Source organism: Euleptes europaea, chromosome 9, assembly GCF_029931775.1.
Source record: "Euleptes europaea isolate rEulEur1 chromosome 9, rEulEur1.hap1, whole genome shotgun sequence".
NCBI classification, from domain to species: domain Eukaryota; kingdom Metazoa; phylum Chordata; class Lepidosauria; order Squamata; family Sphaerodactylidae; genus Euleptes; species Euleptes europaea.
Genome location: NC_079320.1, coordinates 68,517,295 through 68,722,106, shown reverse-complemented (window position 1 = coordinate 68,722,106; position 204,812 = coordinate 68,517,295). Strand labels below are relative to the sequence as shown.

General features: G+C 44.5%; 2 protein-coding genes across 2 annotated transcripts; one reads left to right on the top strand and one right to left on the bottom strand.

Moving 5' to 3' along the window:
• Window positions 1–32,791: 32,791 nt before the first annotated feature.
• On the top strand, window positions 32,792–156,205 carry GABRB1 (gamma-aminobutyric acid type A receptor subunit beta1). The gene is made up of 9 exons (XM_056855420.1): window positions 32,792–32,881; window positions 33,027–33,118; window positions 33,569–33,636; window positions 114,150–114,370; window positions 130,255–130,337; window positions 150,540–150,677; window positions 150,773–150,925; window positions 153,192–153,433; window positions 155,791–156,205. Exons 1-9 carry the CDS (start codon window positions 32,802–32,804, stop codon window positions 156,136–156,138), a joined length of 1,425 nt encoding a protein of 474 aa, XP_056711398.1. The 5' UTR covers window positions 32,792–32,801; the 3' UTR covers window positions 156,139–156,205.
• Window positions 156,206–184,394: 28,189 nt separating this feature from the next.
• On the bottom strand, window positions 184,395–194,130 carry COMMD8 (COMM domain containing 8). Its single transcript, XM_056855421.1, has 5 exons — window positions 194,089–194,130; window positions 187,653–187,808; window positions 186,099–186,251; window positions 185,407–185,562; window positions 184,395–184,497 (listed from the first exon to the last, which is right to left on the bottom strand). The coding sequence occupies exons 1-5, from the start codon at window positions 194,128–194,130 to the stop codon at window positions 184,477–184,479; spliced, it is 528 nt and encodes a 175-aa protein (XP_056711399.1). The 3' UTR covers window positions 184,395–184,476.
• Window positions 194,131–204,812: the final 10,682 nt, after the last annotated feature.

The window sequence follows — 204,812 nt, the reverse complement described above, 5'->3', positions numbered from 1 at the left end:
CCGCAGGGCACTCATTTGCTCCGCTTCCAACCCCTGGAGGGTTGGGCTGCCAGACTCCTGCCAAATGGGCAACCCGACAATCTGGCTTGGAGCAGGCGCAACATCTGGATTCCTGCCCTTGCTGGATACACAGCAGCCAGCTTGCATGCATCTGGAAATAGTAGGGGAAAGCTTCCAGGGTAGGACAGTGACTGTCTAATTCCGCCTGGCCCCTGTCTTTCTGCCAACAGAGCCCAGGTCAACCGGCAGCAGAGAACCCACCCCCACCGCCAATTATGTCTTCCTTAAGGTGGGTTAGAAAGGACCAGTTTCCCTCAAGAGTTAATTCTCCATGGGAGGGAAGAGGAGCGCAGGCAGAACTAACAATGGGGGAGAAAGTGTAATCTCGGCAGGGTCCGGCAGGGTTCGATTTCGGGACCCTTCCCTTCAGCCCACCTGTGCATCCGCCCCTCTTTTCCAGCATCCTCATCCCGGTGGCCCTACAGGGACCCTTTTTGTGTGTCATTATCATGCCTCATTGCCTGAGGCTGACACCGCCACTTTTTGCTGTTTCAAAACCCTCCATCCCCGAATGACGCAGGCGTGCTGTCACACAGGCCCTTTTCTTGTGACTCCGCTGTGCATGTGTCTGCCTCTCCCATTCCTCCCCCATGTCCTGATTGTGATCATGGCGATGAAGTCTTTATTTACCTTGATTGTCTTTTATTGGGAAGAAGGGGAGAGAGACACAAAAGATGACAAGGGGGGGCGGGAGGGAATAAAAAAGCCACTTTAAACATATTGGTCCGTTCAGTATGGGAGGCTGGATTTGAAGGGGGGTGTCCTAGCATGAAATTAAAGAGGAGGGGTCTGGACAGAGGGGAGGGGGAGTCACAACTGGATTGCCCTGTGGAGAGGCAATTACCTTCCCCGACAAATGGATGCAATTGAGCTAATGTTCCTTCGGCACTGAACAGAGATGTCAACATGACAGAAAGGGTGGCGGGTAGAGAGATAGATGTGTTCCCGACATCGCGCGATAACGATCAGGCCCAGTTTTGGTGACCCAAATAAATAGTTCCAAGGGATTAGCCGCCACTTCCCCAGATCTATTTAGAAAATTATTTCCCTGCAATCGGAGCTTGCTGGATTTCTCCAGGCACCATCAGGGGGTTCACTCAAACAGTTGATCTAGCTTGCATAGCAAGGGTCTTTGGAAATAAAGGCCAGCAGGTTGGACACTGATGCCCTCCTGGATGTGGAGACAGAACTTTAAGGGACTCATAGGTTCCTGCATCACTAGCCTGTACACACTGTGTGTGTTAAGTGCCATCAAGTCGCTTCTGACTTATGGCAACCCTATGAATCAATGTCCTCCAAAACATCCTATCCTTAACAGCCATGCTTAGATCTTGCCAATTGTAGGCCACGGCTTCCTTTATAGAGTCAATCCATCTCTTGTTGGGTCTTCTTCCTCTTTTCCTGCTGCCTTCAACTTTTCCTACCATGATTGTCTTTTCCAGTGACTCTTGTCTTCTCATAATGTGACCAAAGTACGACAGCCTTGGTTTTTTTTGTTTTTTTTTGGCCTGTACACACTTGCCTGTTTTATTTTTCCAGCAGTTGGAATGGAATATGATTACTTTGAATGCTACTATTGCCTTCTGAATTCTTCTAGATTATACTTCATATCTTGTGCCTATAAAGGTGTATTACCCATGGTTAGGTAAGGAAATGATTCCAACAGGCAAGTGTTGGGGGAAAACAAAGTACGCAGTTTTATTAAACAACAAATGCACCCTTTTACCCAGGCTAAGTAATCTTTTAACAAAAAATACCCTTTATCCAGGCTGAATCCAGAATAAGGATGGGAAGTTGTCTCCTGGGAGGCAAGCAAGCCGCTTCTTCTCTGGCAGCCGTCCAGACGCCCTCCTGCTGGCTGGCTGGCTTATCTGAAGCCCTCCAGTTCTTTTAACAGAGTGAAAACTAACCTTTTCCCCCATCACCAGGTGCTCATCATTTACAGTGCTGTGTGAAAGTTAACTCCCTAATGACCTGAGATTGCTCTCACATGGGGAAGGGCTTCATTGACCACCATCTACCTCCTCGTAGTACAATGGTCTTCCGCAGTTTCCACTACAAAAGGTGCTCTTCCTGAACTCTTTGGATGAAGAACAGACCCACGCAATTAAAGCTGTAGTTGAAATCTACTTTGTTTTATCACTGTTGGTTTGTCTTTCAGAGGACTCCGTCTAGATAAGTAATCATTTTTTTAAAAAGGTCCTTCTTGAGTCTGTGGACTTTGCATCTCACCCGCTCTGATTGCGTTATAGAAGGAATTTCAACCAAATTCCACCTTGGGAGGTGGTAAGCTCTCCTTCCCTGGAGGTTTTTAAGAAGAGGTTAGATGGCCATCTGTCAGCAATGCTGATTCTGTGACCTTAGGCAGATGATGAGAGGGAGGGCATCTTGGCCATCTTCTGGTCACTAGGTGTGTGGGGGAGGTAGTTGTGAATTTCCTGCATTGTGCAGGGGGTTGGACTTGATCACCCTGGTGGTCCCTTCCAACTCTATGATTCTGTGATTTTCTGATTCTAGATATGAAGTGTTATATGGATTTCATGATTGTTCTCCTTGGGAGCGAAAATAAATGAAACAACATTATTCATGGCAGTCAAATGCAATTTATGATCTCATATGCCTTAATATTGGATATGCTGAAGATGAGGATTAGCAAATCTGGCCCCCTTAAGAGTCTCAGCTACCCCCCACCCCGATCGCCAGCCCTGAGGTCTGTGTAGAAAGAGCAGTGGCTGAGAAACAATTGTCACCTCGCTTTGGCCCTCACCCCCCATACTCCAAATGGCTAAACTTAGTTGCTGAGCAGGGTAATAGACATTCAAGAAGTGAATTGCCTTGGGTGAGGGTCCTTCCCAATGCTACACCCCTAAACTCATCACAGAAACCAAGTGAACCCTTGGTCTGGTGCAGTACGGTTGGGTATCTTCAGTTCTTTTCCCCTGACATTCTGTTATCCCCCTTCCCAATCAGGGGACAGAAGAAGCCAGTGCCTTATTTCCTCTGTGATCCCTTTTGGATGCTGATTCCAGTGCGCTAATCCTTTCCCCCCACCCTATCAAGTCACAGCTGACTTATGGCTACCACATAGGGGTTTCAAGGCAAGAGACATCTGGAGGTGGTTTGCCATTGCCAGCCTCTGCTGTACGAACCCTGGTATTCTTTGGAGGTCTCCCATCCAAATACTAGCCAGAGTCGGGGTTGAGAGTGTGTGACTGGCCCAAGGTCACCCATTAAGCTTCCATGATGCGAGTGGGGATTTGAACCTGGTTTTCCCAGGTCCTAGTCCAACACCTTAACCACTACACCACGCTGGCTTTCAGAACTGATCCTAACCTGTTCTCATTTAATCAGAGCATCTTTTTAGGAAGCTTCTCTCTCTCTTGTCCCTCGTTGCTATCTTTTCTGCATCCAACTCCCCCCGCCCTAGGAAAAAAACATTATGGTTATCATCATCTACCCTTCCTAGACACAGAACAGTAGTTATCATGGCATATAAAAATAAAAAAGGAAGAAAGAAATGGGCTTACAAACTATAATGGTGTACAAAAATCTACCAGAATAAATACCAAAGAATGGGCATGGAACAATTCCACAGGTGTCTCAAGTGATGACATCAGAAGAACTTTCTATAGGCCTTGCAGATTATCTACTCTTTGCTTTTCTAGAGTTCAGTGCTCAATTTGCCTCCAAACAGATGTTTCCACCAATTTTTTTTGTTACATGTATATGCCAGTGTTTAATATCTGTGACACTCTAACCCTATAGAAACTTAGAGCTGGAAGGGGCCTCAAGGATCACCTAGTCCAACCCCCTACACAACACAGGAAATGTATAACTACTTCCCCCCACTCTCCCAGTGACCCCCTGCTCTATGCCCAGAGGAAGGAAAAAAACCTTCAGGATCCCTGGCCAGTCTGGCCTGGAGGGAACTTCCTTCCTGACCTGAAAGTGGCAATCGGCATTACCCTCAGCATGTCAGAAAGGGCCACGAGTGCCAAGCACTGACTCATCCCTTCCTGCCCTCCCTCTCGTGATCCTTGAAGTAAGCTCTCATCTCTTCATCCCTGCCTGTGTACTGTCCTGAAAATGTATTTGCCAGAGCAGAAGATGCCTGCAGAGATATAGCATCCATTTTGCGAAATGGAAGGAGTCTTCACCTATTTATACGTATCGCGTTTGCTGGCTGACCCTCAGTCATCTTGGTTTGCTGGCAGTATTGCATCGTGATGTCTTTTAGGATGGACTGTGTCATTTGTGGTTGCAATTTTGCATTCTGTGTTTGTGTGTGGTTGAAACCTCGACATCGATCAATCCTGCACAGCTGGTAGATCCTCTAAGTTAAATACGCATTGTAACTTACCAAGACTTGTCTGTTCCAAACTCCATTTCGGGGTGGGGGTCCAGTCAGGTTTCAGAGCTGGCTGTAGTCTTGCAATGCTGTGTTCTTCTGAGATGTCCAACGGCCACCTCTCTAGGTTTTGTTTCCACCTACCACATGATAGTGAAGGAAAAGCTCTTCATCTGGACTATCAACCAGCTCTGTTGGACAGTGATTGCTCTGGGCTACTGGAGTGTCGCACCCTCCTGCTAGGGTGGTAGATAAAAATAACCAGGAGAGCTGCCAGGAACAGTCTGTACAAATGAAATTGGTCTAGAGCAAAAGTAAGCATTTCCAAATGTTCGGAACCTGGGGCTTCAAGGGTGTTTCTTTTGGAGCTTGAAGAAGCCTGGAGTCTACCACTAGGAAGGGCTGCATGGCATAACATCTGCTTGGCATGCAGAGGGTCCCAGGTTCACACTCCAGTTAAATCTCCAGATAAAAGGACTGGGTGGGAGGTAAGGCAGCATGGCATAGCAGGATCTCATCTGATCTCGGAAGCTAATCAGGGATGTGTGACCACCAAGGAAGACTCTGCAGAGGAAGACTGTGGCAAACCATCTCTGCTTCACACTTGCCTTGAAAGCCCCTTGCTGGGGTCACCAGAAATCAATTGCAACTTGATGGCACGTCCATACTTAAAAGGAATGGATAGTAGGTGATGTGAAAGACCTCTACCTGAAATCCTGGAGAGCTGCTGCCAGTCAGACTAGACCAGGGGTGTCAAACCGAATTGTTACGAGGGCTGGATATGGCATGAATGCCACTTGGTCGAGCTGGGCCATGCCTCACCAGCCCAGTTCAAGAGTGGGGGAGGGGTGGCTGCCTTGGCTGGCTCACGGGCTGGATAAGAGCTCTCAAGGGGGCAGATCCAGCCCGCGGACCTTATGTTTGACACCCCTGGACTAGACGATACTTATTTTGATGGACCAATGGTCCGGATGAGTAGAAGGCAAGTATCATGTGTCACTGCCTACCTGTGACGCTTGTGTGGGCCCTGTGCTCAGTCTGTATGTTTCTCAATAAAATACTGCAACGCGCTGTTGAATACGATACACCTCTCTCTCCTTCAGGGGGAACTGATGCTGTAAAGCTGTCCCAGAACGTCCTACTACCCTGAAAAGTGGGGAGCTCGAGCATGAAAACAGTTTCTGCTCTCTCATCATGCACATCTATGAAATTCAGTCTTATCTTTAAGTAGCAGGTAACTCAGATACCATCTGCCTCCCTCGTGGTCCTTCACTACAAGTATGTGACATTATGATGTATATTCAGTTTGGAAGGAAATGCCACAGATTTAGCTAGTTCAAGCATTACAGCATGGGAAAGTACAAACCCTAGGATTGTTTTCTTTGTGCCCTCATAATCAAGACAGAAGTGCAAATGGAAAACAGGAGGAGGCAGGTGAAAGGAAGAGACCCTTAAGGGTATTGCTCAGGACAGCTGTTTATTGAATAGCTGTCTTGACTTGTGATAGACCGCAGTTGGGGTAGAGGGGGCTTAGCTAGGATGATGGGAAGAGAATTGGGGAGAGCTGTTCCTGCACACAATGTTCCCCTTTCCAGGCTTCTAAATTATGATGCAAAACGTATCATAAATTCCTGTTGCCCTGAGCAACAGTAACAGTCCCTCTGCAGTTTTCACATACGGCTGCAGGGCGGTTGGGTAAATGGCTGGCAGGCATCTTCGAAGCAGTGAAGGGAAAAGACCACAGCCGAGGTGCCACCGAGACCATGAAGGTGAATGGAAAGGAGCCGGAGTCCTCGCACTTAGCTAGAGTTGCTGAGGATTGTAGACTGTGAGTTTTCAATCTGCAGCTGGTTCCTGTTTTCTAAGAGGAAGTACCACCTAAAGGCAAAACCTTTCCCTCACTGGTTAATTTAGCCACAATAGAGCACATTGTTCATAGCTTGAACTGGCACAGTGACCCATAAGGGGAATGATTTTTGAATAATTGGTGATTTCTACTGTAGGAGCTATCAAATTTTCTGATACTTGAACACACACACACACACACACACACACACAAAGCTGCCTTATACTGAATCAGACCCTTGGGCCATCAAGGCCAGTATTGTCTACTCAGACTAGGGTTGCCAACCTCCTGATACTAACTGGAGATGTGCTATTACAACTGATCTCCGGTTGATAGAGATCAGCTCACTTTGAGAAAATGGCTGCTTTGGCAATTGGACTCTGTGGCATTGAAGTCCCTCCCCTCCCCAAACCCTGTCCTCCTCAGGATCCTCCCCAGAAACCTCCTGCCATTGGCGAAGAAGGACCCTGGCTCTCCAGGGTCTCAGGCAGAGGTCTTTCACATCACCTACTGCCTGGTCCTTTTAACTGGAGATGCCAGGGATTGAACCTCAGACCTTCTGCATGCCAAGTAGATGCTCTACCACTGAGCCATGACCCCTCTCCATGGCTCTCCTAGCTAGGAACCAGTAAGCTGTATATTCCAGGAAACTAGCCTGATCAGGCAGTAGGATCAGTAACTACCTGGAGGTTGGCAACCCTATATCTTTTGTCATGTGACAAAACCAGAGACTGAAGTAAGTGGCGGGCTGGCGGTCTCAAGTCCCTCACAAGAGCAAATGCTCTTAGGTGATAGGGGCATGTCTCTAAAATCTGTATCCAGGGCAGTAATTTGAGAGATGCATTGCATAGCCTCTTAACAGTCATCATACTCTGACTGGTAGTGGCTAAAAGACAAATACAGTCAGCTTCAGATAGCTCCCCTCCCAAGCAGCCATGCTGACCAGCCATTAAAAGAAACTGCTTTTCGACGGCTTGGCTGGTAGACCTGTTGCTAAGTGGTGATTTAGTCTCATATGTTTTGTTATAAATCGATTGGATGTTACTTATAATACTGTTTAGAATATTGGTGTTAGGGCTGTCGAAAAAAAATTCAGTAAAATTCGGATTTGGCAAAATTCGGCCCATTTTGATTCGGGAAATGCCGAAGTCTGAACTCCCCCAATTCGGATCCATGGAATTCGGCACGCAATTCAATGTTCGGGGGGAAATTCGGCCGTTTAAAGCCATTAAAAACACATTCGTGCCTTTCCGTGGCTCAGGAGGGGGCATGTTTGGAGGTAGAGATCCCAAAATTTCAGTGTAGCTTCAGGGGACCCTTCTTGCAAGAACCCCCAAGTTTTGTGAATATTGGGTCAGGGGGCCCCGAGTTATGGGGCCCGGAAGGGGTTTGCCATCTGCCCATTGGAATAAAGCCATTAAAAGGGATGTACTAAATGAATGACAAGTCAGCCCATTGGAAGCAATGGGAGAGGCTGCCCAGCCCATTGAAGATAATGGGAGAGGGGAATGTCGGTTGACTTGCATTGACTCCACTGAAATACATTACAGGGGATGTACTAAAATGAATGACAGGCTAGCCCATTCGAAACAACAGGAGCAGCTGCACAGCCCATTGGAAACAATAGGAACCAGCCAGAGAGAGACTCACTGACCCACAGTTAACTCCACATGAAGTTGGCAACCGGTGAAAACAGTAGAAAGCACAGTCCCACACAGAGGCAATCAAGCCCACCCCCCAGCAGAACAGGTAAACCCACCCCCCTTTGGCTTCCCCCCTCACACACACACACACACACACACACACACACAGAATCTCCCCCACACACACATACACACACACAGAAAAAAATTATAGAGAATTATAGAGAAAAGCCCCAAATGGGTCTTACTGTGGATATCTTCTTCCCTTCTATCAGGAGCAGGGACTGGGAGTCAGGACTCAGGAGTAATCCAATACGATTCTAGCAGACTCACATACACATACTCTCTGGCATGGGAGGTTTTGCCTTGGATTTGCCGCTCTCTAGATGCACATTAAGGATTGCCTGCTCCCATTAATTCCAATGGGTGGATGGGGGGACCCCATATCTCGGGATTAATTGCCTTTTAGTCAGACCCCCGGGCCGGGGTAATGGTACGGCCCAACTGCCGAGGCAGCCAGACCCCCAGGCCGGGGTAATGGTACGGCCCAACACGAATGTGTTTTTAAAGGCTGTAACGGGCAGATGGGTGGGGGGACCCCTTCCGGGCCCCATAGCTCGGGACCCCTTGCCCCAATCGTCACCAAACTTGGGGTTTTTTGCAAGAAGGGTCACCTCAAGCTACACTGAAAGTTTGGGGCCTCTACCTCCAAAAATGCCCTCCGGAGCCACGGAAAGGTGCGAATGTGTTTTTAATGCCTTTATTCCAATTGGCGATTTTGGGGGGACCCATTCCGGGCCCCATATCTCGGGACCCCCGACCCAATCTTTACAAAGCTTGGGGGTTCTTGCAAGAAGGGTCCCCTCAATCTACGCTGAAAGTTTGGGACCTCTACCTCCAAAAATGCCCCCTGGAGCCATGGAAAGGCGCGAATGTGTTTTTAATGGCTTTAAATGGCCGAATGCTGCTAGTTGCTTACTAATTGACAATTATGCTGATGATTCGGAGCCCCTGAATTCGCTGAATTTATTCAGCGATCACCCTGAATTCGCTAAATTCGGCTCGTTGTTTTCCCACCTTTTTTTGTTCGGTTCCATCCGAACTAGAAATTGCCAAATTGGGGGAAATTTGGCTGTTTTTTGGTTCAGGATGAACCAAATCGACAGCCCTAATTGGTGTGCGTTCATTTTTATTGACTTTTTCTCTTGTTTTGTTTGACTTTTGCAATAGTCGATGCAATATTGCTGTGCTTGGAAGTTCTTTCCTATTACAAGAAATTGGTCAGATAGCGCCATTCTACCAGGCGGTTTCTTCACATTGGATCATGCTTTGTTTTCTTTAATGCAAAGAATCTGTCCATTGGGGATGTGACTAACATTTGGGGTTGTCGTACCACCTAGTTAACGTCACACCCCACTACTTTTCTCATTTGGCTTTAAAATAAGAAGGGCTTGGTTTGACAGTGCCGTTATGTTGGCCTGACAGCAACTCCTCTGACAGAACAGCTTTCCCATTTGCAGAAGAACAGAGGGTGATTTTTGTCAGTTCTCCCATTCTGCTGCATATTCCCAATTTGCCCCACACACATTGGTCCCTTGGGTCCATGTCTCCCTTAAGTGTTAAAGTCAGCATATAAAAACCAACTCTTCTTATTCTAGAAAACCCACAAGTGGCATGAAGATATCTGGCAGTTTACTTGCATAGAGCATCACTAATTAACCCATCTGCCCCCACCCCAGATCTTCCCAGCAATTGCCCTCTCCAGCGCTAGTTCCACTCCAAGTCATTCATTGATTCACAAGGCAATCCTAAGAACACTTTCCTAAGAGTACACATGAATACACATGAAGCTGCCTTCTACTGAATCAGACCTTTGGTCCATCAAAGTCAGTATTGTCTACTCAGATCGGCAGCGGCTCTCCAGGGTCTCAGGCAGAGGTCTTAAACATCACCTACTTGTCTAGTCCCTTTAATTAGAGATGCTGGGGATTAAACCTGGGACCTTCTGCATGCCAAGCAGATGCTCTACCACTGAGCCACAGGCAAAGGGTGAAACTGTCCTCACTTCTACTGGCCAGATCCAATCAGAGAAGAGAGCCAGCATGGTATAGTGGTTAAGAGCAGTGGTTTTGAGCGGTGGACTCTGATCTGGAGAACTAGGTTTGATTCCCCACTCTTCCTCATGAGCCGTTGGACTCTAATCTGGAGAACTGGATGTGTTTCCCCATTCCTACATGTGAAGCCAGCTGGGTGACCTTGGGCTAGTCACAGCTCTTTCAGCCTCACCTACCTCACAGGGTGCCTATTGTGGGGTGGGGAAGGGAAGGTGATTGTAAACTGGTTTGATTCTTTCTTAAGTAGTAGAGAAAGTCAGCATATAAAACCAACTCTTCTTCTTTTTCTTCTTCTTCTAACTGGCAGAACTGCTGGGAGCTTGCCTTAAACATAAAACTGCCTTGAGTCCCACTGTGGGACTTGGTTAAAAAAGCCAGACCACCCTTGATGTAATTGATGTGTGTGTACTAATATAGCGATATACTATACACACACACTGCCAAGTTTAGTTTGAACAATACTATCCTTCATTCAGGGCAGGCAATAAGTTCACTCTACAGCAGAGCGGATGCTTTGACAACAGACATAAAAGTACTTGACATCTCTGGGCGGGGGCGGGGGACGGTCTGTAACTCCAAACAGGACAAATCAGACTTTCATGCACGCCAGTGAACTGGAAAGAGCTGAGCAATCCAGCATTTAGCACCGAACTTGTAAACTGTAACTCCATTTGGCAAACACTCAGCTTGCCACAGTAGTATTATGCTTAATTCTCAAAGGACGGCCATCCAATCTGCTCTTGATTACCATCTGCTGGCTACAGCACAGAGTGGTGTTTGCAAATGTTATCTCTAAAAAAAAAAAAAAAAACCCCAAAAATGTGTTACAGCATCCAAGTAGGGAGGGAAAGAAACACAAGAGATCTGGTGGTCAGAAACAAATATTAATATTGTATTATTGATGAACCGCAATTTGCAGCTTACATTTAAAACAAGTCTCCATGCTTGTTTCTACTGAACACATTTAGCTGCCTTATACTGAGTTAAATCATTGGTCTGTTAAGTTCTACTCTGACTGGCAGCAGCTCTCCAAGGTCTCTGGCAAAAGCACATACAGTAGTACCTCTTATACAAAAAATACCATTAAATACAAATGTGGATAAATCTCTTTAAATTAAACCAGCATAATACAAGTCAAGTTCCAGATCAAGTTCCATGTTGAATGTTTATCTGTAGAACTGACATCCTGAGGTGCTTATATAAGATTTGTTGAATTTGTTGAATTTTTTTCTAAGCATACATTTTTCTGTACCTTGACCTGGTGATTTTAAAACCTGCATCATGCTGGTTTAATTTAAAGAGATTGATGTTAGAAATCCACATTTGTATTTAATGGTATTTTTTTGTATAAGAGGTACTACTATATGTGTGTTTGCCTTTTTGGTATTCTTAGTACCTTTACTCCCATTTGGGTCGATTATTCTTACTCCAAGGTCTCTGGGGCAGAGGTCTTTCATATACGTACTACTTGATCTTTTTAAATCAGGGATGCCAAGGACTGAATCTAGCACCTTCTCCATGCAAAGCAGGTGCTCTACCACTGTGCCACAGCGCCTCTTGGGGTAAAGCAGTTGCCATAGCAACAAGAGCCCAATTTCTCCCATGATGCATAATAACCGCCTATGGTGACAGCCTGCCTCAGGTTGAGGTTTGGCCTTAGATTTGGCCTACCAGACGTTAAATAAACCCTGTTCACCTGTGATTGCATTAGGCAAATCACATGACCCATTCTCCATTCTGTATATGTGTTCCTGTAAAATGGGAATACTTTTGATGATAGGGGAGATAATGCATATCAAACAACGGCACTCTTTAAACATTAGGGTTGCCAGGTCTCTCTTCGCCATCGGTTGGAGGTTTTTGGGGCAAAGCCTGAGTAGGGTGGGGTTGGGGGACGGAAGGGACTTCAATGCCATTGAGTCCAATTGCCAAAGCACCCATTTTCTGATCTCTGTCGGCTGGACATCAGTTGTAATAGCAGATCTCCAGCTAGTACTTGGAGGTTGGCAAGCCGATTAAATATGTTACCGAATTACCAGAAATATATGTGAATTTGTGGGTTCTTTTTTAAATTATTTTATTTTTATAATTAGGGGGATACAGAAAGGAAAATATAGGGAAGGGTAAAAACCGTTTAAATGAATTTGTGGGTTCTGTCTCTTTGTTACACAATGAAGTGACCACAAAAAAGAAAGCACAGAGGCAGGCTATGAAAACGAAGGGCAAGAGTCAAACAAGCATTACAGGCCCAATTCTCATTGCCACAGAGTTCTGTGAGGAATAGGGTTGTCGGGTCCCCCCTGGCAACTGGCAGGGGTGTGGGGACTTACCAGCTGTGGAGGGAGTCTGGCACCAGTGCAACAATGTTACTTCTGGAAGCGATGTCATCATGTCAGCGACGCTGTGGAAAATGCTCTGGTACTGGGGCAACAACCGTATGGTAGAAGCAACAAATCCTCATCCCTCAACCCAAATCTGACATTAAAATCCCTGCACAGTAAGAGTGGAGCGCCAGAGTGGAGGGATGTTAAGACATCCAAAAAAGGCTTCCAGCATACGCCACCTAGCACCCAAAGCCCTTACGGTGGGATACGGTGGAACAGCTATCGTAATAATAAGCAATGAATAGTTAGCCGCCTGGTGGAGGGTTGCCTGGGCTGGGGGCGGGAGGGGCAGCTAGGAAGCTGAGATCATTTCACCTCTAAGGTAGTTTAGATCAAGCACAAGATACCAGCCTGAGGTCTACCTACAGAAGAATCTTTGCTAGCTGGGATTGTTGAAACACCCAGGCAAAAAAGAGGATTTGTAGCCCTTGCTGTAAAATACAATCGAATGTATGAAAAAAAAATTATGCAATGCTGTCCTTTCTGAATTATTTTGCATGGAGAAACTGAGAAATTGGGAAATGGTGGTCCTTTTGTCACTGACTTTTAAAAAAAATTGTTTTGCGGGCATGCGATTTGACCACTTGGAAAACTTTCCCCAGGTTATCTGGAATGACAAGTGATGTTCTCGGCCATTTGATTGGAAGCAAATCCAGACCTGCTGTAACTGGAACCAAGTTCAGAGTCGCCATCCAAAGCAAGCAAGCTCTCATCTTGGGAGTGCCTTTGCAGCACTGAGGTATCTCATCTCATTCGGTTTCTGGTTGTATTATAATATTTGTTTCTCTATCCAATGTCGTGAGGGATGCATATCTCTTACTTTGTTCTTTCTTGTTAGCTTGTCCTTGACCGCTTAGAATATCTGTTCATTTATAGACTCATCAACCAGTAGCTTTTCAGCGTAATTCTACTCAGAACAAAGTCCAATTGAACTCAATGTGCTTTTCTCCCTAGTATGTGTGTATAGGATCGCAGCCTTTGCCCTTTCGCTCTTTGTTTCTCTGCATAGTAGGATAACATAAAAGCATCTGATTTAATGGTTTTGTTTAAAAATAACTGTTCTGTCTCTTTTTTTCATCTAAATCCTGTTTCCATACAGGCCTGCAACAGAAAAAAAAGGATTAAGTGAATGGTTTGTTTAGGTCCACAAGAATGTCACTTCCTTAGACATATTAATTTTTATTAATTGCTTTGCCCCACAGCCTACTATCTGTTGCTCCAACTTTTTTCCCTTCACACTTCTCTGTCCCCAAAGTGCCAACATGGATTAATGTCTTTTCATCAACTTTTTGTGTGTGTGTTCAAAAGCGAAGATTGTGCTTCATGATCCTCTTCAGTCCTTTAAAACTGTTATCTTCCTTTCATACCTGTTCACACTTGAAAATCCTTTTCTTCCACTTGTGGTGAGCTGATTTTTGCATTCTAAATATTGTAAGACGGTAGGAAAGGACTCATAAACAGTTTGGCAAAAGATTCAGGGCAGCACTGTTTGGCCTTCTTTGCTTTTCGACATCATTGGAAGGCACCTTATGTACAATGACAGGGGAAGATGGCTAACATGTCTGAAATCTTATGCAGAGTTACACCAGCCTAAGCCCATTGAAACGAATGAGCTTAGACTGGAGTAACTCTCCTTAGGATTGCACTGTAAAACTGGTCCCAAAAGAAGAATGGGAAATAAATAACTGCGTAGTGTTTCCTGGTTATTCTGTGCTGCTTTTTGCCTTAAGGAGAGACCACATCCAGTGCAATCCTAAGAATACTTTCCTGGGAGTAAGCCTCACTAAAGGAACCTAAGCAGGATTCAGAATAGACCTATTTAGGATTTCTTGCATAGACCCAGTGCTGATTTCCACTGAAATCTGCCATTTGGGGGGACCAATGGGAGACATACTCTATCCCAGCATTTCTGTAGGGGAAACCTGTTTGCCTGTTTGCCAGGGCTGCCGAGAGCCACCACAGGCCCCTGGACAATGATTCCACCTGGCCCCCATATGTCCCTGATCCAAACCAAATGTAACAAAACAAATCACTTCACTTGCTGTTATCACAAATCTATAGTAATAAAGAAATTGGCTTGTCGGTCCATCTGTCCATCTATGGCAGCCATAACTCATCAGGGAATAAAGCTGGGAAACTCAAAATTGGCCACCAGCTTCAGGATAATTGTGGGAGTTCCAGGGCCAAAACTGAAATGCATGGGGTTATCCTGGCCCAGGAGAGACACCCCCTGCTATTTGCAATGGAAGCTAAGGGTCTCTATTTGTGGCAGGCATAATCCATCAGAAAATAATGCTACACATTTGAAAACTGGCCACCAGCCCCAGAATGACAATGGAAGTTGCGATGCCAAAAATGAAGGGAACCGGCACACCCTGAACCAGGTTATCTTCACAAAAGGCTTTTAAGCAACCTGCCGTGTGTCTAATACTCAGATCCCCATTCTGACATAGAAGGTTGCTGGGTGACACACTCTCAGCCAGACCTACCTCACAGGGTTGCTGTGAAGATAAAATGGAGGACAGGAGAACAATGCAGATTTAGGTCCCTGTTGGGGAGAAAGACTAGTATGACATTTGTTACAAATCTAATGTTAATGACATTAAAAAGATTATGTCATTTCTCGCATAGCAAAGTAGCCTTTACAAAGAGCTATTACATCTTCTACCAACACAATAATAATAACAGCCCAATGCCTGAACTGCGAGTTCTAATTTCTGTTGGGGGTGTGCATTTGGTTAAACCAAACTGAAAAAAACCTGAAAAAATACCTTATCGATATTTGCGGTGGAGGTCTGGAAACAAATGTCAGCAATTAACGGGACCCGAAAAGTGGGTCCCAAATAATATCAATTTTTTTCCAGCATTCTTTAGGGCCTCTTTCGCCCCACCACCATTTTTTCCTTCCTGCCTCTCCCCCTCACTTACCTGCTGACTGAATCCTCACTACTGCTACCTCTGAAGTCCATGTGGAATACAGAGGCAGCAGGTGGTTCAGAACTGAACTCTGGACTCAGCCAAGCCCAGCGTTTAGCTCTGTGCTGCGCATTTTTCAGTTCAGGTTTAATAAATCGGAAAATTTTCAATTATCTGGGAAAAGCCAAAATAAAGATTTGGCTTTTTCAGATTTTCTGAAAATTTCAGGTTTATTAAACCCAAACCCGAAAAATACCAGGGGGGGAGGGGAGAAGAGAAAGGGCGCACTGCCCTTATTTCTATTCCGCATGTACAACCATTAAAACAGATTAATGTTCCATTACCATGCATGTAAAGGGTGGAGGTGGGGGGAAGCATCCTTTTACTACTTTGTATGATCATGAGGAAATATTACCTCCCTATAGTAGTAGAGTGGTTTGCTACTATACTACTATTAAGTACATTCAAGTTGCCAAGCAGGATAGAGATGAGGAGTTGACACCGAAACTTGAAAATAAATGAGGCGGGAGAGAGAAATGAATGAGAAAAAGAGTGTGGAAGAGGGAGAGAAGACAAGGGAAAGAATGGGAAATGTTGCTTTATCTTTTTTTATTTTTTTAATATATTTTTTTTATTTTCCATTTTTCATTAACATGTGTATAACAACATCAATTGTTTAAAATCAAATAAAAATTAAAAAGTAAATGATTGTAACAGGTAACACATAAAACGACTTCCCCCTCATTCTCTTCCATCCTAAGTTAAATGTTATATACTTTTGCTAACAGGTCTAATCCCTATTCTGTTAATTAATATGCACTCATCTCAACTTATCTAATTGTTAATTCAATATCTTAATCTTAATATAATCATAATTCAAAGTTATCATAGGGATTAAATCAAAAAATGTCCTTTAAATGGTCCCATTGAAAATTGCTTCTCACAATAAAGTCTCCACGCCTCCCAGCCCCCAAAATTGTACATTGTCAAAAAGGTATTAACTTCCCCTATACCTCCCTCCTTCCATTAAAAATTAGTTACTATGTTCATTTTCCATTTCACCCTAAATTCCATTTCAAACATATTAATTTCAGTGAATCATAATCATACATAATACTATTTGCATGATCAATTCTTTTAACCAGGTCATTTTAGTTAATCTATATCAAATGCTGTGATATTTCCATTTAAGCCAGTCCTTTTGACCAGTTCCATTTAATCATATCAGCAAATCCAGTCCTTAACCAGTTCCTTTTAATCATATCAGCAAGGAAGACCAAACTCTTTTAAACTAGTCCCTTTGCCCGGAATTTCCAGGATCTCCTTCTTTTCTCCAGTAGCAGTAAACATTGGAGATCATCCTGGGAGATTATTAGCAAAATCCCTTCTGCAAGTAGATAATTTTCATAGTAAATCCACATTGTGGTCAGATCCATCTCAAATTCAAAACAGAGAATCCTGTCAGCTCCATTTTTTCTGCTTTTTAAACCCTCCAAGCAAACATTAAAAAGTCCATCCTGCAGGTTAAAGAAGCAAAGATCAAAGCCATCCATATTAAAATCTCCTGTAAACAGCTGGATTGTTGCACGTTGCTTATTGAGACTTCCCAGTTCCTCTACAGATTTCTTCTGTTCTTCTTGTATCTTGTCATCTAGAGGCTCCAGGTCTTTAAGGTCTTCCTGATTCATTATTTGAGTACTTGACTGGGTAAAGGTATTCATCCTGTTCATCATCCATTCCATCTGTTTTAATATCTGCTCCTGTTGTTTTAACAGCAATTTATGTTGTCTTGCAGATATCTCGTTCTTGAATTAGTTGTTCCATGATTACTTGCAGAGTTTTATCCAGTTAAAGATGTTTTGATGTGTTATAATCAAAGGAGTTCTTATTACTCTATTTTTAGCAGTTTTACCAGGTCACAAAAAATCAATTTTCTAGGGTGTGGGTTTAATGATTTTGGCAAGTCTTAAAAAACAGATTTTCCTGGGTATGGGTAGATTAGTAGCTCATGCTGAATCAAATCGCCGAAATGTTTTTCCAAAAAGCTTCAAAAATCAAGTAAAAATCAACTTTTAAAATTTTAAGTACCAATGAGTTTTCATAGACGCTCTAGGTCGACATGAAACAGGAAGTAGGAAGTTAGCCGGAAATCATGTATCCACGGACCGTCTGTCGTCCCCGTTCTGTAGTTTTTAGTAACAGACCTTGTAAGTGGTGCACCAGGGGACGTCGGATCTGGTTCTGGGCATCTCAATACTTCCCTTCTCCCCGATAGCTAGCAGCTCGCTGCAAACGTTGGTAGTCCTAGAGCAGGGGTGGGGAACCTTTTTCCTGCCAAGGGCCATTTGCACACTTATAACTTCGTTCGGGGGCCATATCAGGTGTAGATCTCCTGGCGCACGTGCGGGGGGGAGGCTAGGGTTGCCAGGTCTCCAGCCACCACCGGGAGGTTTAGTATTCAAAAGAAAACCTCGTGCTTAAATAATTGGAATTAAGCAACAAAGTAAGCACTGATGGCACACAATCTGATCATATTGAAACAAATCACTATAGGTCTAAGCCAAATGTTACATAATATATACACAATATGCTTAAGCTAAATAAAAAGTCTCAATTGAACAAAATAAACTCTGGGCGAACTTGCTTCAGTGAGTGAAATCCAAGCTGGGAAAAGAATCATCCCGGTGAGCAGTCGTCTTGCCGAAGAACGCACACTCCCAGCACTGACAAAGTGGGTATACAAAAGACCCGGGAAAAGCTTTCCGGAGCCTGAAGTGCAGTCGGGAGAATTGCAGGTGAGTGGAGCCTAGAAAACCTGACGGTTTTGGGCGAAGTAAGCCTGCTGGACTGGCAGTACGTGGACCAAGCCAAACTGCTTATGTGGCTTCACAGGCAGGGGAAAAAAACCTGCTTATTCCGAGATAACTTGCAATTCAGTCGGATAGCGAAGGAAAGGAAGGAAGGAAAGAGGGAGGGAGGCAGGCTTCCCCACACACACCCACACTGGGATCTCTCTCACACACACACACGCACACACACGCACTCACCAGGCTGCACAGCGGCCCCGGGGATCTCTCGCACAAACACACATGTACTCACCGGGCTGCACAATGGCCCGGGGATCTCTCTCTCTCTCTCTCTCACACACACACACACACACACACATGCACACACTCACCGGGCTGCACAGCTGCCCGGGGATCTCTTGTGCAAACACACAAGCACTCACCGGGCTGCACAATGGCCTGGGGATCTCTCTCTCTCTCTCTCTCTCTCTCTCACACACACACACACACACACACACACACGGGGATCTCTCGCGCAAACACACATGCACTCACTGGGCTGCACAATGGCACGGGGATCTCTCTCTCTCGCACACACACACACACACACACACTGGGCTGCACAACGGCCCGGGGATCTCTCCTGCACAAACACACACGCACTCACCCGGCTGCACAATGGCCTGGGGATCTCTCCTGCACACACACGCACTCACCCGGCTGCACAATGGCCCGGGGATCTCTCTTGCGCACGCACACATGCACTCACCAGATCGCCCCGCTGCATGGGTCAGAGGCAAGCTAGGGGGGTGAGGAGGAAAGTTTGAGGCTGGCATGGCTGGAGAGCCAGCTTTACCTTTTGTCCTCGGCCCAGGGGAGAGCAAGGGGAGGGCCGTGTAGGGTCCCACCAAGCCGGTGGAGGGAGTGGCCAGTGGCAGGCAGGCGAGGGGGGAGATGGTGGCATAAGCTCCAGGAGCCCAAGCAGCTTTAAGTCGGAGAGCGAAGGGAGGGCCGTGTAGGGGCCCACTGAGCTGGAGGAGCAGGGCACGCCACCCACTCACCTAGAAACAGCTGGTGAGACAAAGGGGAGGGGGGCTTCCGGCCAAGCGCACTTTTTGGGCAGAAGTTGTGAGTCTCGCCAGGAAAAGAGGAGAGATGGGAGAAAGGGCCCCACAGTCACTCAATTGGCAAAGCCTGAACTGCCGAGGAGAGAGCCTAGCTAGCGAGAGCTAGAGCGGAATGGCCCTGGAGCTCCTGGAATCAGCACGGGGCCCGGATAAAATTATCGCGCAGGCTGGATCCAGCCCGGGGGCCGGAGGTTCCCCACCCCTGTCCTAGAGGTTTTCCAGCTCAAAAATTCCAAAGACGTAGCAGGAGGACCGGAATGGTAAGGTGACCAAGGGGAGGGAGGACTTTATTTCTCCCTTCCCCTCAAACGTCACAGAGTCTCATTGGTACTTATTCTGTCCATCAAAAATGAAGTTGTTTAGTTTACCCGTAGATCAAATTGATAGAGTCCTTGCCACTTTATCTGACATTTTTTCTTCACAAAAGTAGTCTTAGATGAGGGGGAGCGTGCAGAATTCCCAGTTATTTGCTGCCAACCAGGTCTTCTATTTATTCCTGGTAAAATCAAAAGTATTCTTGTTACTCACATAGATATCCGAGAGTGAGGTCTTCTATCATTAAATAATTCTTTAATTGGTGATAGGTAGTGGAAGCTCAAGCCTAGTGCCAAAGGAATGCTGGCAGCGATGCCTTCTCCCCTCAATGCCTAGCGGGACAGCCGTCCACACCTCCGGGGGGCTTAAAAAAGCTCCCTCAAAGAGTGTGGGAGTCACACCGCTATCTTCTGTCTGCAGAGGAATTCCTGCATCCCGGTCCACCATTTAGAACCGGGTTGGTGTAGTAAAAACCACACCAGTTCAGCGTAACTTGGATTCCCTTGAGAGAGCCCTCTCAAGGGACGTCTGCTTGGAGCTAGCTCATTACCGGAAGTCGGAAATGTCATTTTATCTTGCTGCAACACACTAACTACCCCTTCGCTTCAGTCTTTCAAAAAGGAGAGTCTTGCAGATAGTCAGAGTGCTTTCACTGTGCTCATACTTCCCTGCACCCCTAGTGGCTGCAGCCAGAACTGCATCAAAAACATTGGAAAGGCCTTCATCTGGATTAGGGCTGTGCATATCGATAAACCCAAACTGAAAATAAACCCGAAATAAGCTGTTTCGGCAATATTCGGGTTTTGGTTAAACAGAATACCAAAACCTGGGAATCTTCCCAAAGCCAAAAAGGCGATTGATTCCCAAAAAGCTGGATAGATATTTAGCTTTTTGGGGTTTGGGCTGTTCATCTTTGCTCAGATGCATGGCTTTGTGCTTTCTCCCATTTTTCTTTCTTTGACTGGTTTTATTAGGTCCCCACAGTTAGGGCCTTTTTGAGGTAGGTGTTGTGTAATCAGAGCCGACTTGGTCTGACCAAACTATCCATCTGGATAGTCTGGAGGCAGAAGGGTCATTTAAAAGCCGGGGCTCACCCAGTCCTGTCCAGAGGGATATACCCTCCAACTAAAAAGCACCAGATTCAACAGCTGCTGAACAGGCTTCATTCTGAAAAAGACTTCTCACCCACACAGATGAGCAGTCTCCTTCACAAGAGCTGCCTTGGTCATGACTTCAGATGGCTCTGATATCACCTCCCCCCCCCCCCATGAAAACCTGTTCTCAAATGGGAGGTCACCCTGAATAGTGGCTTCATTTCCCCGCACCATGACCATCTATTGAAATCAGATTTTTTATTATTATAATAAAGGACAGATCCCAGGATGTCATTTGCCACCAAAATAAATGTTTTCTGTGCCTTATTTTTCTTGCATTCAAGCCCTTTCCCTCAGTTTGGAAGCTAATTTGCATGGACATCATGCTATGTGCCCCAGATATGAACGGGGGCCCCGGACTTTGAGGCGCTAGCCTGCCAATTGGTTCTTTCCGCCAGTTATCAGCAATACTGAATTTCTGAACCTGAAAGCTGATTGACGGCTTGATTCACAAATGCCTGGAGGATGGGGGCAAGCCCTTTGTGGGCCCATAAAATTGGACCCCCTGTCCCCTACTTCCCCAAACTTTGCAGCAGAACAGATAGATTTGAGTGCAGTAGCACCTTAGAGACCAATAAGTTATAAGCTGTTGAGAATCAAAGCTCCCTCTTTCACATACGAGATACCGATCTAAGAGTGGCAGTCCTCAAACAGGGAAGCTTCAAGGGGAGATTACAAGAGACTTCTGAACTTGAGTTCATTCACAAGTTCAGAACAATGGACCACACCCCCCCCCCGCACACGCTGAATAGGGACATAGGATTCTTCTGTCACTACAGATGCTAATTTTCTGCCCCCAAGCTTTCACCTTCTGTTCTAATCAAGCTATTGTACTTTTGCGACTGTACCTCTGCATCCTGAGTCCCTTCTTTGCAACACCCCTCCCACCTTCTGACTGGGGTATAAGGACTCAGAGATCTCCATTCCAGCTTGTATCTGACGAAGGGAGCTTTGACTCTCGAAAGCTTATACCCCGAAAATCTTGTTGGTCTCTCAAATTCAAATCTAGCTGTTTCACTTGGATCAAGGCACACTTGGGCTGAAACACACATGCCTATTAAAGCACAGGAAGGTGGGAACACAATTGTTTATCAGCCTTTCTACATAACATTCAATCAGTTCAAAACCCTGATGCAAACTCGTTTAAAAGTGCTTTTCTGTTTTTTGCAAGAGCACGCCAACAGCAGCACAGGGACAGAAAAGCAGTTTTGATGGCCAGCATGAATTAAGTCTTACAGGGAAGTCAGTGAGTTTACAAAAGTGTAACTCTGCTAAGGATTACACTGTTTCTTAAGGAACAAGTTCCATTGAGCTCAATGCCACTGACCTCCAAGTGAATTGTGCCTATAACCCAACTGCAAATCATTCTTCACTGTTGCTCCTCCCCATTACTTCCTTCCCATCAGGTTCATCAACCTCCTCACCCATCGGGGAGACAGACATGGCTTGCTGGCTTCTGACAAGTTTGAACACACTCTCATCAATCAGCCACAATTCCCTGAAGAGCTCCTCCTCTTTAGGGCACTAAAAAAGCCAACACCACACTGATGCAATTAAGAAAAGCCTGGCTGTTAGTTTAATGTTGCATAAAGTAACGATACAGCATGAATCTGAACAGGTTCTCCAGTGTGCTTAAAATTTCCAGCAAAGTGTTGAGCATCAAAGCCCCATTTCATGAAGTCAATGGATAATAAATGCAAATTAAGCCGTCTTCAGTAATCGGACGGCACTTAATAAATTAGGCCCCAGACAACCTCTTGTGCAGACAGTTAGAAATATGCAAAAAGGAAAGAACGTCTCTCCTTATGACCAGTACATCTACACAAACTCTGCCCGCCCCAGGCTCCGCTCCCAAATCTCTAGGAATTCCTCAACCCACGGCTGGCAACCCTACCCTCAATGCACAAACAGTGAACTCTGAAATAGCAGTCCTGAAAGGAAAAGCGCGAGGATGGATGGACAGACAGTTGCATAGAGATCTGTACACTTGCCCCTAATAATTTCAGAAACAGCCCCTAAATGCTGATTATGTTATATCAAGCCTCAAACAACTTAGGCCTAATGTACCGAAGAAGAAGAAGAAGAGTTGGTTTTTATATGCTGACTTTCTCTACCACTTAAGGAAGACTCAAACAGGCTTACAATCAAAATATTGTCGAAGGCTTTCACGGTCAGAGTTCATTGGTTCTTGTAGGTTATCCGGGCTGTGTAACCGTGGTCTTGGAATTTTCTTTCCTGACGTTTCGCCAGCAACTGTGGCAGGCATCTTCAGAGTAGTAACACTGAAGGACAGTGTCTCTCAGTGTCAAGGGTGTAGGAAGATATAGTCAGAAAGGGGTTGGGTTTGAGCTGAGTCATTGTCCTGCAAAAGTAATGTGCTAATCATTGTCCTGTAAGTATCAAGATAATGTGCTAATGACGGTGTGGTATGTTAATATGGAACCATTGTATCCTGAAGTGATCTGTTAATGTGTGAAGTCCAAAGCTAATCTCCATGGCTATTGTTGACTATAGTCTTTGTTAGTCTGGAGGTTTTTAGGACAGGAAGCCAAGCCTTATTCATTCTTAAACTCTCTTCTTTTCTGTTAAAGTTGTGCTGATGTTTATGAATTTCAATGGCTTCTCTGTGCAATCTGACAAAATAGTTGGTAGAATTGTCCAGTCTTTCAGTGTCTTGGAATAAGACCCTGTGTCCTGTTTGTGTCAGTCCATGTTCAGCCACTGCTGATTTCTCAGGTTGGCCAAGTCTGCAGTATCTTTCATGTTCTTTTATCCTTGTTTGTATGCTGCGTTTTGTGGTCCCGATGTAAACTTCTCCACAGCTGCAAGGTATACGATATACTCCTGCAGAGGTGAGCGGGTCTCTTTTGTCTTTTGCTGATCATAGCATTTGTTGTATTTTCTTGGTGGGTTTAAACACTGTTTGTAGGTTATGTTTTTTCAAAAGTTTCTCCATCCTATCAGTGACTCCTTTAATAAATGGCAAGAATACCTTTCCTATGGGAGACTGTTTTTCCTGAGTTTTCTGATTTTTGTTTGGTTTAATGGCCCTTCTGATTTCATTCTTGGAATAGCCGTTTGCTAGCAGTGCGTGATTTAGATGATTAGTTTCTTCCTTGAGAAACTGTGGTTCACAGATCCGTCTTGCATGGTCCATTAATGTTTTGATTATTCCTCTTTTCTGTCGGGGGTGGTGGTTGGAGTTTTTGTGTAAGTAGCGATCTGTGTGAGTTGGTTTCCGGTAGACCTTGTGACCTAACTGAGAGTTTGTTTTACGGATGACAAGGGTATCAAGAAATGGGAGTTTACCCTCAATTTCCTTTTCCATGGTAAACTGAATGTTTGGATGGATATTACAATCACCTTCCGTTCCTGTCACCACAGCAGACACCCTTTGAAGTAGGTGGGGCTGAGAGAGTGTGACTAGCCCAAGGTCACCCAGCTGGCTTAATGTGTAGGAGTGGGGAAACAAATCCAGTTCACCAGATTAGCCTCCGCCTCTCATGTGGAGGAGAGGGGAATCAAACCTGGTCCTCCAGATCAGAGTCCACTGCTCCAAACCACTGCTCTTAACCACTACACCACTCTGGCTCTCAGGCAAACAGTCCTCTTCAGGCTTGGCTTGAATAAGGCTTGGCTTCCTGCCCTGAAAAACCTCCAGACTAACAAAGCCTACAGTCAACAATAGCCATGCAGATTATCTTTGGATTTCACACATTAACAGATCACTTCAGGATACAATGGTTCCATATTAACATACCACACCCTCATTAGCACATTATCTTGATACTTACAGGACAATGATTAGCACATTACTTCTGCAGGACAGTACTCAGCTCAAACCCAACCCCTCTCTGACTCTTCCTACACACTTGACACTGAGAGACACTGTCCTTCAGTGTTACTACTCTGAAGATGCCTGCCACAGCTGCTGGCGAAACGTCAGGAAAGAAAATTCCAAGACCACGGTTACACAGCCCGGATAACCTACAAGAACCAAAGTCCTCTTCAGAGTTTCTGTCTTCAAAGAACCCTTCCCACACTGGAGTGCCTGCCAAGAAACCTCTGAGCATCTGTCACAAATTCCCTGCATATTTCAGAGGATTCTGACAGGCATTCAAAGGAGAACATCTGGGGCATTGATGTGGCCAGTTGGTCCTCCCTCTTGACCACAGAGGACGTCCACGCCAAACAGTCCTGCAGCCGCACCTTACAAGGCAAGATAGATACCAGCAGAGAATCTGACTTTTATGATACTGGTCTTCTCACTAGCCCTGTTCACATACATAAGCACAAGTACATGCTGCATGTTTGTAAGAAAGATCCAACAGATGTTTACTTTACAAATGAAAACCAGGGACCAGTACCTGGATACAGTACCACCGTGGAACTGAAATCCCACATTCAGGTGTACATGAATTGAATGCAACTTGAGAATCACTTAACATACATATAAAGGGGAAAAAACCAAGTATACACTGTACATGTATGTGCATTTACTGTAACTTGTGAACATGGCTTCTTGGCTCAGAAAGCCAGATGAGCATCTAAGGAACTTCAGAATTTCAAAACCACTGGGCTAATGTTTGCTATAATGTCATGCTGCATATGGAACACATCAAATGAAGACATGATCTGGGATACTTTGTAGGATGGAAACCTCATACTTGCATTCTTGGTAGCCATGTACGAATTCCTAAGGTAAAGGTAGTCCCCTGTGCAAGCACCGGGTCATTACTGACCCATTGGGTGACATCATATCCCAACGTTTACTAGGCAGTCTATGTTTACGGGGTGGTTGGCCATAGCCCTCCCCAGTCATCTTCCCTTTACCCCCAGCAAGCTGGGTACTCATTTGACAGACCTCGGAAGGATGAAAGGCTGCGTCGACCCTGAGCCGGCTACCTGAAACCGACTTCCGTCGGGATCAAACTCTGGTTGTGAGCAGAGCATTTGACTGCAGTACTGCAGCTTACCACTCTGCGCCACGGGGCAGAGTGTGGGAATGTAGGAATTCCTACATAAGTAGAAAAGGCAAAATTCCAACTGATTTCCATTTCCATTCAGATGCCTAAAATGAACCATCTATATTTCTCACCTAGTCTTTTCCAGATGTTGTTCCTAAGCATCCTGTCTGCCTTTCTTAACTGGCAAATTGGACCCAACTGCACTTGCATAATTCATAAGGATGTGGATTAAAATAGAATTATTCAATATTTGTACAGTAACTTGAAAATGCAAAGCACCTTACAAATACTGAGCATTACCAAACAGGTCGGTATTTAACCCAAACCCTGGGCGGATCTCAATATTATACATTCTGTACCTTCATTCTGGTTGGTTAATCCATAATCGGCTTTCTAAATATTCCTTTGACTGGACGTAGGCCATCATAGAACATGAGATTAATGTTGTGCAAGAAAATGAACTATCTCTTGGTTGAAACGGCAGACTTGGAATAGCTAAGCCAACAGGCTGCCTACACACGGAGGAAACACACTGGCACTTTGCTGATTACTTGGCTTGCTGAGCTACGAGGAATAGTGTTGCATTGGCATTGAGTTGTTTTTTTAAAAGAAGAGAAAATTAGAGGGTAGTGTATATAGGACAAGAAAATTATGCCAATCTATATGTTCAGAAAAGTCTCAGGCAAACATTGAACAGGATGAATATTTACAAGCACAGTTACGCTCTGCGTACATGGACGTTTATGAAAAATGGTTGGTTGGTAGGGTTGCCAGGTCCCTCTACGCCACCAGCGGGAGGTTTTTGGGGTGGAGCCTGAGGGGGGCAGGGTTTGGGGAGGGGAGGGACTTCAATGCCATATAATCCAATTGCCAAAGTAGCCATTTTTTCCAGGGGAACTGATCTCTATCGACTGGAGATCAGTTGTAATAGCAGGAGATCTCCAGCTAGTACCTGGAGGTTCAACAAAAGGACTCAAATCCACTGTTAATACAATATTGTAAAAACCAAACAGGGCAGGCTCACGAATTACAAGAATATCAAACCGTGTATTCAACGTCAGAACAAGTGCAAAACATCAACAAACAGTACAGTGTGACACAAATATATACAATACTATACAAAATGTACCGGCTATTTTAACAATATATAGCACAAATAAGCACACTGGCTGTTTCTCAAGTCAGACGTGAAGCAGAGTCCACTTCAAATGGGTGAGGAAAAAGTCACTTTTCAAAGTTATGGGCCTTGCCGCAGCACCACCGCAGGCAAGAACAACAAGGAAACGCTTTTCCGGATATTTCTGGCGTTTTCACCACAAAAGCTTCATCAGCCTAAAATTATCAAATAAACAACATTTGCTATCTCCAATATCAACTATAATATATTTATAACTTGCATTGCAAATTCTCACCTCAAGCAAAGAAGAAACCCCCCGTGTTTGGTTTTTACAGTACCTGGAGGTTGGCAACCCAATTGGGAGAGAGATCAGTCTGACCCAAAATCTGGAATAAAAACTACAATTTCCAGTCTATACTATAAAAACATCTCAGCAGTAAATCTATGAGGCAGAACAATGATAAAAAAATCAGAAAGAATAAAACCTTTCACCAATAGTCCACGTATGCCTTGTAAAATAGAAATGTTTTCACCTAGCACTTAAATTTAGTGCACAGCTATATGGAGGGAGTTCCAAATTTGGGGGCACCATGGAAAAGGCCTTGTTTCTGGTTGTCACCAGCCTCATCTCAGAAGGTGGGAGGCATCAACGGAGAATCTATGAAGAGGATCTGAAGAGTTGTATACTTCAATATAGAAGTGGGTGTTTCTGAAGATGCCCTGATCTACACGATTATGATTTTAACATTAAAAATCATCCATTTGAATTATAAACATAAATGAATTGATAGCAAGTACAATTCTTGAACTACAGTTAGCTCATGCACCCATTACATTTTGAACCAACGGATGTTTCCAAACAGTCTTCAAGGGTAGTTCCTTGTTGAGCACATTGCAGTAATCTAATCTCAATGTGATCAAAGCGTAGACACAAGCTGGCAGAAATTGCTTTTCAATGAAAGGCCATTGCTGGTGCACCTACCAAAGGTAGTTCAAAATGGAAAAATTACAGATGAGCATCCATCTGGAGATACAGATCATAGAATCATTGAATTGGAACATTGAGCTCAAACAGAACTTCCAAGCCGCAAGCCTGTTCCTGACTAGAAATGGTGGATTCCTTACTCCATGGCTTGCTATCTTTCCCCATAGCACCACAGTATTTTATGGATGGAGTTTAACTTCATTAGCCTTCATCCAGCCTCTTCCCAGCTGTTGAGAACATCGCATCTCACCAGACTATGGTGAAAAGGAGAAATAGAGTTATCTCAGCAGCATACAGATTACACTCTGTTCGAGATTTCCTGACAGCCTGGGTTTGCAAACATGTGTTTGCATTCAAGCTTTACATTGATAAGAGCACACATAAAATATCTTCAGTCGACACCTCGAAAACGCAATCTGTGAAGTGGTCCTGAACATTTTGTAAGCAAGACCGGAGGAGGGGGAGGCAGGGTTAATAGTGCACAATGGCAGGACATTCAAATGGATACTGAACCCATTCGCAAGATACGCCATCCACTTCATAAAACACCCACGCTGGGCTTATCTTTGTCCCAATATAGCTGTGTGAAAATGCCCTGGAAAGTGTTCTGATGGGGAGTTTTTTGGCGAATATAAAATTTGTGTTCAGTGCTATGTGTTGTTAAATAAATCTGTTCCAGGGAAGAGTCTGAAAAGGAAAAACTTCCAGCCTTTGTCTTGCCTATTTAAGCCAACCCTCCTACACGTTGACATAGACAATTAGCAACTTGTCAGTGATTGCATAAATAAAATTTATTTATCTTGGAAGGGCTGGTTGCTTATCTCATTTTATTTTGGAAAAGTTTCAAAGGTTTTTTTGTTGTTTAAAAACAGCGGATGCTTTGAATCGACTTCCTTGAGGCTAGTTTGTTTGTTTGTTTATTATTTACTTAATTTATTGGATTTGTATCCTGCCCTCTATCCGGGCCAAAGCTGGGCTCAGGATGACTAACATCATACAAAATACATAAAATGACAATACAATACAAAAATTCAATCCAATTTAAAACCAAGGTTTCTAAGAATAAAACAGGTAGGCGCTCATAAATCAGCACACAGGGTCGCTGCTGGCCTGGGGATTTCATGAACACACAAACCTGCCTTCTACTGAATCAGACCCTTGGTCCATCAAAGTCAGTATTGTGTATTCAGACCAGCAGCGGCTATCTAGGGTCTCAGGCAGAGGTCTTTCACATCACCTACTTGCCTAGTCCCTTTAACTGGAGATTCCGGGATCTTCTGCATGCCAAGCAGATGCTCTTCCACTGAGCGACAGTGCAATCAGGATCCCCATCGAAATCTGATGGAAGAGCAGAAAAGGCCAGAGGAGGCCAGATTCTGGAGGCCAGAATTGAAGGACACCATCGCTGCCCTCAACCATAGGCCTGGTGGAACATATCAGTCTTACAGGCCCTGCGGAACTGTGTTAGATCCCAGAGGGTCTCACTAGAGAGAGGGGGGACAGTCTGACACTTCTGGGGCCAGAGACAACAATTAAATTGGCATTGGCAGAGCATAATGCTCGGGTGGGGGGAGGCTACCAGAAGAGATGGTCCCTTAGATGGTCCCAGACTGTATAGGCCAAGGCTTTAAAGGTTAAAACCAGCACCTTGAACCTGATCCAGTACTCCACCTGGAGCCAATGTAGTTGTCGGAGCACTAGCTGAATATGCTCTCTCAGCGGGGTCCTGCTCAGGAGGACCCTCACTGCTGTATTTTGAACCAGCTGGAGTTTCCGGGTCCATCTCATGGGCAGCCCTACGTAGAGCTAGTTAGTTCAAGGTGCTAAAGTTCATTGCCTGTATAGTAGGGTTGCCAACCTCCAGGTAGTGGACAATTGATCTCCAGGCAACAGAAATCACCTGGAGAAAATGGCTGCTTTGGAAGGTGGACTCTATAGTATTATACCTTATTGAAGTCCCTCCCCTCTCCAAGTCCCACCCTCCTCAGGCACCAGCCCCAAAATCTCCAGGTATTTCCCAACCTGGAGTTGAAAACCTTATTGCATGGAGTTCAAATGGTGGTAAAGTCCTCTGTAGAGTCCTTCCTGGTAGTGCAGTCCTTCCCGGAGTATACCACTTTAAACTACAAAGGAAGGAGTGTTGCATATTTGAATGCTCCCACATTAAAAAATAAACTTCCCTGTATTAAGAAAGATAGCATATCAGAGAGAACTAGGTAAAGGTAAAGTTAGTTCCCTGTGCAAGCACCGGGTCATTACTGACCCATGGGGTGATGTCACATCTCAACGTTTCCTAGGCAGACTATGTTTATGGGGTGGTTCCCAGTCATCTACACTTTACCCCCAGCAAGCTGGGTACTCATTTTACCAACCTCGGAAGGATAGAAGGCTGAGTCAACCCTGAGCCGGCTACCAGAAACCGACTTCCATCGGGATCGAACTGAGGTTGTGAGCAGAGCTTTTGACTGCAGTACTGCAGCTTACCATTCTGTGTGTACTCCAGGTCCCTTTTTAAACATGGGGAGACATTAGAGCCCATAATCTCCTTATTCTGAACTGATCCTGAATGGACTGTACCACATGCTATTTCCACAAGTTTGAACTGTGAGAGAAAGACACTCTGCAACCCCTTGAAAGCAATCTTTTTACTTGCATGGAGAAAAGGGTTTTCAAATCTGAACCCTGATTATGCTTTGGCTCCTCTTCAACCCTTCCTGCTTACTTCAAATGCTAAATCCATTTCCCTCAAATCAACATATTCTATAACTACAGCTGGTAGTCCATGAAGTACTGGCTTTGGCTGTCAAAATACTGTATTCAATCTTTTACTCAGGGATAGCCTAGGGAAACAGTTTGTGTCTGCTTAAAAATGATGAAGTAATGAATGAAAAAGAGAAAGGCACAGTAAGAAACTCTGTATACTGGAAGTGTGATTCGCAATCATTTCTTTTACTATATAACTGGTGGGATAGAGAAGTGTTTGTTCCAGAGGGAGGAAAGCCTCTTTTCCCTTGCATTCCCTCTGATCCCACCTATGCCTTCCTACTTCTTCAAATCTTTCCCTGTATTCTGGACTTTCCTATTGCCCTCCTTGCTCTCCCTCCCCATGTCTCAGGAGGAAGGAGACAGCATCTGGGCTGGGGAAGATAATGTCTCTCCAAGGCATAGAGCCCCATGGCACAGAGTGGTAACCTGCAGTGCACTAGTCAAAAGTTCTGCTCACAACCTGAGTTCGATCCCGACAGAAGTCAGTCTCAGGTAGCCGGCTCAAGGTTGACTCAGCCTTCCATCCTTCTGAGATCGGTGAAATGAGTACCCAGCTTGCTGGGGGTAAAGTGGAAGGCACTGGCAAACCACCCTGTGAACATAGTCTGCCTAATAAACTTCGGGATGTGATGTCACCCCATGGGTCAGGAATGACCCAGTGCTTGCACAGGGGACCACCTTTACCTTTAATATGACTCCCATGGAGCAGAGTGGTAAGCTGCAGTACTGCAGTCGGAAGCTGTGCTCACAACCTGAGTTTGATCCCGATGGAAGTCAGTTTTGGTTTCGGGTAGCCGGCTCAAGGTTGACTCAGTCTTCCACTGCAGGGATTATGCAGACTGACTGACTGATCCTCATGGGATCCTTGTCAGTGAGGTGGGGGGGGGGGGGAACCAGTTTCTCAACAGTATCCCCAAGGGTGGGAATCCAAGCTTCAGTTTTAAAAAGCCTTTCTTCTGCTCAGAAAGAGCTCTGAAGAAGCAGGAAGTATTTGAATCCCCGCCTCTGGACATATTGCTTTGTAATTGGCTGTGAGCGAAACTAAGCTTGCATGTCCCACACTTTGCCTTATGCATGGAAATTTCACTCAGGCTGAGCTCAGGAGAGAGGGAAGAATCAGGTTAACAGAGGAACAGGAAGGTTCAGGATTTGTAAGGGCTGGCAGCGAGGTCATCTCTAAATGAGGGGAAACTCATGCATAACTCCTTGAACAACCAAGACAGATGGGGGGGTGAACATGAGTGAAAGTACCCATGCATAAATGACCTGTGTCAACCTGGACAGTATCATTTAATTAGTTTTTCAGAATATATTGTTCATTGGTTGTCTTATACTGTATGGCAATGTTGTGGTTTGCATTATCGTTCAAGTCTTATCGCATTGTCCATTGGGATGTCTTATATTGTAAGATTACTTTTTCCCTTCTCTTTTGGTACTCTGCAATCTACCTTGAGGCTTACTGAGAAAGGTGGGCTATAAATAAGCTAAATGCAAGCCTGCAGTTCCAGGACCAGTCTTTGCCTGCCCATTTGCTCCCAGAGCGGTGTCGCTAGTGCTGCCACACAAACACCCACCCACATTCCTGGGGTGGGGGGTGGGGGGAGGTAGTTGTGGATTTCTTGCATTGTGCAGGGGGTTGGACTAGATGACCCTGGTGGTCCCTTCCAACTCTATGATTCTAAGATTTCTATGCTGCTGCAGTTGTTTTGTTTGTGGACTTCCTTGGTTGGCCACTGTGTGAACAGACTGCTGGACTTGATAGAACTTGGTCTGATCCAGCAGGGCTTTTCTTATGTTCACATGAACGCGTGAAGCTGCCTTATACTGAATCAGACCCTGGGTCCATCAAAGTCAGTCTTGTCTATTCAGACTGGCAGCTGAACAGCTCCAGGGACTCAGGCGGAGGTCTTTCGCATCACCTTGCCTGGTCCCTTTAACCGGAGATGCCTGGTTGGCGCCTGTGTGAACAGACTGCTGGACTGGATGGGCCTGGGTCTGACCCAGCAGGGCCTTTCTGGGAGCCGGCCGCAGAATGGCGAGGGGGGGGGGCTCTCCTCCGACGCCTCCCGTCCGCCCCGTCGGAGCCGGCGAGGCGCGCCGGTCTCCGCGGAAGGCGAGGGGGCCCCGCGCATGCGCCGCCGTCTCCGGCGCCGCGCCTGTGGCTTGAAAGTTGCCTTCCTTGGATCTTCGCGGCAGGGGTGGGGGGTGGGGAGCGGGGGGTGGGGGGGAGCGAGAGGCGGCCGCCCTCTCCACCCGGAGGAAGGCAGGGAGGAATGCGGGCGGCTCGGCTCCGAGAGGGCGCGGGGATCTGGTTCTTCCCGGTGATGATCGCCCTGGTCTGCTATGCCAAGAGGTGAGGCGAGGCTCGCCCTTCCCCTCCGGGAGCTTCTCTGCCGGGAGATCTGTAGGGTGGGTGGGGCGTGGGAGGGTTTTTTTTTGGGGGGGGTGACTGTCTTTCCTAACCCTCTCCCCCCCCCCTTTGCTCGGTTCCTCCTCAGCGAGAATGAGCCCAGCAACATGTCCTACGTGAAGGAGACGGTGGACAGATTGCTGAAAGGATACGACATCCGCTTGAGGCCGGACTTTGGAGGTAAGGCGTGCTCCGCGGATCTGTTTACAATGGGAAATCACGAGGCTGGGCTGCATTTCCCGGAGAGGCAGCGGTCAGATGCAATGCGAATCGGGTGGCAAGGGTTTCTTAGGAGCTAGTTCTTTCAACACACACACCCCAATTCATTCATTCATTCATTCATTCATTCATTCATTCATTCATTCATTCAATCGCACGCCTATCCTGGTTCCCAAACGAACAGATCTCGACTGACGCCCCCAAGCCCTTCCGTTGTATCAGAGAGGGCAAGGAAGCGGTCTTTCGAGTCCCACAGAACTCTTAGCCCGGAAAGAAGCTCGCGCCTTACCCTACAGCGCTCGCAGGGCGGGTTGCTGCGCGCGCGCGCTATAGCGCTATATTGCGACGCGCGGACTTCCCCTCGGCTTTGGTTGGGAGGCCGTGAAGAAACCCGCCTGTTTCGATTTCCAGGTTCTCCGGTCGGCGTCGGGATGAGAATCGTGATCGCCAGCATCGACATGGTCTCCGAAGTCAACATGGTGAGTGCTGCCACTGGGACAAGCGGACGGGACGGAGCGCGAGATTGGGCGGGGCGGCTGGCCCGAAGCGGCGCTTTCCCGCAGCCCAAATAGCGCACTTTCAGTCCACTTTCACGGCACCTTAACGATCGTTTGCAAGCGGATCGTGCCGGTTATTTATTCATCTTTAGATGCCCTTTCCCCCCATCCATAGTCTCAAAACTCAACAATAAGCCGCCATGCAGAGTTTTGAGAATTCAGATGGGGGAAGCGTGCATCTATAGAGTGGCAAATCTAATGCAAAACCTTCCATGAATAAATGGCCGCAACAGTGAAATCCACCTTCGAAGCGCATTGGGCGTGGACTGGAAGTGCGTTATTTGGGCTGTGTGAAAGGGCCCCCGAAGAAATTCACTTGGGGGGTGGGGAGAGGTGGGGTGCCGCCTGGGTCAGGCTTTGCGCTGTTTTCCACGCGCGGAACGGCGCCATCTGCCGGCCGCCGCGGCTCCCCGAGTTTCAGCACCACGGACAGAGACCCGCGTCTACGCTTTGCTGGGGCCCGCTCTGTATGCAGCGTTCCGCGTGTTTTGCCTAGGATGAGAAACCAAACTGCGAAAGCCTGTTTTTTGGGGTACAGTAGGAAGGAAGTCGCTTCACTGATTGTCAGTGGGTGGCGTAACCGTCGAAGGGAATCAAATGCCGGAAGGGGGGGAGGAGTGGATCCCCTATGGTTTTGTTGGCAACTGGTCGCTTTCTGTAATCTTGCCAAACCGCATCCCTCCTTGCCGTAACCTACTGTTTTGAATACAGGTGTGAGAGGAGACAGGACAAGATGGCTGTATTAAGCTCTTGTATCTCGTGTATTTTCGCTAAAGGGCGTGCTGCCGTTACTGAGAGCGTGAAATCCTGCTGTTGTTTACTGATAGGCTGTATTGCAGTGGCCGGCGTTGTGTTGCCCATAAATAATTGTGCTGCTAGGCAGGGGTGGCAAAAACATGCTTGCGGCCAGAATCACTAAGGCTTGTTGATTTTTCCCTCGTGTTTTGACTGTCTTTTGTGAAGAGAGATAGGGAATTGGTGAGTGGTGATTGCTGAGTATTGATAATGAATGGAAGAAGGCTGGCCCAGGAATACATATAATCACAAGAATTGAATAGAAAAGTCCAAATGGCCACAAGATAGCAATCAGAACATGTTCATTCATTGCTATTTGGTTGATATTTCTTGCTTGTTGCTGGAAAGTGAGGGATGCTTCACGTGTGGTTGATTTCTTCATGGAGTAAGCCATGGTGTATGAAGTAGTCCTGAGGGCCAATTCATACCACCATTTTTGCCAGGAAGTCAACCCAAAATGACTTTTTTTTCAGTGGAGGATATAGTTATAGTTGTACCCCTTCTCTTTCTCCTTCTCTTTCTCAATGTACTTGGAGTCATTCAGTGAAATTAACTGGTGTTGGGTTCAGGACCAACAAAAGGGAATATTTCTTCATGCACCACAGAACTAATTTATGGAACTCATTGCCACAAGATGGAGGGATGGCTACCAGCTTAGAGGGATTTTTTTAAAAATGAACTGGACAAATTCATGCAGTACAACTCTATCAATAGCTAACCTAACTCCTGAGTTTTGTAGTCCACAGTCTTAAAGTTGCTCCCCATACCTTTCTATTATGAAAAAAATCTTACATTTTATGATTAAAACAAACAAACATTTTTTTCCTTCCCAAGCTGGCTTTGCTAAGTTGTTAACCTCATCTTTCAGATGGAGAGAAAATGAAATGTTGACAGATACAGGGTATACTTCATGATACAAAACACTTGAAAACTACACCAACTAGGCTCATCTCTTCTTTACACCTTTCAATGACACCTTCTCCCGGCACAAGCCTGAACAAGCTGCTATCCCTTAACTTCTCTCTCATCCTACATAAACTCAGTCCGCTGAACTCCTTCCTCTCTCCTGCCATGCTCATCACTTGCATCCTGTCCATTACTTGCTGCTGGCTTGACTTCTTTGTCCCATCAGGTTCCCCATCCTCCTTCAACCAAGAGCACAAGTGCTTGGGAAAAGAAATTATTTCCATATGCTACCTTGTTGTTAAATCCATGCCCCTACTCAATGCTGACCTAGGCAACTGCCTGTTTGTTTGTTTATTCAGAGAATGGACTTGAGGGTTGCTTTGCGGTAAGGCCAACCTTGGGATCAAGTCTCAATGTGTAGCTTGTTTGCTTTGCCACATACAGTGGAGAAAGCCCCAAGGCTTCTACCATCAAGTCATGATTAGAGGGGAAATTGTTGCAGCTGAGACACTTTCCAAACTGATCTGTGTGAAACAGCAGAGTGAAATGAAAGCTGTCCCTTGTAGGGTCAAAGGCTTTGAGAAGAAGAATTGGTTCTTAGATGCTGATTTTTCTCTACCTTTTTAAGGAGAATCAAACCAGTTTACAATCTCCTTCCCTTCCTCTCCCTACAACAGACACCTTGTGAGGTAGGTGGGGCTGAGAGAGCTCAAAGAGAGCTGTGACTGGCCCAAGGTCATCCAGCAGGCTTCATGTGGAGGAGTGGGGAAACCAACCCAGTTCACCAGATTAGAGACCTCTGCTCATGTGGAGGAGTGGGGAATCAAATCCAGTTCTCCAGATTAGAGTCCACCACTCCTAACCACTACACCACGCTGGCTCTCTCTTCTTCTTCTTTGTTGCAGAGAGTTCCTATGAATGCCTCAGCATTGGAAGTGCCTATTAACTTAAATGGGAATTACAGGGACTCTGGATGTCATTGAGGAAACCTGAAAGCTTTGTAGGATTCCTTTGTGTTGCTTATCACAGCTGTATTTCTTTCAGAACTTCAGGACAATTGAATGCATAGCATGCCTGCCTCATTCAAAGTTTTCACATTACTAGGATATGTGTAAAAAAAATCACTGGACTCATTTTCAGCTTTTTTTTAAATTTAAGTGGCTATTACACCTTTTATTATATTCTGTATCCATTCACCTTGCTTTCAGCAGGGAATACATTTCCCCTTGTAAACTTTTCTTTTCCTCCTGGTGCAGTGAGATGAATTTTTTAGAGATCCTACCCCTCAGCCAAGGTGTCCTCTCTGCCAAACTTCAGACAAAGGGGAGAAAAGTTCACCATTTTACAGCCATTAAAATTCTCATGGGCAGAGCAAGACAGAGAGATGTGATCACATTTGCCCTCAAGTCTTCCTTTTCTGGAATCCTCATATGAAAGCCCTGTGTTTTAAACCAAAAGAGTGCATGCATGAAGGGAACCGAAGGCTGGCCTCCCTTCCTCCATGGTGTCTACTTGATTTCTGCATTTTTCTCCAAGGCTTGTTGACCTCCAATGTTAAAGAGAGACTGGGAGAAAACTGCTTTGAGCACCAGAGTAAGTCACAGAAGGAACTGGGGTTAATGCCCTTTTGCCTGCACAGTCTGGTTTGGGTTAAAAATAAACCCGCCACTGGTTAATCCACATGTAAACAGGAGGCTACCTATCTCTCTCCCCCCTCACTAGAGCTGGAAAATAATATGAGAGAAACTGTACCCTCATTGATTGCTCACAGTGTCAGAGAGCTCAGATCCTTCCTTATCCAAATTTCTCATACTGTCTGGCTGCTCCTGCTTTTTGTTGCAGAGTGAAAAATCTGCCTCCATCCCTGGCCCCATATTCACAAAATGTTTGCCTCTGTCCCCTGCTGGTGCAGGGTCTGTTAATTCTTCTGTTAATTCCTCTAGTATGCAGTATCTGTTAATTCTGTCCATTCCTTTAGAAGGCAGCAACTGTCAATTCCTCTAGTGTGCAGCAACTGTCTTCAGGAGGTCCAAGCAAAATGATAGTCCTCAGCAGGCATGCAGGCACAATACCAGTGTCCTGAGCTCAGCAGGCAGGCCCAGTCAAGTCTCCTCTGCACCAGTGTCCTCAGGTCTAGGTAGTGAGGATTGGGAGCATTGACAGAGGTTAGCAACCAGGAGCTGGAACTGGAAGGGACCGTCTTAGGGTGCCATGGGCCTGAGTTCAAGATCTGCACAGTGGAGGCACGGTGGCTACCTCAGGGGCCAGCAGCAAGGTCTCACAGGTTTCAGCAAGATGGCCTCTGAAACATCACCAGCTGGTGCCTCTAACATGTCAAGCCCTACCTGGTCCTGCTGGTCCTCTTCACCCAGTGGCCTTGGTTCCTTGGGCTCTTCCCCTGAAGACTCCAAAGTAGGGTTGGCAACTGCCCGGGTGTGGAGGGCAATTGCCCACCAATCAACTAGGCTGCCCACTGACCAGCTGATGGTCAGTGAGCAGAAGCAGAAAGGGGGGAGTGATCCCCCCCTGCGCACGCTCCCGGGAACGCTCCAGCCTCCCGTTCCAAACTGCATGCTAGATCTGATCTGGCTTGCAGCATGGAAAGCAGGCTGGAGCCTTCCTCCTAGCCCTGCTGTGCACACGCTCTGAGAGAGCCAGCGTGGCGTAGTGGTTAAGAGCAGTGGTTTGGAGCAGTGGAGTCCGATCTGGAGAATCGGATTTGATTCCCCACTCCTCCACATGAGCAGCGGACTCTAATCTGGTGAAGCGGGTTGGTTTCCCCACTCCTCCACACGAAGCCTGCTGGGTGACCTTGGGCTACTCACGCTGTCTCAGCCCCACCTACCTCACAGGGTGTCTGTTGTGGGGACGACCACTGCTTATGTGGAAGAGTGGGGAATCAAGCCCGGTTGTCTAGATCAGAGTCCACTGCTCCAAAGCACTGCTCTTAACCACTACACCACACTGGCTCTTTTTAATTGCTATGGGGACAACCAGCTGCTTCTCATTAATTATTCTGACATTTTTTTGAAAAGAATCTGTGTTTCAAATGGAGTTTCTGAAATGCAGAAAGAGATGCACAACAAACAAAGCTTCCAGGTAAAACATAGCAAAGTTGTGTATTGTTTCACCAGTTTAGAGCCCCATATGTATCCTGAGACTTTGGGAGGATTCCCATTCACTTCAATGGAAAGGGCAGCTGCCTTTTAAACACTGCTGAGCATCCTGTGCCCCAAACCCTTGCCTGAGATTTCTTTGCCCCTTCCCACGGAAACAGTCCCACTGAATGCAGAGGATTGGTAATATATTTTATTTTGGGGGAAGGGGTGGTGGCTCAGTGGTAGAGCATCTGCTTGGCATGCAGAAGGTCCCAGGTTCAATCCCCAGCATCTCCAATTAAAGGGACTAGGCAAGTAGGTGATGTGAAAGACCTCTGCCTGAGACCCCGGAGAGCTGCTGGTGGTCTGAGTAGACAATACTGACTTGGATGGACCGAGGATCTGATTCAGAATAAGGTGCTATATCTCCCGTTTTGGATAATAGCACAATCTGGATGTGGGCAGAATCAAGCAGGTGCAGAGGAGAGCGACGAGGATGATCAGGAGCCTGGAGACCAAGCCCTATGAAGAAAGGCTGAGGGAGTTGGGAATGTTTAGTCTGGAGAAAAGGAGGTTGAGGAGGGACATGATTGCTCTCGTTAAGTATCTGAAGGGCTGTGACTTAGAAAAGGGCAGGGAGCTGTTCCTGTTGGTAGCAGAGGACAGGACTCACAATAATGGGTTTAAATTGCAGGCGGAAAGTACCGGCTGGATATTAGGGGAAAATTTTTTACAGTAAGAGTTGTTCAACAGTGGAATCAGCTACCTTGGGAGGCGGTGAGCTCCCCCTTGCTTGCAGTCTTTAAGAAGAGGCTGGACAAACACTTGTCAGGGATGTTCTAGGCTGATCCTGCATAGAGCAGGGGGTTTGGACTCGATGGTCTGTATGACCCCTTCCAACTCTGTGATTCTATGGTCACAAATAACACTGTTTTTGTTTTTAGAAGAAAAAAGGAAAGCGATGCTGAGCTTGTACGTATCAGTCAATCTGACTTGGCAGGGAAGGGCAGCCAAACCGCAGCCAAATTTACATAAATGGAAACAGCCCAGGGAGAATGGCATTCTGAACTTACTGATAGAAATGTTTAGAAATTGTCATGATGACTAGTGATGCAGTTAGTGGAGGAATGCCTTCAGGAAAGTCCTTACTAGACCTTTGGAAAATGGATGGCTCTCAATCCACAAGGATGAGAATTGATCAAAAGAAAAGGGAAAAAAAGGCCCAAGCCAATCATTCCTTTCTTTCCAACTGACATGATTCTCACATCTCTCCTCTCTAATGCCGTTGATGAGCCTTAGCTGCTCACAGTGTCCCGGACATTGGAGCAGAATGGATGTCAAAAAGTTCCAGAGGTTGTAGAGACCCGCCAATCAACCATTCTCTTTATGACTCATCAGCTATCGGCAATCGCAAGTCTCTGTTCTCCTCTGATGAAGAGGCAATCTCTCTAGATGCTGCGCTTGTTAAGAATAGTGGTCAGAAATTTCACACAACTCATTTCTGTATGGCTATTGGAAGGTATAGGCTTCCTGCAGAAGGTTCCCTTCCCATTAGGTTGCCAAGTCTATCTTCACTACCAGCAGGAGGTTTTTGGGGTGGAGCCTGAGGAGAGCGGGGTTTGGGGAGGGGAGGGGCTTCAATGCCATAGAGTCCAATTGCCAAAGCAGCCATTTTTCCCCAGGTGAACTGATCTATCGGCTGAAGATCAGTTGTAACAGCAGGAGATCTCCATTTGCACTTTCTGGTACCTGGCTCTCTCCTCAGGAGAGTGTGAAGACTTCTCCGAGAAGCCAAGTCTACTTACCTTAGCCAAGTCATCCCCCTACTGCTAGGGTTGCCACATCCAGGTAATGTGGAGAAACAAACGTATCAAGCTCACAATAGTAATGCAAAAAGTGCTCTATTATTTACAAGTGCAAGCATCAAAAATATCATGAACATATACAAACATAACACAATGACAATGTGTAGCTGAAAGCTACCCGAAGAAGACAAATGTTTGCAAAAGTAAGTACAATGACTTGTTTGACAACTTTCTTCTTTTAACAGAAAGCAATAATGGAGCCTAGAATCGGGGGAGGCACACCTCTGCTGGAGCGTTTGCCGGATGATTTAAACGCGTTCGCCGTCCGAAGACAGCTTCGTCAGCCGGTGGCCTCAAACTGTTGCTCCTATGATAATATAATAAAGCAGTGTTGCTAAATAGAAGCTATATAGTTTCTTTCTTCTTCAATAAAAATATATATTGCAATTCAAACTATATAGCTTCTATTGAAGAAGAAAGAAACTATATAGCTTCTATTTAGCAACACTGCTTTATTATACTATCATAGGAGCAAAAGTCATTGTACTTACTTTTGCAAACATTTGTCTTCTTCGGGTAGCTGTGATGCCAAAGAGCTCCCTTCTTCCCCTGCCAGACTATGAAGTGGTGGTGGGGCATGGCAGTCCTGGGCTGGGAGGTCCCCTGCTATAACAGGAGATTTGGGCCCACCCAGGAATAAAGTCCACCCACAGCTTGTTGCTTTCAATTAAAAAATACATATGCTTTATTTTTAAGGAACTTCATACCGTGATAGGAAAGAAAGAAGAGGCAATCCTATCTATCTAAGCTAATAAGATGGAATAGGGTTGCCAGATCCCTCTTCACCACTGGTGGGAGGTTTTGGGGGCGAAGATTGAGGAAGGCAGGGTTTGGGGAGAGGAGGGACTTCAATGCCATAGAGTCCAATTGCCAGTGGCCATTTTCTCCAGGTGAACTGACCTCTATCAGCTGGAGATCAGTTGTAATAGCAGGAGATCTCCAGCTAGTACCTGGAGGTTGGCAACCCTAGGGACAGAGCACATCTTGCCTTCATCAAAGTTAGACTAAGAAGCAGTAAGAGAAGGAAGTCCCTGAGAACAGCATTCTCTGTAAATAGGCTTGCCAATCTCCAAGTACTAGTTGGAGATCTCCTGCTATTACAACTGATCTCCAGCCAATAGAGATCCGTTCACCTGGAGAAAATGGCTGCTTTGGCAATTGGACTCTATGGCATTGAAGTCCCTCCCCTCCCTAAATCCCGCCATCCTCAGGCTCCACCCCAAAAACCTCCCGCCAGTGGCAAATAAGGACGAGGCAACCCTATCTGTAAACAAAGAAGCATTAGGAGAAAAGACAAGGGGAAGGCTACAGAGGAAACTGGCCTATTCATCTTACTAGCTCTACTGCCCTGTGGAATACTGGTGTGCCTGGTACAAGGAAACATTATGCAGCCCTTCACCTCCAACTGTATTAATGTATCTGAACTCAGGGGGGGGGGACTCTGTAGGGAGTGGACATGCCCCATGTTGTAGAGCAATTAAAGGGTATTCTGAAAGCAGAGAAAATAAATAAGGAATCCATGCCGGTCATGATCTCCTGCTTTAACCAATATACACCCGCTGTCCTAATCTACCATGAGACACTCGTTAATGGGCTTTCATTTCACCTCTGCCTTTTGAACATGCCCATGGACACATCTCTCAGATCTGCAAGGTGACCCCTTTGGTGTAGCATCAATTAATAGCAATTTAGCAAAACTTAGCTATAACAAAACCCTTGTGGAGCATTTACAGGCATCGGAAATGAGTTCATTAGTAGCAGGGTTATGACTACGACAAAGTCGATTAGGCTCTGTTGACATGAGCTGTCTGCTTTCCTGAAGCAACTTGTTCCAAGTTATTTAAGCAGGCTGCTTGCATTGAGATGATGAAGGCTCGTGAGCGGCTGGAGAAAGGAATCATGGGCAAATGGTCCCTGAAAGGGAGCATCTGCATGCGACGAATGAGATCAGATGCATTGTCCTCGGGGAAAGTGACCCTAGCAACCTCAGCAGGCACAGGAGAGGAAATGCAGCATGGGGTGAGTCTGGTTAATGAGGATAGTGGCGCTTCCTGTGAAAGGGTAATTGGGACTTCTTGGTGTGGGCAGGAAGGGGGCAGTTGGAAAAGATCGTGGACAAAGCAATGGTACTGAAGGAGCATCTTGGCAATCTTTTTGACATGGAGTGGGGGTCACTGGGGGTGTAGGGGGGAGGTGGTTGTGGTTTTCCTGCATTGTGCAGGGGGGTGGACTAGATGACCCTGGTTGTCCCTTCCAACTATATGATTCTATGAGCTCCTCTTTGAGATCTGGATTTGATAGCTTATTTTTCTTGTTTAGTAACATCTGGGCCTCTGAAAGCATGGCAGCTTTCTTTGCTGTGCTCTGCCCGGCGTCCCAGGTTTCTCAGGCAGCTTTCCTCCCCAGCCGCTTTTCTCCAGTTCCTCACAAGTATCGATGATATTAGTAAATAAAATAAATAAAAGTTGAACTTTTGTTGTGCCCATTACCCTGAAATGCATCTCAGAGTAAAACCAGTAACTTGTAGAACTTACCTAGCCTCGTGTTTTGATTCTTTTCTCAATTATCTGTAACACTTGTGCTGTTCTGATATCCTTTTCCTGTGCATCTGTGCTCCTAGCTAACAGAGATATACGTTGAATAAAGATTTTTTTTTTCCTTTTTAAAGATCTCAGACTGTGACCAAAGTTCTTACCTAAGCGCGTAGCCATTATCCATGCTTAAACGCAATCTCCTGACCGGGCTAGAAAGTTTGCAAGCAGGGGAGAGGGGAATGCGTAGCCTCGTGCACGTACATAGGCAGCCACACACACACACCGACAGTGAATCAAACTGCTGACTGTAAGGGAAAGGCAGATTGTTTGAGTGGTGGCAGAATTCCACCCAAATGATAGGAAAGCGGGGGCTTAGTGGATTCAAGCCCTCTCTCACATGCCTGCTGATTCCCACCACCTCTTGGGTACTCACAGGTGAGGAGGGGGGCAGTGGATCAGGACATGCCCCATTCATGACTGGTACTCCACCTTTTGGTTCAACCATTTATTCGGATGGATTCTCCAGTCTAATGTAGATTGGATGTGAATTTTAATCACTTGTTTTGTTACACATTGTACCTAGAACCATCTGCAGGTGACAAACAGGAAGCCTGTAGTCCAGGGGTGGGGAACGTCAGGCCTGGGGGCCGTTTAAGGCCTGCGGAATCATTTGGTCTGGCCCTTCGTGGGTCCTGCAGAGCTCTATCTCAGAAGGATCTAAGACTGGTGATCTGCCCCCTCCGGGGGACAGGAATAGCCTCTATTCAAGGCGGATGTGAGTTTGTTTTGCCGAGAAAAGGAACCTTTTTTCCCCCTTGCAGAAGAGTCCTTAGCTATGGAGCTGCTAGGACCGCCCAAGAAACTGTATTAAGCTTTTCCCACCCAGGCCGTGGAAAAACGTATTCCCTCTGTACAACAAGAGGGCCAGGGGTGGAAATGGCGACAATGGAGGGGTTAAAGGGGGCAGGGGCAGAATGCACAGGGGGTGGGCGAGTTCTTAGCCAGTGTGTCCTCATTTCATCCCTGCAGGTGGAGGTAGCAGGAGCCGGCTGTAGAATCCCACCCCGACCATGCAAAGCAGGAGCAACTCTGGTGTGTGGCTGGATGGCTACGCCCAGCTGGTGCAACAGACCATCATGTGCCACCAGGTGGGCGAGTGCGCCACCGGTTGGTTGCCTGCCTGCTTGCTCTCACTGGGGGATGGTTCATCTGGGGCAGCTGCCTGCTTGGGGCTTGGTCGGATAATTTTTAAGTTGATAATTTTGTATGGCCCGCGAATGATGTTATAAATATCCAAATGGTCCTTGGCAGAAAAAATGTTCCCTAGCCCTGCTGTTGTCCTAAACTTATTTTCAGAAGTAAATCCCACTGAAATCGATTAGAAGTCTAAGTTAATGGGCTTAGACCTGATAGGAAAATAATTTGGATGCTAATGTTTATCCCCTATGAGTCAGTACCAAAAACGGAACCAGCTGACCTTGGGGTCACTAAAGGGCCATATCTGGAGTGAGTTATCTTTGGTGGTTGAAAGTTTCAATGGTCATGCCCAGTGGGAAAGAGGCCCATCTCCTCTCTCTGCTTCAGCATTTCTTTTTTTTGACTGGGAAGCCTGCATGACTGGAAGGAAAGGGGTCCTCTGAACTTCACTCTGCCACAACCGCCTCTTGAAAGCCATCTGAAAGATGTAATATGCAAAGAAGAAAGAGAGCACCCATTTGGAAATGGTGGACAAATGAAAGGCTAGAGCCAGGGGTCTCACTGATGGGCCCTCACACAAGATGGGGACCCCACATCCTCTGCAGGCCCAATGTTGTACCTTCTGAGTACAAAGTCATCTAATTCTAACTTGTGTCACTTCCCTGAGGATGAAGCCAATCGCCTTTGTTCGTCTTTTGCCTTGAGAACCCTATGGGGTTGCCATAAGTCAGCAGCAACTTGGTGGCCCTTTCCACCAAGAGAACTGCTTGTGTGCTAAACACACTTCCATTAAAATCAAGGGTTCATAGATAAAGCTGCCCAGCACCACTGAATGTCATCCAGTTTTATTTTTGCTACCTTGTTTTCACTTCTCTGTTTGTTTTAACAACACTAGCAATTCTCCAAACTGTGACCAGGTAATACTACTAGGGTGGACCATGGGCACGCTAGTTTTGTTAAATTCAGGGTGTTAAAATCACATATCCATCCCGTTCCCAAAGCTGAAAATCCAGCAACAGTCTGATCATGCTGATGGAGACAGGAATTCTGAGAACACTTCCCTGGGTGTAAGCCCCCAGTCAATAAAATGGGGTTTACTTCCAGGTAGATGTGCTTAGGATTGCTGCCCAGGTATTTATGGCATCTATTCTTAAGGGTTAGGTTTTTTTAAAAAAAAGTTCAGACATTTAAGTGACCTAAATCAAGCCTGTGTTACAACAACCGGAACCCATTTATCAGTGGCTGTTCTTCATAATCATTGTGAGTCACAAATGGTTGCCATAGGAACAGCAGTACTACACGATGCAGTCTTCCTCAGAAATACGAAAATAATTTCATCAAAAAATATATTCATTTATGCCTGTTGCAGTGTATGGCATCCCACCTGCTTTAAAAAACCAACTTTCTAGCATTAATGATTTCTACCATATTTGTGGGTGAAATTCCATGTGCTGACATCATTTTCTAAGTAGGATTTTTTACGAGGATTCGTGGTTTTGCTCTTCGGTCTGTACGTTTTTTGAACAAAGGGGAAAGAAGAGAGATGGCCTAAGGACAGATGGACAGCCCCATCCTATGGAGAGCTACTCATTGATTTCTCCCCAAATTACATTGATCTCCAGATGACAGAAATCAGTTCCCTGGAGGAAATAATAGTTTTGGAGGGAAGACTCTCTGGCATTATAGCTCGCTGAGGTCCCTCCCCAAACCCTGCTTTTCCCGGGCACCATCTGCTGAATCCATTTTTGGATGGTTTGTGGGAAACAAGATTTCTTTCTTCAAAAAGGAAGATTTCCTTGCATGCTGGGGGAGGGGTCTTTCCCCCTGAATCAACATGTTCATAACTTCTCCCACCACCCATTTTTTACTTGTCTAGGGATTGATATTGTAGATGGGAGACTAGGGTTGAGAGAGAACATAAGAACATAAGAAAGGCCCTGCTGGATCAGACCAAGGCCCATCGAGTCCAGCAGTCTGTTCACACAGTGGCCAACCAGGGGCCTCTAGGAAGCCACAAACAAGACGACGGCAGCAGCACCATCCTGCCTGTGTTCCACAGCACCTAAGATAATAGGCATGTTCCTCTGATACTAGAGAGAACACCTCAGGGCAGTATAGTCACTTCATGGCTGAAATACTTCAATGAAAAAGTAATTACAGTTCTTTACTTCCTCGGTTTTATCTCAGGCTTGGCAAATCTTTCCTCTCACCCATAGGAATCTAAGTGCTTCATCCATAGTGCAAGAAACCAAAGGGCTTCCTTGAATTGTGGATCACATTGTCATGTTTAACCCACAGTAAATCCTAGATTCTCACTCTTAAGATCTCAAGCCACAGATTTGTTAATTATCCCAGAGGGTCTCAGATGCAGCCTACTTTGAAAAGGTAAGACAAGCCAACAGATGATGCTGAATTCCAGAGGGATAGTCTGTTCATCTGCTTCAGACAAGATAAAGAGTCTTGCAGTACCTTAAAGACTAACAAATTGATTGTGACGTAAACTTGCACAAACCAGGTTCATTCCATGGCTAGAGCAATAGGTTTTGCGGGAAGATACATGTATACATACTTAGTTTTCTAGCCCATACTTTTTAAATGGCAGCAGAGTTGAAAAACATTGGGCAGCACTTTTGGACAACTGAAATAAGCAGGTCTACACAGAAATTAGGAGCCCCGTGGTGCAGAGTGGTAAGCTGCAGTAAAGCAGTCCAAAGCTTTGCTCACGACCTGAGTTCGATCCTGACAGAAGTTGGTTTCAGGTAGCCGGCTCAAGGTTGACTCAGTCTTCCATCCTTCCGAAATGAGTACCCAGCTTGCTGGGGGTAAAGGGAAGATGACTGGGGAAGGCACTGGCAAACCACCCCGCAAAACAAAGTCTGCCTAGAAAATGTCGGGATGTGACATCACCCCATGGGTCAAGAATGACCCGGTGCTTGCACAGGGGACCTTTACCTTTTTACACAGAAATAAGTCCCGTGTTATTCAAGGGGACTTATTCCCTGGAAAGTATGCTTAGAATCATAGACTGATAGAGTTGGAAGGGACCACCAGGGTCATCTAGTCCAACCCCCTGCACAATGCAGGAAATTCACAACTACCTCCCCCCTACACCCCCAGTGACCCCTACTCCATGGCCAGAAGATGACAACAAAATTGCTTCCTGACCCCAAAGTGGCAATCATTATTACCCTGGGCATGTATGAAAGGGCCATGAGAACCAAGCACTGACACAACCCTTCCTGCCCTCCTTAGGATTGTAGCCTATGTGAATTTGAAAATATGAATAGGTGAAAACTGCCTTATACCTTTTATCATTTTCTCCATTGGGCAGCATCTTTGCAAGGTCAGAAAGGAGCCTTTCCCCAAAGCGAACGCCTGAAAGATTAAGTTTTGTGAAAAGTGAGATGCCAAGGATTCAGCCTGGAACCCCCTGTGTGCAAAGCATGTGCTTTAGCAGTGGAGTATAGCCCCTCTGCATTTCAGAAATCTTTCAGCCTGATTTAAGCTTTTTTGCTCAGAAGAAAGTCCCACTGAGGTCAATGGAACGGCCTTTCCACAGGGCTTCACCCGCACGGCCCATCCTGATACCATGTTTGGCTGCCACTCAAGTGAGACTATGCAGCACTTCTACTGTGTAAACATACAAATGAACCACGTGAGCAAAAGCCTGTGCATATCCCCAAATTGTCATGGATGCATGAAGCTAAGCAGCATAGAGAAAAATCCTGTGAAATAAATGCTTTATTTGTGCCAGGGGACGGCTAGAGGAGTGTGTGTGTGTGTGTTGTTGTTGTTTTGCAATCTTTCCCAGGTCTGCTAGGGGATGCATCAGCTGCTCTGCAAGCTACCTGTTGGGAGAGCCTGATGTCAAGGCAATTTGAGCACCACTCAGCTCAGCAGGACTTACTTCTGGATAAACACATTCCAGACCTAAAAGCCTTTTGGAGTTCAAATGGTTGTTCTGCAATGTTGTTGTTGTTATAAATTTTTAAAAAACAGCATTTTGGATTTAAAGTACATAAGAAAGGCCATGCTGGATCAGACCGAGGCCCATCAAGTCCAGCGGTCTAGTCACACAGTGGCCAACTAGGTGCCTCTAGGAAGCCCACAAACAAGACAACTGCAGCAGCATTGTCCTGCCTGTGTTCCACAGCATCTAATGTGATAGGCATGCTCCTTTGATACTAAAGTGAATAGGTATGCATCATGAGTGCCTCTGTAACCTCATGGTTGGACTACTACTAATGCACTCTATGTGGGGCTACCCTTGAAGACAACCTGGAAACTATGACTGGTCCAGAATGCAACAGCCCAACTGCTGTCAAGGGCTAGCCATTGGAAACATGTCACCCATTTTGAAACATACATTGGCTGCCGGGCCTGTTTCTGAGTTCAATTCAAGGTGCTGGTTATAACCTTTAAAGTCCTTCACAACCTAGGACCCACGTATTTGAAGGACTGTCTCCTTCTATAGGTCCCTGTGCACCAGCTATGGTCATTGGGCAGCCAGTCATTGGCCATCCTACCACTTAGGGTGCCCCACCTGGCATCCACCGGAGTCCAGGCCTTTTCCATTATGGCTCCTGCTCTGTGGAATGGACTCCCTGAAGAGATGAGAGGAACCCCCTCCTTGGAGATCTTGAGTAGGTGCTGCGAGGCCTGCCTGTTTTGCAGGACTTTTTAGGGGGTTTAAATGGCAGGCATCTGCTCATGACCTGATGGTCCAGAGCATTAAGGACAGAAATAAAGGAATAAAGGAACAGCAGGCATCCTTTAAGAAGGGATGGATTTGAGGCTTGCTAATTTTTAATCTTTTGGTTTTAGCTGTGGACTCTGATCTGGAGAACCAGGTTTGATTCCCCACTCCTCCACATGAGCAGCACACTAATCTGGTGAACCAGGTTGGTTTCCCCGCTCCTCCACATGAAGCCAGCTGGGTGACCTTGGGCTAGTCACACTCTCTCAGCCTCACCTACCTCACAGGGTGTCTGTTGTGGGGAGGGGAGGAGAAGGTGATTGTAAGCTGATTTGATTCTCCCTTAAGTGCTAGAGAAAGTCAGCATAAAACCCCCAACTCTTCTTCTTCTTCTTCTTCTACTACTACTACTACTACTACTACTATTGTGAGCCACCTTGAACCAAGAGGAAAGGCGGGATATAGACATTTTAACAAATCAATTAATAAAGAAAATGCTGTCCCCCCCCCCCACACACACACACATGTAAATGTTAAGATTTCATTTTCAAGGAGACAAAAAAATGCAGAAGGCTGGCAGAAATGGTAAGTTATGATGGAATGCTGCCAAAGCAAACCTGTTTGTTCTATTCCTGTTCAATCGACAGCCCTGTATAAAGAATTACACAGACAGAAGGAGAAAGACACTTGAAATTTTCTGCCTATCAACTTTTACAGAGCCTTCTTAAATGTTAAAGGCTATTTGTCTGAATGGAAGCTCAGCCATTTAGGGATTTCCCCCAAGTCTACATTTCGCTCAACTTCTGGCACAGTATCAATAGCCCAAGTTGAATAAGGATTTCAAAGACAAGACTAATTGATTAATTGCACGGCTCATTCAGCCAATGCTACCTGTCCAGCTAATGGTTTCAGTCTGCCAACTAAATCGCAACTTGTAACAAAAGTTTCTTTTTAAAAAAATTTTAGAGGTTGCTGACTTGCAAATGACGTATTTCAACATTATCATCTTTAATTGTCCCTGCTAATGGAGAAAGCAGGCACGTGGTTTTTTAAAAAGCTGAGATCAATTCTACTTACCTATGCTCTGTCTAAACATTGCTCTGCATCTTAATCATTGTAAAAGCATAAAGGCTGTTTATTAGGGCCTTCTCTTTTCTATTTTAACATTAATAGCTCAGTCCTATGAACTGCAGGGCTGACTCACATACTTCAGGAGCAGTAAGGGATGGTTGAATTCAAAACCAACTACTGTAACAGCTATAGGAAGCAGGGAAGTCAAAAGTCAATTGTATTGATTACAATTTTATTTCCTTCCACTCTGTGAAGTATTATTTAACATAACAAAGTTGTTGCTTCCCTAATAACTATTTCACCACTTGTTTACTCCACCAGACTGGTTTATCTAGAGTAGCGGTTCCCAAACATTTCGAGTCATGGAGCACTTTTCAGGAGAGAAATTAGTCACAGAGCACTCATTTTCACCTAGCACTCATTTTCACCTCGCACCTATATACTAAACCAAATGACAGTAGTATTTTTCTTTCTAGTCTCTTCAAGGAGCACTAGGAGATGTCCTGTGGACCACAGTTCAGGAACCGCTGATCTAGAATCATCCTTGGTCGGAAGAAACCATACTAGCGTCCCCAAATTATGAACCTGGGCATGTTATTCCCTAGCCCAACAGACTGCTCCATACTCTCTTGTCACAAGCAAACTGGGTAATAAATAGTAGAAAAGAGTGGAAGTCCAGTAGCACCTTAAAGCACCTTAAATGGCAGGGTATGAGCTTTCGTGAGCCACAGCCCGCTTCTTTCAGATATTCAGTTTTATCCCACTTTTCTCCCCAAAGGGGATTCAAGCAGCTAACAGAGGAACAAAAAACATAATGTATACCTACAACAAAACCAATATACAGTACAACTCATGGGCTGGCCCCAGATCCACAGCCCAAGGTCACCCGGCAGGCTTCATGTGGAGGAGTGGGGAATCAAACCCAGTTCTCCAGATTAAAGTCTGCCGCTCTTAGACAGAATTAGGATTTTTAAAAAAAGATTTTGAACATACTCCAGGTTGTTGATTAATACATCATTCCAGTCCCAGGTTGCCAGGTCCCTCTTCGCCAATGACGGGAGGTTTCTGGGGAGGAGCCAGAGAAGGGCAGGGTTTGGGGAGGGGAGGGGCTTCAATGCCATAGAGTCCCATTGCCAAAGCAGCCATTTTCTCCAGGTGAATTGATTTCTATCGGCTGGAGATCAGTTGTAATAGCAGGAGATCTCCAGCTACTACTTGGAGGTTGGCAACTCTATCCGGCCTGCGAGCCAGCTGAAGCTGCCACACACACACACATTCTCAATCTGGGCTGGTGAAGTATGGCCCAGATCAACCAAGTGAAATTTATGTCATATCTGGCCCTCATAACAATTGAGTTCACTTTATACATTGTGTGGCGAGGTAGTGCGGGGTCATGCAATGATCTGTACTACTTTGTTCTTTCCTGAAGCCCCGTTATCTTGGGTGAATGACCTTGTTAGCCTACTCCCACTCCTCCAGCTTCCTAAGAAGATGTTTGCTGTAAAGCTTAGAGACTATATCCAATGGGCCATTTATAGGATATGTCAACATTCAGATCTAGCCCTGTATGCTGGAAACATTTATTTTTATTATCCAAACAGAGGACATATGATCACAAAGGCTTGGATGCCGGGGGGAAATCCTTTCTCTAAATATGTTTATCAGTGTAGGGCACATCAATGTATTAGCACAGTCCTCAGCAGAGTTGTATCAGGGATAAAATGTCCCATTCTGTCAAGAATGATTAACCAGATTGTACCATCTGCATTTCCAGCCAATGTTCCTAGCATCTTCTTTTTTAAAAGGCTGGGTGGTCCAGATTTCCTTGGACTATATCTACACCATGGACTTAACTGTCAGGGCATCACCCAAAGGAATCCTGAGGAAAAACTTGGTTTTATGAATGGGCATTTATTCTGCTTAGAGAAAGGGCATCTTTTACATGCTTGGTAGCACTGAGGTGCTCAGTATTTGATATTTTTTGTTACGGTCATAGACCATATAGCACAAATATAAAATACAATCAATCTTCCACACACAAAAAGAAATGTATACAATCATGAGCTAAATACATACCCTGATTAGTTAAAAAGCCTAAGGATAGCTATGTGTGTGCTATGAATAAACTGTGTGAACCTATATATGTATAATCTTTAACCCACCACCTTTCTTGTTAGAGCGATTCTCTTCTTAATAGCCAGATAACAAAATTTTGCCATTACATAAGATACTGAAACTTCCATATCTTCAAGTTAGTATTTAACCAGGTCTAACTCCACAAACCCTGAAAAATAATTCAGATGCTTAAACCGAGTTAAAAGGTACAGGTCCCCTGTGCAAGCACCAGGTCATTCCTGACCCATGGGGTGATGTCACATCCCAACGTTTCCAAGGCAGTCTTTGTTTGCGGGGGGGGAGGGTTGCCAGTGCCTTCCCCAGTCGTCTCCCCTTTACCCCCAGCAAGCTGGGTACTCATTTTACCGACCTCAGAAGGATGGAAGGCTGAGTCAACCTTGAGCCGGCTACCTGAAACCGACTTCCGTCGGGATCAAACTCAGGTCGTGAGCAGAGCTTTTGGCTGCAGTACTGCAGCTTAACACTCTGCGCCATGGGGCTCGTTAAGCCGAGTTAGCAGAGGGGAAATAGTACTTGTTCTAACATCAGAGTACAATTTACAGTGCAGTACTATATGCAAAATTGATGCAACCATGTTGGGCGAACATGGGCAGCACCTTTGCTCCATAGGCAAATGTTGAAACCTTCCATCTAGAAGGTGCTCAGTATTCCCTGAATGCATGGGTTTTTTTCTTTGTGTCCTTGACCTCAAAGAGAATGCTGTCATACAGTGTAGATATAAGAACATTTCTCTGCTAAATCAGAACCATGGTCCATCTTGCCCTATATACTGTTTGCCACAGTGGCTGACCAGAGGTCTGGAAGGCCCACAACAAATAAATAAACTTTGCCTCTGTTAATACACCCCAAGATCCCGTTAGCCCTTTTTGCCGCTGCATCACACTGGCTGCTCATGTTTAGCTTTACATATTTACATGCTGTATCCAACCCTCCAAGAACTCCAAAACACTGGTGAGGCAGAACTTCCCCTTTGCAGAATACACGCATACTCTTTTTCAATTGTTCTTGGTCCTCCAGATACTTGAGTTCTATTATTAATCATGGATTCTATTAGTTTGCCCAGAACAAACATCAGGCTAACCAGCCTATAATTTCTCAGGTTTTCTTTGGATCCTTAAAAAAAAAAAACCCTCAATGTTATATTTGTTACTTATTCTCTGGTAGGGAGGTCAGATTTACTAACGAGTTGTACATTACAGTACAGGAGATCAATGTTTTATTTAATTTCCTAAGAACATTCTGGTATATTCTTTTACACTCAGTGACTTGTTGGGTTTTGTCAGTTACTTCTAGAATTGCATCTCTCATCTCCTCTATTTTTTCAGTTACCTTGGAAATTCTGGCCACTAAGGGAGAGATTTATTTAGGTCAATTCCACGCAAATCTGTTAACTATCAAGCTTGCATTTCTGACATGTCCAAAGTTAGAGATCAGGGTTTGTAACCAAAAGTTATGTCTCGGGCATGTTTCCTTGAGATAAGGGGCACAGGAAGTAATGTTGCTGGTGGCGTTCTTTCTCTGAGGAATCCAACTTCTGCCTGAATTGAACAGTTCCCCGCTCAAGAGAAGCAATCTTGACTGACCTGTGCAAATTAACCATAGCATCCCACTGAGTGCAGTGGCATTCAAACCATGTTCATCTTGTCAGAAGTAATCGGGCAGTGGGTGGGCAGATGCTGTGAGGTTGCTAGGAAACAGCAGAGTAGGTTGTTTCTGCTTCTGGAGCTGGCCAAATTTGTCAGGTGGTATAATAAAGGATAGTGATGGACACTCAGCAGTAGACTTCCAAATTGTTTGGGCCTGGGAGAGTATTCCCTGCCCCCAGCCCCAATCTCCCAGCCTCAAGAAATTGAGGGTCAAGAGGCAGGGAATTGTCTCTATAGTGATGCTCTGTAGAAATTTCCCCTAGTCTCTATGGTATTTCCCATAGAGATTCAGGAAAATTCCTATAATATCACCCTGAAGTGCCACCACATCCTACCCAAATTCCACCCTCCCCAGGCACTGCTCCCCGAATATCTCAGCATCTGCTTAGACAGTGTTGGGATATCTAGTCAACAAATGGCTATAATGTAGGGTTGCCAGAGCATTACTAGTTTGACTAGATCTTGGCCAATTCTCAGAATAGGAAGATACAAATGCAGAAAAAAAATGTTCCAGCCATTCTTGTGTTTAGTGCAAATGCTTGTGCTGTGCCTAAAATATCACAGAGAGATATTAGCTACAATTGTTGTGTGGAGCACATAGGCATCCTGTGTAGACAGTATGTGGTGGATGTAAACATGTGGTGGCTGGAGATCTCCTACTATTACAACTGATCTCCAGGCGACAGAGATCAGTTCACCTTGAGAAAATGGCTGCTTTGTAAGGCAGACTCTATGGCATTATACCTCATTGAAGTCCCTCCTCTCCACAAACCCTTCCTTCCTCAGGCTCCACCACTAAAATCTCCAGGTATTTCCCAACCCGGAGCTGGCAACCCCAGTGCTGTTACATATTAATCCCCCCCCCACAAAAAAATGGGCAAAGGGAGAGGTGTTTTGGTGGGTGCTACCTTGTCTGGAGTGAGGTAATGACATCAGGTGCATATTTTTTCAATGCTGGCTTCTGGACGTTGGAACTCCCTCTCGAAAGAAACGCACAGGGACATTCCACTGATGTTCTCCCAGATCTCGTGAAGATGTGCTTACTCCTCCTGGCCTTCACATAGGATTTGACCTGAGCCTAGGGTTGCCAGCTCCAGGTTGGGAAATACCTGGAGATTTTGGGGGCAGAGCTTGAGGAGGGTGGGGTTTGGGGAGGGGAGGGTTTTCACCGCCATAGAGTCCAATTGCCAAAGTGGCCATTTTCTCCAGGGGAACTGATCTCTATTGGCTGGATATCAGTTTTAATAGCAGGAGATCTCCAGCCACCACCTGGAGGTTGATAGCATACCAATTATATAACAACAAGTGTATTGAAAGTAACAAATAGCACCAAGCCAATAATTAGGCAAAACCGTATACAAAGTATAGGATATACAATCACAATAACTTCAAACAGAAGTCTTCAATAGCAGAAAGATGAGCAGGGAGACGATCGTTTCAATTCATTCAGATCTTCATCAGCCCCAATCCTATACAACAAGTGAACAATATCAAAACAACATACCAACAACTCCCACAACCTATTATAACTACAAAATATATTTTACTTACAGTCATCCATTTCAAGTTAGTTATAATTCAATTACAGCCCATATGGCTCCAGTAGTCTTCAATTCAGTACAAAAATTCAATCCCTTCACAGGGTACAAAATGCAACTGTTGAAGATTGGGACTGATGAGGATCTGAATGAATTGAAACGATCGTCTCCCTGCTCATCTTTCTGCTATTGAAGACTTCTGTTTGAAGTTATTGTGATTGTATATCCTATACTTTGTGTACGGTTTTGCCTAATTATTGGCTTGGTGCTATTTGTTACTTTCAATACACTTGTTGTTATATAATTGGTATGCTATCATCTGTACCAGTTTACTAACCTTAGGTATAGGTACAGTGGTGTTAATTTGGGTTGCTTAACCACCTGGAGGTTGGCAACCCTACCTGAGACTATGACTTTTCCTGTTGTTGTTTTGGAGACTGCTGGTTTTAGCATAAAATTTTTGGCATTATCCCCCATTGAAGTCCCTCCTCTCCACAAACCCTGCCTTCCACACAAAATTTCCAGGCATTTCCCAATCCGGAGTTGGCAACCATAGTGCTGTTACGTATTTATCTTCCCCCCAAAAAAGGGCAAAGGGAGATATATTTTAGTGGGTGCTACGTTGTCTGGAGTGAGATAATCTTCACTGACGTTTTGTGGTGCTTTAACATTCTGTTGTTTAATACAAGTACTTAAATAGCAGGTGGCAAACGCCGCCTTAAAAGAGACATTTCCTCCAGTTTGAAAGAGAAGGGAAATCTCTCTGCGAAAATGATAACTGTTGTGAGACATTTTATCTAAAAATAAAACCATGTCCCCCTTTGAACTATTGCTCTTGCTAACATAGAACTGAATGCAGTTTTAATTACTTAATTGGCTAAAAAAATGTTAACCATACGGCAGCCTAAAATCATCCTGACAATCCAATGCCTCCTACTGTTCCCTCAAACTATGTCCCAGATTTCCAACAGAGAAGCTGGCTCTGATTAAGAAATTCAACCTGATTCTTACTTTAAAGTAATATTTTAAAGCAGCGGCAGCCAGAGGGCCCTGGGAAGCAAGTATGCTCCTAAATCACATCGTGACTTGTCAAATGTCCCTACTGAGTATTCCCAAGTCTGGACACGGCCGTATGACTATCTCAACAGTGCTCACCTTCATGAATCAGTTACCAAATTCAAGGCTATCATTTAAAGTCATTATATATGATTGTACTAAGGGGGATAAGAGAGGGCAGCCATCATCTTCTGCTAACAGATTTGGAACAAAGTAATTTCTAGTGTTTTAAGAGTCAAGATGAAAAGTGTACATTTCTGCAGGCAGGCTAGGGCCTTGCTGTACAGCCAGGAAGAAGCAATGGAAGCAAGATGAACAGGATTTTTCTTGCTAAATAAATGGGAACGAGAGCAGTTTCTGAACCCAGTGAATTCAATAACAGAGACACATTGAGCAGGCTCAGATTTACGTGAGAATGTGGCTGAAATGGGTCCATATGGAAGCAGCGGTGCAACAGTTTCTGCATGTATCTTAGCTCGGCAGCCAGGTCATTTATGCATGGGTACCTTCACTCACGTTCGCCTCCAGTCTGTCTCGGTTGTTCCTGGGAGTTATGCATAAGTTTTCCCTCCATTAGAGATGACCTCGCTGCCAGCCCTCACAAATCCTGGGTCTTCCAGTTCCACTGTTAACCCAATTCTTCCCTCTCCTTCCATCTCAGCCCGGGTGAAACCCTCATGCATAAGGCAAAGTGTGGGACACACAAGCTTGGTATCTCTCACAGCCAATTACAAAGCAGCATGGAAAGAGGTAGGGGTTCAAATACTTCCTGCTTACTGGGAGCTCTTTCTGAGCAGAAGGCTTTTCAAAAATGAGGCTTGGATTTCTTCCCCCCTGCCTTCAGATTGCTCTGTTTTTTGGGGGGTTTTTTGTGTGTTTGTTCTTACAATGTTTTTTATGCAGCAATTGGGTTTGGGAGGGGGAATTTTCACTCACAGTAAACACTACAATGTAAGCCAATTACAAAGCTGCATTTAAAGCGGCGGCCGGCGGGGACTTGGTTTGAGCTTGGAGACTGACGGTGTATAGATTCCTGACAGGAAAGTGTGGGTCTAGCATGCAGGTAAAACTCCCATGCATAAATGGCCATTTTGGTTAGAGTGTCAGACTAGGATCTGGGAGACCTAGGTTCAAATTCCCACTCTGCCATGCCTAGGGTTGCCAGCCTCCAGGTGGAGCCTGGGGATCCCCCGGAATTACAGCTCATCTCCAGACTGCAAAGATCAGTTCCCCTGAAGAAAAATGAATGCTTTGGAGATGGGCTGTTGAAAAACAAATTCTGTTCGATTCGGATTTGGCTGAATTCGGCCCGTTTTTATTCGGGAAATGCCAAATTCCCAACTCAGAGCTGGCAACCCTAGTATAATGCCATAGAGTCCACTTTCCAAAAGTGGCCTTTTTCTCCCTGTGAACTGATCTCTGTCGCCTGGAGATCAGTGGTAATCCCAGGAGATCTCCCACCACCACCTGGAGGCTCAAGTAAGGCACGAGGTTGAAGAGGAAGACGTCCATTTCAGTCCAAGCTGTGAATAGAAAAGACATTGTTAGATATATTGCCATGGTTGTACTTACCTGACTTACCTTATTATATACTCTGGAATGATGTTACTTGTGTGTGTATAATATCTATATTTAATTGACATTGTATGTGGTAATTTGTATGTTTCTATGACAATTCGTGCATTAGAGATTGATTAAGATATACTTATATGGTTTTCTGTGTGCTTTTGGGTTTCGCTTCTTATTGCACAAAGTGTCTATTTTTGGTAACCACCTGGAGGCTGGCAACCATGCCAGGAGTCAGGCAGTTCGTGCACACAGGCACATGGAGCCTTTACTTGCTTCTCAAGCTGCAGGTGGCAAAAGAAAGGGCAGAGCTTGAGTGGTGACAGCTGCTGAAGGAAAGTGAGGGGGAGGGCTGAGGGGAGAAGCCACCACCTCAGGGGAAAGACAGTAGGAAGGAGAGGAGGAGGGATCTTTTACAGTGCCTGATGCAGTTTTCTGTAGGAATGGCATTTGTTAACTCTCCTGGATGGTTTTGCTTTGTTTTTAGGGTTGCCGAACTCCAGGAACTAGCTGGAGATCACCTGCTATTACAACTGATCTCCAGCAGATGGAGATCAGTTCACCTGGAGAAAATGGCCGCTTTGGCCATTGGACTCTATGGCATTGAAGTCCCTCCCCTCCCCAAACTCTGCCTTCCTCAGGCTCCGCCCCCAAAACCTGTAATCTCCTGTAATAGCAGGAGATCTCCTGCTATTACAACTGATCTCCAGCCTATAGAAATCAGTTCATTTGGAGAAAATGGCTGCTTTGGCAATTAGACTCTATGGTATTGAAGTCCCTCCCCTCCCCAAACCCTCCCCTCTCAGGCTCCATCCCCAAAACTTCCTGCTGGTGGTAAAGAGGGACCTGGCAACCCTACCAGGAACTGTTTTAAGCATGCATGAGGGAAGAAGTTACTATGTGTTCAGCTGGGTGTAGCTAGGGTTGCCAGGTCCCTCTTCGCAACCGGCAGGAGATTTTGGGGGCGGAGCCTGAAGAGGGCGGGGTTTGGGGAGGGGAGACTTCAATGCCATAGAGTTCAATTGCCAAAGCGGCCATTTTTCTCCAGGTGATCTGATCTCTATCAGCTGGAGATCAGTTGAATTAGCAGATCTCCTGCTACTACCTGGCAGTTGGCAACCCTAGGTGAAGCTGAGAGAAATTTTTGAGGGAAATATTTGAATTGGCCTCTTGCAGGCTTACAGCTCCTACCAAACAACAACTTCAGTTTTTGACATTATTTGTTTGTTTGGGAAGTTCAGGTCTGATAATCTCCTTTCATTGATACATACCGGTAATCATTCACTGCCATCCCACTAGTTTTGGAAGAGATTATCCCTGATTATCTCCCTGCATATCAGATATTCATGGCGGGAGGAGAAAGATGGTAGTTGGGAAGAGGGAAATTTCCAGGTGTCTGGCCTCATTAGCTTCGAGGGGAATCAGCTTGAACACCTGCTTGGCAAATGAAGAGGAAAAATCCTGGCAGGGCATAAGGAAAAGCTCAGCATGAATTTTAGTTATGGCTTTTGCAAAGATGCTTGGCCTCCTGTGAGACATTTTGAATGACATTCAGTGGTTTTATTTGGCCCAAGGGAGCGGGAAGATGACATTTGAAAATGGCAGTCGATGTGAGGGAGACAAATGGTAAATAAGTTTTAAGCTCAGCGAGCAGCACACGATGCAGCACCAAATGAATAAAAATGCTTCATCTCTCATTTTATTACATGTTCCAGCACTAGAAAAGGAGCAGCCTCCAAGAAAACCAAATTGCACACACCAAACAGGCAACCATTTCCTGTAGATCTCCCATCTAGATATGGAACTCTGGCAATCCTCCAGGGTATTTTTAATAATCGTTTCCAAAAGCCGTCACTAAGAAGAAAGTTGAAATTATTTACAGCGCGGAACAGAAAAGATAGACTAAGGCTGTGTCCTCCAGACGTAATGACTTTCAGTGTGAGTGAGGTGGCTGAAGAACACCATTTTTTGTACTTCAGTAGATGTTACATCTTGCTGGCCCGCAGCAAACGTTTTTTACAGGTTTTTGAACCTGGCAGAAACACCATCTCTTCTTGCAGAAGGAGGACAAAAACTGGATTTACAGATGTGCATTTTAGCTGGGGTGTGTGTGTGTGTGTGTGTGTGTGTTAAGTGCAGTCAAATCGCTTCTGACTCATGGCGACCCTATGAATCAATGACCTCCAAAACGTCCTATCTTTAACAGCCTCACTCAGATCTTGCAAACTGAGGGCTGTGGCTTCCTTTACAGAGTCAATCCATCTCTTGTTGGGTCTTCCTCTTTTCCTGCTCCCCTCAACTTTTCCTAGCATGACTGTCTTTTCTAGAGACTCTTGTCATCTCATGATGTGACCAAAATACGACAGCCTCAGTTTAGTCATTTTAGCTTCCAGGGTCAGTGCAGGCTTTATTTGATCTATAACCCACTGATATGGGGTTTTTTTTTCCGGCAGTCCACGGTATCCACAACACTCTCCTCCAACACCACATTTCAAAGGAATCTAGTTTCTTCCTATCAGCTTTCTTCATTGTCCAGCTTTCACACCCATATTGTTACAAGCTCCTATTGGTGATTATCTGGAACACCTCTGGAGCCAAGTAATACACTACCCTGTATACCTTGAGCTAGCCTGATCTTGTCAGATCTCAGAAGCTAAACAGGGTCAGCTCTGGTTAGTATTTGGATGGGCAACCTCCAAGGAATACCATGGTTGTGATGTGGAGGCAGGCTATGGCAAACCACCTCTGAATGACTCTTGCCTTGAAAACTCTACAGGGTCACCATAAGTCACCTGTGACTTGACGGCAAAAAAAGAGAGAGAGACAGATTCATGGAAGAGAGGTCCATCAGTGGCTACTAGCTATGGTGACTGAAGGGAGCCTCCATGTACAGAGGCAGCAAACCTCTGAATATCAGTGCTGACAGGCAGTTGCAAGGGCCTCAGATCTATATCCTGTTTGTTTGGCCATCCAGGACAACTTGTTAGCCATTGAGTAAAACAGTATGCTGGACTAGATGGACCAGTGGTCTGATCCCACAGGTTCTTCTTATGTTTTTGTGTTATCACATTAAAAACATTTTTAACCTAAGTGGTTGTCCTGAATGCCATAAGGAAGAGTCTTCACCACATTCATGTAACTATATATATTCTATGCTCTGTCTTCTAGGAAGTGCAGGGAAAAAAATGAGATTACCATGCAGATACACAGTTAAGGCATTAATGCATGGTCGTTTTGTTCTGCGATTATCCTGTTAATGTAGCAAATTGCTGTTGTCAACATGCATGGTCACAAGATGAAAGCAGGGTCAATCCGAAACTTCCCCAGGTTTTCCTGCCCCTGCTTTATTCCGACTTAAAAGTAAGGAGCGCAGCAGTCACGAGTCTCATCATTTTATTTGCAGTCATAGACCATCAAACAAATTGAATTTACATAACTGAATAATATAGAGTAAAACAAGTACAAAATACAATTAAAATTTAAATGCTTAAAAATGGGAAAGTATGCAGAGGTACATAGCTAATTAATATCAACTAGAACGAAAGCTGTATATTATTAAAATTGGAATGCTTAATAATAGCAAAAGCTTGGAGGAATAAGTCTACCAGAAAAGAACATACATTAACTAAATAGATATATACTGTACGCACAATACACATTCTCTATTTCCTCAGCTATTTAAGCCATCTTTGCCTTATTTTCACTGCTGACCAAGTAAATCTGGCCATGCTAGCAGATAAGTTAACTATTGTGTCCAATAGGAGGAGCGCGAGACGTTGTTTTCTCAGAGATCTGGGGCAGTCCACTAATAATGGAATCAATGAACCTGTGTGGGTATGATCGTATAATTCAGTCACAAGTCCTTGCCCACGTGTCTCAGCGAGTGGGTTGACTCCCCGCCACCTGGCCTCGGCGGCAGCGGCAGCAACACCAGCAGCAAGCCCTCCTCAGGTTCCCCCCTCCCTCCAGCACCAGCCAGGATTTCAGCACACCTTGCAACACCCAGCAGCCCAAAGCCCCACTGGGAGAGGCGAAGCGGCAGCGGCAGCTCCTTCCGGTGCCAACACCACGCACTTCCATCTCCCACTGCCTCCACCCGGCCTTTTACCTGAGGCGGCAGTGGCTGGAAGTGTGCGGCGTGGGTGTAGGAAGCTGCCGCTCCACCTCAGACAATGGGGTTCCGGGCTGCAGGTTGGTTGAAGGTGGGCTGTAACTCTGGCTGATGCCGGGGGGAGGCGGATGGTGTAGGAGCGAGGGGGAGAGAGGGAGAGAGAGAGGCATGGGGTGGGGTGGGGCAGAAAGGTGGCTTCTCCCTTCTGCTGGCATTTGTTTGTCCCTGGACTGTCACCCCATGCATTCAATTTTTTGAATGCGGGACCACAAAGCACGAGGCAGAACAGGGACAAACAAATAAGAACCTTGCCATGCGTTAATGGCCTTGGTGTTGTGGAATTTACAGAAACTCAGCAATAATATGCCACCGCCCAGCTTTGCAGGAGCTGTGGTGGCCACACAGAATCACCTCGCCCACAAGGGCTTCCCCATTCACTTCAATGGAGAGGAAGCTATACACATGCAGCAGAATGACGCTCCACTTACAGAGACCACAAATGTGAATAGGGATTCTTTTAGGCGCTCCATGTGTGTTTTAAAGCACATACAGAGCTCTGAAATGGACACATTATATATTCCATTTGTGGAAAGTCTGCTGTATGCCCACATCATAGTCTAACGAAATTTCTGGCAGGCAGGGTATGAGCTTTTGTGAGCCACAGCTCACTTCTTCAGAACTGTGGCTCACAAAAGCTCATAACCTGCCAGAACGTTTGTTAGTCTTTAAGGTGCTACTGGACTCTTGCTCTTTTCTACTGCTGTTGATCGACTAATATGGCCACCCAGTGTGATCTATCTCACATCGTATCCTGTTTAACTAACCAATGAAGTAGGAAGCAAGGTCTCCCTGACTTCTTCCTTCTCTCCTTTTGTATTTTCATACTGATTTCCTGGTTTCTTTCAGTACCTAATCTGGAAATCATGAGCTGGATCTAGCCAGCTTTTTCATTTAATCTCTCTCAGTTCCTAGGTTTCCCAGTGTTGTCTAGGCAGTTGGCAGGATATTATTGAGGCAGTGCCTGGGGAGGGTGGAGTTTGGGAGGGATGTGATATCACTTCCAGGTGATGTTCTAGGAATTTCCCCACTCTTAGTGGTTAAGACCATAGAGACTAGGAGATTCCTAGAGTGTCACTGCCAAGGCCATTTTTTCTCCTGCTCCTCAATGTCTTGAAGATAAAATATTGTGGCTGGGAGCAGGGAATTTCCCACCAGTCCCAGACAATTGGGAATCCTATCAGTTCCCCAACTTATTACAGCCCCATCCCACATGGCTTTTTTACATGTTGGTTCCATGATCTCCAGCATAGCATTTTGGGACAGTCAGATGGGACCAACCCTTTTTCACCAGTACAAAAGTTGGTTGGATCCAACCTCATCAGCCATCAGAGTTCACCAGTTGAGAGCTTTTCAGTTGAACTTTATATTATATTATTTTAAAATCAGTTTGTTCTTTTATTTAATAGACTACAGCATGATGCCATATTTTTTTATACTGCATAATCTTTGCTATTACAATATTTCACACACATCCTAAGAGGCGGGTGGCAGTGCACTCATGTGATTTTGAATTATGGTCTAGTGTTTGGCATCTGGTTACCCACAGAGAGACAAATCTCTTTTAACAGAAGAAGCATTGCTGTGTTCTCTCTGCACCAACAATATTGATAGACATTTATTATAAACATGAGTCGGTAGGGAATATTTTTGTCACACAGCTCCTACTACATGAGCTGCGTCGAATTAGGAAATCATCTGTAAAGGAAGAGAATAAAATGCAGTCTGGACTTGTTGTTAAACATGAGCAACCAAGTTATTTGATAACACTGTTTCATTAAAGTATTGATCATTGTCCAGGAGGCAGATCAGAAAACTATTCTCATGTACTGGTAGTCATGCTTTTGGGTTTTACGGAGTAATCTCTAATCCTTTACTGCTAAATAAATTGACAGCTGCAGCCAAGAAAATTTCTCATACAATTTTCTTCCATGAATGTATACAAAAATAGAAAACAAACCCCTTACAACTGTGGACAGAATGGAGGGGGGACGGAGAGGAGAGCGACGAGGATGATCAGGGGCCTGGAGACCAAGCCCTGTGAGGAAAGGCTGAGGGAGTTGGGAATGTTATTCTGGAGGAGGTTGAGGGGGGACATGATTGGACTCTTTAAGTATTTGAAGGGCTGTCACTTAGAGGAGGGCAGGGAGCTGGTCCTGTTGGCAGCTGACTTGCAATAATGGGTTTAAATTGCAGGTGTAGAGGTACTGGCTGGATATTAGGATTTTTTTGTTACAGTAAGAGTTGTCCGACTGTGGAATCAGCTACTTAGGGAGGTGGTGAGCCCCACCTCACTGTCAGTCTTTAAGCAGAGGCCGGACAAACACTTGTCAGGGATGCTCTCTAGGCTGATCCTGCATTAAGCAGGGGGTTGGACTAGATGGCCTGTATGGCCCCTTCCAACTCTATGATTCTATGTTCGAAATCAACATCAGAATTGCCATTTGCTTACATTATGATGGAAGCCACAATGCAGCAACGTAAAGCAAATTTTAGGTTTCCGTGGGATTTTATTGTGTATAATTGCACTGCAGAATACAGCGAATACTTCCTGTGGCACTCTGCTGGCACAATTATTCATAAGAAATAGCCAGACCCTATAAGTACAGCAACTCCAGAGTAGGTGAATTTTTTTTTCAACAGTGCTGTAGGTACACCATACAAGTTTGAGAGCCAAACCCTGCCCTCCTCAGGGTCTGCCCCAAATACCCCCTGTCGGTGGTGAAGAGGGACCTGGCAACCCTACCGATATGTCATTTTAGACTTGAGAGCAATATTCCATATCTTCTTAAGCAGTCCAATTGCCAAAGCGGCCATTTTCTCCAGGTGAACTGATCTCTATCAGCTGGAGATCAGTTGTAATAGCAGGAGATGTCCAGCTAGTACCTGGAGGTTGCCAACCCTATCACCGAGTGCAGCGCTCTCTGGGGGGCATACCATTGCCTTAACTCTGTGGCTTGATCACATTTTTAAAATGTAAAGTAGCAAGAGGTATGCGGTTGTCTGTGCCATTTGCTAATAGGTGAGCTCTTTACCTTTGAGGATATCAACCATGCAAGCATCCTTTACTAAAGGGAAAGACAGACAAGGGAGAAGCAAAGGAGGTGTCGTAAGCCATGAGTCTCCAGTCTAAAATATCGGTAGCTGCATTGAAAGTTCTCAGATTTACTCAGAAGCAACGCAAAGAAGTGCTGTCCTATGGGAGAGCTCCCATCCCTTGCCAAAGCTTTCTTGCAGTAATCTGACTTGCCAAAGCTACTAACAATATCGACCAGGACAGCCGTGCTGTTGCCTGTTTCTTGGGAAATCAATGTGAATTCACTGTGGCACGCCATTCAGTTTCTAAGTGGAATAAATTTGGTAGAGGAGTCTGAAGTCACACTGAACCTCAGCTGCTTTTGAGCTGTAATGAAGCTTCTTCTTCCTTTGGTCACGCACTCTTCTCAGAGGCCTGATTGTCACTTACATCACAGGCGATCCTATCCTATGTATTTAGCTGCTAAATCACAAGACTTCATTTAAAAAAAAATGCTGGAATATAGGTGGCTGAATATAGGTGGTTCTCCACCTATTCGTAGCTTAGTGGCTGAATACAGGTGGTTCTCCACCTATTCGTAGCTCGTGGCCCATTCTTGGCTTGGCGGGTCCCCAATTTTACAGGTCTGGCTTAAAATCTCGCCTAATCCGTCAGTTAAACCAACAAAGCTTGGCGGCCCTATTTAGCAATGGTATTTGGCACCTAATTGGCAACCACCCAGATGAAGCTCCAACAGATCGACTTTCCAAACATATTGGCCATTTATGCAGGATCAATTTTGATGCTTGCTCAAAGCTTTTAAATGCAAACTTTAAAATGCCTATTCACGGTCCCGACGCAAAAGGAGAAATTCCACCACCACCACCCCACTCACCCGCTCCTTCGTTCCTTCCATTAGCCAACCGCCATTTGCAAAGCTAACGCATGGCTGTCATTTTGCATGATTCCTTGAGAGGATTCTTCGAGGCGGGGGCACAGCAAACACAAAAGGTTGCGTTAAAGGGGCTCTTAAGAAATGTGAAACAGGTATGCGCCAGCTTCGTATTCACTTCCTGAATGACGGTTCAGCGTGAAAAACTAAAAAAAATATGCGGGGCACTTCAGCCTGGAACGTGCTGCTAATTACCAAACATAAATGGCCATTGTGTGTCATGGTGAGAAAAGTTGTGGAATAGAATGAGATCTAGAAAAGAAAATAGGGCTATCTTCATTTTAAATCCATCCTTGTCTTTGCTGGTTAAGGGCTCTCTGTTATGAAGCTGTTGGCAACAAGCACCAGTTTATCCAGGTATTTATACCACACTTTCCTCTCTATTGGGACCCAATGTGGCTTACAACATCATTTTCCCCATCTCCATTTTATCCTCCCTACAACAATCCTGTGAGGTAGACTAAGCTGAGAGAGAGTGACTGGCCCAAGGTCATCCAGCAAGCTTCCATAGCAGAGCAGAGGGTCAAACCAGGGTTCCCAGATTCTAATTTGATGCTCTCACCACTACACCACGCTGGCACTTGAATTATTAATTTCTTCAGTTGGATGACATGGCTTCATTCAGAGCATGAAGGGACTGCTAAGTATGTAGATTATTTATGTATTTATTAGATTTTTAATTCGCCCTTTCCTGACCAGGGTCGGGCTCAGGGTGGCTTACATTCAAAGCATAATTTCTATATATTCTTATTAAAATGCAGCTACAATACAACAAGCAGATCTCATAAACACCTATAACATATCACAACAATTCAGCAACTAAAATCAAGAAATCTAAATGACGCCTTCAACATTAATATTGGTGGTGGTGTAACCAGGTGAAGAGGTGGAGTAAGCCGAGGTAGACAATAAAGCAGGTGGCACAAGGAATGTAGGGAGGCTGGCCATGATAGAACTGTCACTGTCCTGAATCATTAGGATGATCACATAGGTGGTTGACATTATCCTTTTTCTTGGAATAAACCTCATTGGTCTTTTATGCATGGCTGTTTCCCTCTTGGTCACCCCTCCGATGACTTCAAGTCTTTGTGTTGATTATGCATGCTGTTTCTGACCGTCAGAGGTCGCCTCTCCCCCTGCGTTTCCCTGCATTTTCCCTGCGTTTTCAGAGACCTGTTTTATCTCAAATTTGAAAACATGAGCAAAACGCGGGGAAACGCAGGGGGAGAGCGACGTGACTTCTGACAGATGGATACGGCATGCATAATCAACACAAAGGCCCAAAGTCATCGGAGGGGTGATGGCAAGTGAAACAGCCATGCATAAAAGACCACTGTGAACTATGGAGTCCAAGATTTCCTTCCCTGCCAACCCCTTGCTGCTGTGAACTAGGCCTCAGCTGGCTATAATGCTGTCTTATGGACCAGCATAAAAACTGGCCAGTGGAGTTCATCGTGAAGAAGAAGAAGAAGAAGAAGAAGAAGAAGAAGAGTTGGTTTTTAAAGCCGACTTTCTCTACCACTTAAGGCAAAATCAAACCAGCTTACAATCACCTTCCCTTCCCCTTCCCCACAAGAGACCCCCTGTGAGGTAGGTGGGGCTGAGAGAGCTGTGACTAGCCCAAGGTCTCCCCGAAGCCTTCATGTGTAGGAGTAGGGAAACAAATCCAGTTCACCAGATTAGCCTCCGCCACTCATGTGGAGGAGTAGGGAATCAAACCCAGTTCTCCAGACTACAGTCCACCGCTCCAAACCACTGCTCTTAACCACAACACCATGCTGGCTCTCTATACAAGAAAGGGTGTTGCAGTGCCAGGGGCATGTATGGGCAGACTGGTGAGGATGGAAGGACAGCCTAGATTTATCCTAGAGGCCCCTTTAATAAAGAAAGATTATATGAATTGGATAACACTCAGGTTTAGAATGAAGTGCTCCCATATCCCTTCTTCTATGGAAAAGTACACAGAATGCAAGCCAGAAAATTAAATAATAAGTTATGAAAGAGGGAGTAGTTTTGGAGAAGAGAGCAATTTGACTATTTCTCCTCTGCCCCCCATGACTGCACCAACCTGAAACCAATGGGATTCTTGCTAATGCTCAAGGATTCCTAACAATGTAAATGGTTATGGGTTTGTGATCCTTACTGACACGGTGTAATTGTAGCTGGCATTTTTAAAACCTCTCATGAATATTCCATGCTGTAAGAGCTCAGGCTGGGAGAATCCCTCGCTGTTTCACTGCTTCTTAACAGAAAAGAATCAAAAAGAGATGGCATTATGGAGTCCTGCGGATCACATTCTCCACGTCACAGGGAATGAATCAACAATCTCCATCAATGATCTGAATCAACAATCAAAGCAAAGCAAAATTTTAGCTGAAGCAGGGGGGTCAGGCACCCAAACAGTTCTCCCTATTATCCTGTGTCAATGGCATTTCCCACAAACAGTAGGGTTCCCAGGTCCCTCTTCACCAATGGGAGGTTTTTGGGGTGGAGCCTGAGGAGGGCGGGGTTTGGGGAGGGGAGAGTCCAATTGCCGAAGCGACCATTTTCTCCAGGTGAACTGATCTCTATCGGCTAGAGATCAGTTGTAATAGCAGGAGATCTCCAGCTAGTACCTGGAGGTTGGCAACCCTAACAACAGGCTTGTACTATCTTTGCTTTAACAGCCTGAAACTTCATCCAGCAATCCAGCACCCTACTGATATGTCATTTTAGACTTGAGAGCAATATTCCATATCTTCTTAAGCAATCATTAATATTGGGGGTCACAGACTCTCATTTATCAGGGGAAAAGTACATATCTGCACTTGAAAACAATGTTGTAGTGGTAGCAAAATCTGTGCACCACCCCTGAGGTTGTGGCTTGGCCATCACCAACATATACTGGATACATATACACACACATATATATACACATGCATATATATACATACACACACACACACATATACATACATACATATACACACAGAGACAGAGACAGAGAGAGTTTTTATTGCAGAATTGCCATTCTAAAAAGCTTAGTAAAACTATTTAGATTTCACAATTATAAATTAATTTAAAAACAAGTACAAAGTACAAAATACAGTACAAATACAGTTTTACTTTTCTCCCTAATTTAAAATTGAACTCATCTTTGCGGAAACCTTTGAGAGGCGGACTTTAAGAGCTATTGCACAAAACCCAGCTGTGGCTAATGAGATCTGTTCTCCCCCCCCCCCCCGCCAAAAGTGTCTGCAATATTGCTGATTCTGCAGCCAAGTGTGGGCCAGTCTGTGGATCTTTAAATCCACAGATCAGGGCCACACTGACGCTAAACAGATTTTCCTGCAAACTTGGGGGACTTCCCAAGTTGGCAGAAGAAATCTGAAAACACTGAAAAAAATACAATGGGGGTATTTAAACTCCCTACCTCCTCTATTGATGCAGGACTCACAATACCCACCTCCTCCATCACTGCTATCAGGGAAGCTCTTTTGTCACCAGGCTTACTTTTCCCTCACCACTGAAGCCACTGCTGCTGAAGCCAGGTGGCCTTCTGTGGCTGCCAGCCTCCTCACCACCGAGCCCACCTCTCCCCACAACATCACTAGAGCCACCGCCAAAACCTGGCTGTTTCTATATATATATATATATATATATATATATATATATATATATATATATATATATATATATATATGCCTACCCTCCATACACACACACATGTATATAGTCCTGCCCTCCTTGAACATGTCCAGAGGAGGGCAACAAGAATGGTGAGGGGTCTGGAAACCAAGTCCTATGAGGAAAGGTTGAAGAAGCTGGGTATGTTTAGCCTGAGGAGGAGAAGACTGAGAGGGGATATGATAACCATCTTCAAGTACTTGAAGGGCTCTCATATAGAGGAGGGTGCCGAGTTGTTTTCTGTTGCCCCAGGAGGTCAGACCAGAACCAACGGGTTGAAATTAAATCAAAAGAGTTTCCGTCTTGACATTAGGAAGAATGTTCTAACAGTTAGAGTGGTTCCTCAGTGGAACAGGCTTCCTCGGGAGGTGGTAAGCTCTCCTTCCCTGGAGGTTTTTAAGAAGAGGTTAGATGGCCATTTGTCAGCGATGCTGATTCTGTGACCTTAGGCAGATGATGAGAAAGAAGGCATCTTGGCCATCTTCTGGTCACTGGGAGTGTGGGGGAAGAGGTAGTTGTAAATGTCCTGCATTGTGCAGGGGGTTGGACTAGATGACCCTGGTGGTCCCTTGCAACTCTATAATTCTATTATTCTGTTATTCCTCATATATCCCACATCTATGGGTAACATCTCATTGAGTTGCCTTCTGTCTTATATAACAAGAAGTAAGCCATGTTATTTCTTCCCAAAGGCCTTTGCTCATTGTCACTAATTTGACACTTCCTTATGCAGATCCATAGAGCATCAGTACGTCTGTCTCTCTATTTAGAGTTTGGCTTCAGTATAATTAAAAAGGACAATGTGAACTTTGAGAAGACAGCTCTCAACATACATTGCTGCTTGGGGAGAGAAATCTGCAAATGACCCCTAGGAATGTTTCTCTGCTTCAGTAGATGCTACTCCCAAGAGTAGGGCTTGTGTCACCCACTCTAAGATCAAATGACTTAATAGTTATGAAAGAAGAAGAAGTGAGCTGTGGCTCACGAAAGCTCATACCCTACCAGAAAATATTTTTGTTAGTCTTTAAGGTGCTACTGGACTCTTGCCCTTTTCTACTACTGCAGACAGACTAACATGGCTACCCACTGTGAATTGTTATGAAAGGGTCATTTTAAATAGGGGTTGTTTTAAATAGGGGGCAGCTTTTTGCCAAACGGATGTGAGAGCTCTGCTTTTCTGATGTAAGAATCCAGAGAATCAAGGGTCTTATATTTTCTCACAGTGAGGATGAATATAGATAGCCTTGGACAAGTGGTAGCATGTCTAGGTATGAATGCAGCTTTGAATGGCTTTCCAGAGCAAGGTGCGTTTTCCATTTCTGCATCCTGGCAAGCATGTAAATGGCTTTCTTTTAGAAGGCATTCGGTGGAAAGTAAACTGTTTCAGCAGATCGGGAGGTATTTTTATCTTGTTTATGGAGTGTTGTATTGCTTTTACATGTCTGCAATTTGTTGCCTTGAGTCTAAGGAGATTAGGTGGGATGAAAATATTTTAAATAACTGCATTTGTCTGTTGCATCCAGAGGTGAGAAGAATTTGACTACACATTCCACACCCAATTAAGAACATAAGAAAAGCCATGCTGGATCAGACCGAGGCCCAAGTCCAGCAGTCTGTTTACACAGTGGCCAACCAGGTGCCTCTAGGAAGCCCACAAACAAGACGATTGCAGCAGCCTTATCCTGCCTGCGTTCCACAGCACTTAATGTAATAGGCATTCTCCTCTGATCCTGGAGAGAATAGGTATGCATCACGACTAGTATCCATTTTGACTAGTAGCCATGCATAGCCCTACCTTCCATGAACATGTCCACTTTCCTCTTAAAGCCTTCCAAGTTGGCAGCTATCACCACATCCTGGGGCAGGGAGTTCCACAATTTAACTTACAAAGCCTTCAACGGCATATCCCTAGAGAGAGCCAATTGCCAAATGGATTGCGGTTATTATAATATTGTCTGGGAATTTGGGAGATTAAAATTCCCACTCAGTCACGAAGCTGATAGGATGCTTCTCGGCTAGTCGCTCTCTTTTAGTTTATCTGCCTCACAGGGTTGTGTGTTTGTGTGGATAAAATGGACAATGGGAGAAATATGTATACCCTTGGAACAAGGGTGAGATACAAAATGTGATTTAAGATCAATAGACCTATGTTCCATCCTGAAGATTAAGAGCCAGCGTGGTGTAGTGGTTAACAGTGGTGGTTTGGAGCGGTGGAGTCTGATCTGGAGAACCGGGTTTGATTCCCCACTCCTCCACATGAGCGGCGGAGGCTAATCTGGGTTTGTTTCCCCACTCTTACACATGAAGGCTGCTGGGTGACCTTGGGCTAGTCACACTCTCTCAGTCTCACCTACCTCACAGGGTGTGGTGATTGTAAGCCGGTTTGATTCTTCTTTAAGTGGTAGAGAAAGTCGGCATATAAAAACCAACTCTTCAAATTCCTTCAGAGCACTGAATTTGAATTTCAGAGGCAAATAGGTATTCTTGGTGGGTTCCCTTTCTGTAGAGATGTGATCCTCAGTGTGGTACCTGTGGGTGCCATGGTGCCCACCTGTGTGTTTCCTGGTCCCCAAAACAAAGCACCAACCCTGACTTTCTTCTGTCTCATCAAAGCAGCAAGAGCTTCAGAAGAGCCCAGGAGGCATCATCTTTGTGACTATAGGAGCACCCATTTGGAAGCAACTGCTCCATCATTTAAGGATTCTTAGCTGTATTTCTGTATGCGATAGATGCATTTAAACAGGTATACTATTTTCATCAAATTGCTTTTTTTTTCTTAAAATGTCATTAGTCACTTTGAGCATTGGGAAGAGGTAGGGTAGATGTTGGAAGTAAAGTTTAATGGAACAAGCATACCAGTGCTGTAGAGGGGGCAGTAGACCTAGCGAGGTGGATGGATCAAATCTTTCTGGTGCTTTCCTCTTCTCTTTTCTGCTGTTATCCCTTTGTTGCCTAGGTTGCTAATCTCAGGGACTTCCTTCCAGATGTCTCTCCTTCCTCCCTCTATTGAAATTTCAAGAGGACATGTGCTCTCTGTCTTTCCTTGTTAATTAGTTAGACTGTCTATGGTCATTTATGCATGGGTACTTTCACTCACGTTCACCCTCTGTCTGTCTCGGTTGTTCCTTGGAGTTGTGCATGAGTTTCAGCCAGCATAGGTTTTAAGATTGCTTGTACCCCAGAACTGCTTTTGTTAAATTATATCAAATGTAAGTATTCCGTCACTTCTTCAAGAGATGGTTCAATATGCAGTAACAACTGTTTGTATTGTCTATGTCAGACATTGGAGACAAAATTCCCTTCCGAGTTGAAAACAGTTGTTGGAGAAATTAAATGACATGTTTGGCATGATCACACTGATGGCTTTTTTAAAAAAGAAAACCTCTAAAAATTGACATTTGGAGACAGATGGTGAATCAGATGGACAATTAATTAAGGTTTATATACATTATATGTGTGTGTACATCTTTTAATTTTTCAAAACAAAATAATGAAGAAAGGTTCCTAATAGGGCTCAGCGAGGGTAGGGGAGGGAGGGTCTGAAAAAACTTCAGGATGGCAGACATGATAAAGACTGAGGAATAGATCATTTGCTTTAAAGTATGAAATAACTTGCTTTTTGCTAGTTTTTCACTAGAACTTTCATGTTTATTTGATGCACTGGCCTTAATGGCTATAGCTTCCTTTAAAATATTGAGAAGAGTCACTGGGAAATTTCTTGTTTCTGGGAAGGCCTTAAAAATAAATAAATTTTCTTTGAAAAACATGCCCCATGATACTACACAGCTTTTACCACAAGATTCTAACCCTGTGTTTTATGGGTTTGCTACCTATTGTTTGGATTTTGTACCCACTAGATAATAAATGCCGTGCTGTAACTGAAAATCACTGACTAATGAAAGATGCAATCCACTGGCAAATTCTCTTGTGCAAGTGCTATTGAAAGTAATGGGAGACTCAGGACAGGGTGTTAAATTCTTATTCATTTCAGCTGGGGCTTACACAAGAGAAATTACAGCATATGTGGGATATATGTCTTTGACATGACTTCCTTCCTTCGCAAAGTGCTACTGTATGCCAAAACATTATCTTGCAATCCATCCTGGAGTCAGGTTGGGCACACTTAAATCTCTCTAAGATCAGTGGGATTTATACCCCACTTCAAGTTATGTGCCAGGAAGACACTTAAGTGGATCTGCCCCTTTTTTTATGCTTGCTGGGATTTCATGTCAGACTGTACACGCAAAGCAGCTGTTCTGCATATGAAAAGAAACCCACCACATGCAGAAACAAATGGGCAAAAATCAGCATAATTTTCTTTCAGTCGCTCAAAGGACAAGATCAGGTAGACAAACACGTTATTATATTATGGAATCCTAAAACTAGCAGGTTTAAGTAAGATGCTATATTAGAAGCCAAACTAGATGCAATGCAGTCCACCCTTGAAGGGGTGGGAAGTTGGGATAACAAGGATAGCATGAGTGGATGGGTGGGAGGTGAAGCTGAAGCCTTTTATTTATTTGTTTCTTTACATTTAGAAGAAGAGTTGGTTTTTATATGCTGACTTTCTCTGCCACTTAAGGAAGAATCAAACCGGCTTACAATTGCCTTCCCTTTCCCTCCCCATAACAGACACCCTGTGAGGTAGGTGAGGCTGACAGAGCTCTTAATAGAACTGTGACTAGCCCAAGGTCACCCAGCTGGCTTCGTGTGTAGGGGTGGGTAAACAAATCCAGTTCACCAGATTAGCCTCTGCCGCTCATGTGAAAAAGTAGGGAATCAAACCTGGTTCTCCAGATTAGAGTCCACCGCTCCAAACCAACGCTCTTAACCACAACACCACGCTGGCTCTCTTTATTTATTTATACTCTGCCATTCTACCCAAGGGGGTCCGAAGCAATTTATGTCATTCTCCTCTCCTCCATTTTATCCTCACAACAACCCTGTGAGGTTGGTCTGGCTGCAAGACTGTGACTGGCCTAAGGTCATCCAGCAAACTTATATGGCCGAGTGGGGATTTGAACCTGGGTCTCCCAGATCCTAGTCCAACACTCTAACCACTAGACCATGCGGGCTCTCCATCCTGTGTGTCTTCCTTGGTCTCCCCCAAAAAGCCATTTTTTCTACCAGAAGGGGTTATGGAGCCACACTGGGGAAAACAGCTTAATAAATATGTTGAGGGGGTGGGAAGCCCAACCAGGGAAAAGACACATTTTCCCCTGCCCTACTTTACCATTCATGCTATATTTCGTCTCCCCACCTATATTTTGTAGAGATTTGGTGGTGGCCCAATACTGATAGATAGGTCTACTGGCATCATGATTAGTTTGGCCTAGGTACAGAATCTAATCTATTACTAATAAGAAAAAAAGATAGAAGCTAATGAAGCATCAAGTTTCCCCATAATATATCAAACTGGCTCATGCATATAAACATTATCTTCTTGTGTATCATAACAGTTAACTCAAACTTCCCTCAGATAAGAATGTAGAAGACTGATAAAATCAGACCCAAGGTCCCTCTAGATAGACCAATATTCTCTTTACACCAGTGATTATTTAGATGCCTCTAGGAAATATTTAAACAGTGCATAGTGGTGAAAGCCCACCCACCGACCCCCCCCCATTATATTTCCTCGTGGTATCTCATATTCTGAAATAGTAGACTCGGTTTTGAAGTAATGTATTTAGCTGAGCCATATATCAGGACTGAATGAGTCTGCCACTGCATTTATCAATACTTTCACGGACAGTTTTCCACTGGTTTACTGCTGGATACACTTCTACTGCTGGACTAATTTCATCCATGTTAAATTACTGCTGGAAGATCCACCAATACTTTACTGTTCTGATATCCTTGAAAGAGACAGTGAAAACTGTTCAGGAGAAGAGGACAATTATTTCTGTCCTCTTGAGCAGAAATAGTTGGATGAAATGTCTTACCGGGTGCAATGTGGAAGTAAACCACAGTTGTTTGAAAACTGGGCACAAACATACCCTAGCTGGTACATACGGTTTCTCAGATCAGTCAATTCCCTGCTGTGCCATACCAAAGGATCTGTTCCATACATGCAGTCCCACACAGAATTTAACCATATGGCAAAAGATAGATTCCCTGACATGTCTTCCACATAATGATCGTATGTAGGTTTCCTACTACTTTATTTTGTGAAAGAATGGGTCCATTTATCTACCTCCAAATGTTCAATAGCTTGAGCGTGTGAGAGCAGATGGGCATGTTGTGTATCTCTCATCCCATCGAGAAATAAAAGGGCTGCACCAGTAACAGGAGATAAAAATAAGGCCGAGGCCAATGGTGCAAAATAGGTTTAAAAATTATTACTCAGAATAGCATTATTACTACATAATAGGTATTACTTAACTATGTATTTGATATAAGAGATAATCATAGATAAAATTAGTATAGCAATTATAGAATTCAGTACTTAAATACTTGATCTCTTAATAGTTAATGGTTTTTCTTTATACTTAGTGTGTATTCTAGAAGTATACTAAATTAATGGGCAGGTGTTGGAATATCAGGGGCACCAAGGTGTGGGGAAATTTAAGCACAGTTGCTTGGGCACAGACATGTTGTTATTTATGTTTTCCCCCTAAATTTCTTTTCCCCATTTTCTTTTTTCTGTATTCCTGTATATCAAAAATAAATAAAAATTATTTAAAAAAATAAAAATAAAAGAATAGAACTTCCCTACTTGTTTTGCCCAAGAGGATCCTTCAGGGGAATCTGTAGTTATTACAGTAGTCCTTCAAACAAGCGTAAATTCCATAGCAGGTTGCTAGTGAAAGAATCTTTCTATATACTACCTACATACTATAGTGAAAGAACCTTTCTATATACTACCTTGACTAGATACTGGTATGTAGAAAGAAGAGTTGGTTTTTATATGCCGGTATGTAGAAATACATACATACTGGTATGTAGAAAGGTTCTTTGATTAGCAACTTGCTACAGAATTTATGCTGATTTGAAGGACTACTTCAATAACTACAGATTCCCCTGAAGAAGCCTTTAGGGCGAAACATGTAGGGAAATTCTATTCTGAGTAATAAAAATTTTAACCTATTTTGCACCGTTGGCCTCAGCCTTATTTTCCACCTCTGATCTCAGCTATGCACAATTATCTCCTTCTTCAGTCAGATGCGAGGTGGTAGCCTTTTCTGAAAAGAGATGTGAAAGGTTATAGAATTGTGATCTACGTGCCCGCCTCTCTATCCTATAATGGTTTGCAGGGTCCATAATACAAGCTCAGCCCTCAGGGATCTCATGTAGCAAAGGGCTACCAACTGCCTGTAGCACTGAGCCCGGTGCGAGTCTCCAAGAGCAAGTGACTAGACGCAGAGCAGCAGGTAGTGAAGCTGATCAGAAGCAGACTCTTGCAGGACCAAGGATAGCTCCAAAGCAACAAACAAGTTCTAATAAGATCCTGGCCATTTATGCTTGGTAATTTGCAGCGCCTTCCAGGCTGAAGTGCTCCGCATATTTTTTGGAGTTTTTCACGCTGAACCATCATTCAGGAAGTTACTGTGAAGCTGGCGCATACCTGCTTCCCATTTCTTAAGAGCCCCTTTAATGCAACCTTTTGTGTTTGCTCCGCCCCTGCACCAAAGCATTTACTGAAGGAACCATGAAAAATCGCGATCGCGGCTTAGCTATGCAAACGACCATTGGCAATGGGCATGCAAACGAAGGAGCAGGCGAGTGGGGGGTGGAATTTCTCCTTTTTCATCGGGAGCCTGAATAGGCATTTTAAAAGTCACATTAAAAAAAAAGCTTTGAGCGAGCATCAAAATTGACCCTGCATAAATGGCCTCAGAGTTCAGAGGAGGGTTGATTTATTTCTATGTCCCTGAACAGATTCCCAGTAAATCGTTCAGTGCCTCAGATGGGGGGGGTGGCTTTGAACATTCAGCATGCTTCCGGGGAGTTACAGCTATTCACTAAGTCCAGTCAGACTTCTGGGTCCAGGTTTGTGACTATGGCCGCTCCCCCAAGAGATAGGCTAATTGGTTAAATGTGGAGGACATGGCCAAAGTTTATTTCAGCTTTATTGGCGATGGCACATTTGTGTATTGCACCAAATCAGAAGAAAGATAAACTACCATCTTTAACACTGTGGAAGCTTAAAACTTGGGATCTTATGGTTATAGAGAAGATCTCTTTCATGGTTAATTGTACGGATTCAGATTCTAAGTTATATCACTTTCTGGACAAGTGGATGCCTTTTATTTCTTATTTGGAGGGAATGAAATGTCATAAAAGGATGGGATATCCCCTTCAAATATAGGTTTCTTTTTTCATAATTGTTCAATGTATAATCCCTGAAATAGTATATTTTACTTGCTTGGTCTAATGAGCATAGGATTTGGTATTATGTTCAAAGTCTCCGCTTTGTTATATGTTTTTGTTTTATTAGAATTTATATCATTTTTACTTCTATAAAACAAGAACATTTAAAAAAAAATGGAGCATATGGTATCTCTGTGTCTGTGTCTCCGGATGCCTGTAAGAAATGCCCAAGGCAAGGACTATGACACACAGCTTCCAAGTGAGCATGTGCTTGCATGCTACATTGTTTTTCACTTGAGCATCACTGTGTTGGGACCATAGAGTATACATTTAATCATGTATTCAATAAGCTGTTTGGTCTTGAAATATTTTAACACTCTTTGGTGGATTCGGAAAGTGACCTGTTGTCAGTATATATTTTTATATACTCTGTCTACAGCAAGGCAGTTCCTGTGTATATATGCTATAGTTACCTATTATACTGCACTTGTTATTTTTTAGTTCATGAGATTCTCCGGACTGAGGCTAAGAACAAACAATAATGATTCCTGCCTTTATCATGTCTTCCCCATCAAAGAGAATTTGGGATGTCTTGCATTATTATTTTTTGTGATGCAAACATTATGCCTTATTTGGATTTGTCTCTGTCTGTAGGATAAAACTAGTATTTCCTCAATCATACCAGCAGTTATAAAGTATGATAAATTTTGATAAAGTAATAGTAAAGATCCTGAATATCTGCCGCAAACAAAAAATATTTACATCACTTGTGTGTTTTCCTTTTCAACACAGATAACATCCCACAAAAAATAGCCAGCAAAATTAATCTCTTAAAATTCCTACTTAATTTTCTTTTAAGAGAACTGAGCAAGGAAACCGCTGTGTGACCCCAAATTCTACAAAATGAATCCATCCAAGAAGGGGGAAATATTCTCATGTTTGTATCATTTTCAGCCTTCAAACTAGGAAGCAGAAATAATGCCCTATGATTGAAATGGCCTTGCACTTACGACAAATCTCAGAGAATTTTTGGCTACCCCATGGGCTGAAATTGGTCAGTGAATCCATTATGAAAGCCTTTTCCCCACTGTGAATCTGTTCATGAAAAAACGCCTGTTCACAATAATATCTCTGTTCAGCATCTTTTTAAAAAAATGTATTGTAATATGAGATATTTAAGTATTTGTTAGTTTGACCAGAAGAAGAAGATGAAGAAGTAGAAGAACAAGAGCTGGTTTTTATACCCTGTTGTTGTTGTTTTATCTTTAGGAGTCTCAAACTGGCTTACAATTGCCTTGCCTTCCCCACAACACACACCTTGTGAGGTAGATGGGGCTGAGAGAGATCTGAGAGACTAGCCCAAGGTCACCCAGCAGGATTAATGTGGAGGAGTGGGGAATCAAACCCAGTTCATCAGATTAGAGTCTGCCACTCTTAACCACTATGCTAAGCTGGTTTTTAATTCACTGGTATTAAACCAAGATCAGAACATTTTAAGTTTAAAGTCAGTATGACCCACACAGAATCAGAGTAAGATGTAATCCAGGCACAGGGCAAAACTACCGTATATACTCAAGTATAAGCCAAGTTTTTTAGCCATGATTTTTGGCTTTAAAAACTCACCTCGGCTTATACTTGGGTCAATACGGTAATTCGCCTGCCGGGCCCTCTCCCGGCACGCTCCCGCCAGCCAGCTGATGGGCGGGCTGTCCTGCCTTCTCTCCCCCACCCCACCCGATCGCGCCTTCTGCGCGGCGGCGGTGGCGGCTTCTTCCCCATCCCACCCCACCCGATTGCGCCTTCTGCGTGGTGGCAGCGGCGGCGGCGGTTTCTTCACCCCCCACCCCACCTCGCCTTCTGCTGGGCGGCGGCGGAGAGACTTCAATGCCATAGAGTCCTATTGCCAAAGCAGCCATTTTTTCCAGGTGAACTGATCTCTGTTGGCTGGAGATCAGTTGTAATAGCAGGAGATCTCCAGCTAGCCCCATAATGGAAATGCCATTCCAATGAAGGAACTGTGTGCTTGGACACATGCCAATACCATATCTAGAATGGTAGAATGGTCTTGTCAAGCATCCAGTAAAACTCTCCAAGTAGAGGAAAGCTAATGTCAAATATAAGTGTGGAAGAAAAGAAAATGGAGAAACGCTTTTCATTTTGTTCAAAAATCGGAGCAGGAGAACCCAGCATGATCCTCCCATTTCATTAACTAACAGAAAATAATCTACCTGCTGAATAATACATATTGTAGCAGGAGATGCTTGTCACCCTCCCTCTGCCAGTGGTAGATAGAACGAAAAGCAATTTGGATTTATAATGTACATGGGTGAGAGTTTATGTATTCACATACAATATTTATAATAATCTGCCTTTTTCATCTTTCAGTAGGATAACACTAGAGTACCAACTTAAGCGGAAGGCATTAAGGGGGAAAGGTTTCAAATTTCAGCACAACTCCAGAGGTTTCAGATTTCAGCACAGCTAGATAAAAGAGATTACTATAAATTACAAAGACTTATTCTTGACTGCTGCCTGTTCACATCAGTGGTGTGAATTTGAGAGGAAAGATAGTACAAGAACCCGCGTATTTGGTGGATTCAGACAACCATTTTCTTTCTAGGAAGTGACCTGTAGATAAAGATCTGCACGTATCGCCATCTTGTGACTGAGCTTATCATGCACCTTGTCATGGGGCAGCCTGCTGAGGCTTCATCAGACAAGGAGGAACTTGAAGCAACAGGCAGTGGAAAGGAGGAACAGCAGCAGTCTGAGCAGTCACAGGCAGATGAGTTCCCTCCGTGCCTACAACCACCTAGAGCAGGGGACTCACCTGTGTCAGAGTGCCAGCCACAGGCAGGATCACCAGAGAGCCCAAAGCTGCTGCAGCAGAGGCGCCAAAGGTTCAGAGCACTCCTACACGAGCATACAAGGAGTGCTAGACTGCAGACCCGGCGAAGAGCACTCCCTGCTGACAATAATGAAACTACTGAGCTGCATCCAGCAGAGAATGCTGAGGCAGAGGAACAAGCAACAGCTGGTTCACTCCAGGCCTATTTAAGCAGGCACTTGCATTCAGGCCAGGGTGGGAACAAGTTGTGCCACCACCCTGTGCTAACAGCAACTATACCTGTTTCTGAGCTCTGTGTGCCTATGACCCTGGACTCTGACTATTCTCTTGGATCACGTTTTGCCACCTGTTTCTGAACTCTGTGTGCCTATGACCCTGGATTGAACTTTCACTATTCTCTTGGACTACATTTACTACTTGAGACCAACCTCTGCAGGTAACCTGGCTTTGACTTCGGATTGCTCTTGACCCTGCCTCCCTGTCTGGGGCCCTGACACATCTACTTGTAATGATTACATCACTGTTGAACTTACTACAACATGCCAGAGCAACCATAGGCACGTAAGGAATCCATTCACCAGACCCAGTTCTGTGCAGATTTCACAGTGAGTGACTAAACAGGATTTGGGTACATCTAGCTGGCAATGAGCATTAATAAGAAAATGATTCATAAATTCCATGCCTATGGGAACAGTCGCCTGAAAACTGTTATTCGTGGGCAAGTTCAGATACCTCCAAACCAGGGGGAACACCACTGTGTAATGTTCATCATGTTCTTATCTATAGTATGTCTTCTTATGGGTTGCCATTTTGCATCCAGCCTGTGTGGTCAATCCATTTGCCAGTGGCCACCATTTAATCTGGCAAATTATGGCCATTTGTGCAACCATCCACAACATCAACAGAAGAAGACAGAAAGGAATTCAAGAAAACTATTGCTACTAAAGAGTCATCCTAGGTATCACATTAAAAAAGTAAAAGGTAAAGGTCTCCTGTGCAAGCACCAGGTCATTCCTGACCCATGGGGTGACGTCACATCCCGACATTTCCTAAGCAAACTTTGTTTATGGGGTGGTTTGCCAGTGCCTTCCCCAGTCAACTTCCCTTTACCCCCAGCAAGCTGGGTCCTTATTTTACCGACCTCAGAAGGATGGAAGGCTGAGTCAACCCTGAACCGGCTACCTGAAGCCAACTTCCATCGGAATCAAACTCAGGTCGTGAGAAGAGCTTGGACTGCAGTTCTACAGCTTACCACTCTGCGTCACGGGGCTCTAGGTATCACATTACATTGGTTTAATTAGTTTAATTTAGAAATTCACATGTTGAAAAATGATCACTAAGGCTTAATTATTCTTTCATAGCATTTTGAGTCTTCAGCATGAGGGTGACAAATTTCCTTTCTTGATTACTCTTCTGCCAAAAGATTTACTTTTGGGTGGGGTTGGCTTTTGAGCTTGACCTTTGCTCTTTATTGCCTCCAGAGGTCATTTTTCTCAAGCCAGTATTTTCAGAAGCTGGTGGTGAGACTGACTGAAAGCGTTGATAATTGCCCTTTTCGCAAAAGGAAGAAAAATGAACAAACTCTGTCCATAATTCATGTTCTAATTTTTGCAGAACCTGTGAAGAAATGCCCTCCACCCTAGAATTCATCCCAAATAGCTCAACCATTGGGACTACCCTCTGTCTATAGCTGTTACCGCACTAGGTATTCCCAGCGATGTATTAAGAGTTTGAAAATGTTATAAAAAATACTGTTCGCACTTTCTATGTATTCCCACCAATGTATTAAGAGTTTGAAACTGTTATAAAAAATACTGTTCGCACTTTGTTTGGCCCTTTTAGCTGTGAAGACGTCTTCTAACCATTTTTTAGCGGTGGCATCCAAAATCCCCTTTTAAAGCGATGTTTTTTATAACATTTCCAAATTCTTGATACATCTCTGGGAATACCTAGTGCGGTAACAGCCTATGAGTGGGAACCCAGCTGCAAACTTCTAGCTGGCAGAAAGGAAGGAGACCCAGGGATAAGACACCAAGCCCCAAGCATAGGGTACTTGAGTGCTTATGGTGCTTAGAGATGCAAATGTCTCTGCCCAAAGTAAGTAAAGGGTTAACATCTCACAGCATGCTACAATATCATATCTAAAGGGACAGAGACTTGGACAGCCAAATGGCTAGATAGTAATATTTTGAGGCTGGAAGATCAGAGGAACTCCAAGGAGGACAGTCAGTCAAAGCCTGTAAACACAACACACTTATTTGGTCTTGCTATCCAGTGGTAAAGGGGAGGGGCAGCAAAGGTGTGGCAGATTGTCCCCATTCTAGCTAGTACAAGTTAAGCAGGAGATGCAGCAACTAGGCAGAACCTCTAAACCTGGGGTGTTGAGCTCAATTGTTATGAGGGCCAGTTATGACATAAATGTCACTTGGTCAGGCCAGGCCATGCCTCATAGAACACAGACTCATAGAACCATAGCGTTGGAAGAGGCATGCAGGCCATCTAGTCCAACCCCCTACTCAATGCAGGATCAGCCTAGAGCTTCCCTGACAAGTGCTTGTCCAGCCTCTGCTTAAAGACTGCCAGCGAGGGGGGGCTCACCACCTCCCTAGGTAGCTGATTCCACTGTCAAACAACTCTTACTGTAACAAAAAAAAATTCCTAATATCCAGCCAGTACCTCTCCGCCTGCAATTTAAACCCATTATTGCGAGTCCTATCCTCTACTGCCAACAGGAACGGCTCCCTGCCCTCCTCTAAGTGACAGCCCTTTGGATACTAAAAAGAGAGCAATCATGTCCCCTCTCAACCTCCTCTTCTCCTCTTCTAAACATTCCCAAACTCCCTCAGCCTTTCCTCATAGGCCTTGCCAGCCCAGATCGAGGGGGTGGGTGGCTGCCTCGGCTGGCTCTCTGGCTGGGTAAGAGCTCTCGAGGGTCCAGTTCCAACCCTTGGGCCTTATGTTTGACAGCCCTGTTCTAAACAGTAAGGCAGATACAGGCCATTAACGCATGGGCAAGATGTCACCGGTTAATCTCTCTCTCATCTCACACTATTTTAATCTGGGATCATAAAAGTGAACACACGTCCGTCTCCCATCCCACACTATGTGCATCACCTGATGCTCCATGCATTTGGGACATGGGATAACGTGGGATATTCGGGGAGTGCTCCGTCGCTACCGACGTCATTACACCACAGTCATGCGATTGTGCGTGCTTGGCGTCTTCCTTTTTTTTCCCCTCCTCCCTAGAATGATATGCCGGTATACCAACGCAACTCACTTCAGGACGTTAGTTTTTCTCCTGCCCTCCTGCTCTGCAGCAAAAAGCAGAGCTCTCCGGCCCGCAGCTCTGCTATCTCCGTTTTTGAGGCAGCAGGAGGCTCAGAAGCTCAGGGCAGGAGCAGCTAGAGCGATGAATGCTGAGTCCACCGGCCAGCTGAGCGGCGGCTCGGTGGGAGCCGCGAGAGGCGAGCGGACGCTTGGGCCGTCTCGTCAGGCTTACTGGTGTCGCCCGCTCGCTTTCCTGGCCGGGGAGGGGCGGTTTTGAGCCACTGAGGGGAGTGAGCCTGTGAAGGAGAGGCGCGGGCTCAGCGCGAGGCGTACACGGGGTCTGGTGTCAGCGGGTGGCTGATCTACCGGAGGAGCCCCCCCTTCTCTTTGGCCCTCTAGTTATCCTGTCGCATCTGGTGGGGAATTTCACACACACACACCCTCTTTAGGGCGGCAAGGCGCTAATAATAATAAAAAAATCACTCCCGGTTGCGTTTGGCCGGGTGATTATCACACACACGCACACGCTGGCGCACACGCTGGCACGCACACATGCAGTCTTGGGCGGCAAGGACTAATGGAATATCGACCTGAAAGCTCACGCATGACAAAACAACAGGATTTATCTCGATTGTGATCTGTATTTCGCGATAAGACAGGGAAACACGCAAGTAAATTGCGCTCATGGTAGATTTGATCCGCAGAGCGGGGACAGTGTGCGTGTGACCACTGGAAAACCGCTACATTAGTGGGGGGAGAAGCAGACCAAATCGGTCATGCGTTAATGGCCACAGAGTGCTAGGGATGCAAATTTGTCTAGCAGGAGATCCATTCGGATTTGCTGATGCCAGGAAGTAGTTACTACACAAAGTGACCTTTAGTGCCCCCTGGGTGAAAAGAAAAGGGGCAGCAGTGCCGAATGGGGACTTGGAACGGCAGTGGGGTTGTCCAGATACCTGAGAAAAGAAGGAACTGGGCTTCTCCTTCTCCTGCTTCTTGCAGGTATAATCCTTCATAGAACTAACCTAAGAAGTTCTTTGCAGGCTGACAATCAAAACCAACTCTGTTATCTGTGGACTACAGAGGCTTCTGCATGGCATCTGTATGCTCTGAGAAGACTTCCGTGTTGCCTCTTAGTGACATGTTTCCCCCTCCCCTCATGGTGGAGCTTTATAATTTGATTTATTAGGGAGTTCTGCACGGCTCTCTGCGGTGGGTGAGCAAGCACTCGCTAATTTAGTCTGAAATTATTCTCTTTGGAATGTATTATTAAAAGTACCTGAAGGCAGCATTCTAAAATTAGCTGATCTCTGCCACAACAGCGAGTGGTATCGGCAAGAACCTGGAAGCAAATGTTTATACCTGACATAGAAGAATGGAAAGATAAAATGCTCGACTATGCAAACATGGCCAGAATGACCTTTATGACGAACTCTACTTATAATGAGTCAATAGATCAGTTTCACGAGAAATGGCAACCATTTTATACCTATATTTCAGCGAATTAATAGATACATATACTATGAATATACAATTAGATAAATATGAATATACTAGATTAATGAAAATGCTTGATAATTAATAGCTTGAAAATGTAAAAGGCTTTGGAATTTATGGAACCAAAACTGCTTGTCTACATCAGACGAATCTATTTTATCCCCTCCCCTCCCTTTTTCCCCTTTTTGTATCCCGTAATTGAATTAAAAATCAATAAAAATTATTTTTAAAAAATAAAATAAAATAAAATTTGCTGGTCTCTGTGACATTAGTTCAACCAGCTTGTTCTCTTCCAGAACAAATGTGACCAGAAAAGAACACATAGATGTTTCCCAATGCAGTTTTATGGATAATTCAAGGAGCGGAAGGCAATTTCACCAGCCCAGTATTGTCATAACACTTATGTGATTAGTGCCAGTCATAGATTATTGGCTTAACCCTTATTATAACCTCAGGGAAACTACATGTTTTGCTTACTAAACTATGGGTAGTAAGCAAAGTGTGTAAAGGGAGATGTGCAGAGAGTGTATAAAGGGAGATGTTCAGTGCAATCAGAAAAAGAGTTGCTCCAGTCTTAACTCCTTTCATTTCAATGGGCATCTCTATCGGCTGGAGATCAGTTGTAATAACAGGTTGATACCTGCACACATAGTTGATACCTGCACACATAGTATATGAGAGACATATACTAACCAGTATTACAACTAGAACCAATCTGACCAGATGTTTGAGTAACTGGTAATAGATTTTACAACCTATACACATGCCTGGTTGGGTTTGAATTGTTTGTATATGTATGTATTTATTTATTTCTGTAAATGTGTGCAGGCTTAACATGCGTTTTAATTAACCACTGATGAAGGGCCAATAGGCCGAAACGCGCTTGGTATGTGGTTACAGAGATCAACCCTAGGAAATGCCAGTGTGCTATTTTAATGATTTTAAATATTTTTAACCTTTACTTAGCGCCTCTAATAAATTATATTTTTAGTATTTATATACACACACATATGTATATATTTTCTTTCTACCCAACCTTGGGTACCCAGCTTCTGTTTTCAGGTTGGGTTTTATTCCCCTCTTTTTCTTCCAACCCTAGGTAGCAACCATAAAAGCAACATACATTCAATATAAATATACCAATAAAACAATTAAAATAACAAAACCTGGTAATGCAGTCTTCAACTATTAAAACCATAAATGGCACAGAATATCATAAAACATCTGAGCTCAGGGACAGTGAGAACTCCGCAGAGGAGGAAGGACCCCGTACAGCACAACCACAGCTGTCAACAGACAACCAGCAAGGAGACCAAGGAGACCAGGCACTCCCAGAGGTGCAGCCGACAATCAGCTCAGAGGCACCTCCACCTCCTGACCCCAAGGCAGTAGCCCAGCTCCCCAGGGTTACCTGCAACCTTGGAATCCCGCAGAAAACTACTGAGAACAGAACTGCTGGCTTGAAGACGGAGTGCTCGCCTGGCTGCTCAGCAACAGCGAGGATGAGTAGTTGCAGGACTGTTCTTGAGGCGGCCCGCCCGCCCCAGCACCGGGCTATAAAGCCTCCAGACAGGAGCTGGTGGGCGTGGACACAACACAGGCATTGGACTGGCTGACACTACCTGATTTATCTCCTGTGGCCTGACCCTGGACCAGCAAACCTTCCTGTGAACCTTTCTGGCTCCCTTTTGACTCCAGGCTGTTTTGACTCTGCTTTACGGACATTCCTTTGGCTCGTAAACCTTGAAGGCTGGGAGAGACGCTGTACCCTGACACCAGCCAGGCAGGCAGGATAGGGTTGCCAGGTCCCTCTTTGCCATTGGCGGGAGGTTTGGGGGGCGGAGCCTGAGGAGGGTGGGGTTTGGGGAGGGGAGGGACTTCCATGCCATAGAGTCCAATTGCCAAAGCGACCATTTTCTCCAGGTGAACTGATCTCTATCGGCTGGAGATCAGTTGTAATAGTGGGAGATCTCCAGCCACCACCTGGAGGTTGGCAACCCTATCCTATATCCAGGGACCACCAACAGATTATTATCCGCTGAACGAAATGTTCTTCAGAGGTGTACTCAGAACATATTGTACAGCCACACTTTGATATAACTTTCTGACAGATCTTCTGTGTGGAGAATGGGCATCTCTAGTTGTGAAGTAGCAAAACCTTTTTTTGGGTTTGGGGTTCTGTTTTGTTTATAGAGGTGAGCTAACATTTGATTCTGCTCCATGGAGAATTCTGTACGGCCCAGAAGCTTTACCTTTATCCTAAATAGCTTACATAACATTTCATTGAGCTTGACACATCCTTTCCATGTGTTAGAAAGCCACTGTTCTGCCTGCAACAGTTTTGTTTCTTCTCATTTACCAGGGATGCTACTGATGCACCAGAGAGTTAACTGAGCTCTCTACGTGTAAGATTGATCCCTAATTACCCCTAATGTGATTGAAATTCTGCTTCCTCTCTTTTTCAGCAGCAATGATGACTTTTCTTCAAAATTATAGCTCAGACGAAAACTTCGGAGGAATTATTCATAAACTTCATTGGCCTTTATTACTTTGCAATTAAATTAAGCGCACAGCATGAGACCCATCTTTGAAAGACAGCAGGAAGAATGTGGGGGTGGTTGCTACCATTTTAAGTGTGGATGCTTTTTACTGCTCTAGGCACTTTTACAAGAGGCTATCTTGCACGCAGTTAGGCGGCCTAAGTCCCACTGAATGGGGTTGAAGCAACCAAACCGAATAAGGACTTAGCCAGAGCCATTATCAACTTAATAGAATGTAAGGGATTAAGTTCCTGCTCGTTACGGAACTGGGACTTTGAAATACCCTTTTAACAGCCAAATATGGAGCTCCTGAGTTACCGCATGTAAACAGGACTACTGTATCCCATACATTCGACATAATATCTATCTCCAGCGTGGTGCAGTGGTTAAGAGCGGTGGTTTGGAGCGGCGGAGTCTGATCTGGAGAACCGGGTTTGATTCCCCACTCTTCCACATGAGTGGCGGAGGCCAATCTGGTGAACTGGATTTGTTTCCCCACTCCTACACACGAAGCCAGCTGGGTGACCTTGGGCTAGTCACACTCTCTCAGCCCCACCTACCTCACAGGGTGTCTGTTGTGGGGAGGGAAGGGGAAGGTGATTGTAAGCTGGTTTGATTTTCCCTTAAGTGCTAGAGAAAGTCAGCATAAAACCCCCAACTCTTCTTCTTCTCCTCTCTGTCCACATATCTATTTCTCCATAAGCCAGATACCGATGCTCTGTCCCTTTATCACCAGAAGCTCATTCTGCATCCAAAAACCACTGGATATTGCACTATAGCAATCTGTCGCCTCCTGGATTGATTGTGTTGTCTACACAGGAAAATCCACTTCTTAACTATAGCTTCAGGGCAACGACTGTGCAACACTCAACAGCGTGGGCATACCCAAAGTAACAGCAGGACCCAAGGTAGGAGCCCACTTGATTTTTCATTGCTGCAGTCACTAAGGGCAGGGTTTAGTTACTGACCACAGTGTCCCCTCTACTATTTCCTTTATATATTAAGTAGGGGAAAGTAAAGCACACAAATTGGAGGAAATAGTGTAGTGGGAGCAATAATCTGCAAGCCACCCCTGATGCTTCAAACAAACAATTCTTCAATACAAAGACAGGAATGCCGACTGATAGTTCCTATTTCAATTTCTTCATCAGTCCATAGCTACTGAAGCCAAAAACTTTCAACAGATTCCAAATATGAATAAGTCCTCAATGAGAAGCATTTTGTTTCATGTCCTTGTGTCAATAAATGTTATGTTATATCTGTGCCGGTAAATGTGGGAAGTGCCACTTGTCTTTGTATTGAAGAATTATTAGTTTGTATTGAAGAATCTTTGTAATTTGGCTGTGTAGCTCTGCTTACATTTCTTAAGACTCATCACTTACTGTGAATTCATTTCTTGGAGTGTGATTTTGTAAATAGCTGTTAGGTATTTTCACACATTAGGTATTGGTGTACTGAGGAATTGTCTGTCATGTTGTGACACAAATATATTCATTTTTGAATTTCACTTTTCATAAATTTTATACACATTTTTTGCAAAATCCTTTTTTCTTTGAATTCTTGCTGTTGACCTCTGGTACTATGTACCTTGGCATGGAAGGAGAGGAAACATTTTGTTCAGGGCCTCGTGTCTATGCTTGGTCTGAAATTGCAGGAGGCAGGGCTTTAGAGACGCAAACCAGATCCTACTCTTTGCTTCAGTTACGTCAGTGGCCCCAATCATTAGGGTTTCCAACCTCCCTGGAGATCTCCTGCTGTACAACTGATCTCCAGCCGATAGAGATCAGTTCACCTGAAGAAAATGACCGCTTTGGCAATTGAACTCTATGGCATTGAAGTCCCTCTCCTCCCCAAACCCCGCCCTCCTCAGGCTCTGCCCCAAAAACCTCCTGTCGGTGGCAAAGAGGGACCTGGCAACCCTACCAATCATAAAGGGGAGGGTAAGGGATAAATGCAAGAACTTCCCTCCCTACTATTCTGCTCCCATATCCATCAAGTTCAATGCGGCTTTAAGTTCTGGTTTAAGCAAGCGACACTTGCTTGAACCTATCACCGACCGCTGTGCTTTCTAATGTGAATATTCTCCAAACAGTATCTTTCACCGAGTGCTTTCCCCCCCCCCCCTAAATAGAACTCATTGGATGATTTAGCCTTAAGGCTGCCATAGCAACTCCTTTAATTGCTTGGAAGGGAGGGGCTTTGCAATCTCACCGCTTGAACAGTGGAAGGCCAAGGAGCCCTTCAAGATCAATTTGCATATAAATCTTCTGGAAGCAAAATGTGAGCTTCTGTCCTCTCGTAGGCGTCTCAGAGCTTCCTGTCTCCACCTCTCCCTTACTTCTGAAGTACATCTGCATTTTTCACTCAATTTGTTCCTTTCATAATGTTAGCTATTTCAGTTATGACCTTCCATCTTACCATAATATGTTTGCGCTACGACTTAACTGCCATCCTACTTGCCTAAAGCAGCCAGTACTTTAAAATCCCACTGATTTCAGCTGGGAGAGATTTATACACAATCTTAACACTCCCTATAGAATCAATGGGACTTAAAACCACTTGACGTTGAATGGATTGTGTCCATTATGAGATAATATTACACTCAGCCAGTTTACAAATCTGGCCTGTATTTTCTGTTGGAAGTTTGCTTCAGGATACTGCAAGTGAACCGGTTTGTCTTACTGGAGGTTCCTGAAGGGGGGAAAGCAGACTATTTAGAACAATAAGGAAATATTCTTTTTAAAAAAATATTTATTAAGATTTACAATAATACAGCATTTAAAATAAAATTCTTTCCAGACAAACATTGACCAATATTGATAAACCCTTTAAAAAACCTATAAAACAATCAATCTCTTTATAAACTACCACCAGCAGAATCTAGACTTTTAAGCATGTTCTCCATTCTGGATTTTGTGGGATTCCATATTCCTTCTAATTCTTCTACGCTTTTGTTATTTTGATAGTAAGTCAGTTTAATCAAATTCAAATTTCAAATACCTTTATTGGCATAGTACAATTTGCAGTATATAAAAGGATAAAAGTTAGAGTAAAATAAAATTAAAATAAATCATTCCTTAATGTTGTGATTCTACTTCCGACTAGATTCCCATTGGTTGACTACTATCGTCAAAAATTTTGCAACGTTTTTGGTTATCTCAGCATTTTAATCAAAACATAAATCTCCCTTACTCTGTCGAACCAACTATTTAAATTTGGATAGTTTGTTCCTTTCCAATATCAGGCAAAGTTTATCCTTGCTAATGTTAGCATATGGAAGAAATAAGGGAATATTCTATTTATTTTTAAATTTAATGAAATCAAGCAAACCCAAAAGCCAGCAGTTTACAATAGAAGTTCTTTTGAATCCCTTCAGATTAGAATGAGAATTCCAATGCAAACCAAATGGGTTTCATGTTTCTACCCAACAGATTGACCAAATCAATTTGTTACATTGACAGATGTTAGAAGTAAATATTTCTATTTATTCCAAATACAGCTTTGACCAGGATTAACCACAATTGCATTCTTGGTGTTAGAGCAATTTTACCATGATGTGTCACCTAATAATGAAAAGCTCCAAATTAACAACCTTTCAGCCCCCAACAGATCTCACATACAAATAGTTCACACAATTGTCTGCCCAAAAATGAATTATATAGGAGGCTGCAGCAAATATACAGTATACATATAGAAAGCAATATACTTAATAACTTTTCTTAACCCAAACGACACAGCATGGTGCATCAGATCTTTAGAACTCTTCTTGCATTTGACTTTTTTAAGGGGTGGAGAAGCCAAAAACTGATTTCCCTGAGCCATGATCTCTGCTCCAGATAAGAATGTCATGGGGATTTAAGTGAAGTCCTGATCTTACCATCTTCTTCCCATGATGTCAAGGGTGCCTGATACCAAATGGCCTCAATGCCCTGTTTTGGAAATCAGCATAAAGGTCCATTCAGAACTGGAGGCCGCTAGAACAAACACAGAGAGAGACCTCAGATGAAAAGCCAAAGAAAGTTTATTTACTAGTAAAGGAGAGGTCACACTCCAGCAGAGCTGCTAAAATATGACGTCTCAGAGACACAGACACGAACCAGTAACTAATATAGTCCAGAAATGAAATGTGTCATTTGCTCATAAGTTTAGAACAATGATCTGACCATCGTATGATCATAGCAACATTTTCCTTGGCATTAAAAACCCCTTTCTGAAAACAGGGACTTTCCACAGCTACTGCTCTGACCTCTAAAACCATTATTTAAAACCATTATTTTATTATCCCTAATAAAATCATTTCCACATCAGCCCCAGCATATCCTAAATCTTTGTAGAAAAACAAAGGCAGAGAAGGTCTAGATTGTGCAAGTTTGAAGAGAACACTCTTTTGTGAAAAGATTTCCATATGCAGACAAATTTGTCCCAAGGTCTGTAGCATTAAGTGGCTTTACAGTCAAACAGCTCGCTCCGTGAAACTTAAAAATCTTTTTCCTGCTTGGAAAAGGCAGGAACCTATTTCCTTTTTTCCATAGGAAGCAAGTTGTTGTTTACCGAGAAAGCTGAGTGTGATCAAATCCACTGATTAAAATAACGATTCTGTGTATTATGAGTTGCTAAATAGGTTTCCGGACAATCTGCTTCCTGGAAACTGGTCCAGGTAGTTTTCCAGTAAGCTGGATTTTGCTGAATGATCTCAGCTCTCGGGAATTGATTTCTTTGCTTTCAACGGTGTAAATCCTGTACAGAGTTATGCCCCCTCTCAGCATGGGATAACTCTGCATAGGATTGCAGTGTAAACGTTGCAAGTAATGTAGCAGAATATTATGGAGATCCACATAGACTTGCCTTCTGGTGCTAACGGAGCTTGCTTCTCATGCATTTTGCACACATGGCTCTCAGGAGACCATCTACATCCACAGTTCAAATGCCCCCCATCGCAGTAGAGAGAAAAAGCCATTTCAGGTTAAGCTACAGAGAGATGCCATCACAGATCTTTCAACCTTTCATTTCAAGTGCATGGCTGTCTTCTTTGACCTTTCCCTCCACTAACAATGATCCTTAGCAGCATCTACAAAGTGAGAACAACCCTGGAATTAGGAAGGGGAAAAGCCACTAGACAGAAACGTATCCAGACAGTTTTCTCTTAACCTTATCTATGCTCAGAAATACTGACTTTTTATAAAATGGATTTATTTATTGTAGAGAGCTAGATATGAAAAACCCATAAACAGCAACATGTTACATATAAGGTATACAACCAGCTTGTGAAATATTTAATGTTGTCCAATATATATATATACAATTATTAATTTGTGAAGATAATAATATAAGATACAGAAGAAGTGGGGAATCAAGCATTTTAGTTTAAGGCAGTGATACTAACTCTATAGTTTGTGGAGAACCACATTTACTCTTACCAGCCAGCGTGGTATAGTGGTTAGGAGTGGTGGACTCTAATCTGGTGAACCAGGTTTGATTTCCCACTCCTCCATATCAATCCTGCCGGGTGACCTTGGGCTAGTCACAGTTCTCTCAAAACTCTCTCAGCCCCACTTACCTCACAAGGTGTCTGTTGTGGGAAGAAGAAGGAAAGGTGATTATAAGCCGCTTTGAGACTCCTTAAAGGTAGATAAAAGTGGGGTATAAAAACCAACCTTCTTCTTCTACCATCCACCAAAACAGTCACATTTCTTTTATCCCCAGCATGAGGCCTGCACCGCAGGGAGTCTTGCTTCAGGTTCCTCCAGCAGCTGCAGTTTCAAGGTGGCACAGCACCACCTGTCAACCACAAGCCCCACCAGGCAAGGGCCTTGTTGGATTTCCTGAAACATGGGGCAGGTCCCACATTGGGGGACAGTGCTCAGAAGAGCCACAAATGGCACGTCAAAGAGTTGTAGAGCATCTGCTTGGCATGCAGAAGGTCCCAGGTTCAATCCCCGGCATCTCCAGTTAAAGGGACTAGGCAAGTAGGTGATGTGAAAGACCTCTGCCTGAGACCCTGGAGAGCTGCTGCTGGTCTGAGTAGACAATACTGACTTCGATGGACCAAGGGTCTGATTCAGTAGAAGGCAGCTTCATGTGTTCATGTGTTCACATGTGGTTCCTGAGCCACTGAGTATCATTGGTTTAAGGAGTCCTTCTGCATGCATTTCTTGAGTGAAATTTCACTTGCTTTTGGTACCCCTTTTGGTTCAATATTATTCATCCCTGTAAATTAATTTCCTCCTAGTGGCCACAGCAAGATGAAAGGGATAACCTTGCTGTCAGGCTACAAAGAAATTCCCACTAATTCAAAAACTTCAAGTGCATTTCAGGGCTGCACCCAACCTTCCTTGGTGGATGGGACCACTATATTTTCAAGTAGAACATTGAAGAAAAGACGAGAATCCGTGATTTCTTCATAACTGACAGTAATATCTATAATAATACCTACAGAATGTTAGCCTGCATTAAGATATCACAGCGAGCTTCAATTAAACCACAGCTGTGCATGAGCATGGCTCCATCCCACCCTTATATTTCCTATATTTTGTGCAGACCATGATTAATGAGTCCTGGCTTGAAACAAACCCTGGTTCCCCATCATGTATAGATACAGGAGCCCAGGTTGCTTACCCACACTCACACACACAAACCCTCCCTCTCAGCTCCCCTGCTGATGTGGTCTCCCAGCCTTGGGGACACCAAGAGGATCCAGTTTGTGTTCTTGAGCCCCAAATCTCCCCAAGGTATGGAAAACCCCTTTCCTCTCCAGCCCCTCAGGTTGGGACTCAGTCCTACATAGCCACTACCAGTTACAGGAAACCCTGTCCTTTTTCTCCCTTTGGGCTCCCCAGGGTGTTCCTGTCCCCTTCCAGAAATGGGATGTGTGCCTCTGTAAGTGTGAGTGTGTGAGTGTGAGTGTGTGTGTGTGTGTGTGTGTGTGTGAGAGAGAGAGAGAGAGAGAGAGAGAGAGAGAGAGAGAGAGAGAGAGAGAGAGAGAGAGAGAGAGAGAGAGAGAGATATGCTGGCATGGAACAGGGTCCCCCTCTTTCCTGGCTTTCTCCTATCTCCTCTGTGATTTGGCCCAGTGCTGCCTTTTTAGCATCAGCTCTGGGTTAAAACGGCCAGCAAGTGCATGAGCTTCACTGAGCAGTCAAGCTACAAAGTCAATCAACTAAATAAAAGAGATCTTTAATAGGTAATAGGTAAGGTAAAGGTCCCCTGTGCAAGCACCAGGTCATTCCTGACCCATGGGGTGACGTCACATCCCGACGTTTCCAAGGCAGACTTTGTTTTCAGGGTGATTTGCCAGTGCCTTCCCCAGTCATCTTCCCTTTACCCCCAGCAACCTGGGTACTCATTTCACCGACCTCAGAAGGATGGAAGGCTGAGTCAACCTTGAGCCCGCTACCTGAAGCCGGCTCCCGTCGGGATCGAACTCAGGTAGTGAGCAGAGATTTTGACTGCAGTACTGCAGCTTAACACTCTACTCCACAGGGCTCCTCTTAATAGGTAATAGGGTTGTGTAAAAAAATTGTTGGTAAATTTCAGGTTATTAGGCCTGATTTTTTTTTTTTTTTAGTAAACCCGGAATAAGCCAAATACCCATACCAGTAAATATTGGTATTTGGCTTATTACCAGGTTTGGGGTCAATTATAGTCTATGGGGAATTTTTTAAGCTCCCGTGGGGGCATTTTTGGAGGTAGAGTCACCACATTCACAGCGTAGCTGGAAGGGATTCTCCTTAGACGGTCACCAAATTTGATGAACTTTGGGACAGGGGGTCCAATTTTATGGGCCCGCAAAGGGAACACCCCCATCCTCCAGGCATTTGTGAGCCGAGCTGTCCATCGGTTTTCAGGCTCAGAAGTTCAGCATTGCAGCGGACTGGCAGAAAGAGCTGATTGACAGGCTGGCACCTCAAAGTCTGGGGGCTCCATTCGTATGTGGGGCACCTTTTGGTGGCAAATGACATCCTATGAACAGTCCTTTATTATGGTCATCCAAAATCTGATTTCAAGAGATGGTCACGGTATGGGGAAACAAAGCCTCTACTCGGGGTGACCTTCAATTTGACAGCAGGTTTTCAGGGGAGGTGATATTGGAGCCAGCCGAAATCATGACCAAGGCAGCTTTTGAGAAGGAGATTGCTGATCTGTGAAGTGAGGAGTCTTCTTCAGAAAGCCCAATAGAAAATGGTAGAAGCTGGTGTTTTTTAGTTGGAGGGTATATCTCTCCAGATGGGACTGGGTGAGCCCCGTCTTTTAAAATGACCCTTCCAGAAGAGTTTGGTCAGACCAAGTTGGCTCCGATTACACGACCCCTACCTCTAAAGGGCCCCAACTATGGGGCCCTTATAAAACCAGTAAAAAAAAAGATAGATGGGAGAAAACACAGAGCCATGCATCTGAGCAAAGGCGATTAGCTGAACCTGAGAAAGCCAAATAATTATTCAGTTTTTTCGGGAATCACCTATTTGGCTTCGGGCAGATACCCAGGTTTTGGTGTTTGGTAAACCCCAAACCCGAAATTACCGAAATGGCTAATTTAGGGGTTATTTTCGGTTTTTATTGATATGCAAAACCTTAACAGCTATGCATACCATCCTACTTAGGAAATACTCAGTTCCTAGAGTAAGAGCACTAAGTAGAGACAGCCAGAGTGGTGAAGTGGTTAAGAGCAGCTTACCTTTGTGATCCCCCATGTGACAAAAAGCCACATTGGGTTTCCTGTTTTTAAACTTCTCCTTACGATTTAGGCAGTGTCTGCTTGGGACCAATGAGTAGGGCTGCCACCAGTGGGAGGTTTTTGGGGCGGAGCCTGAGGTGGGTGGGGTTTGGGGAGAGGAGGGACTTCAATGCCATAGAGTCCAATTGCCAAAGTGGCCCTTTTCTTCAGGTAAACTGATCTCTGTTGGCTGGAGATCAGTTGTAATAGCAGATCTCCAGCTAGTACCTGGAGGTTGGCAACCCTACCCATGAGAATGTGGGTTGGAGGCAGAATCCTCCCCATGAAAACCAGTTTTGCCCAATCCCCAACAGTTTCGGACGAATGACTTCTAGGACTTTAGGAGCAGGTATTGAAAACCATCCATCCTGGCTCAGTGAAAGGGTAGTCAAATGGCTGATGCCTACCCTGGGGCTTGTCTCTGGCTCTCAACCCATTTGTCAAACTAAGAGTGCTATTTTCCCCTGCATTGAGTAACTTAAGCTTTTATGGCACTCTTCATAAAGCAGGCTTGTAGTTTAATTCAGGGCATCTTTCATCCCTTCCACAACAGGTATAGAATCCTGGCTTGAACAGTTCTAGGTTATTTATGCTCCTTTGTATCTACAGATGTATTTGCTCCCCCCTTCCCCTTTCCATTCTCTTCACATTCAATTTGCAGCTCACGACACAGTCAAATTTCCATCACTCCTAGATGCTTATTACCTGCGATAGACTGAACATGCTCATTTATCCTAGTGATCAGTGCCTTGTAAGTGTTAGAAATGTTCCTAGAACGTATGGCTTTGTCAAGTTGCTCTGACAACTACCAGGACGAAGGCAGAGGGGAGAGAAGCAAAGAGGGGGAAATTGTATCTCAAGGGATGAACCAACAACTAAAAAGCGTTTTGACAAGAACTTGACTGAGGGGTTCTCTTGGGCCCCTTCCAATGGTGCACCCTGATTGCTTGTCCGCCTTGCATTCTTTTCTTGCCTCCAGCCTGACCAGATGCGGCTACAGCAAACCATACGTAGCACACTGATTTGTCAAGAATTGTGCACTATTATGCAAGTATTAAGAACATAAGAAAGGCCCTGCTGGATCAGACCAAGGTCCATCAAGTCCAGCAGTCTGTTCACACAGGGGCCAACCAGGTGCCTCTAGGAAGCCCACGAACAAGACCACTGCAGCAGCATTGTCCTGCCTGTGTTCCAAAGCATCTAATATATTAGGCATGCTCCTCTGATCCTGGAGAGAATAGGTATGCATCATGACTCATATTTATTTTGACTAGTAGCCATGGACAGCCCTCTCCTCCATGAACATGTCCACTCCCCTCTTAAAGCCTTCCAAGTTAGCAACCATCACCACATCCTGAGGCAGGGAGTTCCACAATTTAACTGTGTGTTGTGTAATATAATATCTATATTATCTATTGCAAAAGTCTGTTATTTTTCTTTTCGACCACAGAAGACTAAAGGGATCTGTGCAGACACCCTAGTAAAAAAAATCTTTTGCAGATTGCTGTCTTTTGTGGATTTTCTTGCAAAGCTGACATCAGGGAAGCTGTACTGTAGAAAGTACCCTCAGGATCCCCCTACGAGACTGGTACAGGTATGGAGGAGGAACTCAGATTCTGAGAGGGTTGTATGTCCTTTTTAAAACTTGGATTCTATCATGTAGGACCTAAATCTAGTCATGTTAGGAACTTAATCTGATAGAAATATTAAGTGTATTTACTGGGAAACAACATTCCCCCCACATACAGACACACAGACAGGGCAGTTCATGCCTCTCTTGGTACCCATTGCCCAAGGGTACCAAGAGAGAGGCATGAACTGCCCTTTGAGCAAGCTTTTACCTTCCTTCCCAAATCTCCATGTGGGGAGGGTCTGTTTTACCACAATGGAGTTAGGGTTGCCAGCTCTGGGTGGGGAAATACCTGCCGATGTTGGGGGTCGGCCTCAGGAGGGTAGGTTTGGGGAGGGGAGGGACCTCAGCAAGGTACAATGCCACAGAGTCCACCATCCAAAGCAGCCATTCTCTCCAGGGAACTGATCTCCATCATGTGGAGATCGGTTGTAATTGTGGGAGATCTCCAGGACCCACCTGGAGGTTGGCAAAACTAAATGGAGAGTACATGTATATCATGCTATCCGCCTCAGATACGAAGGGAGCCCCCAGACTTTGAGGCACCAGCCTGCCAATCAGTTCTTTCCACCAGTCTTTGGCAATGCTGAACTTCTGAACCTGAAAACCGATGGACAGCTTGGTTCACAAATGCCTGGAGGATGGAGGTGATCTCTTTGCAGGCCCATAAAATTGGACCCCCTGTCCCAGTGTTCACCAAACTTCGGTGTCCATCTAATGAGAGTCACTTGCATCTATACTGTAAATGTGGTGACTCTACCTCCAAAAATGCCCCCACGGGAGCTTCAAAAAAAAATCCCTATAGACTTTAATGGACCTCCCTTTTTTTTGTAAACCTGGAAATAATTTTTTTCGGGTTTACCAAAAAAAAAAAAGCGGGCCCAATAAACCCGAACCAGAAATTTACCTTTTTATTATTATTATTATTATTATTTTGCATGACCCTAGTTTTGAAACTTCAGCACACAGAGTTGCAGGTAGCTGTCCGGTTAGTTCAATCCCTGATGTCTTGAGAGGTATTTGGTTTGATTGGAATCTTCAGTCTCTGACTGGCTCTAAGTTCTTGCTGCTGCTTCTTTTCTATCTTGTGTGTGTTCAAGGCAAGCCTTCTCCCAGATATCCCTGCAGTATGCACACAAGGGATTTTTAATCATACAGAGGAGCAATCATTTGATGTTCTCCCTACAGTATAAAGCCTCATGGAACACAAAATAAACAAATGTTGCTCATTGCGTAGCTTGGCTCTTGGATGAACAGTCTTGCCATATGTCTGTGCAAGACATCCACTACAAATTAGATAATCTTCAGTCTGGCCACGCTGTGCCTCAACAGATGTCGCTACCATTTTAGTACTGAACTCTGCTCTTTGCTAAGAGCCATCCATAAAGATTTCCATCAAAGGTACCTCTGGATGCCTCACTAAGAAAGATAGAAAAGGGGAAATAAATTATTTTTGTATACAGTGGCATGAATTTTCCATTTACCTGGCACACTGAAAAATATGTTCAGGTTCGGATGAGTGCACAAAAGGACAGTGTTTCCCACTAACCAGAACTGGCCCTTTAACCAAACACTCATCTTGTTTGGAGGTTCTAGCAGGGGAGCGCAGCTATCGTATACCTTTGACCGAAGAACGGTCCACTCCTTCTATCTGGGATGGTCGTCCTCTTCCACCGAGCCCGCAGCTTTGGGAGGGACGCACATGGAGTGGTAAGGGAGGCAGGGGACTCCCACCTAGCCAGCCAGTTCAGCAGAATCAACCCTAGCGATCAATGGGGTGACAGATGTCGCAGCCAGATCACCCGCACATCCACCAAACACTCATAGTAGTCTTCTGAAAGGGATGTCCAGATGGCAACTCGGTGACCTCGATTTCCAGGAAGTGGCAGGCAAACTCTGTTTGGATAGTCTTCCAATGCAAAGATAGTCAAGGCGCAAAACTGCTTCACGTGCGGTATTTCCCATACATAGATATTTTTTTTAAAAAAAAAAATAGTGTACAGTCATTGCATGGCCCATGGTAACTGGAGATATTTTCAATGCTCAGTCATGCCCTGCCTTTGATGTCCTGAGCAAGTCATTGAAATAAGGAGAAAGGGTGCAAGTGAGTCGTAACCAATATGAGCTTTCACACACACACCCCTTTTACCCTGCAGGCAGCTGAGTCAACAGTCAAGTACAACATACCGTTCCTAGCAGCAACCGAGTTCAATTCCCTGAGACACCTTCACATGTGTGCATACTGCTGGGATATCTGAGAGCTAGCGTGGTGTAGTGGTTAAGGGCGGTGGTTTGGAGCGGTGGAGTCTGATCTGGAGAACCGGGTTTGACTCCCCCACTCCTCCACATGAGCGGCGGAGGCTACTCTGGTGAACTGGATTTGTTTCCCCACTCCTACACGTGAAGCCAGCTGGGTGACCTTGGGCTAGTCACACTCTCTCAGCCTCACCTACCTCACAGGGTGTCTGTTATGGGGAGGGGAAGTGGAGGTGATTGTAAGCCAGTTTGAGTCTCCCTTAAGTGCTAGAGAAAGTCGGCATATAAAAACCTATTCTTCTTCTTCTTCTACATAAGGAATACAGAAAAGCAGTTTGAATGGTACTCAGGTGATCTTGATTATGGAGCTGCGAGTAGTTCGGCTCTTAGAAATAAAGGGAGGGATTAGAACTAATGCCTTGGTTTCTACACTCCCATCTTAGCATGGGAGTTAAACCTTTGGAAATTGTATTTATTTAGTATATTTCAATCCCACCTTCCACCAAAGACAGACGGTGTTGTGTAGTGGTTAGAGTGTTTCAGTAGGATCTGGAGGATCCTGGTTCAAATCCTCCCCCTGCCATGGATGTTTGCCTAGTGACCTTGGGCCAGCCTCACTGTCTCTCAGCCAACAAGAGAGTTGTTGTTGTGAGGAGAAAATAGAGGAGGGGAAAATTATGTAAACCACTTCATGTCCCCATTGAGGAGAAATGTCTAAATATCTAAGTAAATAAATATCTAAGTAAATAACTAAATAAGTAAATAACTAAATATCTAAGTAAATAACTAAATGGGTCAAGGTCGCATACGTGGTTCATTCAGTCTCCATCTTACCCTCTCAGCAATCCTGTGATATATGTCCGGTTGAGAGAGGGAATGAATGGGCCAAGGTTGCCCAGTAGGGTTGCCAACCTCCGGGTACTAGCTGGAGATCTCCTGCTATTACACCTGATCTCCAGCCAATAGAGAAACAGTTCACCTGGAGAAAATGGCTGCTTTGGCAATTGGACTCTATGGCAATGAAGTCCCTCCCCAAACCCCACCCTCCTCAGGATCAGCCTCAAAAACCTCCTGCCAGTAGGGAAGAGAGACCTGGCAATAAAGTTGCCAAATTTCAGGTGGGGCTGGAGTACTCCTGGGATGTCAGCTGATGTCAGGACAGGAGATCGGTTCGTTTGGAGGGTGAACTCTATAACATAACATCCCTGCTGAGCTCCGTTCCCTCCCCAAACTCTGCTTTCCCCAAGCTCTGCCCCTGAATCTTCAGGAATTTTCCAACTCAGAGCTGGGAACCCAGGGCTAATTTCATGGGATTTTAACTGGGTTCCCTTTAGGTCTAGGTTGAATGTCAGAAAAAAAACCCAAGCAAGGAGGTGATGTGAAAGACCCCTGCCTGAGACCCTGGAGAACCGCTGCCGGTCTGAGTAGACAATACTGACTTTGATGGACCAAGGGTCTGATTCAGTATAAGGCAGCTTCATGTGATCACGTGATCATGTGACTTCTTGTCATGTCTTTGTGACTCAGTGGTCCCATGTTTCTACTTGGGAGGTAAAGGCGGGTTCTGGATCTGGAAAAGCTGAAGACTGCTATTCTAGAGCTAGTTGCCCTTACGTTCTGAACTGATCCTCTGATTTCTTCCAGTGTAATGAGAAGTTAGCAAACCATCCTCTACAAAGTGACTCAGCCCCACAATCACTATCATTACTAGTTGTCTCACTTGATCTTGATAGGAAAGAGTATTGTAATTGTTCCTAATACTTTACAAACTCCTCCTGCTTGTGTACATAATTTAATTTTATAGTTTGGCCGTGAAGATGCCTCTCTGCATTTCCATAATTCATCATATAATGCTTGACTCCTAAATATCACACTACATTCTGTGTCCAACTCCAGGGTTACCTTCACTTTTACTATAGTATGCATAGGGAGAATGGTAATAATATCATTTGTTTGACCACAGACTGTAACAAAATGAAAACAAACAATAAATCATATGATTACCATGCAATAAAACTATAGGAATGAAAATGCAATCACCTAGAAATAAATGCCAGACCTGAATATATTGCAGAAGTTCAGTTATCCAAATAGCAGCCTATTAGACTAGTATCAATGTAATTTTTCTCATTTATGCCAGCAAAAGAAGCCACTGTTTACATTACTTTCTTCTTATCACTAGCGAGCACAAAAAAATGTTTTTTAAAGATTTGGCCAACATTTATATTCTTTGAAAAGGAGATGGGAAAATTTACTCTGCCAGCTTTCAGAGTTCGGAACCTTCCCACAGATGTTCAGTTCAATCAACATTTATTGCTCATTGACCAAGTCTTAAGCATTTACAGCAATGTACATATGTTATCAGGGCAGTCCTATACAGCGTAACTTCAGTGGACAACACAGCACAGTCCTAAGCAAAGTTACACCCTTGTAAGTCCACTGGAGTCAACAGGCTTAGAAAGGTGTAGTAGCTCTTAGGATTGCACTGTATACCACCTTCCGGCATTGTGGCTTTGCTGAAGCCTGAGAAGAGTAAATGCTCTCCTCAGTGAGAAATTATTTAAATAATCTAAATACCGTCGAAGGCTTTCACGGTCAGAGTTCATTGGTTCTTGTAGGTTATCCGGGCTGTGTAACCGTGGTCTTGGAATTTTCTTTCCTGACGTTTCGCCAGCAACTGTGGCAGGCATCTTCAGAGTAGTAACACTGAAGGACAGTGTCTCTCAGTGTCAAGGGTGTAGGAAGAGTAATATATAGTCAGAAAGGGGTTGGGTTTGAGCTGAGTATTGTCCTGCAAAAGTATTGTCCTGTAAGTATACTTACAGGACAATACTTTTGCAGGACAATACTCAGCTCAAACCCAACCCCTTTCTGACTATATATTACTCTTCCTACACCCTTGACACTGAGAGACACTGTCCTTCAGTGTTACTACTCTGAAGATGCCTGCCACAGTTGCTGGCGAAACGTCAGGAAAGAAAATTCCAAGACCACGGTTACACAGCCCGGATAACCTACAAGAACCAATCTAAATACCATTGAAAACAACACAGGTATTTTATCAATAAGTAACAAGGAGCAGTTCTGAGATTTCATAACACAGATAAATGTGTCATTCAGTCTTTCCTTCAATCATATGAGTAGGACTAGCCTTAAGGATTTAAGTTTTTCTTGTGCTGTTGGTTTTATGGCCTACTTTGTCGCCTAGACATTCATCTATAGGGTTGCCAGCTCTGGGCTGGGAAATACCTGGAGATTTTTGGGGTGGAGCCTGAGGAGAGCAGGGTTTAGGTAGGGGAGCGACTTCAATGCCATAGAGTCCAGTTGATAAAGCAACCATTTTATCCAGGTGAACTGATCACTATCAGCTGGAGATCAGTTGTAATAGCAGGTGATCTCCAGCTAGAACCTGGAGGTTGGCAACCCTATTCATCTAAGCACCTACACTTGCCAAATTACACTTTGTCTAACAGGTTCTGTGAGCATTTCCTTTTCTTTAAGTCTAACAGCCCTTCTAAGATGACCAATGAAGACCACATTCCTGGATTCCCCTCCCCAATTTTTAAATCTGCAGGCCATTGGTGAATATTTTTCTCCACAGGCACAACTAACTTCCTGAGGCATCTCCATTTCCTTTCCAGATATATTTGTAAACTTAAATACATTTCCTTGTGTTACCTGCGGTCAGTTTTTTTCCTTCTCCCCCTTTCCAGTAGAGGAGCCTTTAAATCCTTTTATTCCCAAGCCAAGCCGCCCATTAAAACAGAGTCAGAGGTTACAAATAGTCTTCTCTGCATACCAGTCTGTCCTTTACCATGTACCAGAGTTACATCAAATTACAATTCAGAGGCAGCTCCTTCAATTCCCCCACCAACTCTCCTACTGTGAGTTAAATTTAAATTACTATTTCACCAACTCCTCTCTCACCTGGTTTTTCAGAGGTTTTCTCATGAACCCATAGGAATACCCAGACTACTGAGAAGAATTGCTTTTTAATCTTTATCTGTTACCTAATTAGCAGTGGAAAAAATGATTTGGTGTCACACATTATACTTCCCAAGTTATCAAAATGTGAGAAAATCTTGCATTGTTGAAACTACTATCTCCCAGTGTCTAGAGCTACTCTAGGGTTTGCCAGATTTTGGGGCAGAGCCTGGGGAGGGCGGGGTTTGGGGAGGGACTTCAGTGCCATAGAATCCAATTGCCAAAGCAGCCATTTTCTCCAGGTGAACTGATCTTAAAAGTGCCCTGGTTGTCTTACAGAGTCCAATGAAGACAACTAGGAGGAGGTTAAAAAGAGCAACGGTTCTTTATTTAGCTAAACACAGACCTGGGGGTGAAATAACCCACAAATAAGATGCAGAGTTACTCACCCGAGAAACAAAGGAAAGTCAGTATCATTTATGCATTCGCATGGGGCAGGCCCATGGCTGCTGACAAGCAGATTGACACACGAAAGCACCAATGCACAAGTGTCTACTTCACTCTAATTAGCATAACCTATAGATATTGGCCGAAGGCGTCACTTAGTGAGTACCTGATCTTGTGAGCTCGGTAACCAGAAACCACATTCCTGAAGATGAACGTAATTCAGAGCTCTCTACTGGTGAGAGGCCGTACCAGACACAGAGAGCATGATTTGTTGCTTCATGACTCCCGGATGCCAACTTCCCAAAGCTTCCATGTGTGTGCGTCATTGTAGCACTTTGTATCCCTATGGGAATGGTTAGTGGCATCTGTGTGACTACATATTCAAAATTATATACCCTTGGAGGGATTTTTGAAAATAAATTATACGTGGTTGCGTCTGCATCCCAAACGGGAGAAATGGAAATGACTTTTTGAATGAATGCAGTTTGAACCAAACTGAAAAGGGGCTGATGAAGAACTTAAACGATCGCCTCCCTCATCATTCTTCTGAGAACAATTTTGGATCTTACCCTTATGGGACTTTTGAATCTTGACTTCCAGCCAACATTTGAGAAGACTACTCAAGATAGGATTATGGAGATTGTTACCTTGTCGGAGTGTGAGTATAGGATTGTAAATAGAATTGTATGTCTTTCACTGCACACTTGCACTAGATTGTGATAAATTTTGAGAACCTTGAACTGAATTGTGATTGTGATTGACTTAAATTTGATTAGCCAAATCCGTACTTAATACCTGGAAGTTGGCAACCCTAGGTGCAGTGGCACGGGGGCAGAGCTGAAGCATGGGATTTTACAGCAAATCACCCTGAACACCAGCATGATAGAACATTCCCAAAGAACAAAGGCATTCCAGTGCACAGAAAGCTAGTATGTATGTGGAAAGACTACGCTAGAACTCTTTCTACTGGCATCTAGTTTTCTGTGTGCAAGGAATATGGATGAGCCCCCGTTTACACTAGGAAGTTATATAGTCCTGACATAAGGTATCAGCTTCCTCTGCTATTGGTGAGAATTGGTCCTAATTCATACATTAAGGAAATAGCTTCACATTTTAAGCAGAGCAAGTCATTTTATCATTTACACCAGTTTCATTTTCACAACTGCCTGCCTAAGTTGAATAGTAGTCTTAGAAACGCCAATCACCATAGCAACCTGATAATAATGGAAGCTATAACAGCCTTACACAGTTTTTGCTGAAGGGCTGTGTCAGATTTTGTGCATTCAGTCTATTCTAGAAATACGACGTGACTAGGCTTCTGCATATTGATAAACCCAAACTGAAAATAAACCAGAAATTAGCCATTTTGGTAAATTTCAGGTTTACCGAATGAACAAACCAGGGAAGAAAGCCAAAGCCAAATAGGCAATTGCTGGAAAAAAACAAATAAAATTTGGCTATTTCAGGTTTGGCTTTCCCCAGGCTCGTGGGGTGGGCATTTTTGGAGGTAGAGCCCCCAAATTCATGGCATAGCTTGAAGGAATTCGCCTTGCGTGAGTCCCAAAGTTTGGTGAAGATTGGGTCAGGGGGTCCGATTTTATGTGGTCTGGAAGGGGTCACTCCCCCTCCATAGAGAATCATAAAATTGGACCCCCTGACCCAATCTTCACCAAATCTGGGGGTTGTGCAAGGAGAGTCCCCTAAAGCTATGCTGTGAATTTGGAGGCTCTACTATCAAAAATGCCACACACACCCCCGGGAGAATTTTAAATGTACTACTTACATTTTAGACTTGTAAAAATAATGGCCAGCGGTCAGCTTCCTTCTTCAAGAATCATGGGGAAACTAATGTTCCCAAGGACTGCAACATTGCAGTAAATCATGGGAAATTGAGTTTTCCCATGTTTCTAATGGCCGCCTGCTTCCTCCTTTAAGAGTCATGGGAAAACTCAATTTCCCATGATTTACTACACTTTTGCCCTTAAAGGTCAGGAATGCTTTGTTTGCCTCTTACTGTCTAGAAGAATGCCTGATAGTTGACTATCAAAAATACAAGTTTGTTGTTTTGGGCAAAAAATCTCATATGCACCATAAGTGGCAAATTTATGGTTTGAGGAGGTCCCCTATTTTAAATAACTAGGGGTTTGATTTGACCAGAGATTAACTTGGTCAGTGCACTCTGCTCATGTTAAAAGGTTGGCTATAGCAGCAGCAAATATTATTTGTCATTTCTTTTATTCATCAGGGGCTCGGTATATCCCAGCCACCATTAAAATGTTCAACGCCAAGATGGCTTTGCAAAATTTATATGGGGCTGGTATCTGGATTGACAAAATAGGGGAGTCCTTCGATTTAATCCTTCTTAAATTCCTACGTTCCATTTCCAGAATTTCGAATTGTGTATTAAGGGTGGCCCTGTGCACTGATTTGGGCTTGATTAGAGTGGAATCTTACATTTCCCATGGGGATAAACCTGTAGAGCAATGACTTCATGTCTTCAGTCTTTCCTTGGACTCCTTTCATTCAGTCATCAGACAGAAAGCTATGAGCACAATTGTGAGATGTTTGTTTAGGTATGCTTACAATAGTACAATCTGTAGAGCACGATGTGTTTGTTCTACTCAATTTGTCAGTAATTATTCTTCCATCTGGCCAGCTTCTCGACCACTGTTCATATTCGACTGTTCCTCTGTAAAGGCGTGCCTTTAAGTTGGCGCACCTAAATGCCTTACCATCTAGAGTTTTGCAAGGGAAGTATCTTAAGATACTATACTCTGACAGAGTATGTGACTGTAGTGCAGGTACTACAGACACTCTGTACCATATGACTTTTGAATGTAACTATTTTTCTGAGGCTAGAAATCTTTTAATATTTCCTTTACTCCAAAATATAGATCATATGGAGGCATTACGTCTTTTTATTAGAAGATAATTGTAGGCCTATCACTCTTTCAGTTGTGTAATTTTATGCGCTTGTGATTGATTTTCGCAGCCGTTCGAATGTAGTCTAGTTTTGTATATTTTAGTAATCTGCTTAAAACTAATTAGTTAAGAAGCAGTATGAGGTAGAGAGAGAGAAATACTGCCAAATCCTTTAACTGGAGATGCCAGGGATTGGTATCTTCTGCATGCCAAGCAGATGCACTACCACTGAGCCACAACCCCTCCCTAAGGCCCCCTACCTGAGACTCTGGTGAGCCACTACCAATCAGGGTAGACAATACTGGCTTTAATAGACCAATCACCTGACTCTAAAGACAGCTTCATTTCTTCTTGTATGATCTGGTTTTAGGCATATTTTTCATTGTATATTTTGAAACTTTGCACTCTGAATGAGAAAGCAGTTAACCAATCTTATATCTATATACTAATACTGAAATGTGGCCCCCCATCTGCGGATTCCTACATCCATAGGTTGGGGTCACATGGACACTAAACAGACTTTTTGGCAAATTTGGGAGACTCCCTGAATTTGCAGAAAAATCTGAAATGTTTAAATTTCCCCCAAATTAAAATTTAAAAAATTGCAGCAGTGATTGGGAGATGTGGCAGAGCCCAGCAGGAACTGCTGGGAGCTGCTTCAGGCCCGCCTGGAATGGCGGCACATGCCGGGAGCTGCACTGGGCTCAGTTGAGACAGCAGACACCAGGAGCCACTGAGGGCCTGGCTGCAGTGGCAGCATGCGCTGGGACAGCTAGGGTTGCCAACCACCAGGTACTAGCTGGAGATCTCCTGCTATTACAACTGCTCTCCAGCCAATAGAGATCAGTTCACCTGGAGAAAATGGCAACTGTGGCAATTGGACTCTATAGCATTGAAGTCCCTCCCTTTCCCAAAACACACCCTCCTCTGGCTGTGCCCCCAAAATCTCCAGGTATTTCCTAACCCGGAGCTGGTGATCCTAGGGACAGCTGAGTTACGAGGTGAGTGGCTGAGCCAGGATTCGCACTGGCTCAGCATTGGGGTGGGGAGATGAGATTTCCCCACACACACAAGTTCTGCAGAGGCTCCCTTGTGTAAATCTAAAACATAGAACACTGTCTCTCTTACACAAGTAAGCATTTATGATTTCTTTGAATCTCTGACTTTTTATATGTCTTGCTTCTGGCAAGGAAAGATACTGAAAACAACCAGGTTTGCAACTGCAACTGCTTGCTTTGCCTTTGATATGCACCAGGTTTTTTGTTTTTGTTTTTTTGTCACTGTGGATCCTTCTGCATGAAACCTACAAGCCTTCATGCAGTCTAATGTTTCTTTGTTACTTTTACATCTTTGCCTGAGCTCAGCTGTTATGGGAAAAGGGGACATGCTCAGACATACGGCTGGAAGCATTGGTCCAGGTGAATACTGATATCCGAGCTAACCCTGTTATGTACTGAAAAATTCAATGAACACGTCAAGCGTTATAGAATTAGCTTTCAAGTGCTTGTGGAAATTCATCTGGCGGGACTTTGATATGAGGTAGCAATGGTGTGAAAACATAAAAGATGGATGGCAGTGAGTGGAATATCAAATCAGAGATGAGAAACCAGCTCAGAGCAGTATCACCATTTCAGCAGCAAGAAGGGTACCGATTTTGGATCACATCAAATAAAATCGCCCCTTTGGAGGTCATGGAGAACAAGTCAAAGATTTGTTCTTTACTGAGACATTGCTTTTCAAGAAAATTCTCTTTGTTCCTTTGGTCTCTTTTGAATGCCAAAAGTTAATTAAAATACATTTTCTTCTAAAATGAAACTCTGAAGCTTTCTTAGTTTTGCATTCAAGTACTGAAAAAAATTCAAAGATTGAGCAGCATTAAGGTACCTACCAACATTTGAAAGTTATTATACATGAAAATCCAGGGGGAAAGAACCTAAACTAACCCATTAAACAAAGCAAGAAAGGTCAAATTCTGTATTTAAGCCTCCAGGGGCCAGTGAACAAAGAAAAAAAAAACCTCATCTCCTGTTGCAACAAGACTTGTTGTATGTTACTTTCATTATACATATGCCCCTTATAGGTCCACACAGCAAAAAAACGTAGGTCATTTTCAGTATGTTTATTTTCTATGAAATGATTCACCGGGGGGCCTCAAGGACTTTCGCCCTTATCCGGGATCTGTGTGCTCCAATGCGAACTCTAACTGATCTCATTGCACTCCCAATGTAGAGCTTCTGACATGGACAAGAGATGGTGTTAACAACTCGACTTGTTGAACAATTAGCTAAGTCAGCTTTACATCTGTCAGCTAAGTGACTTTAAATCAAATCACACCTTTATTTGGCATAAAAAAGTACATAATAAGGTTAAAGGAGATTTATAAACTTTTGACGAAGATCTTCCTTACAACATTAAAAGTTAAAACTTTAATATAAATCCCAGGAAGCTAGCAACCCCTGCAGTAACCTGGGGATAAATATCACTTAAAAGAAATCAAACTAGCTCCTTATCAGTGCCACCAGGGCAACCTGTCAGTAGGGGTTCAATGACCTGTTCCCGTAAAAGTGAGCCATGCTTGCAATGTAGTAGTACATGGGCCACGATTTTAACCTGTCCAGAGGCACAAGAACACAGCCTTTTTTCATAGGGAACTCTGGCATATCTGCCCGTGGTCCAGGCTGTGGGGAGAAAATTTAGACGAGCTTGCATAAAGCGATGTCTCAAGAAAGGGGAGGTCAGAGTGCAAAAGTAGCTGGGTAGCGAGCCCGGGGCCGGATATATACCAAAAGCTAAGGGTGAGCAAGAATTAGTAGCTCTAGCAAGGAGCGTTTGTTTTTCAATATCAGTAATCCTTAGTTCTAGAGTTTGTGCCTCATTTAGGGGGAGTAGCGCCTCGAAAGATACCCCCTTGGATTTGATTTTCTCACTGATATTCTTGCTCCAGGGTGAAACAAAGTGATCCGATAGCATATGCCACATCAAACTCAAAGGGGAGGCTCTGAAATGAAGCCTCAACCAGAACATGAAAATAAGTAACCTTCCTTTTATCCCTTAGAAGCTCCTTGATCAATTGATCTAGCATATATCTAGTGTTGGAGGGTTATAAGGACTGAAACAAATCTTACCACTGACAATGTAGCCTTGGGGTCCCTATCGCTTAGTAAAAAAGGCATTATGTCAGTCACAGAGGCATTGGATTTGTATGTTAAAAGGGGGAAAATATAGTGAAAATAAGTAACCAGGCCCTAGGACTAAATCTGAAGAAGATCTGTTCCTTTATTACTTCAGTCTGTCAGCTAAGTGACTTTACATCTGAAGATCTATTTGGAGCATATGAATTGCACATGAGTGATTTGGAATGTGCACTTTAATCTTTGGATGGTGTTTGCTATACTATATTGTTACCTGTCTATTGTGACTTTGTATATATATTTAGTTTGATAGTACATATAGTGTGTTGTTACTTAGGAATAAGAATAATTTAATATTTAGGCATTAATAGATTATTTAATTTGCGCTTGAGTGCTTTTTTTATTATAGAGTATATTCATTACAGCATTGGTTTATTTTTGTCAGTACCTGGAGGTTGGCAATCCTACCTGTTTGTAACAGAGATATTTTAACAAAGACAGCCTTGTTTATCATAACCACTTCTCTCAGTCCTCGAGTGTCTGTGAAGTATGTTCAGCTTCCTGAATCATAGGTTGTGCAGGCCTAGCTTAGCGCAAATAAGTTTGCACATATTTTCTTCCAACTTCTCATATATTTTCTTCCGACAGACAAAGGCTGCAATTCTGCTCATCATCAAGTTAGTCACGTTTGACTGAAATCAAGGTTTAAGGAAGCGCAAGAAAACTAAAGAATTTTAGTAGATTCTGACACTGCAACAACTGCTAAATGATGAGCAGAATAGTTGTTGGTTTTGTGTGATGATACAGGACATTTCTCTCTCTTTCTCTTCTCTCTCTCTTTCACACACACACATACTGTTCGTCTCTCTTTCCTAATACTTCTGTATGTAGCATCCTTCTTCCAGTAAGACAACAAATCCTCCTTAGCCAAAGGTGTCAGTCTGGACGGAGCAGAAAATAATCACCAGAAACTTCAAAACAACTTGGTTGGTAGCATATTAGAAATCTACCAACAGGAAGGTGATGATGTCCTTGATACAGAATCCTGCGTGAAGCTTTCGGGAAACTGTATGAAAGCTTATAGAAAGCACATAGGAAACTGTAGAAAGCACCCAGAAGCTCAGTTACAATTACAGAAGTACAAGAAATTGTAGGGGATATCCCAAAATAGGGTGGCTGTTTTCTTGACTGATTGGTTTTGTTGATTAATCATAGTTTTACCACCTACTGGTTTTTATATTGATAAGATTAAATGCATCTAGGAAAAAATATATCAGATAAACACAGCACAGCAACAGATTAAATGCATCTAGGAAACCTGTTTCCGTTTACAATAATGTTCACAAATCCAAATTGCTGCAAAAACCTGGCTACACGGTCAATTGTGGCCACATCCTAGGTAGACGTAAGAAAAGCTGCCTTGTGCTCAACTGGATGCTGTTCCCTGCTAGCAAACAACGGGTTGATAAACTTAAGGTGGTTTATCTGATAAAGGGGGCAGTGCAAAAGGACATGTGCAACTGATTCCATATGATTCATTCCACAGGGATATAACCTTGCTGCTAGTAGTATTGACTGAAATCTCCCCGGTAACACTGATGAAGGTAGCACGTTGAATCTTGCTAACATATATCCCCTCCTTTGTTTTTGATCCGTCAGGTGAGAAAAATAGGTTGCCACTGAATGTTTGCATTTGACCATCCCACAAACTCACACAAGCCCCATTCCTGACTTGGATGTTAAGTTCTTGTAATTCATTGTCTAGCAAACTGCATTGGATAATATCGAACACCGATTTTTCTGACAGGCAATGAAGGGAGTCTGTTGATATTCCTATCTGCAGAAGTAACTTGGATGTTATTTATTTTATTTTTTATTTTTGTTTTATTTTTTTAAGTGGTTTAAGACTCGGACTGTAAACTTTTGTAGGTAAGACCCTTTTAGTCCATGTATCTTGTTTTATCTGGCCAAAGGCCGCAAATAAACAATCTGGCATCCTTTCTGCCAAATTTTATTCTCAATCCCTTTTTGCCACCCTGAGATTCCCAAGTACATGGCCCAGGGAAGCTGCTCCTGATGTCCATTGGCTAAGACCATCCCTGGAGGCAGATCTTAACTGGCAGGCTAGAAAGTATGGGAGGAGATGGTCCTTCAGATACCCTGGTCCCAAGCCTTTTAGGGCCTTTAAGGGAAGAAACAGCACCTGGAATTGTTACCTAAATCAGTGCATGTGTCAGGTCCATAATGTGCTAAGTGGTCTTTTCATGCGTAGGGTCAGACTGTGTAACCAGGGCAATTATTTTGGGACCAAACAGTGGATACTTGGATCCTGATGAGCTACAAAACTCCAGTTAAGACAGAATCTCAAATGAAACAATTTTTATGCCCCTAACAGGAGAAAAAGCTAGAAAATATTAAATACAAAGGAGACCAAAAACATAAAACAATGTTGCAATAAAGAAATGCAATTCTAGCAATGCTGCCTTTGGTTATTGCCTAACTGGAGGTGATAGGAAGTGTAAGAGGAAATTAAGGGTAAAATGAAAAATATAGATTGCCTTGTCTTGAAAAGAAGAATCCGTTGCGCTTAAGTCCAGGGCAGGGGGAGGAAAAGCTAGTCGGGAGCAAGAATTCCCCGGGTGAAGGGAGAATACAAAACTGAAATCATCTATGAAGTTTAGGGTTGTCAGGTTGCCAGTGGGAGGTTTTGGGGGTGGAGCCTGATGAGGGCAGGGTTTGGGGAGAGGAGGGGCTTCAATGCAGTTGCCAAAGTGGCCAAAGTCCAGTTGCCAAAGCGGCCATTTTCTCCAGGTGAATTGATCTCTATCGGCTGGAGATCTGTTGTAATAGCAGGATATCTCCAGCTAGTACCTGGAGGTGGCAACCCTACATTTACCAGAAGAAGGACAGCATAAGTAACTTCTGTGAAACTCTAGCACTCCCTGTGATTCTTAAAAATATGGTGGCAGCACTAGTGGTATTTAATAAAAAGTAGTAGTTATGAGAAACACATTTAATTATTTTTTCTTTTTATTTACTTCCAGGATTATACACTTACCATGTATTTCCAACAGTCCTGGAGGGATAAAAGATTATCATACTCTGGAATACCTTTGAATCTGACTTTAGATAACAGAGTTGCTGACTATCTCTGGGTACCGGATACGTACTTCCTGAATGACAAGAAATCCTTTGTTCATGGAGTTACAGTGAAAAATCGAATGATACGGCTACATCCGGATGGAACAGTTCTTTATGGTTTACGGTATGTATATTTAATCTTCGATTGCTGCTAACTAATCAAATCTCAAATCAAAATTGACCCATTCATTGATTAGGGTTGCCTTGCCAACCTCCAGGTACTAGCTGGTAGGGCTGTCCTTCAGGGCTCCCCTGAAGGCCCGCGGGGGGCCCGAATTTTCCCCCGAACTCCGGATCTCGCCCGAATTTCGGGGATCTGAAGCAAGAGAGTTCGGACTTCGGCACGGCCCGAATCAAAACGGGCCGAATTTTGCCAAATCCGAATTTTACCGAATTTTTTTTTCAACATCCCTACTAGCTGGAGATCTGCTATTACAACTGATCTCCAGCCAATAGAGATCATTTCACATGGAGAAAATGGCCCCCATCTCCAACGACAGGAAGTTTGGGGGGGCAGGGCGATCGCACATAGCCACATGTGACGCAATCTCTTCACTTCTGGGTTTACCCCTGGAAGCGCTGCATCACCCCGGATGCTTGAGCACTCAACACACACCCCCAATGTTGGTTTGAGGGCTAAAGTGGTCACGGTGATGCTGCGCGTCCAGGGGTAAACCTGGAAGTGATGTGATCATGTTGCACTTGGCTGTGCGCATGTGCAATCCCTGCTTTTGAGCAGCTGGGTGGATTGGTGGGCAATTGTCCTCTGAAACCACCCACCTGGCAACCCTAGGCTAAAGCCCAGCATTTTTGTGTGAGAACTGGGTTGGTCTAAACATGTTCCTCCTCCAAGAAATGTTGGATAGTATCAGTCTGGCACTTATGCAAAACAATTGTGATTGCAGCAAATTCAGACTGAAGATTAAGATGAAAATTAAAAAAAAAGAAATCCAGGTGTGATGAAGTAAGCTAATATATGATCAAAGCATCCTGGCAATATGGCAAAAATTAGCCCAACAAATAAAAACAAAATGGGAGTCTCTAAAAACACCGTTTGTGCCTAACGTAATACCATATGCTGTCTCAATTGTATTATCCTGTTTGGTTTTCTTGACAAGGTCCTTATGTTTTAACAACAATAAATATGACTGAAACAAGGCAGAGAGCATCCATCCGTAGTGTGATTAATTTCCAGGCAACCAAGCAGATAAGCTTTTGTAAGATGGAGCACAGTGGCTCTGTCAGGCTAGATTATATGCCACAAAGACCGACAAAGGGAAGTGTGGGTTTATGAGCCCGTTAAAATTTGAGAGAGGGAGTTGATTTTTGTGAGTTCATTTGCAAGGCTTTAGGCTTACCTGGTCCTGTAGCTCCATCGGCGGGAGCTTTTCAGGAGAATTGCTGCAGTGTGCAACACACACGTGTACCTGGTGTGCGATGCGTGCATCCCGCATGATGCGCCTATGTCACTTCCGGGTTTACCCGGAAGCAACACGGATGCTCTAGCAATCTCTGCCAAAACTCTATGGGTTCCATAGATTTTCTGTGCGAGTTGCTAGAGCATCCACGTCACTTCTAGGTAAACCCGGAAGTGACGTAGGCTCGTTGTGCGTGCGCGCATGCATTGCCTACCAGCCCTCAGCTGGTCAGCAGGCAGCCCGGTGGATTGGTGGGATTTTACCCGCCACCACCGGGCACTTGGCAACCCTACTTGTGTTTGCCATAATAATGTTCCTTAAAGCCTAGCTAGAATCTATCCAAATTAAGAAACAGCAGCATGGACAACAGAGGTTCCCTTGGGCAATTGCCCAAGACCAAGCACCAGGAAAAGACCTACCAAGTATGACACCCGCTACTCTCTTCTTCAGGTGTTGGGTACATGGAAGTATGAATGCCGCATGCTAGTGATGGTGCAATAATTTGGAATCCTGAGGATTAGCTCTGTTGCCCTGAGGTTGCAACAGTAGAAGCCCTGCTGAATCCTACCACCCCTCCTTCCAGTCAGGGTTCCCAAGTGCCTGCTCTAGATAAGCTCTAGGTATAAACTGCCATAAGCCAAAAAAGTTTAGGTCTCGATCAGTGTGGCCATGAGTAATAAAATGGCTTACGATTGGTGCTTCTCGTGTGCAAGCCTTGACCCTGGCTCTATGTTTGCCGATGAGTAATGTGATCTGGCGAATTGTACAACCTATGTACATTTTTGGCACTGGACATGTACACAGCAAGGTGTACACCACACAGGCTGAGGCACAGTTTGAAAAAATTTTCAGCACATAACTAAATTTGCCATCTGTTGAAGTTACCTGTTTAACGGGTAAACTGTAAGGGCAGGCTGCTCAACCGTGACATTTAAAATGACAGCACACAGAGGATTTGGCAGAACCAGCAAGCATGTTAGTTTTGATTAATTGGTTTCTTAAAGCTGAAGTCTTTCTTAAACCCAAAAGTGGGGGTGCGTCACAACCCAGTATATGGTTGATAACGTGCCAATGACGTTGGATTATCTTTTTAATATCATACGAAAGATGTGTAAAGGCAAAGGAGGCTGTGATTTTAGATGGACTTGACTGATCAGATTTAGGGGTGAGGAGCTTGGATCTTTCCGTGGAAGTTGCTCTATCCAATGCCTTGATGAGTATCGGTTCTAGAGCGAAGATCTTTTGTCAAGCCATTTGCAGCAGAAATGAAGTCAGAAAAAGTGGTAGAATTGTGCTCACCCTCACCTAGGGTTCTTAACTGCCCTGTGATGGCTAGGGTTGCCAGCTTCCAGATACTAGCTGGAGATCTCCTGCTGTTACAACTGATCTCCATCTGATAGAGATCAGTTCACGTGGAGAAAATGGCCACTTTGGCAATTGGACTCTGTGGCGTTGAAGTCTCTCCCCTCAAACCCCGTCCTCCTCAGGCTCCGCCCCCAAAATCTCCCACTCGTGGTGAAGAGAGACCCTAGTGATGGCGCCAACTCAGTAGGCTACCCACCACCCCTCAGCTGGCCGGAAGGCGGAAATAGGCCTGCTGAGGGTAGGGTTGCCAGGTCCCCACTTACCTTGGGTGGGAGGTTCCATGGGGCAGGGCGGGGTGGAGGGAGCCCTGTGGGCTCCTGACTCCATTTCCAGTTTTCCAGTCCTGCTGTGCATGCGCACAGCGGGTCTGGGAGGAACACCCCAGCCTCCGTCTGCATGCTACAAGCCCGATTGAGCTTGTAACGTGCAAAGGGAGCCTGCAGCCGTCCAAGACCCACTGGGTGCTTGCCTGGAGCGTGCGCACAGCGGGTCTGGAAGGAACGCCCCAGCCTCCCTTTGCATGCTACAAGCCCGATCAGTTTCCATAGAGTTTTCAGGGGGAATTGCTAGAGCATCCCACGTGAGAGACAGCATCGCTCACGGATGTATCACACCCCCACAGCCCCACATGGATGGACCTCCTGCCGGTGGCCAGGTAGCACCTGGCAACCCTAGTCTCACTCCCCTCCTTCATTGCCTGCACTTAATCCAGTAAGCAGCTGGAGAAATATGGGGGGGGGGGGGAATGGTGCCACAGCCTGGCCTAACATGACATTCTAGGAATTGACCCAATCTCTATTGTATTTACCATACGTCCAACAGCACCCAGGGATTGTAGATGTATGCCTAGCAACTCTACTTCCAGCACCCTGACCTATATTATAGAAACAGTTTCCCAGTTGTTTTCTTATATTTTTATGAACAGCAATAAAGGATAAGCAAGGAAGCTCCAAAATACTTATGGATTTTCTTTAGGGGTTATTACAGTGTGCCATTACTTTGCAACTTTGCTGCATTTATGATGTTTCAAAGAGAATATAATGCCCCATTTTTCTCAGAACTGTCTAGAGATAGATGCAATTGGTTCTTGTAGGTTATCCGGGCTGTGTGACCGTGGTCTTGCCTTCGACAATATATAGATGCAATTCTCAGAAAATATGAATATGAAAATATGAAAATATGAATATATGAATCACGTTGGACAAACCTTGTTTTACTTTAAATGGAAGGTTAGAGGAGGAAGGGCCCCCCTGTCGTAGCAACTAACCCATCACGTTGCAACAGAAGGTTTCATAACGTGTCTCCCAGAGCTGACTGCAGATGGTCTTGGTGTGTTCATATGATCCACCGGGGTTCACGAATACTACAAGCTGTGTTCTCCCTTCCCCCCCCCCTTCCCCATCAGAAAAGACAAGGTTGAATTTACTGCTCTGGGAGTTCATCAATCAGGTGTTTTCCATATTAAAAATGAAACGAAATCCTAACTCAGAGTAGGCAGTCTTTGCAGTCTGACTGTCAAAATGTCTACCGCTGAAGATGTCGATGTCCCAGCAAACAAAGGATGGTGGGGTGAGACAAAGCCAGACACACTTGGAGGAAGCCTAGCTCTGGTGGTGTTGCCCATGCCTCAGGGGCTCACCTCTGCCTTTTGGGTGGCAAACCCATTTATGCCCACTGAACAAAATGGTCTGGTATGCTGCTGTTTATGGACACAGATCAGAACTCTGATTTGATGGTGGATTTGAGATTTCTCCATGTGAAAAACAGAAGGATCTGTCCTTCATCTTGATGTGTTTGCTTTTTTAACACAGTGATGCCTTAATCTATTGGGTATATGATTTATGGTAGAGCCAGTAAAGTCAGATGTGAACAGATTAGGCAATGTATTTCCATGCTCTGAAGGTCATGAGAAACATAGACACCTTGGCTGTAGATTTTTACAGCCACAAGTTGTTGGATTTGACATTTTTATGGCGCTGCCTGTGGGCACAGATGCCAGCACTGATTTGATATGTCCAGCTTTGAAAATATATGTTAAAAATGAATTTATAAATACCCACATCTCAGATCAAGATTCTCATACCACAGCAGCAGTGCCGTGATGTGTGGGATCCACAATTTTTATGCGGCAGCCTCTGTGCACAAGTGTAAACCTGCAGTAGAAAGTGGATTCAGAGTGGTCTCCTTGTACAAATCACAAGGATCCGTTAGGAGCCAGGCTCTAGATCTAGATTGTTGTGCCACAGTGGAACTATAAAGTGTTAGATCCATGGTTAGGGTTGCCAGCTCCATGTACTAGCTGGAGATCTCCTGCTATTACAGCTGATCTCCAGCCGATAGAGATCAGTTCGCCTGGAGAAAATGGCCGCTTTGGCAATTGGACTCTATGGCATTGAAGTCCCTTCCCTCCCCAAACCCTTCCCTCCTCAGGCCCCGCCCCCAAAATCTCCAGGTATTTCCCAACCTGGAGCTGGCAATCCTATCCATTGTTTACCAAACGTGAAATGGCCCCAGGGGCACTACTCTCAGCTTAACCTACCTTATAAGGTTGTTGTCAGGATACGATGGAGGAGAGAGCCACCTTGGGTCTCCATTGGGGAAAAGGGCAGAGTACAAATGAAGTAAATAAATAAATCTTCAGGGGAAATTTACCATGTAGTTGGGCCCAACATTTGTATACACACATCTGTCCCAGCTGTACATATGCAAGTGTGCATGACGTTCATACTTTATATATATGTGAAATTACCAGAAGGGTGTATTCCTGTGTACAAATACCTTACAGCAAGCCCCACTAGGGTTACCAACCTCCAGGTACTAGCTGGAGATTTCCCACTATTACAACTGATCTCCAGGCGACAGAGATCAGTTCACCTGGAGAAAATGGCCACTTTGGAAGGTGAACTCTATGGTATTATACCCCATTTAAGTCCCTTCCCTTCCCTCCCCAAACCCCACCCTCCTCAGGCTCCACCCCCAAAATCTCCAGGCATTTCACAACCTGGTGGTGGCAACCCTAAGCCCCACACATGGAATTTACCAGGCTAGCCTGATCTCATCAGATCTCAGAAGCTAAGCAGGGTCAGTCCTGGTTAGTATTTGGATGGGAGACCACCAAGGAATACCAGGGTTGCTGTGCAGAGGAAGGCACTGGCCAAACCACCTCTGTTAGTCTCTTGCCATGAAAACCCCAAAAGGGGTCGCCATAAGTCGGCTGCGACTTGACGGCACTTTACACACACACAAACATTCCTAGTGTGAAATCCTAAACATAATTAAGAAGTGAAAGAACTTGGTGCTTAGGAAACGTGTTCAGGATCTGAGCCTTAAAAAATTAAAACTGCATGAAACCACCGCATAATGCATATAATTTCAGGAAAAAATATAAAATAGTAAAACAAATCCACGAAAGCAAGGCCTCATTACCTACTGTAATGAAGCTTAAGGCAAGAAGAGTAAGGAAACAGTTACCCCTGTCATTCGTTTTGTTGGCACTGCTTAATTCCCACCTGAGTGACTCATGCAAAAACGGTCCTTAAATCTCTCTTGGGGAGTAGCAGACTTCGCTGGTGTAGATAAATGACTGCTGTTTCCGGGGGGACTAGTATTTCGGCTGTGAGAGAGAAAACTAGGCGCCTGTGAGGAAATGGTTGATAAATTCCAGAATGTGGTTATCGTTTGTTAAACAGAGCATGAGGAGACTGTGTCTTGCTAATTGTCTTCAGACTTCATGGTTGCAGTTCTTTTCCATCAAACTGACTGCTAAAAATCAGCTTATAAGTGGGGGTCTGCTTACAGAAATTCTGGGACCTGGCAAAAAAATTTGAACAGGCTGCGTTGCCTTCTCTGCCTTACGATGGCTGGACAACAATCAATTTATTCGGAAATCCAAGGTGGGAGTATCTTGTATTTTTAGAAGTGGCACTAAAATTGTATATTTTTCTGTCACATCAAAACTTGGATAGTTAACACTGCATAGAAAAATATAGCCAAAGAGAGAAAATATTCACTATCTGCGCAGAGTACCTAATCAGTCATGGTTACGTAAAGCTTATGCACATGTGCATGTACATCATCCATGGGCTGTATCTCAAAGTGATTTGTGAATGAGCTACCATAGATTACTCATCACAGATAGCAGACAGGGCAGCATTACAGTTGTTATAAACACAACATATGATCTAGTGTAGTGGCAATGACTAAGCATGGAACTCACTGGTTCACATCTCGTTTAAGCCATGAATTTGCAAGATGGCTTTCAGCAAGCTGCTGTCATTGGACAATAATCTCCCATCTAAAGGTAAAGTTAGTGCCCTGTGCAAGTACTGGGTCATTACTGACCCATGGGGTGACGTCACATCCCGATGTTTACTATGCCGACTATGTTTGCCTTCCCCAGCCGTCTACACTTTATCCCCAGCAAGCTGGGCACTCATTTTACCGACCTCAGAAGGATGGATGGCTGTATCTCCCATTTACTGACCTATTTTATGGAGCTGTTGTAAGAATTACCACTCTGATTTCGCTTCCTTTGCCCTCAGTGACATCATCGCCTAGCCGAACCTGATCGGCTAGGGAATAGTGACTTGAGAATTGTGGCTCTGAAACTCATTAGAAACGTTCCTATTCCCATCTTGCAGAAATAAAGGTGAAAGGAGCAGAAATTAAAATTGTACCTTGTAGTGGGTTTCCAGTTTGCATATAATTAGCTGACATATTGACAACACTATTATATATCAAAATAAACATGGGAACCTTGATTTCGGTGCAAATAAGCTACATCCCAAGAAACTCCAGTGTGCTGACCAAAAATTACCAACAAAATATAAATTAAGTAAAATCTGGGTGAGAATCAGACGGTATAATTTGCTGTCATCAGGTTCCCTTCTGAGCTGTATCCCTATCAGCTATGCTGCATACATAGGGTTGCCAACTCCTGCTTGGGAAACTCCTGGAGATTTGGGGGTGGAGCCTGGGGAGGACAGGGACCTCAGTGGGGTACAATGCCATAAAGCCCCCCTTCCAAAGCAGTCAACTGATTTCTGTCACCTGGAGATCAGGTGTAATCCTAGGAGATCTTGGAGGTTGGCAACCCTATGCATACAATCCACACTTAATTAGGAGAGGTATCAGGATTTCCAGTCCTGTTTATCTCACTGGTCCGGAACAATCAAACAGCACAAGCAGGATTCAATCAAACAAATTCTTGCACTCTTCCCTAGGATTGCCAACTCCGGGTTGTGAAATAGCTGGAGGTTTTGGGGATGGAGCCTGGGGAGCCTGACCTCAGTGGAGTTGGGAAATAGCTGGAGATTTTTGGGGTGGAGCCTGTGGATGGGTTTTGGGAGGGGAAGTACTTCAGTGGGGTATAATGCCATACTATCCACATTCCAAAGCAGCTATTTTCTTCAGGTGTACAGATCTCTGTAATTCCAGGAGTTCTCCAGCCACCACCTGGAGTAGGGTTGCCAGGTCCCTCTTCGCCACCGGTGGGAGGTTTTTGGGATGGAGCCTGAGATGGGCGGGGTTTGGGGAGGGGAAGGGACTTCAATGCCATAGAGTCCAATTGCAAAAGCGGCCATTTTCTCCAGGTGAACTGATCTCTATCGGCTGGAGATCAGTTGTAATAGCGGGAGATCTCCAACCACCTGGAGGTTGGCAACCCTAGCTGGCAACCCTATTCATTCCTCCACTTCTTTCTCCCCCAGTGCCTTCATGGTATGAACTGAGGACTGGAGGAGAGGTGCCTCAGTGGAGTTTAATGCCATAGATTCCACCCTCTGAAGATGCCATTTCCTCCAGGGGAACTCATCTCTCCAGACTGGAGATCAGTTGTAACTACGGGAGATAGCCAGGCTACCAGAGGTTGGCAAGCCTATTTCTCAGAGCTGTTATTGGACAATATCTTTGCTCTTTTACAGCTCTGCGGTCTAAGATCCACAGGATAACGACATGTTTCCACAAAACACAATGATCTGGTCTTGAGCTAAAGCGTAGACCTGCTGAGAGGGTACAATGCTTGGTCGTGCGTTTCCTTCCTTTAACAAGCTGCAGTTGAAGACACAATAGTGCCTGCCCTGGCAGAGCAGAAAAGGGGAAGGCTTTTCTGCCTTGTTTAGGCTGAGCACTTATGTCTCAAGCTAGATTCAGCATACGCCAAGGACAGAGAAGTGATTCCAGTGTTGACATTAATAACAGTGGCACTGCCAGCTGCCATACTTTCCCTGACCAAATAATCCTATCATACACAACAGAAATATGGGCACTCTGAACTAAGTAGCTGTAACTCGTTCCATTTCTCTTGGCAAAACAGACGTCCCACATTTCCAAACTTCGCTCTGTTTTAACATATCCTTTTCCTACTTCTAAAATACACACACACCATATGATCTGTGTGTGTGTGTGTGTGTGTGTGTGTGTGTGTGTGTGTGTGAAGTGCCATCAAGTCGCTTCTGACTCATGCTGACCCTATGAATGAAAGTCCTCCAAAATGTCCTATCTTTGACAGCCTTGCTCAGATCTTGCAAATTGAGGGCTGTGGCTTCCCTTATTGAGTCAATCCATCTCTTGTTGGGTCTTCCTCTTTTCCTGCTGCCCTCAACTTTTCCTAGCATGATTGTCTTTTCTAGTGACTCTTGCCTTCTTGTAATGTGACCAAAATACGATAGCCTCAGTTTAGTCATTTTAGCTTCTAGGGTCAGTTCAGGCTTGATTTGATCTATAACCCACTGATTTGGTTGTTTGGTTTTTTTGGCAGTCCACAGTATCTGTAACACCCTCCTCCAACACCACATTTCGAAGGAATCTACTTTCTTCCTATCAGCTTTCTTCAATGTCCAGCTTTCACACCCGTACATATGATCATTGGGCTACTTCAAACATGCCTGTACCATATGGCATGAGCATGCTCAGCATTTGATTTCTTGTGGCTGTGAAAAACTGACTCCACTGAAGAACAAGTGATAGGAAACCTCTGTCTGAGGTATGATGTGATATGAGTCTGCAAAGCATTATGATTCCGCAATCGTCAGGCGATGAACCAGCAGAGTTAGGCATGCTTAACAGCTATGGAAATCAATAGGCTTTCAACCCAATTACCCCTATGTTGATGATGGATGTAGGAGGTTGCCAGATGAAAGTTCCACAAAGGATTCTACGTAGCTAAGATGTTCTGAAGTCAGGATTCTTGCCCTCTGCTAAAATGCATTTTTCTCTTGAGGACAGGCTATGGCCTGAAACGTATTGTGACTTGTTTTTTTTTTAATGGTTTTATGTAGAAGTAATGAAAAACAGATACAAAAGCACAAAACATGAGCTGTGGAAAACATACAAACTTCTAATTAACTCTATTAAAGAGAATTCTCTAAATTCCATAATAACAACAACAACTCACAATCAATTACAATAAATATAAAATTAAAGCATACAATTTTAAACCAGCTGTTCAGTTTAGTTTAACAAGATGACATCCTATCTTTCTAACTGCTCCTTAGAAAATAACAAGAATGTCCTCCATGGTGAGGATAGTCTAAAGTGAGTCTCAGGAGACCAACATCAACCAGAAAGTCCCAGGTCCTCAAAAAAATACAAACAGGTAAAGGGTGCAAGGAATAAGGGGGAAAAGACAAAAGAGGGAAAGGAGGGGAAAGGGGAAAAAAGAAAAGAAAAGGGGAAAAGAAAGGGCAGGGGAAGTAGAAACAAAGAGTGAAGGGTGGGAAAACAAAACGTTTACTGATAGAGTGGTTAAAAAAATAGTAGAAATAATTGTCCAATCCAAACCAAGATACCATCATCCTGTACATATTTTTGGTATCTGACATTTAAAACATGAGAAACAGGAATTATGAGTCCTGGGTTACATTTGCACAACAATTCCCACATGCTATCAGTGCATACAAATTAATATGAAGTCAATCTTATCCCGAGATGGACTACTAGAAAATGTCCTCTTTACAAAGGAGCTAGTTTTTGAATAAAGTCTATGGTCAGAAAACTATTGCCTTCAATGACATAATAACATATAAACAACAGTCAGGCAGGGCTTTAAGGTGTGCTCAGGCACAGTTTTGGAAAGTTGGCAATATGTTCTCCAGAACTTTTACCAATTCTGAGACAAGTTCTGCCATCTCAGTCTCATCTGTGTCCCCTGGCTTCAATAGCTCTCCCCCATTTATAATATTACATTCTGCACCTGGTGACTTGTTAAGAATGTCCTCCTTTGCTGTTGTAGTAGAGGGAAGCGTAGAAGTTGGAGTTACTAGGCAGGTGGACATCGTTTCCTCTGGTGATGGTGTTCTATTGGACTGCGGAGTGTTAATGGTGGAACTATTTAATAACTCTGTCCAGTCCATCAGATCATGCTGTGGGGCATCCTTCTGCTTATCCTCTGATGAACTTGCCTTCTCTTGTGTCTTGTTATGCTCTCCCCGCTCCTGGGCCACTTCACTAGAAAATTAAGAGAATGTCTTCCCTATAAGTAATGGTTTTCTGCCTTCTTCTGCAAATACCCTGATAGGTCGAATTTTAAAAGAATTGAGGAAGTTCCTCATTGTCAAAAGCATACGGGGGATTGTGGGTTGGGAGAAAGACAACACCATCCTCCAACTATTAAATAGATTAGGTAGTCTCTCTATTTGCTTTAAGTCAATATTAGGAGGGCTTACTCGAAGTATTTGACTCAGAGAATGTATAATCTTCGTCTTATTAGACTATCTTCCATAGTTTATTGGGGATTGTGCAATCTCCAGAGCAACTTTGTTGTTTCTCCAGCGCATATTGCCTCCCAGGTTAGTTGAAGTCATTTTCAAATTAGCTGTTATACCATATGTCTTCTTTGGAAAAAATGAGAGTGGACAGATAGTGCGTTCTGTTGATGCTTCTTGAAACCCTGTTACAGTCTTTCCAACAGCACTCCTCATTAAGTCTTGTAAAGCGTCCAATTTGCTTAAGATCTTATTGATTTGTTCATAAATGTCTATTGTCATTTTAGCCATAAGAAGGCATTGATCTCCCACTAAGTTGAGCATTTCTGCTCTACAGACACTCCCTGCATTGTCCAGTAACACTGACTGTCGGCTGTTGATCCTTAAAGGGGACATCTGTTCGCGATCCAATTCCTCTCTCTCTCCTGCAGCCGAAGCTTCTTGAGCTTGTGGCATTGATAGCGGCTGGAGCAAAGATAAATCATGCTCATCCGTCTGTCCCGGCCAGAACCTCAAACTTGTTAGTGGATGCGGAGGCTGGCTCACTCACTAAGTTATTGCAGAGCATCTCATCTATGCGCAGCTGTTTAGAGGCTTTAAGACAAGGCAATGGAGGGGAATTAAGGTTATGTCTTTTCATGCCTTTTCCCCTGAGTTTTCCCATTATTCTTTCTTCAAATATTGATAGCAGGCTTTTTTGCTTGTTTGTTGTTTTCTTTTTTGCTTGACTTGGCTTTATGTAATTGCTTTCACTATCCTCTATTTTAGCTTCCTGGGACTTCCTTTGCTTTTTCTTATCAACTCCTATTCTGGGCACCCCGCCTGAAGCTAATAATTCCAACTGACCTTGTCTCACTCTTTATATCTCTAAGTGAGAACACAGATGGTAGTTGTGACTTGTTTTTGACAAATATTTACGTACCTGTCTAGAATTAAAATAAAACAGGAGTCCAGTGGCACTTTAAACACCAACAAGCTTTATTCTGACATAAACTTTCCTGAATCAGAGCTCACTTCTTAAGATGCATCAAGTTTAAGGCCAATACATGTACATGAAAGGCTGCAGTCAACAGAAAGGCAGGAGACAGGGTAGACAGATGTTCCAAAGAAGAGCCAGTTTAAAACAAAATCCAACCAGTTGTTCACCTTGCTGCCTGTACCCAAGGTCTGATTAGGTTAGAAAAACTCCCATGCACTTATCATTCCACTTTTCATAGGCATTTTAATAATAGGGAATAAGTCTGATTACCATCTGTGAAAGTTAGCCAGTTTATATTACTTTGTCCCTTTTATATATTAAATGATTTATTGCATTATTCATCAGTTTTTCAGTTCTGTAACATTATTTCTTTAGAAAAAAAATGTATGCTGCCTCTCCAGCAACCTGTTCATGGTGGTTTACAATTAACACAATAAAACAAAGTCATTAAAAAGCAAGTGAACATCATTAAGCTCACGCATGACAGCATAAAATACACATTAAGTGGTCTAAAATGCTATAGCTCAAATGAGTCTCAGGGCAGAAGAAGACCATAAAATGTTTGAAAGATTTTTTTAAAAAAACCTTAGTTAAAAGCCGAGAGGGGGAAAAAGGGACATGTTAGCCTGGTGCCTAACAGAAAGCAAGGTAGGTGGCAGATGAGCAATGTGGGGTTTGGCTCACCTGTTACACTATTTGTAACTCTGCCTTATTCACTGTTGATTGTAAGTTTCCTCTCATTCTTAGTGCATTGTTTTGAGTCTCAACAAGAAAGGCAGACTATAAATTAAGTACATAAATAAATAGGAATGATTGAGGACCCAACTGTTGATAGATAGGCAAAGTAGGATTAACAATAAAATTGGGACTAGGAAGGCACAGGACGAAACAGGACTCTTGATCTGTCAGCAGCCTTCAACACAGTCGACCATGGTCTTTTAGATCACCGCCTCACCAACATTGGAATTCGGGGCACAGCCTGTCAATGGTTCTGCTCCTTCCTACAAGGTTGGGGACAAAGGGTGCTGCTTGGGGATGAAGTTTTGCAGCAGCACCCTTTGGTCTGTGGGGTGCCGCAAGGGGCAATTCTCTTCCCCATTTGTTTAATATCTATATGCGCCCCCTTGCGTAGCTGGTTTGGAGTTTTGGGCTTTATCTACTGATGGACGGCCATCCAGACTCTGCCCCGGACACACTGGCTGGGGGCTTGGAGGCCGTGATTGGATGGTTGAGGCAAAGTCAGCTGAAGTTGAATCCAGCAAAGATGGAGGTCCTGTGGCTCGGCCGGGATGGCTTGCTGTTGGGGTAGGGTTGCCAACCTCTAGGTAGTAGCTGGAGATCTCCCGCTATTACAACTGATCTCCAGCCAATAGAGATCAGGTCACCTGGAGAAAATGGCTTCTTTGGCAATTGGACTCTATGGCACTGAAGTCTCTCCTTTCCCCAAACCCCACCCTCCCCAGGATCTGCCCCAAAAACCTCCCACCAGTAGCAAAGAGGGACCTGGCAACCCTAGTTCTAATGCAGGTGAAGTTGCTGTATGGGACAGCGGATGTGCTATAAGCTATTCTCACAGCTGCCTTGTTTGCCTTGTTGCTCTGCCACTACCTACAGCATGATGCAAAGTCCTGGTGCTTAAATGAATCATCCCTCAGTGAACCAATATTACTAAAGGGATCAAACAAATCATGCAGCTGTCATTCAGTTGTGTTTCTTCACTGTGCTCCCGTGAAGAATGGCAGTGCTGTCCTCAATCTTCTTGTTCTTTGTTCTACGTTAAGAAGGGCTGAGCAATCCTCAATCTTCTTTTTCTCTTGGCATTATCTCTTGGCACTATTTAATAGGAACTTGCTATTTCCAGCTCCATTTTTTGAGGGTTTTAAAAAAAAAAAAAAAAACTGGTAGCCTGTTTGCTCTGTCAAACGAAATTGTTATTTGCAATAAATTTCACAGGCAACTTTTATTACAGCATCTTGTTTGCAGGACCACAGTTATAGCTCGGTCAGAATTTCTATTATAAATTTTATTTTATTGCATTTATCGCTCTGCCGTGTAAAGGGCCAACTGTGTTGAAGATTCTTTGATAGGCCTCAACCCCATAGGGTGTTTTAATGTGAAATACAACCCAATATTGCTTTATATTTTTCTGCCTTCTGAACACTTGCCAAATGGATCCTCATGGGCTTCCTGCAAAATAAATTCACTGCAGTCCATCTTAAAGCTGTGTATTCCCAGCTGGATGGGGAATTCTATATAAATGACAGTGCCACAATCCTGTAGCCCAACTTGAGAGCCCCAGCCAAACTTGATTGGGACCAATGGCATACATCCAACCATCTGTGGGTTGTGCAGGCCAGACATGCCCCACTTTCCCCTCCTGCTGCAGCCTGCTATGTCCCCCAAAATGTTGTTCCAGGGGGTTTGGTGGACCCTCAAGAACAGAGTATTGGGCAAAGTGGAGTCTGCCGGGGGAGGGGAGAATCAGCAGAAGTCACTATCAGTCTTCGGCAAATGAAAACGTTGTTCTATTGGAAGGGCGGCATGATGGAATACATGCCACTGACAGCCCAATCCTATGCAGTTACTCGAGTCTAAGCTAGGGTTGCCAGGTCCCTCTTTGCCATTGGAGATTTTTGGGGGGACGGAGCCTGAGGAGGGCAGGGTTTGGGAGGGGAGGGACTTCAATGCCATACAGTCCAATTGTCAAAGCAGCCATTTTCTCCTGGTGATCTCTATCGGCTGGAGATCAGTTGTAATAGCAGGAGATCTTCTGCTATAACCTGGAGGTTGGCAACCCTACTCTAAGCCAATTGAAATGAATGGGCTTAGACTGGAGGAACTCTCTTTAGGATTGCACTGTGAGTCTTGTATAATGGTAAACTACTATGAATGAAGGGGTCCATAGTTTCTAGCTGTAGACATGTCCGTTTTTTTGTGTGTTGCAGTAAATATTTTATTTTACCTCAAAAGCTGAAAAATAGAAGTACTTTGGGGGAATGATATTTACAACTTTTGTTTGTATTGAAATACATGTTCTGCAATCTGGCATGGCCTTTGATGGATCAATTAAAAATCATGCCCTGCCTTTACTAATCTTGAGACAGTATAACCTTATGCATATTAAGCTTATACTGGGTTTGGAGAGAGGAGGGACTTCAATGCCATAGAGTCCAATGGCCAAAGTGCCCATTTTCTCCAGGGGAACTGATTTCTATTGCCTGGAGAACAGTTGCAATAGCGGGAGATCTCCAGCCACCACCTGAAGGTTGGCAACTCTACAGTAGCCACTTGTGCTGCAGGGCCTGGTGACAAATTATGCAAGCCAGACTAGAAGGCACCAAGAAGTTTATTTGTTTAGAACATTTATTTCGAAAATGTATATGCCGCCTCTCCAGAGACCTGCTTTAGGTGGCTCAGAGCTGTTCAAGTCATTGGCTGATCTCTCCAGGGAATCAGACTTCTGCTTCCCCACTTCAAGAAAACGTGCTACTTCAGTTGTGGCACAAGGTCCTCAGATGATTGATTTCTCTTCTTTGTCTTTCAGGATCACCACCACAGCTGCATGCATGATGGATCTACGCCGATATCCTCTGGATGAACAAAACTGCACACTGGAAATTGAAAGCTGTAAGTTGTGTCACCGTTCCACATCCAACATTTGACATCAGTGGTGTAAAAAGTGCATTGGGACAGAAACTATGGAGGACAAGCCATGTGGTGTACTAAAGCGGTATACCATGCTGGTTTTAGCATTAAGCAACATCTGTCTGAATTTGTGGGAATGCTTTGATTAGTTGGTTCATCCGTCAGGGCCAGTTTTTCAATGCAGTCCTAAGCAGAGTTACAACCTTCTAAGCCTATTGACATTAATGGACCTAAAAGAGTATAACTCTGCTTAGGATTGCACTGTGAATTGGTGAAGTCAAATTTTCATAGTTGGGACTAAGAATTAAAGGCACACTTGTTTGTTTTTATGAGGATGTTTTGGCTCCGGTGTGTTACTGTTAGGGGAAATGGAAAAGAAAATTAAAGAGAGCCTTTTCTTTTTAGTAGTGTGTTTTGTTTGTTCAGTTGCAAATTGCCTCACAATTGTGTTTGTATCTCAGGAAAACATCTATTTTGAGGCTTTGGTAAGATGCAAATGTATTTAACTTTAATTAGCTAACTGAGGAAAAGGCAGATGGTTATTCAATTAAACTGTCTATAGCCAATTGAGAGTCCTAATAATTCTTAATTAACAAAAGGGCAATCAAGTTTTATGGGTGCAGGAGGGACAGAGAATTCCTGCCCTTTCCCCAGTCCCACTTACCACCATTCCATACAGCCATCCCCTGGCCTCACTCCCAAAGAGGACAAGAAGGCCTCATCGTAACCCTTGTCCTATGTCAGTAATGGCTCCAGTGAAGAAGAACAACAAGAAGAACAAGAACTGGTTTTTATACCCTGCTTTTCTCTACCTTAAGGAGTCTCAAAGTGGCTTACAATCACAATCCCTTCCTCTCCCCACAACATTCACCTTGTGAGGTAGGTGGGGCTGAGAGAGTTCAGAGAGAACTGTGACTAGCCCAAGGTCACCCAACAGGCTTCATGTGGAGGAGTGGGGAATCAAATCTGGTTCTCCAGATTAGAGTCTGCCACTCTTAACCACTACACCACACTGATGAAGGAAGGGTTCTCATCCATCCCTTGCCTCATCAATCATGGGCACTATTGTCCCAAGTGCAGGAAGGCCCAGCCTCGCCTGCTGTTCCCTGAAAACGACCACAGCCTCCAACTCTGAAAATGAGGTACAGAACTATAAGCCAGTTAATTTCTGACTAGATGGTTATTTATTCTTATTTTATTTATTTACAGCATTTATATTCTGGTCTTTCTGCCCAACCAGAGCTACCAGGGGAGGTCTAGATGTACTTATAAAAGTTCCTCCCCTCCCCAAACCCCTCCCTCCAAGCCTCTACCCCAAATATCTCCAGGTATTTCCCAACCAGGAGCTGGCAACTCTAGACATGGGGGAGAAAATCTGAAAAATGGCAACTAGCAACTCTCATTAACAACAAAAGGCATCCCCAAAATCGATCCAAATGACAAAATAAGGATAAGGACAATTTACCAGGGGCATATGCCGTTGGAGAGGGAATGGCCTTGGGAAATAAGGGATGTTAGAGTGTACATGATGTATTCCTTGGGGGCTTGGAATTGCTTCAGCTTCAGGCAGCCTAATCCTGAAGGGGGGTAGATCAGCGACGGATATAGACCACCTCCTTTTTACAAATCCCTGTGAATCTCATTGCGTTTCCTAGGGCTACGCCACCTATTCTGCAGGCATAACTCCATGCCTGCAATAGGGTTGCCAATCTCCAGGTACTTATATCAAACTACAACAACCTGTGCTGATAAACCAGGGGATGCTGATCAAACAAAGACAGGATGAAGGCGAGCCTTCGTCCTGTCTTTGATCAACCTCCAGGTACTAGCTGGAGATCTGCTGCTATTGCAACTGATCTCCAGCCAATAGAGATCAGTTCACCTGGAGAAAACGGCCGCTTTGGCAGTTGGACTCTATGGCATTGAAGCCCCTCCCCTTCTGAAACCCTGCCCTCCTCAGGCTCCACCCAAAAAATCTCCAGGTATTTCCCAACCCGGAGCTGGCAACTTTATGTATAGGCGCCAGTATCTGCACCCACTTAGCTAGCGTAGGGGTCACATTACCTCCTCAGCAGCTCCACACACACCCCTTCAGGATTGCATGGTTATCTTTTTGTGAACTACTACCAACCACTATCATTTACTATCAAATGTAGGATGTCAGTTTCTGAATACTGGTTGGCAATTACAAAACATTAAACATCTTATTTTGAGCATGGAATGGATGACATTGCAAAATGAGGTTGTGGGAAGAATAGAAAACGTCTCATTAAGACATCTGTGTTTCCCACCAATGAAGAAAATATATTGCTGTATTTTCTCTTCTCTGCATAAATAGGTACAACCTTAATTAAATAGAATATACGAACAAAATGAGTCAATTTTAATGAGACATCAGACTAAATCAATAGCAAAAACATATTCCAGTAGATTTTCTCAGGGGATTATTGCCAGAAAAGGAGGGGAAATGCAGTGGCTGTGTTCATGTAAGCCCCTTCATGTTGACAAAAAAATGTTGTGACAGAGGAGATTTATTTGAGCAGATCTTTATAGTCTCTGTTTGAGGCAGAGGTGGTATTGATTGCATCTTCCAGCATATAATGGGGGATGTGCACTTTGGATCACATGGGTTGGGAAATACCTGGAGATTTTGGGGGTGGATCCTGAGGAGGGTGGTATTTGGAGAGGGAACAGACGTCAGTGGGGTATAATGCTATAGAGTCCACCTTCCAAAGCAGCCATTTTCTCCAGGTGAACTGATCTCTACCACCTGAAGATCAGTTGTAATAGTGGGAGATCTCCAGCCACCACCTGGAGGTTGGCAACCCTAGACTGTTTAGAGTTTCTGGTTAGAATCTGAAAGACCCAGATTTTAATCCCCACTCTGCCATGGAAGCTCACTGGGTGACCTTGGGTGAGTCACATGCTCTCAGTCTAACCTACCTCACAGGGTTGTTGTGAGAATAAAATGGAGGAGAATGATGAAAGCTGCTTGAGTCCCAATTGGGGAGAAGAGTGAGGTATATAAATGAAGCTAAAAAATAAAATGAATAAGCTTGCACTGTTCAGAGTTCTGGGTACCTGGATTGCATCTATGCCCGGGCATTGTTGCCTGTCAATTCAGGCTGCTCTTGTACCCTTGCCACATCTGCTCAGTTTTTGGAAGTTGCCACAGTTACTGGGAAAGGGTTAGGGGTCCGAGGGAAACCATTCAAAAAGTGGAAACGGATATTCCTTAATTGACTTGAATGGGATTCCAAATATTCAGAAAATCCACATCCTTAAAATTCCAAATGCGAAGTGCCACAATTTTCCAGTTCTGGGTCTCAGTTTTGGTGCTGGCGCACATTTCTAATTGAAAAATATAGCTGAGAAATTCTTACATTGGTGGGGTGTGCTGCATTCCCTTTCAAACTGGGGTGAGGGCAAATATGCATGACCTGCAATCTAGGAGGTCAAATAGACCCCAGAGGTCGTTTATAGCTGCGTACCAGAGAGTTAGTAAGTTTCCTTCTTTCTACCTGCTGAGACTGCAAAGTCAATAGGTTGTCAAGAAACTGAAGGCCACAGTACCTGGCTGGACAGGTATTTGGTTGGGTCCCAAGCTCAGCAGGCTTGGCTGAGAGTCTTGCCTTCCATTGAATGCAATAGAGGGTAACATTATGTTAAGCTACTTTTCCCTTTGATTGGTAGTCAACAGAAACGTAAAGCATCTCTACATGGGGGATTGTTTGTAGCAAACGTGTCCTTTGTGGCCACAGTACAGATGGGGTCTGCACATGTGCAAAGAACTGTTCAGAACTTTCTAGAAATAAGGCCTAAACGTTGGTCACATAGCTTCCCAGCCTCCAGGGAATTTTATTGCACTTGACTTCAGAGGCAGAGCACCTGCTCTCTCTCCGTCATCTGCTGAGAACTTTTTCCAACAGGTCTTCACTTTTCTGCAAGGTTTTCCTCCTTTTCTGTTTGTCTTTAGTTTCAGTGCTAATGGAACGCAATGTGCTAAACCTCTGTAGGTATTGTGCCACGTTGAATTTAGTGAAGTTGCTTTAAATACATGTCCTGTAATGATTATAGTGAGCTAGGTACCTCTGTAAGCACTCCCTGGACTCACATACACAAATACTAATACGGCACTGGTGGGGTTGGTTTTCTTAACCAGTGCTGTAAAAGCTTGCTTCTTATATCCTCCTGTCTCTATACTTCTAGCATCCTAGGGTTGCCAACCTCCAGGTGGTGTCTGGAGAGCTCCCACTCTTACAACTGATCTCCAGGCAACCAAGATCAGTTCACCTGGAGAAAATGGCCCCTTTGGAAGGTAGACTTGATGGCATTATACTCACTGAAGTCCGTTCCCTCCCCAAACCCCACTCTCCTCAGGCTCCACCCCCAACATCTCCAGATTTTTCCCAATCTGGAGCTGGCAACCCTATAGTGCCCTGACCTGGATGACCTAGGCTAGCCTGATCTCGTCAGATTTCAGAAAATAAGCAGGGTCAGCCCTGGTTAGTACCTACACGGGAGACGACCAAGGAATGCCGGAGTTGTTGTGCAGAGGAAGGCAATGACAAACCACCTCTGTTAGTCTCTTGCCTCGCGAACCCTACTGGGTTGCTGTAAGTCTGCTGCGACTTGACGGTACTTTATACACACATACTGCTAGTAGAAGGGGGGCACTGGGAGACTGTGGCTTGTCTAGGGCTACCTCACAAATTCATCACCACCACCCATGATTAAATCTCCTGGTTATGACGTAACTTCTTTCTACCTGATGATGTACCGGTACTTTACATTTGTTCTTTGTTTGGTATGACATGTCCCAAAAAGAATCCCTATCATGTTGTGAGATATGACAAGGCCCCTGTCCCTGCATCCTCACCAATGGAATATTTCAGCCCGCTGAGGCAACTAACAGTGCAATCCTAAGCACAGTTATACCTTTCTAAGCCCTTTGAACGCAATGGACTTAGAAGGGTGTAACTCTGTTCAGAATTGCACAGCAAATACTTGAGGCACTTCATGAGAAACCTTAACAGGAGCTTAGAAACAATGCATTTATAAAACAGAGACAAGTCAGATATTGTTTTAGGGTGTCTTCTGGGTTTAGGCTTGACAACCTCCAGGTGGCACCTGGAGATCTCCCACTATTACAGTTGATCTCCATATGACCAAGATCAGTTCCCCTGGAGAAAAATGGCTGATTTGAAGGGTGGACACTATGGCATTATACCCTGCTGAGGTCCCTCCCCTCCCCAAACCCCACCCTTTCCAGGGTCCACCCCTAAAATCTCCAGGTATTTCCCAACCCAGAGCTGGCAACCCTATCTGGGCCTTCTTGGCTTGGTTATAATCAATCAATCAATCAATCAATCAATACCTTTATTGGCATGTTGGTTACAGTAGCAATTGTATAAAAGGATATCCAATAATAAAATATACAACAAATAAATAAAGTTTCATTCATGGTAGCCATAAGGTAAGTTACGTTTAATTCCTCGAATTAAACAAAAGTGCCAGTCAGCCAAAAGGAAAGCCACTTTGCTTTTTGCAGAGAGATGAAATATATTTCATCAACGGTTCAATATGAACTTCCCATAACAGACACAATGGAGCAGCACATGAATCATTGTCTCTGGTGAGTTCTGTGAACATGGGCAAGTCCGATTACAGACAGGGATGTTCTTGAGTCTGCCCCAAAGGATTTCAGATGGAAAGATGTTTAGGCAAGCTAACATGAAGGCCCGTCAGAGTTGTGGGGAAGTTAAACAAGAAAAGTAGGTCGGTAGGGCTCCAAGTGTTGGATAAATACCAAGCTCTAATGGGGAGCAGACCCTGCACACTGATGAGGACAAGGTTTGCCACTCAGTGTCTAGAAGGCTTTGTTTCAGTAATCTGAAAGCTTCCTGCTCATCAGACATGTAGAGAGACTCCAATGGGATTCCCATTTTCTTGAGTTTAAGGGTGATTAATTTGAGCCATTTAGATTGATAGTAGTTGGCAAGCGTTAACCAAAGCTTGGTTATAATTGTTTTCTCCAGTTCCTTGCCATATTTTTCATTTCTCTGCACACACACACACACACACACACACACACACACACAAAATGTCCCACTTCAGGTACATACGGTATCTGCAGTCAGCTGCACCACTCCTACCTGACACACAGGACAATCACCCCTTTGCTCAGCAGGCACAAGATGGCCTCGCTTGCGCTCACCTCGACTGCTGATTCCTGCGGGCCAAGCCACAAGCAGATGTTTCTATGATGAAAAGCAGCCAATGCCTGATGGCTTGTTCACACAGTACATACGGTTGCCAATCTCCAGGTACTAGCTGGAGATCTCTGCTATTACAACTGATCTCCAGCCAATAGAGATCATTTCACCTGGAGAAAATGGCCACTTTGGCAATTGGACTCTATGGCATAGAGGTCCCTCCCCTCCCCAAACCTTGCCTTCCTTAGGCTCCACCCCAAAAACCAGTGGCGAAGAGGGAACTGACAATCCTAACAGTACAGCTGCCACATAGATATAGTATTAGATTGCTCTATGTGGTGGCCACTATCAGATAAGATAAGAAAGGCCATGCTGGATCAGACCAAGGTCCATCAAGTCCAGCAGTCTATTCACACAGTGGCCAACCAGGTACCTCTAGGAAGCCCCCAAACAAGACGACTGCAGCAGCACCATCCTGCCTGCATTCCACAGCACCTAATGTAACAGGGATGCTCCTCTGACCCTGGAGAGAATAAGTATGCATCACGACTAGTATTCATTTTGACTAGTAGCCATGGATAGCCCTCTCCTCCATGAACATGTCCACTCCTCTTAAAGCCTTCCAAGTTGGCAGCCATCACCACATCCTGAGGCAGGGATTTCACAATTTAACTATGGTAAGTCATTTGCTGTGCAGCTCAACCTGTTTTCTCCATGTCATTGAAAATGTCTAGAAATAACATTTTGAGGGGCACGGAATAATATTCGGTACCATACATTGAGCAAGAGCAAGTACACATTAATGACTTACCTCCCTGCCCCACAGAGATTTAAAATTTTGCATTCACAGTTGTCTAAAGCAGTGAAGCATTTTTTTGTTGTTCAGAAATTAACTGCACAGCTTTCTTCATGGTAATTTACCATGAGGAAATATTTCAACAGACCCGGAGATTGGAAACACTTCGGAACAAGAAAGCACATCTACTTTGTTCTTTAACTTTTCTACTGCGATGCAGAGACACTGGAACCATTCCATCTTTTCTCACAAGTAAAAGAATCTTTAAAACTTCACGAGCTAACCGCATTTATGACCATCTAGAACGGGCTCTCTTACGAGAGAGAATTCACACTACCCGCAGAGAACTTGCTGCCACAGACAAGGAGTTGTTTTCCTTACATATCAATACTAGCCACAAAATGAGAAGCCATGATTGGGACAAGATTGATAATCTCACCTACAGAAAAATGGAACAGGGGTTAACCAGCCATACTTCCAGACAGAAGCAAAAGTTTAACAAATTACAGGAAAGAAGACAGAACAGTCCAAAACTTGACAACAAACGGATTATCTTCAATCTGACAGACCGACAACTCTCACCTGAAGAAACTTCCATCTTAGCTAAGGGAGGAAACTTTGCAGTCACTCCCACCCAAATTCCAGTGGAAGACATCATTGCAAATGTAGAATCTGCCATTCGTAATCTACCTGAAGAAGATGCTGAGGAAATAAGAGGAGAGACAGCAAGAATTCTACGAAAAGCAAAGCCCCCTGCTAGCAATATAACACGCAAGGAGAGAAACGCCATCAAGACCCTCAATGCAGATCCAGAAATCATTATTCTACCAGCTGACAAAGGCAATGCCACAGTGATCATGAAAACAGAAGAATACAAAAAGAAGATTGAGGAACTTCTGGACCCTGCCACATACAAAAAACTAAAACGAGATCCAACTTGCAAAATTACCAGGAAAACTAGCATTCTGATCAAGAATTCCACTCTTCATCCCGACACACACAGAAAACTATGCAAGACTGAAGCACAACCACCACGATTATATGGACTACCTAAAATTCATAAGGATTCCGTTCCACTCCGACCCATCGTGAGTGCCATTGGTTCCCCAACATATGAATTAGCTAAATATTTGACCACCCTCCTACAGGACCACATTGGAAAAGCCACTTCTTACATCAAAGATTCAACTCACTTCATCAACAAAATCAGTCTGTTAAGACTCAATCCAAAGGATATATTAATCAGTTTTGATGTTGTATCCCTCTTTACCAAGGTTCCAGTAAAAGACACAATCTCATTCATTAATCAGATTTTTCCAGAAGATATAACAGCCTTATTTCACCATTGTTTGACAACAAGTTATTTCCTATGGGATCAAGAATTTTATGAACAGATTGATGGAGTAGCTATGGGAAGTCCACTCAGTCCAGTAATAGCAAACTTTTACATGGAATATTTTGAAAAGACAGCATTAGAATCAGCACCTTACAAACCTACAGTCTGGTTCAGGTTCGTAGATGATACATTTACCATTTGGAGCCATGGTGAAGAAAAATTAATGGACTTTCTAAACCATCTTAATAATATCCATCCAAACATTCAGTTTACCATGGAAAAGGAAATTGAGGGTAAACTCCCATTTCTTGATACCCTTGTCATCCGTAAAACAAACCTTCAGTTAGGTCACAAGGTCTACCGGAAACCAACTCACACAGATCGCTACTTACACAAAAACTCCAACCACCACCCCCGACAGAAAAGAGGAATAATCAAAACATTAATGGACCGTGCAAGACGGATCTGTGAACCACAGTTTCTCAAGGAAGAAACTAATCATCTAAATCACGCACTGCTAGCAAACGGCTACTCCAAGAATGAAATCAGAAGGGCCATTAAACCAAACAAAAATCAGAGAACTCAAGAAAAACAGTCTCCCATAGGAAAGGTATTCTTGCCATTTATTAAAGGAGTCACTGATAGGATGGAGAAACTTTTGAAAAAACATAACCTACAAACAGTGTTTAAACCCACCAAGAAAATACAACAAATGCTACGATCAGCAAAAGACAAAAGAGACCCCCTCACCTCTGCAGGAGTATATCGTATACCTTGCAGCTGTGGAGAAGTTTACATCGGGACCACAAAACGCAGCATACAAACAAGGATAAAAGAACATGAAAGATACTGCAGACTTGGCCAACCTGAGAAATCAGCAGTGGCTGAACATGGACTGACACAAACAGGACACAGGGTCTTATTCCAAGACACTGAAAGACTGGACAATTCTACCAACTATTTTGTCAGATTGCACAGAGAAGCCATTGAAATTCATAAACATCAGCACAACTTTAACAGAAAAGAGGAGAGTTTAAGAATGAATAAGGCTTGGCTTCCTGCCCTGAAAAACCTCCAGACAAAGACAACATTCAACAATAGCCATCCAGATTAGCTTTGGATTACACACATTAACAGATCACTTCAGGATACAATGGTTCCATATTAACATACCATACCCTCATTAGCACATTATCTTGATACTTACAGGACAATACTTTTGCAGGACAATACTCAGCTCAAACCCAACCCTTTCTGACTATAAATTACTCTTCCTACACCCTTGACACTTAGAGACACTGTCCTTCAGTGTTACTACTCTGAAGATGCCTGCCACAGTTGCTGGCGAAACGTCAGGAAAGAAAATTCCAAGACCACGGTTACACAACCCGGATAACCTACAAGAACCAATACTACTGCTTAGTTACCTAACTTCAGTGGAGTCCCAGCACAGTGGGATAAAGGCTGCCAAATGATATGTTAATGAACCAAGAGAAGATTAGGGGGTACAAGGGCCTCAAGGACAAAATCCAATTGGGAAAATACAAGGGGAATGTTTTCTAGATCTGCCATGCCTGCTGATACTCTGACAGTGATATTATACAAACTTTAATTGGCTAAAAGGGGGATCTGCTATCCCAAATAAGCATTCCCCCATATAGCTTAAATGGGGGGGGGGAGGTATTCCACTGACACTCTAACCATGATAATATACAAACTTGAGAGCCAGCATGTTGTAGTGGTTAAGAGCGGCGGACACTAATCTGGTGAACTGGGTTGGTTTCCCCACTCCTCCACATGAAGCCTGATGGGTGACTTTGGGCAAGTCACAGTTCTCTTAGAATTCTCTCAGCCTCACCTACCTCCACAAAGTGTCTGTTGTGGGGAGAGGAGGTGAATGCAATTGTAAGCCACTTTGAGACTCCTTAAGTTAGAGAAGCTAGCCCAATCAGGCTAGCCTGATCTCGTCAGACCTCGGAAATTAAGAAGGATAGACCCTGGTTAGTATCTGGCTGGAGACCACCAAGGAAGTCAAGAGTCGTAATGCAGAGGCAGGCGATGGCAAACCACCTCTGAACAGCTCTTGCCTTGAAAATCCCATGGGGTCGCCATAAGTCAGCTGTGACTTGACAGCAAAAAAAGGAGGGCGGAGAAAAACAGGTTATAAAAACCTTCTCTTCTTCTTCTTAATTGGTCTGTGCCCATGACAAAACAAATGTACATTTTGTACTTTCTGTAGCATCCTTGATAGTGGCCGGGGTTAAGGCAGTTCAAGAAATTGATCCTAGACAAAGACTGTATGGATCAGCTAATGAATATTCTCATCCTATTAGAAAAGACAAGCTGGGGGCCCATACAGGATCCAGGAGTGAGAACGTTAACAAGTTTTTCCAACCCTACCCTCTCCCTCCAGGATATTGTAAGCTCTTGGGAACTTCAGCAGGCTGATAGGAATACAAAAGAAAGAATTTTGCTAGATCAGACCAGGGATCCATCAATTCCAGCATCTGTTTCACACAGTGGCCGACCAGTTGACCTGCAGGGCCAACAAACCAGGCATAGTAGCCAAGGCCTTTCCCTAACGTTGCCTCCTAACACTCACATTCAGAGGCCTGAACGTAGACGTTTTCTTCAGTTACCATGACCACTGATGGACGTATCCTCCATGAATTTTCTAATCCCCTTAAAAGCCATGCATGCTCATGGCCACCATTTAATTACTCATTGAATGTAGAATTGCTGATGCCGACCTCCAGTTGGTGGCTGGAGATCTCTCAATATTACAAGTGTTCTCCAGGTGACAGAGATCAGTTCCCCTGGAGAAAATGGCCGCTTTGGCAATTGGACTCTATGACATTGAAGTCCCTCCCCTCTCCAAACCCCACCCTCCTCAGGCTTCACCCCCCAAATTTCCATGTATTTCCCAACCTGGAGCTGGCAACCCTAATTGAATACCACCATGTAATTACTAATTGAGTGAAGAAGTACTTCCTTTCGCCATCCTATTGCCTACTGTTTTCCCTTTTCCTCCCCCATCTTTTCCCCCTTTTATCTTTTGGCCAACTGCCCTCAACACTCCATGTCTCTAATCTTCTTTTTCTTATTTTTTTCTTTAATTGCTTAACTGGGAGTATCTCCGCTTCATTGCCCTACTGATGGGCACTCGATCATCGGTTTCACGACTGAAGGGAATGGGACAGAAGCATTCACATAGAGAACTGATAATCAGATTACAACTCAAAAGTCCTGCATATTTGCAAGACGGTATTCCCAGGTTTCAGTTTATAAAACACCTATCACATAATAGTCCAACAGGATTCAGTGGAATGGTACTCTGTGGGTTACAACCTCGTTGCTTTGATGTGCCTGCCTTTCTGTAACTCTGTGGGTGCGGCAATCAGACATTTAGACCAAATCTGCCTGACCAACAGCATTTTCCCAGATCTACCTAACAGCGATGGTTCCCTATCTCCAGGTGAGGCCTGGAGAGCTCCCAGAATTATAACTGATCTCCACATCAGAGATTTGTTCCCCTAGAGAAAATGGCTGCCAGTATGGTGTAGTGGTTAAGAGCGGTGGTATGGAGTGGTAGAGTCTGATCTGGAGAACCGGGTTTGATTCCCCACTCTTCCACATGAGCGGCAGAGGCTAATCTGGTGAACTGGATTTGTTTCCCCACTCCTACACACGAAGCCAGCTGGGTGACCTTGGGCTAGTCACACTCTCTCAGCCTCACCTACCTCACAGGGTGTCTGTTGTGGGGAGGGGAAGGGAAGGTGATTGTAAGCAGGTTTGAGTCTCCCTTAAGTGGTAGAGAAAGTCAGCATATAAAAACCAACTCTTCTTCTTCTTTGGAGGTGGACTCTAAGGCATTGTACCCTGCTGAGGTCCCTCCCCTCCTCAAACTCTGCTCTTCTCAGGCTCCACCTCCAATCTCCAGGAATTTCCCAACCCAGAGTTGGCAATCTTACTAAGAGCTCAGAGCTTTCACACATTATACATGTCCTGACATTCAGAGCAATTGTGCAATCAGGCCTGAGCCCCTGATCTCAGCAGAGCTCAGGAATTGCCAGCTGGCTGCAAGAGCTCTTGGCAACTTTTTATTAACGAGGGACAAAATTAAAACTCAGTGTGGAAGCAGCCGAAATGGAGAGTCTTGTCATTTCACATTTTAAGAATAAAGCAGCAGACGTCTGATAATGCATATGCCCTCATATAATTGGCCTCTGTCACATTTTATGCATCCAATAGGGGGGTTTTTTGTGTGTTTTTTAAATGTGTGAACAGTTGCTTGAAGCACAGGTTGAATTTAAAGATTCATCTTTTGGTGAGGTGAGTTCAGCAAATGATAAATGCGTCCAGTCCTTTCCACAATGGCTGCTCCATTTCTATAGGCTGCTTTTATCCAAAATTTCCACATAAAGGAGTTCAATGTGTATCCTCCATTTTAAATATGATTTGTACTACTAAGAGATCCTAACTAACAGCTGACACACTGGCTTGGATCCTAAGGTGGTTCAGGCATGTGAGTTTTACCTGAGGTTCGTTGCTCACTGGACCCACACTTTCCTGTTGGGAATCTATGCACCAGCAGTCTCCAAACTCAAATAAAGTCCCTGCCCCTTTAAATGCTGCTTTGTAATCGACTTACTTTGTAGAGCTTACTTTGAGAGAAAATTCCCTCCCCAAACCCAATTGCCACACAAAAAAGCATTTTGAGAACAAAAAAACAAAAACCAGAGCAATCTGAAAGGGGGGGAGAGAAATCCAAGCCTTGGTTTTAAAAAGCCTTTCTTCTGCTCCCAGGAAGCAGGAAGCATTTGAGTCCCCGCCTCTTTACACTCTGCTTTGTAACTGGCTGTGAGAGAAACCAAGCTTGCATGTCCCATGCTTAGCCTTATGCACAGGGATTTCACCCGGGCTGAGCTCAGGGGAGAGGGAAGAATTGGCTTAACAGAGAAATGGGAAGTCCTGGGATTTGTGAGGGCTGGCAGAGAGGTCATCTCTAATGGACGAAAAACTCACGCATAACTCCAAGGAACAACCGAGACAGACCAGGGGCAAATGTGAGTGAAAGTACCCATGCATAAATGGGGTTTAAGAGTCAGAGGTTTTTAGGGAAGGGTGGTAAAAGGATTTTACAGTTACAGTTACATTGTTTTAATTTTGGGAACTGTAAGCTGCATTGAGCCACAAGGAAAAGGGGGTATCAATATTTTAATTATAAATAACTTTACCTATCATAGTTGTGACCAATTTTATTTTCTTTAAGTTTTTAAAGTTTTATTTCAATACACAAAACAAACAAACATAAAACATGAGCATTCATGAGCATTCATATTCATATAATTTGTATAGAGCTTACTATTTAAATGTACATTTTTTGAGTTAACATTACTCTATCTTTTCAATATATCTTCATATCTAATAACATGTTTATTGTGAAGAATATATTACCTAAATCTTTCTTTTCTATTTCTATTCTTAATTTCCAACTATATAATTAAAAATGATTTTCCATTTTTCTTGAAATTCTGAAATTGGTCTATTATGTATAAAGAATGTCAATCGCATATTCAGTTAATTTACTTAAAATCTCTCCTTCTATAAAGTCTAATAATATTTTAGAATTGTTTGGAGCGTATACTGATGCCAATGTCCATACGTCCTTCTGGTAATCTAATCTTCCAAATCAAATATCTTCCACTTGGATCTTCTAATTCTTCAAATACTTCTTGCCAAGTAGGTGGTATATTCTTTCTCTCTTGTCTTTCATTCACTACTCTTTGTAAGAGCATTGCTGGCCCCAGCAGGGAGGAAGAGGGTCTGTGCCGGGCCAGGCTAGTCCGGCGAGAGGTCAAGACGGGTAGTCCTGTTAGATTCTGACAACCCAAACAACAAAGTGGCATTTTAAGAGACCAATCAGGATCTCTTGGCAAGAGCAGCATATGTCTGCTTTCAGAAATCCTCTTGCATGCATCTTACCATGAGGATATCAAATAATTCCTTCATTTTCCCCTTGGGCTGGCTTTCACAGCTATCGGGATGAGCCGGCTGGACCTGAACTCTAGGATGCTTGTCAAACTCTTTGGAGTAAGTCAAGGAAAAGATTAAAGGAAGCATACCATATGTAAGAGCATTGCTAATATTTCTTCAAAGCATTTATAATATGTTGCTGTCAGACCGTCTGGTACTTCGTCCTTCTTGAGATTTTTTTTAATAGCATGATTAATTTCTGGTATTGTTATTACTTGGTTTAGAATTCTTCGGTGCTCAGATGTAAATCTTTCAATTGGTACTTCTGTTAAATATTTCTCCATACCTTCCACATCTATAGAACCTATAGATTTTTTAAAACTTCTTTATTTGTTCATGTATTTCTTGCTCCGCATGAATGACTTGATTTCCTTTCTTGATCCCAGGCATCCTTCTTTTTTTTCCCTCTTTCTATTCTTAGACAATACGCTAAGTATCTTCCAGGTTTATTTGCACATTAGAAATGACTTTGTTTTAAATATTTTAATTTTATCTGCGTTTCTTCTACTTCTAACAACTCTAATGGATTCTTCAGTTGTTTTAATTCCTTCAGTCTTCTCTTATTGCCGGTAGTTGGGAAGCCCAATCCTAAGGGGGGGTAGTTATGGCATGCCACGGCACAGCTGCACTGCCTCCTGAGCGGCTTCCTGCACTGGGGCCAGCAAGCCACACAGGAAGCTTCCCTGAAGCCCATGAAACTGCTGTCTGCAGTTCCACGGGCTGCGCCACCATTTTTCCTACAGTAAGTTTGCGCCAGCAAAAGGGGGCATTCCCAGGGTGAAAGGGCTCAGGGAGCTGACTAACGTCAGCCCCGCTCCAGGAACACCCCCTTTGGCACCAACGTAAGCCCCTGTCCCAGGGGTTTGCTGCCGCTGCGGCTGTGCCAGTGTCCATGCGTGGCGCTGCCACATCGCTCTCCAGCGCTACTGTAAGTGGCCCGGCGCCAACGTAAATGCCCATCTGGACTGCGCAAGTGGCATTTACGCCAGGGTCACGCCGCCTCCAAAGCCCTTTCAGCCCCTCCCTTAGGATTGTTTTTGCTATGGTCTTGTTCTAACATCTTCATTTTGTCTGGTATTTTCTTTATTGATTCTTGTTTCTCTTTTTTCTTTCGAGCAGCTATTGCTATGAAAGTTCCTCTGATGAAGGCCTTACTAGCCTCCCATATTGTTGTCACAGTAGTTTCAGTTGTGTTATTAATGCTGAAATAATCCATTCAAATCTCTCCTGCATTTCTGTATTACCCCGTCTTGTATTGACAATGTATTATTTAGTCTCCGTCTTCTTTCTTTCTTGTTTCCATTTTTCCAGATTAATTCTATTGGATTATGATCTGCCAAAGTCTTTGGTAAGATTTCTGCTTTCCCAGAGTTTGTAATTAACATTTTTCACATCCAACATGTCTATTCTTGAATATGATTGGTGTCTATCAGAAAAATATGTAAAATATTTTTCACCTGGATGAAGTGCTTACCAGGCATTTTCCAGTTCTAAAATTCCCATACAGCTAAACACGTTTTTGGGGAGTTTTCCTCCAATATTTTTAGATCTGGTTGTTGTTTTTTTGTTTATAACACTCCATTTATATCTCCAAAATATTAAAATATCTCCTTCTAGAAAGTCTAATAATGTTTGGTAAACATTTTTTTTAAAAATCAGTTTTAGAATTGTTTGGAGCATATACTGACGCCAATTCCATACTTGTCCTTCTGGTAATCTAATATTCAAAATCAAATATCTTCCATTTTAATCTTTTAATTCTTAAAATACTTTCAGATTTTTATTAATATATATTGCAACACTTTTTTATTTGTTTGTCTGATGCTGTATATACTTTACCTAATTTTTTGCAATTTAATATATGTTCTTGTTCTTTTTTAATGTGAGTTTCTTGAACATATAATATATCTATTTTGGGGGGTTTTAGTTGATTAATTTTTTTAATGTTTACAAGGTGAGTTTAATCTGCTCAAATTCGTGGAGATTATTTTTAATTCATTCATCCTCCCCCCCCCTTCTTTTTTCTTTTCTTTATTTCTCCTTCCTCTTCTCTGGATGTGGCTCCTGAGTCTTCGAATTCCAAGCATTGGACTCTGTCTCTGCTAACAATTCTTGTAAAAGTAGTTTGGCTTGTTCAGTCATTGTTATTATTTTTCTGCCTTTTGTCAGAAATTTGGAAGGGAATTTTCCAACGATATCTTATTTGTTTCTCTTGCAGCACTTGCTTCAGGTTTCCAAATTCTTTCCTTTTTTATTATGCTAGGAGGTAGGTCTTGGAATATCTGTACTTCTTGCCCCTCTGTTGTGAACAGATTTTTCCATGTTGTATTAAGATTATATCATTCGACATGTTTTTTAGTAAAGCTGGCTAATATATCATGTGGTAGCTTATTATGGGTTGCATATTTCAAAGTGATTCTAAAAATTTGTTCAATTTCTGGGAACTTACCTTGCACCTTCAAAAAATCTTGTATTAATTTTCCACATCCTTTTTCTAAGTCCAAATCTCAAAATTCTTCTGGAATTAACAACTTGCTTGTAGATAGCCCATCAATTTTCTTTAATTTTTTGGCTCATTTCCTGCAGTTCAGATGCTATCTCAGTTCTTATTTTTGTATTTCTTCCTTTATTTCAACAGTTTTCTCTTATGTTCTTTTGTATGTTTGTGGTTAATAAGTTTTTATTTTCTTGTTTTATTTCATCAACAATATCTTGTGTTCTTTTGTCTGTTTGCTGTATTTGCCAAAGTGGCCATTTCCTCCAGAAGAACTGATCTCTATCGGCTGGAGATCAGTTGTAACAGCAGGAGATCTCCAGCTAGAACCTGGAGGTTAAGGAGGAAAAAAGACACCTCTGTACAATTATCTGGAAGATAAGGAACTCAGTACAGGAGCGAATATGTTAGAAAATAGCAAAATGTATTGCAACTATGTACAATTGTTTAAATGACCATCAACATACACAGACAACTAGTGTCCAAAGCAACAAGTAAGTGGTAAGTAAAGGTGAGTACATTTCAATTAATAGTCCTTCTATAATATTCTTTTTCCACAGAAGCAGGTATTGATGGATGAAAGGGTGTCAGCAGACAAAAGTTCTCCAAGAGGATACGATCGTTTCAAAGTCACATCTTCATCAGTCCTTCATTACAAAAGTCTTATAATTTCCTATGTGATCATCCATATCAGACAGTCCCCGTAGGGTAAATTTTTCAAGGTATTGCAATAATAAATATCCCAAGCAGGGTAAAATACAGAGATCCACCAGGGGTAATGCCTCTCCTCAATCACAGGAATGATATTGTGTCAGGGCTGAATCTGTCACCAGCCTAAAATGGTTCTCTATAATCAGGCTAATTGTTGATAGCCATCACCAACACCCAACTGCTTTTATCCTGGAGTCTGCCTCCCTTATTTTATCTTTACTATTGTTTTACAATAAATGCTTATGCTTGTAGTGATGTGTTGCATTCATGTGGGATGAGTGAAAAATAGGGGTGAGGGATATACAAAACCAGCAGGGGTTGCTGGTGGAGTGGGGTGGGATGAGAGTCTGCTGGTTCTTACAGAAAGCAAAGCATCAACCTGCAAACCTTGACTGTCCTCTGAGGCTGTTTGGAAGGCTATTTCACCTCCTGCTTTGCTGATGGAATCCTTCTTTCACAGCACGTTCACTAGCAGTAGCCAGATGTTGCATTTTTCAGCATGGCCCAAGAAAAAAGGTTATGGTGCGAGTTTTTCTCTTACGAACAGCAGTGGTCATTTTTGGCTGGAAGAGTGGGCTTCTGAAAGGAGTAAGAGGGTGAACAAACAAAAAAAGAGATTCAAAATTTGAATCCACTGTACTGGAAACGTAATATTGAAAACTTTCTGCATCAGTCTATACAATTTAGACCTTCCAATAACTTCTTAATTTGGCCTCAGTTGACAAAGGTGCTCTTCTCTTTTATTTCCATGCTGCCGCCGGAAGATAGCTGTATAAACATCAGCAAAATCAGCGTTGGAATCTGTGATTATTTTCATAAGCATTAGTATAATACCATAAAAAGACAGAGCAGCTCCCTCCCTCCCTCCCTCCCTCCCTCTCTCTCTCTCTCTCTCTCTCTCTATCTGTCTATCTGTCTGTCTGTCTCTATATCCTTAAGTAGACATATGAGGATAGCTTCTTTCTCTTAAGTAAAGATAATTTGGTTAAAAAATTGGAAGACAGTAATGATGATGCCTACTTAGCTTCAAACTCAGAAGTGGTACAAGAATTAACAGTTTCTATATTCCTCTCAAAATTTGGTTTGAGGGGGAGGCTGGGGCCTGAGAGACATATGTTTGTTGAGATGAAATTTTAGATTGATTAAGGTTATTTGTTTTGTGCAATGTCTGGATATCACAAATAAGATATTACAAATAAGAGGCAGTTCAGGATCATATAACAGATACCAACTAACAAAACATTTGCATTATTGTACTTTGGATATAGATTATCTAGAAATTAATGATATAATGGGATGGAAAGAGTCAAATGCAGAAATGACAGCAGAAATACAATGGTTTATATATTTAATATACTGTCTGTCCTGAAATGAAATATTTTCTAATGCTGTAACTTGCGTCTATCAAAGACTGTATACATGGTGGTTGTTAGATATCTTGCCTTAAGCATATCAGATCAATTTTATGTGGGGTAGCAATCTCAGTGATATTTATATTTTCTGTTTATTCTTTTTGTTTTCTGTATTTTTCTATTACTATTTTTTTTTTAAAAAAGAATTAACAGTTTCCAGTTGAAATTGATAAAGTTCACTCAATATTGTACTTGGCTTGTAGACAATCCACACAATAGCACTGAGCTGTGCGCAAAGGCATGATGCCCGTGGCTGTGGCTGTAGAGCCTGTGCTTTGGTTGCAGAAGGCCACAAGTTCAATCGCCGGCATGTCCAGTTGAAGGACCTCAGGTAGCAGCCATACAGTGCAATCCTAATGGCCTATTCCTGAGGTGGGGGTCTGAAAGTGGTCTGGAGGTGGCGTGATCCCGCCGCCAGCATAAGTAGCCTCTTATCATGGAATAAAAGGCACTTACGCTGGCGGCAGGGGAAGTTCCGTCTGTGCCCAGGCACTGCGGAGCTGCCCGCTGCTCCTCCACACCACAGTCTCTCCGGGATCTAAATCCCGGAAGAGAAATGTGTTGCTTGTAGGGGGGGGTTCCCGGAGCATTTCCAAGGCGGAGCTGACGGTAGTCATCTTTCAAAGCCACTCCAGCCAGGGAACACCCCTTCTTTTTTCCTGGCGCAGCCCCATTTTCTTTCTTTTTTTACCTTTTAAAAAGGCTTTTTAAAGCCTTGCACCCGGTAAACCTCTTTAGAGGCGCTGTGGCAGCGCCTCGGCTATGCTGTCCCCAGCCACCGCAAGGCTCAGGAGTGAGCTGTTAGAACACTTTCCTGGGAATCAGCCCCATCGAATAGAGTTAAGAAGGATAATGTGTAGACCTGCTTAAGCTTGCTTCTATAGAGAAAGACCTCTCTCTGCCTGAGACCCAGGAGAACTGCTGCCAGGCACAGTAGACAGTATCAAGCGAGATGAACCAGTGGTCTGACACAGTACAAGGCAGCTCCATACATCTGCGCTATATTTCTTTGTTTGTATTTTCTTTCTTTATTTGAAATAGTTCTATACCCGCATTTGTCCTGAGCCTCTCATGGCCCAAGGCAGACTTTATTGTCATTGGCTTTGCTTAAAAACTGTATTAAAAATGGTTTAAACAATGTAGTTGACCAACATTGCTGTTATTACTGTTTTCTCCTGTTGCAGATGGATACACAACTGAGGATATTGAGTTCTACTGGAATGGAGAGGAAACAGCAGTAACGGGAGTGAATAAAATTGAGCTCCCCCAATTCTCAATCATTGACTACAAGATGATCTCCAAAAGAGTGGAATTTGCAACGGGTAAGGACTGGACATCACAAGACAAACTTTTCAGAAACTGCCCCCCCCCAAAAAAAGGTATTCCCAGCATCACGTTTTCCATTTGTGTTTAATAGGGGCATACCCTCGGTTGTCGCTCAGTTTCCGGCTCAAAAGAAACATTGGCTACTTCATTTTGCAAACCTACATGCCTTCTACTCTGATCACAATTCTGTCATGGGTATCTTTCTGGATCAACTATGATGCATCTGCTGCAAGAGTGGCACTAGGTAACCTTCTCTTTCGACTACGCAACCGCCCCAAGTGTCCTAAGTGTTTCTGTCCCAGGAATTCAGTTTTGGTCACCACAATTTTAAAAAGATGTAGACAAGCTGGAACGTGTCCAGAGGAGGGCAACAAAGATGGTGAGGGGTCTGGAGACCAAGTCCTATGAGGAAAGGTTGAAGGAGCTGGTTATGTTTAGCCTGAAGAGGAGAAGACTGAGAGGGGATATGATACTTGAAGGGCTGTCATATAGAGGAGGGTGTCGACTTTGATTCTGTTGCCCAAGAAGGTCGGACCAGAACCAACGGGTTGAAATTAAATAAAAAGATTTTCCATCTAGACATTAGGAAGAATTTGCTAACAGTTAAGAGTAGTTCCTCAGTGGAACAGGCTTCCTCGGGAGGTGGTAAGCTCTCCTTCCCTGGAGGTTTTTAAGAAGAGGTTAGATGGCCATCAGTCAGCAATGCTGATTCTGTGACGTTAGGCAGATGATGAGAGGGAGGGCATCTTGGCCATCTTCTGGGCATGGAGTAGGGGTCACTGGGGGTATGAGGGGGGAGGTAGCTGTGAATTTCCTGCATTGTGCAGGGGGTTGGACTTGATGACCCTGGTGGACTCTTCCAACTCAATGATTCTATGATTCTATTCTATGATTCTACTTACAATGGAGTGCTGTCACCATATTATAGTAAGATCATCGTTTATGACATTGTATTGGCATAGTAAGTCTCAAGAGTGAGTCATAAAATAAGAGGAAAAGAATTCTATTTCTGGGTCAAATCAAAGTCCCCCCACAATGGCCACTTAGATGCCTCAAGAAGTTGGATTTTTTTTGGGGGGGGGGTGTCCATCAAGTCACAGCTGACTTAGTGCGACCCCATAGGGTTTTCAAGGCAAGAGACATTCAGAGATGGTTTGCCATTGCCTGCCTTTGCCTCGTGACCCTGTTATTCCTTGGTGGTTTCCCATCCAAATATTAGCCAGGGCTGACCCTGCTTAGTTTCTGAGATCTGATGAGATCGGGCTAGCCTGGGGCTATCCAGGTCAGGGCAAGTTGGAATGTACTTGTGACTCATTACCAGGACCCACCCCAGCCATCACCCTGTAGCACAAGCAGCACCACTTTGTAGCACAAGCAGGGCAACAAAAATGGTGAGGAGTCTGGACACCAAGTCCAATGAGGAAAGGTTGAAGGAGATGGGTTTGTTTAGCCTGCAGAGGAGACGACTGAGAGATGATGTCATAACCATCTTCAAGTACTTGAAAGGCTGTCATATAGAGAATGGTGGAGAGTTGTTTTCTGTTACCCCAGAAGATTGGGCCAGAACCAACAGATTGAAATTAAATCAAAAGAGTTTTTGGCTAAACATTAGGAAGAACTTTCTAACAGAGCAGTTCCTCAGTGAAGCAGGCTTCCTTGGGAGGTGGTAGGCTCTCCTTCCTTGCATGTTTTTAAGCAGAAGCTAGATGGCCATTTGTCAGCAATGCTGATTCTGTGAACTTATTCTATGACCTTAGGCAGATCATGAGAGGGAGGACAGGAAGGGTTGCATCAGTGTTTGGCTCTCGTGGCCCTTTCTTACATGCCCAGGATAATGGCGATCGATTGCCACTTTGGGGTCAGGAAGCAATTTTCCTCCAGGCCAGATTGGCCAGGGATCTTGGAGGGTTTTTTCCCATCTTCTGGGCATGGAGTAGATGTCCCTAGGGGTGTTGGGGGGAGGTAGTTGTGAATTTCTTGCATTGTGCAGAGGGTTGGACTAGATGATCCTGGTGATCCCTTCCAACTCTATGAGTCTATGATTCTACTGTGAAGGTGCGAAGCTGCTCAGCACAGTACTGGAGATTAACACCAGCAGTAAATATTGATCAGGAGTTCAGCTTGCGTGTAAGCAAAGTGAATTCGAGGAGCCCATTCTTGCCATGCTGAACTTCTTAGCATCTCTGTATAAGATACCGTTAGTCCCCCCACTATCAACGCTCACTGTTTCCCTACTTGAGAGTTTGTGACAAGACTGCCAAGATGTGCAAATGAGACCTATATTAGTCATGGTGCATACCTATTCTCTCCAGGATCAGAGGAGCATGCCTATTATCTTGGGTGCTGTGGAACACAGGCAGGATGGTGCTGCTGTAATTGTCTTGTTTGTGGGCTTCCTGGAGGCACCTGGATGGCCTGCTGGACTTGATGGACCTTGGTCTGATCCAGCATGGCCTTTCTTATGTTCTTATGCTATGTTGCCTTATGCTGGCTCTTTTCTTGCATCCCAGGAATCACCACTGTGTTGACGATGACTACCATCAGCACTCATCTCAGGGAGACGCTGCCAAAGATTCCATACGTGAAAGCAATTGACGTCTACCTAATGGGCTGTTTTGTGTTTGTGTTCCTTGCCTTGCTGGAATACGCATTTGTAAACTACACGTTCTTTGGGAAAGGCCCTCAGCAACAGAAGAAGGCGGCTGAAAAGGCCAATAGTGACAAGAGAAAAGTGGAAGTGAGTAAAATTCAGGTAACTGACTCCTCAAGTTTTCATATAATTTTTCATTTTAATCATATTGAGGCAAGTTTGAAGGTGCTGAGGAAATGAAAGTTCATGAAACACATTTGCAGTGATCTGGGTTTTTGTTTCTGTTTTGTTTTTTTGCTCCCTTTATTGCTATTTTTTACTGGTTAAAAAAACCCCTAAAAATACCAAAAAGGTTTTTTTCGGGTAGGAGGGAGTTCAGTTCGGCTTTAGCCGAATGCACACCCCTACAGTCTAGGCCAAAGCCTCTTCAAATCAGTGTGGAAAAATTCCTTGAAACTTCAGGCATATAGTGATGATCCATTTTTATGGACAGACTGACTTCTCTTCAGATATACAACAGGCAGTGTCAAAGTGCTTCTATGCAACAGATTTGTCTCCAACTCTTCCCCACCCCCCATTAAGTGAGTAGCAATGCAAATAATAGGTTGGATGCCATGGAAATCTTTTTGCCAATTCCCCCTACCACTGCAGACCTCCAATCTTCACATCATGTGATGGAAGCTGAAGGTCAGCTTCCAAAATGCATCCTTCTCACCCCCTTCACCCGAGGATTTCTCATGTTCTTCCCCTGGCCAAGCCATTTAATCTTAACCTTACATATATTCTATGAACAGCAGTTCTGTCTACATTTTAGGACACCCTGCACTGTTTATTTGCAATAAAAGGATCCAATTATCTATTGAGACAACTCCCTAGCAAGTCTGTGGAGTAGGACAAGGAGCGAATTTGAACAAAATGTAACAGATAATTTCCTCCTTCCATTTTGTGAAGTGTGTTAATTTGTTTGTGATCTGATAAAGATGTTGTTAAGTATTGAAAAACCAATAATTCAGAAAAAGGGAATAGGCCTGTGATTTATATGGATCAGGAAGCTTGGAATTATTTCAAAAACTCATTTAAAAACATAGCAGCCTCATCCATAACATTTTAAATTAAAACAGTAATTCATCCACTACTCGCCCGCTAATAAGCAATGAGGGCACACCACTTTTAAACAAAGGGACCCACATGAATCATCAGTTTAAACTATTAGCACTTGTGAATTATTTCTCTTTACAACTGAGTAGAACCTATAGATCACCATTAATGGTATTTATACTCCTACTTCAGGTGAATACATCATAACATTTGGGCATCCTTTAATTTATCCACTGGATTTTTCATTAAATAAAAGTGTATGAGATATGTGCAGTTTATTCTCACGTCTTTTGTTACACAATTCAACACAATAAAGCAACAGCTGTCTCTGATTGTCGTCTCCAGCATCTATGAAGTATGTTGCCCCTGAATACAGAGGTTCCATTTGGCTATGATGGCTTATACTCATGTATGGATTTATTTATTTAGATATTTATATACCCTATTTTTCTCCCCAATGAGTGCCCAAAGAGGTTTACACCATTGTTCTCCTCTCCTCCCTTATATCCTCACAACAACAACCCTGTGAGGTAACTGAGACTGAGAAAGAGGCCCGAGGTCATCCCAGCTTTGTGGCAGAGTAGAAATTTGAACCTGGGTCTACCAGATCCTGGTCCAACACTCTTAATGTGTACACCACACTGCCTACACGTATCCTTCTTTTATTTATTTATTTATTTATTTAAAACTAGAGCGCGTAGTGTAGCACTTTTCAAATTTTCAGCTTGTGGCTCTCCTGCTCCACATTGACTTGTCTGCCACACAACGGTTCAAAGTGTAGTGAGTGGGATACCATCCTACTTCTTTAATGTAGACCTAAACCATTCCACGGTGGAACAGGGTCACATCAATATAGAAAGAACTTTCTTCACCATTACTGATTTGTTTATTGAGGAACCCCTGAATGCTTCCATGAAACCCAAGAGTTCCCCCAACAGAAGCCATATGAAATGGGTATTAGAGCATATTCTAAGGTCAGTTGGCTTCAACCCATTGGCTTATGATTCTATCACTAAAATATCCTTATTTTAATAATAAGCACTTTAAAAAACTCCATCGATTTTGTTGAAAAATTCACTCATTTAAAAAAAGGTTGCTTCAGGGCCCCTCAAGTTTAAGCTTCATTAGTTTCATAGTAGATCTGCCACTGAGCAAGTCTGAAATCCTAACAAATACCATGTAACAAGAAAAGCAAGAGCGATAGCTCAAGTAATTTCCAAACCAAGGTCCTATCTCAGAGTTCTTGTTAACATTAGCTCAAAACGTTGGCCAGAAATTGCATCTTAAAGTTTCCTGCTCTGCCCTCTTTCCTTTTGGGCACCCAGGCAGCATGGCTGTTTCATAAGCAGCCCACTAATGTGCAAGAGTGTAAAAGCACTAACAAAACTCGAGATCAGCTCTAAAGCATGTTTCTTCTTTAGGTCGATGCCCGTGGGAACATACTCCTTACCACCCTGGAAATGAGAAACGAGGTCAGCAGCTCTGATGTGCTCATAAACGCCAACGACCCGAGAGCCACCATGTACTCCTATGACAGCGCCAGCATCCATTATCGAGTCCCTGCGTCCACGAGAGACCTCTACAGCCGAAGCACTTTGGATCGGCACATGGTCCATCAAAAGGGACGTTTGCGGAGAAGAGCATCACAGCTCAAAGTCAAAATCCCAGATTTGACTGATGTAAATTCCATAGACAAATGGTCCAGAATGGTCTTTCCTATCACGTTTATTCTTTTTAACATCATTTACTGGCTTTATTATGTGCATTGAATTACACTATGATTCCGCCACCCACCCATCCCAGACTCCTGTGCTCCTTCCCTGACTTTAGCCAACCTTAAGGACTGTGAAGTGACTGCGCTACACGATCAAGGTAAAATGTTCAGCCTTTTGATGAGTTGGTGTGGGGGGGATGCTTCTAACCACATCTAAAAAGTGAACCACGTTTACGTCAAAAAGAAGACGAGTATCTGTTGCAACATGCAGCCGTCACTCTTTAGATCCACTTCGAAAGAGGGAGAGCATTGAAGACATGAGTGTTACTCTTCTATTATGGTCTTGGTTTTAAGATAATTTCTGGTGATCTTTCCTTTCTTTTAATTTAGTACTTAAATGTGAAGAGAGGGTACAAACACTTTTCTCTCTGACACCATCATCATAATATTTGCAAGCACAGCTCAGCGTTGTATAGGAAAAGATACAGCTCTACTATAAATGAGGTACCAGAAGGATAAGTTTACAACTTATTCATGTTATCTGCATACAGGGAAAGCCACAGAGTCAGGGCTGCAATTTTTCATCCATTTTTTGGTTAGATTAATTGATAAATCTTTTAGTCAATTAAAAAAATTCCCTGGTTAATTGAGGGTAGATTCTTTTTTTAATGATTTTTAACACAAGCAGTTAACAAAAACCAGTCACTGGCATGCAGCAACTTAGAAGAAGCCTTTCTCCATCACTTAAAAGATAGGGACTGTGTCTCCTCAGATCTCTGCAACACAGGCCTGCATCAAACATTTTTTCTTACATATGCAAGTAAGTGACGATTTAATCAAGAGTTGATTAAAGTTCATAGGCTAAGATGTTTTTAATCATGGACAGCCCTAGACAGAGGATATAACATATATTGCTAGGCTCCAAGCCAATGGTTAGTTTATAACAAAATCAAAGCTGCCCCTCAATTATAAAACAGGCATCGCTGGAGGTGATGCAGATGTGGGTGGTTCTGAGTTTGCCCCGCCTGCTCTGATCGAACCTTACTGCAGTGTTTGAGTTAGAGGAGATACTGGCCCAATTTTTGTGCTTCTTGTTCCCAGTTACTGTTTAGCTAGAGGGAGGGCAAATTGACAGGGCTCAGGGCATGGGGTGTGTGGATTTCATTCCCCCCCCCCGCACCTTTCCTCCCCTTAATTGAAGCACTGACCTATTGTCATGAAAAGCATGCTACAAATCTACATCACCGTCGCATCAAGTTGCCAGGTCCCTCTTCACCACCGGTGGAAGATTTTTGGGGACAGAGCCTGAGGAGGGTGGGGTTTGGGGAGGGGATTCAATGCTATAGAGTCCAATTTTCAAAGAGGCCATTTTCTCCAGGTGAACTGATCTCTACTGGCTGGAGATCAGTTGTAATAGCAGGAGATCTCCAGCTAGTACCTGGAGGTTGGCAACCCTAGTGTCGCACTAGTTTAGTTGTGCCCCCCCCCCCTTGTCGCCACCAAGAATCCTGAGTTTTATGGTTGTTCTCTTCATTAGTGCTTCCAGGTCCCTATCACAAAACTACCACTTCCTGAGGAGAAAAAAAATAGCTATTTCAGCCATCGTTGTGACGTGCGCATGACTGAACAGAAAAAGGAATTGTAACATATGTGGGATACCATGGACATTATAACTCTTGTTATGAATGTTTAGTCATGGCCCTGGACAAAAGGCTTTTCCACATTCTCATTTTCCTCTCTTGTAAGTTCCTTTTTTTTCTGCTGGGGGGGGGTGTGTCTGTTCCACATATGTTTTGCTCCTTCTAGTGGATTCAATATTACACGGGTTTATGTCCTGCACAAAAAACTGCAGTTTAAATCTGAAGGGACATATGCCAGACACAAACCAGTGTAATATCGAATCCGCCACTAGAGGGAGCAAAAGATGTGTGGAACAGAACAACCACCGCCGCCACCACCCCAAGAAACCAATTTACAAGCAAGGAAAATGAGAATGCAGAAAAGCTCATAGAAAAGGAGGCACATGAAGAAAAGACTGCTGTGTTTGTCTCACATTTATAACTCACATAGTATGGCCATAATAAATTATTCAAAATCTTATATTCAACATAGGCAAAACCTTATACACACAACTAACAAACCTGTACTAACCCCTTAGTGCACACTTACATATAAACCTACAATATTACATGTGTAAATTATTGGCTGTATAGCCTAATATCACATCATCACAATTCTTATACAAATATCCACTAATGGCATAGTGGATAATGCCTATGTTGAATATAAGATTTTGAATAATTTATTGTGGCCATACTATGTTGAGTTATATATGATCGATACAGCATAGATAGGTGTAGGTTTACATTGAAGTGTTTGTCTCACATAACAGAGAGTGTACTAAAATCTGTTGTCCTCTGCAGCCTTTCCGTAGTGTTTTGCATTGCATGAGTAGCTTGAGGAAATGGATGGTTCAACCTTTGTATCCCTTATGCATACCCATCCAGGTCTTCTGCTGCCCCATGACTGGGAGATGCAGAGAATCTCCTGCTCTTCACTCGGCTCATCATTGAGGTCTGTGTCCATGATGTGAACATCGCCAGTGGTATACCACCATATGATATACCACATATGGTATACCACCAGTGATGTTTATTCCTCTTCTTTAATTGTAAACACATCGACAATAACAACTGGGATCCATATTGTACTAGCCACATAGCAATGTTCTATTTTTTCTGGTATAACTTGGTCCATGACTTCTTTTGTTGGCATGAAATTGGCCACGCCAAATGAAATCCCATATATACATTTGCTTCTCTAGTGTGGCTTGGAATTGTGTTAGACACCGTGCACTGTACACCCATAAGACCCCTTCTTGGGCTCTTCCACATTCTCATTTTTGTTGCTTGGGGGGAGGGGGTACGCATTTTTTCTGCTCCTTGTAGTAGTTGATTAGATATTACATCGCTGTACGTCCGGCATAAAAACCTGTAGTTTAAATCTGAAAGGAGGTATGCTGGACATACAATAGAGTATTGAATCAACCACTAGAAAGAGCAAAACACATGTGGAAAAGAAAAACCCCTCCGAAGCAATAGGGACCCATAAGGGATTAAAATGAGAATGCAGAAGAGCCCCTCGTGTCTTGACTGAACCAGGGCATTTCTGGAGTGACAGAAATACACGAGAAATATAAGATGTGGTACTGTGTTTTCCTATGCATCTTGCTTTTGCAAAGTCCTTGCCACCTGAACAGATAGGATGAGAAATCTGTCCCCTGCTGCTTTGACCTTATTTACCTCCCGGTGAACTGTCAATTTCCTGTTTGGCCTTAGTTACACCAGGAAACAATAAAAAGGTATGTGTAGTAATTCCGTTCCTGATGTTAAGCAGATATAGCTGAGGTTGGTACCATTGTGGGGTGGAGACATGGCACTTTGTGCCCTGCAAGATATAAATGTAGTATATAAACAGATGTTTTTTTCTCTGTGGGTCACTTGATAGTCTAACATTTGAGAAGTCCCAAGTTTTTAATTAACAGAATCATCTTTTTAGAAACTATTTCCCATCAATGGGGGAGATGGGGATGGTTCACCCAATTGTACTAGCAAAATTGTACCCATGATGCAATGGTGAACTCACGTACCCAGGGGGTTAATCACTCTCTATGACATGGGGTAAAGTCTAAAATGTTCATATGCTCATTTGACCAGTTGCCACAGCCTTTTCATTCTTTTTGGTGAGGAAAGGATAGTAGAACTGTATGTATATAGCAATGTACATGCATACGTTCTTTAGTCATCTGCGACACATTATGTACAGTGATGATAAAGTTACCATAAGGCTGTGTTGGCGAACCCATGGCACGCGTGCCACTTCCGGCACGCCGAGCCCTCTCTGATGGCACGCGTGGGTAAGTTGAGCAGCTGGGTGCTGGGGGCTTTGAACCGCTCCCCCCCCCTTCCCTGAACCGGAGCGGTTCAAAGCCCTCCCCTTCCCTGGACTCCCCGCCGCCCAGCTCCCCTTCCCTGAACCGCTCGGTTCAAAGCCCCCCCCCCATCCTGCTCCAGGAGGCCAGGTCATCCAAGCTAGTAGACCTGGCCCCTGGGAAAAGCCACCCACTGGAGGCCAGGTCATCTGGGCTGGTAGACCTGGCCCCCAGGGGGGAGGGGGGGAAGAGAGAGAGAGAGAGAGAGAGAAGCAAGTGATCCCTGCTCCAGGAGACCAGGTGTTATGAGTTGTTTTTTCTAAACTAAAACCTCAGTATTCAGGTTAAATTGCCGTGTTGGCACTTGGCGATAAATAAGTAGGTTTTGGGTTGCAGTTTGGGCACTCGGTCTCTAAAAGGTTCACCATCACTGCCATAAGGTGATTTGGTCATGTCACTTTGGCTTGGGGAATGCTGTTTGAAAGCGCCCTCTGGTGGCAAGAGCGGGTGTTTGCCATGTCAGTATAAATACTAGGATTACAAAACCAAGCCATTTTCAGAGGGTAGCTGTCTTGTGGTGCATTCACACATGACAAATAAATGCACTTTCAATCCACTTTCGATGCACTTTGAATCTGGATTTTATAGTGCGAAACGGCAAAATCCACTTGCAAGCAATCGTTAAAATGTATTGAAAGTGGATTGAAAGTGCATTATTCAGCATGTGTGAAGGTTTTTGAGTTCAGTAGCCCCTTAGTGACCTACAAGAGTCAAGCCACAGTGCTTGCTTATTGCCCCTAAATCAGTCTTCCAATCTTTTCTTCTTAGCATTCATGATTACAGCATGTAACCAATGAGAGTTGGGAGGATGGGGGAATCAGCATATAATTTTCTCTTGAAAAATTGTCTTCGGGACATTTGTTGAAAAACTGGGTTTAGAACAGAAGAACTGGCCACAAGCACATTTTATCAACAAAAAAAAATTCATATAATGTCCACTTACATACTAATGTCAGTGCCCCAAAATATGAAGATTATGTTTGCTCTCAAAGCCCCACTTTCTAACAGTGCAATCTTAAGAAGGTTTTCTGGGGAATTAGCCCCATTGAATAAACTTCAGTGGGGATCAAAGATCTTTCTTAGGATCGCACTGTAGGTCACCAAGAAGTTGGCCAAAATGGCATTGCTGGTAGAGTTAAAATGAGGAAAGTCCAGATTAAATTAATATCATCTGACAATCTCACACTGCTCTAGAACTTACGTCTCACAACCTGCAGGAATGCAATGAAAAGGAACAGATAATCTGCACAGTGCAGCAAGTAGGCAGGTTAAAAAGATAACAACAACAGGCAGGGAAGTCCGTAACTAAAAACGTACAGAGTGTGCTTGAGTAGAGCAGAAATGTACAGTGCAACTCTAAGTGGAGTCTTTTTTTTAAAAAAAAAATTTCATTAGTACCTTTCATTTATGCCTCTCTCCCCAATGGAGACCCATTGTTCTCTTCCACTGTATCCCCACAAGAACCCTGTGAGGTTGGTTAGGCTAAGGGGGTGTGGCAGGAGGAGCTTCCATGGAGGAGTGGAGATTTGAAGCTCCTAGATCCTAGTCCAATAACACTCTAACCACTACACCACACTAGCTCTCCACTGAAGATAATGGGCTTAGAAGTAGGGTTGCCACCAGCAGGAGGTTTTGGGGGCGAAGCCTGAGGAGGGCAGGGTTTGGGGAGGGGAGGGGCTTTTGGGGAGTGGAGTCCAATTGCCAATGCAGCCATTTTCTCCAGGTGAGCTAGGGTTGCCAGCTCCAGGTTGGGAAATACCTGGAGATTTTGGTGGTGGAGTCTGAGGAGTGGCGGGGTATGGGGAGGGGAGGAACTTCAATGCCATAGAGTCCAATTGCCAAAGCGGCCATTTTCTCCAGGTGAACAGATCTCTATTGGCTGAAGATCTGTTGTAACAGCGGGAGATCTCCAGCTAGTACCTGGAGGTTGGCAACCCTACTTAGAAGTGTTCATTCTTCAGGACTGCACTGTTGGTCACCTCTGAAATTGAGCGAGTATATCTCAAGCTGTGTAATTCAAGCTTTAAGGTGGCCCCATCTTAAATATACGTCATTGTATGTGTATCTCCCACTGACTTCAATTAAATTCGTTTCCTGTGCTTATTCATATAGCTATTTATGACGTTTCTCTTCAGGGGAAACTCAAAGTGGCTTTCAGCACTGTTCTCCCCTCCTCTATTTTACCCTCACAGCAACAACCCTGTGAGGAAGCTTAGGCTGAAAGAGAGTAACTGGTTCAAAGCTCACCGGGTGAACTTACTTAGCAGGGTAAGGATTCAAATCCTAGTCTCCCTGATCCTAGCCCAATGCTCTAACCATTCCAACACACAGGCTGCCTTTGAATTATATCACAATGACTGAAAACTCAACCGCAGCAAACAGCAGCAAACTGAAAATCTAAATATTGTCGAAGGCTTTCACGGTCAGAGTTCATTGGTTCTTGTAGGTTATCCGGGCTGTGTGACCGTGGTCTTGGTATTTTCTTTCCTGACGTTTCGCCAGCGGCTGTGGCAGGCATCTTCAGAGGAGTAACACTGAAGGACAGTGTCTCTCAGTGTCAAGGGTGTAGGAAGAGTAATATATAGTCAGAAAGGGGTAATATATAGTCAGCTCAAACCCAACCCCTTTCTGACTATATATTACTCTTCCTACACACTTGACACTGAGAGACACTGTCCTTCAGTGTTACTCCTCTGAAGATGCCTGCCACAGCTGCTGGCGAAACGTCAGGAAAGAAAATACCAAGACCACGGTCACACAGCCCGGATAACCTACAAGAACCAATGAAAATCTAAAATTCACTTGTGAGAGCCAGCGTGGTATAGTGGTTAAGAGCTGTGGTTTGGAGCAGTGGACTCTGATCTGGAGAACCGGGTTTGATTCCCCACTCCTCCACATGAGTGGCGGGTGCTAATGTGGTGAACTGGATTTGCTTCCCCACTTCTATACACGAAGCCAGCTGGGTAACCTTGGGCTAGTCACACTCTCTCAGCCCCACCTACCTCACAGGGTGTCTGTTGTGGGGAGGGGAAGGGGAGGTGATTGTAAGCCGGTTTGATTGTCCCTTAAGTGGCAGAGAAAGTCGGCATATAAAAACCAACTCTTCTTCTTCTTCTTCTTCTGAGGTGAGACCCATTAAAATCACAGAGTCATACTGAGATGAAAACCTATGATCGGGGTCACACTTTTAACTGCAAGGGAAATTGGATTTTCCTTATCCGCTGAAAATACCTCAGCCAAGAAGGGCACATTCTGACCAAACAATATGTAAGATTTACATTCAAATGGTACAAATACACATGCCGTGGATGGAGGTATCTGGTTTGTATTGCACTGAATGCGACCAGAAGCCATGAAACTTGCCATTTACCGGCCAAATATAGCCTTTATACACCATACTATGTTTTAAAGACCAATCTGTGCGAAAGCATCATCCCCACCAATGTAGCCTCTGTGTAGGATCTGTGTTGGATCTTTGCAGCAGTGTTGTTACTGTTAGGGTTGCCAGGTCCCTCTTTGCCACCAGCGGGAGGTTTTGGGGGCGGAGCCTGAGGAGGTAGGGGTTTGGGGAGGGACTTCAATGCCATAGAGTCCAATTGCCAAAGCAGCCATTTTCTCCAGGTGAACTGACCTCTATCAGCTGAAGATCAGCTGTAATAGCAGGAGATCTCCAGCTAGTACCTGGAGGTTGGCAACCCTAACTGGCTTCCATGTATATCATTAAAAGCATACTATACAAGAGACTTTAATGACATGGCTTGGATGTTCTTTGCGTAGCCAAGCAACGCATGACCTACAGCTGCTACCACCGCTTTTCAAAACCCACCCTGGTAGCCAAACGGCTACCGTTTCTTCCACTACCTCCTAACCTATGCTTGCAAAGCGCTGCCTTTGACGATACAAATGATCGCACCAAGCCCTTTTTAACTGACGCTCCTTCCCATATCCTGATGCAGCTCAGAACGGACACACTTTTCTAGACTCTCTTTGGTATGGATCCGTTCAAATATCCCCCTAAAATTCTTAGCAACACAAAGAGCCCAAGTGCCAAAGGAAAAGTAGAGTTTTCAGCTGTTTTCTAAAGCAGCACTTGTTTGAGGAGAATTCACTCACATTGTGCCTTCACTCCTGAATCCATGAAAAGAATTATCCATGAAAACAACATGCTTATCAGAAGTGCCTTGTTCACAGACTACTTGATTAAAATTCCCCCTGAATTTAGCTGTCTTTTAAAAAGTATGAAATGCAGTCCATAAAGGCAGCAAATGTTTAATATTGTGCTTTTAAAAAGCTAATTTACTGCCCAGCGTATCAGTTTGAAGAGGGTGTGGGCAGGTAATACAGGACAGACCCACGGAGTCTAGCTCAAGATGAAATTATATAACGACAAACTTCTTTGTGTTAATGCTCGTACAGCTTTGCTTGAATTTCAGTTCCAGAACGGTGGTTTCCACGGTGTTTTTTTTAAAGTCTGTGCTTTATTTAACAGGGTTGTTTAACATTGGATGGTGTAAAGTGCCGTTAAGTCACAGCTGACTTATGGCGACCCCAATAGATTTTCAAGGCAAGAGACATTCAGAAGAGGTTGCCATTGCCTCCTCCCTCCGCATAGCAATTCTGGACTTCCGGTTGGGAGGGGCTGTGGCTCAGTGGTAGAGCCTCTGCTTGGCATGCAGAAAGGCCCCAGGTTCAGTCCCAGGCATCTCCAGTTAAAGAGACTAGGCCAGTAGGTGATGTGAAAGACCCCTGCCTGAGACCCTGGAGAGCCGCCGCCGGTCTGAATAGACAATGCTGACTTTGATGGACCAAGGGTCTGATTCAGTAGAAGGCAGCTTCATGTGTTCATGTAAGTACTAACCAGGGCTGACCCTGCTTAGCTTCCGAGAGCTGAGGGGATTGGGCTAAGCTGGGCCGTCCAGGTCAGGGTTGTTTAAAGTTACATGGGCATTAGAAAGGTCAATCAGCTTTTACTTCTCATATTTGTTCAGTCTACTAAGATCCCTGCCTACAGCCCACCAGGAGCACAAGCTTCTTTAACCCAGTTGCTGCCTTTGCTCCTAAAATTGGGTCCACTACCTGAAAATCTCATTGCCAGAATGGAATCAAAGATGAAAAGGTGGATCCTATGAGATCGTTTCTTCTAAGAGTAGTAGTTTCCTCCAACACAAGGAGCTTTCTGCCTTTCTTCTGGTGGAGGAAAGCACCAGCAGTGGAACAGGTCTACCAGAACTATAGGGTTGCCAACCTCCAGGTACTAGCTGCAGATCTCCTGCTACTACAACTGACCTCCAGCAGATAGAGATCAGTTCACCTGGAGAAAATGGCCTCTCTGGCAATTGGACTCTATGGCATTGAAGTCCCTCCCCTCCCTAAACCCCGCCCTCCTCAGGCTCCACCCCAAAAATCTCCCGCCGGTGGCAAAGAGGGACCTGGTAACCCTACAGATCTAACACAATGTTTAATTCACGACGAGCTCAAGTTCATTATTTGTCGAGTCAGAGATTAGCCACCGTGAATGGCTTGCCCTGAAATTTTCAAAAGAATAAAGCTCTCCCGTGGCAAAAAAGAAAAGAAAAAAAAAGTGTCTATCCTGTATGCATGTCATCATTTCTCTCTCTCTCTCTCTCTCTCTCTCTCTCTCTCTCTCTCTCTCTCTCTCAGGCAGTCCCTGTCTTCGGGCTCTCATAATTGTGCTGCCCTATCTTATGTTATGGTTGTCCTAGAGTTAAACAGTAAAAGCACAACAATAGCCACATTAATCTATAGAACTTTTCCTGTGCAAAACAGGGAAATCCCGTTGCAAATGATTGCTATCATGCATTGAGAGTACATTGTCCAACGTGTGTGAAGAAGAATCATAGAGTTGGGACTACCAGGTTCATCTAGAAGAGTTGGTTTTTATATGCCGACTTTCTCTACCTCTTAAGGGAGACTCAAACTGGCTTACAATCACCTTCTCTTCCCCTCCCCACAACAGACACCCTGGGAGGTAGGTGGGGCTGAGAGAGCTCTAAAAGAGCTGTAACTTGCCCAAGGTCACCCAGCTGGCTTCGTGTGTAAGGGTGGGGAAACAAATTCAGTTCTCCAGATCAGACTCCACCGCTTCAAACCACTGCTCATAACCACTACAACACACAAAGCTCCAGTTTGAGGTGAATAGTAGCTAAATGGAAAAGGAAGCCTAGATAGGAGTCACCCTTTTGCAAAGGTAAAAAAGTAGGACTGAAGGAGGAAATTGTACCTAAATATAGTACTTGAACACTTTTGTCACTGTGGCAGAAATTAAGCCTTCCCCCCTACCCTTGTCACTGTTTTACTGCCGATACATTACAGTGGAGAACAACACAATTGCATTGGGCTGTACAAGTTGTGCTCCACCAAGCCAAAACTCAAGGACCTCTCAGGCCAGAATATATGGCCCATGGGCTGATAACCCCCCTCCTATTTTTACGGTCACAGCAGCAAAATCTGAAGGCTTATTGAACTTTTGGTGGATGGCTATGGGAGGGGGGACTGCTTTCAGCTTGATAGTCATAAGTTGGGCAGACCTTGTTGCAAGAGTATGGTGAGGGGACTTGACCTCTTCACTGTGGCTTCTCACTGTCCACCAAGGAGCAAGTGCCTTCCAACAATAACAAATAGACCTGGTGTAACTTCCTGTTTGGCCAGGCAATAAATCTCTCAGGCTACCATTGTACTTCTCAAGACTGTTAAAGAAACAGTGGCATGAATATGGTTGCCAGGTCCCTCTTTGCCACCAGTGGGAGGGTTTGGGGGCAGAGCCTGAGGAGGGTGGGGTTTGGGGAGGGGAGGGACTTCAATTCCATAGAGTCCAATTGCCAAAGCAGCCATTTTCTCCAGGTGAACTGATCTCTATCAGCTGGAGATCAGTTGTAATAGCAGGAGATCTCCAGCTAGTACCTGGAGGTTGGCAACCCTAGGCGTGAACCATGTATATGGATGGATGATTTGGCCTCTGTATTAACTTCAAAGAGCAGATGGTGTGATTGTCCTAGACAGCAGGCCAGCTCAACCAGGGTAACATATCAGAATCTGAAGTAATGCAGCTTCATTCTGCAGGCTTTAGCCCCCAAGACCTTTACAATAAGGGGTATCATTAAACGCTACCAGGATGAGACCTTCTTCCAAAGGCCCATTAGTACAAACTGTTGCCACAAGATATGGTGTTCTAGGTTTATCGGACCTGTGGTTGGGCAATACTGTCCAAAAGAGGGATTTAGATAAATATATTTAATTTTTTGTTAGCCAACATGATGTAGTTATCCAGATCCCCTTCCCATAACAAAATAAGGAAATGTCAGTGTTTTTTCACTCTGAATCTAATAAAGACGCCATAATATTTTCTGCACACATTAAAACTCCTTATGAATGAAAACACACCTTTCACTATGGCTCATTTCCAGTTTCATGTGTATTGAAACAATGTATTTTCATGAAACTTGGGTTATCAGTTAATAATCTGCCATAAAGCCCTGTAATTCAAAACCAAGGGTTAAGTGTTTATTGTACAAGCACATCATTTTTAAAAAAAATCATTCCTTTGACTTACAGGAGTTCATTCACTGGGCACAGTTGTGGTTGTAGGGGTCCCTTTTAAATGTTTGTTTTCAGCAATGAAAGGAAAGATTTCTAAGAAATAAACAAATGATCAATAGAATGCCAAGGGAGGACACACAGACTAATTTTTTTATGGTTAACTTTTCTACTTTGTATAAAGATATGCTGCATTTTCTGATTCCACTTCCTGATCTGTTGACGCAACGTGACTTTCTGTACATGCTTTTTGCACATCTGGGTCCAACCTTTACAGTGTGTATTTCATGTATCGTTTCTGTACAGGCTTTTTATTTTCCTTTATGTATTGTTTGGGGGCTTCCTAGAGGCCCCTGGTTGGCCACTGTGTGAACAGACTGCTGGACTTGATGGGCCTGGGTCTGATCCAGCAGGGCCTTTCTTATGTTCTTATGTTATGTTATGTTCTAGAATTGTGTGTTTTGTTAGAGGGGGGTTATGCATGTTTAAAGGGTTTTCATAATGTAGCATTAGAAACTTTTGCTGTCAACACAAATGTTCAGATATTTTTTCCTAAGGTGTTGTTCTGTACTAGATTGTACATTTTATATGTTTTTTTTTTAAATCTGTAAAGCCCTCAATACTGTGATTATTTTCATACACTGATCCCATTGCTCTGGTACTGGCGAACGCCAGACTTTTCTGAAAGATTTCCTGTGCAAACCCCTTTATGCTTGGAAAGCTCGTGTTCTTCTCAACAGGTGCCATTTTAGATTTCACTTCGGGAATGGGGCAACACTTAACACAGTCTCCTCCTGAATATATAAATGATTCAAAAGTCCTGTCCTCCCACCCCTGCTTAAAATCAGGAGTACTTCAAACGCATTCGTGATTTGTTTAATGTTTCTGCTGAAGCAATGTCACCACCGTATGACAGGTGTCTTTATTTTCAAAGCTAAAGGAGTTGTCATACTGTTCTATGAACACTTTCCTGGGAGTAAGCCCCACAGAGTAGATTTCAGTAGGAAGCAGACTTGCTTAGGCGCTGGATTTCTGCCTCTAGTACAGATTCCTAGTATAAACCCATCAATTTCGTTTCTAACAGTTATCGTAGTTATCAGCCAAACTGTACTCCAACTTATACAGTGTATAGAATCAATGAGCTGGCTGGAGACATACTCCTGAGAAATAATCACATAGTCAGAAAAACAGGGAGGAAAAACAACATAGACGTATGTTGGTGGCATCAGCAATTGGTGCTGGAGAGCTTCTCATTGGATCATGCACCAAACCTTTCAGCCTCTATGAAGGCAAGTGATTTAACTGTTTTCACTTAATATTTTGTATGCACTGTGCAAACCACGAGTCATGGCATAACTCCATAGACACTTTTGGCACTGTGCATCCTCTGGAAGAGAAATCGAGCCTTTAAATAATCTTGTATGAATTTGGATTCAAGAAGTGCATTTTAATATCCTCAGGTGAAATAAAAGTTATGGCTTGAGAGAAATTAGCTGGATCTTTTCCTTGCCCTTCACACATCGAAAAAAAAGGATAAGTACTTGTTATTAGCATTCATGAATCACACTTTGCCATGGTTTTTTTTTACCAGTGTACTGACCAACCCACAACCGGCGAGTCACATAACTAGGGTTGCCCGCCTCCAGGTACTAGCTGGAGATCTCCCACTATTACAACTGATCTCCAGCCAATAGAGATCAGTTCCCCTGGAGAAAATGGCCGCTTTGGCAATTGGACTGTGTGGCATTGAAGTCCCTCCCCTCCCCCAAACCCTGCCCTCCTCAGGCTCCGCCCCCAAAATCTCCAGGTATTTCCCAACCTGGAGCTGACAACCCTACACATAACACCTTTCAAAATAATCTTACTACAGGCATGTAGGGCTTCCTGAAGTAGGTTTTATTTGTGGTTTACTGTTGCTTATTTACAAAACAATCCTAAATTAAGTTTGACCTTGGGTGAATGCAGACTCTTCGAAGTCATCCACTCAACAGTCCTGTAAATTGGGTTAATAAATAGTGGCTTGCTCAGGGAGCACAGATTTGCACCCACCCATCACAAGTACCAGTCCAGCATTTTATTCACAATATCAGTAAGCAGTGTGGCATCAGTGGTGTCAGACTAGTATCTGGGAGACTTGGGTTCGAATCCCCACTCCGCCGTGGAAGCTCGCTGAGGATCCTGGGGCCGGTCACACTCTCAGCCTAACCTATCTCACAGGGTTGTAGTGATAAAATGGAGAAGGGGGGAGACAACGATGCTGTAAGCCCCATGGGAAAGAAAAGCAGGACAGACACGTCCAATAAATAAAACAAATCGCACCCGCTTTAGAGCACGAATGACCAAGTAGTACAGTACAAGTGCACAGACCCATGTGCAAATAAACAAAACTATAAATATTTAAGATGGTGACAGAACTTCATTCTGCTGATCTAACACATGCACCTTTTGTTGGTCATTATTTTGTGCCTTTGGTCACCCTAAGGTTGCCAGGTGCCCGCTGGTGGTGGGCAAACCCCCGGCAATTTCCCCCTCTCCCTGCCGACCACCTGAGAGTTGGCAGGCAGACGTGCACGCGCGTGTGCATACCACGTCCGTCACTTCCGGTTCAGAACTGGAAGTTCCGCCTCGTGAAGGGCCTTTTACCTCTTAGTTTGAGTGGTAAAGGGCCGCTTTACCACTCAAACTGAGAGGTAAAGGCCCTTTGTGATGCGGCACTTCCGGTGCTAAACCGGAAGTGACGGACATGGTATGCACACGCATGTGCAGGTCTGCACATGCCACTAAACCGGAAGTGGCGCGCGCGCACACATGCACTTAACAAGAGCCTCCCGCCAGAGGAGGTAAGGTACCGTATATACTCGTGTATAAGCCGAGTTTTTCAGCCCCCCAAAAAGGCTGAAAAATCCCAACTCGGCTTATACACGGGTCAATACGGTAATTGGGCGGTTTCTCCTTCGGAGCCACCTGAATCGCGCTCCCGCCGGCCAGCTGATTCCCCCCCACACACCCCAGCGTGCTCCCCCCGACAGCTGATTCCCCCCCACCCCCCCCAGCACGCTCCACTGCTCTCCAGCTGATTCCCCACCCCACCCCCCAGCGCGCTCCAGCGCGCTCCAGCTGACCAGCTGATTCCCCCCCAGCGCGCTCCCCCCACCCCCCCAGCGTGCTCCAGCTGATTCCCCACCCCCCCAGCGTGCTCCAGCGCGCTCCAGCCGACCAGCTGGTTAAGCGCGCTCCACCCCCACCCCCCCCAGCGCGCTCCAGCGCGCTCCAGCTGATTCCCCACCCCACCCCCCCAGCACGCTCCAGCGCGCTCCAGCCGACCAGCTGGTTCCCCCCCACCCCCCCAACGCCCTCCCCCCCACACCCTCAGCGCGCTCCCCCCGGCCAGCTGATTCCCCCCAGCCCACCCCCACCGCACCGCGCCTTCTGTTGTGTGGCGGCAGCGGCAGTTTCTTCCCCCCCACCTCGCCCACCTCACCAGGGCTGGTCCTCCCGCTCTACAGCTGATCCGCGGGCCTCCAGCGGGCCTTCTCTGGGCCTCTTCCTCCCGCTCTAAAATGGCGGCCGCCATTTTAGAGCGCCTCTCCCGGTGAGTAGGGGGTTCAGGGGCTCTTCCCCCTCCACCCCTTGGATGGCACTGGGGTCGGGGTGGGTTGGGAGGGCCCGGGAGGCCGGCGGGAGGGCGACCTGGGGCAGGGGCGAGACCATCCCTGCGCTCTAAAATGGCGGCCGCCATTTTAGAGCGCAGCATTACCGGTAAAGGGAATTTCTTATTGACCCTCGGCTTATACGCGGGTCAATAAGAAATTCCCTTTTCTGGCCTCAAATTTGGGAGGTCGGCTTATACTCGGGTCGGCTTATACCCGAGTATATACGGTACTTGGCAACCCTAGGTACCCTTTTGAGGGTACAGAGATACCACTACATGTTCTCTGAAATACAAAAGAAACCTGTTTCAAAAGAAACCTTTTTCAAATCCATCTTGTGTTATAAGCGCCATCTTACCTGATATTCCAATTTGTTTGCCTGTCCATCCACTCCTATCTTTGACTGATCATTTCTCAACTGTAGAAGCTGTACATTTTAGGAAACAAAACCACCACCAACTTTGGAAGCATTTAATACTCAGAGAAATGTTAATTATTGCTGTATTGGAATAGTTACTGGTCTTCCCCCCCCCCCTGTACCCACAATTTCTTTTCTAAACTTTCCTGTTAATGCTGCAGTAAATGGCTGGTAAAAACCGAGAAGATAACAAAAGAAAAAAAGAGCATTATCTCACTTTACCATTGAACCATTTTTCATAGCTGCTGAAAGTGTAATTAAATGTAAATGTTAGCTGATCTATTCCTAGCTACCAAATAAACTTTTTTTAAAAAACAACAACAATTTCCATTGAGCAGACTTCACTTTGTACACATTTTAAAATATCTTTCTCATTGTATATGAATCGAGACCGCAAATACTTCGTGGGTTTTTAAAAAATATTTCCACAAGAATTTGTCTGCAAAGTGTGTTTTGAATATGTGTGTCTACATAACAGCTTAGGGTTGCCAGGTCCCTCTTCTCAACCGGTGGGAGATTTGGGGGGTGGAGCCTGAGGAGGGCGGGGTTTGTGGAGGGGAGGGACTTCAATGCCAAAGAGTTCAATTGCCAAAGTGGCCATTTTTCTCCAGGTGATCTGATCTCTATCGGCTGGAGATCAGTTGAATTAGCAGGAAATCTCCTGCTACTACCTGGCAGTTGGCAACCCTATAACAGCTAGTACCATCAGTATGGAAAAGGATATTGCTACATCATTTCTCTTATTGCAGAGACAGCTTGAGCTTTTGAAACATACTCAAAGTTATTAGTGCTGAAGCTATAGGAAAATATGTCAATGCGACTTTCTCCCAAATTGCTGGTGAATTATAGGTAGGAACTAGGAAGTCTTGTGCATTGCTGCTTTCCCCCCTCAGTGTAAATGTATACAATGGGTAATGGCATTTGTAACTCTTTCCTCCAATCCACAAAATATGTTAATAAAATGGAGCATTGTTCTACTCACCGTGAATGCTCATTCTCGGAACTGAGGCGAAGGCGTCTTGATTCGTGGGTTATTTCCCTCCATCTTCAGGGTAGGCAGGACTAAATTTTTATTGGCTTCCTGTCTTCCCTTGGTGGGAAATAGCCTGCTAAGCCTCAGATACAGACTTGCCTAGCTACTAAGAAACAGGAATGAAGCTCCTTGATCAACAAAAGTCAACAACACATGAAAGAACGACACAATAAACAGTGGAACCCGCAAAAAACATGAACTTGAGCCCTCAGGCAACTTTGGTTACAACGGTAAACCCCTCCCTTCAATTAGGAATCCTACCATACTGATTCTGGAGGAAGGCTAAAACCGAATTAACTGTGGATTAGGAGTGTACCTCGTTAAATAAGAATGCACGGGTGGGCAAGACGCCTTCGCCTCAGTTCCGAGAATGAGCATTCACGGTGAGTAGAACAATGCTCCATTCTCCAAACTGAGGCTTCTGCGTCTTGATTCGTGGGACCTCCAAGAGCTCCCCAAAGGGTGGGAAGTGCCTCCTATTCCACGACATGTTGAAGCACTCTACGCCCAAAAGCTGCCTGGGCAGAAGCCCACTTATTTATCCTATAGTGCTTGGTGAATGTCGACACCGAAGCCCATGTGGCAGCTTTACAAATTTCTTCTACTGAGGCTTGTCGATCAAAAGCCGCAGAAGTGGCCGTGCTCCTAAGGGAGTGCGCTGTAATCCCCTCGGGAACTGGCTTCCCCAATGAATTGTATGCTTGAGCAATACACAGCTTGAGGGTACTGCTAATGGCTGATGCTGACATTCTCTTTCCCCTACCCGGATTGGATATTCCGATGAACATGAAATCAGTTTGGCGGAAAGGCTGTGTTCTTTTAATGAAAATGCGTAGAGCCCTACGCACATCTAAGGTGTGCCAAGCCTTTTCTTTTGGTCCTGATGGGTTGGGGCAAAAAGAGGGAAGGACGATTTCTTGATTCCTGTGAAAAGAGGAATTGATTTTGGGCCTGAAAGTGGGGTCAGGTATCAGAACCACCTTATCCTTATGGAAAGTACATAGACCTTTCGCAATAGAAAGAGCCCGAAGCTCAGACACCCTTCTAGCCGAGGACACAGCTACTAAGAATAATACTTTCATTCTTAGGAATTTTAAGTCTACGGAACGGAGAGGTTCAAACGGAGCTTTTGTGAGGGCATTGAGGATCATATTCAAGTTCCAGGATGGGAAGCGGTGTCTGATTGGTGGCTGTATTTGAGACACCCCCTTCAGAAAGGCTGTGACCTGCTGATGTTTAGAAGTAGGGACCCCTTCGAGTTCTGGGATAACAGTAGCTAAAGCTGCCACCTGTCTCCTTAAGGTAGAACATGATAGATTTAGGCGCAGGCCTTCCTGGAGGAATTCTAGGACCTGCTGAGGACCAGGCTGAAGTGGGTCTACTCTCTTCCGCCTTGCCCAACGGACGAAGGCTTTCCAGGAGGAATTATAAATACGCCTAGTGGATGGTTTGCGTGCTTCAGAGATGGTATTTACTACCTCGACTGAATAGCCCCTGTCTAGCAGAGCTTTCCGCTCAAGCGCCAGGCGGTTAAGGAGAACCAATGAGGGTCCGGGTGAACCAGGGGCCCTTGCCTGAGAGTTCCCCATCGAGTTGGGATCTGCCAAGGGTCTTGGCATGAAAGTTGCCTTAGGGCCGCAAACCAGGGGCGACGCGGCCAGAAGGGAGCCACCAATATGACCTCTGATTTCTCTCGTCTGATCTTTCTCAATACCTTGGCGAGGATGGGAAGGGGTGGGAACGCATAAAGTAGTCCCTGAGGCCACGGACTTAGAAGGGCGTCTGTGGCTTCCGCCTCCGGGTGGTAAAACCTGGAGAAGAACCTTCTTACCTTGCAGTTTTCTGCGGAGGCGAATAAGTCGACCAAGGGATTTCCGAAGGTGGATGTAATTTGAGAGAAGGTTGCATGGTCTAAAGACCATTCCCCTTCGTCGGCGAACTGCCTGCTTAAGTGGTCCGCCTGCACGTTCAGAGCACCCCTGATGTGCTCGGCCCGGATTGAAAGTACATTGGCTTGGGCCCAGATAAAGATCTGAATTGCTTCTAGGTGTAATGCTGAAGATCTGGAGCCCCCCTGCTTGTTTATATAGGCTTTGGTCGCTGTGTTGTCCGTTCTGATGAGGACATGAAGCCCTGTGATCAAGGGAGCAAAAACCCTGAGAGCTAGTTTTACTGCTCTCAGTTCTAGAACATTGATATGTAGTGTTCTCTCCCTCAATGAACATCGGCCCTGTGTTGAATGTGTTAGAAATGTGGCCCCCCAGCCCTGGCATCCGTGATTATCTGAGCCGGTTCTGAGTGAATGTAAAAGGAGTGATTGGTCAGATTCCTCCGGTCCATCCACCAGTGTAGACTCTTTCGTGTCTCTACTGAGAGAGAAATGAGTTTGTCTTTCTTCTGGGCAATGTCTTGCTGGAAAGGACGGAGTTGCCATTGGAGCGGCCTGGAGTGAAAGCGGGCCCATGGTACTACTGACATACAAGCCACCATGTGACCCAACAGTTGCGCTAGTTTCATGATCTTCGCAGATCTGGACCTGGCTATGGAGGAAGCAGAATTGATTAGTTTTTGAATTCGCTCCTGGGAGAAATAGCGTTGATGGATGAATCTATTCTCACTCCCAGGTGGGTCATTGATTGCGAAGGTATCAGGGAGCTTTTCTGGAAATTGATGACGTATCCATGCTCCTGCAGAATTTGTACCACCCTGTTTGTATGGACTGTGGATTGATGGTGAGATTGTGCGCATATCAGAATGTCGTCCAGGTACGGATGTACCTGGATTCCCTCGTCTGATGTTGGCCATGATTGTCACCAAGGTCTTGGTGAAGACTCGTGGTGCTGAAGTCAACCCGAAGGGGAGGGCTCTGAACTGAAAGTGATTGGTTCCAAAGGTAAACCTGAGGAAACGCCTGTGAGTGTGATGAATGGCCAGATGTAAATATGCTTCGGTCAGGTCCACTGCCGTCATGAATGTACCTGGGAGAAGGGAATCTATTATTGATTTTACTGTTTCCATACGGAAACGCCTCCGAGCCATCCTTCGATTTAAGTATTTTAGATTGAGGATGGCCCTCCAGTCCCCATTCTTTTTGGGGACCATAAAGAAGATTGAGTAAACTCCCAGGCCTTTCTCGAGAGCAGGGACCTGTTCGATGGCTCTGATGGCTAAAAGATGTTGAATAGCCCTGATGGACCGGTCCCGTGTCTGAGTTTTGGATGGTACAGGGGAACTGAGGAAGCGATCCTTCGGGGGGGAGGTAAACTCCAGTAAGTACCCCTGGGAGATGATCTGAAAAACCCAATTGTCCGGGGCTGAAAGGGCCCATCTGGCACTGAAAAATTGGAGTCTCCCCCCTATCGGAATTTGGTCTGAGTCACTGTGGGCTGGGCTTGGGGAACTTGTCTCCCCTATCAGCACGGGGCTGTTGGTTGTGGGGCCTGGAAAATTTTCCCCCTCTCCGAAAGGGTTTTGAGGAATTCCAGGAGCCCCTCCTGGTGTCGCTTCTAAACCTGTTAGGGGTTCTAGGTTGACGAAAGGACTGGTAAGATGAAGATCTATGCTCCCTCTTGAACTGTTTTGGCATTACCTGTTTTTTGTCCTTCGTCTCTACCAATATTTTATCCAGCCTGTCCCCGAAGAGCCTGCCCTGTTGTATGGGATACGACATAAGTGTTGTTTTGGCTTTGAAGTCCGCGGGCCAAGATCTAAGCCAAAGAGCCCTGCGGATTGAGGTAACTGAAGCCATGGACCTAGCTGAGAAGGCCATGGTATCCAGTGAAGCATCCGCCATGAAAGAGATAGCCGACTGGACTCTCTCTAAACCACCAATTATTCTCTGATTGTTAGGAGGAATAAGTTGAATGAGCTTCTTTACCCACAGGTATGTAGCTCGGGCGAAAAAGGAGGTTGCTGCACTAGCCTGGATAGCGAGAGCTGCATTTTCATGGGCTTTTTTAGTTAGAGCATCAGCTTTTTTGTCTAATTGGTCCCTAATAGATCCCATGCCATCTTCGGGCACAAGTCCCGGGTTTTGAAGATCAACCACCGGGGCGTCCACCAGGGGAACTTTTAGAAGGTCCATCGCATGTGGGGCAAGAGAATATAATTTTTTGATCGACTGAGGTGTCTGTCTATTAGCAGCAGGGTTACTCCATTCATCCTGAACTGCCCTCATGAAAAACTCCGGAAAGGGGATCAGATTATGTTTGGCTCTCTGACGAGGAAAACACTCTGGAACTCCCTGTTTTAGGTTATTTTTAACTTCTGTAGAGTCTGAGGAAGATTCGTTTAAATCAAGTGCCAAGAGGGCCTTGGCCAATAGTGCCTGGTAGTCATCCATTTTAAACAGGCGCATCTGGGGCTCCTCGCCCGGAAGCACCTCTTCGTCGGATTCGAACTCGCCCTCTTCCTTCTCCTCGCCCTCTTCTCCCTCCTCGCCAGAATCAAGGGAGGATTGGGAGCTATTGGCTATTACAGTGCTGCTATTAATTTGGGAAGTTTGAGCCTTCAGTGCCGCTTTTGTAGGCCATTGTGAATAGTTAGAAGGCCCCTCCCCAGGGTCTGTCGCCCTGTGTACCTCTCTCGAATAATGGGAATTATTAGAGTTGGAAAGGGGGGAGTCAACTTGTCCCTGAACGGGGACATATTGCATTCTCATTTGGTAGTCATGAAAAGCCAACCATTGTCTCTGTAATGCCATATTTATCATGTCATCCGCCTCCTCTCTAGAAAAGGAGCGACTGGCCGTAGGAGGAGGGATGGGGCCCCCAGTATTGGGGGCATTGGAGGGCTGTGGCCCGGACATTGCAACGCTGGGAGGCAATTGTGGGCCCGTGAACTGCATAAAATGGCCGCCAGGAGGTATAGGGGGAAGAGAACCGCCCAAACTCCCGCCAAAATGGCCGCCCGCATTAAGAGGGAAAGGGGGGAAATTACCGGCTCCAGACGATGCAGCAGCCTGTGCCGCCAGAGAGGACGCCTGAGGAGACGTACTCGCTGCAGCCGCTGTGCTCATCGAGTAGACGGGAGGCTTTTTCCCGGCCCTCGAGGCTGCGCCGAGTGTGAGTCCCCGTTTCTTGCGCTTGCCACCCTGCTGGGTTGGGGCTGCTCATTTTAGCGCCGACGCAGCCTTTTTTGCCTTTTTGTTTTTAGCCTTGCCCTCCGCGGGCGGCTCGGAGCCCTCCAGCTCCACGCTCCCTAAGGCCTCGCAGCTGCGGGCATTGGGAGGGTCCGAATCCTTCAAGGCGGACTGGACCAGACCGACTTGATAGTCTGACTCTGATAGGAGGTCGTCCTCCCGTTCCAAAATGGCGTCCGCCATTTAGGCGCCCGGTAAGTCCGGGTAAAAATAAAATACCTTCCCCACCTCCCACCGAAAAAACCACGGAGAAAGGGGGGGGGGGGAGACAGACAGGCACGACAGAAGACAACAATAGAAAAAACAGACAAGGAGCTAAAAAAGTAAGAATTCTTTAACTAGTAAGCGAGAGGAACGCTTACAGCCTGCTCACCCTTCCTAGGCAGGACAGAACTGAGGCTTAGCAGGCTATTTCCCACCAAGGGAAGACAGGAAGCCAATAAAAATTTAGTCCTGCCTACCCTGAAGATGGAGGGAAATAACCCACGAATCAAGACGCAGAAGCCTCAGTTTGGAGAATGGCAGCATTAGTTGTCTATCTAGATACTTTTGAACGCAAATCAAATGATCCACTGCACAGCAAAGTGGGCTGACAGAGGGACAAATCAATAGGGTTGCCAGGTCTCTCTTTGCCACTGGCGGGAGGTTTTTGGGGCGGAGCCTGAGGAGGTAGGGGTTTGGGGAGGGACTTCAATTCCATAGAGTCCAATTGCCAAAGTGGCCATTTTCTCCAGATGAACTGATCTCTATCGGCTGGAGATCAGCTGTAATAGCAGGAGATCTCCAGCTAGTACCTGGAAGCTGGCAACCCTACAAATCAATCACTTTAGCGCACATTAGATAAAACCACAATGCCACGTTAGATAAAACTAAGGAGAGCCAGCGCGGTGTAGTGGTTAAGAGCAGTGGTTTGTAGCGGTGGAGTCTGATCTGGAGAACCGGGTTTGATTCCCCATACCTCCACATGAGCGGCGGAGGCTAATCTGGTGAACTGGATTTGTTCCCCCACTCGTACACATGAAGCCAGCTGGTGACCTTGGGCAAGTCATGCTCTCTCAGCCCCACCTACCTCACAGGGTGTCTGTTGTGGGGAGGGGAAGGGAAGGTGATTGTAAGCTGGTTTGAGTCTGCCTTAAGTGGTAGAGAAAGTCAGCATATAACAACCAACTCTTCTTCTTCTTCTTTGCAGCAAGCAATTACAAAAAGCTTTAGTACCCACATCTTAGCCTTGCAGGAGTGTGTTCAGTTCAGTTCTTTATTATTACAGTCCACAACCAGTTGGTATATAAAGGAAACATTAATTACAGAAAGAATAATATTTATATACAAATGATCTTGATAAACACAGGATAGTCCTAATAGATACCAGCTAAAACTACACATATCTGTCAGCAGTTTAACATGTCGATATTCTCCTGGGCAAATACAAGAGATAAAGAGTGAAAACACATGGTCACTTTATCCTCCTTTAATCCCTGTTTCAGCCAGGATTCAACGCATGTGTTTCGCCTAATGTGCGTTCGATCCTGGCTAAAACAGGGATTAAAGGAGGATAAAGCGATCATGCGTTTTCGCCCAAAGTCATTTCATGAACTAAAATCTCTGCCACTCTTCAGGATTAGTTGCAGAAGTGCGCTTGGCCTCATGTGGGTTAGTCCTTTGTGGAACATCAGTGGTCACCTAATTATTAGTTTGTAACACCTGCCTGGTTATTAGGAACAGATCAACAGTGCAGTCCTAAACAGAGTTACGCCCTTCTAAGCCTGTTGACTTTCACAGAAGGTCATAATTCTACTTACAATGGTACTGGAAGGAAAGTAGTAATTTTAGCAAGCCTCCATTAATAGTTGCATGGATTGCCAAGCAGCTTTTCCACTGGTGAAAAAGGGAGGGTCCTCTGCGATCGCCAAAAAGGCTATGCAGAGGATCATGTGACCTGCATGGATGAAAGCCATGCAGAACATGGGTTGCAGCAAAAAAGCTAGCTGAATCCCAACCCATTATTTACTAAACTCTTACCATTCATGAAACCATCCAAAGTGATGTGGGATATCCCAGCCCTGCCGGGAAAGGGCGGAATGTAAGTCGAATAAATAAATAAATTTACTTCTGTTTCCACCTACCCATGGTTTCCATTCTTTTCTTTTTTCTCGCTGTCGTCTCCCTATATTTCCTGTACACAAAATACATGACTAGAGTTCCAATTTAAACATAAAAGGTCTGGGGGGGGGAGGGAAATGCCCAGAGAGGAAGAGAAACACCAAGCCGTCTTCAAAAATGTCCAAAACAGAATGTCACCAGCAGCATTCTCAAGATACCAGCAGCACGCCAGTGCCCCAGACTTGTCTTCTCAGCAGTCTCTGGAGAAGCAGCAAGCATGTCTTGTTATAATTAGCGCATGACTCCCCCACTTCTCCCACCAAATCAACTAAAGGACAAGACTGACAGTGCAACCAGAAGGAGAGTTACTCCAGTATAAGCCCATTCGAACGATGGTCCCAGGTTCAATCCCCAGCATCTCCAGTTAAAGGGACTAGGCAAGTAGGCGATGTTGAAAGACCTCTGCCTGACACCCTGGAGAGCCGCTCCCAGTCTGAGTAGACAATACTGACTTGGATGGACCAAGGGTCTGTCAGTATAAGGCAGCTCCATGTGTTCAACAAAACATTGCGATAGACATTTGTCTCAAATGCTTACTTTAAAGTTATGTGCGCACACAAATTAAATACAAACTTTTAGAGCTGCCCTTCAGCTTCCAAGATGCATGCCAAAATCTCTGGTTCGATTAGAAACTGGCCCGATGAAGGTGAGGGCAAGGGTCTGCTTATCCTCTTTAGAGGAGTAGAAGAGTTGGTTTTTATATGCTGACTTTCTCTACCACTTAAGGAAGAATGAAACCGGCTTACAATCACCTTCCCTTCCCCTCCCAACAACAGACACCCTGTGAGGTAGGTGGACTGAGTGTGACTAGCCCAAGGTCACCCAGCTGGCTTCATGTGTAGGAGTGGGGAAACCAACCCGGTTCACCAGATTAGCCTCCACCGTTCATGTGGAGTGGGGGTTCTCCAGATCAGAGTCCATCACTCCAACCCACCACTCTTAACTACACCATGCTGGCTCTCTTTAATCTTAGCATTAATCTAAACCCTAGGGGTCTTCTGCCACTAGTACTGTATGATTCCTTCAGGTCAAAAGTGGATCATTGCCATAGGAGATAAACTAAACAGTTCGGGCCTTGCTCCTTCGGCACTTTTGCAGCTGGGCAGGGACCAAGCTAGACTGATTATAAATCAAAGGGCTAAAGATGTTGAGCGCCAAACAGACCTTTTGAGTCCCCCTGCATTCACAGTGCCTCATCATTCCAGGTGTATCTTAGCACCAGCTGCATATCTGTTCCTCCTGGAAGTGAATATACATAGGAGAGCTTATATGCTGGCTAGATGTGCAGCCTTACCTTCTGCCATTTTAGAAGGGAGATTTAACATCGCCAGGGTAGAGAGGCTTTGCCCCTGCAACTCAGGGGAACTGGAAACCACTGAGCATGGTGTGTGTTTCTTTTCAGATGTTCCTTTTATAAGACCGCCCGCTCCAACTTTATTGATCTTCTTATTGGGAAAACGAGTGCTGATGGAGAGGGTGAATGAACTAAAAGGTTTCTGCTATAATTCCCCAATTCCCACTCAGGTCGCAAAATACTGTGCGATTGCTGCCTTGTCCTCCAACATCTAGCAGAGAAATACTCTAATAAGGGAAAATCCTCTTTATATGCGGCATTCATTGATTTCAGGGCAGAATTTGATTTGATCTCCAGACCTTTACTTTGGGACAAGCTTGAAGACACAAACATAGACAAAAGGCTCCTGATGTTGCTGCGAGCCCTACACGAACATACAGCACTGAGAGTCAGGTGTAATAGAGGAGGACATCTTACTGCCCCCATAAACACCTATAGAGTTAGGCAGGGTTGTCTTCTCTCCCCCCAGCTTTTTGTCTACTATATAAACAATCTAGTCAGTTCGTTGAAAGCACCGGACTTGCATCCTCCTAAACTGGCGGACAAGCATATGCATGTACTGCTCTACGCTGATGATGCAGTAATTCTTTCAAGAACCCCAGTTGGTCTAAGGAGGGTGCTTATGAGAGTGGCAACGTTTTGCGAGAAGGAACACTTGATGATCAACTACGATGAAACAAAAGTCATGGCCTTTGGTAGACATCCTAAATATAGGAGGTGGAGCATTAATGGCCACAGGCTTGATCAGGTAATCCAATATAAATATCTCGGAACGACAATCTAGGCATCTGGCTCCATGTTGGCCCATAATACCCATGTAGCCAATTTGGGGGAAAGATCAGCTCGATTAATAATCAATTTCCTCCGGACCAAAAGGGCACATTACATTCCAGCAGCACTTAAACTTTATCAGGCGAAAACCCTAGCACAAATGCTATATGGAACACAATTCGATTCTCCACCCTCTTGTCCTACTCCCATTGAGCGTGTGCAATCCAAGTTCCTTAGAGCTGCCCTGCAATGGCCAAGATGTGTTCCAAATGCTTTGATCCGTTTAGAAACTGGCATTTAGAAACTGGCATGGTGAAGGTGGAGGCAAGGATTGTCCTGTCCTCGATTTATCTCTGACTAAAAATTAACTTTAACCCTAATGGTCTTCTCCCACTGATCCTTTGTGACACCTTTAGGTCAAAATGGGTGATAGCCATAGAAGACAAATTAAATAACTTGGGTTTTACACCCCTAGCACTACTTCAGTTAGGGTGGGAACAAGCTAAGTTAATTATATCCCAAAGGATTAAAGATATTGAGAGAGAAGCAGATTTAGCAAGGGCGCCTCTACTCATGGCACCCCTCCATTCTAAATACATCCTAGCACCAGCAGCCTATCTCCACTATTTAGAGATAAATAATTATAGAAGGGCCTTTACCCTGGCCAGATGTTCAGCCTTACCTTCTGCTATGCTAGAGGGGAAATTACACCCTGGGATTCTGCCCTTGCAAATCAGGGGACTTAGAAACTGTTGAGAATGCCCTCCTGAACTGCATTTTTATACATTACCCCGTTCAAAGTTTATTGAGCCCCTCTTATCGAGAATGGGACCTGACAGGGCAGGAGAAAGGATTGAGATGCTCCTACAAGGGGATAATCCTTCACTCACTCTTCAGGTTGCGAAATTTTGCATGGCAGCAATGAAAATTCGACGCCATAGAACAGCCTCTTAGCGCAATTGACAGATGTGTCCCAGCTGTAACTTTCTTTTTAAGTGTTATAAGACTCTGACTATAATTCTTTATTTGTAAGAATTTATTAGCCCATGTTTTCTGTTTTATCTTGTTTTATCTGGCTAAGGGCCGTAAATAAATTATCTATCTATCTATCTACAGTGCGATTGCACTGAAGGTACATCGCCTTAGAGTATCCCCCTCCATCTAATTGTGAAAATGAACAATCAGGTGGTTCTTAATTTTGCCAGCCCTGGTTTTTAAATCTATTCCTTGTAAGGTTAGTTTCTGTTTTAACTGGCATAATAGCCACAAACCATTTTTTAAATTATTATTGTTATATAAACTAAAATCCGTTGTTGGCTACTATGGACTTACACTGCGCGCCCACTTCAGATTCTGAGTAACCAACCGTCTTGATAGTTATCAGCCAAACTGTACTCCAACAAAGACAGCAAAGTTATGTAGGCTTCAGCTCTCCCAAGAACAATTTTGTGTCTCCTTCATAGTCCATGAGCCATGCTCACATTAATGAAAACCAACCCACCTCATACACAGATAAAATGCTAATGCAGAGAGGCCAATCGCAAGTCGAAAGGTGATGGCAGAAGACCTTTTTAATATACTGATAATGATGGCAGAGTAGATTTTTGATATACACACACAAGCTTTGGCTAATGTATTATGCTCGATTCAGTAGGTATTTTACTAATCCTTAAACTCCTACTGGTTTCAAGTCCTTTGTTGCCAGAAAAACAACTGTTTGTTTATTCTTTCAGTATTCAACCCCCCATGTTCAGGACCACTCCATCGTTGTCAAAAGTCTGCTTGGCTCTGGGATCCTCTCCCCCTGCCCCCGCCCCGATTTGTCCTTTTCAATCTGACACAATTAACTGAAGACATATTTCATAGCATTTAGCACAAGAGCTCATTCTGGAGGAAGAAACCCATTTCCTATGCAGTTTTTCTATGAAAACTGTTTTGCATCCCTGATCCATAATATACTCTTATGCATCTTGAGCAAAGCAGACAAGGACTGTTCACACTGAGGAGGTGACTTTGTCTTCTTGTGCTACTAGCGAGCAGCAACAAGGTCGATACATGTCCAGGGTCTCTGATAAGCTTTTAAATTTGGCACTGGAGACCTTCTTACGGACGCTGCAGCCGAGTCTCAAAGCTGTGTCCCTTTTCATTTGCCGTAAATTAGCTCTAATGCATTGTTTTGTGAGCGAGGCTCTCAGCACGAGTTTGATAGAGTTCTCGGTCTCCCGTCACTTTTACGTACGGACTTCAAAAAGCACAAAGCCTTGAACTCTGCGGAATACAGGCCAATTTCTTCATCGTTGGCAAGCATCCAGATAGTTCCAATCATTTCAGCTGCAGGACAACCTTCAAGGGTGGGGGTAGGGGAACAAAAACGGTAAGAGCTGCAGGACCAATCAGAATGAGCTCTGCAGGTTCAGAAGATCAGTTTTCATAACCCTCTTTAAATATTTCCTTCTCCTAGAGATCTTCTAAGACTCCTGACATATTTCATTCAAGCTCTCCAAAGAATAAACAAAATCATGTTGAAATTCCACTTGCATGAATAGGCAAAGGAACTTCTTGCCAAAAGAGTCATGTCCAAGAAGAAAAACCAAACAATACCAAGGGCCCTTAGTTAAAGAAGAAGAAAAGGAGTTGGTTGTTATATGCCGACTTTCTCTACCACTTAAGGAAGAATCAAACCGGCTTACAATCACCTTCCCTTCCCCTCCCCACAACAGACACCCTGTGAGGTAGGTGGGGCTGAGAGAGTGTGACTAGCCCAAGGTCACCCAGCTGGCTTCATGTGGAGGAGCGGGGAAACAAATCCGGTTCTCCAGATTAGCGTCTGCCGCTCATGTGGAGGAGTGGAGAATCAAACCCGGTTCTCCAGATCAGGGTGCACCGCTCCAAACCACCGCTCTTAACCACTCCACCATGCTGGCTCTCAATAACTAATTTGAACTGAAATAGTTGAACGCTCTTAACATTAACAAGTCTTCCTGTCACACTTGAATGAAGTGATGCTGCACATCCACAGAGCTTCCCCTATCGCCTCACTCCAGGAGTCCAAATGGCATCCTTCAATCAGCGTGGTCCACAATGAATCCCTCTACCAGCTCCAAACCAGACTCCTATTGTGCAATGACATAGGGTAGATCTATGAAACAACAGCATAGGTCAAGGAAGACCTTTGCATTCAAGGCGCTACTGCTAGAGTCAATGGAGGAACCCTTTTTTTTGGCAGTTTCAGATTAAAAACAAAATACATACTTTATTAGCAGCCTCCAATGCGCTGAGCAGGTTTTGTAGCTCATCCTTATTCATTTCTACAGAGTACTGCTTCGTGTCACCATTCTCTGACACGTCCAGATCAAGATTCAGAAGCGGCATTTGCAGCGTGGAGAGCTTATCACTAGACAGGGCAAGCTGAAGGGCCAAATAATGCAAATTCAGACCAGTTATAAAGCAGTCCTTTACAGTGAAATTTCACCTTGCTTGAGCTTGATACTTTAAAAACTACTAACAGTGCTCTCCTTCATAGTTACCCCTTCAGCAACATGTAAATGTACAGCAGCAAACAAGCAGTTCTGAGCAGCGGAGTTTCTTTGTGGACTGATATCCATACCCTTCAGGCCCAAGACTATTTCTGCTTGACCAAGTAATTAACTGGTAAGGAAAACCAACCTAAAGGTAATTTGGGGGTCAAACGGTCTTTCTGCAGTTTCAGACTTAATCCCTCCCAACCATGCTTTGCTAAGCATTAGGCCGTTTAAGTTGCCCACCATAGATCTAAACAGAAAGCATGTACTGTAGTCACGTAATATGGGCGCAGGGCAGAAAATGCCACGCAGATGCAACCCACTCAGCTGGCCTGCCATAGTCTGCGTTCCTTGGCCACCCAAGCTCTGCATATTTTTTCTAGATATTCTTACTTGCCCAAGAACACAAGCCCTTCCTCTCACCTTTAGCTGCCAGTCAAAATCCTGTAGCTGTGCAGAAGAGATGGCATTTGTTCTCTTAATCAGGGCATGCCTGATATCGGGCTTTCTACCTTTCAAGCAAGTCGCTACAGCCCTCTGAGAATCAAAACTCAGCTCACTCAGCTGCTGAAGAGCCTAGGAATAAGGGGGAAATGTCATTTTTTAAAGCTGAGGCATTTGTAAGGGGGGGAAAAAACATCAAAAGGGGCAGAGATAACTAGACGCTAGTTCTTCAGTTCATTACTCTCAGCATCGTCTAAAATCACCGGCCACAGTCATACAGCCAGGAATCATGCATGCGCACACCTCTGCATGGGCAGAGTGAGTCGGAGTCCCCAAGTAATCATGAAACAGCAAACAGCTGAGAAGAAGCAGCAGGCACAGATGTTCACATGCTCTGCTACAAAACCCTCAGGTACCCAGCTGTACTCTTCAAAGGCAGCCTGAAAGAGGGGTGCTGTGTGGCAGACTGTGAAAAATACGGCTAGACACGGCAGGGAATCCACCATCGCAGGGCATCACTTGCCGCCAACACGTTTGTTGCACTAGTTCCTGTCTGCATTCATCGTCTCCTCTCGACTGCCTGTTTCTCTAAAATTATTTGGAGATCCTGAGTATCTCTGACAGGGCAGGGAAGTGTGTGTGTGCACCTAGTTTCTGGCTGCGGAATTATATGACCCTGGTTAGTACCGCAGGCACAAACCCATCAGAGTCATTTGCTGTTCATTCCTGCTGATCCAGTATGTGTTCAGAACTCTCACTTAAATCTGTGGGACTTCAAAAGCCTAACTGTGGTTGGATTAAACCCTGGCGACTTTGCACATCTGCTCTGAAAGTAAAAGTGGACCCTGACTTTCACCTATTCCTCAATCATGTGGTATTTTAAACTCTGGCAGTATTTAACAGGAAAAGACAAAAGGCACATTCCACTTGACGGTTCTCCTCTAAAAGCCTCTTCCACGTTTTTATTTCCTCCCATTCATTTCTGAACAGCTTGCATAGGGAGAACTTCACAGTGGCTTGTGCTCAAACTGAATTTTCCAACATAGCAGCTTGATTAATAGATGTCTTACAAACGCAGCTAAGCCCTCATTAAAAGACAGTGTAATCCCACCCAACCCAGTCTATACAGATAGTTGGCAGTAGTTAGAAGGAAATCTAACTCCCTTTTAAGGTCCTAGAGGAGCCACCAGAACTAATATTTAGGGAATAAAAATAATCTTACTGGAAATTCATGCAGATTGCCTTGTATGTTAATGTATCCCAGAGGGGAAAACCCTTTTCAAATTCAACGGTGCTCCCTTCCATGGTAATTTAAATGAGCAATACATTTTACACTGTAGATGATAAAAGTAATCTAGACAATATATACTCTTTGCAGTTTCACATGAAACCCAACTCTGCCAAGTTATACAGGAGGCCTGACGAAGATCTATTAAGTTCCTTACAACTTTTTTGCTAACAGATTTTCCTGTTGGATAAAATAATTTCAGCTGTTGTTTTTTTTTAATCACATGTTTTCTTTACTGCTCATACCTCTTCATCTGAGAGATCTTTGCCAACTGTGGATTTAAAATATGTCGCAGCTTGTTCTAAAACTTCCATCCATTCTGTCAAATTCCAAACAGTGTTATAGTCTTGGTAGCGAGGATATGCGCGGCCGCACACACCATCAACTACTTTATGGAGGAACTGGAAGAAACGAGAAGAGATAACGGTTAAGGGGGCTGGCATTTCCATTGATTTGTGTCACTGTAACAACAGAGTCACTAATTTTAGCAGTAGTACACACAACAGTGGAAGGTGCAATGGCATAGTATATCCCAATCTTGTCAGATCTCGGAAATGAAGCAGTCAGTACTTGGATGGGGGACCACCAAGAAAGACTCTGTAGAGGAAGGCAATGACAAACCACCGCTGCTTCGCGCCTTGAAAACCCTTTACCATAAATTGATTATGGCTTGACAGCATATATGTACGTGCACATAACAGTAGGAAGCTGTACAGTTACAAATGTTCTATGCAAACTCCCAACAGGATCTAGGCATATCAGTACTTTAATATTGTCCAGTTTTAAACCAGTACTTCAATCCTTCCCATACCATGTACTCCGGAGAAAATAATTTGAAAATTAGAAGATTTCTGCCTGTGCTGACCCTCCTCCTACAGTGCGGTTATTTCATTCTGCTGCATGTTGCAAGTGGAAATTTCATGCATACATAAGTTTGCAGATCATCTGGGAGACGTGCTCCCAACACCACCGATGACACTGAAAAGTCCCACCAATTTCAGTGGGAGCACTAATGAGCAGATCTGCTCAGTTGCATTTTTATGGTGAAAGTTCCATCAAACTTAGGATGGTCAAACATGTCTTCCAAATGAATCTTAGTTGGGTAAGGTATACAAATCACTTCCATAGAACTGCAAATGGCACAGTGGACATCACCTTCAAATAGAAGAATACCCTCTCAAGCATCTTAGCGGTCATGAAATTGGTTAATAGTCTCAGAGAACTTCTCTTTGCAGAACCCCGGAGGACATGTTCCCATTTTTAATAACAGTTTCCATCAATATAGCTGGAACAGATGTCAGACTAACTGGCCTGTAATTTCCTCGATCCCTTTTCATAAAACTGCCATTATGTTTGCTGTTTTCCAATCTTCTGGGAGTCAAATTTAGTTACAAGTTGCATAATACTGTTAGGAGATCAACAGTTTCACACTTTAATTCCTTAAGAGCCCACGGGTGTACGCAATCCAGAGCCAGAGACTTGTTAATCTGTTAATTTGCACTAGAACGTCACCTTGACACTTGTCCTGAAAACAGCAATTCCGATGTGGCTAACTGCCTCCCTACATCTTCCACAGTGAAGATTGATCAATGCACAGGATTCATTCAGCATCTCTACAATTGATCTCCCTTTAGCAATCAATCATCTCCTTCGGCATCTAAGGGCACTACCACTATCTTGGCTTCACTGAGTCCTCCTACGTATTCTGAGACTTCCACAGGTTGCTTCACGGTGCAGGGAGAATCCATGTTGCGCTGGTTCTCGGGCTATCATTGTAAGGCGACAGGAAAACCTCTCTGTTGTAACTGGAAACACAAAGGAACAGCAGAAGGTTCAAACATACAACCAATGCAACATTATATTCAAACACGTTATAAATACAGTGTACAAACACACTCACAAACTGAAAACCAACTGTACATTAAGCCGGAAGGAAACAGAGGACCTCTGAAAAACAATTCAAAAATTCACCAAAACAAAGAACAACACCTCAGTCCTGTATAAGTTCGTAACTTAGGAACAGAAGGACTCATCCCTTCTCAGTCGGGAGAGCATGCGCAAAGGTCCACCGTTTCCTTCCAGCTTAATGTACAGTTGGTTTTGATTTTGTGAGTGTGTTTGTACATTGTATTCATAACGTGTTTGAATATAATACTGCATTGGTTGTATGTTTGAGTCTTGTGCTGTTCCTTTGGATTTCAATTGCTGGGGTATACAGCACTATCATTTTGTGTAACTGGAAACACAGCAATAGCAGTCTGGCTGATGTTTTTTATACTCTTGGTCAGGGCCGTGCAAGATGGCTGTCAAACTCAAGAAGGACCAATTTAAGGGGGGAAAATCCAGTGAATAATCTGAAGCCCGAACGGAAGAATCTAAAACAGAGTTCCAACACAAAACAGTGCTGCATCAGGGGCAGCACTTAACAGAATTGGTAAAGCTGAACGTAATGAACCAAAATGAGCTATTGACCAGAGGAAACTGTGCCTAGTATGGATATAGCAAAATGATAGAGGAAAGAGGGTTCTTTCAGCTGGCGGTACACATAAGAATTATTCCACAATACACAATTTGCACTGCAGCCATCCCATTCACCAACATGTAGTACTGATGTAAACCAAGTCGCAGAAGGGGGAAATGCCAAGAACAGAATGATTCATTGTCATTTGCTTGCCTGAATGCAGCAAACTCTCTACAAAAAGAATACACCGGGGGAGTGTGTGTAAAAAATCAGAAACGCAATGCTAATGATAGAGATAAGAGGGAAAACTCCTAAAATCTTTCTCTGATGATTGGGACACTTTGTTCAGATGTTAGAAGCACATGTTACATCTCCTTATGGTGAATCTTGCGTTCAGATTCTTGCTCCACCATAATAGTGTCTGAAGACAAATCATTCCGGCTACTCTAACATGGAGGTTGTTGTCCATCCTGGTTTCCAAACTGGAGTCATTTTTTTAAAGCTTCCACACAAAGTTGTGCTGGAACACTCCTGTTTCCAGGGTTTTCCCATCCACAATATGCTGCTTCCCAAATCTGCTTTACTACAATCTTTTTGGGAAAAATGCAATACAAGGGTGTTAGCATGCCAACTGGACGGAATGGTATGCATTTTCTTTCCGCCTACATTGGTTCTGTTTTCTCCACTGTCAGCCCCTCATAGGCACTATATTCCCAGCATATTTTTCCTGCTGTGCCATTGGAAGGTTTTTAAAAATCAGTAATTGCTACGGCACAATAACCATCCATTTTTATAACATGATAATGGCTCTATTAAAATTCAGGTCAGTAACAATAGGTAATTACAGCAGTATAGTGCTATGTTTATTTAATTCATTTGTATCCCGCCTTTCTCCCCAAAGCAGCTTACACCATTCTCCTCGCCTCCATTTAACCCTCACAACAGCCCTGAGAGGTAGGTTAGGCTGAGAGAGTATGATTGGCTTAAGGTCACCCAGAAATCCTCCATGGCTCAAGAGGGGATTTGAACCCAGGTCTCTTAACAACTACACCACACTGTCTCTATAGCACTAGATCTATCTACTGCCACTTAATTTCATATTTTAACAAAACCGTTAAAATGCCATAGAGCATGTGTGGAGAAAAGAAGAACAAAAAAGAAGGTAGTGTTGCCACGGCAGCTGAAAGGATCATGCCAATGTGCAGCCTCTGCAGAGCACATGTGGAAACAGCACCTGAGAAAGCTCCATCCCCAACACACATGCCTCTGCATTGGCAATGAAAGCAACACTAAGAATCTGTCCAGTGGAACCAGCCTCTGTCCCCAAGGCCTCTCAAGAGAATGAGGTAGAAGAGCCCAAAGGGGGCAGAATGGACTGCTGTACTTCAGACTGTGGGTGGTAGATTCCAGCTTGTAATGTTAGTTTGCAACGCCATATAAAAAAAAGACTTAGCACAGCACAGAGAAAATCTCTCCCCTGTCTTTGTTTGCAGTGCACGGGGGAGAGGGGCTGCACACAGAAGACCATCCCAAAATGCATCCTTCTACATGTAGTCTGAAGTGATGCAGTGCATTCTACCACCTCATTCTCCTGTATATGTGAACCCCATAGCTCAGGCAAACTAGAGCAACTACGTTTTCACTAATTATTGGTACTATGAATAGTTACTGAGCTATAACCGTGTGTGTGTATGTATATATATGTGTCTGCCACCTTAAGATATACACATCTGATGAAGTGAGGTGAGCTGTAATCCATCAATCTCGTGTCATGTCAAATCAGATAATCTTTTGTTTTTAATGTAATACTTTATTACATTAATAATGTAAATAAATGAGCCAGCATGGTGTAGTGGTTAAGACCGACAGACTCTAATCTAGAGAAACGGGTTTGATTCCCCACTCCTCATGAAGCCTATTGGGCGACCTTGGGCCAGTCACAGTTCTCTCAGAACTCTCTCAGCCCATGCAGAGGCAGGCAATGGCAAAACACCTCCCCAGGGCGGACAAAAATCACTGATTTTTTTTTTAATCGGATTTTTAAAATTTAAATCATTTTTTTAAATAACATGATTTTGAAGAAAAAGTTATCTAAAGATAGTTTTCTATTTAACATACATTACAGTCCAAAGGTTATTCATCCTGAAAAAAGGACGAGTTTTTAATTGTATAGGTTGAGGCTATATACTGATGCAATGTTTACATGCAATGTTTACATTTTTTATAAATTAATTCCATTAATCCATTCATAATGTCATGCTCTTCGAGAGGTTTCTGTAAGATTATTTTGGGCAGTTTGGAAATTTCGTAAAAAGTCACAAGAACATAAGAAAAGCCCTGCTGGATCAGACCAAGGTCCATCAAGTCCAGCAGTCTGTTCACGGTGGCCAACCAGGTGCCTCTAGGAAGCCCACAAACAAGATGACTGCAGCAGCATTGTCCTGCCTATGTTCCAAAGCACCTAATATAGTGGGCATGCTCCTCTGATCATGGAGAGAATAGGTATGCCTCATGACTAGTATCTATTCTGACTAGTAGCCATGAATAGCCCTCTCCTCCATGAACATGTCCATTCCCCTCTTACAGCCTTCCAAGTTGCCTGTGGTATAGACACATCAATAACTATAAGGCACCAAGGGGGTAAGGTTGCCAGCTGCAGGTTGAGAAATTCCTGGAGATTTGGAAATGGAGCCTGGGGAGGGAGCTCAAAACAGGTATGAAGCCACAGAGTCCCCCCTCCGAAGCAGCAGTTTTCTCCATGGGCACCGACCTCTGTAGTCCGGAGTTCAGTTTTTAATCCTGGAGATCTCCAGGCCCATCATGGAGGGTGGCAACCTTAGGGACATAGATGAAACCTTCATGAGCAGAGGAAGTCTACCTTTTCAGTACCAGGTGATGGGACAGCAACAGCGGGGGTGGGGGGGAGGAGCTCGTGGGGTACTCACCCACCCACCACCTTCATGCCCTGCTGTGGGAGATTTGATTCCCAGAATCTACGAGGCAAAACGCTGACATTGGCGTGATCCAGGAAAGCCTGCGTCGTGGTTCGGTTCTGACTTCTTCCAACGCCGGAAAAGAGAAGGGACAAACGATTCTACTAACTGGAAGAATGGGCATTAAAATGGCAAATGAGATTCAATGTGAGCAAGTGTAAAGTGATGCATATTGGGGCAAAAAATCCCAACTTCACATATACACTGATGGGATCTGTGCTGGCAACAACAGACCAAGAAAGGGATCTTGGGGTGGTAGAGGATAGCTCAATGAAGATGTCAACCCAGTGTGCGGCTGTTGTAAAAAAGGCAAATTCCATGCTGGCCATAATTAGACGAGGAATTGAGAATAAAACTGCTGATATCATACCGCCCTTGTACAAATCTATGGTGAGACCACACTTGGAATACTGTGTCCAGTTCTGGTCACACCTAAAAAAGGATATTATAGAGCTTGAGAAGGTGCAGAAAAGAGCAACCAAAATGATCAGGGGGCTAAACAACTGTCCTATGGGGAGCGGTTAAGACGCTTACGGCTGCTTGGAAAGAAGGCGGCTGAGGGGAGACATGATAGAGGTCTATAAAATTTTGCCTGGTTTGGAGAGAGTGGGCAGGGAGAAGCTTTTATCCCTCTCTCATAATACCAAAACTTGGGGTCCTCTGCTGAGATTCAAAAGAGATTCAAAACAGGTAAAAGGAACTATTTTTTTCACACAACCCATAGTTAAATTGTGGATCTCCCTGCCCCAGGATGTGGTGATGGCTGCCAACCTGGAAGGCTTTAAGAGGGGGGTGGACATGTTCATGGAGGAGAGGGCTATCCATGGCTACCAGTCAAAATGGATACTAGTCATGATGCATACCTATGCTCTCCAGGATCAGAGGAGCAGGCCTATTATATTAGGTGCTGTGGAACACAGGCAGGATGGTGCGGCTGCAGTCGTCTTGTTTGGGGGCTTCCTAGAGGCCCCTGGTTGGCCACTGTGTGAACAGACTGCTGGACTTGATGGACCTTGGTCTGATCCAGCAGGGCCTTTCTGATGTACTTCTCGCAATCAACAGCGAGGGATGATGGACGGGGCGGGGGGGGGAGGCCTCTAGAAAGCACCGCTCAGCCCGCCCGTTGCCAGGGAACCGCCGCGCTCTTCCCCCTCAGCGCTGGGGCAGGGGGGGAGGGGGGCAACGAACCCTTTTCCTTTCTCCTCCTTCCCCCCCCCCTTTTTTTACCTTCAACGCTTCCTCAGCCGGTAACTTTTCCAACCGCTTCATGGCGCGCGCGCGTCTCTGTGTGTGTGTGCGTGTGTGTGTGTGTTTTCTCCCTCGCCCCGCCCCTTCCCGCTCTGCCCCGCCCCACGCAGTCCCCTATCCGCCTACGAGGCGGAAGGCGTGGAAGAAACCACGTGACCGTGACCATACCTCCTCCTCCTCCTCCTCCTCCTCCTCCCCCCCCTTTATCCTCTCATCCCCAACAGCCAGCGAGAACCGCTTCCGCCTTTACTTCCTCCTCCCGCTTCGCAGACGCGAGAAGGAAGCAGAGCGCAGGCGCGAAGTTCGAGCCGCCGCTTCTCTGCCTGGGCGGAGTCTTCAGCGACTCTCCCTCCCTCGCTCCCCCGCCCAGTTGGCCGTAGGAAAGCGGGCGCGTGCGTCCTGTAGAAGACAAGCTGCATGGAAAAGCGTTTGCTTTGCAGGCTTTGCAGGCGTGGAGTTAGGGTCGCCAACCTCCTGGTGCTCAAAAGAATAATTCACCAGTGCTTTATGTAGGCTATGCAACAAAAACAAACCAGCCCTAGACTAAACCTCTTAATACTAACCATAATTCTACCCTGTATTAACCACAGTTGTACTGAAAATTCAGCACGCAGGCTCTGCTCTTAAACCTCAAATTATATTTTGTTTCCAATTATACATCCCTTGTTTGTACAACTCATGCAACACTGTGTATATCAAAATAAAATACAATACAATATTTTATTTTGATATACACAGTGTTGCATGAGCTAGGCTAAACCTCAGCAAACAAACTGATGTGTTACCTTTGCAACCTTGATAAAATGCTAGTTGTTCAAGTTTATGGAAACAGGATCTGTATAGACATTTCTTTTGTTTTGTAGTGTTGTAAGAGTAGGCTTTCTTGTGTGTATAGTATGTTTATAGGTTGTATGTTGTGTTTGCACACTGCAATTAAAGATACTCAATACACGAGAGGTTTAGTCTAGTGCTGTTTTATTTTTGTTGCATAACCTCCAGGTACTAGCTGGTGATCTCCTGCTATTACAACTGATCGTATTTAGAAGATAAAGATGCTGTTATCTCTGTATGCAGTGGAAAAGTTCTGGAGTATTGTGTGCAGTTCTGGAGGCCTCACTTCAAATGGGATGTGGACCAAACGGAGCAGGTGCAGGGTTATGAGGGTGATCAGGGGCTTGGAGACCAAGCCCTATGCAGAAAGGCTGAAAGAGTTGGGAATATTTAGTCTGGAGAAGAGGAGGTTGAGGGGGGACATGATTGATCTCTTTAAGTATTTGAAGGGCTGTCACTTAGAGGAGGGCAGGGAGCTGTTCCTGTTGGCAGCAGAGGCTAGGACTCGCAACAATGGGTTTAAATTGCAGGCAAAAAGGTATTAGGCTGGATATTAGGAAAACATTTTTTACAGTAAGAGTTGTTCGACAGTGGAATCGGCTACCTCGGGAGGTGGTGAGCTCCCCCTCAATGGTAGTTTTTAAGCAATGGCTGGACAAACACTTGTCAGGGATGCTCTAGGCTGATCCAGCTTAGAGCAGGGGGTTGGACTAGATGGCCTGTATGGCCCCTTCCAACTTATGCTTCTATGTAAGGATGTTGCTGATCTGAGTCAGTTCACTGTGGAAGGGCAATTAGTTCTTTTCCGTTCATGGTCCTGCTTTGATGGAGATGGTTTTGAACTCATATTAAAAACTCGAATCTGGGTTTCCAACTGTTTGCTACTAAGGATGCTAGAAGATACATTCCTACTGTTTTGAAGAAACTCCCTTTTGAGTTTTAACGTTGCAGGGATCGTAACTGAAATCAACGTTTCATTTCATAACTGAAATGAACAAAAAAAGTGTTTTTATGTTTGTGGTGGAGTTACAGATAAGATCAAACAAAAAATTTTTTTTATCTCAACCCAAGCTGTTACCAGTTTTTCAAGCAATGCTGATAAGATTGTGCCTTTTATTGGGACAGGCTTTGTTGGTGAAAACTATGCAAGCTGTCTGGCTACACACAAAACTTGCCTCCACATCAAAAATGAATGATACACTATTTTACTGGCATGGGTCATCGTTAGGGTTGCCAACCTATAGGTGGTGGCTGGAGATCTGCTATTACAACTGATCTCCAGGTGACAGAAGTCAGTTCACCTGGAGAAAATGGCCACTTCAGAAGATGGACTCTATGGCATTATACCCCGTTGAAGTGCCTCCCCAAACCCCACCCTCCTCAGGCTCCACCCCCAAAATTTCCAGGTATTTCCCAACCCGAACTGGCAACCTTAGTCATCATCCAAGTGGCTGTTCTACTAAAAAAGTAATTGCCAACCCAACTGCGTTGAGTGTTGATTGGCACTTTCTTTTCCAGTTTAATATCTCATGAAAAGGCACAAATATCCAAAATGGAAAAATAACTGAACGAGGAACAGATGTGATGTGCAAACTTAAAAGGATACATACCACTTCACAATGAACCAGAAGAAAATGGACTTGGTTTGTATAAAACCACTGATTAGAGACCTTTCTTGTAACCATTGTTATGGGGAATGTATGTTTGTAATAACAGACCACAGTTCTGTCAAAGGTTGGATTGCGGGTTTGAATCTTATGACTCATAATGCAGAGACTGCTGCTAGTGTCAGTACTGAAATGTAAGAATGCCAAAAGGCATAAGGTGGATGGCTGTTTCTGTTTTTAATGTTGGTCCATATAACTTTTATTAATAACACAAGACACAGTTACAGATGGAACCGGGCAGAGTTTGGAATCATCTGAAATTCTGAAACCTGCAGTGCTGGGCTTTCTGTCAGAGGATCTATTTATATAACTTTCCTTAAGAACACACACTTTTTCAAAAAGATTAATTAGGATGAAGACCAGTCAACGAGAAGCATGGAATCCCCCCATTTTTTTTATCATTATTACATCATTTATAGCAGTGTATCATTCCATTGATTGTATGTTTTTACAATACATTTTATTTTGCATGTAAGAGGGTGGTTCAAAAAACAACAGTCGTGTCATACCTGCTTTTTTCTTAAATATAATTTTATTCACTCACTTTTTGGAGACACGGGGGTGAAGGGGAGAGGTGTTTTTGAACCAAAATATCATTAAATAGTGAGCTTCTGAGTTCCCTAGAACCTTCAGATTAGATGGTAAGTCCCCAAAGGGGAAGAGGGGTTCAGTGCATGATGGTCTAGTCCAAAAATCTGCAGTTTGTTCCTTTCTCAGAATGAACTGGGAGATGTTGAAACTCTGGTTTCATGGAAGAAAAGTCTGGGGAACTACAGAGAAATAAAAGCAAAGAAGAGATGGCAGGTTCTACAGGAGGGGAAAGGAAGGGGTAGCTTGCCCTTTACACTCTTCCCAAACACAAACAAGTTAGTAATTTACATTTTATACAGTCCAATTCAGAGCAAGTGTGCCAACATTTTTAGGGAGGTCATTTGCAGACTTGCTCTGTATTCTTTCTTTTTTTTTAATTAAAGAAATATAAAAGATGTGGCACAATATTCTCCCCAATGTATTTTGCAATTCACTGTTTGTGCAAACTCTCTGACAGGTTCAAACATGTTGTATATTATCAGCCTTCCAGCATTTCATTCATCCTCTCACCTTTGCTAAAAAGAAAGAAGCCTTTTTCCCAGGGCAGATCATTACATAGGAGCCATCGTTCATGCCCCAGGACCTTCCTACAGCATGAACCTAATTAAGTTCCTTGAATGAACCTTTACATGAAGAGAATTTCTCCCATCTGAATGAAATGTGTCAAATCAGCATCAGCTAAAATTAAATCAAGTAATAGCTGTGCCAATTGCTTGTGTTCTTTGGTGCCTATAGTGGAACTCTATTATTGTATTATATTGAACTCTATTATTGTATTATATTGAACTTGATAAGTATTGTACTATTTTAACATGCTCTTTTTATGCCATTAAAGGTTTTTGACTTTGACTTTGAAATCCTGAGCACAATCCAAATCAAGTTAAACCCTTTTTTAAGTCCGCTGGATTCAGGAAAGAGAATGAAGCATTTATTTAGCTCTTTCCTTGAAACAATACATTTGTTGGACTGTTTCCTGTACCACCCTGAAGAATAACAGATTTATTCCAGCATGCAATTTTGCCAGATCTTTGAAGGTTAACAAGTTGATAGGTATATATGCATGCTCACACATTGGTACAAGGTACACCCCCTCAGTTTATGCTGTATAAGTTTTTAAAAAACCAAAAACCCTAGAAGATAAATGATGAGGTGTGTATAGGGTTGCCAACCTCCAGGTACTAGCTGGAGATCTGCTATTACAACTGATCTCCAGCCGATGAAGATCAGTTCACCTGGAGAAAATGGCCGCTTTGGCAATTGGACTCTATGGCATTGAAGTCCCGCCCCTCCCCAAACCCTGCCCTCCTCAGGCTCCGACCCAAAAATCTCCAGGTATTTCCCAACCCGGAGCTGGAAACTCTAGGTGTGTATGTTCTAATCAGCATTAGTGATACTAGATATGGAAATGATGGAGCAGTTTAACTCCAGTTATAGGGATTAAAGTAGACAGGTAAATTGTACAAACTTTTGCAAATGGTATAAAAACATTTGATGTGCTGTAAATATCTAGTATGGAAGATGGTGTGGTATAGCCCAATCTTGTCAGATCTCAGAAGCTAAGCAGGGTTGGTACTTGGAAGGAAGGCTGTTTTATTGTCATAATTGTACATTTTAATGTTGTTACCTGCCCTGAGCCTGGCCTGGGGGAGGGCGGGTTAGAAGTATGAAAAACAAACAAACAAACAAGATTCTGCAGAGGAAGTCAATGGCAAACCACCTCTGCTTCTCATTTGCCTTGAAAGCCCCTTGCTGGGGTTGCTATAAATTGGCTGTGACAAATATCTAGTATATCCCAGTCAACGATGGCTGTTTCATCGGGCAAAGCGTGATCTGGGGGCACAGACCTGGCTACTGGGGGAGGGGCTGTGGCTCAGTGGTAGAGCATCTGCTTGGCATGCAGAAGGTCCCAGGTTCAATCCCCGGCATCTCCAGTTAAAGGGACTAAGCAGGTAGGTGATGTGAAAGTCCCCTGCCTGAGACCCTGGAGAGCCGCTGCCGGTCAGAATAGGCAATACTGACTTTGATGGACCCAGGGCCTGATTCAGTATAAGGCAGCTTCATGTGTTCACAATTTAGATCAGTCAGCAGCCTGATGAGCTCAGCTTGTCATGACTTGGTAACTAAGCAGGACTGGCCATAGTTAATACTCAGATGGGAGTCCACTAAGGGTTTGCTGCATTGAGGAAGGCAATGGCAAACCACCTCTACTCATTTCTTGCCTGGAACGCCCTGTGTAAGGGGTTGCCCTGAGTCAGTTGTGACTTGAGGGCACATTCTTCTTCAGATCATCCAAATGAGAGGCCAACTCATTGGGCCCGATCCACCAAGAAATGCCCGTTCTTTTCATTAACCCTCATGCATGAGAACTTTCCTGTAGATTGTGCTCCAAGCAAATGAGTGGGAGATGGGGTTGCCAGCTCCCTCTTCACAACTGGCGGGAGGTTTTTGGGACCTAGCCTAAGGAGGGTGGGGTTTGGAGAGGGGAGAGGTTTCAATGCCATAGAGTCCAATGGCCAAGGCAGTCATTTTCTCCAGGTGAACTGATCTCTTATCAACTGGAGATCTCCAGCTAGTACCTGGAGATTGGCAACCCTAGTGGGAGAGTTTGTCATTTGGGTTTTGTCTTGCCTCTAGCACCAACATAACTTGAGCTAGGCCTGATCCCACAGCGACTCTCGGTGCCGAACAAGAACCAAAATCCTTTTATTAGGGCCAACCAAACTGACAGAAAACAATGGGTAAGTTTTTTGAATTGATCACAAATCTTCATCTGGCAAGATGTTACCCAAAAAAATTAAATTAAAAAGGAAGGAAGGAAGGAAAAAGTGGTGGCCAAAGGACAGAGTTTGGGGAGGGGGCATGGCTCAGTGGTAGAGCATCTGCTTGGCACGCAGAAGGTCCCAGGTTCATAGGGTTGCCAGCTCCCTCTTTGCCACTGGTGGGAGGTTTGGGGAGCAGAGCCAGAGGAGGGCAGGGTTTAAGGAAGGGAAGGGCTTCGGTGCCATAGAGTCCAATGGCCAAAGCGACCGTTTTCTCCAGGGGAACTAATCTCTACTGGCTGGAGATCAGTTGTAATAGCAGGAGACCTCTAGCTAGCACCCACAGGTTCAATCCCCGGCATCTCCAGTTAAAGTCACTGGTTCCCAACTAAATTAAGGTCCGCGAAACAAAGTTATAAACCCATAATACATTAATATTTTCAATTAAAAGTTCTCTATTATAAAAATATATATTCAAATATTATTCTAAGCTTAATGTTTAACTAACAGCTATGATTAAGGTTTATTTTCAAATTCTCGAAATTTTTATTTTGAACCTTGGGGTCCCTGCACTGAACAAAAAAGTCCTAGTGGTCCCTGGTCGGAAAAAAAGGTTGGGAACCACTGAGTTAAAGGGACCAGGCAGGTCGGTGATGGGAAAGACCCCTGCCAGAGACCCTGGAGAGCCATGTAGAGGGGCCATGGTGCAGTGGTAGATCTGCTCGGCATGCAGGAGGTCCCAGGTTCAATCCCTGGCATCTCCAGTTAAAGGGACTAGGCAGGTCGGTGATGGGAAAGGCCTCTATCTGAGACCCTGGAGAGCCATGTAGAGGGGCCGTGGTGCAGTGGTAGATCTGCTCGGCATGCAGGAGGTCCCAGGTTCAATCCCTGGCATCTCCAGTTCAAGGGACCAGGCAGGTCGGTGATGGGAAAGACCCCTGCCAGAGACCCTGGAGAGCCATGTAGAGGGGCCGTGGTGCAGTGGTAGATCTGCTCGGCATGCAGGAGGTCCCAGGTTCAATCCCTGGCATCTCCAGTTAAAGGGACTAGGCAGGTCGGTGATGGGAAAGGCCTCTATCTGAGACCCTGGAGAGCCATGTAGAGGGGCCGTGGTGCAGTGGTAGATCTGCTCGGCATGCAGGAGGTCCCAGGTTCAATCCCTGGCATCTCCAGTTCAAGGGACCAGGCAGGTCGGTGATGGGAAAGACCCCTGCCAGAGACCCTGGAGAGCCATGTAGAGGGGCCGTGGTGCAGTGGTAGATCTGCTCGGCATGCAGGAGGTCCCAGGTTCAATCCCTGGCATCTCCAGTTCAAGGGACCAGGCAGGTCGGTGATGGGAAAGACCCCTGCCAGAGACCCTGGAGAGCCATGTAGAGGGGCCATGGTGCAGTGGTAGATCTGCTCGGCATGCAGGAGGTCCCAGGTTCAATCCCTGGCATCTCCAGTTAAAGGGACTAGGCAGGTCGGTGATGGGAAAGACCCCTGCCAGAGACCCTGGAGAGCCATGTAGAGGGGCCGTGGTGCAGTGGTAGATCTGCTTGGCATGCAGGAGGTCCCAGGTTCAATCCCTGGCATCTCCAGTTAAAGGGACTAGGCAGGTCGGTGATGGGAAAGACCCCTGCCAGAGACCCTGGAGAGCCATGTAGAGGGGCCGTGGTGCAGTGGTAGATCTGCTCGGCATGCAGGAGGTCCCAGGTTCAATCCCTGGCATCTCCAGTTAAAGGGACTAGGCAGGTCGGTGATGGGAAAGACCCCTGCCAGAGACCCTGGAGAGCCATGTAGAGGGGCCATGGTGCAGTGGTAGATCTGCTCGGCATGCAGGAGGTCCCAGGTTCAATCCCTGGCATCTCCAGTTAAAGGGACTAGGCAGGTCGGTGATGGGAAAGACCCCTGCCAGAGACCCTGGAGAGCCATGTAGAGGGGCCATGGTGCAGTGGTAGATCTGCTCGGCATGCAGGAGGTCCCAGGTTCAATCCCTGGCATCTCCAGTTAAAGGGACTAGGCAGGTCGGTGATGGGAAAGACCCCTGCCAGAGACCCTGGAGAGCCGCTGCCGGTCCGAGTCGACAATGCTGACGATATGGGCCCAGGGTCTGATTCGGTGGGAGGCAGCCCCACGCGTTGGCGCGCACGGGCAGAAGAAGTCCTCCAAAGGCTGGGAAGGGGACGGCGCAGCGCCTTGCGAAAGGAGCCCTCTCTCCCTCCCTGAGACGTCAGAGGGGGCGGAGGCCGGGTCGTCCCGCTCACGTGTGAACGCGCCCCGGGCACCCCGGCCCCTCCTGGCTCGTTTGTCCGCTGATGCGGCCGCGGGGAGCGCGCTCGGCGGTGGAGCGGGATCGGCGGGACCGGGACCCGCTGCGAGGGACGGCGAGTAAGCGGGGGGGGGGGCGACCCTTTCCCCTGCACGGCTCTCGCCCTTCTCGGCGGCTGGGGGGGCGCGGGAGGTTTCGCCTGGCAGCTGCTGCTCGGCGGATGCGCGCTTCTCCCCCGCCCCGGGGCTCCAAACCCCGTCCCCCGGGCAGGGCTCTGAGCGCTCACAGCGGGGAAAGCGCGCATCTCGGAGGCGGCAAACCCAAGGCAAAACCTCCCATGGATAAATGGCGGTGGGGAGCCGTGTTAGTCTGTCTGCAGTAGCAGAAAAGGGCCAGAGTCCAGGAGCACCTTAAAGACTCACAAAAACATTTTCTGGTAGGGTGTTAGTCTGTCTGCAGTAGTAGAAAAGAGCAGTAGCAAGAGTCCAGTAGCACCTTAAAGACTAACAAAGAGTAGGGCAAGAGTCCAGTAGCACCTTAAAGACTCACAAAAATATTTTCTGGTAGGGTGTTAGTCTGTGAGCAGTAGTAGAAAAGGGCAAGAGTCCAGTAGCACCTGAAAGACTCACAAAAACATTTTCTGGCAGGGTGTGAGCTTTCGTGAGCCACAGCTCACTTCTTCAGATAGTAGAAAAGAGCAAGAGTCCAGGAGCACCTTAAAGACTCACAAAAATATTTTCTGGTAGGGTATGAGCTTTCGTGAGCCACAGCGTGGCTCACGAAAGCTCCTACCCTACCAGAAAATATTTTTGTGAGTCTTTAAGGTGCTCCTGGACTCTTGCTCTTTTCTACTTCTGCACACAGACTGGTAGGGTATGAGCTGTGGCTCACGAAAGCTCCTACCCTACCAGAATATATTTGTGTTAGTCTTTAAGGTGCTACTGAACTCTTGCCCTTTTCTACCCATGTATAAATGGCCTTTGTGTTCTGTGGCCGGAGTGCTTAGGAGGGTTTCCGTTCCACATCCGTCCTGGGTCTGTTGGAAACCCCCTGGGAAACCACCGCGGCCGTTTTTGCATAGTCAGTTTTGATGCTCAAAGCTCTTTTTTTAAAAAAATGCGACTTTAAAAATGCCTTTTCGTGGTCCCCAGCGCAAAAGGAGAAGTTTCACTCCCTCCCCCCCCGCCGCCACTCGCCTGCTCCTTCGTTCCTGTTTGCATAGCCATTAGCATGTGCATAGCTAACGCGCCTCTGTTGTTTTGCATGTTTCCTTGAGGGGGATTCTTCGCGGCAAACACCAAAGGTCGCGTTAAGTGGGCTCGTTGGTAATGCAAAGCAGGTCTGCGCCGGCTTCGCAGTCACTTCCGGAAGGACGGTTCAGCGTGCAAAAGTCAAAAAAATATGCAGGGCAATTCAGCCTGGAATGCTCTGCCAATTACCATGCAAAAAAGGCTGAAAGTTAGATTCGGTTTCTTGAGTTAACCCAGGGTTTGATTTTATTCATGCGGCTGGGGGGAATCATCAGCCTACCCTTCCCTAAAGCCTCAAAGCCTTTAGATTTAGAAAATTCCGGTCCTGTCCTGTAGCCATGTGGAGCAAAGCATGCACACGTGCAGACGGGTCCTTGTCTCAGTTTTTCTGTCGCCTTCAGGTCGAAAAGAGACCCAAAGGGCCTCGAGCAGATGCCGATGAGAGAGATGGCTGGGTGTGACCAGAAATGGCTCTTCTCGAAGTTGACTTTGTATTTGCTGAAGTGAATGGGAATTTGGAGCAGGCAGGATCTTGGAACTGCAAACTCTACAAAAAGTGTGGGATGCTTTTGTAATAAGCGGCCCAGGGCATTACCCCACCCACACCTTGGTATAATTTTGCCTGAAGTCTGCTGAACTGGGGAGGAGGCAGCCACACGGGTAAGGACGATGGGAGAGTAGACTTGATTCTGTGCATGTGGAGGCTTGCTGGCTGCTCTGTCCCTGTGCAAATGTGCCACAAATCACCAGGACCAGTGCCTGACATTTGTGCGTGTGTGTATAAAGTGTCATCGAGTCTCAGTGGCATAACTGCCCTTACGGTGGCGTAGGTACCCATCTGGACAGCACAAGTGGCATTTACGCTGCCGCAGGGGTCATGCCATTTCCTAAGGCCCTTTGCCTCCCCCCCCCCATCAGGATTTTACAGTTTGGCATGGGGCACCTACTTTGCATTCAAAAGGCCCCAGCTGTAATCCTTGGCATCTCCAGCTAGAGCAGGGGTGGCGAACGTCAGGCCCGGGGGCCGTATAAGGCCTGCAAAATCATTTGGTCTGGCCCTTCGTGGGTCCTGGCAGATCTCTAGCTCGGAAGGATCTAAGACTGGCAATCCGCTCAAAAGTGAGTCGTTCAATGTGGCAGACACTCGGAGCCATCTCCGGTCGTGCCTCTTGGCTAAAAGTTTGACCAAATAAACAGGCTAATTTTTAAGTTGATAATTTTGTATGGCCGGCGAATGATGTTATAAATATCCAAATGGCCCTTGGCAGGAAAAAGGTTTCCCAGCCCTGAGCTAGAGGATCAGGTAGCAGTTGAGGTGAATGATCTTTATCTGAGACCCCTGAAGAGCTGCTGC

What these genes read in the sequence shown, in the direction of transcription:
- COMMD8 (XM_056855421.1), bottom strand. Translation starts at nt 194,130, where the DNA reads ATGAAGCGGTTGGAAAAGTTACCGGCTGAGGAAGCGTTGAAG. An exon ending in CGGCTGAGGAAGCGTTGAAG is followed by an intron (nt 187,809 to 194,088) that starts GTAAAAAAAGGG and finishes CGTTTCTTCCAG; the next exon opens with TTCCTCCATAAAGTAGTTGA. An exon ending in AAGATCTCTCAGATGAAGAG is followed by an intron (nt 186,252 to 187,652) that starts GTATGAGCAGTA and finishes CCTTATTCCTAG; the next exon opens with GCTCTTCAGCAGCTGAGTGA.
- GABRB1 (XM_056855420.1), top strand. Translation starts at nt 32,802, where the DNA reads ATGCGGGCGGCTCGGCTCCGAGAGGGCGCGGGGATCTGGTTCTTCCCG. An exon ending in CTTGAGGCCGGACTTTGGAG is followed by an intron (nt 33,119 to 33,568) that starts GTAAGGCGTGCT and finishes TTCGATTTCCAG; the next exon opens with GTTCTCCGGTCGGCGTCGGG. An exon ending in TGCTGCAAGAGTGGCACTAG is followed by an intron (nt 150,926 to 153,191) that starts GTAACCTTCTCT and finishes CTTGCATCCCAG; the next exon opens with GAATCACCACTGTGTTGACG.